At 31.5% G+C, this 288,358-nt stretch overlaps 4 protein-coding genes across 11 annotated transcripts; 3 read left to right on the forward strand and 1 right to left on the reverse strand.

Annotated features, from left to right (window-relative positions):
- Positions 1–7,087: 7,087 nt before the first annotated feature.
- Positions 7,088–111,109, reverse strand: LOC129966746 (uncharacterized). The gene is made up of 27 exons (XM_056081300.1): positions 110,904–111,109; positions 60,058–60,391; positions 57,414–57,542; positions 56,443–56,564; positions 53,287–53,580; positions 51,143–51,391; positions 48,329–48,724; positions 47,647–47,744; positions 45,738–46,133; positions 43,820–44,093; positions 41,424–41,685; positions 40,377–40,615; positions 38,908–39,108; positions 34,251–34,876; positions 32,190–32,402; positions 30,329–30,599; positions 27,982–28,326; positions 26,265–26,613; positions 22,333–22,648; positions 19,858–20,192; positions 18,222–18,730; positions 16,535–16,798; positions 14,754–15,038; positions 13,639–13,835; positions 12,815–13,104; positions 10,975–11,209; positions 7,088–9,096 (listed from the first exon to the last, which is right to left on the reverse strand). Exons 2-27 carry the CDS (start codon positions 60,383–60,385, stop codon positions 9,090–9,092), a joined length of 7,230 nt encoding a protein of 2,409 aa, XP_055937275.1. The 5' UTR covers positions 60,386–60,391; positions 110,904–111,109; the 3' UTR covers positions 7,088–9,089.
- On the forward strand, positions 88,626–144,015 carry LOC129966748 (sulfotransferase 1B1-like). 4 transcript variants are annotated; one of them, XM_056081302.1, is made up of 2 exons: positions 88,626–88,728; positions 135,183–137,501. In XM_056081302.1, the coding sequence occupies exon 2, from the start codon at positions 135,196–135,198 to the stop codon at positions 136,084–136,086; it is 891 nt and encodes a 296-aa protein (XP_055937277.1). In that variant the 5' UTR covers positions 88,626–88,728; positions 135,183–135,195; the 3' UTR covers positions 136,087–137,501. The 4 variants fall into 4 exon arrangements, with proteins under 4 accessions (XP_055937277.1, XP_055937279.1, XP_055937276.1 ...); XM_056081304.1 differs by lacking the exon at positions 135,183–137,501 and adding an exon at positions 141,722–144,015 and having other exon boundaries at positions 88,659–88,728; XM_056081301.1 differs by lacking the exon at positions 88,626–88,728 and adding an exon at positions 124,766–124,879.
- Positions 144,016–156,847: 12,832 nt separating this feature from the next.
- On the forward strand, positions 156,848–165,539 carry LOC129966862 (major facilitator superfamily domain-containing protein 6-like). Of its 2 annotated transcripts, none has more exons than XM_056081459.1 (4): positions 156,848–157,220; positions 158,422–158,547; positions 159,851–161,143; positions 165,220–165,539. In XM_056081459.1, exons 2-4 carry the CDS (start codon positions 158,451–158,453, stop codon positions 165,537–165,539), a joined length of 1,710 nt encoding a protein of 569 aa, XP_055937434.1. In that variant the 5' UTR covers positions 156,848–157,220; positions 158,422–158,450. The 2 variants fall into 2 exon arrangements, with proteins under 2 accessions (XP_055937434.1, XP_055937435.1); XM_056081460.1 differs by having other exon boundaries at positions 161,781–165,359.
- LOC129966863 (maltose permease-like) lies at positions 160,263–181,691 on the forward strand. Of its 4 annotated transcripts, none has more exons than XM_056081464.1 (4): positions 160,263–160,389; positions 169,439–169,604; positions 172,575–173,873; positions 181,166–181,691. In XM_056081464.1, the coding sequence occupies exons 2-4, from the start codon at positions 169,475–169,477 to the stop codon at positions 181,309–181,311; spliced, it is 1,575 nt and encodes a 524-aa protein (XP_055937439.1). In that variant the 5' UTR covers positions 160,263–160,389; positions 169,439–169,474; the 3' UTR covers positions 181,312–181,691. The 4 variants fall into 4 exon arrangements, with proteins under 4 accessions (XP_055937439.1, XP_055937438.1, XP_055937436.1 ...); XM_056081463.1 differs by lacking the exon at positions 160,263–160,389 and adding an exon at positions 166,644–166,783; XM_056081461.1 differs by lacking the exon at positions 160,263–160,389 and adding an exon at positions 166,669–166,808.
- Positions 181,692–288,358: the final 106,667 nt, after the last annotated feature.

The following is a 288,358-nucleotide window of genomic DNA, read 5'->3' on the forward strand; positions in this document are numbered from 1 at the left end:
CAAAAAATAGATTTGTAACATTGTATGAAATCAACTAGTAAATACTTATTTCGATTTTTTTATGACTTTTGTAGAAAAAAATAATAAAATACGCCATCTCTGCCATGTGACACGTTTTGGTTCTCACTTGATATTTAATTAGATCACACTTACTATTTAATTAGATGATCCCCTCTTTACAGAGATGAGAGCAAGAGAGGGTCATCTAATTAAATAGATAATACGAATCGCAGGTCTGTGAGATCTTGGTAGTAAATGTGGTTAAATGGCACGATTAGAGATTCATCAGCAGAAAAAAATGAGCTCACAGCTATACTCTAAAAATACTCTAGAGCTGACTCTTTTTAGCTATACTCTAAAATTTTTTTTATCTAGCTCTCTTCCTTTTGTAGTTGTTGTGTTAATGTATATTCGTATAGCCGGACAAACAGATTTCCGTTGGACAAATTTTACTCAAAATTTGAAAGGAATCTACAAATCTGATGTAAATACACTATGCCTAATTTCATCTATCTAGCTGCAAGCGTTTTTGAGTTATCTTTGTCACATACAGATAGGCGAACATTTTCCAAAAATGTGTTTTTCGAACTCAGAGGTTTAAAACGTGCTATTTAATTAAATGACACCTACTATCTTTCCCTACATCCTACTATCAAAATCTGGTATTCAAATTTTTTGACGATTACTGTTCTTCTATTTCGTATACGTGAAAGTTAAAATATTCAGAATCAAAGATATAATGAGACTTGTTAGTTAATTTATAGACTCTGTAGCAAAGAAGAGTAAGATCAAGAAGAAAAAAAATTAATTTTTGGAATAATTAATTTTGAATGATGTTGAGCAGCGTATGTGCAACAATTAAAGGAAGTTAACTTCGAATGAAATTTGATTTCAAGACGAAAGCAAAGAAATACTTTTCGTTAATATTTCCCTCCGCTGATGTAGATCGAAGGCTTGTTTTTTTGGGTCGTTGCTTCGTGATTGGTTACTGCTCCTCGTGAGGGTAGTGTTTGAATGTATTATACAGTTTTGAGTTATCGAAGTCAATTCATTGGCAGGTCCAATACGACCAGTCCACGCTTTGGGGACTTGTAGTGAATAGCTTTTAAGCCAGTTAACAGCTACGCTAGCCGAGCAATTGCTTTTGTATCATGGTCATGTTACTGGACTGCGAACCACAAGGTCCCAGGTTCTATCCTCGCGCATCTCAAATTCCCTACATTGGTGACCCGAACGTGATTTATACACGCACTCTTTTAGCGCGCTCTCTTATCGATTGAGCGCATTCTCCTCCGTCTATTAATCTAGTATGTCGTTAAGTTCTTCTACCCGCCGGCCTATTCTGAGCCTGAAATTCGTTTCCGTATAGGCTAGGTGAATTTCTGCTTTATAAAAGTTGGAGTATGAGGTTGATACATGTTAGAAGAGCTTTCCAACACAGTGTCACAAAATTAAGCAGCGATCGAAGTGAGTAGCTGAAAATCTTTCAGTTCTAAGCAGTTGTAGCAGCCGAAAACCTTTCGATAAAAAGTTGTTCCTTCATGGAGTAGCTGTATAGAAATATTCCTTTAGTCGGATTAAGAGAAATAATGCAATTAACTGCATTCTTATAAAGAATCTATTTTAAATTCGATTTATTCAAAAAATTCGGATTAATGGACACCTAGCTTAATTATGAAAACAGTAAGAAATTATATGAACCAGAAAGCCTTTTAATACATATTTTTAGTAGTAAAATAATTTTTATTTAATTTCCTCTTTTTACCTCCTTATATGTATGTAACCATTATTTTTTTTATTTGAAGCAGCAGGTTTAAAGACATTGAAGTTACTTTTTTACATTTTTAAATTAATTTTAATATCCATCTCGGAGAAAGCATAATTATTTACAAGCAGAGACACTGACAAGGCACATCCGCCACAACGCGGCACAAAACCAGAAGTAAGAAAAGTGAGAAACAAATGATCACTAGTCTTATATAGCATGGGATTTCCGGCCACGCGCCATTTCAATACACGCCTTGACCTTTGACACCTTGGCAAGGGCACTGATGGGATCATTTTCACTTGATACGTAGACTGATTGCGCAGTAATTTTTAAACAGCTTCATACGTGGAATGAGATCAGAAAATAAGAGAATATTTTACTATGGGCTAAATTAAGATAAAGTTTTGGAAATTAGTTAGGTTAAATTAAGAGTTTAAAATATCACCACACACACACACATATATAGTATAGAGAAAATATTGCAGTCATCAAAAAAATTCGAACTCGAGATTTTGGACGAATCTACAAGCTTAATGTCTCCCTGAATTCGAAAAACAAGTTTCTAGAAAATGTCTGCCTGCATGTCGATGACAAAGATAACTCAAAAACAATTTCAGCTAGATGGATGAAATTTGGCATACGGTCTAGATTATATGTAGATTTATGACAAATATGTAGATTTCTTCAAATTTTGAGAAAAGTCTGAAGTCTGTCTGTCCAGCTCTTTAAACGTAAATTAACACCAAGAACTACAAAACGAAGAGAGCAAAATGGATCAAATTCAGGACATATATTTAAAATTTATAAGGTTGAAAATAAATTTTGAGCCAAATCCAATGAGGAGTTAACCGTTTGTCAGTCTGTGCTTTCATATATATTTAAACCCGACAACTCAAAATTGCAATGAGTTAAATGTATTAAATTTGGTATATGATTTTGTGACTACAAGTGTAGTTTTGCGTCGAAGTGTTTTTCAGTTGGTTGGGAAAAATGGTTCTATAATGCAGATTCGTTTATCCGACGCTATTAACCACATGTCTAAGATTAGTATCCGAAATCTCTCAAAAGATGATACGATAGATATTCAGTAAATATACTAAATTCTGCCAAATGTTAATATTTCGTAACTATTGTACATCAGTTCCATGCAAGGTCTTCTCTGGGATAAAATTTTTTATAAGAGAGTATGCGAGAAAGTTTTATGGAGACCACTCCGGCTGCTTATTGTTCAGCTCTGTGGTTTCACAAACACATTTCCGGTTGAACCGCTGACATAGAATCAAAAATTAAGTAAATTCATTATTAATTGTTATTTTGTGTTCTGAATAGTGTAAATGTAATCAAGAATATATAAGTGTATGAGATTTCAAGCTTTTAGCACTTAAGGAAATGTGAAAAATAATTACAAAATTTTGTTTTGAAAACAAGAAATAATTCAATCGAAATAAATATAAAAATATCAATCTTTAAACAAAAAGTGTCACATATTTATTTTTAATATTAAACAATTTTAATAAATAATATAGAACTGATAATTAAACAGCAGTAATTTTAATAAGTTAATTAATAATAATAAGCATTTAATATTTTTAAAATGATAATTGAGGTAAATAAGCATATAATTTTAATGCAAAAACAATAAACAGTGCATTGATTATTACCCATTTTGCTAATTTATAGCATGCCGTTATGTAAAAATAAAACATTACTGTTATGCTTGAAATAGATTTTGAAACATTTATTAAAATTTAAAAAAAAAGAACACGAAAGCGGAATTTTTAAAAAACTAAGTTTTTAAATGACATTAAAGTGATTCAAAAAAAGAATTTTGTGTGATAATACGCTTACAATATAATAATTGTGAAAAAAACTGAAATTAAAAAAATTAATTAACTAAAAACGTAATCAAATTATTTTTTTAAAAAACTGTCTTAGTGAGCATCAATTTTTAAAAAAATCGATGTATACCAAATGTTGTACCTCTAGATTGAACTCTGCGTTGTAGAAAGTTTTGAGCGATTATTGCAGTACGCGTCAGGCAATTTATAGATAGTATCAGCAAATAAACATTACTTTATTAAAATGTTCTAAGGAAAAAATTCCATAAGCGAAAAAAGGCAAATAGTCCTTTTCATAAACTGAATTCTATCGTCGTTTAAAAACAATTCTACTATCCGATTTCGAAAATTTTTATTTCATATGAAAGCTCTTCACCCCTATGTACGTAATCAATGGTTACATCCCCACACTTCATCCTAAACTTTCAAAAGATAACACAAATAAAATTTCTCCAGAACCCCTCATTTTAAGAATTGGACTAGTTTACAAACATTCATGGGCTAATGAAATAAAGCTCTTTGTTTACCATTCAAAATTGAACTTTCTGTTTTTATGTTAAGTTGTAGTTCTTTCAAATTGATTGATATGACTAATTTAATAATATTAATAGGTTTGTACATCGGCATGTAGCAGCCGAAGGGAGCTATATAAGTGTAAATTGAAAGTAAAAATACAAGCAGTACCCTCACGAGTACGGTCTGTACCCTCAGAAACATCTGCACTTTCAGAAGATCGCGTTTTCTTCCCTTCAGAAGCATGCAGCAGACCGAAAGTTACGGTCTGCTGCATGTTTGTGAAGGGAAGTAACGTTTTGTTACTGCTAATACTGAGTAACAGAAATCGTCATGGTCTAGAATCAGAAAACTTTAAGAAGTTTTCTTTTACTACCAAGACAACCCCCGGGGGGGGCACCTCGAAATGAGGATGCAATGCTTCCGGCATGGTGGTTGGATCTCGCCACCCTGGAGGGTACACAAATAGGTGGGGGATCTGACTCCTCCCATCGATGACGGGACGTACTTCCTTCGGGGAGGGATGTACCGTGGCCAGTGATGGCCCTTAGGACTCACCCACAGTTCCCGCCAGTGTTGCTGCTGCGGCTGTCCGATCATTCAATTTTATGGTTTAAACCCATGTGCCTTCGTAGCGGGTCAGAGAGTCAGATCGCTAACTTTCCTACCAAGACAATGCCATCATTCTTTCTGAATTTCATTCGAAGATTCTAAAATTTTATAAACATTGAAATACTTGTTGATAGATGTTACTTGCAAAAATAGATAATCCGTGATCATATTTTTTTGAAGAGTTTGAATTCTGCTATTCTGTAATAACTCTACAAATACCGTTCCCGTGTGAAATTTCAGTTTTATGGACTGAAGGTTCAATGGAAGACAAGTAGTGCGCAAAATACGATTAATCCCTCACTTTTAATTACTCGTATATGAAATATAGAGAAAGCATTGTAACCTTCAAATATTCGAATTCGAGATTTTGACGAATCTCCAAGTTTTAAAGCTCCCAGAATTTGGAAAATACTTTTTAGGGAAATATGTTTTCGACACGGATAACTTAAAACAGTTTGAAATAGATGGATGGAATTTGATATACGGTCTTAACACCAAATTTTTAGATTTCTATCAAATTTTGAGCCAACTCCAGCAAGGGGTTAAATTTATGTCGGTATGTACGTTCAGAAGCATGTAAATACGATAGCTCAAAAATGCAATGACGTAAATGGATCAAATTTGGTATGTAATTTTGCTACAATTGTAGTTCTGAGTCAAGTTTTGACTTTAATCGATTAGAAAAAAAGGATTTAAAGTATTCATTCACCTTTTATGAAAAAATTTTCGAAAGACCACTCCCATTGGTTTTTTACTTAATGCATCAAAGATAAAAATTCGATTCACTTGCAAAAGCATGAAATATGACGGATAAATCTTGATGAGAAAAGGTATATTACTATGGTTTAGATATAGTGAATAAAATTTACAACTGTAAGAAAACAAAATAAATTAGGTCAGATATTTTTTGTCATCAATATTTTCTCAGATTTGGTCCAAAATTTGTCATTAATTGTATGTTTATTCACGCGTATTAATAGCCAGAAAAAAATCCTTGAATGAAATTCCATCCAAATAATATTTTCCAGATTGTTGCATTTTTGAGTTACCGTATTCATATGTACACAAAATTCTCATAGATAGATTTCAAACAAAATTTGAAGGAAATCTACAATTTTTGTGAAAGATTATATATCAAATTCAATCATTTAGCTTGTTGCATTTTGAACTTATAGTGTTAGCAGGTAAATATGAGCGATTTCAAAAATGGCTTATGATTCCGCAAGACTTCTTTGTTTTTTTTTTGTTTTTTTTGTTTCCTTGCATGCGAGAGAGAGTAAAGGATAACCCACTGATTTTTTTTTATTCTTGTTGTGTGACTATTTTAAGCCAAGCCGAGTTTTTTCGCAGTAGCTTCTGAGGGTAAGGACCCCTGAGCACCCGAGGGCAGAAGTCTAAACTTATATAAAGATTGCACAAACACACACGTCACAACCCTTTTTACAGGGCGGACTTCATTCACTCATCCACAGATCGTAATATAGACCTGCATCAGAGAGCGATCACCTCTGAGCCAGTACCCCCAGTGATGTTACTCTCGACATGGAGGATTTTGTGACCACGACAGATTTAAACGTGCGCCTGCCACCACACACGCGAAGAGTCTTTAACCGGTGGGGTTCAAACTCATAACCTAAAGGATGCGAGTCCAACGCTCTACCAATCATACTATCCCGGCCCCAATTTTTTTTTTTATTAAAGAATTGATTATAATTCCATATTGGGATAAATCAGCTTAATTCCATTTATGCCTACTCTTTCTTTAAAAGCAATAAAAATTGCGATTTATAAATAATTGTTGATTTTTTTCATTTTTCTTATTTAAAATTTATGACTTCACAATCCCCATCTGAGTTTTTCATACTTCTTTTGTAAAGACTATAGCTTAAATTTTTTTTTTTTTTTAATCTTAAATAGTGAGTAAAAATTGAAAGAATAGTTTTTAGTAACAAGAATTTTTTTTGTGTGGGTCAGATACAAAATTATTCTCTAGGACAGATTTTAATTTTTTGTAAATTGATTTCATTGTAATAATACCTATATCATTCTCCATTTCCCAAGGGAATTTATTGCGTAAAGCATTATCACTGATTGTCACTTTCGCAGACGGACTTATTTGAATAAATATGCATGAAAACACCATTTGTTCCTTGTTGAAAAATACATTTAATGCATACGTGACATAAAAATCTCGTTGGTTATGTTACTTATTATTCTATGATCTGCAGGTATTCATTTTCAACAGTAGTTAGAACTTATCAAGGAAATAAAGGAAGATTCAAGAAAAGCTAATGAGGCATTTCAAATATAGTAGTTAATATTTATTTCATAAATACATTACATATGATACATGAGTTATCAAAATTCTTTTTTACTGTACAAAATAGCTGTAGAATGATATAGATACATACAAATGTGTGCTAAAAAATGCTATATTAGACCAGCATAGAATAATTCACAAACAATAAAGCGTAATTAGTGATGTGCTTTCACCATTCTACAAAAATACATCACCTTTAACAAGTGCTATTGTTAAGTTTTATTGAAATTCTTGAAAATTTTCTGATATTCAGATAATATTTTGTTATATCTTTAAATATTCAAAATCAAATTTCTATAATTTAGAAAAAAAAATTACTTTTAACCATGCAATTGTTTATATAAATATTATATAATAAGTTGAACGGATTTCGGACGACTTAGAGAGAAATTGAGACTTAGAGAGAGACTTGTCTTAGAAATTAATAGTTATTACTAATGGAAAGAAAATAACATGCAATTATGAAATTAAGAATCCTATGTTAAATAAGTATAAATATATTTTAGAATCAAGTTATGGTAAACAAACCCCAGTGCTCTGCAGTAAATAAGAATTATCATAGTTTGTTATACACACTTGAGCTATCTTAAGTAGAAGTTACAATACTGAAATATAACATTGTTCCGGATTATGTAATTGCGCCCAGTTATATAAACATAATACATAAGAATTCAGCTTATCCGATTTTCCAATATCTATTAATGTACTTTGCAAATACAGTATAACAATTAAAGCCGAAATATAACCAACATTATTTTGTCTTATTTTTTTAAAGACATCATATTTTACTTATTTACTTTGTAATGCAAACCTTCATCAGATTTTTCATCGCAGACTCATTAGCATCAGAGCAGATATGGTGTAATTCTCGACATCATTTCATTCAACAAGACAATTTGTCATCAATAGACACACACATACAGTTATATTTTTCAAAATTTATTAGTTTGCCAGAAAGTAAAAATAAAGTACAAAATTCATTTTATCTATTTATTTTCTGCTTTTGTGAATTTAACTGCTCTAGCAAGCGAACATACTCTGTCAGGAACTCAAATAGGACTTTTTTTTTTTTTTACCTTTCATGAATTGATCACTTGGTCTCTCCGGCGACAGTTTGTAGAATGAATAATGTATGCAACTTACCAAATAATATAAATCTATAATGCAAATAATCTTGTTAAAGCAGTGCGTCGTCTTTTATTAATATTATATATATATATATATATATTGATTTAGCTATAAATGCATCTGAATTTTATAGATGGTGCAAGAAATAGTTTTGTTAATTTTACTCATTGCATTTTGAAGATTTATTATACTGATTGCAGCATCATTAAAGCTATATCGGATAACCGGACATTACTTATAAATAAATTAGTCTGGATAAGTCGCGCTCTTTTGCAATCAATCAATCGATGCTCACTTCGATGCATATTGAATTTTAAATATTAGAAAAACTAAAAAAATTATCAATTGTATCTATATTTACTATTTCAAGTTAACTGTTACTTGAAATTCTTTGAAAATAAAGTTTCCTTACCATTAAGTAGATAAGTACAAACTCAACAATAATGCATAGCAATGATTATTTCATTACAAAATTGTCGTCTTGTGTTTTTTATATGCTCACAGGTTTAAAAAAAGGGTGAAAATCAAAATGAGTTAATGCGAAAATGCTGCTTAGCTGCCTGAATCCAGCTCAGGTAAAAGTAAAAGCAGTTACTCTTAAGTAAAATTCGCTCGGAGGAAAAGGAATTGTTTAGAAAGCATTACGCACAAAAAACAGAAATTACATAAATTCACAAAATAACATTTTTATATGACGAGGACCCTATTTTGGGGATTCATAATTAATTTGTAACATATTGCACAAAGTCATGTACAGATGTGTCCTTGGTAGTGTTAACTGCAACCGTGTATCCATAATACTGTTTTCCTTGGTACCACCATTCAAAGAAATTCTAACAATTTCTTTTGGCATGAAATGATCCTATGACGTCTTCCAGATATATATACTTATTATCTTGATTGATTCTCTTCAGTTACTAAAAGAAAAAAAAATGTAATCATTAACGAATTTATGGTTCATTTTTTTAAAAACAAAAGCCATTTTTTTCAAATAACTAATAAATTAGTTAGAAATGAAAGCAACCAATCGCCACGCAATGTTTTATTCCAGTCGAATTGGTCTGAAAAGTATCATATAAAAGCAATTTTATTGGTTTAAGTTGTCGAATTGGCTGTCCAAAACCGGTCTCCAAGTTTGCATACCAAATAAGGGGTTTACATAACTCTATACACTCTATAACTCTATTTGGGGTCTTAAATAAAGAAACTATTTATCAAAAAATTAAATTCTAAGTTTAATTTTAAAGTTAGTTAAAATGTAAACTAAAATGAGGTAGAATTTAAATTATAAAGATTTATAAAATGAGCTGTTGAACATTGATATAGATCCAGGAATAAATACGGAAAAATGATTTGTTTTTCGAATTTCAATAAATTTTTGAAATTGCATTTAAATCCGTTATGTAGAAGGGAATAATGAAACCTGCATTATGTTTTGAAAGTTTTACCGTTATAGTATTTGTGGTGAAAGCGTATAAGCCAGATAACAACTACGAAACACGGGTAATTACTTTTGTCTTGTGGTCTTGTTACTCGGCTGGGAACCACAAGGTCCCAGGTTCTATCCCCGATCATAACAATCCGCCACATATTAAAGAGATTTGCGGAAAAGTTATTTTTATGGATCAGGATATGCGGATTAGAAAAATAATTCTGCTCTAAAACTGTTATTTTCAATTTCATATGGTATCATAATGATTTATTTTACGCAAATGATAAATAATGAAAAAGAAAAATCTATTTTTTGTAAAGGCTGATTCTCGAAAAAGATTAAATAAAAATGTTCGCGAACGTAATGGTCATCAGGAAATTCATTCAGTATGTATTATCTTTTGATTCAATTTTCGCCAATTTTTCTCATGTTTTGTCAATGAACTAGTTTGAATTGTAGCAGTCTATTTTAGTTTTATAAAATGTAAATATTATTAAATTATAACAAACTAAATTTCTGCTTGCAACTTAATTAAATCTAACTGTATCAGTGTTTTTTTTTATTATTTGTTCATTAGTCCAAGGCATCTAGATTTGAACCCAAAACAAATGCTTACTGCCAAATAAACACTGTAATAATTAAATGAATATAATGAAGCAGAAAGGGACCTGATAAAATGTTCGAATTATCATAATATTTTATATTTCATTGAATTTGTATACTTTTGATGTTTATTTATTGGTAATTAATTTAATATTTCTATTATCTCTTTGCTTCCTCTCAACCACGCTACTAGTTGTCTTGTTTATTTAATCGGAAATTCTCCACAAGTGAATGGATAGGATATCAACTAGTCGGCAAAGGAGCATGTTCTTCAATAAATTCCATTCCAAATTAATAATTTACGATTAAACAATTAACAAATGATTAGAGAAATAAGTAATTTTATTTTTAAAAAAATAATGGTAGATCTCAAGTATTTTCTTGGTAATCCCTACTGTACTCCGCCATTTCGAAGCTATTTAGGTTCTTTAAGGTAGAACTTTTTTGAAAGTTCCACCTACTTTTTCATGTTATTTTAAATAGACAACCAACGAGTATATTTTAATCTCGACTTTTTTATATTCTTATAAATCAGACACGTATTTCAGATACGTACTTAAATCTTTTTCATTATGATTAACATAATCTAAAATTTGATATAAATCTACAATGTGATAATTAAGAGCGCATCGAATTTCTGCATTTTTGAGTTCCACTTTCATATACGCAAGGACAGACAACCCACAAAGGGTAGACTATTTATTTAAGTGCAAAACTAAGTGAATATTATTTGTAGATGGGCGCGAAAAGAAAATCTTACGTTGATTGGTTTTGCGTCGTCTCGTCCAGGACCAAACTGCTTCCGCCCAACCTAAGCGAGGGCGGTTGGAACTGACTGCCGCCGTCGTACATGTCCAAGGGGTAGAGGTCAGTGGCCTGCACCTGCACGGAACCTGATCCACTGTCGCTGGTGTTGCCGTCTTCGGACGTGATGAGAGCCATTCGAGATGGAGCTGCCCGGTCCAGCATCTTAGCGCCCATCGGCAGTCGGGGACCTGATAGACAGGACATAAGAAATTTTATCTTTTATTTTATTAAAATATCAAAAATTTTGGGTTTTATCCGTTACTCCGTATTTAACACTTTCCTAATGAGCAGTGTCGATGCTGTCTGTACCAGTAGATTTTTTTTTTCCTTGGGCAATCTTGTACTGTCTGAATTTTTCACCTCGTAAGGACGAAATTATATTTACTGTGATTGTTAATAGTTTTATTCTCTTTTCATATTGTATAGTCCTACGCATGATGGTTATATTTATTTGTTAAATAATAAGATAATGGAAATTAATAATTCTCGAAGAAGAATGAACATTGTTAAATTTATATATATTTGCAATAAACGAGTGAATGATGTGTCCAATCATGGCCAAGTAGCTGATTTCGAAACCGCTATATCACATTTCATCTTCCAATAAAAATTATTCTTAATGACTTTAAGAATTATGTTTTACAGTGAGTTAAAATAAAAGCATCTTTGTGAAACAGGAATGAAGATAAAATTTTAATATAGTCCCCTGATCTCTTTAGATTTAGTAAAATATTCATGAGACACTAATGTATTAAACAAAAGAAAATATTAATTTTACAGCTAAAATTGACCAGTTGTGAAGCTTTGAATACCCCTAGACGATTTCTTTTAGACGGATTTAAAACACAATATTAACTGCCAGTGCGGAAGATTCATCAGTTAAATACCAGCATGTCTTCAAAGCGGCGTTGATTCATTTAAAATAATGGAATTCAAAGTCGTATAAACGCAGTGATGGTCGAAAAAGATAATTCTCATTGATGTGAATAGAGGGAAGATATTTTAGTTTTCCATCGTATTATTTTTTTGAAAAAACATAGTAAGATTTAATTTTTCTGATATTTCTTCTTAATTTAAAGGTAAAATTAAAATGTAAATTTACATATAAGGAGAAAAATATCGAAATATCTTTCAAAATTCTCGAAAATGCAAAAGAAACATATATATTTGACAAAGCTCTTCTTTAGTACCATTTTTATTAGTAATTAATTAGTTATTATATTTCGATGGTATTTAAATATGCATATTATTAACTACTATTAATGTTGCTATTATCTTAATAATATGACCGTTTTTCCTAACGGAATTTGCAAAGAAAAGAAGGATGCATTTTCTACAACAAACATTAATAAATGGAAATCAAAGTAAGTTATTTTAACACTTTTTCCTCTTTTCTGAGGATATGCTGCATCTGTTATTGCCGTTCAACCATTAAAGATATAAAATTTTAACCATACTTGTATTTTTCCGTCAAAAAGTCAATTGAAAATAAATTCTTTTTTTTAATTATAATCTATATCACCTTATAACCTTAAACGATCTCTTAATTTCCTGATAATAATAATAATATTCCTATATAAATTCGATATATTTTGAATTTTAAGTAATCAAAAAATAGTTTTGAAGGATCCATTGGTCCAGATAATTTTTGGCCTCTTTGCAAATACATCCTTTCTCTTCGATATACTGATCAGTACTTATACAAATTCGTGTTCTGCTCATTCGACTGTCTCCCGATTTAAGAATATTTAATATTAAGAATATTTTATACTAGTTACTAATGACATGCTCACCTGTGTTGAAAACGCTAGGAGGTACCACTGGCCTTGTCAAGGTACCGTACATGTTCGGCACAGCAGGCAGGGAAACAGTCTGCTGGATTTTCGCCTTCTTCTCCTCGTCCTTGGTCAACTTGTTGTAGATGTACACCTTCCTGAGGTACATGCACAGCATGACCACAGAGGCGCACACCAGGTTGGCTGTGGAGATGGTCAGGTCTCTGTAGCTGTGGAGAACCTGGGTTGAAACGACGGTCCAAGCGATCCAGACGAGAGTGATCAGGAAGCAACAAGTAAAAATCCACCTGTTTAGGAAGAAAATGAGTTCGTGGCAAATGAATATAGTATTCGAATGATTAATATCGATCCTGTTCTTGGTTGGAAAAATTGCTGATCGCATTCTTAAAGGATAAAGCATCTATTCAATTTTTGATATGAATATGAAAGAAAATAAGAAATATGGTTGGTGAATTACCTATAATGACCAATATATAATGACCAGTAATTAAATATAACGACCAAGCTTGAATATCCTAATCTACGGAATGGAGAGGTTTTTGTTTATTCTACAAAATATAACTATGGCCAATTATCTAAAACATGTAGACATACATTGTTAAATAGTAAGACTGCATGGATCTGAATATTTTTTGTATAATTTTATTAAATATCAATTAAGGTCCTGAAATACTCAAGAATAGGGCCTTTTTTGAAAAACAACCAATGGAGTAACTAGGTCTTCCTTGTTATATCATAAATCTTAGACTTTTATAATACAACTTCCGATTTCTGCACCCATCTGATCAATTAATTGCTATAAAAAAGAATTTTTTTCTCACCTGGACTCCCTGTTGTTGTCTTTGCTACCCCAGGTGAGCACGGAGAAGAGAATGGTGATGGCCAACATAAGCATGACGTACACCAAGGAAATGATGAGCTCGTCCTCGAATGTGGTGGCTGGATGGCACCTCCACTCACCCGCGTGAATGCCCGTCGTCGGAGGGTTCAGGATGAGCCATGCCGAAGACAAGATCACCTGAAAAAGAAAGTTTGATTCCGTTGAATATTTAACGAGATATCTACTAAAACAGTAAATGGAGTTGAAGTATATTGGTCTGGAAATCTTCAAGTTTGCTAGAAATTAATGGAACATGGTTATGAGATACCTTAGAGTTTAATTGAATATTCCCTTTTTATATCACTCCGTTCTTGTATAGTATGTTTTGATTTTGAAATCAACTCTTGGATTCAGCAGTACATGATTTTTTTTCTACAGCAAAATCATAGAAATGGATATTTTTCCCATTAGTGGGTCCTCATATAAAATTCTGCGAAATTTTAACAATAAATGCTAATACTAATATGAAAGTTCCAACATTCAAGTATACGGGAAAAGGATCATGTAATTCAAAATTGTTATGGAAATTAATTGAATGTCATGTGCAATCAAATAGCCTACGAAATAACATTAATTATAGTAATAAAAATTCTGTTAACAAAAAAAGAAATAAAATTTGAAATTTCCAGAATATGACTGATTCTTAGTATTAGCATTTTCAACTCTAAAGTACTTGTTAATGTAACTTCAAGTAATTTTTAAAAATATTACCTTAAATATTGGAAACACTATAATGAAAAGCAATTTTGATATTGAAGAATTTAGCAGAAACAAATTATTACAATTTATAAACAGCGTTTTCTTGATAAGTTTTGACTCGATCGATTTTTGTAGAGTTGCCTCTGAGTTTCAAAGGAATACTAAAAAATTTAAAGTCGCTTGTTTATTTTGGACATAAGCATATCTGATAAAAAACATTCGGTCATTTATTAAAAAAATCAAGAATTTTCTCTCTAATGATAAAGGATAACCTGATAATATCAAAGACATTATAGCTGTACTAGGTAACTAGATGATAGTTATAACCGGGTAGTATAACAGAGTTTAATCACTTACCTGTATGATGACAAGACCGACTGCAACCACTAGCAAAGCTGCGGGACTCGTCATGTGGTAGGAATCCCCAAAGAACTGGTTCCCTCTGTAGCCCATCATCCTCCAGATGTTCATCACCTTGACCAGCATGCCAGAGAAGATGATAGCATAGGCCAATCCCAGACCAAACCTACGTACCCCACAAGTGCCCTCTGTCGGAGACAGGATGAAAGCAAAATTCACGGCGTACAGCAGCAGAAGACCAAACAGGATCATGTAACCCAAGACTGTTGTGCCGACTGTTACCTGTTACGGAAATGAATTGAATGTCATATCTAATCAAATAGTCTAAAAGGTAATAGAAGTTTTAATAAAGAACATCGTAAAATTTGAAATTTTCAGAATATGTTTCTTAGCATTTTGAATCATTGCGATATTTTTCTTCCTTGTTTTCAAGGGAAACGTAAAACATTTACATTATGTCAAGAAAGTAACCTGATTGATCACGAGTTTTATACTCGGAGCCCAGATGAGTTTTATACTCGTCATAGTTAATCAATAAAAATTTTCTTTGCCACTTAAAATAAATTCTATCTGAAGCAATACGTATATACCATTAACTTTTAACATTCTGTTCTAACAATAAATTACACTTAGTGATAATTTAAGTGATGAAAAGTCTTTATTATATTATATCTAATCTATTATATTATATCTATCCGAATGATATCTAATGAAGTACGTGATGGTACTTGACTGATGACATTTATTCTATTTTAATCCCTTACAAATGCCGTTTTGTGTGATGGTGCATAATCATCGTCTATAGTTCTCCTCTTATAGACACTAATCTAAACAATAATCTTTAAAAAAATGCTGATTAGCAGAGCCAAAACCTCTTAGAAAACATTTTCAATTCAATTAATGTCTTGTATTTTGAATGTCTTATGATTCACAAATGTATTTCATTTAGAGAGTATACTTAAAATTAAGAAAATTTCAATTTACAGTAGAATATTGCTTCCATCTGGAAAACAAGAAAATATTGCTGTTTTGTTTATCAGGTAGTATTTTTTAAGTAAATGTGAGAGAAGAAAGAAATTTGATTTTAGTAAATGATTTAATTGTGTTAAAAAATATGTCTAAGAATATAAACACGATATCTAATTAACAAAACATTTTGAAGAATACTAGAAAATTTAAACAAATCTTATATTTCAGGTTTAAAATCTTAAAATTTCCTTTTCCTTTTAATAAAACATGCAATGCTGTTTTAATGCATGTCATGAATGCTAAAAATATGAAACTAATAATTCATTTAAGTACTAAGATTGTACAGTTTCTATTCCTTATTGAACCCCTATTTATAATCATAGAATTTCTAGAACTTATAATAAGCATTATCTTTTTGATGTGAACAAAGTGATAGATTGCACTACTTTTTTTTTTGAAGTGTGCCATTTCCAATTATTTTAACAAAAATATTTTTTTTTTTTTCATTTTGCTTTATTTTTTATTTTGTTATATTTTTCTCATATTCGTGAAATGACAATTTTACATGCTTAATCAAACGTGTTGTGAATTTGTTATTTAATGCCGGAAATATATTATTTAGAAATTAAACTTTGATAGAAAGTCTATCAACGAATGTTCTCAACGCTAAATCTAAACATATTGGTAAAATTAAATTTATTAACATAGTTTAAAAACTAGCCAGTTTGCTACGAAAAAGCAATAGCATTTTCTTATTTGTTTATAGAATTTATCATTCACATTTATATTATTGAAAAAAAGGTGTATACCTGGAAGGAAATGAGGAAGTAGGCAGCGCAAATGATGACTAGCAGAACGCCCAGCAGTGAAAGGGCCGATACAATGACTCCCCACATGGTACGGAAATTGGCATACAGAGTAGGCTTAGTGAGGTTCAGTTCTTCCGGATCTATGGCGAGCTGGTCCAGACATTTCTGGCACTGCTGGTGGCAGTTCGAATCTAACTTAGCCCCAGTCACGAATTCAATGTCTTCTATTCTCATCGAAAGCTCCTTGTCCTTCCACAATCCAATCTGGAAAATAATGTGTTAAAAGATTTGTAATTAGGAAGTTTCGATCTTTTTTCCGATTTCGAAAAATGCTTCATTTGGAACTAAAATTGATCTCCCGAAAACGGTCTGACACATTCTTTAATAAATTTGCTATCCCCCCTTCTCCGCAAAACATTTTTGAATTTTCAGAGTTCATAATTTCAATAACAGTAGTGTTAGGACAAAACTCGGGAAATGTTTTTGCGGTACATCAATATCTTTCACACTGTAGCTGCTAAAACCTGAAAAATAACTCTTTTTTTTCTGAATATAGATATTAATTACATAAATTGTGAAAAACTGAGACTTTAATGACATAAATTCTGACCAAATAAAGATAGATGCATGTTTAAATCACATATACTTTTGTGAAGTGATTAAATTCGTTTAAAATTAAAATGTCTGTTCAATTAAATTTATAAATGGACTCCATTAGATCTAATGACTACCTTTCAAAGAAATGTAGATCTTGTCTATTATCATGACATTTGTAAGTTTGCACAATGTTCGACTACTTCAAAAGGCTCATAAACAATGATTTTTCTTCTCTGTCGTTTATTTGTAATGATAAGCATTTCTTCTTTTTAATTAGCATTTTGGGGAGATATTTTTTTATTGCCTATTAATTCTCTTACCTAGGAAGGATATTAATTTTGGTTTAATAATAGATTTAATTATTCTTATATCAAAGTATTTATTATTTTGCTGTTGAATTGATAAAAAAACCCTGAAAAAAGTAGATCGTAAATCAGTAAAAGAAATATAGCTTGATTTTCCATAATTATATCCAGCTGAAGCCAATATTAAAATAAAATTCTTTTTATTTTAATATTAAAGGGTTTTAAAATGCAATTTATTATCATGGGGATAATACGCAGTTTTAATCAGCATCAACACTTTACATCCACTTCCATATTTATGTGGAATTTTGTTAATACTGCCCAAGTTTTTCATAAAATTTTTTTTCCCATGTAATATTTCTAATGTGTTTACTTTTTTCTTCTGCTTTAACTCTTTTCCTTCAGAAATTTTGCTCACTATTAATTTTAATTAGCTTAATATTTAGTGAGATTTAATTTTTTCATAATCACAAAACTTCAAAAGATTGATAAAAGTAAAATCTAATTCTATTTACTTCTACTTGATATAGGCTTAAAATGCTGTTATATTAATAACTTTATAATCGTTTAAAAATTATACTTTTATATGTACTATTTCATAAAATTGTGAATTAACCTCTTCGTCGTCCGTAACGAGTCTAGCGCATTCAAGTAGATCTTCTGCAAAGCGGCCGTAACGCGCTTCAAGCGTTCTTCTATATTTTAAAATGCTTTGTAAATGTTTACTTGTTTGGGTTTTTATAGTAGTTTGTTCTAATGCGGCGAAAGGGTTAAACAAATTTTACCTGTTGGTAAACATGATGAATTTTAGCTTTCCTCAGTTGGAATATTTGGTATCCAACTGACATCTTCAAGGGTCCGCAGTCGCCATCCACACAGCTGATCGGAGGACCCTTCATAAACTTCCTCATCTCCCTCCATAAGATCTGTCGAGCATCCCCGCCACAATCCTCCAAGTTGGTGGCAGCATCTCCGTGGACGCAGTACCGCCTCAAATAATCGTGCAGGGATTCCGCCACACCCGTGACCGCGATCACCGTGTGGTAGACAAAAGTGTCTTGATTCAGTGGGTGCGAGATCAAGCTCTCCATGCCACTGCAGGGCTCCGGGAACAGTTTCTTCAGGGGTGAAATACTTTGTGGCAGATGGCAACGGAAATGGTGTTGCCAGAACTCTTCGAACCAGATATCCGGAATTGGATCGTGCTTGTTGAGGTTGAAGTTTGAATAGTATTCGCGGAATCCAGGGACGTCATATGTTTCCGGTCGGATCAAGAAGAAATCAATATCAAAACCTGAAAAAAAATATAAAAAGCAAATGAGTGAAATAAAAACAGACACCATTATAATGGCATTTCTATAACTTTAGCACTTTGCCAATCCAGCTACTCCAGTAGTTAGGGATTTTCAAAATTGCAAATGGCGGGCGTTAAATAATAAGCAGAAGCTTCCATGCGAGTGTTAATGACCTGAAGCGATGCAAATAGTGAACTGTCGCTTACATTATAAGTTATACAGATTTTGCCATTAAGATATTATTTTCGTAAATGAACCTTCATTAATCCAGATGTCCGTCCATTAATGTGACTTTTGTCAGTCCTTCAATCCTCTGATATGATATCCACCGGATAAGTGAAAGAAAGCATAAAAAATGCAGCAAAAATGATACTATCTACCTGACAGATACAATTTCTATCAATCGGGAATCTGTTTTCCCATCTCTTTTGAAATAAATGCTCTTTCTGTGCTTTCCAGCCATTTAATCGAGATGAAAGTACAGTAATCAGAACTTCTTAAAAGGCACTTTTTTTATCCTTAAGTATATTTTCTTTCTGACCTGAAAAAACTATTTTTGGAATTATGTTTCTCTTTGAACACGATTAGTCAAAGGCTGGAATGAACGGACGGATGTAATTTGAGAAAAGTAATTCGTTTACGATTGTAGAATCCCTATTAAACTTCAGAGAAATCCGCTTGGAAGCAATCTGCCTGTTTGTCCATCTCCACGCATGTGAACACGATGATATATAAAAAGCAAAAATCTAGTTAAATGGAATTTATACAAATTCTAGATCTACCAACTAATGGTTTTGGATATTCGCATGCCAGAAATCAATGATTCAAAACTGTATTAATTTAAATAATTTACTTATAATGTGGTCCTCTTACTCAAACTGTGGTTTTATATTGAATTTTGAACTCAGTCAGTGGGAAAGAAGAGGTCCACAATGCCTATTCGGTTTTTTTCTTATTCAAATTGAAGTTCTTCGCATATAATAAGTATTTTTAAAATTTAAAAATATTAGGAGACAAAGATTTTTATCCAAAAATATTGAAATTATGAAATTTTCCCACACAAACAGATAGAATTAACTACAAAATTAGTTATTAAACTTCTTATAATGCTCATGAGAAAATTTACCTTGCAGTAATCGAGCAATATTCCTTCCGTCTTTGTCTGATTCGATACCAATCCAGATGTAATCCTCTATCATGCCTGCTTCTTTAGCGGCCTCCAACACGACCTCCATCAAGGTTGGTTCCTCAAGAAGCAGGACGATCACTCGAGCCTCATGCACGGGTCGGAACTCCTCTGAGAAGAGGGCAGAGAGCTCCTGGACGGACATCGAGGGTCGAATGACCAGGGATTTAGAGATGCACACTTTCTGCTCCTTCGAGGCTTCGATGAAGTTCCAGAAGATGCTTCGGTCCGATTCGGAACCGGAGTGGAGGAGGTTTACGAATTTCCAATCTAACCTGCAAGAAAATCATGAGATTAGTTTTCGATGTTGCTCCACAGAATCTAAGAAAGACAAAGTCATATTTCTGAGCAAAAAGTTGAACTTTGTAAAGATGAATTGCATAAGGCCAGGTTGGCTTTTTAAAATAGTTATTTCTCCTAACCATTCGAAATACCCATATAACGAAATAACATGATGAGTGGTTTGCGATATTTAAGATATATGCTTGTTAATACTGCCACGACTCAAGTACGATACTCGGATTACCTATCTAATTATATGACCTCTTTCTTTCTTGCTATTCTTGCAGTAGAGAAGAGGACCATCTAATTAAATAGATGTGACCCACGGTTGATGCTCAGTAAATGTGTTAAGTTTCTATTTTTTTTTACTAAAGAAAATAGAAAATTGTTATGTCAGGATTCAGTTTTCATATTTATATCCTTTAACTATCTCCTATATTATAAATTAAAAAAAACTAGGTGTAACTATGTTTGAATTGATCAAAGATCTCCTCAAGGGACATTCCCAAGCTCTTAAATAAGCTGATTTTTGAAATCTTTTCTGCATCGAGCATGTACGCATGATGCATATATTTATATTTTCTTGCAGCAAGAAAGATTTTTAAAGTGGTTACGGCAAATCACATTTGAATAATCAGCTGTTGTTAGAAAAAGCAGGGCTCAAAAGCGTGAGAAGACGACACCCGATCTTTAGTTTTTTAGAAACAGTGTTACTTCTAGAAAAAGTATCTAAATGATGGAAATTTTATACCCAAAATGCTTTTCATACCGTCTATTTTTCGTTGTACCAGAATCGTTGAAGTCAATCCTTTCATTGTTTTATTTTCTATATTATCTAATTAGGCGATAATTTCCATTTCGGAAACGTGACGTCCTACTTTTTTTTTGTCGTGTGACTATTTAAGCCAAATTTTGTGCAATAGCTTCTGACAATAAAGACCCCCTGAGCACTCGAGGGCAGAAGTCTGACTTCTAGCTCAAATGAAGATAGCACACACACACTCGCTTGCACAACCCCTTTTTACAGGAGAGCTCATTCACGCACCTCACAGAGAGAACACAAGGATGAGAACAACCATGCTTGAACCAGGACTCGAACCTGAAACGCCTAGGTCACGGGGAAGATGCGCTACCCCTATGCCAGGATGCCGGCGACGCCCTACTGATTCATTTAAATATTCAATAATTAATATTGATATTATTACTAATTTAATACTGATTAATTTAAATATATTTCATCCAGAAAATATTTGGTATTAGTGGATTAAATCCTGTCGATACTGCTACGTTCAGTGGTGGCGGGGTGGTCGGCTGTATGCAAGAAGAAGGTATTAGTGGATTATGTGTTTTCATCGCATTTTTGTGCTTCCGAACAATTAAATGCTAAAGTATAAATTTCAGAAGAGATATTCGATGCACGTATCAGACACGATTGATTAATCTCTTAGATTAATTGAATATTCGGTTTAGGTTTATGAGGAGAGTTGAATGTATAGAGAGTTTTTTAAAGACAGTATTTTCTTCAAAACTGTATAAGTAAATTAAATGAATACATAAATGGCTCAAATATTTGATTCTTACTTAGCTGAAGATTGAGCAGAAGATATTTGTTAGACTAGGTTCATATTGTGTTTTGGAACACAAAAGTATCCACATATTAATTCGGTTTATTAAGCACAAAAATTTTAATCCACAAAGAAATAAAAAAAAAAAAATTTAAGATAATAGCATACTGAATTGACATTTAATATTCGAAAGTCGATGAAAATGAAATTTATGTTCACCATTTATTAAATAAATGTCTAGTAAAATCTGAGTAAGTGACTTCAAATAATCTTAATATTACCATTTTTAATTATCAATGTTTATAATGAAAAAAAAATAGCAACGACTACTTAAAAATAGCTTCCTTTGAATCCTTCCAGTGAAAATCAGTTTATAATGCGATACTACATTTTATCAAAATTGTAGATTGTTATAAGTCTAACTGCATGAAGAAATTATTCATTATATATATAAAAAAGCAGCCATTATGTAATTTTAAAACAGTTGGTAATATAATTAAATCAAACTAAACTAAACAAAACAAAAAAATTGACAGCAATGGGAAGAAAAATGAATGAAGAGGCAAACCTTTTCAAGACATCGACGATGACCTTGATTTCAGGACGCTCTTGAGGTTGCTCGATGGATCGAGAGGATCTCTTCAAACGGTCGGGTGTCGTGGTGGTAGCCAGACCAGAGGGAGTGGCTATTTGAGGGATGAGCGCGGATTCAAACAGAGGAGAGAGATCGTCTGCAACCGAAGGATCGAATGTCAAAGCCGCCACCATGGCCCGAGATTTCAAATTCGCCTCACTGTAAGGTAAGGAACCATCACTTGCAATGAAGCTGAAGATCTGTTCTTCGGCTTTCTGTCTTCGACCGCAGTGGTCAAACACCAAAGCACCTGCAATGAAATTGGTAAATACATTAGTCGAAAGATGATAAAGCTATGACGGATGAATTTTGTGAAGTATTTTTTTATGCTTTGAACGATAAATTCATTATTGTTATTTTTTTATTTTCTCGTATATGAAGTATTGTAATCATAAAAAACATTCGAACTGAAGATTCGAAAAACACATTTTTGACATCATGTTTGTCTGTCCGTTCAAAATTCCTCAAAAATTGACCGTGTGTCGGTTTGTACTTTCAGAAGCATGTAAACGCAATGACTTAAAGTCATATACCAAATTTGATATTTTTAAGACTATATTTATAGTCCTGTGTAAGATTTTAGATTCAATCGGTTCGTTAAGCGCATCTAATTCACATATTAGATTTTCGGACGCTATTTATCGCATGCCAAGGATTAATCTTCAGAAAACTCGCCAAAGATCACACGACAGAGTCAGTAAAAATGCTGTATTCACGCCAAAGGTTAATATTTCCTAACTATTGCACGCCAATGCCCATGTGAGGCGCTATCTGGGATAATGCCTTTACTAGAGAATATGCGAAGAAATTTTAGGGAAACTACCGCTGGTTGCAAAATTGAAATACTATTGAAAATATGTTTCATTCCATGAACATATGCTTATTTCAATGGCATCATGTAGAACTAACTATGTATGGGTAGATCATTTGGAATTTATATACTAAATTTTCAGCTTTTAAATTTAATGATGGATGATCAATATTCAAAAATGCTACTTGCTCTAAAATTATTTTATAGCAATATTGCATTTGTACATAAAAGCTATTTTATTTTGTATAATCGATAAACTAAAACGTCTTATCTGAATTATTTTTCAAACATTTTTTTTAAAAAAAAGAATAGAAACTTATTGCATTTTACTCCCCATTAAGTCGAAAAGTATCGTGTTATTTTGCACTTTTCATTAATTTCAGATATCTCATTATTAAAATATATACTTAGAGACTTTATTTAATTTTGAGAAATTCTTCCAAACCGCAATTCAATTTTCTTATGCTTAAATTCAGGCCAATTTTGAATGACGTAGAAAGATTTCTTAGAAAACTAGAAAAACTAGTTAAAAATAATAAAGAAAGTGGCGTCACAACACATTTCGAAATAAAGCTGTAACGACTGGGTTGTAAAAATTCTTATGACTTTCCTTGACGCTGCAATTCCCATTCTAATTCTAGTCATCCATTTTACAGTAATATCATGACATATGGAAGCTCAAAGTTGTGCAATTCCAGATTTTTTTCCTTCAGTTTCAAATATTTCTCTTTTTTGAATACTATTCAAATGCAAAATTTTGAAATCAAAACATATAGCAGAAAGAAATGGAAATCTTGTCCGTTAATTTTCGAAAGTGAGAAGAAAAGTGACAGAAGCTGATAAAATCGCTCATTTTAATTAGAGAAATTTGTCCTTCCAGCCAGGGAATTAATTACCCTTGGAAGTAGATTGTTATGAGTTGATAGGATATAAAATTCTATATCACTGGTAAATTTACAAAAAGTCGAAACTTGTTTGCATCAATAATGAATGCATTTTATGCAGTATTCATTTAAAAAGTGTATTTTAATTAGAATTTCTATTCTGAATATTTTAACATGAATAAGGTGAAAGTTTTGTTTTGAATGTACACGCATAATTAATTTACAATAACTTTTATTCTAATAATAATTTTTTACCTAAATTATTTATTAATTTTTGAATTCATGAAACAAATGCTGTTTATAGCCGTCTATAAAAGCCATCATAGTCTTTATACTTCCCGAGAACTTATCAAAATAGACAAGTTATAATTGCGACCTAGGCTCCATGGGAAACATTGTGATGGAAATGATATATAATAATCGTTTCTAAACGTGTAACTGGTCCTTTTTTTTTTGTAGTCGTATTAAGCAATTTAAAAAGAAATTTTTTATTATATATATTATTTTATATTATTAAAATATAAGAAACTAGCCGCCTTTGGCGACCAGCCGGTTCGCCAATCTTAGTGTTCGTTAAAATTTTAATAATTAAATATTTTATGCAATTCCAACTTCTTCAGCAAAATATTTTATTCTTCAGCAAAATATTTTAAAACTTCAAATTTTGATAGTCATATAATTCACTCATAATATTATAAAGGCCTTCAGTCATAACGTGATATGTATCTCTCTAATTTTCTGTTACCCCTCGTAGAATTTATGCTTTAAATTAAAGTGTAAAGGATTAATCTGCAATTAATATAATAATATTTTTTTACTGAAACAAAGCATTTTTTTAATAATATGATTACTGATAATAGAGTCACTGAGCGTTTAAACTTTATGGGCACTAAAGAATATCTTTCTTAATTTATGTAATATCTCAAGAATTTGTCAACAAAATTTTCTCAGATTCATCATGAATGGATCGATTCATTAACAATGTTTCATTTTAAATGCATCAAACACTCAGAAAATAAAATGAATCGTTTAAAATAATCTGTCGAAAACAGGTTTAAAAAAACTACTTAAAAAACGATGTTCTTAAAACTATAAGCATATATAAAAAATATATATAACTAACATAAATACAATTTAATTACAAAAGCATGCAACTAACCTAAAAATAATTTAAATCATTGTAAACAGGTTAAAAAAAACTACTTAAAAAACGATGTACTTAAAACTATAAGCATATACAAAAAATATATAACTAACATAAATACAATTTACTTACAAAAGCATACAACTAACCTAAAAGTAATTTAAATCGTCCGTTGATAATGGTTGCCATGCCAACGATCAGTACACAGTGCGCATGCTTGAATTTTCTTCGCCTTTTACGTAACGCAAATGCGTGAATTTTTCTACGCCAGTTGGGGTAACGCTATGAAGATTAGACATTTTTAATTTCCTTTATTCTGTGCTATTTTAATTCAAAAGTACTTCCGAATGAATCTGAAACATGGATTAATTAACAATGTTTAATTTTAAATGCATAAAACATTAAGAAAATAAACAGAATCGTTTGAAATAATCCGCCGAAAAATCTTAACCCTAGCCTCATTACTGTTGGGAGAAAAAAAGAACTAAAGCCTAAATCATTTGGCGTTGGGGAAAATTGAAGATTTTTTTGGCGGAAAAGTTGGCGGTGGGGAAAATGGAAGATTTTTTTGGCGGGAAAGTTAGTTTTTAATTAATAATTGACTACCCCTAACATTTAGGGGGATGAAAAATAGATGTTGGCCGATTCTCATAGATACCGGATAAGCACAAAAAATTTCATCAAAATCGGTCAAGCCGTTTCGGAGGAGTATGGCAACGAAAACTGTGACACGAGAATTTTATATATTAGATAAGTTCGTTTGACATTTCCTTTTTCTTTGATTTCAATACTATTCATTCTGAAATCTTTCTCACTTTTGCGCATGCGCCAGGACACGTTTATTTCACCAAAAAAGAGCTGAGAGGAAATATGAAAGGAGGGGAAGTTTAATTATAAGATGAATTCAAATTGCGAAATAAGGAGGCGTAATAACTGCTCATCTTTCTGCACATCACTCCATAACGAAGTGCAAAGGGCGGAAAATGTTAGTTCGAGGATCCTGAAATGAAGAGTAAAAACGACTCACCAAGTTTGATCTGTGGCAGGACTGTGTCGTTCCTATTCACTTTCTCCAGGGCATAGCTAAGTGCCAGAAGATTCTGGAAGGAGCTCTCTTCAACCACTCTGCTGCAAGTGAAGAAGTTGTCCCCGGGCTGGTGCACAGGCATCATCACCCCAATCACAAATTCCTGATTGGCAGGGATTTTCATGAAGGGGAGGGACAGTGCTGACGATTCGCTTCTCTTGGAACAGGTATCCGTATCATTGCAAACAGACACGACGTCCACCAGAGATACCAGTTTGCCCTGGTCACTGTAGCCCCTGGTCAGAGATGAATTGATAGAAAGTCCGTGGGCTTCGTCAATCAATCCAACCTAAAAGTAAAACAGACAATGTATGAGAAACGTTGATTTCATGATGTAGCGTAATAAGATTGATATTCAAATGATGTATGTGAACAGAGTTATATGTTCCAACCTCGCTTTACGTGCTCCTCCCCTAACGAGCAAAACAAAATGTAGAAAAGTGAATCGCTTAACCAGCGATGTTTCGCAGAACGAGTGGCGAGGAAACACCGTGACGCCACATGCTGGACATTGTCGAACGCGATTCCGAAGAGTTTGAGCAAATACCTATGGAGACTTAATCTACAAGATTGTATATTTGGACAAGAGTTTTGGACTAGAAGCAGAGAGCAATGACGCCAAAGAGTTGAGGAAAGAACTACCGTAGAACTTATGGAACTGCCTTCCGTGTCACAGCAAAAAGCTTCGGAGGAGATTTAATCAAGAGATGAAGAAAAAAGACTCAACAAATCAACAACCCTCTAGTGAAATAAGAGAGATTCTGAAAGCATGGGAAATTACCGCATCGTGTTTTGAGTATCACTCTGATAAGATAATAGCTATGATTGCCTCAAATTCATTTAACGATAATGCTGTCTCATTTTCGCCAAAGACTAGATAATTTTCTTTAAAAAGAAAGCATCCATTATAAATAATAAATAAAATTGTTGTAAAGTTGTTTGAGTATTTTCTTTTTTCGGAATATAACGCATTGTCTTCTTTCAGATACATTCCTATGAAAATATTGTTTGTTTTTACGGGTGTTTCGCATTACGAAAAAGAATTACAAATTATGCTGGTTAAACGATGTTCCATTGTATGTTATTTATTTAAGCAAACGTAAGATTTTTTTTGTTCTTTTTTGCACAATAATTGAATTATATTTGAAATTCAATAATTGAATTTGAAATATAATTAGAATGAATTATATTTGAAACATTTATTTAGTTAGAATGAATAGTTTAAGGACTTATATTCGAGATGTTGAGAACTATGCGAAATGTTTTTACAACTGAACTGTCTATTCTATGGTTTTACATGCCCCTTTACTATAAATGTCTGTACTGGATAGAAACGTTTACCAAAGGATTCATCACAAAAAATATTTTAAAAAAATGAACAATTTTATGAATAAACTCTCAAAATGAAATCAAATAAAAATGATCAAAAACAACACTGTATTTGAAGTACTAGCATAAAGTATTTAGCTCGGAATTAAAAAAAAATATTTTATTTTATTTTTCAGAAATAAGGTATTTTAACCAGAATTCCTCATCATTTAGTGAGAAAATCATAAATAATATTTAAATTTAGATGAATGTCAGCGCATCTCTTCTGGCCACATGAGGAGCAAATAAAAATATCATAAATAAATAATGATTCAGATATTTTACTTACATTAACGAATGCCCTGACATCCCCAACTTCTCGAAAGTGGTACAGATCCAGAGTACCGCTCACATAGTTCTGATCTCCAAACATGATGGGCGTCCCATCGAGTCCCGCGAAGCGAATCTTCTTGGCCTGCTCAAAGAGTTTTTCTCGGATCAACAGCTTATTCATGGCTGCTGGACACCATCCTCTTTCCTCCCCGCAAAGCTGTTTCTGCAAGGTGTCCAACCCAAAGGCCAGAGTGAAGAGTCCATTCACAGTATTGGGTACCGTTCTATCCTGTATGAATCCCACCTGTTGAAAATTCTGGTGGTGGTTACTTACGCAGCTACTTCCTCGGCAGTTGAAGACCTGAGAAAATTAAGCAGTCACAGACTTCTTATTTTTTATAAGAGTTAAAATAATCAAAAGAAGCAAGATTTGCATAGCTAATTATTATTGCATAAAAATGGAAGAATTTTGATTTTATTGACAAATATCACGGTGACAGTTTTGATATAAATTTACTCTTTTCCTTTAATTGGATATATAAAAACTCAAAGGCAAAGAAAGAAGATTTATTGTAGCTAAAATAAGAATTTAATGAAACTAGAATTATTGCAAATAAATTCCCATTAAACTAAAAATTCATACATCCAAATAAATGCAAGTATATTAAAAATATTGAATTCCAGAATTTGATACATGTATATTTTTAATAGCATCAGATTAATTTTCAAAATAAAAGCGTTCACTGAAGTTTGTCATGTAACTAAGCAGATTATTCTTGAGATAAACAATTCATAATAATTAAAATTCAATGAGGAACTAAAATTCACAATACGAATCCATTCACATCGCAAATTATTAAAGAAAGTAAGCAATTTCCGAAAGTAATTTTTATAGCATTTAACTTTTGTTCAAACTTATCAGTTATCTTAAACTTCGATAGTTAATGTTAATGAAAGTCTACATCTACACTAATAATAAACTAATAACCAATATGAATGCGTGTGTGTGTCTCGGTATTCTACATTATATACTATTTGAGCTACATTTACGAAATTTGGCACATATATATCTCGAAAGCTGGGAATATCTCTGGAAAAAAATTTTTTGAAATTTTAATTAAAAATTAAGCTAAATTTTACCAATTTTCAGCGATAACTTCCGAAAATATGTCATAAAAATAAATAAGGGTGATTTTTTTTAAAGTCTCCAAGATTTAAAAAACAATATTTAAAAAAATTGAAAAGAAATGCATAAAATTAAAATATAAAAGTTAAATTACAAATGTTTTTTTTAAAAAAAATTGTAAAAAACGCATTTTTTTTTAGCCAAAAATAGGTATAAATAAAAAAAAATCTTCTTTAGAGGTTTATCAAATGAGTTGCTTAAAATTTTGCAGGTAGCCTATGAAATGTGTTATCTAGACCTTACACTAAAAAATAAGCTGTGTTTCTAATCACTCTTTAAATATTGAGGTTCGACTGATAAATAGCATTACATTTTCAATTTATTTCGCATTGTGATGTATTAGAATAACTACAGAATATTTTTAAAAGCAGAGATTATTTATTCTCTAATTCAGAATATATTGAGATATTATTATACTAAATTTGAACAAAAAATGCATTAGAAAATTTATTTTATAAGGTTTTTCGTAAGATAAGTCTACCAAAGATAAGAATTTGTGAAAATAGCTTTTGAAGATGTAAAATTGCATTACAACGTACATAAATACAAATACAAAAATCAACGTAACTTCCCCAAAAAATGAACTTTCAAACAAAATTTCAAAGGTTTTATAAGGAAAACTATTCGAATAAAAAAAATTATTCTCGCAAAATATCAACTTTTTATTGTAGTCACCTACTTTCAAATTTTAAAAATTGCCTTTTTAATAATAGCAAATTAATAATTGTATAGATTTTTTCAGAACTTTGACAAATTTTTAAAAAACATTTTTACAGATGAAAATTTAAATCACTTTCATTATTTTATTTAAATAGTTAATCATGGGATTTTCTTCCATTGTTGAACGCTAAAGAAGGATTTGTTCGTTCTCTGTGTAGTTTACCAGACATAAAATGTGAAATTACAATACTGAAATATTTAGAAGATGAATTAACAGAATATTTACATTTTTAATAGAGCTCTGAAGTTATGGGATCTTCCCCACTAGAAGGGTTCATATTTATAATAAACAGAATTTAAATAAGATAATTAGAATTATACGACTTTAAAATCTGGCAGAATCATGGACGGGATGTCGAAACAAATAAAATCAATACTCCTGGCGAATCAGTTGGTCACCTGAGATGGCTTGTATTTGATAAAAGAAGTTTATGGAACTTGCAGAAAATAGACTTACATCTTCCCAGTACTCTCTGAACCATGGATTCCTTCTGTTGTTCTTCACATCGAGTTTCGTGAAATAATCCTTGAAAGCGGGAATTTCTCCCGACTGAGCCCTCAAGACCAGGGCGCTGTAGGACTGATCCGGGAACATCTGGAATGGCTCGACTGCGTCATAAGCAAGCCAAACGAAGTCTCCAAGACGGGATCGGCCTAAATGCTGAAGACGCTTCACAGCACTCAACAAGTGGTTGATGTAGTGAGGTGGCAAAAGAAGAATGACGGTTCTATTTATTAAAAAAAAATAGCTTGGTTTTAGGGTAAGTTGAATAGAAAACAAAAATGGTGCAATTTATTGAATGACATAATCATGTGGTAATTACAAAGAATATACTTTCACCCTGTTGTAGCTGAATGTATTGAATGTGAAATGAATTGATTCGGCAAGGCAAGTGGTAAATTCGTGCTCAATAGCGAAGCATAATACTCATGTCAAGTGACAATCATCAAGTAGAAGCATGAATCACTCGTTATTTTGACAATACATCCATTAGTGTACACTTCAGTGATGCCTACTTACTTATACAGCCATGGCAACAAAGAAAAAGTTTCTCCCAACCTGCTGAAGCACCTGGGTAATCTGAATGATTATAATTGCGACGTAAAGAATAGACCTGAAAGTGTAGGCATAAGGGCCATTACCAACCAAGGCTCAAAATCTCCATCTTTCTAATTTAATGTCCAATTTATCCTTTCATCAGAATGGAGGTGCATATCTCCAAATCATAAATCTACCTTCAATGGGAAGTGGGATCCACATACTCGTAGCTATTCTGCAAGTACGGATAACTGAAATACAAGTTTCATCATACATTCTGTTTATCTGTACATTCTGTGCCGGTATTTTTCATTTTTTTTCTCTGTTAAAAATGCATAATGAAATCCTAGATCGGAAAGCGAAATTGCTGCATACATCATACCATTAAAAATTGATTTCATTTAGCAGCAAATATTTTTAGATCAAAATAGAATATAAATTATGACTAATGCAATTTGAATGCAGACTCGACATGTTTGTAAAACGAGATTTTTAGCAGAGAAAGGTCTGATAAAAATAATTATTCCATGTATTAATACCCTATTGCTAAATTTTACAAGAAAGTTTTGTTCCATTCAGGATTCTGAATATATATATAATACTTATCATTTATTGGATCAAGCTAACAATTATCCATAAAAATGAATTCATTGCATTAATGATTAAAAGTTGTTTTGTTAAGGTAAAGGAAAAGAAAATTTATTCTTAAAATATAACAACATTTCATAACATTTAAAACACATTTCATAACAAGATTAACAAAACCGTGGCATGTCATTTAACAAAAATATAACGCTATGTTCCAGAATTGTAAGAAACGAAACATTAAACGCTCCAGTAGTATTTACTTTACAACATCAATGGAAGAAATTAAAAATTTAAATTATTTCCATTATTTTCCGAAAGAAAAATTTATAATCATTTTGCTATGGAGTTTACCGCGATTGGCATGTTAATACCATGCGAATATGTTTTCGTGTAAAATTTTTCAATAGTTTGACCATTCTAGAAATAATTTCCATTATGAGATCGATGGGAAAAAATTTTGAAGATCATGATTTTAATTAGAAATTTCTTTTCTTGAATTACAAAGGCAGAAAATTAAAAATTAATTGATTAAAAAATTTAAATGAGTTATTTTGCCAATTTCATGGAATTTTTTTTCGTTTGCTTTTAAATAATGAAAGATATAAAAAAGGAAAGCATCTTCGGTCCAAATTATTTGCTCGATCCATAATTTCTACATAAATAGTAAAATATTTATGAAATTCTCCAGTACCTTGCTCCGGCATTTTGCTTTATCTTCAGCCTATGGACTACTATGTCCATCGTCGCCGCAATATTTTCCTCGACTCCAACCTTCTCTTCTACCGCTATTTCGATGTCGTGAAGCTCAACTTGCCGTTTCAGTTCTTCGTACCCCTGCGAGCCCAGCAGAGAGTTCTCAGATGTGTCCATGTACACCACCGAAACGTACTTCCAATGGAAATATCTGGGAGGGAGGGAAAGCTCACATTTATTCAGAAAGTTTTAAATATAAAAATTTTTAATACTAAAAATTTATTAGTTTGATGTTTATAATCTCATTATTCATTAAATATTCAAGATACTTTTTGTATTGGGAGTGTTCTTCAGCAGATGTCTCGGTATATTTCCACAATATATCGAGTTTTAAGTTGTTAAGCACGAAGAAAACAATCGAATAAGAATTTTGTATCCCTTTTCTTTGACCCTTTGTATATAGTAGTTGATATTTATCTACGAATAATGTTGTAAGACTATATACTAAATTTCAATTGCGTAATTTGTTGCATTCCGTAATTTTTGTATTCACATACAAACGATAGACAGTTTATCTTTGATGGATTTGGGTAAAACAGACACAGATCAGCAATTCTGATTGTAAAATAATGCATCTAATTTCTTCCCTCTAATTAAATACATTTAAAAACAGCAGCGTTAACTTAAAAATTGACAAAAAATATATTTTTGCTCCTAAAATTTTATATATAAATCTTCAAGACCATGTATCAAATTTGTATTTAAGAATAAATGTAATGAATTATATATTCTGTCTAGTACATTACATTTTTGAGTTTGTCATTTTTACAAAAGGCAGAATTTCAGTAATGATTTTTTACAGACTCTTAGAGATTTGAAATAGGAGATCTATCTAAATCTCGTAGAAAGCGTTTTGGATGTTACAATATTCTTTATTTCATATATGAGAAAATAAAAGCAACCCAGTAAGTAAAAAGAAAGAAAGAAAGCAAGAGAAATGATTTCCTTTGGAAGGAAATTTCTTTTAGATAAGTTTACAAATGCTTTACCTGTAGAATGAAAATAGTAAGAATTTAATGTAAATTTCAAAACAAATTGTTTCAAAAATAGCTATATTTAAAGTATCTAATTTCCGTCAATGCGCATCAATATTAGTTTATCAAGTTTATTTGTAATTATAATTAATTTCAATATCTCCACTTTGCTTTTATTTAAATTCAAAATAGGTACGATATACTTGTCATAAATAAAATGCACTTAATGCAATAAAAACACTATAATTGATTCATTTGCTTTACAAATATGAAGTAAAGCAGAGAAAAATTCTTGTTTTTTAATTTATTACATCATTTATCCCTTTTATTATACAATATCAAAAATACAAATGTACCGAAGGTTAGAAATAATATTGTCACGTAGGTCCTTTAGTATGAAACTCAATGACACACAGAAGAAGTAGAGCTAAACCAATTTATTAACTCAACTCTGAACTCAGAACACAGTGAATGACAGATCTTCTGCTTTTATACTAGCAGGGAAAGTTCCAGAATACTTTTCTGGAGACAGTAAGAAAAGTCCAGAACACTTATCTGTTAAACTAAAGAAAGGTTCAGAATCTTCCGGAACATGAAATAAAGGAAAACATAAAATCAAGGAATGAAATATTTACACAAACTGTGAATCGCATTGTCTCTAGCGGGATTCGAACTTACGATCTCTTGATTATGAGACCAATGCTATGACCAATCGGCCATGGAGAGTCGACTGCCTCTTTTCAATGCAACAATATGTATGATAGTTAATTCCCGCTTGCTTCCATAGTATTTAAATCCAGCCCTCATTAATATCCATAATTTTGTATTATACAAAATTACACTTACATGTTCAGAAAAAGATTTATTAAACTGGGTTTAAGACATTCTTTGAAGCAATATCAGATCTGAAACAAATTTATACGACTGAATAAAAATGCTTATTTGTCCTGACTTGGGTGGAGAGAAAATTATTATTATATTCAATTCAGAGCAAGGAAGAAATGAATATTCAAATATCCTCTTACCTTAAAACGTTTATGAACGAAGCAATAATGACGTCACTAGGCATGTTCATTCTCAGTAAATGTGAGTACTTCTTTGTGTCTCCAAACTCTGGGGCCATCACAGATGACGCGACAGTGGTCATGCCCAAAGGCATTGTCAAATCTACTACTGGATGGAGAACGTCTCTTGTTCCGTCGACCAAGAATCCTGCCACATTCTCTGGGGAGGGTAGAGTGTCCTTGTCACTGAATGTCCCCGTCAGGAAATTGGAAACATCCATGGCTGCTTTCTCTTTGCTGTTGCAGGTATCAAACACGATCAAACCCAGGTCTATTCCTCTCAGTATGGTAGGATCGGAATTGATGGTGTCTACTGCCCAGAGGAGGGATTCAAAGTTCTGGAAACCCCAGTTAGGCCTTAATGGCCCGCAGGTCAGTGGATTGGCAGTGGGTTCATGAATGCCCAAGGCAACGGCAATGTATAAACCTTGTGATGATGGGATTGTAAAGTGGTTCGTGGATGTGTATTGGCACTTATAACAATCTTGAATACAGATTGATGAAACAGATTCCAGCGGTATTTCACCTGCAGGAGTGTAAGTCACCATGTCGGCTAATCTGTTGTATTGCCCAGCATAAGAACCAACCTGAAACAATTGATGAAGCTAGTGAATACAAGACAGAGATTTCTCCTATGCAAATTAAACTTAATTTTATCAAAAAGAGATTCTATAGTATCTCTTTGTATTTCTGAGATCTTTAACGCTTTTGCTGCAATTATGAACTTTCATCATACCACGGTTCAATTGGCAGTTTATTTGGTCATAATCAAGCAATTCAATATTGTATACATAGTTTCATAGAAGAATTAAGGGAAAAAAACTACAGGATTCCAATGATAAGAGTTTTATTTGAATTAAAAGAGGCCTCCATTCATACGAACTAGGGATTGCAATATCGGACCAAAATTTCAATACCGGTATTCGGTATTTTTTAGATCTTAATACCGGGATACCGGTTTTAATACCGGTATTAGAAATTTTAGAAAAAGTAAGAAAACACAGGTGTTTCTTTGTTTTATTTGCCATTAGAGAGTGTAAATATCACAAAAAATAATTTGTAACTTATAAATTACAACAGTATATCAAGAATCACAAAAAAAGTAAAGGAACATCTTATTTATTTGAACCACAAAAAAGTGTAAATATCACTATTCAGTCTGTGGTACTATGACAAATTTTTGAAAAGTGATCTTAAAAAACATAATGCATCCATTGTACTTTCATTAAGCCTGAAGACTAATTTTGTGCAAAAATTACCAGCTGTCGAAAACGCTCTTTCGGCGACTACGTTAGTTGCCGGTACTGTTAGCAATGCGCGATATACTTTTTCCAAGTATTTACATCAAAATCCCTTATCTTCAAATAAATCGATTTCTCGCCGGATGGTTTTCGATATAGCTGATTTCTGTATTGCATTTTGGTTCGTTGAAATTTTTTTATTTATCGCGAATACTAATTTTTGTTCAAGAGACAATTACTTTTCACTATCGACATTAGTGCCATGACAATCCTCGATAACTGAACCGAATTCTTCTGAATGTGGATAGGTTTGTGGGTAAAAAATTTTAAGAAAATTTACTATAAAATTGATCAGATTTGAATTGGTTATTTTCTTTTCTTCTTTTCCATTTTCATTTTTAAAATCATTATAATTATGTAAATACCATAAGACATTTTCTATTTCGGTATGCCTTTCTTCTGTGCGATTTTTCAATGTGATATATAATTCTTCAGATAGTGATGTGTGCTGTTCCTTCAGTGACTGCAACATGAAATTTATTGTTGCATTAGCTGTTAATAAATTAGAATCTCTCCGACATATTGCCTCAATAGTCAGTTTTATTGGAAGTAGAGCTTACACAGTTCTGGATACTAAGTCGGAATTCATTATCTGAAAAATTGATTTACAGGTTTAAGTCTATAATTGCTTTTTGGATTGGATTTCTCAGTTTCAAAAAAAATCGTTCCATCATTAGGAGTAAACTGTTCCAACGTGTTTTAGAATCTAATATTAACATATATTCTGTTTTGTTTTCAGTTAGTATATATTTTAGTAATATGTCATTTTTATAGGGGAACGTTTAAATATCTTAAAAAATTTTCGAACTTTATAAATTATTGAAAGCAATTCTTGATGGGTAAATATTTCATCCTCATTAGCAATATCTTCTTCAACAATTACATTGCCATTATCTTCATTGTCTATACCACTCACACTCTTACTCTCTACAAAGTTGGAATCCTAAGTTTCTATATCCATAGTATTTTGATTCTTCAGTTCTTTATATTTTTGGTATAATATATCTATTACTCCTCACTGAATTCCATGACCATAGTACAATTGCTGATTTTAACCAATCCACTTTCTAACTTTTTTCTTAACTGTTGCTCCATCAGTCGTTATGGATACAATATCTTCTTTCAGGGATAATCCATTTTTCGCTAATTTAGATTTAAGCAATTAATTAAGCCATTAATTAGCTAATTAATTTCGCCCGTTAGGAAGACATAAAAACAAAAACGTATACTATTTTGATATGTCGGCGATCCCTGAACATATAGTGGAGACAATTTTAAAAATTTCTAGTAAATACCGAAAAACCGGTATTTAAACTTGTGAATACCGGTATTACAAAATTGTACAAATGGCTCAAAATACCGGTATTCGGTATCCCGGTATACCGGTGTTGCAATCCCTAATACGAACTAAATGCTAATTATGAATTAAAAACCAATTTTAGTACACACAACTTCACAGTAAAAAATTAGTAATGTATAATATGTCACAAAATGATAGTATATTGAATACTATATATACAAATACATTATAATGAATTATTGTATTTTGTAAAAACAAATAACACTATTCACACATCAGCAAATAACATCATGAACTTCTAAGTGAAGTTTTTCTTCAAGTTATTCAGGAAATCAGTCATGGTCACAGGTATAATTTCAATCTGGTAATATTTCGGAATTGGGGAAATAATCTTATATTAATTGAATGAATCTGATAATGACAAATAGGAAAAATTATTTGCTAGCAAAATTCGAAATTTAATTAATTTGAAAAGCATAATATTTTTTTAATTTTTATTTTCCATTGTTTTATAAAGATTAATGATCTTCGCATTATTAAATATTATTTCTATTTTTGAATCTACAAGTTATAAGACAGCTTTCTGGTTATGCAACAAAATGGCAAGTTTTTTTATATATCACACACGTTTTAAGTATTTTTTTTATTTCAATAAATATCTGATATCTATTGAGAATCGCTATCCTTGCTGAGAGAAGTTTTAAGGAAACATTTATAATAGGAATAAAATTAAATTATTGCTTTAGCATACAGAAAAATTCTTTAGCAGACATGATGAATGAATGCATAACAATGAATAGGAAGCAATGAACTTTTTTTACAATTGTTATTTTGTTTAATCACACGCTATTTGCTATTTATAAAAAGATCTGGAGTATTAATATTTTTTCAGCTGCAGTTTTTTTCATTTTCCTATTGAAACAGCTGTTCCAGAATGTGATTCAGAAATAATTCTGCCTGTATTGCCATGAAATCATCGAATTATTAACACAGAAAAGTTACCGAAAAAAAAACAGAAAGTAAGTTGCTAAATCAGTGCAAATCTGCAGCAACAATTGCTTTGACACCACATGCAACTGATTAAAATGTTATGTAACACGTGAAAGTGTAAGAACTCTGGTTTTCAAAGATACCAACACAATACAAGTAAAGAAAGAAAAAAATACAATTAAATGTATGCAATATTATCACTCATTATTCTAGATTCATACTGTCATGCAGCCCAAAAAAACCAATTGAAGGTAGCTGAGAGCTGTAGATTATATAAATTTAACTTTAATGGTTTGGATATTTCCATCATTTTCACATACTTTTTGTAACTTTACAGTGATTCTAACTATTAAAAGAGTATTAAATGTTGACATTTATTGCTAATTTTGTTTTTCTAACATTTCATGTCCATAAATTTTTTTATGGACATTATATTAGGCACTAGTTGATGATTATTCCCATAAAATTTCTTTTTATTGGAACTTTTGATAAACGACTGTTTAAGCTCAGAAGTATGAAATGGAATAATTCCCAACTTATATAAAACAAATAAAAATTAAATTATGAAACTAAATTACATTTAAGCATACTTTCAGGCAGATAGTTACAACCTTATGCAAAACATTTAAACATCGCTGCAAGATGCGATTGATTGGTTGATTGGGTTTTATTAGAGCAGAAGCCGTGTTGGCTATGCTGCTCCAAATTTATGGTGGATAAACAAGAAAATGGCGATAAAACAAATGGCTATGCCATATTATAGGAATTAAAATTGTTCAAACACCATAGATTACTCAACGTAAAATTTAAAAAATAAATGATAAAATATATTTTGTCAAAACCGTTTGGAAGAAACTTATAAAATTCACAAATTTTAAAACGTTAAATGCAAAATTGATCTAAAGTATCAACTGGTGGGCTGAGAAAAATATACAAAGACAAACCATGCAGATAAAGTATTAAAACATTTTATATGTAAACAAGCAAAATGTCTTGTGTATCAGGAATAAATTTAATAGATGTGTACCTTGAGGTAATTGACAGTTTTTCCGTTAACTTTCCTGTAGTTGTAGACTTCAATGGTGGTGTCACCAACTCCATTTTCTTTGAAATGGAATGTCTGTCCGGGATGGTCGAGTCTTGGAGACATGCCGGATGAAATATGATGGCTTAAAAGATGTTGAAGCTGGGGATGTTGGGCCATTGCAGGACATAGGCCATTGTCAAGCTAACGAGAAGAAAATATTTATATTAATTTCTATTTAAATGGCAGTTTAATCCATCTTTGACCAAAAAACATTAAAAATGAAATTTTAAATGTATATGTTTTATGAAATTTTCGGCTTTTATCATTAAGACAAAAAAAATTTTTTACGAGGTGAATTTATGCTAATAGATTTCAAAGAATTCAATCCGTAAGCATTAAGTTCGCCTCGCCAGCTTTTTTTTTTTGATAACTTTTTCCATAATTTCGCACCCTTGTGGAATGATTCCTTGATTCTCAGTATAGACCGAGTGCAATAACATATTACAAAATATATTACATCATACTATTTTCTTGTTCAAAAAGATGGAATCAATTTTCTTCTACTTCTTAAAGTGCTACCTTTTCAAATTTTCACATAAATGAGTATTCACAAAAATAACGCACTCTTTCCAGAATTTATTTATATATTAACCCTTTAAAGGGCCATTTTTTTCTAGTCATATTATGTTAAAATATTTTTAGGCTTGAAATTAGAATAAGAAAAGGGAGCTTCATTTAGCTTATTAGATAAATTTAATTTGATTAATTAATTAATTTGGTTAATTAATAATTAAGTAACAAATCAAGACACACCATTTTGTCTGAGATAAAGAACTGAAGCATCTAAGTTTCTGACTTACTAAAACAATTTGTCAGAACTTATGCCAACTTACATAATTTCATACAAAGATTGATAAATTTGGCGGCCCTAGAAAGGGTTAATTAGTATATTTTGATTTCAGTCAAAAGACGCTGTTATAGATTTGCAGGCTACCTGTTTGTAGATTTCCGAAAAATTCGATTTATCGAATTCCACATTTTTTATAAAATATTTTAAGTTAAAAGACTACAAATAGGGTTTTTTTTTAAAATCTATTTTTTACTCTACTAATACAAATATGATTAAAATTTTTTTATTAAATTTATATTCTTTCATTAAATTTATCTTTTTTTCTGATATGTTCGTCGTTGTATTGAAACTGAAGATATTTTGAAACAGATATAGCGAAATTTCGGGCTGAAGTGAAGTTGATGAAATCATATACAAGTTCGACTGCATTAGACATTCATTCATATTTAAATCAGCTTCATTTCAGTCAGCTTCTTAATAGTCTGGATATTTAAAAGCATTTTTGGAAACAAAATACAAGCTATTATTAAAGATTGTAATAAAATTAAAATCATTACTAAAAATTCCAATTTAAAAAATGTTAAGATGTTCAAATAAGTTTGGATTAATTAAAAACTACCTGACAGAGTTCACTTCTGAGTGTTGCTATACCGGCTGCGACGGCTACAATCGCTTGTATGGTGTTTGTGGTTGATTGCAAAGCTCTATACTCCACAACGGGATCGTTCGAGCTTTTATTGACGTTCATCATCTGTTCATCCATTTCTTTTTGGTGCCACAGCTCGTCGAACCACGGGTTGCGGGGGCTGGAGCCCGGATAGAGATGTTGGAAATGAGCAGAAAACTCGGACACCTCACCTGAGAAGAAAATGATCAGTTCTGAATATAAATCTCACTTTCTGAAATTATAAGAAGTCGCTTCACAGTAGTCAAAATAAAGATGTTGATTCACGAGATAAAAGTTAAAAGTGATTCGGCATTTTAATAAAGAATTCGCCACTTTAAGGAATAATTTACAAATCTGTTAACAAAGATACGTGAACTAAATTATTTTCTTGAAACTTTCAAAGCTATCTATTTTAGCAATGCTCCAGATGGAATGAAAATCAAAAACCAAAAGCCAAATCTACAATTTTAAACCTCAAAAGAAATTCCTCTCTATATTTGAAGAAATCTTTGTGCTATGAAATGAATTAAAGAATTGGAACTCTAGCACTAAAATTGATATTCCAAATCCAAGGACTATTCTTAACTTGTACATACTGTTCTTGTTCCGATAGGAATATTCATGGAAATACATTAAAAATATTTAAAGAGACTGGAAGAAATGCTGGTTAGTTTCAAATTTTTAAAAATATCAAGAACATAAAATTATTATAATTTGTACTTTATATTCTTAACTATTTTCTTTAAATTGAACTAAAATAATATATATAATTTAATTAATTAGTATCGTTTAAGTATTTCCTAAGAAGCTGATAGAACTTTCAATGCTTCATCTTCCCGCAACGAACTATTTTTTAAATAATTGGGATCTATTAAGAAGTTGTAATTAACTACCACACACGAATGTTTAGGGTAATTTTGTGAAGCAGAAGTTATGCTGAAAACAACAACTTGTTGTCGCAATGATTATTTCAGGCAAACAATATCCATTGCAACCAACCTGTCTCCTGCTTGAAAACGACGGAGCCAAGAGCCTCTTTCTCCAGCCCTCGGAAAATGTCCAACTTCTCACCCCATTCGCCCAATCCAACGAGGACCAGGTCACCTGGTTCCACTGCAGAAGCTTCCAGAAATTTTCCCAGACTTGTGAGTATTTTCATAGTGGTATCTTCGCTGGTCAACAAGACGACCACGCTGGAACCTTGAGATTTAGCTTCTATCACATGCTGCATCATTCTGTCCACTTGAGAAGTGGTACTGTCCTGTTGAGAGAATTAAATTTGTTTTGAATTTTATAAAAATATTTTTAAAAGAAAAAAAATTCATTTCTTATATATTAAATTGCATCTAATATCTGAATTAACTCTTTACAGATAAATGGAAGTATCTTAGAAATGGAAGTGTTGATGCATTGTTATAAAAACATAATTTAACTTTGGATTAATTTATATCATAGGCCAATAAGCATGGTAGTTCCCGAATTGATTACAAAATTAAAGAAGAAAATTTTGAAAAAATAAATTAAATCTTTGTCACAATAATAATATATACAGCATTATGCTATAGCACCTATTCATCTGGCTATAGAAGGAGTTGTAGATGCATAATATATACAACGTGTCAAAAAAATGTAGAAAAGGGCATAAAGGGAATAAATGGGTTAACATTTATTAAAAAATGAACATAACGCTCATTAGGAATTGTTTCTGCAACATACAATATAAAATCACAATGAACATAGCACTTACTTATTTGATTATAGAAGGAGTTACAGAAACCTGATACATAGCCTTGTGTGCAAAAAACAAATGGAGAAAAATGCATTTTACCCATTTATAAAGAAAGTTATATAACGCTCTTTAAGAGTTGTTCTTGCATCCCACAATAGAAAATCACAATCATTTGTTTCTATCAATAATTTAAAATGATTCGAACTAATTCTGTTCTTAAGCATTTGATGATATTCCAATATCTATAAAGTACACTACCCAGCACCCGGTTAGCGGCTATCCGATTTCCGTACTATCCGGCCTAGTTTTCTTTTATCGCAATCAAATGAGAATAGCAAGGCATCTATTAAATCATATATTAAGAACTTTTTCCAAACCTAAAATAAATAAGATTTGACTCTTATCTTAGGGTTACCTTGCCATATCTCTGATGTTGTTTATCAATGTAAAATAAAATCAATTTGAGCTAATTTCCTTAAGAACTAGGTCTACGATTTACGTTAATGTTTTATTTATGTTTCCTGCATTTAAGTTGAGCATTACAAAATTTATATTAAAATGCGAACAGTTTATATCCTTTCATTTATTGTTTCTCTAATAAATTCTTGAAACGTACAGTGCAGTATATAAACATATATAAACTATCAGCTCAGAGTCTTCTATTTTTGGAAACTGCTTTTATGATTTGCCGGGCCGCGGCTGCATTCACATTGAGATAAATAGGAGGTTTAGTATTCAACAGGAAGTGAGGAAATACGCAATTTGACAGTGAGTTTTTGTATAAAAACTTTATTTTCTGGTATTGGGGGTCACAGAAATGAATTCATAGAACTCAAGCCTATCCGTCCTTTTTATTATCCAGCCAGTTCTTCCGCCACATTAGACCGGATACTCGGGAGGGTACTGTATGTTTACATTCTTTTGGCGCACCTCAACAAATAGTTCGATTCCTTATATTTATATTTTGTGTACTGTTTATTCTCGGATGTGTAAATCTTCAACGTTTTTGGGCATGCCTCAAGAGACGTTTATTTTGTCAAAAATGGAATGAGAAGAAAGATGGAAATATGAGATGTTTACATTTAGCAGCAGGGAAGTAAGAGGTATAATAACGGTCATCTTTCTGCACATCACCCCTTAACGAAGTGCAGACGTTGAAAAGTGTCAGTCTCGAGATCCGGAAGCGAGTAGTACATTAAATTTCTGATTAAAGCGTACTATTGAAAATAAAATTTCTGATTAAAATGAAATAAAAATGAAAGTTCTGTTACTGAAACGAACAGTACTTTTATTCTCATTGACTCTGATAGTGTTGAGAAGCAAAATGTGGATTATCTTTCTTCTAGTAATTTTTGCTTGTCTTTTTTTTTTTTTCTTTTTAGCATACAACCTCCTTCCAATAAATGCGAATGGTTATAGCCAGTTTTAAGATACACGGAAACAGCATAAAAGCCATTTATTTGGGTTATTAAAACCAAAATATATTTTTTGAATATCCATTTCTCTTTGAAACCAATTTTTGAAGCAAAAGTCTTCCAGCATTCAAGGATGCATCATCATTATGTATAAATATTTTTGCGTAAAAAATTTTCGAATTGGAATGGTATGATTGGATTTCGTATCATAAATTAAAATTTTCCCATGCTAGTCAAAAAGTATGACATACCATATTTTGAAGCTCAAACTGATGCCCAACGCACACTCCTCTCTGCTTTGCGGCACTGAGAAAGGCTTGGAGGCCAAGCGTAGATGCGGGCGTATCTTCGTGGATGACAGTGACATACCTCCAACCAATGTTGTCGAACACATCCATAGCAGCTAAAATGCGAGATTCGATAGGAGCGGCAACTTGAAACAGGTGATTGTCCAATCCTAATCTTGTCTCAGAACCCAGGTAAGGTGTCAGATCCAGAGAGGAGACGATACTGATATTGATAGCCCTATTGAGAAATTTCGATTCATTAGTGGAAAATCAGGTTTGGTAATTTTTAAACAAATATTTGTAACTATCTGTCTACTAAATGTAAAACTGGGAAAAAAAGAATCAATAGATATTTTAAGAGAAAAAAGCATGTGGATTTCAGAAAGATGTGTTATAAAAATCTCCGTTAGTTTCGTTTAGTAAAGAAGACGAAAAAAAGATTTTGTATACATTTAAATATTTATTGTTTAGTTTAATTCAACTAACATCCCGTTTGAAAGAAACTCTAGAGCTATTTTGTGACGTAATTTTGAACTCCGGCTACATGATGAAGTTGACCCCTAAGAGGGCACCCCTCGTCTCAAAACTTCTCCACCACGCTAAATGGAAGGATGGTTGACTCATGATGTTAGATTTAACCTATACCAGACTCACACACTAGTTAATTGTTTCGAACTTGGAGTCTTGGAGCTTCAAAAAATGAAGGTATTAATTTGAGATAAAACTACAATATGTCATTTTTTTAAAAAATTTTGTATAAAACAGCATTTTAGAAGAATCTCACAGTGATATATAAGAGTTATTTGTATTATCATTTTGTGTTTATGTAACTGATTTACTTTTTTAATGAAAAACTTTATAAAAACAGAAACTTATTATATATTGTCATGAAGGATTTGCTGGATAATGTTCTATCTTAACAATTATGGAAGAAATTTCCCATAACGATTTATCAATTTGCCTTCCAAGCTATCAATTAACATTTTCTGCATTTATTACTCCAATTTTCATAAAGGCTAAGCAATAGTTCTTTTACAAAAAATTTTTTAAAGTCGTTCTCGTGCAATTTTTTTTTTACTTATGCCTATCTATTTTACATATATAGATCCATTTTAGAGCTACTTTCGTTGAGAAGAAACTATGGGTATTAATCAAATAATCGCTATACCTAAGGTGGATTTTTTACCTTTTGAAAAACGCATTCTTCTAGGTCTCATTTCGTGCGATCTTTCCAAAGTTAATACTAATCGTTGGATTTAAGTTTGAAAAGAGGAAATACTTGCTAACTTGAGACAACGTATGCTAAGCAATTGCATACAAGATATGCATGCGCATCATTGGCAGCTTAAAAATATCCGATAAGTCCATAGGATCTCCAGAGTCTTTGATGATGTGTTCCCAAGTATACTTCATCGGAAGGGATGCCTCGGATTAGGGAATGAGAAGTTTCCTGTATGGTGGTTCGTTTTCACCATACTGATGGATTCAGAAATGGTGTGGTAAGCTATCCTATACTTTGATGATGGGCGAGCCACCTACAGGTGGGCTTGGCTGTGGCGATTTTTAGGACTAAACCTTGATTCCCACCAGTACTGTCGTAGTGTCCAACAGATGAGATTTTTCTCTGCGCCTTCGAATGGGTCGAAATAACTGTTTTGGCTATGTAACAAGTGATATAATGAAAGTGAAATTTATCATATTTTAAAATTACACTATTATTTACTGACTATTATAAGATTGTTCTTTGTTGATTTCCGGTCTTTACTTCTTTTTCAAGAATATCTACGTAGGCCGCCAAGTCATTTTGATGGATGACTTGGCGGGATTTTTGATTGCGCAATTCGAAGGATTAAACTAAACTCATCACTAAGAATACATTTACCTCAGCACCGCACTTGCTGCCAATGTTTCCTCTGCCGAAGCCGATGACACAATGGCCAATCCAGAAGCCAAGTCCAGATGGGAATTTGTAACGTATGTCGCCAACTTCTGAGTCGCCAGCACGGATGAGGAGCAGGTGTCAATCGCAACCAATCCAAGCGTCGCTCCACCCAAGGATGCTCTGTCCTCATTGATTTTGTCCACTGTCCACAGCGCTGCTTCCAAGTTCTGGACAGCCTCCGGATTGATGACGGGTCCGCATTCTAGGGGTGACAGTCCCGCTTCGTGAATGGGCAACAGCAAGGGGATGACTATGTCTGCCTGTCTCATGTCTAAAGCTAGGGACTCGGAGCTGTCCAAGTCTTGAAGCCTGTCGTCAAGTCGGGATTGTCGGGGTCTGAAAGAAAGGATTCAGAAGATAATATAGTTGAGTATATATGCTTTATAAAAAATTTTATATAGTGTTACTGGGCTTTTAAATGCTATTCTATCATAGAGTTTTTATGAAAGTCTAGATCTCAAATGAAATCATGTTCAGAAACTGCTAAAATTTGAATTCGAAAAGAGTTTGTTTTTGTCAGTTTTTTTTTCCATATTAGACAAAAATTATGGAATCATCTTGCTTTAGTACACAATATTTAAAAAAATTACATTGTTTTTATTTAATTTCTTCTTCCTCAAAAATAAAATGAATTTCTGTTACCGGATTGTCACGTGAGCGACTTATTTATTTATTTATTGAAAATTGGTTTATAATTACGATGCTATGGGGTGCTTTATTTTGTAAAAAACGCTTATACAAAAAACTCAACAAAAACTGAGAAAACTTGTTCTACATTTTATTTTCACAACTGTTTACTAGAAATTTTCAAGAAATGAGAAATAATTCAAAACAGATTATTATAAAACTTTTAACCTGATTTGTGTTATGTATGGTTAAAAATTTGATAGGTGCCCACAATATAAATATTGAATCTACGCTCAAATTTTATGCATCTAGCTCTCTTCGTTTTTGAAGTTAGCGTGGTTAAGTTATATTGGTACAACCAGATAGACAGATTTCCTCTGAATATTGTTTTCTCAAAATTTTATAGAAACCTACAAATTTAGTGTAAAGATTGTATACAAAATTTCATTCATTTAATTTAAGGCGTTTTTCTGTTATCCTTGTTTCATTCATTCAGACAAACATAATGTCAAAATGTGTTTCTCGAGCTCAGGAAAGTTTACAACATGGAGATTCGGAATTCGACTATAAAGTTGAACAAGTAAAGTTAAACAAGTATCGCTTTGATGAAATATCTATATCTCATCTTGAATCTCTAATAAGTTTGCTCTATTCTGTGTGTGAAGGCATTTTTTTTCCTACGATATTTACCCATTACTATTACTATTAGCAAATACATCCAAAAAATCACCACCACCACAACAAAAGTTATTAAAAATATTTATACCTTATAAATTTCATTGAATTACTGTTAGGACTACCAATGTATTAAGTTTTATGGTTGGCAGTACGTAAGATTAATCTGGACACTGTAGATACAAATAAAAACAGTCCTTTCGAGAAGTATAGATTTTATCCTTTGAATGTAATATATAGCCATCTTTATTGTAATTTTAACTTGCCTTGGAAATAATTTAAAATGGGGTATTAAATGGTGTATTTCATTTTAATTTGTAGATATTTATTAAATATTTATACAATTTTTTTGATAGTATAAATTGAAAATAAATTTCATATTATTCAATTTGTATAAAATTTTCATTGAGATAAAAAAAATAAGTGCAACTATGAAAGAAAATTTCGAAACATCGAACTGATAATGAATGTTCATTAAGAAAAAAAATAGACGATAGGCTTTTATGAATGCTACAATTCAATTCTGAAATATATAATTCACACTGACCGCACACATCCTCGACAGCCTGCTGATGAGCATGTGGAAGGGATGGTCATGAAGTCGTCATTAATCAGTCTGGATCCCAACGATTCGTATACAAAGATCTAAAGATTTAAAGAAGAAAAAGTTTAGTTTTCTTCATTTCTGAAATGATGTTCTTTTATTTGTTTGCATTGATTATCAATAAATAATAGACGCAAAAGTAGAAGAAAGCGCAGCAATTGTAATAGGATGTATATAAACAATCCCTATTACGCAACTCCTGCTCGCTTATCTCCCTGTAATGAGGACACTGTTTTACTATACAATTATTGATATTAGTTAATGATAGATATTAGAGAAAAACAGTTATGGTACTTTTTATTGATTCTGATGCCTTAAATCGAATAATATAGAATAAAATGTGTGGACCTTGAAAATGGCCTGTCTTTTGATTTAGCAAGCATTTAGAAAAAAAAAAATAGACAATTAGAAAATTCAAAAATATTCCTATAATTCCTTCGTAAATGGAGTTTGTAAATTTTGTAAATTTGTATAATTTATTAAAAATGAGGATGGCCCAAGATGAGCATTGATCACATCAGCATCAACGCTCTGACCCTCCACTCGAAAGCATGCTGAGCATATTTAAGCAAATTCATCTTTTCTTCATCTTTGGAAAGTTTTAACAGTTTCGTATAATTAATACCTGTTTAAAGTAAACTCCTCTGTTCTCCTCAAACAAATAGTGCGTTAATGAGAGTTTGCTGCCTTCCAGCTTCCTGTCGTCTGCGTGTCTGGGGTACCTTCTGGAAGAAGTGTCCACCTCCTCATCGCTGGACTTCCCCACCAAGAACTCGACGGGCTCCAGAAACTGAGCCACGAATTCCTTTCGCACCATGGCTCTGAGCTCCGGGCAAACCCCGGGTCGGCTATCACACTTGGATTCCCATGCCTTGTGGAAAGCAGTGGCCAGAGTAAAGACGGAAGTGAGAGCAGGAACAGCACGAGATGTCCGGAGCAGGGTGTCCATCGGAGATTCGTTGAGTACTCGGTCGTTGCATTGGGGTAGTTTCATGTATTTTGGATCGACAACTCCTGGTATCTGTTGAGGAAATTCAGAAGGTGAAACTTTAGTTTGTTTCGTTATAATTTTATTGTTATTACTATAAGAATTTCAAAAGTAAAATCTTTATTCTTGATTGCGAATAATTCTTAAAATTATAGTAATTGTTGAAATGCTGTTTTATCTATAAATAAAACTGGACATTATGGACTGGACACTGGACTGGAATAAAACTGGATTTTTTTTAAATAATGTTAGTATCTTTTGTACTGTATATAAAGTATTTTGATAAAGATGGTATCTCACAAAAGCAATCAAACATTTTAATAAAAAAAGTTACAAATCAATAAAAAGTTATTGAATGCTTCGGACGGCCTATCCCTTGTTGGATTTGGCTCAAAATTTGGCATATGTCTAAATTGTAAATTTTAAATCTGTGCCACGAATTTTATCCATTTATCAAACTTTATTTTGTAATTATCGAGTCAGCTTTTACTCAAACCACTGGATAGACAGACTTCCTCTTACTGCATTTTTCTCAAAATTTAATAGAAATACAGAAATTTGGTGCATTTGACAAAGTTTTTATTAGTCTAATTAGAAGCGTTTTTTATTTATGGTTGTCAGAAACATACAGACATATACATACATACAGACAGACAGACACACATACATACAGACTGACAGACACACACACACACACACACACACACACACACACACACACACACACACACACACACACACACACACACACATACATACATACACACAAACACACAGACAGACAGACAGACGTAGTGCTAAAATTATGTTTTTCGAATTCCAGGAGGTCTAAAACGATTACCCTACTTACACTATACTTGGTATACGAGAAAATAAAAATGTCCGATCCTATCAAGTTAGAGTAAGACAACAACTTGTTTTGCTTCCGATTCGATTTCCTTTCAAGATGTTTCATGACCGAGTAAGATAAATTTAGTAATTTATCAACATTTCCAATTGATTTATAATTTTATAGTGAAATAAATTCAGATTTGGAACATCATTCGATTCAAATTACTTTACTCTTACATGTCATTTTTAGATAAATCGTATAATTCTTGCAAAATATGTAAGTAAAGATCAAAGCCAAACAATATTTAAGATGCATCCTCTATGAAAAAATAAAAAAAATGACGAATGATTGTATCGTTGGTGAGTTTATTTGATAATTTATTAGTTCAATTATTTATTTGATAATTAATTATTTCATAATTCATTAATTTATGACTTTCGGAGGGTTTTTTTCCCTCTCTTCCCGTTTATATTTTCCTTTTGAAGGGGAAAAAAGATTCAAATTTAAATGAAAAAGAGGTATGGTAGGGTTTATTTAGAAATGAAATGCAGTTAAATAAAATAAAAAAAATTATTGAATATAATTTTTGAATTCGGTTTTAAACAATTCAAGGAATTTTAGTACAGATTATTAAAGTCGCCGATTACTTCCACACCTTCCTTTCGAATCAGAATATATATTCTTCAGCCGGTACTAAGAACAGTTTCTATTTCAGAAATATATTATGGTATGCAGAAAACATTACATGATATAACTAGCCGCCTTTAGCAATCAGCTGATACGCCTGGATTTATGCTCGCCTAACTTTTCAATTAAACATTTTATATAACTTGGTCTCTAAATAACTTTTTCAGCAAAATATTTAAACCTTTAAAAAAATTTCATGGGGCACGTTCCCACCCTCCAAAGTATACATATGTCAATTTGGTAGCTGTAGGTCAAATGGTCCCACTTGTAGAGTACCAACACACATACACACACACACACCTTTATTATTAGTATAGATTTAGCCTTGGAAAATAAAATATTTTCGACAACGTTATCGATAGTTCAGTATATGGTTCATTCATGATACTTCAGAAGAATTGTGTATTTTCAGCGTTCCTAAAGGTATGTAATGCTTTATATGTGTATCCAACTATTGTCATAATCTTTATAAGGTATACAGGATATCCGCTCTGATGCACAGCTAACTTCTAAATAGATAGGCATACACTTCCAATTAAGCAAATGTTTTAAATGATATTTAAATCATATTTTCTGTTATTCGAGTCAATAAATGTATTTCTGAAAAAAAAAAAAAACGAAGTTTTAATTTTATGTAGTTTCCCGATATCAATTATTTATATTTATTAAAATAATCTTGATATATTAACATTTTAAGCAAACGAGGTTGCACTCTTTTGCGACTCAACCAGGTCGAATTACTAAGATTTGAAATTTCAAAGGTAGGAAAATGAGTGAATTTTATTCTGGCACATGAAATTTTTTGTTCAATTTCAATAAATATAACAAAATATTTAAATTTCATAGAAAATAAAAAAAAATCATATCATGTTTTTATTTTTTGAAATTTTATCATCTCATAATCTAAAATACAACTGAAATTAAAGTCTTACTTTGCATCCTTTCACTGCCATGAAGTACTCTAGAAACCACCTGTCCTCTGGGTTCGAAAAAGAGGCCGTCTGAAGAAGATGGGACCAGTATTCTTCAAACTGCAAGACTCTGTCAGGGTATGGCGCCACGGAGTAAATTCGAGTGTCTCGAATCAAGTGGCTTCCTAAAGATGACATTTGGGATGGTGGCGGTATCCAGGAAAACAGCCACTGGATTTTTTTCGACACTTCGGGAAACTCGGCCATCACCTAATCGCATAGAAAGCACAAATATCATTATTTGACAGTGTTTAGGAACTTTCAATATTTATTTCAACCTGATGTTTTATTCTAAAATGCAATAAATATAATTTATTTACAATAATTTAATGCTTCTTTTTCACTTATTTTTTACTTCTGCTGAAAGATGGGTTTGCCTTGTGATTTTAATAGAATTATTCTGTCTCCTCTTCTACATATATACATAAACAAATAAATCACTATGAGATAAGCATTTGGACTCTATGAGATAAGCATTTGGACTCTATGAGATAAGCATTTGGACTCTATGAGATAAGCATTTGGACTCTATGAGATAAGCATTTGGACTCTATGAGATAAGCATTTGGACTCTATGAGATAAGCATTTGGACTCTATGAGATAAGCATTTGGGCTCTATGAGATAAGCATTTGGTGTTTGGATTGTAGCACTCGAAGTAAATAACAAAACCATCTGCTCCTCCCCTTATCTTTCTTTCTCAAGAACTGAAATTCGCAGAATATGTGTACAGTTTTGATCTAAGATTCTAATAGTGTCTTTTAAATGACATTATTATTTGAAAAGAATAGTGTTATTTAGAAGAGAGGAATTTTTCAATTGAAATATGCGCATGCTAATTCGATTAAGCATTCGGAGGATGTACTCCACAGCATTTCTTCCAAAGCTAAAGGGATTTCACATGCAAATGAATGGAAATCGCATCACAAAAAGATTTTTAAAAATTTAGATCAAAATGTAACTATAATCCTCTTACATTAAGATTGAAACATCTTCCACATAATTTTCATGATTTATAGGAGCATAACATTTAACCATGGATATGATAACCTTGAAATTGTCTCTTACCCTGTCATTCAAGACACTCACCCCTTGCTCCCAGAACAAAAATTGTGATCCTGGAGCATGACGTGAACGCCATAAATGCCCAGAATTTTATATCCAAAATCCAGCGCATGAGCTTTATCTGCTTTGCAGTACAGTGAAGGAAACCAATTAGATATTTTGGACACATTTTTTGTCGGCTGATTTCAACCAAAATTTGGAACTTCAAAACTTTCTCTGATATTATCTAATTAACTCATGAACTCCTCTTCCCAGCTTAAAAATTGTAGACCTTGAGCAAGGTGAGAAACCCCATAAATTCCCAAGATTTTATGTCTAAAAAGCTGCAGATGATCTTTTTATGCTTATTAGTATAGGGATGAAAAGCAAAGAAGTATTTTGGACATCTTTTTATTTACGGATTATGTCCAAATTGTGATACAAATTTAAAATTTGGTCACTAAACGACTGTTCAAATTTCATTTATCCAAGTTTTTGCATTTTTGATTTCTCCCATGTGCATGCATGCGAATAAACAGACTGGAAGACGGTGGATTTTGTTCAAAATTTGGAACGAATTTTCCCTTTAATTACTAAAACTGTGTACCAATTTCCAACCATCTAGATCTTATGTGTTTGGCTATGAATGTTCTAATACATCGAGTAATAAATAACAAAAAGTACATATGTTATTAGTTACCTGGGAAGCAATAGGCAATTAATATAAATAAAGACAGGAATTAAAAAAATATTCATATATAAAATTTTTAACTCGAATGGCAATACATGTTTAAAGAATAATTTCGTAATTTTTTTTTCCTTATAAGTTGAATATTGTGAAGAAAATCGAGTATTCGTTTGTAGAAAACGGAACTTTCTGCCAACGGATTTGGTCCGAAAAATAAAATAAAGAAAAACTTAATTTCAGAATTGATACTTTTGATAATGGTATAAGAATATTATTTGAATTTTTCATGTGGAGTATTTTGATGGCTACATTACTATTTTTTCATAAACTTCGATAGAAAATAAAAATAAAAAATATTCGAAAACCAAACAGACCTGAAGAAATCTTGCCACTGTTCCATCGTTCTTTGTAATCACAATGATGGCAGACCCCTCAGCCAAACCGGCAGTCGCCGTTCTGAAGACTTTGCGATAATGGCGCAAATCTCGATGGTTCATCCTCAAACCTTTATCCATTTTTGGTAAAGAAAGTAGAGAGTTTATACAAGTGGCGCCGCCAGCGGCAGCCGCTTGAGTCATTTGCTTTGTGACGCTAATGCTGTACTCTTCCTCTTCATGAATAACTGTTACACTTGTCCAATGAAGATCTTTTGTAGCTGTGTGAAGGACCTAAAAATGAAAGCTGAGGTTATTTATATGTAATTTTCGACATCAGACATTCTGATTTCTAATAGCAGAAAATATGTTTGTTTTTTTTAGTTTTACATCAATTTTCCGTTTAAATGTAAAACACGGGATTGATTCTTTAAAATTTTGGTCAACTCAGAGTCATAACTTTTAAACTGGCACCTTCTCCCAAAATTTCCACATTACACCAGAGGGGTGATGTTTTGATCTTCTTCTTTATATTTAATGTGCTTCAGGGTTATCCACAAAAGAAATGCATATTGGCCAAACTTCTGAAAGAATGACTGGAGACTAAGACGGTTCTATTTTAATGGGTAACGTTGGCCTGATAGTAAAGAAATAGCATGGAGATCTATGAAAAACGCATTATTATTTAATTTTACTCAGACTAAAATCTACATTTTATGAAATGAATACACCAAATTAACATTGTATCTTTTAGCCTAATTCAAACCCTAGGATATGCAAGTCACCCGAGAAACTGAATATATAAGAAAAGTCAGACTTCGCCCCATACAAGTTTCCAAGTTGTAAATTCAGATAACGAAATAAAGTTGAATTTAAGCAAAATTCAGCAGTATAAAATTACAAGGGGGAAATGTAGATTTCTAAATAGAGATAATTTTAAATGAAATTTCTAAAAATATTATATTATATATATATATATATAAAATAAAAAGTTCTTGCACTGAAGTATCGAAAAGAAAACTGATATTTAGCTTTAAACAGATTCTCCCGACAGAATACTGACACTGAAAGATCATTAATTTGAACATTAATTTTTTCGTACATTTTTTTCCCAAAATAATCAAACATTAAAGTTTTCCCACATTGTAAAATAGAATTATATTATATTATATTATTATATATATATTTAAATCTTATTTTACAGAAAATGTTTAGAGAATTACAAAACAGCTTCATTATGGATACTGAAAGTCGTAGCATTTTAAAAACATTAAAATGTATAAATTAATAATTCAGAATAAGGTTATTTAAGAGCTCAGATCAATGACAGCAGGGCGTGTGACATCATAGTCACTTGATCAACGTTGTAACTGGGAAAAATTAACATGTAATATGTAATTGCTGTTACGTGATATAGCGTCATTTGTTCTTTTGCAATACGTGAAATTGATTCCAAAATTAATTTGGTACAACATATTTGGCGTGTATCATATGATCAAAAATTGATTTCTATGAAAAAATATTCTTTCATAAATAGGTCTTGGATTTATTAAGATAAGTGCTGAAATCATTTATGACATTTTAAATATCTAAGCTAACAGATAAAAAAATATAAAAATTGTGATTTTGTTAATGATTTTTTCAACGAATTTTTATTTTTTATGTAAGGAACGGATTTATATATATGTATATATTGCATATTAAAAATGGAATGGTACTCGATTTCGCATCAAATGAACGTTTTTTCTTGATAAAAGTTGCCAGATTTTTGCAGACTTGAAAGGAATTGTTTAATTCTTAAACATAACTGAAAAAATGATAATAATCAAAAATGGAAACCTATCAAAATTGTTGAAAATAAAAGTATTCTATTAAAAAGAATTCTATTCGAAATTTATCTATTTAAAGATTATGATCTATAGAAATTACGATTCATCAATTATGAAGTTAAATTTTCTTTGAAATGAACGTCAGCTTTTATCTCAACAAAAATAACTGTGCTGCCATCTGTGAGAAGTAAAGGAAGTCATTTTCTTCAAGGCATCAAATCAGTGTTTTTCGGGTTCAATTCCGAGAAGATTGAATGACGTAACTGGAAAAAAAAAATGCTGAATAGAAAAAAAAATCATGCAAAAATTATTTAAAGCGAAAGGATTTTATTTCAAAAATTCAAACCGAAATTTAAATACATATAGAAAAAGCAGTTCAATTACAGTCTGAGTTTTCATTCAAATACATATTAACTTTTATTTGGATAAAGGCTGACATCTATTGAAGACGAAACAAGTTATTTTCCCTAACTCTTTTCTTCAATTCCACCCAAAAAGGCTTGTGTTGTGATTTACAAGAGATATAATTCATTAATTTCCATTCGAAATGAAAGATTTAAAAAAATGAATACTCTGTAAATGAAAATCTTTTTTCTTGGAATTTAAAAATAAATTCTTGACCAAATATATGCAATTTTAAATACAATGGTATCTAAGTTCCTAGAAGTACCTGGTTTTCATCTAATTGGCACAACAGAATTAATTTGCATTGGTAAAGGCCTGTAATCTTGATATGACAATATATCAAGAAACAATGCAGTGTTAATTTCAAGGTTTTTTTTTTATCATCACTTCATCGGGAGATTCTGACTCATACAATCCTAGATTACAACAGAAAAGGATAGGCAAAATCTTATATAACCTATGATAACAACTCCTGATATTAACATAGTGATGTTTATATCAGGCATATTAACATAGTAGCATGCTACGCAATTAAGATTGCAAATCGATTTCAAACAGACACAAATCTGGCAATGTAGAAGATCATTTCCAGAATTGTTTTGGTTAAACTTCAGAACATAATACTATCTCATCGATAAGCTCTCTTCATTTTCGCCAACCTTGAAAATAATCGCCAACATTTATATCTTATCAGTGTTAATCACAAAATATGGGAAATGATTGCTTAAAAAGCTTAAAGTAGGGAATTAATAAAGTATTATCAAATCCAAACTCTTTTACACACTTGCTTATTTAACGAAATGTTAAACCATTTTTGTTACTTGGAAGATTTACTTTCTTGTAATTAAAGTTTAATTCAAAATTCAACTCATAGAAATCTGCTCTAAAATCACATATTTTAAGAAATGAAATTAATTTTCACCTGTGCCATTCTTTCTGGCGGTATTAAAGTTGTGAGGGATAATTCTATGCTCGGAATGAGATAATCCCGCATGGATTCGGACACACCAGGTTGGTGACTGGATTCGCTCATATCCACAACACCTGAAAAAAGATACCTTATCAAATTTACCTACAACCAGAAATCTACTTGATAAATATCAGATTATCCTTACGTAGAAATTTTTGAACCTATTGGCCACCTCAATTTAACATTTATTGTAAAATTTCTGATCAAATAGCGATCATCAAAATATTTCAAGTTAATTGCTTCGATAATGTTCAGCTTATGGTCAAAGAAATAACACAGAGCTATCTAGACAGTCTATAATATTTCTGTTTCGATTCAGCTTATTTGAAAAATGAAGCTTAAAACCGAAAAGATTTCTTGTTGTGTTTGTTATAATATTATGCATTGAAATGCAGTCGGTAAAATCAGGTGATGTAATTAAGTAAATTTGAAACAGAATAAACAAAAGATTCTGTTTCATGTCGTTAAAGTTGAAGTGCAAAAGCTGAATTAAATTAATATCATGAATATAAACTATCATACTATAAATTGAACAAAATATCATGAATATAAGCTGAACTACTAAAAAATTAATCTTTTACACTCAGATAGTGACTCTCACTCATTTTATTTATTTATTTAATTTTGATTGTTAAAAATACCTGCAGAGTAGTAATTAAATGCAAATTCATTAAAAAGGGAAATTCAACTTAAAGCAATTATATATATATATTTGGTGCAATAAACAAGTCGTTGTATTAAGTGAATTATGCATCGAATTACTTTTCCAAGTACAAAGGGTTAATTGAGCTTATATCTTGAATATATATATTGCAAAAGAAATTATAGAAATTCAAAATTATCACAAAATATTAATAAATTAAATCATAATGATTTAAATATTACAGAAGGCCTAATACTATCACTAAAACTGCTTTACATACCAATAGTAAGAGTCGAATTTTTAGATATATAATCACAGGATCTGGGTCCTGATCTTAAAACAGGGAACAGAGCCGTTAAATGCTCCACTGCCAAAGCACTGTGACCACAGCTGTCATATACTTTAAGACCTGCACAAAAAAAGATGAGATTAGACTTTTTTTTTTATATGTATCATATCTAGATATCATAAAGAATTTTAAAAGCTAATTCTGCATTTCGAAAATAAAATAAAATTAACTGGAAAATGCCTAATTCTGCAAAGTTTTTAAATATTGATTCTTTCATACATTATTTTTTAAAAAATGAAGTTTTTAGAAATTTGATAAAAAGTATTGAAAATTTTAGGTTGTTTTTACTCAATTACAATGCAATATACATTAAATAGTTTCGGTGTCATAAAAGAAAGCGAAGGCTGCAAATATCAGAAGTATCAAAACATGCACCCATATGCCATAAAATAAAATTTCCACGAAATACTTAAAAGGATAAATGCAGAGCAATGAATAAATGCTCGAAATAATTTTTGATGTTGAAAAAAAATATGATCGTGTTATAAATTAATTTTTACCTTTGCACGAATATAATTTTTTAACTATTCATTAATCTTTTGATATGGCTATGAGAAATTCGAAATTTATGCTAAAAATCTTTTCTCGTTTATTAATTTTTACTCTTTGAATTAGAGAATATCATGATATTTGTCAACATATATTTTAAAGATGATATTGTTTAGAAATTGAGATTTCGTATTTAACTATTTCACAAAGGGCGTTGAGTTGGGTTTGAAAAACGGTGCTGTCATTCACTTTGGAATACCAATGGTAGGATCAGATGTCATTGATAAAGACACAGTATCTCATGCTCTGTTTTCATACCACCTGTGAAAGTATTAATGATATTCCTTTGGGGCATGTTTAATACTTCATTTTTCAAAGAAATTTGGTTGGGATGTAGATGCTCTGAAAGGTGAGTATACCAACGATTTCCTCCTCCAGGCCTTCCGGTTGGATCCGTGCTATGTTGGTGACAAGAGGGATTCTCAAGTGATATATTGCAGTTAATCTGATTTCAAACTGCAACTGCATGTACAGTAGTGGAATGCCGAGTATGATTTGCAGCTCTGAGTTGGAGTTCTACGATATCTATTAGTAATGTAGAGTAGAAATTATCTCTGAATGGAAAAGAGTTTCCTCTTCATTCTGTATGTTTGGTTTAAATTCCACGTTGAGGAATCATGGAACAACATTTTGTCAACTACCGTTTTATAAAGAATTCTACTGTATTTCTGAGAAACTTCTCGTGCTGCCACAGCTTCTTTTAAGCTTTGATTCATTTTAATAGCTTTTTCTCCTTGTTTGTCTATATATTTCAGTCAGTTAAATTGGTCCTCAACATGGATTTTCCAGATATTTAAAAAAAACAGTGACTTTCTGATTGTAAATCATGAATTTGAGTCTGAATCCTTTGGAGAATCAGGTCCACGTGGCCAGGTGTTAAATTATCGGCTTCGAGCAGAAGAGTTCCAATTTCGAAATCAGATTCCTTCGAAGAACCACAATGTCATTTATCTGATGCATGCTAAATTCGTTGCGACCAAATATCTTCCCAATGGTGTGGAGTTTTGGAAGGACTATCCATGTTGGATATCTTTCTCCTCATTCAACATTGTGCAAAATTATAAGGTCCGTCCCAAATTAGCTCCAATCTTGCTTCAAAATGGAATGCTAATGTAACTAAATCATACCAAAAATCCACAGAAGAGTCACCATGTGTACGGATTGATGCACATTAAGTACGTCAAAGGTCAAATGCCTTTCAGATGTTGTAGCGTGCATGTTTTTAAACGGCGATACCAACTCAGATGTCGATATAGTTATTTTATCATGGTTCGCAATTGCAAAGTCTATTGTAGCGGACTGATATGAGTGAGGATAGAACCTGGGACCTTGTGTTTTGCAGCCCAGTAACATGACCACAATGCAAAATCAATTGCTCGGGTAGCGTAGCTGTTAACTGATTTATAAGCTTTCACTACATACTCTTTCTCCAGTAAGTCGGAGGTCGGAGGTAATGTATTAGCTGTTAATTCTAATGCGCCTGTACCCATTTGAGTAGCGCCAAGCGTTATGGCGAGCGAGTGTAGGTGAGTGGTTGCTGATGCTGTTGCTGCGTCAAGTGAGACTGACGACTTTGGTTGTGGGTAGATGGTGCCACAACAGCTGTACGAAGGTTGAAGGTTCATCGTCCGAGGTCACCAATGTAGCGGATGTTATGAGTGAGGAGAGAACCTCAGACCTTGTGGTTCGCAGCCCAGTAACATGACCACGATACAAAAGCAATTGCTCGGGTAGCTTAGCTGTAAATTGGCTTATAAGCTTTCACCACAATACCAACTCAGATGTTTATTTGACCACGGTTAATTGCAAAGTCTATCTCCTAAAATGATTCCACCAAAAGGAGGCATTTTCCTTAAAAGGAAAATGAACTATACACTTTTTATTTTATTATTATTATTTTAACAGGTTTATAATTCAATGATACTAAAAAAAATTGAATGCTAATTTATTTTGCCGAGCAACGAACTGGTCTTCTCCCAATTAATTTTATCTTTAAAAATAATGATTGACCAAAAGAGTTATTTACCCATTTTGACTCCAGGTATGAGCGATCCTCCACCGCCATCCGAAATCAATCCACTCTTTCTATTGAGCACATCCACTGCCCATCTCATGGCTTCAAATACTTGCACCCCATCGTGGGTGGGACCGCCGCAGCCATACAATCCTTCGCCGGGGTCATGGACTGGAAGAATAGCTCCTATGACTACCTCAGCATTTCGTTCTATGGTCACATGTTGAGATGGCAATTGGCATTTCTCTGCCGAAAAGTGCTGGGATGAAGTTTGAAGAAAGAATGTGACGAGAAAACATACAGCAGAGAGAACATGTCGAGGCTTTGTCTTGGTCAGCATGAATGCCTGTCATGAAAGGAAAAAAAAAATAATAATTTAGTAAAAGCAATTTTAAAAATTCTTTTTTTTAATGAAGTAAAAAGTAGTTTTTTTTTTAAATTTAAATTTTCTACTTTTCACACCTTAATTTATAATTTATTATAAACATTATGGAATTTTCAAATCGTTTATTTACTTAAATTCTCTATCAAGTGGCTTCATCGATAAGAAATTAAAATTTAATTAAATCAAACGTTTAATTGATAATTAAGTTTTAACAATATTAAAAAAATGTATTGTTGTCGTGAACTCCCAAGTTTACAAAACCTATAAATAACATTTTAGCAATCAGAGTAACGGAAAATAAGTAGACGGATTCTTTTTACTTCAATTATTATTTTGTGTTTGTCGTATCTGATAAAATATTTTGTTTCCTAAAGCAATTTAATACAGCTCCTTTTTATTTATTTATTCTCCTTTATACTTTTATTCGGTTAGTAGATTTTCACGGAGATTTCATTTTATAAACCTTTCTGAGGAAAAAAAAATCCGTTTCGATAGCAAATTTAACTTTTTGAATGTTCTGATCCAAAAATTTGGATGTGATTGCAAGTACAACTTGTACCCGAAATCAGAACAGTATCTGATAATGAAACGGGAAAAAAACCTCCTTTTAATAATGAATATTCAATATTTCAGATTTTCACGCTTTCTTTATAGTTAACATTTTATAAAAAAAATTGAAAAGTATAATAAATTATTATATACCTTTAAGAATGAATGTTTAGTTCTAAAACAAATCGAAAAATAACTTCATAAAAAACATATTTTCTATGAAGCATATATGTTTACTTACAAAATTAATTTCATTAAATAATGTTTGTCGTCAGATACGAAAAAAAATTTATATCCAAGGAACTAAAGCACATGCGCTTAAATTTGTTCATTGCGCCTTTTACAATTCAATATTTTTACAGCAATATTTCAACAGTTGAAAAAAAAACTAAATAAAAACATGGAAAATTTTGGTCCCTGGTATTAAATCTCTAATTTTAATAATATTAAAAAATCATCGGAAAAGTGTTTAGCCGATGCGAGCTAAAAAGCGAGCTTTTATGCTAAAATATAATTTTTATTTTATGACAAAAATAAGATGTCGGTCAATAAACATAAGCCTGTAGCTTTAAGTGGCCAAGCACTTTAAAATAAAATAAAACACTGTTGCCCTTAAGTATAACGCAAACAAATCAAATGAACATTTGTGACAAGTTAAGGTTACAGCATAGTTAAATAGTAACATGAAATAAAATATCAAAAGAGCTCGCCATAATCTCTCTTTCCACTTATATTAAAGATGAATATGTGCATGTGTGTGCGTTCTGCGGGGCAGACAGTTTGAAATAAAGTACTAAATCTGGCATATATGTAATTTGGAAGGATTTAGGGTTCATACTTAGGAGTGATTTCTTTTTTTCGATTTTCATCAGATTTGTAATTAATTAAAAATTAAACTAAATTTTGAACGTTTCTCCGTTATAGTTTCCAAAAATGTAACAGCAAAAAAAATTATATTTTTATAAATGACATTTTAAATTTTAAAATTTTAAAAATTATCTTTTCAAAGAGATACATATTATTTTTACCATAATTTTTTTTCTATTTTTTTAATCAATTTAATAAATTTAAAATAGAAAATTGACTCTATTTAATCTAATTTTAAATCGAATTAAATTTTTCCGTCGTTATTTTTTAGAAATTTACCTATTTTACAATAATATATTTCAGTATTAACGTGGAAGATCTTTCCTGAGATATAACTGGATGTTCAAAGATGCAGACAGAAAATTGTGGAAACCAAAGTAAAATGAACAAAACGGTGTAAAGCTTCCACAATAGTATTATTTACACATCTATTATAGATAATTTAATATTTATCCAAGATAAATGTTAAATTTTGAAATTTAGAAATAATTTGTAGAAGAAATCGTGAAGTCCAAATGACACAAAATATTTAAATGACATTTTTAGAACCGTTAGTAAAGGCAAAACTGGTGGTCAAAGTCAGTTAGAAATAAAATAAAAAAATAACATCAAGAAATATATAAATGTATAAAATGCAATGTGTTTACCCTTCGACAACGCATTTATTTTAAACGACTTTTGTATTTGAAGCGCATTTAATTTTTTGAACATGTGCTTTTACGTAAGAATTCATTTATATCTTATTATTGAGAATATGTACTGCTACATGATACTGAAATAATTTAAACTAATCAGAATTACAAAAAAAAAAAAAAAAATGGAACATTCTGATACGTCAAATGTACCCAAAGGATTAAATGCGACAATTATATGAAGCAATCTCAATTTTAGTCTACATTTACAATAAAAAGGCAAAAAGGCAAAAAGGCTTACCAAGATAAATAATTACGACATTGTGCTTTCATGGTAAAAAAAAAAAAAAAAAAAAAAAAAAAAAAAATCAAACTAAAATAATCTACTGTTTAATTTCCAAATAATTAATAAAACATTATAGCTATAAGCAAAATAAATAAATAAAAATTCTAAATAATCCATATTAAAAGATATTTCACAGAAGCCAGATATTGAGTTCTATGGACACTTAACATATATTGCAACATTACAAAACTATTTAGGATTAGTTAGATTTTAGTTTGGTTCGATCTTTAAAAGCCGTCACTCAGTGTTACGTTTGAAAAGACGCTCATTGTTCTTCGAAATATTAACTTTCAATTTACAAGTAAAGGGAGAAATATTTTCTCACTGGTGCTTTAGGGCTTTCCTTGATAGTGAAGTGTTTATGTAGGATAGCTTTTCGTTAAAATTCTTTGAAAGGAAACTTTTCCGGAGTTGTCAAGTTAATATGCTGCAACATTCTCTTCAGACTTCCTTAATGGACTAAGAATTTTTCGTAATCATTGAACCCAAAACCATTTTCCAAAATTATCTGTCAAGGTTTTGGGTTCTTCTTTTCCGTTCTTTGTATGATGGGTATAAAGAGAAAATATTGTAATTATTAAAAAAAAATCCATCTAGAGATTTCGTCGAATTTCCTCGTTTCAGCTTCCTGTGAAATGTTTCGTTATGTTTTCATCTCTATTAAGTCTTTCGCATGCAGCTGCGCATAATGTAGTTGTGAACTCCTTGTTATTTCATGAAATGTTTTTTATATTACTTCCTAAAATATTACAGATCCAGATTATAATTTTAAATAATTCAATTTTTACACTTCTTCCATTTTAAGCAGAACATGAATCGGGTAAGATAAACAAATCACTTGTCCTTGACCTAGATGTCATCCACGTGTTAATGAGATATTTTAAAACAGACGCTGCATTCCTGTATCTTCCTTTCTAGAAATTTATAAGTTATATTGCGATTCAAACGTAGTTAAAACTTTTCACCCCCATGGTGTATGAAGGCCTTCTCGATGTTTTAGAACAAAAGTGGTATTCAACAAGTGTTCTAAACTCTCTCACCTCCCTGCAGTTCTTCGGAAAACCCAAACTACCTATGCCGTTCGAAACAGCATGGGGCAAAATTTACACCGAGATGTTTTATTATTCGCTATCCTGATGAAGGTTACAGATACAGCTAAGCGAAATATGTTCTAGAATGCTGAAGAACAGTCTGATTAGTATCGCAACTTAAATGAAAACCGTTTTTAAAGACACTTTCAAAAGTGTACCAATTTTTAAAATTTTATTTCGTTCTGCTTTTTTAATTTTATAATATATAATTTATTATATATTTAAAACAATCGCGAAATCTAAGAACCAATCCTCCAATCCTAATCACTGGTTCGATTTCTCCAATTTTTTGCTTCTCGTGAAAGCTAACAATCCTCTAGACACATCATCAACACTTGTCTGTTCTTCCATCCACTTCTCTCTAGTTTTAAGATTTATTAAGATACATATTTATGACAGAATCCCCAGTTGTAGAAACTGGACTGATTTCATCACCACTTTGGGAGCATAACTAACTAATAGTAATGCTCTACGACGTTTGCTTTGGCAAATATAATTCAGAATAAAAGTTTATTTGATTGCGATAAGATATCCTTCATCGAAGTTGGATGATATGACAAAATTAACGCTTTAAGTTTAGGGGACGAATAGCTTACTGAAGGAAGCTAGTTATTATACATATTTGAACATTTTCAAATTTACAATCAAATGGTGCTACTGGTGTGAATCAAAATTTAATTTAATTAAACTTTAGTTGGTAATTGGGCTCTGAAAACTATAAATGAGCATTATCATTAAAAATATTCCGCACAAAAAGTCGAAAGAACTAAAGTTGAGTTGCACATCAAGAAGTGAGAGAAAAATATATTAAAAATTGCTATCTTCATAAACACGAAACAAATCTGGATAATCTGTGTAAAAAAAATTGGTTTGTTTCAAACAGAAAAAATAGTTTTCGTGTAAGCTTTTCATTTTTGAAAAGGTTGGAAATGTTATTTGACCTTTTTTTTGAGTAAGGAATTTCAATTGTTAATGAAAATAATTCCGTTAAGACTCGATAGTATTTATATTCCAAAATGGTGAATGAAGAGATCGTTCGAAACCATCAATACTTCCAACCAAAAGCATATTTACGCAAGAAAATGTCAATAATGAGTTTTAATATTCAGTATAATGTTCGGGACTATACTACGACATCAAGCCTAAAAGATATTTATATTCATAAAAAAATTTAAAACTATATTATTCCTGCATTTCTCTCTAAAATTCGCATAATCTGAAGATATTTTAACAAAAATACTCATGTAAACAATTGATAATTACGTGAATTTATTAGCACAAAGCAACTTCTAATATAAAAGAATTTGTCCGCAATATATAGATAAAGTATTTAGGAATATTCTGGAATAATTGTACAGAATTTTAAAAGAGAGGACTAGAATATTCTAGAACATAAATAAATACAATTTTTAATCAAAATGTCAATTCCTAAATAAATTACTATTTTATTAGGAATTCAAGTTATAGACAAACAGTTTAAGAATTCCTTAACCTACCAAGTGCACAAAGGCGACCGCAAGATAAGCTTTCATTGTGTGCAATGTTTTTTGGAACCAGTGAATAAATTTATTATTCGCACATGTTTCACATTTTTTTTTTCTAAAATGGTACCAAATATAAATATATTTAACATAGTTGAATAACAGTTTGCTTTGTTTAGTATGCGCAAATCTATTTGCTTAGAAATCATGACAAGACTTTATTTCATATGTTCGAAACATTCGAACTAGAATAAATATTTCACAACCTATTTTAATTCATTCACTTGACTTCATTGTAACATGACAAGCGTGGTTTACCTGCTATTTAACACATAACTTTACGATGTTTTGCATTGTATCGTGATGTCACCACTTTTTTAGTAAGATAGGAATTTCAAATTGAAATTGCTCGCTGTCTTTTTAATGTATATAATAAATACACATTAACAAAACATTTTTTTTAATATTTAAATATCAAAATCTACAGTTAACATTGCAATTTGTAATATGAAAAGAAATTCAGTTACATAATCTGAATACAAAATTTCCAATTATAGTATAAAGTTTAATAATTATTCCTGGATTTATGTTTCACAGTAAGGCGTTTTTTAATAAATCTTGTTTAAAAATATATAACTGAATAAACAAAAACTGTCTGTGATTATAACAAAAAAAAAGTTTTAAAAAGTATGTTTAGTTTTGCTGACGAAATTTTGTGTTACGATACATTACTAACATTCAATTATCGGCTTCATTATATAGATTTCTTTCCAGTAGATTTCTTTTCCCTTTGAATGTTTAAAAATTTTTTCTTATATTATGAAATAAATATGTTTCATCGTTAAAGCCCAACCCATATATACTTACGTTTTCAGCTTAAGCTTGTTTCAGATGAAGAAATGCAATCATACATCGCATTAATGGTTTCTTTCTTTAAAAATCAAATGATCATTCTTAATCCTCGGAGAGTTAAATATAAAGTAAAACATGCTTAAATAACTTAAAATGGGCCATGAATCTTAGTAAAAGCAAGTAAAACTTTCTTTTCTTTATTTTTAACCTAGACATTAATACGTTTCATGTTTCGTATTGGTAACTATCAGATGCGAAATTCGGAACTAGATTCTGCGTTCTAATTCAGAGGGGAAGAAAAGAAATCGGGAATGTAGTAAACTTAATACTTAGTGAAATTGCTATTAAATCGACTTCACGCTCACTGATTTTATCCCTTTCTGAAAGCTGTCTAAGGAAAACAAAAAAAAACCATTATCGGACGCCTGCCTTAAGCACTCACAATATTTGAAGCATGTACTTAATTCCATAAATCGCGAATCTAATAAAGTAAGTCTATTGATACATATGTTGATGCGAAATTTATTCAAATTAGAAATGTGAAAATAGGAATATTCCAACAAAGCCGCAAAAAATATTATTTTTTGAAACAAAATATGGCATATTTAAATCCTTATAATCTTTTTAAAATATCAAGTTATTTAAATATTTCTACTGATTAAAATAATTAATGCATTTATTGAGCTAAATTTATGTGCGAATCGAAATAGTAATGATAAATGTTTTGGGAACGTTTTATCTTCACCTTCGTATGGGAAGAAACAAAATTTTTAAATAAAAAATAATCTTTCTCGATTCGTAATCTTATTAAAACTTCCCCTTTCTATTTAAATCAAAATCGCACCAGGAATACATCAAGAGAAATTATAAGAATAGGATTATGGAGATATATTTCCTACCCGATGCATAAACATAGAATGACATGATATATTTACACTAAGGATATGAAAGCGGATTTCCAATCAATGTATTCATTTTGGATTTTCAAATACATTTTTTATAAATATTATTGATATTTCTTGATATTTGATTAAATTATAGAAATAAGATTATCGATGTAAGCAGTCTCAACCCTTCAAATAGAAACGCTGAATTGTTGAAATTCTTATCATAATTCTTATAAAATGAGAACAGTCAAACATCAAGTATTAAACGAGGCATATCTAAATTACAACTCTTTGTCCTGAATTGAAAAAGTGTTCTGGATTTCAATTAAATTCCCCGAATGAATTTTTTACTTATTTATTAAATAATTCACATTAAAAAAGATCAATTAGATTTTTTTTTCTTCTAAAGTTAGAGAAAGAAACGGTCTTTTACCCCACGTTTTTTATTGTTTACAGAATATTGATTATTTAACATAATTACTATATAGAAATCAATCAGGAATTTAAAAAAAATTGATAATGAATTTTGTTATTTATGTTTATTTCATTCTGTCTTTTATAAAAAAAATTATATATATAATCATTACTATATTTTTTATTCCCTGCATTTATTGTCTGCTTTATTTATCGTATTGTATCTGGATTTTATGCAGTGAACTCTTAAATCAGCTAGATTTCTTATTTACACATCAGCAGAAATAAGACATAAGAAACAATTACACATTAAAAACAATTTGGCCGCGTAAATAAAATCACCACTTTAATAAACTTTTTGACACAGTTTGTTTCATAAACGAGATGGCTTGTACAGAACCTTTTGACGTTTAACCCTCGTGACCACTTTTCAAGTGGAAAAAATGTACGCGACCTTATTTTAATTATATTTCTTTTTCGACGGAAGCCGAAATGTCAGACAAATTGAAAATTGGAATTCTATTACTGATAAATATTACATTCGATTTAAAATAAATACGCAACAATTATTTTTGTAGTATTGGAATAAAATATTATATGACAATATTATTTCAACACAAAAATTTTTCATCTTTGCAAAGATGTATTGAAGTATCTAAAAGAAGTTACCGTGAAAATCTTGCTTTGCTCCAGGTGTTTGAAAGCCCTGATCTAATTGAAAAACATTATGCAATGAATGCAGGTCAGCTTCTAATAATTAGTAATGCAGTAACTTACTCCATTCACGGTAAAGCAATTATATTGCCAAAAACGAATAAATAAATCATATATTTTTGCATTTTATTTAGAACACGAAAGCGGTATTGAATATTTGACTTCTCATGGTTTGTTGTAAAATAAAATAAATTTGATTGTTAATATTTTCAACAATATTTAAAAAATAAAACCTACCATTAAGAAATTAATGTAAAACATTTGTCCATTGTGTTTTGATTATTGTTGAATTTAAGAGTATTTAAAATATCAGAAATTAATAAAGAAAAAAAAGATTTTTCCCTTGTAAGATAAGTTTTATAAGAAAACAAAATTTTGGCTTATTTCCGTATGGTTTAAACTTTTGACATTATTATTATTCGAGGTATTCAAAATTATACATCAAAATTACTGATTGTAACGATAAATATCTCCTTTTTTTTATCATTTTCAAGAAAAATATTTGAATCTTCTATTCCCTTAATGTTGCCCTTATCTCAAATGTATTGATCAAAATCAAGAAGAAAAAAAGATCTTTGGAATTAACTGAAGCATGTTTCAGTCAATCATGCCTTAACATGAATTTGTGTGCTAAATATTTTGGTTGCAAATCTCATTTCTGTACTTCATACATCGCTCCATATATTTTAAAGTTATATCTTAACCTGAATTCTACAACCTTTCCAAATCTAAACTGACCTCTATGAGCTATAATTCTTTTGAAAACAAAATATTAAGAATAGCTTTTATTAATACTGATCAATATCAATATTATTTAGACTGAAATAGAAATAGGTGCCTATTCAACCAAAAGGATATTTCTAAAAGTGAAAAATTCGCATTACTTCTTTTTATTACCGATTCTGTAAATTAAAATGCATAATAAAATCGATTAGAAATAAGTGAAGCGAAAACAAGAGATGAAACAACTTTTTCTTGATTTATAAAAAGAATTAAAAACATGTAATTGCAAAAATTTTGGCTATTTTAATATTTTTTGTAAAACAAAATATCAAATATTCGGCTAGCAAATATACTCAAATTTCCACCAGCGAGCAACTCTACCTTAAAAGGACCTACATAAGGACATGTTTATTAAAAAGTTTGACTAGTTAGAAAAAATCATTGTATCTCCACAATTAATATTGTAGTCATTTTTACTATTTGCAAGTGTCATTTGTAATTTTTTTTTATTCGGAATAAAAGTGGGGAGATAACAGTTGGAGATGAGAGATAACAGCAACAATTAAAATAAACTACTAGGATATTTCAAGAAGGAAATGCCTATAAAAATTGCTTTTCAAATTATAAAAAAAAAATTAAGAAAAATATTTTTCAGATACTTGTGACAACAAATATTGAAATAGAGTTCATATTAAAACTCGAATAGCTCATTGTATTTCTGATGAAGATCCGGAACATAGATAACTTTGAGGAATTATAGATCTATGAATTGTAGTCCATTCATATACGGACTGTCTAAATATCAGGACATCTTTTAACAACCAGAAAATTCTCAAAAAAATTGACTTAATCCTGTTTTTTGTTTTTTTGCCAGTAATCTTTCATCCAAAATGTCATACTAGTTCCCGATTAAATAACAATTTCTTAATTACGTGTGATGAGGATTCATTGATAAAAGATATGAAACTTATTTCACAAGAAGACACTTTTAGATTTGATAAAGAATTCTGTGAAGGCATAAGTTTTTAATTTTCTCCTGAAATAGAGGACAGAACTTCATGAAGATCTTACTTTATATCACTCATTTAGAGCCAAAATAAATATTTGACATTTTTAAATGCTTTGGAAGACATTTTTGATATTTTACACGAGCATTGTTTTACTGATGTCGTAAATTATTTTTCGAAATAGTGGAAAATGGCTCCTATTTTTAGAAAGGGCAACAGCCAACACAAAGTTTTATCAGCATTCACGAAATGAAAACGAAACCACAACATAATTATACGAAAAAAAAGCAAATATTTCCTTGAGAGATTTTAATTTCACGACTTACTCCGAAGTTATCTTTTCCTATTTATAAATATCCTTATTATAAATACGACCTGTATTTCTTCATAAACACAATGAATGAAAAGGTGCATCCTCCAATTATCTCATATCTCATCAGCAAAATATTTATCGCTATTTTTCCTTCTTTCGCTGAATTAATCATACAAGACTTAAGTTACTGTGTTTCACCCCCTCCCCCCCCCCTTTCCTTCAACGCAAGTACGAGATCGACATAAGAAGTAGCCAAAACTGGGACATGGACCTGAAGTTCAAACTGGGATGTGTGTCAAACGGTTAGGCCGGTGTCAAGAGCAAGTTTTAACTGTTATAGAATAAATACCGCGGGAGTTTTTGAGTTGAAGGGTGGAAAGTATGATTTAAAAGTGTTCTAGAAGTTTAAAAATAAGCTCTCAGTCGGTAGGCATTGAGAAACAATGTACATTAAAGCGCAAGAATAATTGACATCGACCTTTTACTTCTAGCATTCAAGGCTTTAAAGTTTATTTAAAGTTGAAAACAATAAATATTTGTTATTTTCTTGTATAGAAAGCATGTACAATAAAAGTATTGTTGCCATTATAAAAATTTAATCATATTATTCTTGATGAATTCGGCACTCTGTACACACTGAACCAGTATTAAAAGAGTTTATGAGTATGATCATAGGTATTTATGAGCACGATAGTTAAAGAAGAAAAAACAATACTCATGGAATTCATGGGTTGATCCTTACACCAAAGTTGTAAGAAATATGCTAATAGAAATAATTTCTTTTACTATCGTCAGATTCAGTTTTTTCCACTTCGACCCTTTTTAATACCAAAAACGAGCCATTTCGTACACTTTCATAGGCACATACAAAAGATTCAGTAAAACTTTATATTTCTCTCCCTTCTAAAAATTTTTCTCCAAAAGGAAATAACATTGTCTTTTGCAATTTCAAATGTATGAAATCAAGAGATGGTTATTTTGGTGGGGCATTTTTTTAAAAAATTTATATTGCCTTTTTCATTACTTGAAATTAACTAAAAGAGATAATGTTCTATACATTTTCGAAAGACATACAGACTGAACTTGACTGATTTCTTTGGAAATAAATACTCATCTATAGAAAATTTCAAAGTTATAGGAAAATGTGCAATAGTCAGTGTTAAACCCTTAATTGCTTTGCATTTTTTAATAATATGAAATTTTTCTTTTTGGTATATCCTTTAGCACCGATTCAATTAAGGATTTGTGGTGAAAGCTTATAAGTCAGTTAACAGCTACGCTACACGAGCAATTGCTTTTGTATTGTGGTCATGTTACTCAGCTGAAAACCACAAGGTCCGAGGTTCTATTCTCGCTCAGATCAATCCGCCACAGATTTTATATTATATTTGATGAGTTTGTGGATTATGTGAAATATTTGTTTCGAATACAGTATCTTTGAATGATTTAATTTTAATTTGTAAGTTTGAGGCGAGAGTTCAATGCCCATATGTTGTTGGGTACAATAATAAAGATGATAATGGTCGTAAAGGATACAATAAAAAAATCCAGATAGGCAGTCATATGATTTAATTATTGCAGAAATAAAACAAAAAATTCTAATTATTCAACTCTTAATAATATACAATCTTCAAATGGATGAATATTTTCCCCCCTTAAAATATAAATGGTTCTATATCAAACGAGGGTTTTTTGTTTTTTTTTTTGTAGTTGTATATTAAGAATGCTTTTACTGTATATCAAAATCATAGATGTTTTCTTTTTCTATCTGATAGAATCACACGAAAACCAAATTGCTTTAAAATACATCCAAAGAAGAATCACGAATAAATAACTTCCGCTTCGAACATTCAATTACACTTTTTATGTGCCACAAATAGTTAAGTCGGTGAACTTTAGAGAAGAAGGAAGGTTAAAATTCCATGTCTTGAAATGTTCCAACAACTCTCTAAACGATCGAAATTGTCAAACAGAAACGCTTTAAAAATCCATAACTTTTTTAACGTCCACAACGAACTATAACAAACATACAATCATTGCAGAAGGGATGTTTACAAGAATAAAACACATCAACATTGTATCTATTGTACTTAACTTATAGTCAAGTACATTTCGCCCACCATTTGTGAACAGGTTTTCCTACCCTGAAGGAACGGCCAGGAAATAACATTTCATTCAAATCAAGTTCAGGCCTTATTCATCATAAAGTCTTACGGTCAACTGACGTGACGTAAAGCAACTCAACTCTTCTTGAGAAACAAACATTAATGTACATTTTTTTTTTCCCTCATCGTCTTCTTACGGTCAAGGTGGATTCGAAACTGTGTCAGAATGTTTTTCTCTTTCTTTGCTGCTCCGTAATTCATGTTCAACTACTTTTAAGGACATGAAGTTGCAAAATCATTGATCACAGAAGGCGACATAACATCATTAAAACTGAATTAGAGATACTTTTTTTATTTAGATTATTTGGATATGGCGAATAGTATTATAGACATTAGTTCCTTAATTATGTAAGGTCACCTTTGCAAACTACTAGATAGATAGATGTTTGATAGACATTTCTGCAAGTCGATATAAAAACAGCAAGTTTGCTATTTTATTTTAATGAACAGCAAATATTATTTCATTTCTTTCTACTTTAAACTCATTTTTTAACTATAATCATTTTTAACGATTGTATTACGAATGAAATTTTCAGATTGAAACCTATTTTTATCATGTTTCATCTTTGTTGTGTTTCTTCCCAACCATTCAGAACGTAAAGGTAAAAAAAAAAAAAAAAATGAATAACAACGAACATGATTTATAATGTGTATAAAGCAGGATTTGCATGAAACTTAAAAAAAAAAAGTAAAGCATCTGAAATAGTAAATTTTTATGTGAAGTTGTTATATGTATTAATTCCCATTCCTTGAATTACAGTGAATTCTCGTTGAACGTCCTTTTGTACAAAGCGTATATGAAAAGAAAAAAATTGTAACCAATTCTCATATAATGTGTTAAACAGATCTGTGTAATATGTTAAAAAAAATTAACATTTTCATAGGTTTCTAAAATTTTTATTTACTGTTGTTTAGAGAACCCCCGGGGGGCACCTCGAAATGAGGATGAGATGCTTCCGGCATGGTGGTTGGATCTCGCCACTATGGAGGGTACACAAATAGGTGGGCGATCTGACTCCTCCCATCGGTGACGGGACGTACTTCCTTCCGTAAGGGTTGTACCGTGGCCGGTGGTGGTCCTTAGAACTCAACCACAATTCCCGCCAGTGTTGCTGTTGCGGCAGTCCGGTCATTCAGCCTTATGGTTTAAATCCGTGTGCCTTCGTGGCGGGTCGGAGAGTCAGTTGGTTGACTTACTGTTGTTTAGAAATTTGCTAGAACGATAAACCTAATAGCCTGAAAACCATCTGGAATGGTTTCTCCGAAACTTTTTACCATATTTTTCAAAAAATTATTATTCTCTGATAAAGTTGTTATCCCTAAACCGCATTGAAAATGTTCAGTAAGTGACCATATTTTTATCCTCACAATTTCATACATGGGTGTTTTGTGTGTCGTAGTTAAGAAAAGAAAAGGAAATGCGCAATTTTGGACAGTTGTTTTCAATCAACTGAAGTCAAAATTTGTTTAAAAAAATACAATATCAGTTAACAAGGATTTATCTGCTTTATTGTGTTTTTGTGTAACCGCGTTTCTTCATGTATATGAATATATAGACTGACAAACGGTCAACACATTGGAGAAACTGATTCAAAATATGACGATTCTATTCATTTTATGCTGGAACTATACACACAATTGTATTTATTAACTTTCTTAATGTTTGTAGTGACCGTATTAACTTGGAAAGTACAGACAAAATATCTGTGAAAGGATTTCATTCAACATTTAACAAAAATCTACAAATACCAAACACATTCAACATACCTAAAACACATATACATACACATTAATTTACAAGAAATCACATTCTTGATCGCCCTCAGTGTACAAGATATCATATACTAAACACATACACATCAATATAAAAGAAACAATCTACAAGTTTAATCACCTGCTCATTTAACCCCTTCTAGACAACCCCCCCCCCCCCCCACACACACACAATCTACAAGAAACCAAACCAAATATTCAAAAAATATCTCTTTCGAACTTGGGAAGGTTTGAAAAGCTAACATTCGTTGAAATCTGAAAGTTGAATTATTTGATAATTATGTTTCTCTTTGTATTGTATTGTATTGATTTATAAGAAAGTAAAAAGTAATACTTTCTCATATACACCAATATTTTTTCATACACTACCCTCAAAATTAAAAAAAAATTAGAGATATGTCTGAGTTTGCATAAATTCGTTCGATACTGCGTGTATGGTATAACGAAATTTTCTATTGCGAGGAACGTATTCCCGTGTTATAAGCGTTATTATCGAGGAATAATTATGAAATTATCGGATCGAAACGGTGATCAAAATATTAGATCAATTGACTTCATAAATATAACTGCAATCTGTGCTTTTTTAATAATATTAAAGCAACATGAAAATGGAAACTTAAAAAAAAAATACTAATGTGTTTCCGATTTTGAAAACGAATTCTTTCATAATAAATGAAAGCAGTTGCTAAAAACAAATTTTATAAAAAGAAAATGTTCAAGCATTAACATTAATACTGTACATTAAACAGGTTAGTTAAAATAATTAATAAATTTAATCAAAAGCTTTAAATACACAATTTCTTTATATAATGATATTTTAATATCTAATTTAATCTAAATTAATTTCCTAATTTTTTTGCCTAATTCAGCCCATGTCGCGGTCATTCTAAAGTGTTCTCTGGTTTCCTGATCCCATTTCGCGTATGAAGCTATGTAAAAATTACTGCGCAATCAATTCTACGTATCAAGTGAAAATGATCCCTCCGTTGCCCTTGTCAAAGGTCAACATGTGGCCGGAAATCCCATGTTATATAAGACTAGTGATCAGTTGTTTCGTTCCTTTTCTTACTTCTGCTTTTGTTTCGCGCTGTGGCGGACATGCCTTGTCCGCGTCTCTGCTTGTAAATAATTATGTTTTCCCGGAATGGGTATTAAGGAGAATTAAAAAATCCAAAGCTTCTTCTATGTCTTCGAACCTGCATTCTGCTTCAACCAAAATAAGCTTACATATTATATATAATATTTTTAATTTACAAGTCATAAATATTACAGAATTTTAAAATTAATTACTAGCAGACGGCGCCATCCATATAAAATAAACATTTAATTTAATTAAACAATAAACTGATATGAATTACTTCACTATTACGAATAACTGATAATATGAATTATTTCACTATTTTGAAGATATTAAAACAGTGTCGAAATATACAAATGTACACAATTTCAAAACTCTAGCGGACGTTTTATCTAACATCGAATGTAGAATATGTCTCCCGTTTCTGTGATGCGATAGGAGAGACGGATGAGGAATCTAAAGGTCCATTCCGACATCTGAACACGATGTAAAACTAAGAGATCCATTTCCAAACAGCTTTCGTATTGCTTCAAAGTGAGATAATAATTTATCTCAGCTAAAACTTCCCTCACCTCAACGTGATTCTAGAAAATGATAAAGACCTCTGCTTTTTTGCTCATAAACCTTTTAGCCTATGATAAACTGTAAAATGATTTTTTTTTATATTCATCTCCGTGCAAACATGACTGTGATTGCTATAAGATATAATCAACCTCTCATTCTTCAAATTAATCAAAGCGCGGCAACTTAACAAAATGGAATTCTAATGAGGTTCAACAGGACTAAAATCAACCATCGGATATCCAACGTTATTGAAATTCTAGTCACGAATTCTTTATCTTCTTTTTTGCTAGGAAATTTTAAAAAGGCCAATTCATTAACTTTTTTTCTCTTTAATTCAACATTAAGTTACTTGAGTTGCGGTCAGTTTTTATGCTTGTATCTTTTAGATGATTTTGTATAGTTTAGTTCAAACTCTTAACACGTTAAGTACAAGGTTGATGTTACCTTCCATTCGGGTTGGTCCGCGGTTTTCACCGATGTTTTCGATGTTTAGCTTCATCTTACGCACAAAATGTTTAATGAAACAATTTAAATAAGAGATATTTTGATAAGGAAAATTTAGGCGCGTTTATTAATTTATTAACAGAATATAATTTTTTTTTTATTTTATATCGTAATTTATGCAATCAGCTATTGGCAACTGTCGCTTTTCGCTGAACATTTGACGCTATTCATCAGTGACTGATGTGGCCCGAACTGAAAGTTCAGTGTCAGTCACCAATGACTGATGTGGTGCTTAACGTATTAATTATTTATTAACCTTTATACAATGACGAGTTGAGGTGGACGAGTCTATTGGTCAAGGCCCTCTATGGCCAACATTTTACAGTATATTATTTAGATTATTACGCAGTTGTGTCACTCGTGCGTCGATTCTGGTTTGTTTAGAATGTTGTTAAATTATTTTTCACTAACATTACATATTAAAAATGTTATATAATATTTCAAGTTTCAAAATAAAATGTTCTGTTTTTAAGCTTGCACATAACTGCTCAGTTGCCAAATGCAATAGTATTTTTTACGCATCAAATTACATTTTATTTGCGTGTCAAGAGGTTAATACTGTCTTATCTAGCATCTGCTTTAAATATTAAAAAAATTACAAATCAAAAATAATTCTTCGCAGTTTTCATAATCGTAAGTTGAAAAATTATAGTAAAGTGTTTGTTACACTATTTAAGAACAATAAAGCCAAGAGAACACGCAGTATACCTTGAAACACATTAGAATTCTATGGTTCCAAGTCTATTATTAGCTATAGCAGTAAATATTATTAATTTTTGAGCATGTTTTTTGACTTTTAATAAATTAATTTAAATCAGTTTAAAGCAGTTTAATCGGTCTGTTTTATTACAACAATCGAAAGGAACCAATCGGATGACTTCTTGTGACTCTTGGGCAAAGAGGTGTATACCACAAGTACTGAGATGTGTATTTTCTGATTCCCTTATATCAGAATTACATAAGTAACACAGAAGAAAATCTAGTAAACATTTTGGACGTCTTTCTTCAACCAATTGGAGCTAAAATTTGGCATATGACTATAAGTTTTGTGATGAGATTATATTCCAGGTTGTATATATATAATATTCTGCGTTTTTGAGTTATCACATTTAAATGAATGTGAACGTACCGACATATGGTTAAGCCCTCGACAGTTTTGGTTCAAAATTTAATACTGCTAAGCAATTTATATTTTAAAACTTGTATCAAATTCTATTCATTTAGACCTTTTCGTTTTGTAATTACAGTATTTTCTTGTATTCGGACAGGTGGACAGACGAAATTCCTCTGAATGGAATTCATTCAAAATTTAATAAAAAACTAATTTGGTGTAAAGACCACATAGATTCTCGTTTGATTTATGGCTTTCAAAGATAAGCAAAGCAACAAGCAGCTAAACATAAATCCAAAATATGTTTTACATACTCAGGAAGGTTTGAAACTTGGCGATTTGTCAACATCTTGGATTCGAATTTTTGACAATGCTTTCTCATTGTATTGTAGTGAATAGCATATAAGCCAGTTAACAGCTACGCTACCCGAGCAATTGCTTTTGTATCGTGGTCATGTTACTGGACTGCGAACCACAAGGTCCCATGTTCTATCCTCGCTCATCGCAATCTGCCACAGTATGCTTCATATTTCAGAAGTAATGAATAATATTAATAAAAAAGGTGTGTTGTCTTGATAGATTAGAAGACAGGCTCCTTAAGCGTTAAAATGGCTAATAATGCTGGGCTACAGGGTAATTGAAGTCATCTCGAAATGCAATGAGCAGCAAAGGAATATTAAAGGCGAGTTGCTATTAATGAGATAACATCTAACCAGGTTTAAAACTATTATGATTTTTTTAAACTTTAAAATGAGGCATTCATCTAACTAAATTACCTGATTCAGACTTCCACGGGAACTAGACCACAAAAATCGAGTTTCACTTCAACTCCAAAACAATCCATTTCCTGCAAATATTTTATTTTGACTTCCCTAAAGCCAATAAACGGTCCTTCCATGTCTAACTGCAAAACTCATTGATCCTTAAGCCATTAAAATGGCTGCAGAAGTTTGTTAGCTTCAAGAGTAAAGCAGACTGAGAGAATATTGAAGTTTTACGAACCGTGACCAGAAGCAGTGCTACAAAGTTTGGGTGACTTTTTTTTATGATCCTATTTCGAACGGCCTCTGATTTTGAATCCTCGGGCATTGAGGAGGTACTCGAGTGGAAATTTCTGCAGGCTGAATGCTTTGGGATCCATGAGACTAAGTACAGTTAGGGGTTCTTGACCCACGCATGAGAAGAAAAGTACTTCCCTGTCACCTTCTTGATGGGTTTTATAGAAATATGATTAGGGGATATAAAACTTATTTGGGAATGAGTTGGAAAAAAAATGATATAATTTTCCGAGACGAATGATCTTTAGAGAGACCTAAAGACATTCTACTCATTCATTTATAAATAAAATTATAGACAATTCGGCGTGATGTGAAGTGAAATATAATCAAAATATTTTAAAGCTGCAAATATTTATTTTGTCTAATTGGAAGGTATCAGGTGAATATTAAAGGAGAATTGCATGAAATATTGAAATAAAATTTAATTATAATGATTCTAAATTATTTAAAACTTTAAATTTAAAGGATACAGACCCTTTTTATCCCGTCGGATAACTGGGTTATAGACTAGAATAATTTAAAACTTTGCAATGTTGACTTAAATTTAATTTTGTGTAAAAAATATAATTTTAGACGTATTGAAGATAAAAGTATTAGGTTTGTAACTAAACAATTCCTTTTGTACGTTACATAAACATGTGTATTATCTCTGAAAATATCCATACTGATATAATCAATAAAAAAAAAAAACTATTCGAGAATAAATGTTAAAGCATGCAACTACACCCACTCTAATAATATTATAGAAATGCAACAGATTTAAGCCTTTGTCACATTTTGGGCAATTTTATTAAGGATTATTTTATGTGGTGTTAGAATTTGCAAAATGCAATTTGATTAGTTCAAATACAATTGTAGTGTTTATATTGTAATATAACTTGTAAAATATTTTGATGTAAGTATTATTTATATATAATAATAATAATAATCGTAATTATATTAGTATGTATAAAATATAATAATATAATTACGAGTAAGTATTAAGAATAAAATAGTGGTTATTTTATTAAATGCAAAAAAATAATATAGCAAACGTTAACTTATTTATGAAATGAGGGTCAAAATATATTAATGTTTCAACACCAGAAATAATGAGTAATAGCAATTTGTAACCATTCAAATTAATTATATATAAGATCAGAGGTAAGAAAGCTGGATTTCGCATCCTCTTTTCAAAAGACACCAATTTGCAACGTTATAAGAAGTAAACAAATGACTTTTTTTTATTCTCCACTATTCTATTAGTTAGGAATTTTTATAGACCATTGCGCATTTAAATGGTAAGCAAAAAAAGAATCACTGTCATATTATATATATATATATGTATTTCATTAAATTATTGCTAATTTCTTGGCTTTCCTTAAATCTGTGGTGAAAGCTTATAATCCAATTAACTGCTACGCTGCACCAGCAATTGCTTTTGTGTTGTGGTCATGTTACTGGGCTGCGAACCACAAGATTCCAGGTTCTATCCTCGCTCATCACAATCCGCTGTATATCTTACTGTTCTTATCGCATTCTTCTCAACATCTCAAATTTTTTAAACCATTGTTTTGATTTTCAGGTATGGGGGGAGGGGAAATGACACTTTATCACACATATTACTTTTATTATTTTTCAGTCTTAATTTCATTTTGATCTTTATTGCAGTATTTTGTAATCCATTTACTTAAATTACCTTTAGCAGAGAATCAAAAATAACCGTGATAAAGCGATAAACTGATAATCGAATTCGGAAAATATTAAATTATTGTATTTTAATCAAGTGTAGAATTTCCTAACGTTATGGAATGGCAGAGGACTAGCACGACTGAAAGAGTGAAAAGAATACATAATTCTATCTTATTAACATGAAACAAAGTCAAGTTAAAGAATGTAAAAGACCTTTATGACGTTCGTTAAACTGTATTCTTTCTTTAAAAGCAGAATGTACAGTTTAATGTACAGTAACACGCATACCGTGTCACTTTTCATCGACAGCTTCAACTCCAGGTCTCGCATCGCTGCTATGTTCCCGTTAATTGGATCCCATTAAGACACGTTCCGGCCGAACGACCCGAAATCGCGTCTCCAACAAAAATGAAGTCGAGAATGAGAAGCATAAAAAGCAGAAAAACGCGTTCGCCTAATAAAATAAAAAGATATGTCTGAAGGACCCGAAAAATGAAAAAAAGCCCGCATCAGCGCTGTGTTGCGGATCGGGCGCTCTCGTTTCGCGCTCTGCCCCAACACAAAGCGAATCCGACCCACTTAGCTGCACCGGTCCGGTGGAAAAAGAGATCCGTTTAATTACGGACTCGCTCCCGGATACTTGGGATGATTCGGTACATACCGATTGAGGCAACTGAGCACGCCCTTTTGTGCGAGTACAAATGATTCACAGAGATTTTGCGAAGAAAAAGTGAATCGCTCTGGATTTTGGGCGTGGATCATTTGATCATCGCTTTCTGGAGATAAGATCTTGTTTTTCTGATCTAATTTTTTTTTCTTTTCGATCGGATTAAATCAGTTGATTGACTCGCAATAGTGATTTATTGATGCTTTAGCGAATATTTATAAGTGCATGATCGTCTGAACAGTTTATTCTACACGAACGTACAGGAAAATAAAATAATAAATACATAATAATGCAATGGAAGATATCTGACTGAACAAGATATGCAGTTCAGTGATATTATAATGCTACATTCTTGACGTAAAAAAAGACTACAATCTTTATGCAAGTGTGAATGACTCGTCAACCTAGGCGAACTGCTCGAGATTTTGGCTGTAAGTCAAAGAGTTAAGGAAAATATCTGCAAATAAATTCTGCACTTATTTTTATGTTTGTTTTTTCTTATACATTTCCAACGATCGAAAGACTGATAGGAAAAAGCTGATATCGATGATTTATTGGCTATTTAATCTTTTCTTGTTGACGGTTACTGCCACCAGCAATAGCGGCAAGAATAGCAGAAACGCTTTGAAAATGAATAGTTTAATATTAATTGGTTCATAGTATTTTATTTTTTTTCAGTCCTTGTCCATGAGCACAATAACTCCGCGATGCTTTGAGCTAGATAGATGAAATCTGTTTACATTCAATTTACAGATTTCTAGTAAATTTTGAGCAAAATCTATTTAGATAAATTTTGTAAGCGCACCTGTTCGAATGCATGTGAACACGATAAATATAAAACAAGAAGAGCTAAGTGTGCAAAATTTGGTAGATCGTTTTAGTATCTACAGTATAGATCAATATGAAATTTTGAATTAAGTTTATCAACAATTCGGTTATCTTCAATCTGCATGCTCAAATTCATGTAAATTCAATAGTTTAAATACAAAATAACATAAAATATGAAATTTGGTATATGATCTTATAGTTCTGAGTCAAACTTTGGATTCACTCGTTTCAAGCGTCCAAAATGAATACTTGGTTTTCTTGCCTTCGCTATGAAGCACAACACACTCATGCGTCTTGAAAATAAAAATCTGAGCACTCATGACAACCATGGCCTTGCCAGACAAACGCATTTTCTTTTGCTAATTGAAGGAGAGATAAAACAGTTATAAAGGAATATTCAAGTAACTTCGGGGACATCGTTTCGGCTAGTTCTGGAATAACAGTAACATAAAACTCTACTTTAACCGAAAAATAATTAAATCTAAGGGTTTCTCATGCATTAATAAATAACCAGATCCATGTTTCCTAATATTGTAATCCCTTAATAATCAGGCAGATATCGGACCAGAGAATTAACAAGTTCAGAAATGAATGGAATTTCGTTTAACAAAATACATTTTTATAGCATAACCAAGGTCTATAGCACAAATCATTACAAAATTATACAGAAAATTACATTTTTATCATAAGTATTTCAAAAATATAACTCAAAATATGAGTAGCAACCTATTGTTTAAAGTATTCCCAAAATATTCTTAAAAATTAATGAGATTTGCGTTGTTTCCCTTTCAACAACCCCCACTTCCTTCCTTTTAGATAGACATTGCGCTAATTATACCGAATATGCATCTTTGACGCCTTTCTTTTGACTGGTTGTGTCCAATATTTGACACGGATCTATAATTGCGATCATAAGATTCCATATCATGTTTCATTTATCTAAATCATTGCGTGTGCTTTAGACGCGTGCTTGTTCCAGTTATTGCATTTGCAAACAAACTGAAAGATAGACAATCTAACGATGGAATTCACTCAAGAGTGGACCCAATTCTCACAATTACAAAACTATCAATCCAAAAATAATCAATATGAAAATTCAACTATAAAATATTTCCTGAATCTATATAATAAAATATACATTGTATTTAGAGAGCGCTAATGCTGCTACAATTAAAACACAAATGAACTTAACCAAATTAGAATAATTATTAGAAATAAATATTAAGTGTACAGCCAAAGAATCAAAAAGAAATATATAATGAATCTGGACTGAAGACTTTCTTAGGGGCCACCCTCAGGCAAGGATTCAAACCAGGGATTTTTTTCTGTGAGGAGTCTGACTTTCGTTCAACAAACTGACGCCTCGTGACCCGAAAAGCCCAGGAAATTGAGGTTTTGGAGATAAAATTAGTATCACAAAATTAAAAATAATTTTACAATAACAAGTAAAATCCTTTCGAAAATTTTTAATCCGAGTAAGAACACAGCAAAACCAAACAACAAAAAACATGAAAATAGAGCCAAATTCATTTAAATAAGAAAGCTAAACACTTACTAATTGAAAGTAAAATTCCAAAAAACAGTGTGAGGCAAAAAAAACTTGTTAGTGCAAAATTGCACTTCGTTAAATTATTGCATCGTCATTATAATTGAAGCGTTGACGATGCATTATGGCGAAACGTGGTAGGCGTATATAGCTTTAAACGCGGAAAAATTAAATTTAGTTTAATTTAACGAAGTGAAATTGCACTAAAAACTTGTTAGTGTAATATTGCACTTAGTTAAATTAATGCATCGTCATTATAATTGAAGCGTTGACTATGCATTATGGCGAAACGTGATATAGTTAGGCGTATATAGCTTTACAGGCGGAAAAATTAAATTTAGTTTAATTTAACGAAGTGAAATTGCACTAACCAGTTTTTTTTGCCTCGCACTGTCTTTTGGAATTGTGCTTTCAATTAGTAAGTGTTTTGCTTTCTTATTTAAATGAATTTGGTTCTATTTTCATGGGGGGTTTTTTGTTGTTTGGTTTTGCTGTGTTCTTACTTGAATTGAAAAATTTGGAAATGATTTTACTTGTTATTGTATAATTATTTTTAATTTTGTGATACTAATTTTATCTTCAAAGCCTCAATTTCGTGGGATTTTCGGGTCTCGGGGGGTCAGTTTGTTGGAACAAAGTCAGGCCCCTCACAGAAAAAATCCCTGGTTTAAATCCTTGCCTGAGGGTGACCCTTGAGACAGTCTTCAGGCCGAATTCATTATATCTTTCTTTTTGATTCTTTGGCTGTAAACTTAATATTTATTTCTAATAATTATTCTAATTTGGTTCTCACAATTACATATCTCTGATATATAAATTAGATCTACTGTTCTGATGATAAAACCATGTGCTAAATTTCACCCAACTAGTTTTTTATGTTTTCAATTATCATAAGACGAATGAGTGAATTAACACGTGCACAGATTTCTTCGATATATTAATAGAAGTCTATAATTTTGATGTAAAGATTACATATCTAATTTCATCTGTCGAGCTCTAGTAATCGAGTTCACAGAACACAAATAATTCCAGGTGTAGTTTTTTCGGAGTGAATGGGGTCTGAAAACATGACAATTCACTAAGAATTTCTAAGCCAATGTTTTCCAAGATAACGATACATTTTCCTTGGTATATCTCGTGTTCGAGAAAGTAAAAATGTAATTTATATGATTTAGCGGATGAATTTTTTTAAAAAGTGTTTATAAGAAGGCAGCTATTTTTTTAATCTGAAGATTTAATAATGTTAATCAATTTATCCCTTTATGTTGGAATCTCATTTAGCTTTAATCGTTCCTTTATGGTAATTAAAATATTATTACTGCCGGGAAAATACTTTGATAGAATAAATATATTTTAAATCTGAAATATCGATAGATACTATTCTTATTATTCCAAATAGCAAAAAAAATGAATTTTTTTGCTATAATCTAAATAAATTTTAATCAAAAATATGATTAATATCAAAACCATAATTAGCATTTATTAAATTTGCATGTCATTTAAAATATGTCAGTCATTATAAAGATAAACCAAAATGCTTGAAACTAAATATTTTCAACACTCAGCAAATGTCATGTTAATAAATAGTATTACTGTCAAACATATATATATGCATAAATGCACATTATCAGACTTATATTTGACGCGTTTTCCCCAAACGAGTGAAACTATAACCCAACATAAAACTATAATAACATAATTATAATTACAAAGTCGTATACTAAAAATTATATATTTCAGTCATTATATATTTATTTTATTGTTTCTACATGCATGCAAAAGTACAGACCGACAGACAGTTAGACTGTTTGAAGAATTTAATTCAAAATCTGATACTGATCCATATTTTAAATTCTAAACTTTTATACCAAATTCAATCAATATAGCTTTTAATGTTTTGCATTTATCGTATTTAGTTATATCCAGATAGATTTCCTCTGAATTTATTTCTTTCTAATTTTGGAAGAAATCTTCAAATTTAGTGAAAAGAATACATACCAAATTTCATCTAACTAGCACAAAACGATTTTGAGTTATCATGTTCACAAACAGATAGAGATGATTGAATCCGAAAAACACATTTTTTAAGAAGTATAAAACGCAAAGATTAGATTTTTTTTATTACAGTATTTTTCCTATGTTTTGTACATGAGAAAATAAACATATGAATACGGAAACAGTAAATTTTTAAAATAATCTTTGTCATTTTTATTCTTATGGGCAATTTCTTGAAAATGGATCTTATTTATGAAAAATCTGAGCATTTAAGGCGAATATGTGCCTTTTGCAAACCCAGTTAGAATAATAACTAATTAATTTCCTCTTTTAATAACTAATTAATTTCATTTCACGTTTCAACATTTTTTTTTTAATTTAATAAACGTGCTATTGATTTATTTCTATATAATTTTTTATTGCATGAACTTTGTAAACAGGCTTTTCTTTTACATTTTTCCATATTTAATCATAGTTGGTTGGTTGGTTAGTTTAGGAGCTTTTATTGGCGCAACAATCATATTTGCCTTATATCATGGGGAAAAAAATGATCGAAATAATATAATTCTTGAAAAATTAATTTTAAACAAATTATTTCCTTAATCACAAATAAATATTTGATTACCTTGCTATATTAAAAAAAAACCAATAATTTGCAAACATATATAACATTCTAAATTGTAATCTTGTATCACTTGTCAAGTACAATACGGCATAATCTATATTGAATGAATTATTAATATTCTAATATATTATAAATAACTAATTACTTGTTCTTCCATTTATTTCTCAATGATTTTAGTAATTCAAAATAAATCCTTTTTTCCCTATCATTTAATAGTTCATAGAATCTTTTATAAATTTATTTATTTGGTAATTGTTTAATATATTTTTAATCGACCTGAATCCAAGACTCCAATGACTGTAACACCTCAAAATAAAACAAACTGACTCTTTAATTTATTCCTAAAAAAAATTCATAAAATCTCTAACTTATCTTATTAAAGGCATTTTTTATTTCTTTTTTTTATTTTTCCCATTCTAATATTATCATATGTGTACACAAAATAAATATGTTTCTGAAAATGCAAATTTTAATGCAAAAAGAAATTAATCTTGCTTTGTAATGAATTCTAACGAATATTGTTGAGTTTTAAAATTGTTATTTCTTATCTGTTGATCCTTTAGTGCGTATTGCAAAGGATTATATGCTTACAAACATATCACCTTTTAAAAATTTTGAAATTGATTTTTCCCCTTTTTTTTTTCAACTGCTTTATAAAATTGAACACATTACATTTATGTTCAATTAAAAGTATGCTCATTCACTTCCATTTAAACGCAAAACTTTTAACAACATTATTCAATATCGATTAAAATTGAAATAAATGCATTTCTTCTATTCTTGAAAATTCTTGCATTCAAGATTTTTTTTTTCTGTATCGTTGGATTGTTATAAAGGTTTATTTCACAGAATTCTGAAAACGTGCTCAAGAATCTGTTCGACGTTGCTAAGAAATGTGATGATTCGAACCAAGTGAAAGTAAATTAATTCAGGCGTTTTTTTTTTTTTTTTTTTTTTTTTTGCACAGCTGCGGTTTCAATGTTTTATTTATTCTATAATTGAATTTTTTTTTATTTCTGCAATCGCAGAAGCAGGAACAGTAATGCAAATATTTCAGAACATAAAAATGGAATCGAATTGATTTAAGACCTACTTACCTATTGGTTTAAGACCTTATAAGACCTACGCTCTTATAACTGATAGCAGTCATCAAAGAAAATTGTATTTTTATGATTTGATACAAAATCTTTTTCTACCTGCGAAACTGTTATAAATTGAAAATCGTCATTATTGGTCTTGTGTTCGTGTGGTTCTGAGGTACAGTATTTAAAATGTTTCTCTTATTTTTGTTGCAAAATGATTTGTCCTACCTATTTAATATATTCTGAATTTTATTTTAAATAAACAATATTTATGGATTTCTTTTCGAAAAAAATCAATTTAATGTGATTTATTGTCATCTCTAAATTTAAAAAAAAAACATTTCAAATAAAATTTGGATATGTCATTTCAATTTATATATTAATATTAGTACATTTATTAAATATTTGGCTATAATTTAGTTAATTTAATTTTTATCTATATTTAGCTATAAAATGAAAGATTTGGAAAAGTTTCGATTTTTCAATAACAAATTATTTCATCGGCCACTTCTAACACAATCTATTTTAATTCAATGTAGATTATAATCGAAAACCGTTATATTATTTCTGTGAATAGTATATTAATCCATCGCTGCGTAATCTTTGTTTTAAAATCATGGCCAGAATATATATATATATTTTAAAATTTTTACTTATCATATTACGCTAAGGTGTATAACTACGTTCGAGTTAATTTTAAACATGCTCTAAAATAGTTATATTTAAAAAAATTTGAGTTAAATTACAAAAGTTTTTATTTTTTTTTCTAAAAAGAGATATAAAATATATTAACTAGTCCCTGAACTAAAAAATAAGCCATATTTCTATTCACTTTTAAAATATTGAAGTTCTACGGCTAAATAACATGAAATTGTCAATTTGTTCCATATTATATAGTTCTCTAGTTCAGGAATAGCAGAACATAATGAAAAATTATTATACCAAATTTGAAAAAAAAGCATTAGAGTTTAATTTATAAAGGTTTTTTTTCTGAAATAATTCTACCAAAGATAAGAATTTGTGAAAATAGCTTTTAAAGATGTAAAATAGCATTAAAACGTATATAAATACAAATACAAAAATCACCGTAACTTCTCAAAAAATTAGAAACAAGTTTTAAATGGTTTTATAAAAAAAAATCTGTATAGGCATTAACAATATTTAAATTAAAAAAATTCATATTTTCTCAAAAAAAATCGAATGTCAACGTAGTCGCTTATTTTTAATTGTTAATTAACAGATGCGAGTTATGTACTTGGAAATATAAATGCATATTAAGTAATGCAGTAATGCAGTATTATATGTATGGAAGATTTAATAATTACATTAATGACAATTATTTATTAATAAAAGAAAGATAAATGGTTACGACGTCATTCTTAATTTCGCATACGAAATATGATGGCTGATGTCATCATGTGCGACAACTGTTTGAACACGATGTGGAAGTTAGGAATTTTAATAATTTGACTCATACGAATATGTCCAGCTGGGTGATTTCAACAAACATATGGTGATGGTGACATATGGTGATTTCAACAAACATATGGTGATGGTGACATATGGTGATTTCAACAAAGTTCAGAACTGCATTACTTGAAAATTTATGAGCTTCTGTTTATCTTTTAAGAAAGTCACCATTTAATCAGACATTTCTTTGTGGCAGATTCCATTCTGGAGTAGATATATACAATACGGTAAAAATAATCTTAACTTTTTGGACTCGGATCTCTCTTCTTAGGCACATTCAAATAGGTACGTCATTTTGATGTTTTATTTATTCATTTTTCAATTTTGATTGTTAAAAACACCTGCAGAAGGTAAGAAAATGTAGATTAATTTTTCGGGGAGATGTAGATTAATTTTTAATCGGATGTATGTAGAAAATATAGATTAATTTTTAATTCAGCTTAAAACAATTATATGTATTCTTTTCTCGGAGCAATAAACAAGTCCTTGTAAGTGGTAAATAATTAGGCATCGAATTAATTTTCCTAATGCAAAAGGTTAATCAATGCCGAAAAAAGTTTACAAGTTTTCGAGTAAAAAAAAAAAAAACAGTTCCATACTTTTTTCAAAATATATTGATATTCTTGTGTTTATATTTTCAATACATGGCGTAAATAATTGTTATAAAATGACTATCAATTCAATGAACAATAACTTAAGCAGGATATGTTGTAATAAAAGTTTCTGAAAATGAATGGTTATTACTTTTAACTATCTAGTAAAATTAGGTGTCGATGATAAGTATTACAATCTTATGATGTCCCTATTAAATCAAAAATTATATATTCATAAAAGTGTCAATTCCCCGAATTATAGCTGTTTCTGGATGCATTCAAAATAAAAGTTTTTAATTCGATTAGATGTAACAGTTTTTTTTTCCAGTTCACTCTTTTGTTTTTCCTTTAAATGAAAAACATTACCATTTTGAAAAAGATGGTGGCAGAAAGCTTCCCCAGTGAAGCGAGAAAGTGAGGTTTTTAATTCAAATAAAACATAGGCGGAAGTATCCCTTTCCCCCACTTAACAAGTGGCCGGGAAATGGGGGGCCCCAATTTCTCCCGGAACTCTCATCGGAAACCACCCCAATTAGCGAGGACCCGGTAATCAATTTTTCTCTGTTCAATTTCCCTTTTGCTGAATCCAGGAAGTCCAACAGAAGAACCGTTTGGACACAAACATCGAGCTTTCTGAATAATAAACGAAAAAAGTACTCTATCTTTGGATGTGTGGACCAAACTCTTTTCAGAAGTTAAACACAGATGTTTTTCCTGTAATTTGTAACGATCCAATAAGAACTGGAAACGATCTCATATCTACTAACAATTTATCTGCACTGATCTGAACATCAAAAATATATCATATGTTGAAAAATCGGACTATATATATATTTGGATCATACGAAACTTACAACTCTAAGTTTAAATTAAGTTGAATTTTAGTTTTAGTTTTCAACAATTAAAAAACGTTCAGTTCGATGCAGGGATTTCTTCATGCACAAGATCTTTAAAATCTTCATGGAAAACACACACACACAGGACTTTTAAGTTAGATGAAATCGTTCTGGTAATGAGAAGTAAAATATTATGCTGCATGTTAAAATATTACTTGAAACATCGATCTTCCTACCGTAATGATAAGACGTAAATATTCCTTAAACTAAAACTTTAAATATTTTTAGGGGAAGGCATTTTACAAATAAACAGAAAAGTAAAGGTGTTTTGACCCTCTCCAAGAGGGTCAAAGATTAAACATTAATTTGCTTTACTTTTTAACTGCTTAGGGCATATAACAGGGAAGAGTATAAAGGAGAGGGGGGCACAGGGGCTCAAAGACATTTAGCAATACTTTGTAGTCAGGAAGAAATGCTGCCACAAGTTTGAGTGCATTTAAATAGTTGATCGGGTAATATGCGATTGATAAAAAAAATGTATGATCGAAACCATATAGATAAAATAATGAAACTTGTTTGTTTTTATAGTCTATCTTTTTGTAGGCTTACATATCCAATTTTCTCAAAGAAATTAACAAAATTAAAACTTCACTGATGAAATTCGTAGTGGGTGACTCTCGTGTAAAGTCACAGTTATGGACACTAGGAGTTCATTCAATACTGTCGAGTCGAAATGGCGTATCTCTAAAAGAATTACACCTTAAATTATCAAAGGAGTTGCAATATACATTATACTATATAATATACATTCGTGGAAGCTTTAAATAAAGATTTCCACAAACATTTCCTTTTATTTCTTATAAAATTAATAAACTAACAATTTAAAAACATCGACTCTAATTTTGCATTTAAAATAAAATAATGCAGCGTATAATGGCACAATTTAATCTTAAACGCCTTATTCGTACCTGATATTGTGCTTTTGATTGAACTATGGATTGAAAATATCGGTACCCAAGTCTATACTTTTGAGTATGTTCCCCCCCCCCTCCTCCTAAAAACTTAGCCAGCATTTCACACTATTTTAATATTTTCAGACCATTATTTTCTGTTAACAGAATAATTTTTATTAATTTTCAATTAAATAGAGGTGGCACTACTTAGAAATAAATTCGTGGAAAAATATCCTAAGATTTATTCCAAATAATTAGAAATCAGAGAATCAAAGAGAAGAAATAAAATAAAATTATTTATCATCTTCACAAATAAAAATATGATTTTAAAATTTTTTATTAAATTCATTTAAAATTTCTATGTTTTGTTAAGCAAAAATAAGAAAACTAGTCTTCATTTCAAAAGATTTTTTAGCTGATTTTAACAAAATTATTAGATCAGTAATTTTCGTTCCGTGACTAGGAAATTAAAACATTTCATCATGAAATATCGTGAATTCAAGTGGAATTATCACATATTAAAATGTCATCTAAATTCTATCTCTATCATCTAATTAATCAAAATAAAAAACATTGAACCAAACTGAATGAACTCTCTAAGACTTCGTTTACTAGATTAAAAAAAGGTTAATCATTTAACGGTTGAAAAGATTTCCTGCCCTCAAAATAAATCTGCTTTAAAAGACCTTGAAAAAATTTTCTCCCCGATCGCCATCTCGCAAGTGATGCGATACTTATTATTATTTCTTCCCATAGCTGAAAATAGCAGAAGATGAAATTTTAATTGACTTTTTGATGAGCCGAGCTCGTTTTGTTCAGTGAGTAAAAGAACTCAACCGTACCCAAAAGATCGCACATCGGCCATGCAGGAAGTTCTATCTCAACACAGATTTGCCATCATTATTTTTATTATGTTCTTTTTTTTTTCTGTTTTAGAACATCTTAAAAGCTTTTTCTTTGATATTTGTCGTCCATTGTCTATAGTTGGCTACCGACATCTTTTAAGTAGCCTACTTAAAAAGAACTTTTGTGAATCGGACAAGAATCGTGAACGCTCCAGGTAAGCACGTGGTTACGAGAGGGATGTTTTGTTTTTTAACAAAAGGGTTACAAAAGGAGCATAACATTTGCTTGTGCCTAGTTAAGAACAGAGGTCAGCATCACGCTTTTGAGTAGTTTATTGATTTACCTGCGGAAGCATGCATGCATGCGGGATGTTATCTTAAGTTCGTGAATGTAGGATTAATGAAGGAGTTGGGCTCTTCAAATGCAAAATTTTAAAAAAATGCATTCAATGAATCGTGTCAAAGAGTATTGCCATAGAATAAGTGAATGTATTTAAGTTTGAATTAAATAAAAGGAAAACATTCTTTCTTTTTAACTATCACTTCCTTACAATAATATAAAATTTTCTCCAAAATTTGAACAGAAAGTCTTGAAATACCAAAGATAACTTTAATATGATATGTTTTAGATTTATTTAAAAATCGGAAATTGTGATTTCTTAATTGAGATCTGCAAAAAAATTACAATGAAATTTTAAAAATCAAAATAAAAGCTGAATTATTATTTTAACGTAAAAAAAAAATATGCCTACCAAAAATGGGCAAATAAATACAAGTAACAAAAATCTTACTTTAATATTAATAAGTAAAAAATCCTCTCCCGCCCAAAAAAAATATTGAAAGGTGGCTATAATTAAAATTTTATACAAGAAATCATGACTGAAATTTCATCTCTTGATCACTGACATTCAGATGATTCTTTATTCACTCTTTTGCTACGCTGCCTTTGGTGACCAACTGGTTCGGCATAAATATTAAATTGTATTTAATTGCAAATAACGTGATGTTCTTTATTTCCTCAAAAAAATTAATCATCAAATTGCGAAAGACATTGAAGTCGTGTTGTTTTAACAGTTTTATGTAGGTTATGTTTACTGTGTACTTGAACATTCCTAATGGAGTGAATATTAAAAATAATTATGATATCACAGGCTATAAAAATTTAAAATGTATCCATACTCTATTTCAAAAGTACATTGTCTTTAGCTATTATGCAATTTCACTTTGATTCCTTATGTAAATTGCGCAAATAATAAACAAAATCCCTTTTCCTAAGATTTCAACAATTAAAGAGAATCGGGCGATTAATTATCTGATAAAACAACGAAATCGATTTGAATTTCATGACAACAATGAAATTCATTATCAAAAATTATTCAAAAAAATTTAAGAAATGCAAAACATTAAGAAATAATTTATATAAAAACTAAATTGTAATCATTGGGAAAACGTTTTAAATTTTAAAAAGATGTAAAAATTAGTTTTGTGCACTAATGGTTAAACGTCAAAATATCATTTGATTTTGAAGTAAAATTTTTTTTAAATGTCTCTCAGGTTCACATTTTTGACCTCCAAAATATGTCTGTGCCAAATTTGGTAATTCCGGGTCTAACGATTTTACTGCGGAACGATCACACATATCATAACAAACGTTCTCTTTTATCAATAGTAGAAATTTAACTGGAAATATATTCATATATTTAACTGAATCCCAAATTTTAAAGCCATGGGAACTTCTACCAAAAAGACTATTTTTGTGTCCTTTAGTATATAACTCTCCCGATTTTAGTCCTTAAATTTTAATAAATAAATTTAATCAGAAAATTGAATTTTATTTTAACCTTTTCCTTAAAGAGTTACAAATTCCGAATATCTGGACTCAAAGTATATTTACATATTTATTAAACCGTACGGAATCGAGATCTAGTGATAATAGTTTGATGTTTGAATATAGAAAATATATATAAATTACTCATTATTTATCCAGCATGCGCTACTTTTTTAGTGACTTTTTTGAATAATGCTTCGTTTTGAAAGCTGTTATATAATATCAAGATAACATTTGTGTTATTGATACAAATTTACTGATCTTAGGTGAAGTTTTATTTTCTTGTAAACAGAATACGGCTGTTCTTATTTTGCTTTGTATAATTAATTTTCCGATGTTTATATATATATTTTTTCTTACCGTGTCTTTTTCAATGACATTATTTCATCACTTATGAATTATAATCAGGATTGGATCGATATATTCTTGAAATATTTGTTCATCTCTATTTGTTTTCACAATTCTGCGTTAAATTTTATTTTTATTTTTTACTTTCTCGAATAAGACGATACTTGAAGTTTTGGAAAGATGCCGCCATATTGTTTCATTTATAAGTCCATGGATTTTTATCAAATGGATATGGATTTCAGGTCATTTTTATATTCTGTTGTAATATCTATATCTTAATTCTAACAAACTGCATGCGGGAAATGTAATTTTCTTCTTTTTACAGTTTGTCACTGGAACGCGGATCACACATAATATTCGTAAAAACGCCCATTGCAAGCGTCAGTCCGAAATGTAATAAAATAACAATAATTCGATGGTTCTATGAGTGTAAAAATTCTAAAATACAAAAAAGCAAAAGGTCCAAATATATTATAATAAGCCTTATTTTGTAACTTTAAAACACTTTTTAATATTGCCTGTAATCAGAAATTTATAACAATCTTCATCTTTGAAGGCGTAAAACTACAACACCAGTCTGATCGGAAGATACGCGAGGTCAATGTCAGTTTGAAGATCCGTCTAAATTGATTAAGGTAAGATATAGGAACGCTTCTTCGGACGTTTACAGCAACCCCTTCTTTTTTGTGTCCAACTATACTATCTATAAATGGCTTCATTTTAGCTTCCAAGTCTGAAAATATCATCTCTCGATTCATGTTTGCCATCCTGACATGACAATTAAAGAGTTGAGAAAAAGGCTAATAATAGACCCTTTCCAGACATAAACCGGTTAAAAAAATTGCCACCAGCATACACAAGGTGAAAGAAAATTGTTTTCATTTCGAATTCAATTTTAGAAGGCCAACATCATCTGTTCGATCCACCCCATACATTCTCTCACACACAACACTCCGCATCCATCGGCATCTTCCAAAGTTTGCGTTGTTGATCGAGACGCAACAAGTGGGTCACAGGAGGTCAGTACGGCAAAAGAAACTTCTCCCGGAAGTTCAGATCCGATATACCAGAAGTGTCCCCTAAGGCTGTGCCGCATCAGCACCGGATTCCCTCGTGGATCGGTGTATCATTGTCTGACGATAGTAAATGCTGGACCGGCCGGCGAGTTGGGTTCTTTCTACATATTTTGTTCACGCGGGTTTATTTTAAGTATGCAAATAGGGTTGAAGTATCATTTCGAATACAAGGGTGGAATGAGTAACAGTGTAAATGTGGGTGAGTTAGGGTTGTGAGCAGAATAATCATCAGTGAGTTTTTGTTTACTGCATTGGGAGATACGGATGAGTAACACATGGTTTTAGTTTATTTTAGTTCACGAAACGGATTTATGTGTAGTTCTTTCCTTCTTAATAATATAAGAAATGAGTTATCATCAAATTTAGAGATTTTTAACAGCTCTCGAAAATCATGAATGACAATTTATAGTTATTCTAATAAAATCAAATTCATGATCACGTGATTCACATCAAATGCACTGTCGCCATTAAATATTTAAATCCATGACTCATCTGGTTGAAAGAAAAATGAAGTGGCATCATAACACAATGTGATGTAAATACGAGTATTATCTATTTCAGATGCGAATGTGTCGCGAAATTATCATTTTTTCTTATTAATTTGGTCATATATTAGTTTTCTCTGCTACTCAACCAAATGTCTCTCATTTTCGGAATGATTCATTCTTTTTTTGATGGAAAAAAAATTTGAGACTACAGAGATGTTTAATAAATATTGTATGTTTTCTTAACAAGTTAATTGTTTTGACTACTTCGAAAATTGCATATCGAAATTGTGTGGCAAAAAATTGAGCGATGACGAGTCTACTCGTCAAACACAAAGTATGTGCAATATGAATTATGTTGTAATGAAATGACTTATTTTTTATTTCAATAATAACATTTATTTAGTTATTTAAACTAACAAGCATTTTTTGCATATGAATGAAAAGAAACATAAAATTGGATGACTAATACAGCATAGCGATGCATTTAAGAAAAACAATTCAGATTATATACGGTTTTTTTTATAATAATTATTTTTTATTTGTTTCTTTGACTTCGACTTGGCCTCGAAATATTTTAAACATCTTGAAATTTACGAATATGTTCGATTTTTTTTTCTAAAATTATAATTCAAACTGCAAATTGTCACTACTTATGACTCCTGACGAAAAAACTCGTCATAACGCAAAATGTTGTGCTTTTTCCGTGACGAGTATACTCGTCAAAAACAATTAACTAATTAATTATTTGGTCTTATATTATTACCCTGAAATAATACAAGACTAAATTATTAATAACTCTTATTTATTTGGTCACATATTAGTTTTCTCTACTACCCAACCAAATGTCTCTCATTTTCGGAATGACCCATTCTTTCTTAATGGAAATCATTTCTGAGACTACAGAGATATTTGATAAATATTTTATGTTCTCTTAAATATTTTGTTGACAATTTAAAACTTCAAAATCGGTAATGTATTGAATAAGTATATGTTTAAATATCTACGCTACTACGATCCCTTTCTGAAAAAATTAAAACTAAAGAACATTTTATTTCATTAAAAAAATTATATTTAATCCTGAAACAATAACTAGGAGAATACAAAGAAATTAAAAATTTCGTAATGTATCTAAGACGATAAGCTTAAATCTAACAATGAAAAATTAAAAACAGTTTTATTGATTTTCCATCATTCTATTGATGGGCCGTGGTGGCCTGGTGGTAAGGTCTCGGCTTCGGAACCGGAGGGTTTCAGGTTCGTGACCCGATTCCACCGAAGAACCGTCGTGTAAGGGAGTCTGTTGCACGTTAAATCCGTCATGACCAAACGTCCTCCCGCTGGTGTAGTGTGGTGTGGAGAGGGGGGTGACAGCTCAGGTGTCGTCCTCGTCATCTGACCGCGGTTCAAAATTACGAGGTCCGTCCCAAAATAGCCCTTGTGTTGCTTCAAACGGGACGTTAATATAACCAAACCAAACCATCATTATATTGATGAAACTGATACAATTTTATAAATTATATTATAAAAATTTAAACAACTGTTGTGTATTAACAATGCTGCACAATGGAATACCTAGTTATCTTAAATTCTTATAGATTAACCTTTTGCACTCAGAAAAATTATTCTATACATAATTATTTACCTATTAAAAGGACTTATTCATTTCTCCGAAAAACAAATTATGCATCATAGCTTTAAAGTTGAATTTCCCCGAAAAATTAATCTGCGCCTTCTTACCATTCTGTTGGCGTTTTTACTAAACAAAATTAAGGGAAAAAAACATCAAAACAATGCACCGTCTTGAATGGTACCTGAGAGGAAACACCCGAGCGGAAACGGTTAAAATATGGTTTTTAAATTAAAAAGTAGCCTTTATACGTTTTTCTAATAGATGTATGCATGCATATATTGGCCTTGTAATGAATGTAAATGTGATAAATCAAAACAATAACAACCTAGATAAATGAAATTTGGTTGCACAGTAACGATCTACATAAATAAAATTTGGTATATAATATTGTAACTGAAATTGTGATTCAGAATCATAATTTGCCGATGGTTTAATTTAGTTTAGTTCAGTTGTATTCAGACCCCGTTGAAAAGAACACTAGGGCTATTTTGGAATGGACCTCGTAATTTTGAACTTCGGTCAGATGATGAAGACGACACCTGAGCTGGCACTCCCTTTCTCCATACTTCCACACCCCATTCGAGGGAGGACGTTTGACCCCAACGGATTTAACGTACACTAGACACGACGGTTCTTCGGTTGATTCGAGTCTCGAATTTGAAGCCCCCGGATTCCGAAGCCAAGACCTTACCGTCGGGCCACCGCGGACTCAACTTTTCGATGGAAAGGCGCCCAAAATGCATACATGATCTCTTTTGCTATATAACTACCAAAAACAAAACGTTGATGCGCGGGATTCAAAATAAACATTTGAGAAAAAATCGTGCTTTCACGATTTTTATTTGACTGAAAGTCCAAAATTTTATGCAACGTTAGAAGGGGGTAAATATTTGTGACAGAATATGAGAGAAAGTTTCGGAAAACCATTCCTACCGGTTTGCGAATAATTTACTGTTTACTAACATGGTTAATTAAACTTAGTTCACTAACTTGATGCTTGCTTATCTTAACGAACTAATTGTTTTCAAGCAGTCTGTCGGAAATAACGGAATTGCTTTCTCACAGATCAGTGTCCGATTAAACCACCGAAGATTCCGGATGTGAATCGAACAAACGGCACGTGCTGGAAGACACCCATAACTTGGCATTGGAGATGCATGCCGCCCTACTTTCTGGTGACACTTCCGAAATCTTTTGGAAGAATCTGTGGGGCACGCATGGTTGGTTCACTTGATGGCTCCCAGCAGCAGTTGCGCCGGGTTAGAATAGCGGATTCCACAGGTGGCTCCAAGCACTTTCTCCGGCATTGAAACGCAGGCATTGTTCATTGGATTTATTAGCCGAATGAGGGGGAGAGAGACTGTAAAAAGAGGATTTAGAAAAAGAAGCTGGCGGTTTTTTTTATATGTGTGGAGAAAGCGGGTGGAATTTCCGCCAAGGTTGTTGTGTAGATTGCATCGGATCGATGGTGTAGATGCGTACGTTTTACATCGGGGTCATTGCCTGATCTTCATGAATCGTTTCGAATCATTCATAAAACTAACAGTGTTTTTTTTTCAGTAATTAAGCTTAAATAAAAGCTAATTGGAAAGCAATTGCAAATAACTGGTCACATATTTTAATTTTATTACGATAGAGCTTAAAAAAATAGATCTGCTGTCTTTAAAATAACACCAATAAACACTAATAGACCAAAATAAGCTCGCGCATACACGCTAGCAAAGAAAATCTGATGAATTTCAAAATATTTCTGGCAAGGATGGCATACAAGAGACTTCTCTAACTTAGAATTTATGAAATTACAAATTCTAAACGAATCTAATTTTGAGCATTCCAAAATTTCTTCGAAATCTATAAATTTCCTCAAATATTCTATCATATTTTGAGAATACTCTTCTTAAATTTTCAATAAATTAACTACTTGACAAAAATTCCTCAAATTACAAATATTCTGTGGCCTCCTATTGCATACTATAGCAATTTAAAAGCAGTTTAACCTTAATTATAAAACGCAGAAAATTTGGGGGAAGAACTAGGGACAGCGGAAATTTCAGTATTAAATATAAAATCTGTATATTTTTCCTTAATTCAAAAAGAAATTTCATTTATTTGATATATATATATATATATATATATCATGAGTAAAACAGATTTAAGTAATACAATAAAAGTAATGAAATTATCTCTCACAATAATCCTTTTTTAAATAAAATAACAAATGGTGAGGAAATATCTTTTCTTTATTAATGAAATCTTGATTTTAGTGCTAAAAGATAGAGAAAATTAAACTTTTGATCATTTTTCAAGCAATACTAAATTTTATTTGAAATTATTTCGCTACAGTCATCTAATCAGAATTATTATGTAACTCGGCTGTTTTTTAGGCACAGATTTTGGCAACCGTTTTGTAATTCTACCATTCTTCAATTAGATTTGATAAGCAATTTGAATTTCTCTTGAGGTTTATAACGTAGCTCCCTGCTTTATTTGTGTTTCGGGTGAAAGTGCTTATACTACATAAAAGTTATACATCTGTTATTGGAAAGATTATTACGAATACAAAGAAAGATTTTCTTCTTTCTTCCCGAGATAAGAAAGAAGAAAATCTTTCATACGCATTTATAAAATAATATTTCAAGATTTTTTCAATTTCTGGGAATAGCTTTTCTAGGATATTTGTGTATATAGTGTATATAGATACAATTTGTGTATATAGATTTGTAGGCCGTATTAAAAATATCTTAAATGACGCAGTAAAATTTCTTTTAAGAGCAATTAGAATAACAATGTTTCACTCTACCGCGCACAGCAACTAATAACAAAATTAAAAAATTACATAAAATAGCAGTTCATTAAAAATACAAACTACTTGAACATTCTTAAATACCTCAATACCCAAGAAGTTCTCAGTATATTGAGCTGAAGTAACAGTAAACGTCCCAAAGAGGGTGTGTCACATAGCCAAAAGTTTGAATGAATATTTACGTCAAGGTTTTATGAAACTTAAGTATTTCGAAAGGAAGTCAGATGCAACTATAATTCTGAAAACCACCCAGGCAAACAGCAACTCATAGACTGAGCTCCCTATAAAAAAATGAATCTTTTTATTTTTTTTTTTTTGCCCGTGGTATATTCAATATCGTAAAAGTTATAAAGGTGCCTTTCACTAGATCATTGATCTACCGATAAAAGATAAATAAAATACAGCTAAAGGCTAATTTTTTTTGCCACCTCGATATGAACTGCAGATTCCTTTATAAAAGATAAAATTCGCCCAATTTTATTAATTTATGTTACTCCAAATATTTAAAGTAGTACGAATTATTAAGAGAATTTTAGATTAGATTTTTGGAAGAAATTTTAGACACTTAAATTTATTGAGAAAAATTTCAACTCTTTCCTCTCAAAAAAGTAATTCGATGTATAATTATTCAACTAATACTTGTTTGTAGCTCAAAATATAAATATGAATAATTGTTTTAAGTCGAATTTCCCCGAAACATTAATCTATATCTTCTGACCACTTTGTAGTTATCTTAAACAATCAAAATAAAAAATAAATAAGACGTCAAAATGATGCACCATCTTGAGTGGTGCCTCATCTGAGAGCGAAGGGTTTAAAAATATTTTAATATAACGTGCTAATTTATTTTATAAAATAAAAACACGATGAATAAAATTATAGATTGAAAATATTGAATTCAAGATACGGCACCACTTTCTTTACGAAGGTTTTAAATTTACAATAAGGGGAATAAATGATGTGAAAAATCTAATATTATTAAGAAGATCAAAAATTAATTTTTTTCTCTACTTGCATTTAAAAGAAATGTACAATCTCAAAGTATTTAAGCATATACGAGCTTCTTTACGAAGCTTTATATATACCATACGAGTTTCGTTTTCAAAAGTATTTACACTTAACCTCTTCACATACAATAACGAGTCTGACTCGAGCATTGAATTACTTAATTTCTAATTTTAAGTCTGAATTAAGCAATTTAAGTAAAGATATTAAGTGATTTAAAAAGCAGAAACCACTTAAAAATGTTTGAATATCTAAATGCCCTTATATTATTCCAAATTGGATTTACCATTTAATTTAGAAAGTAAGTAAATTTGTTAGCCAAAGGGTTAAATAATTCTCGTAAAAGTTTGGAAAAAATTTATAATGGAAGATGCAATTCATAAATTGTTGTATCTGACTAATAATATGCTTTAATAACAATGCATCCTATTTTAAGCGTTATCTTTTGCTTTAAAATGCAACGAAACTGGTGTACTAAAAAAATTAATTTAAAGAATGATATTTTACCATAGTTAATTCGTATGCATATTTATAGGGTTATCTTTGAAATGATGAACCCCCAAAAATCAAATACTTCAGTGAGATTATTTCGTAAAAGAATCAGGTCACTGCGTTCAGTAAAATTTCAATGACTAATTTCATTCCTGAAATTCCAAATTCGACTTAAAATGAATCAATTTCAGAATATTCATTCTGGTTTCTAAAACAGAACACTGAAATTAGATAAGAAAAATTTCAAAATATTTTATGAAGAACATTTTTTGAATTTGTAATTTTAAATATTTTAAAAAGCATTCATTATTGAACAAGTGATGGATTAAAGTTTCACACTGTATTCATTTAACATATACATTTTTAATTAAAATTCTTTTGTATAAAAGAATTTTTATATCGTAATGAATAATCTGAAAATATAAGCAAAATTTTTAAAAATTGCTACTGTCGATATTGTATTGTCAAAGCTAAATTAGATTTTTCATTTAAAAAAAAAGACTTTTTTTTTGTATTTGCATGTCCCAGTTGCATATAAATAAATATATCTGGACTATGAAGCGGAAACGATTAAATTTAAAAAGGAGGTTTAAAATAGGCTTCGAAATGACTTTTCAAGGCCCACTGGATTCAAGATATCGTGATAGCACCTCATTGCAAATAATTTTCATTTCCCATTGTATTAGTTTTTGCATAGAAGAGTAGGTCAACAGCATGCAGAAATAATTTTCAATGCGAAAAATATTTTAAAAATCGGTCCATATTTTTGTCAAGTGAACTTATATGCAAATACAACCTAACAATGTGAAACGTCTTATGAATTTACAACTGAATAAATGAAAAAAAAAAGTTTTAGAATGCTACTCGAGTAATATATAATGATACCTTTTGCCAAATTTTGAATTGAAATGTTCAGATTTTTTTTTTTTTTATGCTAATATACTAACTTACGTTATCTTTTAACTGCGATCCGCGAATCTCAAGGATTCTTTTAATCTCCCTTAGAAAGATTGTTTAAATTTCATTACATAAATATAAATTTCCTCTTTTATAGGCTCTGAGAAAAAGTACTTTCGCGAGCAAAATAAAAATTTATTCATATAAAGTGGCTCGAATTTAATTTGAGTTATTTTTGCAATAATACATGAGATTGGATACTCAAAGCATAACATCGACAAGGGGTTTTGTTACCAAATTAAGTAAAAGATGTATAACATATATTGTTCTTCTTAGGATCCGAGACTAGCACTTTTCGATGATTGTACTTTCGCTAAGGGGTAAAGCGCAAAATGATGAGCGATTGTTGAACTTTTTAATCTTGTAATAATTCCAATTCACCCTATTGCTAAATGTAATTATCGCCTTTCATCTCTCTTTTCACTCCTTTTTGTTTCGAAATAAAGGCGACTTTATGTCACATGTACAATAGCGCGGAGGGTTTTCGAATCTGAAAATGAAGAGTGATGAAATATAATTTTCAAAACCACAACTCAGCTGCATGAATAACAATGTCAATAATAATTAGCCTTTGAACTCTTTTTTTTAAGCACATCAAAGTTTTGTATTAATACTACGTTTTATATGCTTTTAGAGTAAAACCCATGCTTCATACTATTTTAAGGTTTTATTTATTTATTATATTACAAATCGTATGAATCAGGAAAATGGGGATGGTAATTTTCGACTGCATTGTAATGCTATTGCAAATTTTTGTTCCATTAAATCTGTTATATTGTACTTTTGATTGAGTATGTACTTTTTTTGATTCAATGATAAGATCTGACCGCACCTACTTAATTTTATGTTTCCAAACCTCATACAGTGACATAATGAAACCACCGATATCCGGGACACGATATGATTTCTTTTTTTTTTTTTTTTTTTCACCAAATATCAGTAATTCAGACAGTGAAAATGGCAGTGGAGGACTTTGCTGGAGCATTACTTTTTCGCTCCCTCAAGATATTTCATTTAAAAAAATGATAAATATTTTTATGTTTTGCCCCCATGACACCTCGAAATTGGAGCTCGGGAGGGTCTATTCATTGCTTGCACTTTTGTCGCTACCCCATTGCTCCCATCTTTTATAGTAAAAATGGCTTATTTCTCTATGCCAAGCCTACTTTTAAAGTTTGTAAGTAGTCTTTATAGCCAACCGGTTTACACAAGAATCCTAAATTAGAGCCGCCTAATTAATCTGGCCACTAGTTATATTTTGGTTTATATGAAACCCCTTATTCAGAACAGTGATCCATGGATGTCAATGAATATAATTTCCAATATTCATTGATACAAAGAAAAAAATGCAATCGAAATCATCCCACCTAAGAGAAGAGGGTTGATGTTTCGCGGATTTGGTCGCAAAGGGTGCAGCAACGGGAAAGGCAAGCGTCGAGGTAGTGGTTGGACGGCGGCGTGGGATCGTTTAATTTTCGGGTGGAGGAGGAGTCGTGACCGATATTGCAGATGAAGAAATCTCTAAGGTCACGGCACACCAGAAGGTCAAAGACACAGCACTCGAACTCGTCTTATGCAAATCGAAGAAGGATTCAAAGAGGACGAGTCATTAACGATGGAATGCTATCGGATGTACAAAAAAACAGTGACGAAATTCTAAGAAAAATATCGTACAAAAAGAGTTTTTTAAGTTTTCTTTACGTTAACGAGAAATTTCCTTTTAGATTTTATCCATAAGGATTAATTATTCCATTAACTGCCATGATCCCTATTTGGGGATTTTTGAATTTTGCAAGCACCTCTCGGTGTCAGAGATATATTTGGCACACTTGACAGTTTAGTTTCATACTAATATAAGTCAATATTGTGTGTAGCAGAAAGTGCGTATTCTATGCTTCATTTCTTACAATTAGTGAATAATTTACATTATCAAAAATTTAAAATTTGTGTGTATGCTAAACGGAACAGAATTGTCATATTTGGAGCATAATATTTGGTTGTTTGTTTGTTTTTTATATTATAATGAAATACCGTATGGAAATATGTAATTTATAGGTTATACTAACGGTCTGTTATTTACTCATTCTTTTACGGGTATTTTTTTATTGAAAGGATTTTATTTCACATTTTATAACGATATTCCGTTCTTTCAAATCAAAATATAATACGAATATAATAATGCTGTTACTCAACCTTTTACACTAGTATATAATTTAGCAAAAACAGATAAAAATTTCAAAAAAAGAATGGCAGTTAATGTATTAAGAACTGAATATTAAGATGTTTACTGCCATGATAATTACCCTTTCTTTACTATCTTTTAATTATAATTGAGAAGAGGTTATCTAATTGAACACTAGGCAAGAAGTTTTCATAGATTACTTCATAGATTCAGTCTGAATCATAGATTACTCATTTGGCTGCTGCACTGTACAGGAATATTCAGAATATTCATATTCTTCAAAAACATGGACAAATTTGAGAGAAAAGAAAACAGCCAAAGGCTTTCATGTACAAATATTCTTAAGGATTAAATTAAGTTTACCCCAAAATTCTTCCATCTTACAATTTACACACTATAATTAACCTTTCCTCTCGTAAAAATTTTAAAATACTTAATTGTTTATTGAATGTATGGGCTCAAATCAAAATTTAAAAATATAATTGTAAAGATGGATAATCTTCTGAAAAGTTATCCTTTCTTTGAATTCCTACAATCAGTAATTATGTTTCTTAACTGTTCAAATCAAGAAACGTCGAAATGAAGCTTCGTCTAGAATGGTGCAAAAGATTTATCTTTAAACATAGCAAGCTGGGTAATATTAAAAGTCGCATTTCAATTATTTCATGCAACTTTGCGCACTTCTACAATAGATAGCTTTTAAATAATATATAACACTTTTTTTTAGTGTTGCCTACAAAAGGCAATTGCCTATACAAGGCAATTATTTGCACTGCAAAAATATTTGTACCTATTCGCTAACGTTCCATTTAAATATCTGTCAAAAATCGACTTACATTTTAGGGTTTAATGTTAAGAAGTTTGTATGATTTGCATACTTTTGCGGAATCACTCGAGTGTTAACCTTCACCCATAAATAGTTTTCACCAATCATTAATTTCACTCATATACAATATATTTATAAATAATATGAGTTTGATATTATACACGTCCCGCGTGGAACTTTAATTCCACTAAGATTCTTTTGAAACTGACCGTAATTTTTAAGCCTAGTTTAAATGACGAGGTTGACACTTGAGCTTTCATCGCCCTCCCCAGACTTCCACTCTTCACTAATGGGACGGCGTTTGCCTCATAACGTCAGATATAACCTACACCAGGCGCAAATACACACACAGTTTAACAAAAAGCGTATTTCGAACTTAGAAGACTGTATCAATAAGACACCACAGCCCTTCACAGAATGAAAATAATCGATTTGTTGTGAAATGAAAACATTGTAGAAGAGACATCAGATGTGGAATTAATTATATAAACCACTTGTGAAAATTTCACAGCACTGCTTTTTTAATGAATGATTTTCATGATGTTTCTCTTCTATACGATTAATAAGCCAAGTATCTAAATTGATAATTTTTCGAAAATATTCGTTGCATATTCCACGGAGTTCGTTTATTACTTTAAAAACCTGCTTTATATGTGAGCTAAGTGAATGGTAAATCTAAACTTATGTATCAAAAAAGTTATTATGTTACAATGATGTAAAGGTATGGAGAATAGAGTGACGGCTCAAGTGTCTTCTTCGTCATCTGGCCACTACTTACAATGACGAGGTTCGTCCCGAATACGCGTTACTTAGCTTCAGAATAGGATTTTAATCTAACCAAACTCAAATAATCAAATGAAAAGCATCCAGATGGCATTTATCCTGTAATGTATTTATCTCATCTGATGAGTATCAAATGATACTCTTTAATTTCGCTGGCCACTCTGAAAAGTGCACATAGTTAAATCTGAATACTTATTTACTTATATTATATATATTATGATATTTTTAATAGTTATTTTATTTTTAAAAGCCAATATCCAAACTAATTGTGATCTTAATCGGATAAATAATTTCAATCTGTTTTAAAATTTGATGCCTTTCGGTTGTCAGGAATAAGATTTTTAGAATTGAATACATTTTTCTTAAATAATTCGAAATTCTAAAAGAAAATGTGTATTTTTCTGTTAGCTTGTAATTTTGTCACCGATACAAATTCGTAAAAAGCAGAGTTCATCTTAAAAATGTTAGCAAAATTATTTTTTGTGAAGGGAATTTTATAACACTTTGTCATATAACAAAACATCAAGGAAAATAAAATTTCTTTCAATCGTCTTACAAATTTTATGTTGCATCTGCAAAAGTATGTATGAAATGATATGATGAAATAAAATAAATAATTTTGTTTTCAGTAGATCAGCAATTTCTTCCTAATTTCCTAAGTCAATATTACACAGTTTTCTAAGACATTCAAAAATGGAATGTGCTGCAAAATATTCATCATAAATTACTTCCCACTCGATTATGATGCATTAATCGATACGACCCAATTATCGATTAAAGACTTAACTGTGTAAAGTAAACGCAGCACGGAAACGTAAATTATGCGATAGTTGGAAACTTCGTGCCTGGATTATTAAAATGCGATTATACACTTCAAACGGATAACAAGTGACGAATTTAATAATGTATTAACAAGACCAAGTTATTTGATATCAGAGCATTTTACTTCTAAATATGACTTAAATTTTCTTATCCAAAATATATAAAAATTATTGAAATAGTCGAAAAAAAAACCACTTCTAGCTGTGGATACAATAATAAGATCCAATAAAAGTGGACTCTTTAGAAATTTTCTTGTTCTTCTAAAAATGGTAGCCCCTTTCCCTTCACATAAAATTATGAACTATGAGAGCAAGGTCTTGAAAACCAAAGTGCTTAGGATTTTATTTTCAGAGTCTTGCGCATGAGTGTTTTGAATTCTTAAGTATATTGAAAGAAACTGAGTAGGCATTTCAGATGCCTTTTTTTTTTTTTTTTAAACTGACTCGAACTAAAATTTCATACAGAGCTAAAATTTTTGTAGTAAGATCATATTCCAAATTTTTCATTTTTCTAAATTGTGAGTACGATCACTCAAAAGTGCAACAATTATGTAAATTTACAGACTGAACGCACATTCAACCCATTAATCAATTTGATTTAAAATTTATTACGGATCTAAACTTGTGCAAATCAACAAATTTGATATGAAAACGATATACCAAATCTCAGCTGTCTAGCTCAAAATTATCGTATTCATAGACAGAGAGATGGGAAGATGTATATAATTAATTCCAAAAGTTTGTTTTTCAGGGGGGGGGGTCTAAAATATGTGGGTATATATAAATTCAGCAAATCTCTGAAATTTTGTCAATTGCAATATATTTCAGACATTAGGGAATAAAATAGCAATAAGCAAGAAAAAATAGTCACTGTGACGATTTTTTTTGACATCTATATTATAGATTGCCATTAAATTGTGCTGGAATCCGCATATGGAATGTATAAGAAAACGCAATTATAACTTAAAAATAATACGAGCGAGTTGAAAAAAACAAGGCACATAATTTTATCATTCAAGTTGTTAGCATTTATCAAAACCGTGAAGGAATTCATCAATTGCTCTTATTAGCCTGTACATCGTGCGCAAGCAAAACAAAAAAAAATTTATTCCTCGTTTTTAGCATTCTTAAATTAAATTCTTCATTTTTGCTGTGCCATCTTTGATTTAAAACTGATGGTTCAAAACAAATAAAGAGATGAAATCCAAAATAAAGGTTTATCTTTCTTCACCATACTACGAAGCATATAACATGCAAATATATTTGAAGGCCGAAGGGAGAACTTTTTTGTTGATGTTTTCATGTGATAGAATTTCTTTGATTTTTGGTCTACTTCTATTCTTTTATAATGAAAGAAATTTGAAAGGAATTGCTGTAATTTAATTGCAGAATTTCGGCTAGGATATAAAGCTAGTTTTGAATGTCTAGACCAATGTTTTGTTTAGAAGCAATATAGGGATTATCTAGAGACAGGCCTAGCTATTTTGAACCATGGTCAAATGACGAGGACTGGACCCAGAGCCCTTTCTCCAACCTTCCATATCTCACTAAATATGAACCTTTTAAACCTCTACGCCATATTTAGCATGCGTAATATCAACAAATTCGGTAAACTATATGATGGAATCGGATTTTGAACCTAAAACCAATAGTTTTCAAAGCGAAAATTTACTATGAAATTACGGATGTGGGTATCAGTGAATAACTTTTGGTCAATACCATATAATATAATTCGCACCTATCTGACTTTTTTTTAAAAAAAAGCATCTCATCGCATTGAATGAAATTTTTCCATCTATTAACAAGCGAAGGAAAAAATTTCACATTGCTATATTGATTTGTACTTTTCCGGTGGTTTGTTGTGAAGATGCATGGATATTCTCGTTTCACCCTCCTGATTAAATCACGGCTTGTAATAACAAGATCTGTTCCACAATAACCTTCATCGAATATAAAAATTAAATGGGTTATCATTTAACTTCTGATGTACAGGTTTAAAAATATATCTAAATTTAATTTGCATACCCATATTTAAATATTTAACTACTTCAAATGATTAGAAATCCTTCCTTAAAAATCCTTCATTTTATTTTTCATATTTATCAAATTTTTAGAGTTTCTATGGGAAACTCTTAAATGCTACGAACCGAATTAGCAATGAAATGAAATTTAGTTCATCGAAATAATTAATAAATACATTTGCTTTCTATAATCTGAAATACATTTGAAATATTCGAGGAATAGATAATTTACTGAAGAAATTTCTGAATCTGAAGCCTTCTGTGCGTTTTTCTCTCAATTCTTTCAGGAAAATAGCAATACTAATTATTAGTTGTATCATTTACTGGACTAGAAATTTTGCATTGATGTTTGGGCATAATAATAAGAAGAAGAACTAAGCTTAGTGAAGTTAGTGAATGTTTATATTAAAATAAAGCAATATAATTTTTCCGAATCTGTTATTACTGAAAAAAGGCATCATCACAAAAATTTATAAATTTAGAAGAGCTAAAATTCTGTTATGATTTATTTTAGATTATTAAAAATCAAAATTCAAATGTTTTGAAAAGGAAACCTTTAATGAGTAAAAGAACGATAAATGCCTAAAACAATAAGAAATATATAAATTTTAAGATAACGATACATTTTTGTTTGTTAAGACGTTTAAAATAAACTCATATAACATTCACACTTCAGAAAAAACTTTGATCATTTAATTATAAGCTTCTATAAGAATTTTACCGATTTATAATGCGTTGTTGGAATTTTCGGACTCAAATGTTCTTAACCTCCAAGCATTACTATTGATAAAGAATACAATTATCAACAATATGGATACAATCCATCTTTTATACCCAGACCTTCATTATTGCTATACATGATATAGCATTTAATCAAACATTTTTATTTTAAATTCTACTTATGTTCAAAGTTATCATATTCTTTAATATATTTGATCTATTAAATTTTTTTTATAATATTTGATAGAAATTTTTAATTGTGTTGTGTATGAAATATCGTGAAAGGATGGAACATTAAATACCAAATTGCTATAATAAAAAAATCTACTATCCCAGAATCTCTAAAGTCGAACAGTTTGTTGAACTTGGATGAAAAAAAATATACTTGTTTACTTGTTATCAATAAAACTCAACTAAATAATTTGAAAAATATTTTGGTTCAAAGCAATAGAATTAGTAATATTTAAAAAATTAAATAACGACCTGATACAAAAATTTCATTTGAGCAAAATGTTTTGTTTTAATTAAATTCTGAGAAAATATTAACCCCTTCGTATTCATTGACGATCCGACTCACGCATCGAATTATTGAATTTAAAATCTGCATTTAACTGAAAGTATTAAGAAATGCAAAAATCCTTCAAGATGCTTCAATATCTCAAATGCTCTTATATTATTATAGAAACTAAAATAATAACAAATGTCCGAAATAGGATCTGTCGTCTAATTAGTAAGCAAAGAAAATTCGTAGATTAAGGGGTTAATGTTTACTTTTATCACTAAAGTTTATTAAATAATTTGAAAAATGTTCTTATTTAATGCAATAAAATTCATCATCTTCATTATTTTTTTTAATCTGAGGTACAAAACAAATGAAAATATAAAGACTTCATTTATTTAAGATAATAATTTCTAGAAATATTTTTTGTTCCATTTTAGATCTAATAAAACAGAATTTTGTCAACAGACCGTCTACTTACACGAAATGAGCATCTTACATCTACGAACAAAAGTATAGAAATCTCATTATAAATATTTTGAGTAGAAGCGTATTGTAAACATTCCGACATTACTGTATTTTAATTTTACCTAGATTAAAAACTGACTTTTAAAAGAAATGGGAATTTCCCTATAGGAAACTTATTACTGCATTTAAATTAGATCGGAGCTGATTTTCAGTAATTCAACAGTTTTTAAAGTTAACTAATCATAATAAATCAGACTTCTTGAAAAAAAAAAGATTAATAACTCACCTTTAAGTTAATTCCTTGTCAGAAAAACAAAATAAATACTCTGTAGTTAACAATTTTAGCACATATTCCAAATAAAGAACACAATTTGCTTCTTTTTCAGAATAATTCCAGTTCAAAATCTTTCCGTTGTTTTACAAAACGAATGAAGTACGGTCCCAGCGAAAAGCAAAAAAGCGCGCGAGTTGAGTGAGCTCGCAGCTCGTCGAATGAATGATCCACGCTGAATGTTGATCGCAAGGGAGAAAAAAGATGCGCTGCGTTGACTTCGGCTCAAAAGTAGTCACACAGGTTGAAAATCGCGGCGGATTTAAAAGATGAACTGGCGGAATGGTAGTAACACATTTCTTTTTTCTTCACTCCAACAAAAGAATAAAATAAAAAAAAAATTTCAAAAGGATTTGACTTCCTCTATTTATTTAGCTACATCGAAGTTATTTAAAGTATCTTTAGGTGTTTTTTTTTTCCCTCACTTGAATCGAAATCAATTAATAGAATTAGAAAAAACATTATTAATCTTCTAATTTTATATTTAAATGTTCAAAAATATGAGAAGTAAAAATTGTATAATATGAAGAAATTTGCTCTTTTAAAAGAATTTTTTTTTAAAAAAATTACTTTTCTGTGTATACACATTTTTTTTTTTTAATTTTTTATCCCTTCAAGGAATGGAACAAAGCTTCCTTTAACTCATATAGTTTCTTTTGGTCATAAAGAATATATATATATACTAGCCGCCTTTGGCGACCAGCCGGTTCGCCAATCTTAATGTTCGTTTAAATTTTAATAATTAAATAGGTTTAACCGGAGTTTAACCCCCTTCTTCGCCAAGTTGCGATAACGCACCAAAGCTGGCAATCTTTATTATGCACTATAATTGAACATCTGCTTCTTTGCTTTTGAACATTTCGCAAGGCCGTTGTTTGCGATTTTTAAAAATTTCGCCAAGCAGGGGATAAAACTTCGGTCGTACCATTAAACATTTTACGCAATTCCAACTTTAATAGATTCTTCAGCAAAATATTTTAAAACTTCAAATTTTGATAGTCATATAATTCACTCATAATATTATAAAGGCCTTCAGTTATTGCGTGATATATATCTCTCTAATTTTCTGTTACCCCTCGTAGAAATTATGCTTTAAATTACAGTGTAAATGATTAATCTGCAATTAATATAATATTTTTTACTGAAACAAAGCATTTTTTTTAATAATATGATTACTGATAATAGAGTCACTGCGCGTTTAAACTTTATGGTCACTAAAGAATATCTTTCTTAATTTATGTAATATCTCAAGAATTTGTCAACAAAAATTTCTCAGATTCATCATGAACAGATCGATTCATTAACAATGTTTAATTTTAAATGCATCAAACACTAAGAAAATAAAATGAATCGTTTAAAATAATCGGTCGAAAACAGGTTTAAAAAAATCTACTTAAAAAACGATGTACTTAAAACTATAAGCATATACAAAAAATATATAGCTAACATAAATACATTTTACTTACAAAAGCATGCAACTAACCTAAAAATAATTTAAATCGTCCGTTGGTTGTCATGCCAACAATCAGAACAATGCGCATGCGTGGATTTTCTTCGCCAGTTACGTCAACGCAAATGCGTAAATTTTTCTACGCCAGTTGGGGTAACGCTATGCAGATTAGACATTTTTAATTTCCTTTATTCTGTGTTATTTTAATTCAAAAGTACTTCAGAATGAATGTGAAACATGGATTAATTAACAATGTTTAATTTTAAATGCATAAAACATTAAGAAAATAAACAGAATCGTTTGAAATAATCCGTCGAAAAATGTTAACCCTAGCCTAATTACTGTTGGGAGAAAAAAAAAACAGATGCCTTACTTATTTGGCGATGGGGAAAATGGAAGATTTTTTTGGCGGAAAAGTTGGCGTTGGGAAAAATGAAAGATTTTTTTGGCGGGAAAGTTAGTTTTTAATTAATAATGGACTACCCCTAACATTTAGGGGGATGAAAAATAGATGTTGGCCGATTCTCACAGATACCGGATAAGCACAAAAAATTTCATCAAAATCGGTCAAGCCGTTACGGAGGAGTATGGCAACGAAAACTGTGACACGAGAATTTTATATATTAGATATATATCGTTTGTCAAGTCTTAAATTACATTTACAGTAGCCAACGATGTTCTAAAAAGTATAGTCAAAATAAATAGAATAATCTTTTACCGCTTTTTTCTCAGTTCACATTTTCAATTTTTTTTTCATTAAAAAAACGTTGAGAAATTAAACAAATTTTAGCAGCAATTGTTAAATATTTGAGACACATTAAAACAAAATTAACCAGATAAGCAAAATAGTTACAAATTTTATAAATTTTTCATAGAAATTTTGCCTTTTGAATTCTTTTATGAGACTGAATATTAAATCTTCATGTGACTCAATTTAGCATTTTGAACAGGATGCAAACCCGTAATTTGATATTTTTTAAATTCCAAATTTGATCTAATTGAGTAGAATTTATGAAATCCTTTTCTCTAGTTTTAATTTTCAGCATAATACATTTCTTCAAAACGAAAACAGAAAGCAAAAGTAACAATGATATTAATATTTCCTTAAATAAGTTTAAAATTTATCATAGTTTTGACGAATCTCCACGTTTTAGAGATTTCTGAGTTCGAAAAATACCTTTGGCGTAATGCCTGTCAGTATGTGACGAAGATAACTAAAAAAACGCTTTGTTCTTGATGGATGAAATTTGGTGTATGGTCTTTGCACAGAATTTGTAATTTCTGTTAAATTTTGTTCAGAGGAAATCTGCCTATCCTGTTGTTCCAATATAAGCTGACACGATAGCTACGAATCGTAGAAAGTTAGATGGATAAAATGTGGTACACAAATTTAACATGCATAGTGTAGGTGCCCCAAATTTTGAGCAAAACTCAATAATGTGTTGAACTTTTGTCGATCTGTGCTTTCAGAAGCTTATAAACGCGATAATTCAAAATTTAGTTTAGTTATATTAACGTCCCGTTTTAAAACGGTACTAGGGCTATTTTGTGACGGACCTCGACATTTTGAACCTCGGTCAGATGACGAGAACGACACCTGAGCTGGCACCCCCTCTCAACACCACACCACACCAACGGGAAGACGTTTGGCCCTGACGTACTTATATTGAAACAGACCCTCTTACACGGCGGTTCTTCGGTTGAATGGGGTCTCGAACCTGCAACCCTACAGCTCATAAGCCGTGACCTTACCACCAGGCCACCACGACCCGTGATAATTCAAAAGCGCTATGACTTAAATTTATCGCTATGACTTCGTGATTTTGAGATTACAATTGCAATTCTGCATCAAATTTCTGTTCCATTCTTTTGGGGAAAAAACGTGTTTAAAACCAAATTTCGATTTTACTGTACTCTTGACCGCAAGGCAAGGATCAATTGCCAATAAACTTGTCGAAGATAGATTCAGTAAAAATGCTAGATTTATGCCATAGTTTAATATTTTGTAGCTACTGTACGCCAAAGCCATGCAAGGCGTAGTTTGCCTTATACAAGGTTTACAACTTTTTGTGAAACGTGGGGGATAATACCCTCGTTAGAAAATGTGCTGCAAAGTTAGACTATTCCCGCTAGTTTTTGAAATCAGCATTAAAAAACAGTAGAATATAATCTGTATTAACGTTAACAAAGTTAGAATATAATCTGTATTAAAAAAAAGGAAGGAATTCTTCTACTCTATGCAAAAGACATTCTACCTTACATTCTTCTACATATACAAAAGACATAAATACCTTATATATTCTTCCTTATCACGTATGAGGTTCATATATTATTCTTATGAATCGATGTAAAGAACAAATTTAAAGACGAGTTTTTACTTAATGTATAAAAAAAGCATTTTAACCTTGGAATTATCAGGTAGAGGTATGTTTTACGACCTTCTATGAATCTCTTGGAGTTCCTAATTAGCACAACGAGTTTTAAAGTATCTAAAAACTTATTTTTGCCACATTTGAAGTTAACGTGATACCAAAATCCGGAGTATTTTTAATTCGACTTTTTTTAGTATCTCTCATAAAATAATGTATAGATAGTCTCTTATAACGTATAGTTGAAAAAAATTATACTTTATGGTTAAGAAACCAAAATATCTCGACTGACAAAAAATACATCGAAAATATCCTGAATTTTAAAATGACAAGTTTACTTTGTTAATTTTTCATTTCATCTTTTTTTATATTGTATAAATAACTGTCTTTGGCGACCATCTGGTTCGCCGGAATGAATGCTCCCTAAAATTTTCATTGAAATATTTTATTTAACTTGATCTCTTTATAATTTCTTCAACAAAATATTTTTGTAGTTTCAAATAATGATTATCACGTAATTAATACTATTAGAGAAGCCATAATGAATGCTATGTTATAAGCCTCATTGTACTATGTATCTCTAATTGTTGTAAAATTTAGAGTTTAAATTAAAGTGGAAATGATAAAATTTAATAAAAAAAAACATTTTTTCTGAAACCAGGCATGTTTTTTTAATAACAGAAGTACAGAAAACGTAAGCGTGTGGCATTGAATCTTGTACGCATTGCAAAATAATTTTCATAATTTATGCAGTGCGCAAAAATTTATTCAATGAAAATGTATCTGATTAATAATAAAATTTAGATTTTAGTTTTACTTTCAAAGTATTTAAATTATGTCAATAATAATATGTTATTTTGTTTCGATCGATAAATGTACTTCAAAAAAATTATAAAGTCTAAATTTTACTACAGCAATATAGCCCTATGGAATCATATTCTATGAAATATTCTTAATACTCCAACTTTTAAATAAATAAATAAGTTTCTATCCTCTACGAACAAATATGAACTAATTATGAAATTCTAAATATTACAATTTTAGAACAATCAACATTTTCATAATGGGCACTAATTGATGTATTTTTTTTTTGAGACATTCGATGAAATGTAGACATTTTTTGAGATTTTTCGATCTAAAATAGCGTGTTTCTTATAATATTCACAGTTTTGTAACTCACACGGTTATAATCGCAATAATAGTACTTTTAATTAGACTTATTTTCAATCGCTCAAAATTTGATAGAAATCTGAAAGTTTGATGGAAAGATTATACGCCAAATTTCATCTTTCAAAAAACGATTTTAAACTATCGTATTCACAGAAAGAAAAATATAATTTCAAAATTATTTTTTCTCGGTGAAATCTGACAAATGGAGATTCATCTTTCCGGAATATAATATTTTTTCTTTGTATAGATCATATAGGAAATAAAGTTAAAATCTATCTATTCATAGCTATTATTACGATTGCTATACACTCCCCCCCCCCGTACTGAGTATCAAATTAAAAACAATCCTTTAAATCAATAATTAAAGATGTTTAACACATTTTCTTCAAATATAGATGCTAAATTGGAAGAAATAAAAAATATACTAAATATAGAAGTAATAATTCTAAATGTACCATTTCAACAATTTGTCTCACTGCATAGCTATGCTTTTTACAAATACGCAGGCAGATGAGCGGCTTTTCCATTTACATATTCCATCCAGATCCTGACACCAATTTATAATTTTGGTATGAGTTCATCCTAACTATATAACCAAAAGCACAAAGTGATAAAAGAATGAAACTTCTCAAAGCAATATTATGAAAAACAACATATAATTAGAAGACATATTGCCTAGACAGATACATTTTTATTGTTAATATAATGTCACGGGATTAGACTTCATTCAGATTATTCAAGCTCATAATAAAAATAACAGTTGTAAAAATATTAAAACAACGCGATTTGAATATCTATCTCTATTAGTTAGAAACTATTATATTTTTTGAAAATTATTATAGTTTTTGCAGAAAATCACGAATATGAATTTATGCTTAAAAGATTTAATAGAAATTAAACATTATTTTAAGCGAAACTTCTGTCACAAAATACCCAAAGAAAAATAATAAACGTTTAAAAAAAATTAAAAATTATTTTTAAAAAAGTTAAAAAATTTTGATTTCGCTGACATTTAACTTAGAAACGAAATATCACGACACATATTAGAAATCGGAGAATCTACTAAAGTATTTTGAAAGTTAATAAAAATGAAGTAATTCTAAATTATATCTAAATTCTTCATACGTCAAAGATTAAAAATTACAAATCTCCGAAAGTAGACGAAGAATTATTGAAACTAAAACTTACTCTAAAAACGTATTTTCTTATTTTTCTGGGAGAGATTTTATGGATGAAGTAGGGTTGTTGGAGTTTCAAAAAAATGGAGTTAGTTCTTTTTTGAAAAAAGATGTAGCTAATATTGTAAAACTTAGTAATTTTGGATCAAGAAAGAAAACCCCGAAATCGCATCAGATAGCATTTATTTTAAAATTACCATATTTCCTGTCTAGCCAAGAGAACAAATCCCAACATGTATCTCAAGCAGAATTTCATACTTTAATCCCTTGAACTGCAAAATCGAGTCATAAGTCACGCTCTATTTCGAGAATTTATTGTTATTCCATTCTTTATAAAAATGGAAAGCACATCCGAAACATTTAAGTGTTATCAAGTGATAAATGTCTCTTTAAATAATTATTGCATTAATTTAAATATCAAATATTCTGTAATTCGATGGAAGTACAAGGCATTAATGTAATATTTTCAATTTTTAGCAGTAGAGAAAACTAAATATAATATCATAAAAATTATTGAAGTATCTGAATTCTAGTTTAGATATATTAACATCGCATTTAGAAGCGACGCCGATTATTTTGAGGGTATCTCGTAATTTTGAACCACGATCAAATAACGAGGACGACTACCCCTTCCAAACTTTCACACCACCTCTGCAGAAAACATTCGTAGCAGATGAATTGAACATGTACCAGATTCACTTAAACGGAAGTTTATTGAGGAATTGGTGTCGAACTTGGAAACTTTTGGTCCCGAAACTGAGACCTTGCCACTAGACAACCGTGATCTGAAGCTGTTTTAGAGAAACATTACAATGACGAAGTAAATCCTCGTGATTGTACTTTCTCTCGACTTTCCCATTTACTATTACAAGATTACACAGTGCTCTTAGCCTTTTCTTATAATGAAGAATGGAATCTGCATTTGAACTTGATAAAGGTAATGGAAGCAAAATTTGATATAAATATAATATTTTAGAACCAATACCTTAAACATTTATATTTCTTTTCATTTATCTAACTAGACTAAAACTGACCGAACTAAACTCCTGTAACAAAATCACATATCAAATTTGATATCATTTTTCAGTTATCACGTTTACATTACAAAGGTATAGACAGACAGACGTTCAACCCCTTGCTGGATATGGCCCACAGTTTGATAGGAATATATATATTAAATCTATGCGCCGAATTTTATCGATCTGGCTCTCTTTGTTTTGTTGTTATCGTTTTAACTCATATTCGAACAGTTGGACAGACAGACTTTCTCAAAATCGATTTTGCTCAGAATTTGATAGAAATCTACAAATTTGGTGTAAAGACCCTATACCACATTTCATCCATCTAGCTGAAAATGTTTTTCAATTATTGCGTATCAAGAATTATATTTTCGCACTCGAAGAGGTTTGAAACCTGCAGAATCGTGAAAATCTTGAGTTCGAATTTTTCAACGATTACAATATTTTCTACGTACTCCTTATAACAGAAAATAAAGACTATATTTTGTTATAAAAGTAGTTTATTTAATTGCTATGAAACTACTATATTTCAAATCATGAGCAAACAGTATAGAGCATCTAAGTGGGCTGCCTCTGGTCCTAGCTCATAGTCTTCGCTCCTCATTGTTCTGTCCTGCACTGATTCTGAATTATTATTCTGACATATTAACCCACAGACCGTTTTTTAATTACTATACTCGCATATGAACTGCCATAAAATCAGTTGTTCCTGAATTATTGTGCTAATACATTAACCGACAGATGATCAGACAAACATATTCCAAAAAATGATTTTTTTTTTTTTTTTTTTTTTTTTTTTGGAATCAGAAAGTATATTTGAGAAAACTTTTGATACTTCATCAAAACCGTTCATTTTGGCGATGGCAATATCTGTGTTAAAAAAAAAACTAAAAAACATCTCTAGAAAACATAATTTTGAGTATCTTTAGAATCGTTTGTAGTTCGGGATGCCAACTGAGGAACGTATGGATTACTTAAGACGTAAGTTAAATCATGTTTGATTAAACATTATTTAGGGTATACTCGAATATTGAGGGGAGATTTCTGAATTTTTGATTGCACTATTAGTTAGAAAACTTTTTATAGTAGCTGATAAAAGTTTCCTTTTTGCATAAACTTAGATTTTGTGTTGTTTGCTGCCCAATAAAACTATGAACTTGACCTATTTCTTATAATAATACTTATCACTATACAAAAGCCGACATCATGTTATCCAATATACTACCATTAAAACATTTTGTAAATCAAATCGGATTAATCGAAATAACATTGGCACCAATTTACTCGAATAATCCTCGATTTACTCCATGTTACATTTTCTAAAATGCCGACATAACAAAATTAATTTGCAACTTCTCATCTCAAAAGGTGGGGATGAAACCCGCGACATACTGAAGATTCCGCCAACCGTGAAAACATTCCTTCCTTTTGGAGAAAAAATCTGTGTCAACCCATTTAACAAGCGATGAGCAGAGTTGGGAATTAGAAAAACCTCGAATAAAAAGAGACAGTGGCGTTTTTAGAGGCCAAGAGACGGTTGAGTTGGAAGAAGAAGAAGGGATCGGTGGCATTTAAAGACTGGCAAAAATGCCATTCACTCCGCATAACTGGGTTACTTGGATCAAGTGCGCTGGATCAACCGCGCAGTGTGACGATTGAGGAGATAAAAGAGGGGAGATTAAATTGCTTGATGATAGGCATCTAGTGTGAAAGGATTATTAGCGTTGTTTTGGATTCTAATTATAGATGGTGGTGGTGGTGTAAGAGGAGAATTGTGTTAAGAAAGGAATACTGGAAATGTAAGCAGGCATGGTGAACTATGTCGTAAAAAAAAACGAGCAATTTAGGTTTGTTAAGCAATAAAAAAAAAGTGTTAAGATGTTTAGATCCAGTGGGATTAAGGTTTTTAAAAAGCATACAAATCTCCAAATGAGCACGAAAGCACCATACATGTGTATCTGTAATATATGTTCAACGACTTGTCAATTTTTTTAAAGAAAATAAAGATTGATAATAACATCGTTTTGTTAATTTAAAATTTAATTCCGACTGTTTTGCTTATGAATGATTGAATGCTATTCCGTCCGACTGCACCAAGTTGGTGCCATCCAAGAGCAAATGCCGATGATGGAACATTAGTGCCACGAGAATTTTTATTTATTTTATTTTATTTTAATTATTTACTATTAATTATTATTTATAATATAAAAATTATTATTATTTTAAATAATTACTTATTTATTTTATAAAAATGAAAATTATAATCTCTCGAAAACCTCGAAAAACCGCCAACGGCAAAAATCCTACCGTCGCCAAATAAAAGAATTCCTATACGAACGGCAAGATGTTAATATTATTTAGAAACATGTTTGCATGGCATTTGAGATTCGCTGTAAAAAATGAGTATTGACAATGTGGCTGGTCTAACGAGTTAGTTTTTCTTAGTAGGGAGAATTCTATTCTTCCCTTTTTTCGTATGCATCTATGATGCGGTCCTCTTTTGTTTACAGCTTCTCTAACTAGTGTGAATTCTATTCCTCATTTTTCTCTTATACACCCATCCATTATCTTTTGTGTAAAGTCGAAATTACATTTGGATTTATTCTTATTGCCGAATGATTTTAAAATTAAATCCAAATCAATAGCCTTGGTGTAAAAGAGACATATTAAAAGGCGTAGATCTAAATTGTAGTGTTTTTCAGTTTATTTACACGCGAACACGCAGACCAAAGTTCAGTCAACCCTTTTGAGGATTCGATCCAACATTTAGCACAATTCTTTCAACTTAGTACAGAAAAGTTAAAATCCAAATTTCAGTTATTTGATTCATTGATTTACCTTGTTCACATAGATGGAGAGACAGACATGCTTAACGAGTTTGAACAAAAATAATTTGATCAAACACATTAGAATGATGCAATTGAGATACATTTAGCATGATAAATTACAATAGATATACAATTTGAGTTTAAAATTCAAAAATAAATTTTGTTTGTCTATCTACTTCTTTTCAATCACAGAATTCATCTACTGTCAAACGTAATTTCAAAAATATTTTTTCCTTTCAAGCTCAGAGGGGTTTTAAGGTTTCATCAAAATCCAGGCAAAATGACTTGGAGATTTTTTCGAATTTCATAAGCTTTCTTTCTGCTTGCTTCGCATACAATAACAGAAAAATGAATAATTTTATATTGTTTAAATGTTTAAAAGAATGAAATTTATAATATATAATAGATAAGCATATGGGGCTAGATGGAAAAATGTTTCGAATAATTATATTCGAATTGTTTCAGCTTATAAATGTACTGTTAGAAAAGTTTTGAAATCTAAATTTTTATGCAGCCTTAAAACTTATATTTAATGAAATATTCTAAGCATTATAACACTTCAAAGAAATAAAATTTACTTCTCCATCTAAAACTGACTAAAACTTTGAATATCATTGCATGAAATAAATATCATTTAGACAATATCATCTATTTCCTCAGGATCATGCAATTAAAGCACTCCATTTCCTCGAGGCGGCCATTAATTTGGTATAAAATAATAAAATCCAAAATTTTATACAACTCTATCAATTTTCGAAAACTTTAATAAGAATTTCATTTTTTATTGTTAAATTTAATGTTAGTCTGTTTTTCATATTCTGCCAAGAAATAGCCATGACGCTTAAGACTGTATGATTCTTTATCGATTTTAAAGAACATTTTCCTGTCGCAAATTTGCTATTTTAAAGTAACCTGTACATTTAAGTTTAATTATCACATGGCCGACCATATAGTTTGCTTCCAATCTTCAGAAAATTGTAATTTTCTTTCCGATTTACTTCGAAAAATTATGTCAGCTTAAAAAAAGCAACCAGAAGTAGACAGATTAATCTAATTTTTAAAAAATTCACTGACTTCTAAAAAAAAAAAAAAAATCACTCTTTCCCCCCCCCCTTTTTCTTCGTTCCGATATTTTGTAACAAAAATAAAATAATTGCATGATGAATATTTTTAAACCGTAATTTTTTTGCCTAGTTTTTATAATGACTAGATAAATCTTAACTGCAAGCTGGTCCCAATTTCATTACCAACATATGATCCATTTATATTCCATTCTTTCTATTCCCTTTATTTCACTTTTTATTACTGCTTTTCATACAAGAAGTATGCAAAGAGAAAATATTATAATCCTCAAAAATTTCAACCCGAATTTTTTAAGGCTCTTTATCTTTTAAGCCTATTTGAATCTAAAAAAGAATTAATTTTATTTTCAAGGATTTAGTGCTGTCGAAGAGAAAAAAACAACAATAATTAAAACATTTCACTTCGAGGAAAGAAAGGAGCTTTTGAAAATGCAATAACTATCACCAAGGAACATCTCATGGTGCCATCTATTGTCAATTATAGTTTTTAATTCGATAATCTAATTGATTCGGATTATCAGTATATATAGTATATATTGACTTCTCCAATATTTTATTGACTTCTCCAACTCTACAGGCATATATATTGACTTCTCCAACTCTACAGGCATCAAGTTGTTCTCTGTTTAAGTTTAATATGACTGTGCATTAATGAAGAAAATTATTTGTTTTATTAAAAATCATAGTAAAAATTGAAAACAGCTGTTGTAGAAGCTCGTGACATTAAAAATAATGCAATAAAGAAACTCAGCCACACTATGAATGCCAAAAGAAAAAAAAATTCTTAATCTAAGAAAAAAGATATAAATATAAATTGTTTAGATAAGTCCATGACTCCGCCAAACTGTCTGATTTTTAAGCCGCGTTATTTTAAATGTTTTAGTGAAGTTATGTTTGTTATATGAATCTTTCTAAAAGTGACAACCTCATAACATCATAGCGCTATTTAAAAAGTATAAATCCAATTCATCTATCTTCTAAGTTTCATGATATGGTAACTTTACTTTTTTATTCCTCTCCTAAACTGCATACAAATTAAGCAAAATTCTTTTTTCTCAACTTTCAACAATATTGGAAAATTACCCGATTCAGTATTAGAAGAAACAATGAAAACTGCTGCAATTTTAGGAGAAAAATATAGTCTATTATCAGAAATTAAGCAACAAAAAATATATATTTTTAAAATTGAAAAAATTAGGAAATGTTCGCACGACAATTACATTTTGCATTAATCCCTAAAATAATTTTCTTTTAAAAAATTTGAAACAGTGTAAACTTTTTTTATGTGTCATAATATTTTCTGATATTATCACGAGAAAGCTCCAAAATTCAGTTTAATATTTAATCCATTAAAAATTTAATTAGAATTTCAAAAAAAAAAATTGCTCTAAGAGGTTTTATTATGAATAGAGTTAAGGGAGAAAGGTAGAGAGGTATTGTACATTAACATAAGCATGCTTCTAACTTATTTTTTTTTATAATTTTGTTTCTGATTAACAGTAATGAATTATTAGAAACTTAAATTATGAAAAATAGAAGAAAACATTTTATGCCTACACTATGAAGTACAGTACACTCCCGATTATCCGCGGAATTGGGTGGCGCGGCCGCCGCGGATAACAAAAATCGCGGATAATCCGGAAAAAGCTAAAAAACCATTCCAACTTTGAAAAATCGTTTTATGTACAATAAAACATAAAATAAACAGCAGGAAATGTTTAACTAACGCTTAATATTTTAGTATATCACTCAAAACTAACCTAAAATGCATTTTGTTAATGAAAACAGAAATGTGCTTTGTACTTACGAGAGGCGTCAAGGATGCACAGAAAATATGTACTGTTTTAATAATGTAATGTATTATGTAATTACAAAATTATAACTGTAAAACTACACCTTATTGAAGAAATCAGTCATTTGTGTTTGCTTCTTGCTTTAGAAGCATTTTCTCTTTGAATGGAAGCAAAAAAAAAAAAAAAAAAAAAAAAAAACTTATTGCGGCAGGCGCGGATAACCCGCCCGCGGATAATCAGGAGTCTACTGTACATTGAAGGCATAATTTTTTAAAAACACATTTGAGTATATCATGCTGGAAATAAATTTTTATGTATATATTAATTCGATATTTGTTCACATTATTAATTAATCCATAAAAAGTAAAATTTAATCCAGCTAATAAATGTAAATTTTAATACTTATATATGCATGTATATATTATAAATTCAATAAATAGGATTGATTAAGCCTTCAAATGCTTTCGGCAAAGTAAATATTAGACTGTTTCCCCCCTTTAAATTTTCAAAACCTAATAACTTTTTATTTGTTTTAATTTAATCTTTTTTATTTGTTTTAATTTAATCTTCAGTAAATTGTAATTTTCTTTCCGATTTACTTCGCAAAATTATGTAGACTTAAGAAAAGCAACCAGAAGTAGACAGATTAATCTAATTTTTAAAAAATTCAATGATTTTTTCCCCCTCTTCCTTCGTTCCGATATTTTGTAACAAAAATAAAATAATTGCGTGATGAATATTTTTAAACAGTAATTTAAAGCTAAAGAAGAAGTATCTTTGGCCCCAAGTTTTAATTCCAAGGCTCTATCACCGCTTTGCTTATTAACACTTGTCTTATCAAAAGTGGAGAAACTTTTGAGATAACTCCTCTTATCAGAGAATTTTTCAATGATGCAAACCTTCGGAACCCTTTTCTGCTCTTTTTAAAAAAAAATCAGATAAACTTCACCTCCTTATATATACTTATAGTTTCTATCAAGCGCAAAGAGTGAAACTAAGGACCCAAAGGGAGACTAGCATCTGAAAAGGACTGATTACTTGGGTAAGTTCTTTCAGCGTGTATATATATTCATATAATTAAAATATATTCTGATTTAAAATGGATATAAACTTTCTCATTCAAAATATTCTAAAATTGATACATTCTTCATTGAAAATTAAATTTAAATTAAGGTGTACGTACACACTAGAAGATTTTTTTTTTAATTTTAACTTTATAAATCCAGTTTTTTTACAGTAGGTCATTAATATATGTTTAGACTCGTTTCAGTGAGAAAAAACCATATTACACTTATTATTAATTAATTAAATGATATTTAATGAGCTAATTAGCATATTTTTTGAAACATGATATCTTAAATTCTAATTTGTAAGACACACACAATTCTAGTTGGAAATGATGCCTAATATTAATCCTAATATTGTCTGCCTCAATCAGGTTATAAAAATATATAGTTTTTTTAACAATTTTTTCATCAACAATGCATAGAAAAAGCCAGATTTTTTCTGTCATTTTAACTTTTAAATAGCTATTAAAAATTTATTTATATAAATATAACTCTGATTGAGGCACAAAACATCCACTATTTCATACAGATTATTTTGATCTGTAAATAATTGTATTTGGTTCATTTCTTGTTGATTTATGATTGTTTGAATGAAGCTACATAATGGGAAAATATCATTCTTCATAAAATGAGTTTAAAAAACCGTAACTAGAGTTTTTAATGAAAGCACCTCAATAAAAACAATTATAACTCGAGAAATATTTCGAATATTGACAACATCTTGGTATCGTTTGAAAGCTAAAGGATCAGAGAACATTATTAAGCAATAAAAAAAATGTTCGATATTTTGAACGATTTTCGAAGTTTCAAGTGCGTACATACACCTTAAACAAGATTCATGCATTTGGAGTTTATACGTACATTTAAATGTTATTTGTTGGATGCTTTTTCCTAATCTAAAAAGAGGAGGGTCTTGACTTCCTTTTAATAAGTAAAGAAATAAGTAAAGACTTAATTTTTCATTCCATTTCAGTTTTAATATTAATCCATGTGGAAAACAATGATTCATCTGTAGGAATGGCTGGCTTATAAATACATCATTGTTCGGAGTCACAAATCCAACGCAAGTCTCGCTAAAGCGTCAGAAACATTTACGGCACAAAAAAGTCGAAAACGCTTTCACATTCTTTTTAAATAGTCAAATCGCAATGACACGTTTTGAAATAATGATATTATCCGAATTCCACTATAATTTTAATTTAATAAAAAAGTGCTTTTGTGCTTTGCACTTTTTTTTATCTTCTCGTATATGCAGTATACAGAGAAAGTCACAAAATTTGAACTTGAAGAAATTTGGACGAATAATCCTGAATTCGAAAAACCAATTTTTGGCATTGTAACTGCTTGTCTGAGAATATGTTCACTCAAAAACGCTTTAAATGAGACGGATTACATAGTTTTCACAACAAAGTTACAGATTTCAAATCCGCACAGAGGGAGTCTGTCTGTCCGACTGTTCGAATATAAAATAACACGATAACTACGAAACGGAGCGAGCTAGATAAATAAAATTCGATACACATATTTAACATCTATAGTGTAAAACATTTACCAAATTTTGAGTCAAATTCAACAAGTGGTTAAACGGGCTGTCGGTATGTATTTTCAGAAACATGTCAATTCGGTAACTTAAAAACGCAATGACTTAAATATATCAAATTTAGTTTGGTAATTTATGCAATAGATATAACAATAAATTTTGTTTCAATCGATCGGTAAAAACATCTGAAACACAAATTTAATTTTTGATATAATCATACGATGGATTAAGTAAAAATGCTTCATTCATGTCAAAAATTGATATTTCGTAATTTTTGTACGCCAGTGCCATGCAAAGCGTTTTCTGGTATAACACTTTAATTAGAGAGTATGAGAGAAAGTTTTGAAAAGACTATTCCAGCTGGTTTTAATCTTAATCTTTCTTTAAGAGCAGACTAAAATATCTTACGTTTTCTTTTATATACTCTTCTTATTTCTTTTATACATATAATTGGTTTTTAAGGATTCATGCTTATTATCATTTGATGTTAAGTTACATCATATTTAATGCGACTTAGTTTTGATGCCTTTCTTAGCAAAATATTTTTAGGCATCAAATTTCGCTAGACGGATACTATTTTAGAAGCTTCACATCATTCTGTTCATTGTGTTACGCATTTCCTAATTTTCTATCTACAGCTTCAGTGGCCCCCAAAGATATCCCTTGACTTAAGAATTTTAATGAAATACTATTCTATCCGTTATTAAAATTAATATTTCAATTTAAGGATTTTTTAATAATATCTATAAAACTTTTTCCTTTACAAAATTTCATTAAATATTTTAAGAGTTTTCATCAAGAATTTTGAAAAATTCTTATCAAAAAGAAATAAAAGAGCTATCTTCATACACTTTTTAAAAAATCTATACATATTTATAAGTCATGTGATATTTAGATCAGTAAGTACTTAGTAGAATATTCTGTAATATCCATAATAGCTTTTAAATTATTGTTTAAAGAGCCCATTAGCGTTTTTAAAATTTATTTTTCATCAATGTTTCGCCACTCTTTTATCATCACAATTTTTAGTCCGATATTCGTATTAATGTTGGGTCTTCCAATTCTTTCACGCAGTTCTCTCTAAATATGTACTGTTGAATTTAAATCCGATGAATTAAAGTACTATTCCAAGATTTTGTGGGCAATTACAGACTGCAGATAGAAATATTGAGAGTAGTATAATTAAAATCGTTATCCTAATTTTAAAAAACACCGAAAAAACGAAAACATTGCTTGCTTTTTAGGGAGAGAAAATGGTTATTTAAATCAAAATTTACTGCAAATAATCTTTAATATTCAATGAATATATTGAGAATAAATTCCTTCACCAAAAATGCAATTTCTTTGCCAATAACTGAAATTAATAAAAGTTGTATACTTTTTGCTCCTTCGTCTGTCAAAGGTTTGTCGGCCAATAGGAAGCAGCAGGTAAATTTGTAAATTACTTGTTTTTAGTTTCCATTGGACATTATTATTAATTTATATTAGTTTATCCATGCAACTTTTCAATGGGTTCTCTATAAATCGCCTTTAACTAAATTTTAGAACAAAGTATATATATGTCCTATTATGAACTTTTATTTAAAACGGCATCCTGTATAGCCAGACAAGTAATGTGCACTTAACATAGTAAAGTGACTATGCTAAATTTATTAAAATAAGTTACAGCTGTTTTAACGGTGAAATAAAGAAATTACAAAAATAACTAAAAAAATAAAGGTAATCGGTCAAAAAGTCCAATAGAAAAATGTACACTACACCATAATAAAAACACAGGAAAAAGTTTCATGGAATGATCTGTAAAAAATTGGCGAAGATATTTGAGATTAAAATTATGAACTTTCCTTGAAACGAAAAAGGAATCCTCTAAAATTGAAAAATATCTTCAGATTATCCCCCTCCCGAAATGCGTTTTCATATTTTTATTATTTTTGTTTATTTTCTTCGTTGCTTAAATTTTTCTTCGCTGTTGCCAAACTCGCAAAAACTTTTTTCAATTATAGACAACCCTTTTCCAAAACACGGAAAGTTCATAATTTTAATCGAAAATATCTTCATCTATTTTAAGACTATGTCATTTTTTTCCTGCGTTTTTATTATGGTATTACATACTTTTTTCTTATAGACCTTTTCAACCAATCTCCTTTATTGACTTTACTATACATATATATATATATATATATATATATATATATTAATAGAGAGAGAGTATTATTAAATGCATAAATTTATTTCTTAATTCTCAAAAATGGACTTTTTAAAAGTGCAGATGTATTTCTAATAAAGATGTCAGAAATCAGAATTAATTTAAATGGAACTGCTAAAATACTATCTGTCCGCCATGAGAACTCTTGTGGACAGATTGTATTAAAAGATATTAAAGTTTACTTCAATATCACTAGACATTCATTGTCCTAGCCTTGAGGAAGAAACGCAACAACAAATATTAGAAAATAAACTTTTTCTCACGACATATCATTTCAGATAGTAGAATGGAAAATTACCTTTCCTTTTCAATGAATTTTACTTGTCATTAGCAATCTAGAAATAAAAGAAAACTTTGCAACTGTAAGCACTATTTTACATGCTTGCGATTTTGCAACCTCACCTTCTTTAAATTGAAAGGACATTTTAAAAAATATCAATATTTAAAAAAATAAGAAAAAAATTAATAAATAAAAAATACATTTAATGTTAATTGTATTTCATTATTTATAATTTAAAAGAAAGTTAAGTGAATACAGAGGCGTGTACAATTGCAGCAAAAGCGAAAAGATGAATGATCCACAGATTTTTTTCTCCAGCCTGAAATTGGAGGAAGATTTAAAATAAACTTCAGGTTTCCGGTGGATTCCTCCAATTCAAAATGGATCTTTCTTTTAATCTGCCATTTTCTTCTGCTTTTTAAAAAACTAACTTCTATTTCCCCTTCTATACAGTTTTCCCCCTTCTATACAGCTTCAGTTGTTGTCTTTTTCACACCCTTATGAAAAAACAAAAGGCAGAAAGAAATTTTAGGTGCAAAATATTTTATTTCAAGGTCATCGATGCATTTTTTAAGATGAGAATTTCCTTTTAATATTATGCCTCTGAAAGGGTTAAAATAATAAATGGAACATGGGGAAGTAAGCAAGCAAAGAATAAAACCAAATAATTTTTTAAATGTCTCCAAAATGCATAAATTTAAAAAAAAGTGGCAGGCAATAATTTTAATTCATCTGGATATTTTTCGCCGTAAGAATAATTATGCAATGATCTTTATTCCGGCTTTTTTTTTTTTTTTTTTTTTTGCATTTTCATTTTTTGTTAAAAAATTTAAATAAAATAAAGTCGATTCCTTTTGAAAAATATGAAAAAGATCACTTGGAGATTATATAAAAAATATTGGATCTTATATTTGTATAGGTTATAACTCGTTTTCTTCTCATTTTAAAAGGTACAAAAAATTTTTGGGTGCTGCTTCAAATTAATTTAGGAAAGGGAAGTAGTATTTAAAAACATAAGTACTTTAGAAGTTTACATTGCTTTTAAGTAGTATTTAAAAGTTAAATACTGCTTGATTCTGAAATTAAATCTTAATTGTAAGCCCAATAAAATTTCAAAAAAAAATTATTAAAAGCATAATTCATATTTAAATTTATGCAGAACGAAAAAATAAGTCAAATCTTCATATTTGGATGACCTTTTCTAGGATTTTAGAATTTCATTTTTCTGTACATATTGCTCAAACACATCTTAAAATTAAGAATCAAAATGATGTATACTTACCTTCGACTTCAAAAAAAAAGAAATTAAACATATAATTTTGCTTGTTAATGCCAATAAGGCTATTGATCATGATGGGTCTTTTTCTTAAGTTCTTTTTCTTTTATGAAAGTCTTTTTTCTTAAAACCTGAATGATTCCCTGGCAGATTAAATGAATGCCTTAATAAGAACATTTTACCAGATATTTATAAGAACATTTTACCAGATATTTGGAAAACGGCTCGAGTGCGCTTAACCCTCCGTCTTTTTATCCCGTTTGGTCCACGTGCTGGATGTCAGCCTATTTTTTTCCTGCATCCAGCTATTTTTGTGCGCTAATGCATTTATCTTTTATTATCACAAATTTTAATTATATTGATTTTGATTGTATTTAATTTTGATTGTATTAAATAGCATACGATAACAGTTATCTTTGCTTTAAAAGCATTTGAACTTAATAGCAAACGTTGCATCTAAATAATGATTTTAAATTAATAGGCAACCAGAAGATGATTACCAAAGGTAGGCAAGAACTTATAGACAAATATATGTACATATCCTACATGGGAGAAAATTTTCCCACACAGTAGAGAATCATACTTGAGAAGAAAACAAAGTTCCAGTCAAAGCAGTTCGGTTTGGATAAATGAAAGGCACTTTTCTGGCATTAAACTAATTTCATTGAAAGATCAGAAGAGGAAAAATAAATTACCTTAGCTATTTCATTTAATATGCCAATTGCATTCAGTAGTATCAAGATTATATTTCATTTATTCAAGGCAAGATATTTCATTTATTTCAAGATATTTCACATGTTTCATTTTCTTCAAGGCAAGATATTATTAATTCCCTTGGAAAAAAATGAAATCTCATTGTCACCTGCTTAGACACAAGTATTAACACGTTTTGTGGCAACACAAGTTTATTATATTTTATGGATTAATTTATCGATAACTATTACATACATATAATTAAATTCCAATTTAAATTTAAACTCATTTCTCGGAGTCCCCATTGGAACTCCCACCAGAACATACTTTTACCGGTATCAGCCACACCTTCTCGCGCAACTGTTTCTCTTTCTTCACTTCCTCTCCTTTTACCATGGGTCTGAAATAGCTTCGTGACACTCATAATATCTAATCTATATCATTAAAGACTTTTTTTTACCGAATAAAGAAATAGTTGATATTGTAAATTATATTGATTTTAACTACTGCAAAAGTCTAAGTGCGACATCATCATGTTTGCTGATGATTTCCTTTTATTGGCTTTGGAAAAAGTTTCGTATATATTTACGGAAAAACTTAGGAACTCAATTTTTAAAAAAAATAGAAGATTGCTCTATGAAATATTATTTTAAAATTAAATCCAAATAAATTAATTTATTATGTTTCGTTTCATAAAAAAAAAATTTATATTCTTCCTATATGAAGATCAGAGGTAAAAACATTAAATATTCTACAATGTTAAAATATTTTGGGATTACGCTTTATGATAGAACGATGTGGATTTACCGCCTGGTAACTTCAAGGCAAAATTATTCAATATTTGAGAACAATATGGGATGTTAAATCTGATATATACTAAGAGAAATCTGCAAAAATGTGCCAAAACAGATAATGATATATCGTGCTGAAATTTGGTTTAATCGGAACCAAATAAAGACTGAATCAAACACAAAGAAGAGCTCTTTAAAAAGCTACAATCATATATAGAATAGTCGAAGTATCACGGACATGGACACTTGTCCACCAACTGATATCTCATAAAAGAAAAAAGAAGAAAATTTAATCTTTTTTTTATTTTTTATTTTCAGAGTTCCAATTAAAAAAGACGATAGAAAAACAGGCTATAATAATTAATTTTCTTCTAGGAATACTGACTTAACATCTTAGAAAAACAATCACCATTTCTTGGATAATTATTTACGACAAAACTAAAATGAACTCTATTGAAGGTTCAAAATTACTTATTCAAGCTGCTTGAGCTGCTACATGTCTTAAAGAAAACTATGAAATATTTTGGAAGGTGATTTTAAGACTCAAAAATGAAAAGACATTGAGTAAAGCAGAGAGCGCCTTATTTGGCACTGGCGTACAATAGTTATGGAATATTAATCTTTGGCATGAATTTAGCATTTTTATTGAATCTTTCGAGTGATCCTTGGCGATTAAAACCTAGCATGCTGTTAATGGTGTCTGAAAATCCAATCTTTGTTTTAGGACGCGTTTTTACCAACCAATTGAAACGAAAATTTGACACAGAATTACAGTTATAATCATAAAATCACACGCCAAACTTTATATATTTAAATCATTGCGTTATGACATGTTTCTGAAAGTACAGACCGACAGACTGTCAACTCCTTGTTAGATTAGGCTAAAAAAATGTGACAGGTGTGGGCAACATATACGTTAAATATCCCGAATTTTATCCTTCGTGTTATATTCGAACTGCCTTACGGACAGAATTCCTCAGAATAGAGTTTGCTCAAAATTTGGAGAAAAATCTACAAAGTACTGTGGTGAAAGCTTATAAGCTAGCTAACAGCTACGGGACACGAGTCATTACTTTTGTCTTGTGGTCTTGTTACTCGGCTGCGAACTCCAAGGTCCCAGGTTCTATTCCAGCCAATGCTCACCGCCACATATTAAACAAGGAGGAGTAAAACTAAATAGACAGTTTTAGCATGTAAAGAGTAGATGTGTGTCAAAGTTTGCGTTAAAATGTCGACCGTTTGTTGTTCTGTTTTGTATTTACTGATATGTAGAAGTGTAACTCAATACAACGAAATTTGGTACGTGATTTTGTAATTAAAATTGCAGCTGTGTGTCAAATTTTGGGTTGAATCGGATCAGAAGAGGAATATTCCATACTCAATTTTCTTAAATACATATATTGCGAAGCACAAGATCTTCATTAAGGGACTCCGTAAATAAAAATCTGAGTACTTGTGATGTTCACGGTTATCACAATTTTTATGAAAGGGAAGGGTAATAATACTCTGTTTAGAGAGTAAGAAAGCAATTTTCAAGATCACTTTCAGTGAACTTATCATCACGTTCATAAACATACCATAGAGAAAGCTGCATGCAGTCAAACCCATGACAGATTATTTTCAGAATTTAGCAGTGATTTGCGATTCTAGTGATAAAACCACATTGAATTTCATTTATGAAGTTTTCTGAGTTTTTATGGGATCAGTTCTAAACATGGTGGTTTCGGGTTCAAGATGTTATGTAACTTGAAAATTCATCAATATCTCAAAGCCGCTTTTTTTTTATCTGAATGCTTTATCGCACGTATAAAATATTTACATTGCATGTACGCGGAAGTAAAAATTATTTCCATATTAAACGTTTCTGAAAGAATGAATGTATCCATCCTGAAAGATAAGCAACATTTTCTTCTACTTATTATCGTTCTTGATACTATCTATCAAGAGTTTCACTCAAATGTTCTTCAAAATAAAAATTAAAAATAAATAAAGCTGTTTTGTTTACTTATCCACGAAGATCCGATAAGTAGCATTCGAGATCACTGTCCACAAATAATCTTATCATGTATTTGTTTATACTTGAAACTGTCTACTGGATTCTTAGTTTCCAGTCAACTCTTTTCAATGATTCTCCATCCCCTCAAATGATAAATGCAGTGGAATTTGGCTTAATTCAAATATGTTATGATAAAACTAAATATTTGACTTCGACCTTGAAATTCGAACTAAGTTGAAAAAAATAAAGGAAAGGAATGGACATTTGAACTAAGGAAAAGGGTATTTTTTAAGAGGGAAAATAGAACTAAATAGTTATTTTAAAGATTTAACAGTTTTAAATGTGTTTCTATACTATAATAAAAATGAATGCGTGTGAGAGTGTGTTCGTGCTCCACACCTAGCAACTATGGAACAAATATACTTTGAAAGGTGGGTAATATGCACATTGGAATAATCTTTATGAAATTTTAATTTGAATTTTAACTAATTAAATGTTAAACTGAATTTTGGCATTTTTTTTTTTTTTTCGATAACCTCCTCAAATATTGCATAAATAATGTCAAGTCATTTTAAAATCTAACAAATCATCTTTTTAATGATATCGATTTAATAGTCATACAAAATTTTCCTGAATGTTCAAAATGACGAGAAACAAATGCCGAATGACGAGAATTTGGAATGACGAGAAACAAAATTTTCCTGAATGCAATTATTTAAAAATATTTTTTGCTTGATTTTCTAACAAAACTCAAACCGTTTCAAATATTTTATCAAATATTTATGCACGTAATTTTCTACTATTGTTGAACGATAAAGAAAAAAAATTCTTTTTAATATCTGTGTAGTTTACGAAACGAATAAAAAAATAAAGTTATCGTATCACAAAAATTCGAAAATAATTTAATCGGATATTTATGTTTTTAATAATGCTATGATGTCTTGAGATTGTTCTCCATTAGAAAGATCCATGTACAAAATAGATATAATTTAAGTAAAACAATTAAAATAACATGGTATTAATGTCAAAGAATTTTGTGGAATCATGGAGCTAATCATGTATTTATTAGACGGCATTTATTTAATTGTTGTGTATTAATAACAATAATTTTATTATACTTTGCTTGTGGAGATGGTATTGATTCTCACTCACTTCCACCTCTGCAAAAATTTTCTAATTTTATATATCTGCATTTTGTCGATGTACAATACACTATTTTTAATATTTTATATGATATTTAGGTTACATTACATACGAGTGACTTATTTAAGTAATAGTGAATTTTAAAAAAAATGATTATGATATCCCATAATATTTATAATAATTAATTAATCATAAATTTCAGGCTAAATAGTAGAAAATGATTAGAATAAAAAACAATTATTTAATGCACTATGAAAATGTCTAAAATTGATTTTAATAAATTAATTAATATTTTAGCATTTGGTGAAATTAATAACTTCTCAGACTTGCAATTGTTTTTACTTTTCCAACAGAAAGCAGACGAAGATGTCAGAAACTCAAGAAGATGCAAGAATCCAGTACGTGAGAGGATTTCCCTTCTGCAAGGCTCCTTTCTACACGAAAGAGAACCTGGAAGGCACTCTTGACTATGTGCCTCACGATGGTGACATCGTCATTGTCTCCTACCCTAAGACGGGAACCACGTGGCTGGAGTACATAGTCCTACAAATTCTGAGCAAAGCGGAGATGTTCCCCGACTTCAACGACGCTCTCCTGAAATACGTTCCTTTCATGGAACTTGTGGGACCCAAGGTCATCGACAAGATGGAAAGTTACAGGGTGTATAGAACTCACCTGCCGTTCAGCAGAATGAATAAGAATCCAAAAGCTAAGTACTTGTATATCTACAGAAACCCCGAAGACCAGTTCATTAGTTACTTCAAATTCCTACAGAAAATTCGACCCGTCCACTTCGATTACAATGACTTCCTGGATGGATATTTGATCGGGAGGATCGAATACGCTCGTTATTTCGAACACATTCTGTCGTTCCTCGAGCACAAAAACGACGAGAATCTATTGTTAATTTCTTATGAGAAGCTATACACTGATAGAAGAAACATGATTTTGAAGATAGCAAAATTTCTTGGAGAGGAGTACTTCCAAAATTTATCGAATAATGAGAAGTTATTAGATAGAGTGATAGAACATACCAATTTCGATTACATGCAGAAAAACCTTCCATTCGAACATCCGTTTTATAAGAAAGAAGTGGCTGCATCTAAAAAATCAAACGACTCCTTTTTCAGGAAGGGGGTCATAGGCGACGGGAAAAATTCGTTGCCAGCTGAAGACGTAAAAAGGATTCGAGAATTAGCCCAGAAATTAATGAATGGGACTGAAGTTCTAAAGGAATGGTCCGCTTTATGGAACTGAGCTGTATGATAAGCCATTTAAATCGCAGACTCCAGACAATTATTCATTGCTTACTTATTTCTTGTTTCTCAAAATCTGCAACTTATTCTTTGTCTGAAAAACATATACAACATTAACAAAAAAAAGATGTTCAATGTGCAATGCTGACTGACAATCGTCTTAAAAAGGAGAAGCATTCCAAGAAACATTGTTCAATCATTGAAGATACACATTTATAGAATATCTAATCGTACTTATACAATTGGAAACCCGTAATAATTTTAAGAATTATTGAATTCCTTTTAAAAACTTTTTCCAGATTTTAACACTGAACGTTCAAAATAACTCCAATTCCAGACTGCTTCACAAAAGACCACTTACAGAGCAACAATTACTTATGAGGAACTGCAACATTTGAATTCTTTACCGCACTATTTGGTTAAATTTCTATAATTTAATCTTGTCTCCAATCGGACTTAATATTAATACATCGTTTGATCGAATGTTGCACCGCTTCCTGTTGCCATTAAATAACGATTATTATAAAATTCATGGAAGAAAAAGCTCTTCGATTAATATTTAAGAATTAAACCAAACTTTTATAATATATTATGATTATTTTATAATATATAATATATATAATATAACCTAAGTATTAAAATGAATCATTATACTTCTACATATATAATTATAATATTATTGCTTTTTTTGGTACAAAAGGTTTAAAGTGCTGTTTAGAGATTTTTTTCTAACTGTATAACTAAATTCAGATGCCTTTTATAAGATTGAAACTCTCGCATTTCCTGCAAAATGCTATATTTCAGAGGACTACGAGAATATGTAATCCTCCGAAAGGAGTGTTTGCATGTGTACAGTTTAATTGTATGAAGGTAAAATTATCTTAGAGGAATGTGCTGACATGATTACTATAAAATTATACCTTTTTAAACAGTGAACCTTAAATGGTAAAATAATTTGATCGCGAAAACTGTTACAGTGCTTTCTTCTTGAAGATTCTTCAACGTTTATGAGTAATAAATAAGAATATCAAGTCTTAAGAATATATTGAATCTTCTACAAAGAGTGCTTCTTCTATTAATTATAAAAATATCTGGAATCATATATTATGAGTATATATTCTATCAAGTCATAAGAATAACTTGATAAGAATATTACTTTGATATAAAAAATTTCAATAAAATTTTCTAAAATATTTTAACACATTTTTCTTTTAATTGTTTTTTTGTTTGTTTGTTCTTATACTTGATAGACCTGGCGTTGCTGGTTGTGCATAATGTTATAGATGTTATGTCACGTATATCTCGGTATATATAATCCTTTCATGTATAATATATATTCTTGTATAAAATATTATAATGCACAAAACCCATTTATCGTATGCAACATTTTTAATTAAAATCAGAATATCAACTGTACCAGACAGTGTTCTTTATTTCATAATAAATGTGAAAAAATCCAGTTAGCTGTTGAGAAAGAGAATTCAACCCAATTCAGAGGAGGTATTGATCGAAAATACTCAGAGGAGGTATGCATCGAAATACTCATACATAGCCATAATGGCATTTATAAGATTTACATTTCAATTTCGAAGATTTTTTTTTTTTTTTTTTGGCTGAAATGACGTCACAAAAATCTTTTTCGAGCAAAAAGGGATATGGTGCGAACAGAAATAAATAAATTAATTTATTTAGTCCTGATACAAATTTGAAGATTTTTTCGGCCTCTTTCCTTCTATACATCTAAGTCCCCACTAATATTGATTGAAATAAATTTTATTATTCCTCCGGAATGCGGTAACTGCACACACATCAGGACACCAAAATATATTTAGGACTTATTTTTTCGATTGAATAAAACTAAAATTTAACACAGAACTAAAACTGTAGTTAGAAAATTACATATGTAGTTTTCTAACTTTTTATGTCACTGCGTTTTTGAATTATCGCGTAATATGCCAATAAAAATGCGGGCCGATAAATAGTAAAAAATCCTTAGACTCATTTTATCTCAAATTTGATAAGTATCTACAATTTAGATGTTATCTCTACGTACCGAATTTTATACCTCTAGTTTCTTCGTTTTGTAATTATCATTTTAACTTAGATCTCGAAATATCGTATTAAATGGAAAGATATGATTCCTTTAAATGTATTTCTTACCAAATATGATTAAAAAAATCCAGAAATTTGTACTAAAGACCTTATATTATCTGCATAGTTCATTTTATCTGCGCAGTTCAAAAAGTTTTTAACCAATACATAATTCTAAAAATATTATTTTCGGACACAAGGTCAGAAACTCGGGGATTCATAAACTTCTGAAGTTCGAAATATTTTGACGATTTCGAAACTTTCACTTTGTGATACGAAGAAATAGAAAAGAAACCCCTTTGTAAATACAATAATACATAAACGCTACAAGGTCTTTAGAGCAAAAATATATATTTCCAGCAACTTTTAGGCACTTTTGTAAAGGAAACATGCCCGTGAACCTGTATATGAACCTTTATACGAGTACGATGACTCAAAAGACTCAAATGGATGGATTTCGGTTTGTGTTTTTATTACTTCAATTCTAGATTTGTATCAAATTTTGGTCCAAATCTGTTGAAGGGTTGATTGTTTACCAATCTTACGATCAATCTTATTATCTCATACATGCGTAATGCGATAACGCGCGATCGCAAAAAGTTAAATGAGTGGATTTTAATACATGATCTCTATTCTAGAAATTAAAGATATAAAATTCTATATTAGAAGTATAAAATTCTATATTAAAAGTATAAAATTCTATATTAAAAGTATAAAATTCTATATTAAAAGAATAAAATTCTTACTATAATGAAGTTGTATTCAACTATAATAAAGGTATAAAATTCTATATTAAAAGTATAAAATTCTTACTCTAATGAAGTTGTATTCAACTATAATAAAGGTATAAAATTATATACTAAAAGTTACAATTCTTACTATAATAAAGATATATTCAAATATAATAAAGGTATAAAATTCTTACTCTATCCATGGATTGGGGACATTGAATGTGTGCATATGCGCACGGTAACTCTAAAACAAATCAGGGTATGAATGGAGCTTGATGTATCGTCTTGATATCAAAACCGTAAATTTTGGGCCAAGACGGTGGGAAACGATCCAAAATGCACAGCCTTAAATCATAGCCTTTCATTCTATAAAGTTAAACACAAAATGTGTCAGATTGTGTTAGTAAATGAAAGAGCCAACGGGAGGAAACTCCAGCTTGTTTTGGGCAGTTAATGTATTTCAATTTTTGAAAAATATTTTTTGCAGCACTACAGGATTATGAGTTGATGAACTGACACTGGGAGAGACTTAATAGTCCATTCGAAGAAGGCATTAGAGATGTAAAATGCAGCCGCATTTTTATCTTATTTGTTCAGTTCCTTGAAGGAAAATTTTATTGTCCTTCATAAGTCTCATTACGTTTTTATTTCTGTTATAACTGCACTTTTGACTTTCTGCGTCGAGACAGTAATTGTGCAGGCGATACAATCTTCTTCAAAAGTAACAGGAAAATCATGCTTATTACTTTGAATCAAACCATTGCCTGCTCCTTTTGTAGTCGCAGCCAACACTCACACAGGTTCATCGAAAATGAGAGAGAAGATAAAGGACAAAATACTTGAGTCCAGGACTCCAAAGCGTAAAGGAAAAGAAAACATTACATTTATAATTTTCAAAGTTAAGTGGGCCGACAAATAAATGCACTGTTCTCAGGCCTGGCGGGCCCTAAACTCACGTTGATTATCCGTAAAAAGATATATATATATATTTAACTTACATAGTATTTCTTTTATAATTTTAAGAAATATTGAATAATATTCTAATCTATTTGAAGTTAATTTGTAAATTTGAACAGAATTTAAGTATGTATAGTTATGTATTTTTTTGGATTTTTAAGATATAAAGGATTCGAGTAAATTTCTATGTTCATTTCTATCTTTCTCCTGACGAACAGGCTAGTGTTCTCAATTATCTCTGACAACTTTGGTTCAGGAGTAATTAAGAACAAGATTTTATATATAAAAATCTGTAATTTTTATGAAATTGGCGTAATTTATGATGGAAAATGATATTAAAATCTAGGAAAGTGGTAGCACCTCGTCTCGCCAATAATGTTCATTAATTTGGGTTAAATTAATAACTGAAATTTTTAAAGACTCTTCCATGTTATTGACATATGTATATAACCTTTCACTAATAAATTATTAATAATAATTTGATACTGTTTGACGTCATGCATAATGACGTGGAGGAAGAAAAAAAAATGTGAAATTGGGAAAGGAATTTGAAGAGGATGATTCTCTTCAATAAGAATATGGAGATGAAAGAATAATTTATCTCGAATCATCCGCTGTTGATTTTTCAACCATTATGTTCGATTGATCGATTATACTGAAGTTACCAGAATGGAGACTAAATCAGAAAGATTGGCGACAGTAGCAGTAATTAAATGAATATGACAGGCTTGAAAAGATCAATTTGACTAAATAAAGATTTATTTTGATGCTTAAATTATTCCAAAAAGATTAAATGAATTTGATAGCTTATAAGCGATTTTCAATGGAAAAAGAATATATTTTTATTGTAAAACAATAAAAAGCAGATTTTAAGAAGAATTGGGAAAGATCGGTGAAAGAAAATTCTGAAGTAAAAAACAGTAGTTTAGCAAACAGTACTTTGAACAAACATTTAAAATATATTCTCTTCTAATCAGTTCATCATTGAGATCAGAAGCGAAAACAGATATTCCCAAATACCTCATTGTCTCCGTGATAATTATAAACATATCGGGGTAATTATGAACATCGTTATAAATGAAATTGAAAAAAACATTTTCTTGCGAATTGAATTCTCCAGAACTACTATATACTTTCACATAAATTATAGACCTATCATAGATTATTATAAATATAAGTAAAAAAGCTCAGAAAATTCGTTCCTTTTTAACTTAACTAACACTACATCTTTTTAGTAGATTTGCAAAAATATTGTTCTTTTTTTTTTTTTTTTTGAATAACTTAAAAATAATTTCATATTTCTTTTTAATGCAATAGCACTTTTATTACTTTCAAACATCAATAATTTTAAAATGACTTTGTTTACAACTATAACATTCAAAAATACAAAACGGTTAAAAATATTTCTCAAATATTTTTTATCCTTTTTGATAATTTGTCTAATAATAAATGCACCACTGAATGAAACACTACAAGTCATTGGGAAGCAGCGTATGAAGCGTGAGATTCATGAGCCTCCAATTTAAAACTCAGATCTTTACCATAGTCGATACGAATGCGTGCAACAAATGAACATTTGAAAAGGCATTGCTGGAACTTCACTGTCATTCTAATGTAAGAGTGACTTATTTAAGTAATAGTGAATTTAAAAAATGACTATGATATCCCATAATATTTATAATAATTAATTAATCATAAATTTCAAGCTAAATAGTAGAAAATGATTAGAATAAAAAACAATTATTTAATGCACTATGAAAATGTTTAAAATTGATTTTAATAAATTAATTATATATTTTAGCATTTGGTGAAATTAATAACTTCTCAGACTTGTAATTGTTTTTACTTTTCCAACAGAAAGCAGACGAAGATGTCAGAAACTCAAGAAGATGCAAGAATCCAGTACGTGAGAGGATTTCCCTTCTCCAAGGCTCCTTTCTACACGAAAGAGAACCTGGAAGGCACTCTTGACTATGTGCCTCACGATGGTGACATCGTCATTGTCTCCTACCCTAAGACGGGAACCAGGTGGCTGGAGTACATAGTCCTACAAATTCTGAGCAAAGCGGAGATGTTCCCCGACTTCAACGACGCGCTCCTGAAATACGTTCCTTTCATGGAACTTGTGGGACCCAAGGTCATCGACCAGATGGAAAGTTACAGGGTGTATAGAACTCACCTGCCGTTCAACAGAATGAATAAGAATCCAAAAGCTAAGTACTTGTATATCTACAGAAACCCCGAAGACCAGTTCATTAGTTACTACAAATTCGTACAGAAAATTCGACCCGTTCACGTCGATTACAATGACTTCCTGGATGGATATTTGATCGGGAGGATCGAATACGCTCGTTATTTCGAACACATTCTATCGTTCCTCGAGCACAAAAACGACGAAAATCTATTGTTAATTTCTTATGAGAAGCTATACACTGATAGAAGAAACATGATTTTGAAGATAGCAAAATTTCTTGCAGAGGAGTACTTCCAAAATTTATCGAATGATGAGAAGTTATTAGATAGAGTGATAGAACATACCAATTTCGATTACATGCAGAAAAACCTTCCATTCGAACATCCGTTTTATAAGAAAGAAGTGGCTGCATCTAAAAAATCAAACGACTCCTTTTTCAGGAAGGGGGTCATAGGCGACGGGAAAAATTCGTTGCCAGCTGAAGACGTAAAAAGGATTCGAGAATTAGCCCAGAAATTAATGAATGGGACTGAAGTTCTAAAGGAATGGTCCGCTTTATGGAACTGAGCTGTATGATAAGCCATTTAAATCGCAGACTCCAGACAATTATTCATTGCTTACTTATTTCTTGTTTCTCAAAATCTGCAACTTATTCTTTGTCTGAAAAACATATACAACATTAACAAAAAAAGATGTTCAATGTGCAACACTGACTGATGATCGTCTTAAAAATTAGAAGTATTCCAAGAAACATTGTTCAATCATTGAAGATACACATTTATAGAATAACTCGACGTACTTATACAATTGGAAACCCGTAATAATTTTAAGAATTATTGAATTCCTTTCAAAAACATTTTCCAGATTTTAAAACTGGCCGTTCAAAATAACTCCAATTCCAGACTGCTTCACAAAAGACCACTTACAGAGCAACAATTACTTATGAGGAACTGCAACATTTGAATTCTTTACCGCACTATTTGGTTAAATTTCTATAATTTAATCTTGTCTCCAATCGGACTTAATATTAATACATCGTTTGATCCAATGTTGCACCGTTTCCTGTTGCATTAAATAACGATTATTTTAAAAGTCTTGGAAGAAAAAGCTCTTAGAATTAATATTTAAGAATTAAACAAAACTTTTGTAATTTATTATAATTATTAATATAATATAATATATTCAAATATATTATATCATAGTATAATATATTTTATAACATATAATATATATAATATAACCTAAGTATTAAAATAAATCATTATATTTCGACAGATATAATCATAATATTATTACTTTTTTTGGTACAAAAGGTTTAAAGTGCTGTTGAGATTTTTATTTCTAACTCTATGACTAAATTCAGATAGCTTTTATAAGATTAAAACTCTCGCATTTCCTCCAAAATGCCATATTTTAGAAGACTACGAGAATATGTAAAAATCCGAAAGGAGTGTTTGCATGTGTACAGTTTAATTGTATGAAAATAAAATTATCTTAGAGGAATGTGCTGACATGATTACTATAAAATTATACCTTTTTAAACAGTGAACCTTAAGTGGTAAAATAATTTGATAGCGAAAACTCTTACAGTGCTATCTTCTTGAAGATTATTCAAAAAAAATAAGAATATCAAGTCTTAAGAATATATTGAATCTTCTACAATGAGTGCTTCTTCTATTAATTATAAAAATATCTGGAATCATATATTATGATTATATATTCTATCAAGTCTTAAAAATATTACTTCGATATAAAAAAAATTTCAATAAAATTTTCTGAAATATTTTAACAAATTTTTCTTTAATTGTTTTTTTGTTCTTATACTTGATAGACCTGGCGTTGCTGGGTGTGCATAACGTTATAGATGTTATGTCGCGTATATCTCGGTATATATAATCCTTTCATGTATAATATATACTCTTCTATAAAATTTTATAATGCACAAAATCCATTTATTGTATGCAACATTTTTAATTAAAATTAGAATATACACTGTACCACACAGTGTTCTTTATTTCATAATAAGTGTGAAAAAATACAGTTAGCTGTTGAGAAAGAGAATTCAACCCAATTCAGAGGAGGTATTGATCGAAAATACTCATACATAGCCATAATGGCATTTATAAGATTCACATTTCAATTTCGAAGGATTTTTTTTTTTTTTTTTTTTTTGACTGAAATGATATAACACTAAAATCTTTTTCAAGCAAAAACGGATCTGGTGCTAGCAGAAATAAATTAATTAATTAAGAAGTCCTGATACAAATTTGAAGATTTTTTCGGCCTCTTTCCTTCTATACATCTAAGTCCCCACTAATATTGATTGAAATAAATTTTATTATTCCTCCGGAATGCGGTAACTGCACACACATCAGGACACCAAAATATATTTAGGACTTATTTTTTCGCCTGAATAAAACTAAAATTTAACACAGAACTAAAACTGCAGTTAGAAAATTACATATGTAGTTTTCTAACTTTTTATGTCACTGCATTTTTGAATTATCGCGTAATATGCCAATGAAAATGCGGACCGATAAATGGTAAAAATCCCTAGACGGATTTTGTCTCAAATTTGATATCTACAATTTAGATGTTATCTCTACGTACCGAATTTTATCCATCTAAATCTCTTCGTTTTGTAATTATTATTTTAACTTAGATCTCGAAATATCGTATTAAATAAAAAGATATGATTCCTTTAAATATATTTCTTACCAAATATGATTAAAAAAATCCAGAAATTTGTACTAAAGACCTTATATTATCTGCATAGTTCATTTTATCTGCGCAGTTCAAAAAGTCTTTAACCAATACATAATTCTAAAAATATTATTTTCGGACACAAGGTCAGAAACTCGGGGATTCATAAACTTCTGAAGTTCGAAATATTTCGGCGATTTCGAAACTTTCACTTTGTCATACGAAGAAAGAGAAAAGAAACCCCTTTCTAAATACAATAATACATAAACGCTACAAGGTCTTTAGAGCAAAATTATATATTTCCAGCAAATTTGGGGCATTTTGTAAAGGAAACATGCCCGTGAACCTGTATATGAACCTTTATATGAGTACGATGACTCAAAAGACCCAAATGGATGGATTTCGGTTTGTGTTTTTATTACTTGAATTCTAGATTTGTATCAAATTTTGGTCCAAATCTGTTAAAGGATTGATTGTTTACCAATCTTACGATCAATCTTATTATCTCATACATGCGTAATGCGATAACGCGCGATCGCAAAAAGTTAAATGAGTGGATTTTAATACATGATCCCTATTCTAGAAATTAAAGATATAAAATTCTACATTAGAAGTACAAAATTCTATATTAAAAGTAAATTCTAAATTAAAAGTATAAAATTCTATATTAAAAGTATAAAATTCTTACTCTAATGAAGTTGTATTCAACTATAATAAAGGTATAAAATTATATACTAAAAGTTACAATTCTTACTATAATAAAGATATATTCAAATATAATAAAGGTATAAAATTCTTACTCTATCCATGGATTGGGGACATTGAATGTGTGCATATGCGCACGGTAACTCTAAAACAAATCAGGGTATGAATGGAGCTTGATGTATCGTCTTGATATCAAAACCGTAAATTTTGGGCCAAGACGGTGGGAAACGATCCAAAATGCACAGCCTTAAATCATAGCCTTTCATTCTATAAAGTTAAACACAAAATGTGTCAGATTGTGTTAGTAAATGAAAGAGCCAACGGGAGGAAACTCCAGCTTGTTTTGGGCAGTTAATGTATTTCAATTTTTGAAAAATATTTTTTGCAGCACTACAGGATTATGAGTTGATGAACTGACACTGGGAGAGACTTAATAGTCCATTCGAAGAAGGCATTAGAGATGTAAAATGCAGCCGCATTTTTATCTTATTTGTTCAGTTCCTTGAAGGAAAATTTTATTGTCCTTCATAAGTCTCATTACGTTTTTATTTCTGTTATAACTGCACTTTTGACTTTCTGCGTCGAGACAGTAATTGTGCAGGCGATACAATCTTCTTCAAAAGTAACAGGAAAATCATGCTTATTACTTTGAATCAAACCATTGCCTGCTCCTTTTGTAGTCGCAGCCAACACTCACACAGGTTCATCGAAAATGAGAGAGAAGATAAAGGACAAAATACTTGAGTCCAGGACTCCAAAGCGTAAAGGAAAAGAAAACATTACATTTATAATTTTCAAAGTTAAGTGGGCCGACAAATAAATGCACTGTTCTCAGGCCTGGCGGGCCCTAAACTCACGTTGATTATCCGTAAAAAGATATATATATATATTTAACTTACATAGTATTTCTTTTATAATTTTAAGAAATATTGAATAATATTCTAATCTATTTGAAGTTAATTTGTAAATTTGAACAGAATTTAAGTATGTATAGTTATGTATTTTTTTGGATTTTTAAGATATAAAGGATTCGAACACAGCAATATAGTATACGTTTTTGTTTTTATGTCTCCCTAACGGGTGAAATTAATTAACAAATTAAAGGCTTAATTAATTGCTTAAATCTAAATTAGCGAAACATGGATTATAACTGAAAGAAAATATTGTATCCATAACGACTGATGGAGCAACAATTATGAAAAAAGTTGGAAAGTTGATTGGTGCAAATCAGCAGTTGTGCTATACACAGCAATATAGTATACGTTTTTGTTTTTATGTCTCCCTAACGGGTGAAATTAATTAACAAATTAATGGCTTAATTAATTGCTAGCGAAACATGGATTATAACTGAAAGGAAATATTGTATCCATAACGACTGATGGAGCAACAATTATTAAAAAAGTTGGAAAGTTGATTGGTGCAAATCAGCAGTTGTGCTATGCACATGGAATTCAATTAGGAGTAATAGATGTATTATACCAAAAAAATAAAGAACACAAAAATCCAAATACTGTGGATATAGAAACTTCGGATTCCAACTTTGAAAAGAGTAAGAGTGGGAGTGATATTGACAATGAAGATAATGACAATGTAATTGTTGAAGAAGATATTGCTAATGAGGATGAAATATTAACCTATCAAGAATTGCTTCCTATAATTTATAAAATTCGAAAAATTGTTAAGATATTTAAACGTTCCCCTACAAAAAATGCCATATTACAAAAATATATACTAACTGAAAATAAAGCAGAATATATGTTAATATTAGATTCTAAAACACGTTGGAACAGTTTACTCCTAATGATGGAACGATTTTTTTTGAAACTGAGAAATCCAATCCAAAAAGCAATTATAGACTTAAACCTGTAAATTAATTTTTCAGATAGTGAATTCGACTTAATATCCAGAACTATATCAGCTCTACTTCCAATAAAACTGACTATTGAGGCATTATGTCGGGAGAGATTTTAATTTATTAACAGCTAATGCAACAATAAATTTCATGTTGCAGTCACTGAAAGAACAGCACACATTAGTATCTGAAGAATTATATATTACATTGAAAAATCGCACAGAAGAAAGGCATACCGAAATAGAAAATGTCTTATGGTATTTACATAATTCCAATGATTTTAAAAATGAAAATGAAAAGAAAATAACCAATTCAAATCTGATTAAGTTAAAATAAAGTTTCTTAAAATTTTTTTCCCACAAACTTATCTACATTCAGAATTCGGTTCAATTATCGAAGATTATGATGTCACTACTGTCGATAGTGAAAAGGAATTGTCTTTTGAACAAAAATTAGAATTAGCGATAAATAAAAAAATTTCAACGATCCAAAATACAATACAGAAATCAGCTATATCCAAAACCATCCGACGAGAAATCGATTTATTTGAAGATGAGGGATTTTAGAGGAAAATACTTGGAAAAAGTATATTGCGCATTGCTAACAGTACCACCAACTAGCGTAGATGCCGAAAGCGCGTTTTCGACAGCTGGTAATTTTTACACAAAATTACTTTTCAGGCTTAATGACAGTACAATTGATGCATTATGTTTTTTTAGATCAAATTTCAAAAATTTGTAATAGTACCACAAACTGAATAGTGATATTTACACTTTTCTTGGGATTTAAATAAATAAAATGTTTTTTTACTTCTTTGTGATTATATACTGTTATAATTTATAAATTATTTTTTGTGATATTTACACTCTCTAACAAAACTGGCAAATATAAAAAAAAACACCTGTGTTTTCTTTCTTTTTCCAAAATTTCTAATACCGGTATCCCGGTATTAAGATTTAAAAAATACCGAATACCGGTATTGAAATTTTGGTCCGGTATTGCAATCCCTAATTCAAGCAACAATAAAAAAAGTTTTTGAAAATTTAAAAAAAAAAAAAAAAAAATCGTCAGCATTCAAGGGGGAGAAATAAAAAACATTTTAAGTCTTTGCGCACTCGTACCAAGAAGAATTATCTCTTAGATGATACTCAACTATTTTAACGTATCCAAGCTCGTGGCGCCATCTTGTAGTGAATTTCCAAAAAAATATTTCAAAATTCGGCAACATTTACAGAAAATAAATAATAGAGAATTGGAAATATATAAAGTCTACTTTTCACTACACTAATACAAACGTGTTTCTAAAACTGGTTTACTCGCCATACTTAAGCATTAAATTCCATTGTTTTAAAGCATACAATAGAGTATATGAAATTAATTATTAAAGTTATAAAAATATAAATAATCTGACTATCTGTATTTCACTTTCCTCCTAAGAAATTGTGTTATATTAATTTTTTTTAAATCATAGATTAGTAATTGACAAAAGAAGTGCATTAAATGATGGTTGAAAAATTACAGTGAAAATGACATAAAACTAAAATAAATTATTCATACAAATGAAACATACATATAAAATAACTATTGTTTATGTTTAACATTTAATTACATGTGGAGGTGACACATGCATAAACCAGCAGAATTGCCATTCCCTAACTTTTTTAAAGCATAAATAATATGTTTAGTAATAAAATATGCTTTAAAATAACATAATTTTTATTATATATATAAAAACATTAATAATATAATGCATATATATAACATGAAAATAGATTTAAAAATGTAACAAATATGAGACAAATTAATATTTTCTTAATTCTTTTCCTTTTATTCTGTTTTGATATCTTTTAAAAAGTGAGATAGAGGATAATAAAGTTCATTATTATTATTATTGTTTGTTTTTGTTTTTTTACATATTTTCACCAACATTTAATTGTGTTGCTAAAGGCAAGACAATATTTTAATATTTTCAAAATCTATACAAAAGTTAAGCAATTAATTGGCTGAAATTTGTATCTTATACATATGGAGACACCTGATAGCGAATCTGAAAAAAACTGATATCGAGATTTCCTAATATTCATAATAAATAATTGTTAACTGAAAATTAAATAATAGAAAACAATCAATATAAAAATTCCAGTTTTATAACATTAAAAATATTATGTTTTTAAAACTGTTTTTATCCAGCTTATTATTACTCAAATTCAGATGTAACAGTAGTTGAATGTAAATGCATTTGATTTTTTTCCATTCAATTTTTGCATATGAAAGTTATATTCAAACTTTGCCAAAAAAATTACATTCAAATATTGGTGGCATGCGTTAATCTACAAAGACTCATGTATTGAAGAATGTCACATACTAAAGAATCAAGAATTGTCATATGTTCAGTAATAGAAATTTCAATGCAAGATTAATGACATAAGAATAAATACACTAAAAATACCATTACTGTAGATCAGAATATGATAATCAGAATATTCTGGATTTAAAATTCTTTTACTTATATGATTTAATAAATTAATTAGTATTCAGAAAAAACAATATTAACTGAAATTGAAATATTATACAATCATTAGATAGAAATGTTTCAAATAAATATGATTAATCCATTTTGCTAAGTGTTTCAACTATTTTTTCATTTACAAAAGATATTTAAATGGCCAGAATAAAATTTGAAACACATCTTTTTTTTTTTTTTTTTTTTTTTTTCGTTTTCAGGGTAGTCATTTAAGATATATGTATTTATATGTTATAAAATCTTCAATTTCCAACATATTTTACGATGATGTACACTCAAAACATGTAATAATGTCTTGAACAGAGAAAGAATACAAGATGAATTTAAAATTGAAAGTTAATGCTAAAATTAAAAGGAAGTTAAAATCAAAAATTGCAAAGTTGTAAATAGAAATGCTGTAAAATAAACAATCTCTGTCAGGCCATTATCATAATTTAAAATAACTCTGTTGTTTAATGCTACATAATGCATGTTAGATTTAGACATTATATATCATATATTTAAATTTATAAGATATTATATATACACATTAATGTTAATAAACATAAAAGAAATCTCTAAAATTTAAAGAACTTACAAATAAATTATATACTGACATAAAATTAGTTTGCTTTATTTTTTCAATGGTACAGCCAAACTCATACCAAATATATCAACTATAGCTACTCTCCAGAATGAAACAAACCAAATATACAGTAATCAAACAAAAAATAATTTTAAATTGCAATTTTAATTAAGGTTTCATTCTGCCTAGACTTTCAAACTCAGTAATTCCTATGACACTATTTGAAAAGTTTCATACTTACTCTTAAACATTTATTCTTGATATATTTGCATTAAAATTTGTCAGGCTGGTTTTAATGAAATTTAGTAACTTTTTTACACCAAGCAAAAACAAATCAGTAAAAGATATTGTATTATCTTTTTTAGAACCAGTATCAATATTTGTAATGTATGATAGTTTGGCAGCATCTTTGTGAAAATAAAGTACAGAATGTTTCAAAATAATGTAAATGTTGTAAAATAAGCATAAAAAAACATGCATAATCTGTATCATAAATCTTGAAAGAATTTTAACAAGAGTCTATCAAAATTTGAATGAAGTAACACAGACATTTGTTTGCAATGCAGTTTTAAATATTCATTATTTCTTTCTGCTTTAGTCTGATTAAACACAGGTAATTACGGTTAGAAAATTCATTGACATATATATATATATATATATATATATATATATATATATATATATATATATATATATATATATATATATATATATATATATATATATATATATATATATATATATATATATATATATATATATATATATATATATATATATATATATATATATATATATATATATATATATATATATATATATATATATATATATAACTGTGATAATAACAGCTGGAAAGTTACAAAATATGTTTTTAAATTTTGATTTCAAAATTTGTGTCTGATGAAATAACAAAATAAAATAATATGTCATTATACATATTTAACATATTTATAGAGAGTTAATTAACAATGCATTAAATTTTATTTTTGTTTCTCAAAGTAAATAAAGCATTGTTGTCTTTCATGAACTGACTTTCTTGGATTAAAGAAAATAGTTTTATTTAAATTGGCACATTTTAGCAATTTAAAACATTTTAATTTGTACCAAATGCCATAATTCTCAAGCAACACAAACATTTATATTTAATATTGCCCATAATTGTGCTATTGATGACCTAATATCAAAAGGACAATGTATAATATTATATCATGTAAAAATTAGATCTGAATCCACCCATTTAATTAATTTCATGGATACAATGTAATAAAAGATTACTTTAAATAAGATATGATTTTGATGCGATGTGGATTTTAAATATCTGTAACAAAATAATTTGAAAAAATCCTACTCCAGATTGTCATTTTATTATTTCTTCTGAATATGATATCTGTTACACAATTTTCTTTCTTTTTTCATAACAACAGTAACATGATAAAGGAATGATAATATTAATATAGGAGATTTTCAGACAAAGTTATCACAACGATTAGCACACAAGAAAAAGCAATTATGATATCTTTTACTGTTTAGGAAAGAAAGCTTAAACAATGCAATAAATCGTTTAATTAAAAAAAAAAAACATTTAACAGCCCTGATATTTTAATTTTTTTTTTTTTTTTTTTTTTTTTTGTCATTTTCATATTTCTGCACTTAAAAAAAATAATATCATATGAAACAATGCTCCCTTCTAAAGTTATTTCAGGATAATTAACAACGTAATTCAAAGAGTTTTGCAGTAGAACATATTCATAACTTTCCAGTTCTACGCAAATAAAATTCTAAATAAGAAAACAGCAATTAAGTTTAATATGAAAACAAATATAACAAATATGATATCGTCTAAAATTATTTGTCTATGATTATTATTTATTTGTAAATCGATATTTCCGCTCATAACGAGTGATTAATCCATTTCAAACACTCCATTACAGAAGTAAAATCTCCAGAGGCGCCGCGCTTTCTATGGTTCTGTCTAGCAACACAGCATGACGCAATTCTGCACCGACTGAAAAAAAAAAATTACGAGAGGATAAAGAGCGCAAATGATTTTTCATTGAGTCTTTCCGCCTTGATGATTTTCCATTTCTTTTTCAAATAATATTTTACTGGATTAATTCATTTGCAAAAATGATCAGCGTGACAAAACTATAGAATACATGCATAAATTTGAAAAATAAGCAATCTACACTATTGCATATACGTTTTATAGATAGAATTTTATTTTAATGCAGCCAATAGGACTGATTAATGATTACAGAAACAAGAATGGTACTTATTTTGTTTTAAAAATTATTATAAATAATAGATGTCATTTTTAAATAATAAGGAATCTTTTAGTTTAGTGATCAGAAATGTATATATATAAAATAGTACATAGGAAGTAGCGGATTTTGACAACATTAGGTCACAGGCGCTAAATTATTTTGTGGCCCCATCTAGGAAAATTCTATTTATAACAAAAAAGTAATATGAATTAAATTTATTTTAGCTTTTAATTTTAACTTTGCGTTTACTTTTTAGCAATTTCTACATTATATGTATATGTCAAACATGGAAAAAGTGCCCCTTTTTTTAAAAAAAATAAATAAACTGTTGCCATAAAAGGATAAAATGACAGCTCTATTCAGTGACTATTAGGAGAAAATATTACTATTTAAATTCTTTCCAAATTTTGAATTGGTATAAACAGTGTCACCATCCTTTGACCGACTTATTGAGCGGTATTTTCTATTAACAATGCAGATAATAATAATAATAATAATATATATATAAAATTTTCTCTTCTAAGTTTTTTTAAAATAATACTTGAAGAAATTTTAAAATAGTTCTGAAAAATATTATCTAGTTGAAGGAAAATTGCTTATTAAAATATTTTCCCCCCATCCTTCTATTTGATGTTTCGGAAATAGTAGTTGCACCTTATTAATTTTTAGTAAAAATGCATATTAAAAATAATTAAATTACTAGTACTAGTTTAAATAATGCTTATTTTAAATATATTATTAAATTTATTTTTTGCAAAAAAATAATGATTAAAAATTATTTAGCAGACTAAATTATTTATTTAAATATTTTTCAGTAAAAGAGTTCTTAAACAAAAAAAAAATGTTAAAATAAGTGGAAATAATAGAAATTTCCTGATACCGACTAAGAACGACTAAATTATGAAAATAAAAAAAAATAAAAACCTACGCAATTTTACAAAAACCCACTGGTGGGAGCAATATAGAAATGTAGAAATTATTACTTTAAAATTTGATTAATCTGTTGCATATTTATGTAAAACCATACAGATGTCAATGCAAGAATATTAAAAATAAAAAATGTTTAAAGTGATTGGGTTTGAGAAATGTAATTCGAATTGTTTTCCAAATTTTAGAAAGAAATATATTCTGTATGGTCTCCTTTATTTGAATGGAATTATTTTAATTTTTATAAAACTGGCAAATAAGATTTTAGGAAAAGAAAAGGAGAAAATCCTGCTTTTCTTTTGAATGCAATGGCTTGATTTCTTAATTTTGCGCTTTCTTAGATTGGCAACCTGAACACAAGCTTTGCCTGCTTCACGAAGCTGAAATTTTCTCAGCTCCGGTTCGGCAATCTGGCAAGTGATGCTATTTATACATTATCACATACGATACGAAGTGTAGAGAAGAAATAGCGATCGTCAAAAAAATCGAGTTCGAGATTTTGACGAATCTTCATGTTTTATACTTTCTTGAGCTAGAAAAACAAATTTTTGGTATAATATCTGTCTGTGACAAAGATAACTCAAAAACACTTTGATCTAGACGGATGAAATTTGGTATCCTATCTTGAGACCAAATTTGTAGATTTCTATCAAATTTTGATCAAATTCCATCAACTAGAATTCTTTCTAATCAAGTGAACATGAGTAACAATAAGTCTGTCCTAAGTCAAAACGATAACTAAAAAACGAAGAAAGCTAGATAGATGAAATCGTGCACAAATTTACCATCTATAATGTAGACATTTTGAGCTAAACTCAACAAAGGATTGACCATCTATCAATCTACACATTCAGAAGAAGGAACACGATAGTTCAAAAAAAAAAAAAAAAAAAAAAAAAAAGAAGAAGAAGAACTTAAATATGTGAAATTTGATAATTGATTTTGTGACTACAAGTATAATTTAAGTCCAATCGGTAGATAAAAACGCGTCTAAAACACATCTTCGTATACTTTTTACTCCCTGTCGGGGATTAATCACCAAAATACTCGCCAAGGATCTTACAGTAGATTCATAAGAATTCTAAATCCACGTCAAAGATTGATATTGCTTAATTATTTTACGCTAAAAACCATGTAAGACATGAGATAACGCCTTTATTAAAGAGTATGCTAGAAAATTTGGGGGAGACCCCCCCCCACTTTTGAGAAACCCCTTCCCTCTTAACTCGGCTGAGTTCTTCGCCGTTTATTTTGCCCTGCTGTTTACTGTTTACCAATTTTTTGTTCTGAATTCTATTTCATATTACTCTAAGAGAAACTCGTCTGTTTTAATACATATTTGAAGAAGTCTTTCATTGAGTGATGATATACTGATACATGCCACTTCAATAAACCATTTTGACCTATTGATAGGCAAAATAAATAAATAAAGTTGTTGTTTCTAATGGTACTTGTCATAGACAAGCCACTGACTTTAGAAGTCAGTGATTTTAAGCCAAGGGTGCACCTTTTGTTTTTTCAGTAACTCCATCTAGGGCAGAGTACGACTTATCTACACACGCGTCACAATCCTTTTTACGGGGTGGACTTTATTCACGCATCCACAGATAGTCATTTAGACCTGAATCAGAGAATGATCACCCCTGATCCAGTTCCCCCAATGGTACTACTCTCGACTTTATGACCACTACAGATTTATATGTGTGCGAGCCACCACACACACACAGAGAGAGTCTCCGACCGGCGGGGTTTGAACTCGCAACTCAAGGGACGCGAATCCAACGCCCTACCAACCAGGCTATCCCGGCCCAAATAAATAAATAAAAAATATCATTGAAAAAATTCTATTTCAATTGCATTTTTTAAAGAAATATTTTATGAAGCACTGCTCACCTCTGAGCTAACGGCTCCTCATTATCTACGATGAAGTATTATAAATGGAAGAGAACATCAACATTTCCTGAAACGAGAACCGGCAACAATGTACGGTGCAATTAATGGATAGATTGCCCAATAATGCAAACTTTGCTTCAGAACACAATGTTATGAATAACATTTTGAAGGGTATTGAAACGTCTGGCAGAATTAGAATGCAGCTTTCTGTCGGGACGAAGTTTTAAAATCTGAAATATTCCCCTGTGAAAACTTCTGTTTTCAGTAGAAAACGGTCTCATTAAACTATCAAGAATCTCTAAATATTTCTCTGGACTCCAAAGACAACCCTTATTCTATGACTGTCATCAATCCGGTTAAATATTGAAAGTCTTGAGGACACGGACATTATATGATATAATACCTTATTTGACATCTAACAGAGTAACTTTACTAATCTATGTCATGGTCTTTGCAGAGTTCTTGATTTGTGATAGAGTTAAATCATATGCAACTTAGGCATTGAGTAGAAATTTATATCTTTAAAGAATCCAAAATGCTATTCTCAGCATTTCACTCCCACTAATTGAAAGTAAATTGTCTAGTTTTTTTTCAGCCGTCAAACAAATGAAATTCTCCAAGCTTTTTAACTCTCACTATAAACGATAATATCGGAGAAAAACGGTAGTAAATAAATTAGACAAATCCATGAATCACAGTTATATTTTCAAAGAAAATTTAAAGCAAAAAAAAAAATTAATTTAAAACAGTGGAAGAATTGTTCTTAACTTAACAAGAACGTTCAATTTATTCCGAATACTGTTTTATCATGCATGCGCCAGGAAGCCTTGATTTCACAGAAACAGAAATTGACAGAAAGATTAGTTATAAACAGAATCGTGCGTCTTAGCAACCTCGGAAAATCTGCAAGATTGGGTAAGCCATAGGAAAAATAAATACAAAGTTTCGAATAGAAAGGAAATTGCAGATATGAAATGATAAGCTGAAGAAAAGGAATTGAAGCAAAATGCATTCAACAGGATGACGGTCAAGTCTTAGCGAAGAAATCAAAATTTGCGCTTATCTTACTCTTTATCACCCCTCTGCGAGACAAAAACAGCGATATTCTCGGTTTTTTGAAACGGATATATTAAATTGATGCTGCGGATTTTAAGTGCGTCAGATAAGCGTAAATTGACTCCGGAGATATTTCAAGGTAAAAATAAATAAATAAAAACCATGGTTTTGGAGAATTCGATTAGTAAAATCTATCGAAGCATTTTTATCTGATACGACATAGGAGCAAAATCCACAAAGCAGAATCCTAATCAAAGTACTTGCGTCAATGGCAAATTCATTGAACAAAAACAATTACGTGATCATTTACACACAGATAACTCGCATTTTATTTTTATAAAAATAAATCACTGTGGCATTTTCTTATTAATTACAAAAAACAAATTTACTTTCTTACTTTCTGTGCAATATTTTCTTTCAAGTATCGAACTTATTTCTTTTAATAGGATAAGAAATTATTGTAAAGGCTGTAAAATCAATCTTCCCGCTTCATTTCTGTTGTAATGGTAAGTTTAACACACGGAAGTAATCATGGAAAACGGAATTGCATCCTGTTCTTTCTAATACTGATAAATCGTGCCTGCATTTTTCACTTTGAAAGAGCTGAAATTTTGATTAGTTTTTCATTAGATTCCATCAACATTTTTGAAACTGAGTGAAGGGGAATCAAGTAAGTAAATTTCTCTATCTCGAAAGTTCTTTTAATAATAAATTTTGCATTCTTAAAATAAATCTATATACTACTAATAAAAACGGTTATGTGTGTGTGTTTTGACATTTTACAGATCAGACCATTTGATTGGCAGCTACCAAATTTAGTACATGTATATCTTGGTAGATAGGTATATGCATATCGGAGCGATTTTTTAAAAAATTGAATTGGAATATTAATTAATTAAAAATTCAACAGAAACTTAGCATTTTTCCGAGTTAACTTCGTAGAATATTACTGTACAAAAGTGAATTTTATATCTTTTCAAAATATAATTTTCTTTTTAATGATGCCAATTTAATAATTATAGGAATTTTTGCTGAATTTTGGCAGTTTTTGAAAAAAAAAATTTTTTTGTCTAATTTCTAACAATTGATTACATTACTGCCTTGAATTTTAAACCGTCATCATTGTTTTATCAACTATCTAATAGCGTAATTTTTTTTTCCATTGTTGAAAGCCGAAGAAGAAAATTTTTACATCTGTGTAGCTTTCGTGACGGATGAAAAAAGTAGTAGGATTAGATTGAATGAATATACAATGAAATTTAGATATAGATGAATTGGACATTTAACTGCAATATGATGTTGTAGGATTGTCTCCATCACAAAGGTATATTTACAGAATAAATAGAACTAAGATAATTAAAATAATTCGTTTTTAATATAAAATTTTTTGGCTGAATCATGGACATAAAGTTGTAAATGAACAATTTAAATATATTTAAATTTAACCAATATTCTTGGCAAATCAGCTAGTCATCTGAAAGAATTAATTTTACAATAAAGTATTTTTTTATTAGGAAAGTTTTTAAATGCATTTTATTAGAAATAATGAATTAGATAATATTTTTGTCTCAAAAAAATGAAAACGTTTCAGAATGGCTGTGTTCTCTAGGAATAGAGGGTTAGCCGCTGTAGGGAGATAAGAGTGCCCGTTATTTCTGTTGCTTCTATAAATACTGTTTATTCAACTTATTACATATCAGCGACTATGGTTCTCAAAATACATTTAAAATCTTTGTAGATATTTTAATCTCTGTTATTTAATTTTTTAAATTTTTTTTACCAAATTAACTATTTTATTATCTATAAATATCATGCAAATGGTTTTATTTTATCTTTCTAAAACTTTATCTAGAAAATTTAATTTTTTATAGACTTTTAGAGACTGTCCTGTGAAATTAAAATGGAAAATTTCGATACAGAAAAAATAACGGTTTCAGACGAATTAACTTTTAAGAAGTTGCTTCCGATGAAACTTCACTATTTTCTCCTCATGAGCGGTAAGTAATATTTACTATTCCATTTCTTTGAATCGCTTTCTTTATTTTCATCTTTTAAATGGGGGTGTCAAAAAAAATGCATTCTCTTTCTTCATTGAATTATGAAGATGTGATTTAGAACATAATTATTACTGTAGAGTTTGTAAAATGCAAAATGCAATACAAGACTGTTTATTCTGAGATTGTTAATATTTGTAAAGCAAATACAAATCAGCTAATATGATTCCACTCGAGTATCACTGTGAGCCTTTTTGATTTACTAGGCGGCTTTTGAAGTGAGTTTTCTACAACCAGGATCTATCCTAGACTAACAAATAAGCACCTGCCTAGAGGCTTCAAAACTTCTGATGGCGTCAAACTGCAAGTTTTTATTTTTGAGCTCATTTTCAATCTAGCCGAACATATCTTTTGAAATTAATTTTCTACAACCAGTATGAGTCCTAGATTATCAAATAAGCTCCTGCCTAGAGGTTTCGTAATTTCTGAGGTGACAAGCAGCGAGATTTTATTTTTATAGCAATGTTTTAGAGCAGTTAAATTCATTTAATTTACCAGGTCATGTATTCGCAATCAACCAAACTAAAATATTGTTTAAATTTCAAAATATTGTTCACACTAAATAACGCATTTAATATTCGAGACTTTTTTTAAACGTTCGACGCTTTTCATGGGAAGCGTATAGGTCAACGTTTCGCCATACAATGTCCCGAAAAGTCAATGTCTCCCTCTCTAGAATTTTGCGAAATGCCGGCTTTAAAATTCACAAAAATACACTATAGCATATTGTCATAGCGGAAGTATATTGTCACAGAGCTCACAAGCTACATATTGTCATAGAATTCACAGAACTTGTTTTTTTATTGTTGCAAATCTTACAACATAGTTATCAATAACACAGATAATATTTTTTTTAAATAAAAGGGCGAATATTCACATATGATGTGTATTTTACGTACCTCGATACTTAGACAAGTGATAAGTTTTTTCGTCTTAACTTCTATTATAGATTGCCCTAATGACTCATTAAATACACAGACGGTCGAATTATTAGGAAGAAAAAACCGATAAACATTAAGAAATAAACTGATAAATAATATTTTAAAATAACGTAAGGTGTGCTGCAATTATGAAGCCTTAATTAACGAGCCGTCTTTGGTCTCTCTCTCTACAAACTTCAATCATCTGTTATTTCCAGTCTTAAGGTTCATGGTCAAAAATGTTCATTTTGACCATGAACCAAAAATGTTCATACTGATACCTTTACTTTTTCAAGAACAATTTCATATCAAAATTGTTTTTTCAGGAAGTGCTGCAATTTACCCATACATCTTTATTTATGGAAAACAGTTAAATATTACTGCTGATGTTGTTGGATATATCACATCCGCCATTTGGTGCATTACAGTTCTATCTAGACCAATAATAGGAGGTGTGACAGATCACTTCAACAAAAAGTTCAAGCTGGTTCTTATTTCCTTACTTCTTATGAGCATATTCACTGACTTAGGTCTGAGCTTTATACCAAAGTCGCAGCTGGATAGCTCTTCAAACTTCACCACCAACTCTTCAATGATTTGTTATAATAACAACTCTTACCGTGTTGAGTTAGAGATGAACAGTGCGAACTGTTGTCTTCTTTCTTGTTCATTGAATGAAGTAAATAGTTCTGACTGTGGAAATGAGAGTATTCCATCATTAGAACATTTTGAAAGTATACCATTGGAATGCAACAAGGATCTTAACACCACATGTCTCGATGGAGCTCTTAAAAATGATTGTAGCAATGTTACCGGTAGTAATATCACTAACAATGGTTCTGTTGGTCAAAATGGAATCTTACAAGTAAGTTTATTTGGAATTTTCGTCACTTTTTTTCTGGTATCTCAAACATCACTTGAATCCTTGAGTGATGCCGCTTGTGCTAAAAATCTCGGTGATGAAATGGAAGAATTTGGAAAGCAAAGAATGTGGGGAACGATCGGTTGGGCAATCTTTGCATTAGCAGCTGGAGCTTTGAATCATGCTTTCTCAAGATCAGGCAGTGGAACAAATTATGTACCTGGATTTTATTTGTCGATTGCAATTTATACCTTAGATATTTTTATGATATGGAAACTGCAACTGAAAACTCCAAAATCAGTAAAAAATATCTTCAAAAATGTTGCTTGGTTGCTGTTAAAACCTAGAATCATAATTTTTTTACTAGAAGTGATAGCTATAGGAATGATTAGAGGTGTGTACATAACGTACTCACTCTGGTTCTTGGAATCCATAGGTGCAAGTGCATTGCTGTTGGGTTCCATAACATCACTTCAATGCTTTTTGGGAGAGATTCCATTTTTCTATATTTCTGGGTGGATCATCCGAAAAATAGGACATCTGAACGTATTCACAATGTCTTTTATAGCTCATGGTTTAAGATTTCTGGCATATGCCTTTTTGGTAAATCCTTGGTGGGGTTTGCTCATAGAAGTTCTACAGGGGCCATCATTTGGAAGTTTCTATGCTGGTTTGACGTCTTACGGAAAACTTTTAGCGCCACCTGGAGCTGAGGCCACTATGCAAGGTATAGCACTGGCAGGACTGGATGGAATTGGTGAGCATGTTTTCTTGTTATTCTGTTTTACTTATGTACAAAATTTACATGATGCGTCACCTATCTGTTTGACACAATATTAAGAATACTAATTTTGTTATGTAAAGTACTGCTTTACATTTTGGTTCATCTCAAATAACTTCACTATAATTTTGAACATTAAAAGCCTTAATTTAATAAGCCTTCAATTCATTCAGATTTATGAAGAAGGGTTTAAAACATAAAGGGCATAATGTGACATGCACTATTTCTAATCCTCCCGCACTCAGAATGACGAAATGTGTTTTTTAAATTGGGGAAGGTCTAATGTACCTGAAGATTCGTACGGTCATCTTTCACGAACTCGACGGTTATAATACTTACATTTTGTATTCTTCACATAGAAGAAATTAAAAATGCATCGAATTAAAAAAAATATAGAACTATTCACAGGTGACAGAAAAGAAATTGTGATTAAAAACATTCAAAATTCATAGGAAAAATGCGAAGATCTTCACTCTACAAGTAAATAAATAATAATAATATATAGGTACGAGAATGACATGGAAAGATATATCCCACATAAACAGAGATTTCTCGACAGACAAGAAATTTGTATTTCTTTAACATTTCTAATTCTCATTTATCATTTCTGCAGGTACTTCTGTGGGCAGCTTAATCTCAGGTTACTGGGTCCAAAAAGCAGGGCTGCGTGAAACCATGTTCCAAGCAGGTTTTTGGTCTATAATCTTTGGAATGGCCAGTTGCATCCTCAATGGTTTCATCATGTGTAATCTCGTTAAATGAGCGCATTAAATACAGACGAAAAATGAAATGCTAAATTAATATTTTTTGAAAGTATCCACTACTGTATATAAAGGATCATAAATCAAACGTTCATTTGATTTTAAAAAATTCTGATTAATAAATGTATTTTCTTCAAATTTATAAATAGCTTCTTATGGAAAATATGTCCAACTCAAAAGCAGTGACTATCTATAATGCAACAAGGCTGCCATATGGCAGGAGCATACTATTTTCAGAGTTCTCAGTCTGAAAGTGTTGCAATTACAATCCATATAAATGTTATAGATTCTGATATCTGCTCAAATGTTTTATCATCTAGGATTGAAAAATGGATTCCACCCTAATCACTACTCTGGCACTATGTTTTTTACATGAGTAACATTTTATTTTGAGGTAATCATTCTCTGGCACTGTACTACCTGAGTAACATTCTATTTTGAGGTAATCATTACTCTGCCGCTACACTGCCATAGTAAAATTCTGTTGGAGAATTCCTATTTCTTTCCTATTGGAGAGTATATTACTAAAAATATACTCTCCAATGTAGCATGTTTGGAATTTTGTGTTAGTTCCATTTCAAAAATTTCATTAAAAAAAAGGCTGTTACACTTTAAAAGCCCGCTGTGTAGAGTAACCGAGTGTGTAGTAGCTACTGAGGGCAAGGGCCCCTGAGCACCCGAGGACAGAAGTCTGACTTCTAGCTCATATGAAGATGACACACACATTCGCTTGTACAGTCCCTTTTTACAGGGGCGCCTTTTCACACACCTCACAGACAGAACACAGGGTAGAGAGCAACCATGCCCGAACCAGAACTCGAACCCGGGACGCGCTATCACTAGGCCAGGTCGCTGGCAATAAAAAAAAGGCTAAAACTATTGTTCACAATTTCATTTTTTATAATTAATTCTTGAGCTTCTCAAGGTAATTTAATTTTTCGCGAGTTATTTTCCCCTTTTTTATTATCAATAAATTATATATATTTGTTTAAATTTTTCCTTTCAAATTAATGACATTTTAGTTAAATACGAAAAACAGTTTTTCAATTTTTCATCCTCTCTCCTCTTTCTCGATTTGATATCCAAAGAAATGCTGTCAAATAGTGTAGTTGCCAAACCCAACAACTGAAAGCAATAAAAGTGGCATTCAATTTTTTTTCACCGTATTTTGATACTTTAGGTGGCAATTTTGAAAATAATTAAATATCCGAAGAAAGCAACTGATTTCTTCTGTGTACAGATCAAAGAAAAAAAAATTGAAATTACCTGGAACCTATTTCTATTTTTAAGTAAACAAGAATTTTAATTCATGCATACTTTCTACTATAATATGTACGTTATATGACAATTTACAAAAATACAATCATGTGAAATCGTTAACTAAATGCTGGCTATCCGAACTGTAAAAATTATATATGTACAGGGATAAAGTTTCTGTAAGTATTCTTTTGATATTGGCAAAGAATCAACGGGAAACCTTCTGTTGTGCATGTTTCTGAAGTCATTGTAAGTAACTATATGTATTTAGTTAATGCATAAAAGTGAAAATCAAAGTTATGTTTTTGCGATAACAAAATCCAAAGGCTCTCTGAATATATTCCCGCAAACCGCAATTTTTTTCGAGCATTACTCTTTTTATTATGATTTTTTGAAATTTGCACGAATTTATGCCGCACTCGGTACATATAACAAAATGACTGATATTTAAATTGTAATGAAATGTGACAACACTTTCATCAGGGAGAAATGCGAGCAAGTGTTGGGCAGAACACTCTCGAAGGGTTTTTAACCGAAGTGCTCGTACGTAAAGAGAAGTCTTTTCTTGGGATGATCTCAAAATTCGACTGTGCAAATACTTTACATATTTACTACTTTGCACATCATGCAAATGACTTAAACTATAAAATAAATCATTTATAATAATAAAATAATTTATTTTTGTAAATTTATGACATTTTTAAAAGCAGTTAATGAAAAACGTTTGCACGGTGCAAAAGTTTAATGGGTGGACAATTCATAATATAAAATGTAAAATTGATTTTATTCTTGTCTGAATTTCTAATGCTATCACAACTACAAGTTCATGTAACATATCAGATAATCATCGTTGGTTATTCGAAGCAATCAGTAAATATCATTGTCCAATCTTAATACTACTAAATTAGAGCAGCACAATTTTCTAAAACGCTCCAATAACAACAGCCTTTATGACAAGTTCTATTTAATAAAAATTCTAAGAATTCGTTTATGTATCTACTATTCTGAAGGGATTTTAATAGAAAATGACTTCTATTTGCACACAAGAGATACATTGCAGAGAGTGAAATTGAGAGACTAGAAAAGTCTTTTTTAGAAACAAGTACAGGGTTAGGTAGAAATAAGTTACCCACTTCAGAGGGCTCTAAAATGCGTTCTATTGGTCCAAATAAGATAAAATTTGAACTACAAATTATTCAGATGATGCGCTTGACATTTATTAATTTAAAAAAATTGTACAAAAATACACCAAGAGATGGCGCAGTAACACAAATGGCATTTATTTGCATATATTTAAAATGTGAAACATAATTTGCGTTACAGCGCATGTCTATTACCATTTTTCTTTGGATAAAAAGAAGGCGAATTCTGCAGGAACATTAGTTTCTTCTCTGTTCGTCATGCCTACGTTGCAAGAAAAAGCGCTACTAGTGAAATTATTCTACCAGAATTAACAAAACTCCGTTGCAGCTCTAAAGGAATTTCGTCGTATGAAGCAGATACGAAGAACCCCAATGTCTCCAGGTGCCCTACGCAAAATGATGCAAAAATTGGAAACAACTGGGCGACTTGGCATTCTTCCAGGTTGAGGACGAAAAAAACCCCGCCTTCCAGAATCGAAAATGTTGCGACCGCGCTCGTTGAAGCCAGCAATCAGTCGCCGCATAATAGTGTGAGTTTGCCAGTTATTTCCCGTGTTCTGGATATGCCGTATTAAACTGTACGAAAAATCGAAATGTAAATTTTGCATTTTTATCCATACAAAATGAAGTCTGTGCACCTATTGCAGGGTCTGTAAAGCTTTTGCACTTCAGTTCCTTGCTCGAATGGTGGTTGACACAACTTAGCTATGGAATATTACGTGGAGTGATGAGGCCCACTTTTGCCTCAGTGGGCAAGTTAACACCCACAACTGTCGAATTTGGGCAGGGGGAAAACCTCAGGTTACCCAGGAACAACCCTTGCATCCTGAAAAAGTGACAGCATGGTGTGGTTTAACAGCTACCTTTATCAATGGACCGTATTTCTTTGCAGATATACCTTCAAATGGAATCCAAACCTGTTCCGTCACAGGACAACGGTGCCATGATATTCTGAGGGATTTTGTAATCCTAACTCTTCTACAGCGTGGATGCTTTCAAGACATCATTTCCATGCAGGATGGTACACCACCTCATATTGATCCTCGTGTAGAGCGATTGTTAATACAGCATTTCACAGAAGCACGAGTTATCAGCCGTCATTTCCCAATAGCGTGGCCTCCTCTCTCTCCGGATACCTTGCGATGTTTGCTTGTGGGGTTGTTTGAAAGGACAATATCTACCGTCAAAGGCCATCATCTCTACCAGATCTGAAGGACAACATTCGGCGCCATATTCTTAATATTCCGGCAGACTCACTCCGGTCATCTATAGAAAATATGGTTCTCTGATTAGAGCATATTGTTGAAAATGAAGAAGGACATATTCAGCAATTTTAATTTTACTTTATTTTACAATTATAAACCATATTAAATGGTTTTATGTGTATTAGAACGCCACTTAATTGTGAATTTTTGTACTATTTCTTTTTTTATTTATTGAATAAATGTAAAGCGCATCGTCTCAAGTTCAAATTTTATGTCATTCGGATCAACGGAACGCGTTTTAGAGCACTTTGAAGTGAGTAACTTATTTCTTCTTAACCCTGTAGTTGAAGCACGTTAGCGAAACTTTCATTTTTTTTAAATATTATTTCTGTTGGTTTCTATAAAGATATTAACTAATAAAAAAACGAAAGGAAGTTTCAAAAATATTAAATAAAATAATGCCCCGTCTGATAATATAAGATTAATTTACTTAATTTTATAGAATAATTTTTTAAACGAACTCAATAAAAATAAATAAATAAGATAGATGGATTCCTACAGAAAAAATTGAAAGAATGCAAATTTAACGAGAAGTCTCAATATCAAATTTCTTGCTTATAGCTTATTACATTTTTAATACACCATGCTCACGAATCTACAGATAATATATTAAAATTGTGTTTTTAGAGTCAGTGGTGTGGAAGTTCATTGACCCCTAGAAGGGGACATTTTGGCGATTAAAATACTTTATATACTTCATATAGAGAAGATAACAGAAGACATTTTCCTTGTCAAGTTCTTGTTCTTTAACATTTAAACAACTTTAGAGACTAGATTATAAGCAGAAACATATCTAATTCAAGGTTATTGAGCGGTTTCATATTTAGATAAAATGATAAACTTTCAATGAAAGCAAAAGAATTTACTATCAACTATCCTTCGTTTAATGACGACTCTGTTTTTATTGTTCGTAACAAGCATTGTATTCTAAAAGAAAGGAAAAAATAGCTCTTATTTATAAATATCTAGATAGATTTGAGGAGCACCCTTCGCCGCATAATTTTATCAGTTCCAGCAACCCACTGCAGATAAAATGAAAAGCTAAACAATACAAGCAGAATATCGCTTTTCAGCTTATAATTAAAAGAAAGCAGAATAAGGGCCTTGTTTCACTACTGAAATAGATTTAAATGTTATTTTCCAAAACCTTACATTGAACATTAAGCTTCGTTGAAAAACAGCTAGAGAAATGTAAGTTCCTGTTGACATTATTTGAGTAAGTACATTTTTTTGTTTGTTATTTTACTACTTTAAAAAAGTCCGAATCTTTTTTAAATTTCATTAAGAGAAAAATTGTTCTCAAATTTTTATTTCTTTTTATTACTAACTTTTCATCAATCAAATAGAAGCTTTTTCTCGTATTAAGATACTTCTTGCATAATTTGGGTGTCCTTAGATTCATTAAATCCTCTCCATTACCATAAAATAACATATGTATATTTTCTAAAAATGTGCATTTGATACTTTGAGTGAGCTGTCAAATCTGTTCAGTCTAATGCCCCAATAGCACACATATATTATATAATATTAAACAATATTTGCAATTTTGGATAAAATTGTTAAATATTGAATAATATAATATCATACAATATTGACCACATTTTTGTTACTTGGTGCTACTTGGGTAATGGAAACTTGCCTTCATACAACAGTTTTCTAAACAAGCATCTACTCTATTAATATTTTTGCTTTATTAAATGACACTTATAATAAATTGGTATTAACTACCTTCGGCGACTTTAACTTTGTTCTTTCATCGTATTAATAATTCTAATTCAGTCACTTGTATAATTTATGATGAGTCACATCTTAACACAAAACAAAAGAAAATAGTATTTTAAATTTTGCTTGAACAATAACAGTGGATCATTTTGACATGGAAACCTGGAGCACGCATTGGATATTAATTTATCTAAAGTAAGCATAATTTTTATAAAATACAATTTTAAAAATCTAAATACAATCATCAAATTATATTCTATGCAATCAAAAGTATTTGATAAATCTAGTTTTGTATTTTTCACAAATTCTACTAAATAAATTTCGTTTAATTTATTATCAGAATGAAATTGATTTAGAAATTTAAATTGCAAAAATGAGTCCTTTTTGAATCAAACATTATACAATCACATTTTTTGAACAACTGATCTTTAGAGTGAAAAATCATACGAAATTTCAAGTACATTCTTCAAATTCGGATTTCAACAGAGAAACAAAAAAGTATCTTTCTTTTTATTTTTTCATGTAATTGGTAGAATATGTAGTTCTTTCTGACCTTTTGAGGATTTACTATTCTGGTTTTCGCTCAATAGCAAACAGTTTAGCTTTTCTACATGCAATTCAACTTGCAAAAAAAAAAAAAAAAAAAATGCATAAGCTACATACATTTAGGATAAAAATAAATAAGATAAACATGACATATTGCGAACTTGGAAAAATAACTTGGAGCGAAATCAGGCACAAAATTTAGAATAACAAGCAAGATAAACATAACATTTTATAATTACATCAAAAAATTAAAGTTACGAGAAAAATATATTCAGAATATGAACAGAATTTAGAATAATATGACCTCTAAATTGATAAAAATGCAAATTAAAAATAAAAATAATGAATATTTCAATAATTGTAATAATAAATAACACAAGAAAAAGCAGTGAGAATAATTTAATAAAAAAAAATGAATGAAATCAAAAAGGGTAAAAAAATTATCAAATAAAGCATATTCAAAATCTAACATTTTGTTTGAAATTTAATAATTTTCAAACAAAATGTTTACTAATAATAAAAACAAGTGTGTGTATGTTTGTTGGCATTCTTCAGGACTGGTCAGTTGACCTCGAGTTTCTAGATTTGGGATGAAACTTTAGTGACTATGATTATAACCTCCAGCCATTAAAATTTTTTAATTAATTAAAAATTAATTAGAAAAATTTTGAGGAGGGTTTCCGGAAGGTATTATTCCCGAAAACATCATTGAAAAGCTCATTTTTACATCATTCAAGTTCTCTTTTAAAAAAATTGCATTTTCAATAATAACAATTTAACTATCGAGTAAACTTTCTTCCAAATTTTAGCAATTTTTTTTATAATTTTTTTTGCCTAATTATCAGCAAAAGCTTTTATTAGTGCAATGAAATTCAAACCATCTTCATTTTTTCTTTAAAAATTTCTCGTGCAATTTTCTCCCATTGTAAAAAAAAAAAAACTCAGGAATATTGTTTATTATCCGAGAAAAATGCATATTAAAAAAGAAATGAACTGGCTGTTACATTTTTTATTAATACTATGATATAATGTGAGTTGACTTATTCAGGAGAGTAAAAATAGGCGAAGGTAGTTAAAATAACAGAGTTTTAATATCTGTCACAATCTGAAGCTTAAATTCTTGAAGAGGTCAAGAATATCAAGTTGAGCAAGAGATTTAGTTGAAGTATGAGTAAGAGATTTAATTGAAAGTAAAACGAACCAGTACTTCCAACGAAACATCTGGATACGAAATATTTTTATTAAATATCGCATCGGCCAATGTAGCGGATTGGCATGAGCGAGGATAGAACCTGGGACCTTGTGGTTTGCAGTCCACTAACATGACCACGATACAAAAGCAATTGCTCGGCCAGCGTAGATGTTAACTGGCTTATAAGCTTTCACCACAGAATCATCAGTTCATATCTGTACTCAGATAAGCTGTAAACAGGTTAATATCTTGGGAAAGGCAAATCATTTTCATTTAGTCACACAACAGTTGAGTTAGGCTTTTAGAAAGTGAAAAGAAATTCTGTTAGTATAAGTTTAGCGCCGTCCTCGAAGGAAATATTAATATTGCTGATTATTTCTTTACAGAATCGCTTCGCCATCACACGCCACTGAATACATACAATGGAGGACAACTTTCCCGAAACAATGGATATCAAAGAAGCATCATATTCACAAAAATGGAAGTTTTGGAAAGATGAAAACTTCAAGAGATTGCTTCCAATAAAAGCGCATTATTTACTAATATTTGGCGGTAAGTATCTTCCTCTACAAAGTATGTTTGTACTTTGTCATTTCGTTTCTATTTCGTTTCGCTGTTTTTTAAATTTGGATCAATTCCTTTTCTTAATTTAAAATGACAGATTTTTGATTCTTATTTATTGATAACTAAAGCTGACACTGAAAGAGCGTTATGAATTATATAGAATTAAATAATCAAGAATACAGTCCCTTATTCTCTTCAAATAATTGTGCACTTGAAGAAAATGTAATTTAAACATGAGTAACCAATATTTTAAAGCGTAAACATTATTGATAAAAGTAAAATATAACTGAGCTTCACTACGAACGTCTAGAAGCACATATTATTGTTTGTCACAGGAATTCAAAACTAACATCTTTGGACACTTTTAACCGCAAAGGCAGGGAGCAGTGAATAAGTGAACACATATCTGGAAATATTTATGAGTTTTTAGTTTAGTTTAGTTATATAACACACAAGGGCTATTTTGGGACGGACCTCGTAGTTTTGAACCGCGGTCAAATGACGAGGACGACACCTGAAGAGGACGCACCCCCTCTCTCCACACCACACCAGTGGGAGAACGTTTGGTCATGACGAATTTAACGTGCAACAGACCCCCTTACACGACGATTCTTCGATGGAATCGGGTCACGAACCTGAAACCCTCCGTTTCCAAAGCTGAGACCTTACCACCAGGCCACCGCCACCCTCGAAATCTTTATGAGATCCTGACAATTGTCTCATTACATGCGCTTTCTTTTAATTCTTTTCCCCCATCCGCCATTTCGAATCAAGCAATTTCATTTTAATTTGAAAAATTATTTATTCTTCATATGGCTCGTTCATTTTTGCAAATTATTCGAGTTTGCTACTTGATATTGCTGGCGCTGATTATATATATTAGTTCACTATGTCTAATCTAATAATAAAATTGAATATGTGCATACTGCTGCTCAACAGGGCAGACCATTTAATCTATAGCTACTTAATTTAGCACATATATATTTTAGAGGTCGGGATTTTTTGAATTTTAATTAATTAAAAAATAAGCGCAATTTTGGGATCTTCCCGCGCTAACTTCCGAAAATATGATGGCAAAAAAAGTAAATTTTACACAATTTCAAAATTTAAAAAATATATATTTTTGTCATGATGCCAATTTAATTATCATGCGATTTTTTTTTCTTTTTTGAAATTTGGCAATTTTTAAATAATATATATATTTTTTTTTGTCTCATTTTAACAATAGATTACATAATCGTCCTGAAGTTCTAACTGCTTTCTTTGTTTCATCAACTATCTGATCGCGAGATTTTTTTCCATTGTTCAAATTTAAAGAAAAAGGTTTCTGTTTAATATCTTTGTAGTGTAAAAGACGTATTAAAAATGAAGTTAAAATATCGCGAACTTTTAAAGATAGATAAAGAACTGGGTATTTACTTTTTTCAAAAGTACCACGATGCTATGAAACTGTCTCTGTTAAAAAGGTTTATGTAGACGGTAAACAGAACAGAACTAAGACAATTAAAATAGCAAGTATAAATTATCGTTGCGTTTCTTGATTGCACAATTATTCATTTGATAGTGAAGATTGTGGTCTGGGTGAAATGACTTGAAGACACATGTTGTCTTTTCTGGGGTTTATTGGTAACATCAACAACAAAAGGCACATGAAAACGCCTTAGTGTAAAAAGCCTAGAGAACTACACATAAAACTCTCTCGGAGAGAGCCAAGATCCGAGAGCCGAGATAACAATAAAATTCTCTCGGGAGAGCCGAGAGCCGATATAACACTTCCCCTAGTACAGGAGTCCAGTTCGCTTCTGCTAGAAAAAAAAATATATTAAACAACAACAGGGAGACCACGTGACACGATTGGCAGCTAGTTCCGCCCAAGGAGATCACGTGGTTAACTGAATTCTTAACAGCAAGGCTTTAATTGACAAATTGATGGAACAAAGACAAAGACACTCACAAATGATAGAATTGATTGATGACAAATTGATGGAATCACGCACATGGAGTTATAAAATAGGATTTGTCTAAATAAAATAGATCTATACGCTAATCGGTTGAAGCGACTAGTTGATAAATAAACATCTCATCTTCCGTTTCTTTCATTTCATCTCTATTTTGGTAAAATCAATGCCATTTTGCGTTGAGGATTTTCGCATTTGAAAATAAGCAGTACTTCACTTTCGGTGATGTGACCTTTCGCCTCTTTGTAGATACTGTGAAAGAGAGTCTTTTCTTTGAGCTTTTAAACGTCTAGAATTATGTTTGGAAAAAAGTATTTATCAATGAATTTAAAATTTTAAATATGTCATATAAATTTACCAATTCGAAAAAATAACTATCGTCTTTAAACATGAAAACGCAAGAAAATATCCAATTAAATTTGCATAACTATTTTTTTTATTTAAGTTTATTCATGCCATATTAGGGAAGCATCATTAAAAATCAGTTGTAAATGGTAATATGTGGAAGAATACCAGCATAAATTTCAGAGTTTGAATGAAATCTGTCCATTTGAGTTTATCACCAATACGGTAACTGAAACAAGCACGTGAAGTAATTCTTCTAACAACCTTAAGTATAATATTGTCTATCTTGTCAGCTATCTTGATTCTTTACTTTGATGACAATGATGGCATTCTTGACGATTTGACAAGGTACATTAAAAGTAGAGTTCTTAGTTGATCGCACATCTATAGAATCCATATATGGACTATATTTTATTTTGATTGAAACGAACTTTTCTTGGCTATCCCAAGATGCCATGTTATTTTTTCGTTGTTGATTTTTCCCCCTTTCTATTTATTATACTGCAAAATACTTCTCGATTTTTGAGAAGCTACTTTTAATCGAAAAATACATATAAGATTAAAGAAATTTTGAGCTTTTTAATCAATTATTTATATTTATTCAGTATTTTGTGTTTTGATTTTTTTGAAGCAATGATGTTCGCCTTTTTTTCAGGAAGCTCAGCAATTTATCCATACATCTACATATACGCTAAACAACTGGGAATGACTGCAGATGTTGTAGGGTACATCACATCTGCAATGTGGTGTATAACAGTATTGTCAAGACCACTGTTGGGAGGACTGGCAGACTACTTTCAGAAGTTCAAGTTGGTGCTGATCTGCATGCTCGTCACCAGCATCGTTACAGATTTGGGTCTCAGCTTCATACCGATGCCTAAGCAAGGGAACAACTCGAATTCCACAATAAACTCTACAGTCATTTGTCATCAAAATAATTCATACTCCATTCAATATAGAACTGATGCTTGCGGGACGACTCTCTCAGACTGCACACAAAACTGCCTCCTTTCTTGTTCGTTGTGTGAAGCTAACAGTATAAACTGCATAGATGATACATCAGAAGAAGCACTTATAGGATGCTTAGAAAAATTCAGCATTAGTTGTGCAGATGATACAACGAAAAATAAATGCAAGACTGGTGTAACCGAAAATTCTACTGATAGTGATTATTCAGTAGTAAAGAATCCTCCTTTACAAATAGCTTTATTTTCCACCTTCGCCACAATTTTTTTCATATGCCAAACAACTGTCGAATCCCTGAGTGATGCTGCTTGCGGTAAGGCTCTCGAAGATAAAATGGAACTGTATGGGAGACAAAGAATGTGGGGAACAATCGGCTGGGGATTGTTCTCCCTGTTGGCTGGATCTTTGAATCATGCATTCTCGGAGTCAGACAGTGTCATAAATTATATGCCTGGATTCTACACGTCTGTAGTGTTTTATACTCTGGACGTATTTATGATTTCTAAACTGCAGCTGAAACACTCAAGATCGACGACTAATGTTTTCAAAGATGTTGGATGGCTTCTATTGAGACCAAGAATCTTATTTTTTATCTTGCAGGTGGCAGGCATTGGAATGATAAGAGGCATTTTCACCACATACTTACTTTGGTATTTGGAGAATTTAGGCGCAAGTGCATTGCTTTTGGGATCCATAACGTCAGTACAGAGTTTCTTGGGGGAAGTTCCCTTTCTCTTCATCTCCGGGTGGATTATTCGGAAGATCGGGCATTTGAACGTGTTCACAATGTCTTTTATTGCACATGGATTGCGATTCCTTGCATACGCCTTCATCGAGAATCCTTTGTGGGGACTACTCATAGAGTTTCTGCAAGGCCCATCGTATGGGAGCTTCTATGCAGCTCTCACGACTTACGTGAAACTGGTAGCGCCCAAAGGAGCTGAAGCAACTGTACAGGGAATATCTTTAGCAGCACTCGAAGGATTAGGTAATTAATTTCTTTTTTGATTTATACTTGTATCAGTAGTTAAAAAAAATGGACAAGCTACAATAAACCAAAACACATTTTATCATTTTGGCATTCGTTGCTAGTTGTAAAAAAAAGAAAACTAAAAATGCCTATGTGAAGAATACCACCTATGTGAAGAATGTCACATAAAAAATTTGATTAAAAATCCATAAACTAGAAAAATAAGAACAGTTTTCTTTATTTTCCTAACAAAATAATTTTAACAAAATAATTTCCTTCCTTCAAGCTGCGAGTTCAACTTCATACATAGTGTTTCAGGCAATCTGATCTTGAAATTAACCAATAACTATATTATTAATAGCACTTACAAACATATAGAAGTTTTGCTTCATTTTGGCTGACTGTTTCAGCATCCAAAAGTTAATAAGTACTGAAATCTTAAAGTGCGTCTCCTCCAAAAATCGAAGTTCAAGTTTCATTCCAGCCATACGCTTATTTTAGCGAGTTTATTTATTGCAAAGTTTATCATTTTATACTTATAAATAATATATGAATTAAATAATAAAATTTTAAATACACGTCATGGAAGAAACCTAAATTTGATTTTTTTAAATATATTGGAGTGTTCTCTATCGAGATTTTATCAATACCCTATATGATTCAAGTCAGGAGAATTAGACAGTAATGAAATTTGCTCAATGTGTTTGTCAAAACATTATGATCAGTCATGAAATTTGCACAATTTACAGGCCAATTTACTGTACAATTTACTGTGAAACAACTTTACTTAGAACCTGACAAGTTCACTTAAAAAAAGATATATGTTCTTAATTCTAAAGAATTTATCACCTATAGCAGCAGGTAGAAAAATTGAGTGCCTCTTATGATTCTCAAGAGCGACAGGAATAATTCTAGTTCGTATTTCAGGATTTTTTCAATCTCTGAAATACAAAATTTTAGAATTTGTGAAACATAAACTGAATTTAGTTTTAAAGTAAATATATTAGTCAAAGATATTCTATAGATTTAAGCCTTTAGAATTTAAAAATGTTCTGATGAAAAGAAAACTCCTTATTGATTGAGCATATGTTCGTTTTAGCTGTAGTTCCGTTCGTTTTGGGCTGTAGCTTTCAAGTTAAACTTGAAAGGGTTTGCCCAAACTACTTCAAAAAAAAAAAAAAAAAAAAAAAAAATGGAAATTTTTTTTTACATATTAATAGCGGCTCAGAAAAAATGTGTTCGTATCCACTCTGCAAAACAATTACGCAAATAAAATACATAAATTTATTATAGGTTAAAATAATGAGAGTATTTTGGCATATCAACTATAGAGGAGATCTTGATTTTAAATGCAAAAATCAGAACTTGGAAGGCGTTCTAAAAGCAAACTGAATTTTAAACAATTAAACACTAGTGAGAATAGTTTCCCAAAACTTTCTGGCGGGTTTATCTAATCAAAGTATCATACCGCCTGTATAAAATTATGGATTTTGATTCAAACTACAAATTCTTTTTACAGTTTTGGTGAGTAATAGTTGCGTAATACAGATTTTTGGCTTTAATCTAGCATTTCTTATGAATCTATCGAACTAAATGTATTTTGGATGCCTTTTTCTCAATTGATTGGAACCAAAATTTAACATAGAACTACAGTTACAGTTATAAGATTATATACTAAATTCCATTTATTTAAGCCATTGCGTTTCTCAATTATGTCGTTTACATGCATGTGAAAGAATTAACTGACAGACGGTCAGCTCTTTATAGATTTGCTTCAAAATTGCATAAGAATCTATATTTTGGGTGCTAAATATGTGAATTAATTTTTATCTATCCAGCTCTTTATATTCTGTAATTATCGAGTTCAATTGTATCCGTACAGGTAGCCAAACAGATTTCCCTTGAATGGATATTGTTCAATAATTAACAGAAATCTACAAGCGCATACATCATCAAATTTGATTCATCTAGCTCAAAACGTTTTGGAATGACCGTGCACGCAAGGAAAACAGATGGATTATACCAAAAATGTATTTTTTCGAACTCAGGGAAAACTGAAACGTAAAAATTCATCAATATCTCAAGTTCGAATTTTTAGACGATTCCAATACTTTCTCTACAATTTGTGTGCAAGAAAATAAAAATGTCGAAAAAAATTGAGAAATTAGGCAAATTCAGGAAATAATGTAGAGAAATTTGAATACCTTTAGATATATTTATAAGATTAAAATTTTTGACAGGCACATGAAATTCTTTGTAAATATAATATATAACAAGTATATATACTGCAGAAGAAATTGTTTAATAAACGGTATACAAGGCATTGTAACTATATCAATGATAAAAACATATAAATATATGTGCTCTGGCCCATTAGACAAAGAGCTATCAAATTTAGTACATTATACTTTTGAGAGAGAGAATATATACCTCAATTTTTTTAAAAATGTTTTCTGTTATAATTGCCAAAAATATCGAAACAGGAAATTGAATTTTGCATGATTCTAAAATTCAATAAATTGCCCTTTTAATGACATGAACATGCAAAAAACCGTTCATTTTTTTCTGTTTTAAATTGATTCTTAATGACAGTTTTAGTCTAATTAACATCAACATATTTTATTGATTATTACTCTTTTAATGACATGAATATGAAAAAAGAAAGAAAAAAAAAACGCGCATTTTTGTCTATCTTAAATTGATTCTTAATGACAGTTTTAGTCTAATTAACATCAACATATTTTATTGATTGTTACTCTTTTAATGACATGAATATGAATAACCATACATTTTTTTCTGTTTTAAATAGGTTCTTAATGACAGTTTTAGTCTATTTAACATCAACATATTTTATTGATTATTACCCTTTTAATGAAGTGAATATGAATAACCATGCATTTTTTTCTGTTTTAAATTGATTCTTAATGACAGTTTTAGTCTAATTAACATCAACATATTTTATTGATTATTACTCTTTTAATGACATAAATATGAAAAAGAAAAAAAACGCGCATTTTTTTCTATTTTAAATTGATTCTTAATGACAATTTTAGTCTAATTAACATCAACATATTTTATTGATTGTTACTCTTTTAATGACATGAATATGAATAACCATACATTTTTTTCTGTTTTAAATTGATTCTTAATGACAGTTTTAGTCTATTTAACATCAGCATATTTTATTGATTATTACCCTTTTAATGAAGTGAATATGAATAACCATGCATTTTTTTCTGTTTTAAATTGATTCTTAATGACAGTTTTAGTCTAATTAACATCAACATATTTTATTGATTATTACTCTTTTAATGACATAAATATGAATAACCATGCATTTTTTTCTGTTTAAATTAATTCTTAATGACAGTTTTAGTCTATTTAACATCAACATATTTTATTGATTGTTACCCTTTTAATGACATGAATATGAATAACCATACATTTTTTTATGTTTTAAATTAATTCTTAATGACAGTTTTAGTCTATTTAACATCAACATACAGTGGATAAAAAAAGTATTGGCAATTGCCTATAAATGATCATATTTGCTAACAAAGTATGTTTACAAATTTTATTTTAACATAGCGATTACAGAAGTAGAAAAGACAAACAAATATAACGAAATTTTCATTTAAATATTTTTTTAGTCCAAATCTACGAGAAAATCCAAAATTTACATGATAAAAAAAGTATTGGCAAAATTATGAAATTGACAAAATTATGATCGAAAACAAAATCAGTATATGTTTTGTACTTTGTATGCATACCTTCTACATCTATAACAGCTTGTAATCTATTTCTCGTAGAGGAAACTAAGGTCTTTGTTGTACTGTTGGGAATTTTGTGCCACTCTTACAAGAGTAAACGTTTGAGATCGTCTTTACTTGAAATTTTATGTTTCCTGATTTCTAGATCCAGCAGGTGCCATAAATTTTCAATTGGATTGAAAATTTTCAAACCCCACCTCAGGCAATTGAGGTGGGGTTTTTAAACTGGCGAGGAGCATTGTAGAGTAGCCATTCACCTGTGAGATTCGCTGTATGCTCGGGGTCATTGTCTTCTTGAAAAACGAATGATGTTCCCAGGCCAAGATTTTGGGCACTGATTTTTAAGTTATGGCGCAAAATGTCAATGCATGTACGTGCTGTCATAATACCATCAATAAAATACAGGTTGCCAACTCCATTAGCTGCCATACAGCCCCACACTAAGACGCTGCCTCCACCATGTTTTACAGTAGCAGTTAAATGTTGCTCTTCCAATTCAGTATTTGGCCTCCTCCACACATATCGTCGTCCATCACTGCCGAAAATGTTAAACTTTGATTCGTCGGAAAAAATAACTGTGTTCCAAAACTCTTCGGATAAATCAACGTGGGATTTTGCGAAGTCTAACTTCTTTCTCCTATTTATTTGCGAGATGAATGGTTTCTTTCTAGCTGCCCTTCCATAATAACGTCCCTCATGTAAAACATTCCGTACAGTCTGTACGCTGAAAGTCTTTTGCGAAGTGAAAGCAACATCTCTAGCTATCTGGGGTGCACTTATTTTAGGGTTTTTCTTAACCTTGTTAATAATGGCAAGTTTTTCTCTTGTAGAAAATATTGGAGGTCGTCCACTTCTAGTCTTATTTTCCGTTGATCCTGTTTATGTGAACTTTTTTACAACACTTCTGACAGTAAATAAACTTATATTCAACTGCACTCCTATAGCACGATAAGTTAAACCTTCATTTCTGAGCCTAATAATCATGTTTTTAACACTATCGTCCAACTCCTTCGATTTCAAAGTCATTTTACTGCAGTAATCGCAAAATAATGCATAGACACTTTTGGAGTAGTTTTGCAGACTTTATACCGGTAGAATTTCTTATCAGTCGAAACACGTGACTTCAATGTAATAAAATTTGCATAGCAGTTAAAACTTTGACAATATTTTTTTGACATGCAACTTTTCGATTTTGAAAGAAAAAATCGTAGAAAATGCAAATTAAAATAAAAGTTTTACTATTTTTATATATCTAAGATGTCTTGTATTTAATTACGACAGCTAAAATTGCATAACATTTTATTTATTTGTCAATATGAATAAATTAAGGCAATTGCCAATACTTTTTTTACCCACTGTATTTTATTGATTGTTACCCTTTTAATGACATGAATATGAATAACTGTACATTTTTTTCTGTTTTAAATAAATTCTTATGACAGTTTTAGACTATTTAACATAAACAAATTTTATTGTCGGCTTGAAACTTAAATTGTTTCTATTGTTGCTACATATATTTCACTCTTGATTTTTCTTCCTTTGTTAATGATGAGTATAGGAAGACACGGTTGTTTTTCTAGAGCTAAGTTGGTTTCTATCTAAACTATGGTTTTAACTAAACCAATCAGAATCATTACATTTTTACCATATTCAAATTTAGAATTAATGTTTGCAAATAAGGAACTACGAAACATTTATAAGCTGCATTCATTTTTAAACTCTTCGGCTTTACGCTTAATATAATTTGTTACATAAAAGTGCTTTGTAATCTGAAAATTGCTTTTTTCTTTTGGTATATAAAGTATCGGGAAAGTATAGGAATTTTTAAAGAATTAGAACTCCAGATTTTGATGAATATCCACGAAAAACATATTTTTGGAAAATTTCTGTCTATCTGTCCGTGACAAAAATAACTCAGAAACGATGTTTTGAGTTAGGCGGATGAAATGCGGCATACGATCATTTTTAAATCAAATCTGTGGATTTCTATCAAATTTTGAACAAACCCATTCAGATGAAGTCTATCTGTCTAACTCTTCGAATATAAGTTAATACGATAAGTACAAAACAAAGAGAGATGAAATGATGAAATTCGGTGCACTTATTTAACTCCTACAGTATAGACATCTGTCAAATTTTGAATCAAATCGAATAAGGGGTTAATGGTCTGTCAGTCTGTAGTTTCAGAAGCATGTAAATGTAATAGCTCAAAAACGAATAACTTAAATATATAAAATTTGGTATGTCATTTTGTGACGACAAATTTAGTTCTGTGTCAAATTTTTATTTCAATTGGTTTTTAAAAACGTGTTTAAAATACAAATTCGATTTTCGTATACTTATAACCGCCAAAAAACTCGCCAAGCATCACCCGACAGTTTCAATGAAGATGCTAAATTCACACCAATATTAATATTTTATAACTATTCTACGCCAATGCCATAAAATGTTGTACGGTATAATACCTTAATTAGAGATCATGCGAGAAAGTTTTGTGGAGATTACTATTGCTGCTTTATTATAAATACATGGAATTGTTATTGAATCAGAGAAATTTTCATCGAATGATTCTAGGAAATATAACTCAGATTCTGTAAAACACACAAAAGTTCAAAGCTGAATTATTCTTCTTTCTATTCTTATATTTTTAATTATAATGAAAAAAATATTGCTTCTGTTGAAGTTTAATAATTTCCGTTTCAAATTAAAGTTGGGAAAATTTAAAATGAGATAACAGAAACTTAGGAGATAAACGCAGTACAATGACCATTGCAAGGCTAAAATAGTACGAGTCAAATGCTATCACTTTTAAAACACTTTGATATGGAAGCCATTAAGAGCATTGCTTCATTGAAAATTTTAGCAACCGTTCATGCCGATGATCAAGATGGTTGAAAAGACCACTAGTATACAATATATATGTATCATAGCTCAAACAGTTTAAAAGCTGGTCTAACAGCCTAATAGTATCAGCACAAGCTATTGTACGATAATTCAACGATATTGACGGTACAATATCGTAACAATATTGCCGGTAATTTTGTGCTGGTAAGAATGTATGCTTGAATTTTATTACTGGATGATAGTGATAAAATTCATTAAAAAAAGTTTTTTTTTTTTAATAATAATAAAAAGCCTGCCTGATTTGTTATTTATTTACAGCAAGAAATTAATTAAACATAAAAAAATCCAAGATATTTTTGCTCAGTTTTTTTGTTTGCTTATGATTAACACTTGACGATCTTTCCTCCTCCAAATATGTCTCGAATCAGATCCACAGTTTAATCAATATATCCGGAATCCACGAGATAATATCACAAGATATCTCAGAGAAGGCGTCTCAAAATAAGCTTTTGGCTGATTTGTATCTTTTCTGAAAATAGAAAACTAAATGGATGAAACAATCCTACAAATATTGCATTACAATTTTATTCCTATCAGAAATTGTGCCGTGTTTTTTTCGAAAATAGTTTCTAAAATTTCTTAAAATGGATCATAAGTATTGAGTTTTAAAAGTTATTTATTTATTTCATCTTCCAGGCACGGCAGCAGGAAGCTTGTTGGGTGGCTACTGGATGCACCAGGACGGCCGCCAAGCCTTCTTCCAGGCTGGAATCCTGTCCATTGTGTTCGGGATGGCCACCTGTATCATGAATGGCCTCATCATGTGTAAACTAGTAAAGTGAGAGGGTTAAGAGGAAACAGAGGCTCTTTGAAGCAGGGTTCACACGAGGCCAACTATTGCGCGCAATAGAAGGTCACGCCTACTTCAGGAAAATCACGTGGCCGCAATGGGACAATGGCAGATAGCCATTGTCTCACTTTTTGCCATTGTCTCGTTGGGGTCATGTAATGTACCTGAGGCAGATATTAAAACTAGACTGGTGAAGAGGTTAAACCTTTAGAAAGGTGCAAAATAGGGGCCACAAAAATATAAACATATTATTGCCTAAATTTAAACAAAGGGAAAAGGAACTAAGTTAATCATTATATTTATATATATAGCTGGATGGCTGATGATATTGGTTGTATTTAATAGCAATTAAATCCCTTATATATTATTTCACATCTATGATTTTGTCAAATTATTAAATATTAAAAAAGTGTCATTCTAATTGTATTATATATGTTCCATTTATTGTGTAGATAAACTCTCAAATGAAAATCAATTCCATGACAACATATGCTATGAAAAACATAGGTGCCCAGTTCATTTTTCAACTATTAATTATTAATTAATTAATAATTAACTATTTTTTTAAACTATTCTATTCATGTTACCCGTTCATGGGGGAAAAATTAGATACAAATCAGCGCATTGCCATCGCGTTGACAAAAACTAAAAATGGAAGATTAAATTAACGCTTACAACAAAACTGAACTTAGGAAAGTGTAATTTATAGCACGTGTCTGTCTGAAATGAAATAAATGTGGTCTTCTATAAAAAAATAAAAGTGCGAAAATGTTTTCAGTGACGTTTTAAAATAGTATCATTAAATCAATTTTATTTAAAGCATACATAGTTTAACTCTTCAACCGGCTGGGACGTAGAAAGTCGCTCCAACGTGTCTCTTAAAAACCGCCTGGAACGTAGAAACTTGTTTTCCGAAAACTGCTTTAAACCCGGCTCCGACGTAGAAAGTCGTTAATGCTTTCCCCCTTAAATGTACGAGTTGGGTAAGCTGCTTTTTAAGGTCATTTTGTGGATTTCGCTGACAGTTAGAATTTGGGTAGTCCCTCCAATTAGGGGAAAGAACTCCCGAGACGGGGAAATAACTCTTCTTCGTAAGAATTCGCAATTGCAAGATCGATTGGTGATATGAGCTGTACACTTCATTATTGATTTGAATGTTTCATTATTTCACCACCAATTTAATAACCAAGTGAAAATTATTATACTTATTAAAGGTAGGAAATCCCTCATATTTACAGGTCATAATCATGTATAACAGTTAATGATTGTGATTAGTTCTCAAAAACCGATTTGAATTTTCTGCACTTGGTTAATCAAATATTAAAAAAGTACGTTTGAACTTTTAATAATACTTTTATTAAAATGCAGTAAAATATTAAAAAAATCCTTATATAAAATTTTAAAATTTTTCATCCCAATTATTAAGCGAGAAAATATTTATTTATAAATGTAATTTTAACTATTGCTTAAGCTTTGTATATAGATTTTGGCCGAGCATTTAATACGTAATGAAAGTAAAATTTGAAAATATTTTTTGATTTAAGGTGTACGTACACACTTGAAACTTCGAAAATCGTTCAAAATATCGAATATTTTTTTTATTGCTTCAAAATGTTCTCTGATCCTTTAGCTTTCAAACGATACCAAAATGTTGCCAATATTCGGAATATTTCTCGAGTTATAATTATTTTTCTTGAGATACTTTCACTAAAAACTCTAGTTTCGTTTTTTTTTTTTTTTTTTTGAACTCATTTTATGAAAAATGATATTTTTCCACTATGTTGCTCCATTCATACAATCATAACTCAGCAAGAAATGAACCAAATACGAATATTTATATATCAAAATAATCGTTATGAAACAGTGGATGTTTTGCGCCTTAATCAAACTTATATTTATAGAAATAAATTTTTAATAGCTGTTTAAAAGTTAAAATTTCAGAAAAAATCTCGCCTTTTCTATTTATCGTTGATGAAAAAATTGTTAAAAAAAACTATATATTTTTATAACTTGATTGAGGCAGACAACATGAAGACTAATAGTAGGCATCATTTCCAACTGGAATTGTGTGTCTGTACAAATTAGAATTTAAAATATCATGTTTCAAAAATTATGCTAATTAGCTCATTAAATATTATTTAATTAATTAATAATTAGTGTAAAATTGTTTTTTATCACTGAAATGAGTTTAAACATATATATCTGACCTACTGTGAATAAACTGGATTTTTAAAGATAAAATTGAAAAAGAAATTTTCTAGTGTGTACGTATACTTTAATTATTTATTTATTTTTTACTGTTTAGAGTGAACTTTAGTAAAAGGGTTTTAATTATTTTTATAATCGTTTTTATTTAAAGTATCTTGAGAAATGTAGTTACTATTATTCTTTCTTACTGCTTTATATTATTTTTTATTTCACTATTTTAATACAAGCGTTGTTTACTGCTTTTTACAAATCATATTTATCTTTTTGGGGGGTCGCGGGGTCTCAGGTAGAAAAAAAAATGTTTCTTTTATAAATATATAAAAAAAAAATATTTTTTAGAAATTATATTTTTAAAATATATAATTATATTATAAATATATATTTAAAATCTCTTTTAAAAAATCAAATCACATTCAAATGGAAGGAAGTTTTGTGTCTTGTGACGAGCTGCGAAAAGCGTTAATGAAAAAAATTACATAGTATTAATAAGGACTATTAAAAAAAAAGTTTAGCACATGAAAGAAAGAAAATATATTTAATAAATGGAAAACTATTATAGAAACATTTATTTATATTCAACAAAATTCGATGATGAGTGTATTTAATTGATATTGCTTTGAAAAATGGAATGAATAAATGTATCTGTGCAATTATAACTATTGCTTTGCATTAAAACAGTATTAGCTATTTAATGAAATTAAACAAATGCATTAAAGGCTGATACGATTTCTAACTGTTTGAACGTATCACAAGGCTGTGGATTCATAACTTTTTTTTTATCTATGGATCTCAGTTCCGTTCAATTGTTAGTATTCAGTAAGAAAGTGCATGTGTTTCTCTATGTGAAATTAGTTTTCGGCTTATCCGCATTGTTAATAGAAGTTTTACGATCAAATCAAGCAGTAAAATGTCGGTAGGTTTAGTGCTAAAAGATGCCCAAGTTACATTACAAAGAGAAGCGTTACATCTGGCGACAACAGCCTTCAAGAATAATTTGTGTCTCAAAATGGGTTATATAAAATATGAGCCAGGCAGATGGTACAATAAACAAGATTACAACGTAATTACATCTAAGGAGGACGGACCCTTAAAAGTAGTTATAAAGGTCTTGCCAATCAATACTAACGTTGAAGATATCAAACTGGAATTGGAGCAGCTAAATTTCTGCGTAGATAAAGTTATACAACTTAAAAAACAAAGATCTAAACAACCCCTACCAATTTTTATGATCCAATAAATAAAAAATCATAAAACAGAAAAAATATATCACTTAAATAAATTACAATGCTTAAAAATTAAAATAGAAAGCTTTCAGAAGCACTCAGGTTATACTCAGTGCTGGAATTTCACCACAGCTCATCGACATGCGGTGGATAAACCAGATGCTTAAAATGTGGAGAAAACCATTGAACATCAGAATGCAGAATCAAGAAAAAACTGCCGACTCCCACCTGCATCAATTGCCAGAAAACAGGCTACTTCGCTTCGTGGAGAAGTTGGGTTGAGAGATGTTCCCCAAACCAAAACCAGTTACTTCCACCATCCCCCACCCCAGAAATGCCAACTCAAATTACAACATCGCCTACAGATAGATGTTCGCAGATGTTACTTCAAATAAACCGACTCCAACCATGAGTCACGCTCCAACCTAGAAACCAGCGGAACAAACCTATAACTTTGACGACTTCCAACAGATGGCGCCGCACCTCACCAAAACAAAAACCGGCCAAGAAAATCTAGACTTGAACGAACTGATTGAGTTACTCCAAGCACTGATCGCAAACCCAGCTTTGTACACAATGTTACAATCAATAAGTAAAATCAATAGTCCTGAGCAAATAGTCGAAACTGTTCTTGAAGCAGCTATACCTACAATAATAATTAGTTCTACACCTAGTTTAAGGATTGTGTTCTGGAATGTCAACGGCATTAAAACTCGGATAATCGAGCTTCGTGACTTTATGAACAAGCAGAACCCCGATATTATATTACTGCAAGAAATACACCTGAGACCACCCCAAGAAGAAAATAGCCAACTATAACTCGTACTTAAACTATAGACCCAATCAAGACGTACATAAATCAAGCGGTGGCACGCCCATAGTAATTAAAAATTCACTTCCACACCACGAAAGCTCCTCACCCCCAATCACCCATATAGAATTAACCAATGTCAGCTTAAACATTCTTAATTCGGATCCAAAAATAATTTTCTCAATTTACATTCCCCTTCATCTGACACAAATAAGCTCACTTCGGACTTGGAACACTTTAATACATTTAGGTAACCTATGCATTCTGGGAGGGGATTTTAATGCTCAACATTAGCTGAGGCTCCAACAAAAACACTAACAGAGGGAATATTTTAAAGTCATTTGCGAACTCCGCCGGACTAGAAATCATCGTCCCATCCACCCCCACTCGCTACGGAAACTACACTCCATCTTTCATAGATCTAGCAATAACAAAAAATTTTCTACACCCATACGACATATCCTCGGTCCCGGAACTAAGCTCAGACCACTACCCAGTTCTATTAAATTTTTACTTTATCTTTAAAGCCCCCAAACACAACAATAAATTAAAAACCAACTGGACTAAATTTAAAACAAACATGCTCTACAACACTGATCTAAATAATAATGTTAATTCAACAGACAACCTAGACACTCTAGTCACACATTTTATAAACTCAATCACAACAACTTTTCGTACAAACTCCAAAGAAATAGACCCCACCACCCGATATGTAAACAATGAACTAAAAATATTGTTAAATAGAAGAAATAGCGCGCGTCATAAATGGCAAAGAACTAGAGACGCATCTGATAAAAAAGACCTAAACAGATTAAATAGAGTGATAGAAAAAACACACACCAGAAAATGAGTATCGCAAGAGGACTGAAAAAACAAACTATTAGCACTTCAACCAAAAGATAATTCACTTTGGAACACACAGCAAAACACATACAAAAATCTCCGCCCTTAAAGACCAGGCCAGTACTGCCATTTCAAACACTGATAAAGCCGAAACTTTAGCTGATAGCTTGGAGCAACAATTCAACTTGAATAACATGCACGACACTGACACAGAAAACAAAGTAAACAACACTCTAGAAAGCTTTTTTTAAACTCCGAAATAGAGCCAGGAACCCCTATGGAATTCTTCCAGTACTTAAATAAATTAAATGTAAAAAAAAGGTTCCAGGGATAGACGGTGTATCAAATAAAATTATCAAAAATCTCCCACTCACCACCAAATTCGAACTCTACTTAAAAATCACACTCGTTTTCAAATTGAAATACTTCCCCTGATCTTGGAAAGCTGTTGTCGTGATTTCTATTTTAAAGCTTGGAAAAGATCCTACTGATCCCACCAGCGACAGATATCAATATCACGCCTTTCAAATTTCAGCAAAATAACAGAACCCTTTATACTACAAAAACTTAATAAGCACCTGTTCAACAATAACATTTTAAATCCCATGCAATTCGGCTTTAAACCCACCAACCCCTTGCAGTCGTTAAATATGTCACCGCAGGTTTCGAAAATAGAGAAAACACGGGAGCGGTTTTCCTCGATATTCAAAAAGCTTTCGATAGAGTGTGGCTGGAAGGACTCATTTATAAATTAATCTCTTACAACAATCAGTCTCCTCTCGTAAAATTGATTTTCTCCTTCCTTTTAAACAGAAATTTCATAGTACGCGTTAACGCCACACTCTCCAAACTTCGCCCTATAAAAGCAGGTGTACCGCAAGGAACTAAACTATCCCCCACCTTATACTCAATATTTATTAATGATATACCTCAAAAACACAATACCAAACTATGCATTTTCGCAGTTGACACAGCTATACTGACCAAACACAGAAACATAAAATTCATCACTCACTCATTAAACAAACACATCCAAGAACTAGGAAGCTGGTTCGCCAAGTGGAAAATCGCAATAAATGCCTCAAAAGCAATAACAGTGCTTATCACAAAGAAAAGAAAAACTACCCAAAACCTTATTAAAATTAATAAAGTTGAAATCCCATGGGTCACAGGAAACTAAATACCTCGGTGTAATATTAGACAAAACCTTAACTTGGAATCCCCATCTCAACTATGTTAAACAAAAATTCCGAGATAACGTCCGTAAATTATATCCCCTAATTGTTCAGAATTCAGAAATGACTAGGGAAAATAAGTTGCTTATTTAAACAGCCATGCTAAGCCCTGTCCTAACGTATGCTAGTCCAGTTTGGGTATACGCAGCAAAATTCAACATAAATATCATAACACAGGTACCAAAATATAATTCTTAGACAAATAAAAAAGAAAGATGGTTCATGAGAAACGACGATATAAAACGAGCGCTCAGTAAAACATTTCATTAAAAGGTACTGAAGAAAAATTCTTTCATGACATAATCCAAACTGATAACGAAGCAATAAAAGAGATAGAAATTTATCAACCAAACAGAAACAGCAAAAGACCCGGATTGATTCTTCTCTAATGTAACCAAATTTTACTGAATACTAATACTCACAAATCAATCGACCCCATTAATTTAAAATAAATATTAAATTAAAAGTCATTCATAAAATTCCCCTCATCTATCGCAATCAAAGTTAATCATGATCCATTATACCGTAATCCTTCCTTGGTCAAAAACTTAAAGACAATATCCCAACCCCTGCACACCTCCCATATCAAGACAAGATGCATCTCCGGAGAGGGGAAGAAAAAAAAAAACATCACATCTTAGAAGCTTTGCTCCTCCCACAATCTATCCACATGTTTATCCGGGGTTGTGCTCCTCCTCTGGAACATCTTTCACTGAAAGGGAGGATATTTTCAGGCATTCAGCAAGACACGAATGAATTCTTGAAGAATGCTCTGAGTATTTCTTTTAACCTTTACCATTCTTGAAATTCATGAGTCTTGGAGTCAAAAGATTAATTCATCACTCCTGAAAGAGCTGTTCTTTTTATAAAATTAACTTGGATATTATGGCAATAATCTATGAAAAAAGTTTTTAAGCTTTGCTCTTTACTCAGTTTTAGATTTTAGGTCAAACAAAGTGTGTGCTCTACTATTTTTGATTTTCATATATATTAAATTAAATTTTGTATAGAACATTTAAAGACGCCTTCTTAATATATTTAATAATATAATTAATAACTAAAAAGTAAAATTAAAAAAATCGATTTCTCTGTTTAATAATACAATGCAAGTGGGTTTTCTTACTAAATTTGTTTATATTCTGGTTGAAATTCGGCTATTGATCAGACACTACTGAAGATTGTTTCCAATAGAAAAATTGCTTCCTTTAGAAAATTTATTTCTAATGCACCTCCTAAGGCCGATCCTAATAGCAATTTTCAAAAATGAGCTAAAAATTTTTCCCCAATGCTCGATTCTGCACTTGAACGTCATCGAAAGTAGAACAAAAGCATCCCACTGAAATATATTCAACATTAAAAAATAAGTTGGATCATATCTTGATATCAACAATGGAAAAAAAATTAGTATGAAATAATGGAAGCAATAATGAAGACAGTTTAATTTCACTTCCATAATGAAATATATTGATACAAAATGTAATTAAATTCGATAAATTAATATATAAATTTCAAATTAATTAATTTGAAATTTATATATTAATATTATATTTATATATTAATTTGAAATTTATATATTACATTTTCCCGTGGTAATCCTTCGAATTACCATGCATTGTTTATAAAATAGTTCCAGTTTTGACTATGCGCATTTGAACGAAAATGTACGCAACAGTATCACTTAATATTCTTAAAGATACTAGGAAACTAAACAAGCTGCAATTTTCACAGCACGGAAATAGTAAAATGCGAGCCTTGTCTTATAAAACAATTATAAAAAATGATCTAAAACAGACATGTAACTTTCTTTTGCATCTTGCTTTGAGGAATTCAACAGCTGAGCGACGCAACACATTTATTTTTAAGGGGGGAAAGAATCATAAGAAATTATCATTAATTTGCCAGGAAAATAAATCAGACCTAATATTTCAAATAAATCAGATAATCAAACTTACTAGATGCCCAGGGCCGTGAGAGACCGCAGATGTTGATGGTCCTAGATAATGAAAAGAATTATTACTTATAACAGAACAATATAGATTAAGCTACAGCTTACGTGATTATTCCAGTGATTAGGTATAATAACAATAGTCCCCCGCTTTATTACATTTACCGTTATAGATGTGTAAAATAGATAAAAAAAAAAAAAAACGCATAGCATTCTCTTGTTAAATATATCAATGCAGTATATCAAAATTTGCAACTGCTGTAGGTAATTGGGAAGGACATGATTTGAACAACAAATACTAAATGAATTGCGATGATCATTTTTTTTATTAATTGTCATATTTATCCTGTGCTTGTGCAAACCTTTTATTTTCATTTATTTACCTTTATAGCCATGAAAAAAATATCTATTTGTAAAATATTGATATTTAATGAATTAACCAGCAGGCCCCTCTTTCTACTTAGATATCCAAATATAGAGTCAGCAGCCAACAGTGTAATAACAAGCTTAGAGATTCCATTCTCTATCGTTTCTAGAACAGTAACAGAAATGCCTTCCTATATTACTATTGAGTCACCGTTCTATTTCTCAAAGTATTTTTTCTTTTCAAACCCCACAATAACCCAACGACTTCCGACACATTTTTTGAAAATCAAATAAATGTCATATAAAGAATAATAAAACTAATGTCGTTGACTGCTGAACATACAGAGCAACAATATTGAATGCCACAAAATAAAAGAGGGAGTATAGGTTCTAGCTTTTATAAATGCCCAAATGAAGCAATCCTTTTATTGTTAAATTGATAAGTGGAAAAACACATGAATAAGGGATTTAAGGACACAAAAACTGGTTTTAATTTAATTATAATAGAAAGCAATATTGCAAATTTTGGTTAACATTAATTTTGAGAACATAAAAAAAAAGAAAATAAATTTTTAGAAAATTAAATTATCTTAAAAAAAATATATAACTTTTAGAAAATTATTTAAATAAATTATACAATAATTATTTCGGGAATTTTTGGCTGAAATCCCAAACTTATTTTTATTATTTCATTAAAGAAAATGATTTGTTAATTTTGACAGTTGAAAATAGTTGTTAGAGAGTGATATATAAATTAAACGATATCGAAGTTGACCACAATAGGGCACGCACAAATTCCACGCTGTAACCCAATCAGGAAAAGGCTTCATGATAGGCAAATAGACATTTATTTATCACATTATTTGCAGACAGTTTTTTTTTCCCCCATATAAAACCTAACTGAAAAGGAACGAAAACAGAAAAATCTATGACGTTAAAATAATATGAATATTCAGATATTAAAACAACTTTATTTTACTAGTGAAATTAATAAAAGGGTTGCTTGACTAAAATTTATGCACGGTGCATAAATTTTATTTTAGAGATACACGTGGTTTTAATGTTTCCGAGAAGGATACGCGAGATGAAAAATCTGACAAAGCAAGATTGGGATCTTACCTGCATGTCCCGGCATGGGAGGCTGAAACAAAAGAAAAAAATTATCAGATTCTCAAGAGTAAAATATATGAATTATAAAATCAAACTCTTTTATATGAATTGTAAAGTGAACTAAAAAAATATTGGACATTATATAACAGATTATTCATCTGTTTTATAATGAAACAAAATATTTTATTGATCATTTTGAAATTGCTTCAAATAAAACCTTAATTGCATTCAAGAATTTTAAAATCAATGTGTAGGATTCTAACTATTTTTAGAAACATTCTGTATAAATTATTTCACTTAATTGATATACAGTGAAATCGTTTTTTTAACCAAAAAAGTTTAAATAAACACAAATAGTTCTATTTATATGCTCACTATTTCTGATAAAAGTCCCAAATTCATAAAATGAAACTGCCGAATTTGAGATTATTGTAATATTGTATGTAATCATAAACAGGAGCGAAAAATTCAGGCATTTGACTATTTAGTATTAATTTTTTTTTTTTTGATGCACTTGTCAAACATAAATTTCCTGCACATGCAAAAACGAAAAATTTCAAATAAGTAAAATTGCGAAATATAGATTAACGTTTTAGTTTATAAATGCCCCATTTTTTTTAACTTAATATTTAAATAACGGGTAAAGACAAATCAAATAAAGGTTAAATACAATAAATAAACATCTCCTTGAATATCGAAATAAACTTTTTGGAAAATAAACTTCTGTTAGAATTTCCTTGGTTAAACAAAAATGCTATCACAAAATAAACAGGATTTTGAATGAAATTCATTTTTTTTTTTATGTTATTACTTTATCTTAGAGATTTGATACTTGCAAAGCAGGCAAGATTAAAAATGATTTTAAATATTTGCAGTTATTTTCTGTTTGAGCTCCAGTTATATACTTAACATCGTTTTATAAATTTGTTTACTCATTTAAGATCTGCTCTTCTATCTTTTTGAAAAGAATTTCGAAGTTTTAAAAACAAATACAAAAATAAAATCAATACTTATTCTCAGACTTCAGTATCATTTTGATTATACTTTTGGTTAACTACATTTAGATATAACACGATTTATAAGTTTTACCGACTTTATTACCCCATTTATGCATTTGATTGATAAATGCTACATTTTTATGTTTATTTAATTTAATATAAAAGGTTCCAATTAATAATCGAAATATTATAGCTGATCACTTCTTAAAAACGTCCTATAAAATGATTATCCTCATAAATATACTTATAACTATTCCTATGATTATAATTGTTCTTGCTTTCAAAATTCTACTCATATTAGATGCAGCAAAATAAGTAATGAATCAACAGTTTAACTACACAGTGATAAAAATTAAAGATATATATAAAAAAACCCATTAAGTGATGTTCTGAAATTTGAATTCCATGCTTAAATCCTGTATTCGTGTCTTCATGTAATGAAATCCTTCGCAATTAAAAAGCATCGTTTCTACGCATCGTCGCTCACACAAAGAAGAATACCGATTCACCTTTTCAGGTGAATGATATGCTCTACTTTTTTTTTATATTCATAAAATAAAGTAGTTAACAGTTTCGTGTCTATTTTTAAGTAGTAAGTTTTTTTTTTTTAGAAATTTTTAATAAAAAAATATGGTTTCATTGGATATACAGAGTTGATACAGTCGCAAAAAATAATCGGACTCCTAACTTTTATTTATAATCACTTTTTTACAAAATTGGTGTCAGTGGAAATTGCACGGAGGGGGGGGGTAAATTGAAAAACCGATTAACCCTTAAATGCTTGAATTTTTATTTTTAATAAATGACATTTTAAATCAGTCGGGAAATGGTGTAATGGAAAAAATAGAAGGAAAGAAAAACGCATCATTCGTCTTTAATTTAAGCAAACAAAACAAAACAAAAAAAAAAAACAACGTATAAATGCATTTCTATATCATCACGAACAACCACTCCTTGAGTTCTACAAATCTGCTGAATATTATTTTTAACTCGTAACTTATTTCTACCCGAAAACATTTTTTCCTTTATGTTTTCATTCATTTTTATATAAATAATCGTAATTCGTAACACCTACCGAAACGAAGTTGTACTCGGGTAGCACGGCAACACTGGAAATTGTCACAAATAAAGAAATTAAAAATTAAACAATTCTTCGATTCAACGATATTTTCCTTTCGGAAACGATAAAATGAAATTGTGCAAAGGTTTCTACATAAAGAGATACGAGGTTTTAAACATATGATGCATTTAAGGGTTAACTGAATACCTCAAAATTTTTTCCACTATGGAAATTGGAAATTTTTAATTTTATCGATTATATGCTTTTCTATAAGGGTATTTAAATTCGCAATATTTCTTGAGATATAGTTTTTGTACGCTTAAAACTCCGCTTAAGAAGGACCAATCTGCTAGAATCAAATATAAAGTAAATCTCGGATTACAAAAAAAAAAAAAAAAAAATCAATTTCCATTTTATTTTACTGAGATTTCAAAATAATTGAGCAAACTTAGATGAGTCAAATCTTAAAAATAATATACCGAGTTTTTAATTGGAAATTTAAGCATTTCATTATTTTTCCAAAATATTTTCGAATCCTCTTCAATGTTAGACATTTCAATAACATTCAGAAAACTTTCGTGACCAATGGAATTCATTCACAAAAATTCTTAAGTGAAATTTTATTTCATTGGTAAAAAACCAATTCGTATAATGGCAATGAATTTATCATCCTTTATTTAAAATATACTTTGCTTTCCGGTAGGAACGATTGTGAATCATGACATAGACGGCTAGTGGAAAAGCCTGCGTGTTTGCACAAGCAGAGCCAGATAAAACCATTCATAGCGCGATGAGGACACTAATATTTGAAAAATAGAAACTCGTAACTATCATTCAGTGCCATTTATAAACAAGGTAGTTTTCCTCACCCTTATTCGAAATCGTTATGTTAACTAAAATTATACAAATTTTTACGATTAATGCAGTTCTAGATAAAAATTCACAAATATTCATTACTTGCCCAATTCTTGATTGATCATTAATATTTAGAAAAATGAAATATGAATGATTCGATAAAATTCGCAATCCAGAAACATTAGTAATTTTATTACAAATAAAAATTTCTAAATAGTTTACACCTTTTACACCAGCTATGAAATATATTTTCTTTTTGTAAAAGGGAATTGCACTTCACAAAATCGTCTGATCAGGAAATTATTTAATTATTTTGTAATAGTTAAAATTTATGTATCATACCGTGCAGATCTATAGAAAAAGCAGCCTTACAATAAGCGTCAAGACGTTCCGTAGCCAACAATGGGAATTTAGCAGTTTTCAAAAACTCTTACAGATATGTATGCAACTCTTAGGATTCCGATGTTTTAGTAATCCAGCTTTGCTGTCACATAAAGTGAATTGTAATACAAGAAAATTTATGAAAATTGTGTTTAAAAATTCGTAAAAAATATTAATTTTTCTAATTTGTAAAAATTTTCCCTCGTTTGTGTAGTAAAATTGCGTGAAAAAAATGTTTAAAATCAGCCCCCACAAACAGAGTTTCCGAGCTATCTCCAATATTTTTTGCGACTCATTTAGCATTAAACGTGCCATCTTCCAAAACTTCGCAACTCCCGAAATTTTGAGCAGAAACTTGCGAGTATTTGGAGTGACAAACTTCATGACATTTGACTGATTGAGCTAAAATAATTAGTAGGAGAAATGGGGAAATATATATGTATTAATTCACTGTGTTAATTAGCCTAGTTAGTTAATGTGCATCTAAACAAAGTTGATCCCTTGAGCCATTTCCATCAATAGTAGTTTTCTGAAAATGCGATAATAAATAGCAAAGTCACACAGGTGCCCCACATCTTTAATTGACGACTGTAAACTGGAATAACCACATTAAATTATTGCATATATTTAGCCGTGAGAGCTAAAAATTAAATTTAGACAATTTAAGGAAATCAATGCAGAATTACTTTTTAAGATTCATAATATTTATATTTTTATGCAGTTCATGCAAGTAAAGTCTTCTAAAATGCAAAATATTCCCCATAAAATTCCCGAAATTTGCTGCAAAATATTTATGCATTAAATCCAAATACAAGGTACGCAATTTAAAATGGCAACTAACTTGAATCCATATTCTCACATTTGCATTCTTGTCAAATACTGTAAATTCTAAATTATTCATGATTAATTGGTTCACAAAATTTTTTGATATGCTGTGTTATTCTACTCGATAATTAAATTAATGTATCATTTTGAGTTTTCATTTACTGCCTATGCGGCAATATTTGCAAGATCCGACTTCTTCCTAGATCTTCCTTAATTAAATCGAGAACAAAAAAACAAAAGTTTTAAACCGTCAAAGTTCAATGAGCTGTCTCGTACCGAAAAATTTCGTGCAGCACTTGCATCAGGAAATGGCAAAGCTTATTCATGTAGAGCAGTCAGTGCCACTTTTATGTCTGTTTACAGTATCGACAATAAAAAGCACGAGAGCAAGAAACTTACCTGAGCTGATCTTGGGCGACCTACGGTTCCCGTACGTCTTCTATCATATGGCTGAAAATAAAATTTTAAGTATTTGATTAGTTTTAAACATTCGAATTAAGAAAATCGCAATACATGAAGAAAATTATAAATCAATTAAGTGTTTAAGAAGGCTTGGTAATCAGTTCAGAAAATTGCTACTCTACGGTTTTGAATTTGACGGGATGTCTACCACAATTAAGATTTAAAGACAAAGGAAAATAAAGAATCAACTGAATAAATCGAAAAATTAAAAAAAGTCCAATTTGAATTTGTCATTGAAGGGAATTTATGGCAAACCCATGTTCAAAAATGTATATTAGTGAAAAATTTATTAAACTAAAAAAGTTGAAGAAAAAGATTCAAGTGATTTCATACTTAACTTAAAGGCCACGAAACATTCAAGGAAAGAACTCGAATATTATTTTGGCACACAAGACCTTTTTGAAAGATATAAATTAGAGTTTAAAACGAACAAGTAGTTTCTTTCAAAAATGGAAATTAAGGTACGTGGTTCAAGAAATGAAACCAAATCTAAGCAATCGCATGTATAGTGAATATTTAAAATCTATCATCATGTAATCATCAGAATTTCTTGAAAGTGAAAATATGTCAACACTAACCCGTCAGGTAACACTACGTTGGTGTCCCGTAGTAAACTATAGGATCTCATGATAACCAAAATTATCTGAACCATTACTACCGGTGCCACGATTACACCTGCTGATGGAATAGTGTTAAAATTTTATTTGTGGTGCACCTCTATAAACATTCATAAAATAGCCACCTTCTATGACCAGTTTGTTCTCCCAGATTCCTGACTTTTTAAAGCCTTTAGATGATTTATGTCATGCAATTAAAAATCATTTAATCTCGTTATTTTTTGACGTTGAAAAGCACGCATTCAGTTTACTGCATCGTGTATATATGAATGCATAAATCTGATAATAAATATATAGCCTGTTTATAAATTAATATAAAAAACCTGGTGACCTGATCAGGCTATCATTAACTGCATATATTTTATGAGTTTTTTTTTAAAAAATGGGAAGAGAATGAGGAGAATAAAAAGGGATTCGAACATACCGCATGTCTGGGCCATTGCGATTCGTCTTCAGATGAAGAACTCTCGCCCCCTGCAAAGATAAAAATTCTATAAGGAATGTCAGAAAATAGTAACAAAATAATCATGCTTTTGCTTAATTACTAAATCAAACATTCTTTAATCCTTAGTTTTCTATTGTTTATCTCAAATCAGACGAGAATGGTTTCTCACGACACCAAGTTCCTTTTCTTATTGTGGTATGACACCACTCCTTATTCGATAAATAGCATAACGTTTTCCTCGTGGATTCCCATACGAACCCATTCTACATGGATGTGCGCAAGGTCCGAAACGAGACAGTGGTAATGCAACAGATCCCAAAAGAGAAGAAACACGATACGATCTCGGCTACAGAGAGTGTTCTGTTCATCTGACTTGGAATAATTTCAAATGGACTAAAATCAGGGTTTGAAATCTTGTGAATGGAGAGGATGAGCCGAGTTCCTGAATTGCTCATCCAGCTCATAGGAATAATTTCAAATGGACTAAAATCAGGGTTTGAAATCTTGTGAATGGCGAGGATGAGCCGAGTTCCTGAATTGCTCATCCAGCTCATAAGAGGAGCGTGGATGGATTTTTTATTCCTTAAAACTTTTTATTATTATTGACGCGCAAACGATAATTTAAATTAGAGTTATCACTTCTTCATAATAAACAACTTTTTATTATTATTGACGCGCAAACGATAATTTAAATTAGAGTTATCACTTCTTCATAATAAACAACTTTTTATTATTATTGACGCGCAAACGATAATTTAAATTAGAGTTATCACTTCTTCATAATTAACAACTTTTTATTATTATTGACGCGCAAACGATAATTTAAATTAGAGTTATCACTTCTTCATAATAAACAATTTTATATGGCATTTTTTAGTCATATTTTTAACCTTAGAAGAGAAGACCACCTATAGTTTTTTAGCAATTTTGATTTTTATCGCTTATCCTCGTAGAAATCTCAGTAATTACAAGATTGTGAAAAAAAGAAAAAGCATGTAATTTTTTCATGATGTTAGGGCCCGTATTGATATGAAACTTTGCATCCTATACGTCCCTCTCTCCACACATACTTTGAAATTTTAACTTAAGATTACTCTCTTCAAAAAATTGACAATTTGCACTCGTAGCTTACAAGTACAGATTCTTTCGAGTTATTCACTTTGTGTTCTTATATGAAGAGATCAAGAAGCTAATTAGTTCCTTTCCAACATACGTAAATATGCAGTTAAAGCAATAGATAAATAATGGAGTGTGTTTTGGAGATAATGATGAGTATCATGTTTTCAAAATGGTAGATCAACTCAGTAGATCAAAAATATTAAGAATTTCGCGATTTTGCAAATCCATATAACAGCATTAACACCGATTAATTCCAATGAATATTGTTTCTCGATATCAAGTTGCTCTTGCGTCTCTTATATATCTGGATACTAACATGATCATTATTTAATTTGAAAAAGGCACAGAATTTTTGGAGCAACTATAACAAAAAGGGCGCAAATGTCACACTCTTCCACAAAGGTTTTTAAATAATGTACACAGAATGCCTCATGTGACCCAAGTTTTTCAAACTGTTTATTTGAAAATTAGATTTCTAGAATTAATAAAACACGAATTCATTTATGTATTAGGATAGAGGAAGGGAATTATTTATATTAAGGATAAAAAATTATTGCAGAATTCCAAAATGCTTTGATATATTAAAACATTTTTACGTGTGCATTATTTATACACCTAAAATAATTTTATATAGAAAAAAGAAATTTTTTAAAAATAAAAGCGTAATTTTATGAATTTATCCAAAAATAATGAAGTTTTTTCTATATTAAATGACATATTTCAAACTTCGAAAGATATTCCAAGGACAGTAAAATGCCAAGTGGTATATTGATCTATCTATCTATTTGAAATGGAAATCTTTCTTACTTAAAACGTTATAAATTCATTATTTCAAATGTATTAAAAAATATATTTAAATATTTGCATTAAGCTTAAATACAGTTGAACTAAAAATTTTCAAACCTGACATGGTTCACACATGTCAAAAATTAAGTGTCTAGGATTAAGCAAAGTATTAAAATGCGATTACAACATCAAATGATTTCAATAATATAAATTATTCTTACTTGTTCGCCTGGTTTTGGAGGGCTTTGCTTTAGGCATCTGAAAGGAAAAGGAAGAGTGAAAATTCAATTATTTAATTTGCTCTTCTAAATGTTGAAATCTAAGCTAAAACATTATTTAAGAATATTCTGACTTTGCGGAAGCCTTAACATAATGCATATCAGTGCATGGGACAGAGCAAGCAAGCAAGCAGTCAGTGCATGGGACAGAGCAAGCAAGCAAGCAGTCAGTGCAGGGGACAGAGCAAGCAAGCAAGCAGTCAGTGCATGGGACAGAGCAAACTGTGCAAGCAAGGGACCCTGAGAAAAGTTGGGTAAGGTCTGTTTTAAAATCATCAAGCAGCTCGAATAGCCAAATGAGTACCAAAAAAAACACCTGTTCTATCGTTACTAAAGAGCAGCATCTATATGCAGTAGGAGAATTCAATTGGCAAGAATAAAATTTCGTAATATTATAATCTTATTCGAATTATTAGCTGTTAATTTTGATGTTTCATTTTATAGGAGTCGTTTCATTATCTCGTCAGTTGGCGAATTTTAAAGATATTTCAGAATATCAGGAGACCATTAAAATAGAATGAATCGTAATTTTAAAAAATGTGAATCTGATAAAATCGAAATTTAAATCTTAACTTTCTACGTGTCTCAAAATAATTTTCAATGTATCATGTTACTTTCTGTATTCTTCTCATCAATTTCCCTTTTAAATCTGATTTTTACATCTTAAAAACGATTAAAATATAAACTATTTACAAAAGTCCATCTTCAAAAATGCTAGCATCTTTTACATAGACCATATTTGTCAAATTTCCTTAAAATCCAGCGGTTCAGCCCTGTGACTATCACTGAATTCAAATAAATTTAAATGCATTAGCCAGAGTTTTTATTTTAAATGAAAAGCAGTAAATATAACAAACTTTTAATGTTTTTTGTTTTGTGCAATCACGAATCTTAAAAATTAAATTTGAAAAATAAGAACTTAACCTGACCTTTAATATTCCAAAATATCAATATGAAACTTTGCGAGCTGAATACCTTATTGCAACCAGTATATCGTCACTAACCAAAACTCAGGAGTGCAACTTTGAAAAAATTCTTTATATACATGATACATTTTTTTAAAAATTTATGCGCCTTTTCTTTTTTGTGTTGTATTTTTTAACGAATATTTCTATAAAAAAATATCCCAATGGGTCAATAGATGCAACATAATGCTTTATAGAAGGTAAAACATTTTTTAGCAGAAATTCATGGCATTACAAATGAAAGGGGGAGGAGTCATTTCTTTACTGGCATGAACAGGGCGTTGAAAATCTTACTCGCCACAATTGCAGTGATCGATGAATGGACAAGCTACTGGGCAAGAGCCAACCCAATAATATCTGAAGACGCGTCCGATGGAACTGGTAAGACACAGAAAATTATTTTGTCCCTTTATCGAGATTTTCTTGCTATGTACACACACTGCTTGACAAATCAATTTCCTTTGAAAATGTTTGGTAGTTGTATTGCCAATCTGCGAACGTTTGTTATGGGGAGGAATTGACGATGTTTCTGGAGTCGGGGACAGGATCGGTTTTCTCAGCTTCCCGAGATGCCAGACGGTACTGCCGGCCGAGAACTGAGCCACGAGGAGGGTCTTTCCAACAGATAGAAGCCACTGGATCTGACTGGCCTCCGTTCATACTGTTGCGGTGAGCTGGGAAAGAGCAATAAATGACCCCCGATACCCAAATAACACATCCTGTTGCACATTACTTTACAATACTGAGCGATATTATTCAATGTTATACAAATATGGCGGATATGGCTTAATATTACACAATATGCGTGCTACTAGGGCAATTAGTGATACCCGATTATAAGGGAATTAATATTTCTAGGGTGAAACTTAATAGTTTTTGGATGGTGTATGCTATATAACGAATAATAGTTTTAAAAAAATGAGGTAGAATTCCAGTTATCTGGCATGAGAGACTAGGTCTTGTCCGACTGATAGAATATCCGGTTACGTATAGAATGGAAGAAATTTAATCTCTTTGAAAAAAGTGACTTTTATAACATTTTAATATAAATACTACGAATAAAAGATTGATTACTTTATATTTACTTAATACAAAATTTAAAATCACTTTTCTTTCGCCTTCTTATTCGTTTTCTCAAAAAGATTGCAATTGTTTTTTTCTCAAAACAATTTGAATTGCAATTTAAGATGCCTGGAATTCTACTGTAATATATATTTAGGCAAAAACTAAACAGGACCATTCTTTTCTATTTTTAATGTTAATGATTTCTGTAAAAACGAATCGATAGTTTAAAGAGCATTTGGAGGATTTATGAAGACTTGATTCACCTGAGCGACTCGAAAGTACTTAATAGATACTTTAATAAACGTCTTTTAAGGTGTAAACATTTCAACTTTCGAGGTGTCAAAATGGGCAGCACAAATTTCAAGGACATCCTCAAAATATCAAATCACTAGTAACTCATTTAGTTGCATTAGAAATCTAGAGTTTCGCACTCTGGAATTCTTATTCAAAAGCGCAGTCACTTATTAGGCGTTACATTTCTTGGTTTGATGTTTATCACTGTTACACGCAAATGTGCTCTTAGCGTACAGTATTCGCATAACGAGCACGAGATGAAGTTATCAAAATCTTTACAAAAAATCCTATCCCTCATTCTTAAAAATATTGTAAGGGAATTTTGCCTTTTGGAGCAATTATTTTAATGTCTTCAGTCTGATTATATATACATAACGTTGAATTTGATTTATTTTGCATTTGTTAAATTTATTTACTAGATTAGCGAAAATTCGTTTTTTTCAAAATCTTGCGCCTTTATTAGCTTTAGCATTAAAAATTAAAAATCCATTTTTCATTTGTATTCCGTTGCCTTGTATTGCAAGGAGTGGTATTGCTCAATTTGATTATTTTTTATTGTAACATTCTTATTCTTAAATCTTCAACAGCCATAAGTATCCGAATTTGATACTTTGTAATCAAGTTTATTTTAAATGAAAGTTAGATGAGAAAACGCTAAAAATATTTGTAGCTAAGTTTCTTTACATGGAACTGGCAATGGGAATTTTGTGAATTATTAGATGGAGAAGGGTTGGGTTGTGGGAGAGAGGGGATGGGCTCTGTATTGGGATGGGGGGGAAGGGGTTGGGATGTGGTACAGGGTGGGCTTTGGATTAGGATGAGGGAGGGGAGGGTCTACGTGGAAGGAATGGATTCGTGTGTTTATTGATGGGGTCGATGGTCTAGAACGTGAAGGAAGGTCTATCTAGAGGGACAATGTAATTTGGTCGTAGGAGCGTTTTGGAATAGGTGCTTTGAGGTCAGGGAAAATGAGGGAATTCGGGCTTGCATAAGAAGGGACAGTTCATGTAAAAACTTAACTCGTTTTTTAGCATGCCATCTAACTTTCATGCAGCACATACTGCAGTTACTTAGAATCTGTAGATTCAAAAGATCAAATTTTTTAAAATAATTTTTAGAGAAAAAAAAAGACAGCATTTTTAAGATTAAGCACTAATAGCATTAACAAAAAATATTAGCAAAATTACTGAGAGGAATTGGACTTGAGTCCCAGTTAATGAAAGGCGCAAAATGTATTTATATTATCTTCGGCTTACGATTTTTTTAATATTGTGGTTTTACTATACATATGTGTATATAATCTTAATTTATGCTCTGATTAATTTACTCCTTTTTATCATAAACTAGTAAACTTAGTTCTTTATTCTAAAATTCTCTGGTTTTCTTATCCAAATCCCTCTACTTTTTTTAATTCTTTCTAACTCGTGCTTTAAAAGTTTGACTATTACTATTCACGCTCTGAGAGAAGGGATAAAAATTTCTAACGCCTAAGGCCTTCTTTTCAAAGATGATTAAAATTTATTTTTCTAAATCGGCAAGTCGAAGAAATCTTTAAAAGAATCTTAGTAAAAAAGAATTAATTGAAAAACGTGCTCTTGTGTCGCGAAGTAGACAGATGTGTCATCGTATCGTTTCTCGTTTGTACAAATTATGCTTCCTGCGGAAAAATAAGTTAAATTCCAAATTCGTCTTCTTTCTCGACCATACATCTGCAAAACTATTCCATATATAGAACTATGAAACCATCTTTGAAGACTTTTTTTGTTTCTAAATTATTGCAAATTTCTAATCATAGAGAATATTGTTTTATTAGGCAGTCATTTAAGAAATATTAAATTACTCATAAATGTAAAATATTTGAGCATTATTTGAAAGTTTAATAATTGAAAAATTAATGAATATCCTTTTCCTATTTCTTCATTTCGATTGAATGCTGAATAAATAAATAATGCAGTAACAATTCAAAAATTCACAGCGGTTCAGTGAATTTTTTCACCGCATTGTATCTTTTAAAATGTACATTTTGTATTATATCTTTATAAAATGACAAATACAATTTTATTAGTTAAAAGAAAGTCTGGTCCTGTTGACATTTTATTTTTCCATGAAACTACAGGGTGGTTATGATTAAAGTGACCCTATTCGAACCCCTCTAGAAACTGTTTTGCTTATCGTATTTTGATGAAACTTGATATAACGTTATATGGATCATGGGGAAAAAAAATTCTATAATGAAAATAGTTCATATTTTGATCACCAGATGGTACTATATAAAAATTGGATATATAATGGATATGCTTGCCGATTTTGGCAAGAATGGAAGTTGATGACGCATGGGTTCAGATGACGCGCACTTTTCTTTAGATGGAGCTGTGAATAATCAAAATTGTTGCATATAGGGTTTCTTCGCCTTTTAATGTCCTGCACGAACTACCACTTCATTCTGATCACGAGGCTGCATGGAGTGGATTCAACTAGAAATTGTGGTAAATGGAGCACACGCGGAGTAGTACATTCTGTGATTGAATAAATTATAATGATTCTGACAGATTTTTTGTTCTTTAGGCGTCGCGATTTCTCCTGGTGTTCAAAATTTGAACTATTTTTCTTATTGCATAAATCCTTTCCCCATGGTCCGTATAATGTATATATCAAGTTTAATCAAAATCGATAGGTAGAACGGATTTTGGAGGGGTTTGAAGAGGGTCACTTTAATTACAACCACCCTGTATTAAGTACAGTTTCTTTTTTCTATAAGAATGAGGCATAGAATTTAAGTTAACTTTTATTATTATGATTGGTATATTAATTTTTTTCCTTAGAGTATAAGATTAAATTATAGTATCTTTTATATAACGTTGTTTGATTAGAATTTCATCACTTGCAATTTTAATTAGATTTCAGTCAGATTTGTATGAACTGAAACTAAAAATTAGAACAATTAATCAATCGTTATATGAATCGGCGCACAAAAGCCGGATTTTTACGTACTGAGTAGACTTAGAAAATGCAGCTATTTATATTACTGTTATTATTTCATAGATGTATATAGAATGTAATTATATATTTAATAGTAGATAAACAATTAATATACTAGATTAGATCCGCAGTATGAGATTTTAAAGCAAAAGGTATGGATGAACCCCTTTTACATAAATTATGTAAATTAATCGGTAACTTAACATAGCTATTTAATAGTATTTATAAATACAGTAAACTTCGGATTATTGATGGAAGTGGTTGGGATGCCGCCAACTGCGCATCAGCGAACTAAGGATTAACCGTAAAATGATGTTCTTTTATCATTTTTGTGAATATTCCTTGAATAATTTTAATTCAAAATAAAGGACATATCCACTATGGGTAGGTCACTAAATATGATTTAATATTTTTCTTACGTCCAAGTTTATTAGTTAAATTTAATTCTTGCAAAATAAAGTTAAAAATGTAGACATTTTGTGATTTGAAAATCGTGAATAATTGGGTTTACTGTATAATAGTTATAAAATAATATTAATACATCATCCAAAAAATATTAAATAAGCTGTCTTTATATAATTTCTTTTGACTGGAAACTGTTTCTGTATTGCTTTTTTTCGTGATTTATTGCATTCGAACAGCTCTCAAAAACAGTATGGACAGAGTTCGGCTAGTTTCAATGACGTCTGTCCGCTGGTTTGACCTTTCCCGAGGCCAGGTTCTCGGCCTGCAGTTCCGTTCGGTGTCTAAGGAGGCCAAGAGAATCGATTCTGTGGCCGACCCTTCAGACATTATCATTTCCTTCCCATAACAAGTGTTCGCAGATTGGCAGTACAACGGTCATCATTTTCGAAGTAAACTGTTTTATCAAGCAGGGCGTTTGCACATCACGGAAATCTCGAAAAAAAGTGGCAAAATAGTGTTCTGGGCCTGCTCAGTTTCATTGGTCGCTGTCCTATAAAGCGTAAACTTCCTTTCCGACCAGGGTTGCCAGAACTATGAATTTTGTCTAACATTCTTAAAAAGAATAAGAAAAAGGTCAAATTCTGATAAATCGAACGAATTTTTTTTTACTAAATTATTGAAAAAGGCTTTAACATGACATTTGATTGACGTATGGCCAGTTTTTAATAAAATGGCACTGAAGTGAAAAATTTCCTACATCTTTCCAAAACCTTTCACAAAGTTCGGTTCTTACCAATACCTCATGAAACAGCGAATATAATATATGCAATGGCAAATGAACAAAAATGTCGTAAAAATTTTCTCAATTTGGTAATTAATGAAGATTGGTTTCGTATTTGTAATAAATAATTAGCAGTAGATATATTTAATGAAATAAAGTGTATTAATAACAAAGTAAATTAAACTCATACTCCTATGAAAATTTCCAAAACGTAATTATCAAAATGCACTTTAGTTTCGATATTCAGGTAATATTTAAATTTAATACACTGCATCATTTTAGGTACGTCACTACAAATACAATTATGTATATATTAGAAAAGGAGCTGATATTTTCTGACAATGAAAGTCTCTACAGATGGCTGCAGCGTTTAATAGTTAATTGTAGTTTTTTCTTAAGTTTTAATAACAAATTTATTACAGAATATATTGTAAAAATGACTCGAGAAATCATGATCTAAAATGATACAAAAAGGGTAAACTTTGGACAATAAAGTTTTTTAAAGATCAAGCAACTTTTTCAAAAGTAAAAATGCTTTTAAATTGGTCTTTAAAAATATTAGCCTGGCAACCCTGTTCTCGCGGTTCTTGCCTTGGAGCACTCATGCGTCTCCAATGATCACCATTGTAACTGCTCTCTCCCAATCAACTATCGTTTTATTAATGCAATTACAATCCTATAAAACGAGAGAGTGCAGAAACTAAGAAATCTTCACGACGTCGCTCAGTATTCTGAATGCATGCGATATCGTGAAGTTATCTTTGAAATTCTGTTATCAGGTATGACTCGTGTTCTTGCGATTGGAACCAACCAGCATTTTTTTTTTTGAGACATGTATAAGCGCTTCCAGATTTAAATACAGGTATGATGAGAGGCAATAAACGTGTATGGTTTCCTTCTCGCAACATTTCTACGTAATCAGTGACACCTTGGATATCACTTCACTCGTTTCCGTAGGCAGGCACTTATGATTTATCGTCGTTCAGTTTATTAGATGATCGTGGTTTCTTGGCGAAATGAAGTGTAAATCATTGCAGATGCGTATAAATTGAGATTTTAAGGGGAAAGAAAACAAAGATGCTGGTGAATGACAAGAGTGCACGAAAGGCGAAATGACAATTCATTATTAAAGGACAATTTCAGAATTCATCAAGCAGATTTAAAATTTGATCAGGTTGCGATTGTATTTGCCAACTGCAGGCAATCAACCTTTTTAAAATAAAGTGACATTCGGTCACTCCATTTAAAAAAAAAAAGACATGATGAAAAAACATAAAAACGCTATGCACGATTTTAAATGCACACATCTGAATATGTATGCGGTGAAAATTTCTTTTGACTGAATTTAGATACTTTTCTTGGAAGCCAATGTTTGCATACTTCTGTTCACTCTGAGATATGGTGGAAACTTAATACAAATGTGAAGAAGAAAAAGTACGTACAGCAATTAAGATTTGGCTATTTGACCGCATGAGCTTGAGAATTCATTTGATGTACAGAGAGAAACAGACAATTCTTAGATCCCGTTAGTAGCAGTCGTTGATACTCGCGAAAACCCGCACAGAATGAGAATGACTTCAAGAAATGTGTTATACACAGAAGAGTATGCTGATTTTAGATACTAAAATGCTCAGCACTTCTACTCGATGAGAAGTATAAGAAATATGTAGGGATGGTATTCTCAGCCGATGCATTTGCCATTTTGAAGAATGGTTTACGGAGAACGTGAACGTGCAATTCCACCCTCCGGACACAGGAAATGAGGAGGGTAGTTTCAGGTAGTGAAATACTTAGCAAGTAGTTGTGCTTAAGGGATTTTTTTACTTATTAATTGAGCATGGAAAAGATTTGCCAAGAAGCTTGGGGAAGAAAATGAAAGTCGTTGCATTTGGCTTAAAATTGGAAATCATTACCCTGAACCATCATTTTTCATTTCTCGGATGAACGCAATCTTTGAGGGTTGACTGGGAAGTATCAGTGCTGGTTGGTAGCCTACTGATTGGGAAGGTGGCTTCCATCGTATGTGTGAGTGATTCGAAGAGTGGTGGATCATGATTCGCTCAGGGCGAGGCTTCATTCTGCTGAACTTTCTCTCGGCAATATACGGGACTGAGGCCTACAAAAAAATTTCCACATGTTTTGCTCGATTTATCTTCTTATGAATACGGAGGCAGCTGTTAAAGTTGACAGTACAGGTCTCTTTGCAATTTCTGTACTTCGATAGAGTATTGATAATCTTTGTACAAATGCCGTACTCATGGGAAATCAATACACTTGACACACATTGGATCACTCGAGCAGAATTGTGAGCTTTGCGAGAATTGTACCGTTACCTCAGACTATGTTAGTGATGTAGTGGTTCCATAGTGACTGAGATAGTTGATACTTGATACACTATAAATAGCCATTTTCCTTCGTTTTCGATATCCGCACCAAAGAAAGTGGTAGAGGCTGTTGCTCACTCTCTAGCTAATGGGAGGAACTTAGGTAGCAAGTTGGTTAGTTTTACAACTCGTCAATTACTTTTTTTCGCCTTTTATACTTGTCCTTTTCCAGTTTGTATTAATCGGAATCGTATTCACTCGTAGAATTTTCTTCCGAGAATTTGGATTCATTAGAAGAGGTTAAATTTCAGTGGGGTATTCAAGTCCTTGTTCCATCTGTTCAAGGCTTGATCGTTTACCAATGTGATCTGAATTTCAGAGAGAAGGAACATGCATGCCCTCTACGCCTGTTCAAGTCTGGAAGCGGCTTAAGATTTGATCCTGAAAATTAAACATAAATTCATTGTTTGACGTGAAATTTAACCAATTCTAGTTCGGTTCCATACAGTACGTCAATAAAATTTGTATGCTTTACAAAAATTATTGCGACTGGAAAAAAACAACAATTGGAGTCGATTCTTTATGGCGCAACTTCGTTGATGAAGTTCATTCAAAATTCGGATATTTTTACATAATGTCTCGGGACTGCCATCCGTTTAGTTCGAAATTTATCGGAGATGCAAAACAGTGGGGTCTGAATTTTCGACAATTTTAATTGAAATTTCAGATTATTGGAACACAAACAATGAAGTCAGTTTTGGACCCTTCACCATCAAATAAAACTGTCGAAGTATTATTTGCTTATGACGATTATTGGATAGGATATGTTGAAATCATGCTTGTTATTATCGCTACGTCCCATTTATGTGCTGAACGCTCGATTTGTTTGGAAACAAAAAGGTGAAAACATTGTAAAATATAGTGCCAAGGATATGAAATAATTCTGAAAGTGCCATGCTTTTCGTAGATGTGCTTTTTTAAATCTAACATTTCGTATAGTAAAGCATAGTTACGCAGTTCCTTAACTAAATGAAAGATGCGAAGTTGCGAAACGATATTTCAGCTTGCATTTCTTTTTCGCAAGATTCATGCTTATTCAAATAAAATTGAATCTTATCAAAACTTGTAAAACTCTAAAATCTCATTCCTACTTTTTCAAGAAAGTCTTCCTAAATATAAGCAAATGTAACTTATTTTTTTTAAATAACAATTTCAGCTTCTTGTGGGAATTTTGATGCATTTAATTAATGAATACTCTTTATATTTAGATCCAATTTCTTTAATCCAAATTGTATCACGAGAAATGGTACACGTTCTTGAATTTTATATGTTGAAACTTCCAATTTTAAAAATTTTGCTGAATTGAAGCAAAACTGCTAAGTGATCTTGTGAAAAAAATGAATCTTCCGAAAATAAAACGTGAGTACAACTCTTTGAAATATTTTAACTTAAAAGTTCAATCAATTTTGTAGATTAAGACAAATAAATGTATTAAAATTGCATTTTGAATGATTCCCACTCGTGTAATTAATCAATTTGAGCATATTAAAAGGTCAGGAAACAAAATTTAATGCTTGGCGAAAAACTTTTCATTCAAAGCACAAAGGTATTCAGCTCTCATAGAACTTCCGTATTTAAACACCGAACAGTTATGTTTATATTATGAACTGTATTCCATATATGTATATAGTAATTTTAACAGCAATTTCCAAATGCTTCTGAATGCATGCTATATCAAGGGAAAACGGGCATAAACATTCCTGTTTAACGAGAAGATCATTGGTCACTTTTGAAAAAGTAAGTTCAATTATGTTTTGTAACAGTTCATCGGTCTCGCCTTCAGTCTAGAAAATATTCAGCGTCAAATTATTTTTTTCTTTGTTAGTTTAAAATTTCATTTGCTTGCGTTAAGTCACAGTGCATAATACCGTGCATAAGACTATTATCAAAGTTCCTGAAAATTTTTCATGCGCAATTAGCTTTAGAATTTTTTAATGTTTAGCTAATGAAAATGTTTTTCCTCTAAATTATGGTTTTTAAAATCAAAATAACGAATCAAAATTTCTACTGAAATATTTCGGAGTGAGTACTGAACAAATTTTAGCATAAGTACTTTTATTATTACAACCTTTACATAAAATAAAAAAAGCAGGAAAAATTTGCCAATACAATTTAAAGTTAAAGCGAATAAATAAAATGCAGAGTGAAATCAATTTGTTTTGAAAAAGAAAATATTTTTATTTGTTTTTTGTTTTTTTAAATCGTAACCTATTCGAAATGTCACAAGATTATTTGTCATACGATGAGAAGCAATATGATCTTCCTTATTACAAAATTCCTTTTTTCCAGTAAAATTTGGAGGATTCATTAGTTTACATAATCCTTGCATATAGCGGATATTTTTCTCGAATATATTTTCGTTGCTTAGATTTGCCATTAATTGCTATTAATAAAATTTAAAAAAAATTTAGTTCATATTTAAATATTGCTTTTGACGCGGAGATTTTCTTAGAAATATACTTTGTTTCGATTGTTTATTTCAGTGAACAGTCTGTTATAAACAATGAATAAATCTAACAAACCGGAAATGAAATTTGTCATCTTTTACGCATTTATGTGAGAATTTTAATCTTCATCCACTAGTGGCCAAATTAAAATTTCAAATTCATTTTAAATAACTGAAAAACAGGAATTTTTTTTCTATAGTTGATTCAGTTCAGACTATTTCTATCAATGACGAATAAATATTTCATGATAGATTTGAGTTTCTATGAAAAATAGACCCATTTCGTTTGATGGAAAACATAACTGAACAGTGAAATGTTCCAAATATGTTATGGTCAATGTTGTTAATAAAATTAATAGGAATAATATATATGAAATACTTGATAAAAATAAAAAAAATCTTGATATCCTGAAATTTTACAATTTCTGCTATTTTTTTTTTTTTTTTAAAATTCAGATCTTTAGTTACAATTTATGAATTAAAAAATAAAATAAATTTATTGAAAAAATATTTTTAAATCTCATAGAAAAAAATTAAATCTCTTAGAAAAGTTAAAATAAAATTAATTTTCCACAACTGCGAGTAAACAGAAAACTTTAAAAATATGGTTAAGTAGTTTTCTTTGCGAAATATGATTATAGAATTTGAGCTCACAATTTCTTGGCTGCAAAGAAAGTTTTATAAATATTCCATCTGTAACTATTTGTTGCAAAAGAAAAACAAATACTTTTCTCAAAGATTCTTCTTTTAAAATAACGTTAGAATTCCATAGTATATAATTTCATTTGATGCCTGCCTATATATATATATTTAAAGCCATTGATAAAAATTTCATTGTTTCTCAAAACCATTTTCTTCTAGTATTCAGTTTTAAAAAAATTGAAATTAATCAGAAATGGTAATATGAATGTTCTTTATTAGAGTAAATCGTTTGCCAATTGAAGTTCTCCAATAAAATGTTTATAAAGTGAATTTAATCAAAAGGTTATCATAATATACTGTAATCTTTGAAGTTAATATATGCAACCTTCTTGCTTGTACTTGCTGCTGCTCCACGTTGAGATTTGACTGTGCTGCCTTGAATTCTGCCCCAAATGTGTCTTCTGCAGTAATTTTTGGCTCATTCGTCTGCTGCCAGGCTGCATTGACTACAGGCTCAGGTCTTGTCCGACTATCTTGTGGTACCTTGACTACTACCAGACTATCCCGTGGTGGCTTGACTTCTACTAGACAATTGTGAAGCGACTTGAATGTCGTGCCAAACAATTGTAAAGCGACTTGAATGTCTTGAATGTCGAAAAGAGTCTGAACTGTTTCTCTCAGACTGCCGCCAAAGAAAAGTGTCTGAACTGCCTGTCGCAGACTGCTGCCAAAGAAAAGTGTCTGAACTGCCTCTCGCAGACTGTCGCCAAAGAAGTGTCTGAACTGCCTCTCGCAGACTGCCGCCTCGAATTGTGTCTGAACTGCCTCTCGCAGACTGCCGCCTCGAATTGTGTCTGAACTGCCTCTCGCAGACTGCCGTTAAAGAATTGTGTCTGAACTGCCTCTCGCAGACTGCCGTTAAAGAATAGTGTCTGAACTGCCTCTCGCTGACTGCCGCCTCGAATTGTGTCTGAACTGCCTCTCGCTGACTGCCGCCTCGAATTGTGTCTGAACTACCTGTCCCACACTGCCGCCAAAGAAAAGTGTCTGAACTGTCTCTCGCAGACTTCCACCAAAGAAAAGAGTCTGAACTGCCTCTCGCAGACTTCCGCCAAAGAAAAGAGTCTGAACTGCCTCTCGCAGACTTCCGCCAAAGAAAAGTGTCTGAACTGCCTCTCGCAGACTTCCGCCAAAGAAAAGTGTCTGAACTGCCTCTCGCAGACTTCCGCCAAAGAAAAGTGTCTGAACTGCCTCTCGCAGACTTCCGCCAAAGAAAAGTGTCTGAACTGCCTCTCGCAGACTGCCGGCAAATAAGTGTCTGAACTGGCTCTCGCAGACTGCTGTATCGAATTGTGTCTGAACTGCCTCTCGCAGACTGCTGTATCGAATTGTGTCTGAACTGCTTGTCCCCCACTCCCGCCAAAGAAAAGTGTCTGAACTTCCACTCGCAGACTGCCGCCTCGAATTGTGTCTGAACTTCCTGTCCCACACTGCCACCAAAGAAAAGTGTCTGAACTGCCTCTCGCAGACTGCCGGAAAAGAAAATTATCTGAACTGCCTCTCGCAGACTGCCGCCAAAGAAAAGTATCTAAACTGCCCCTCGCAGACTGAAGCCAAAGAAAAGTGTCTGAACTGCCTCTCGCAGACTGCCGCCAAAGAAAAGTGTTTGAACTGCCTCTCGCAGACTGCCGTCAAAGAAAAGTCTCTGAACTGCCTCTCGGAGACTTCCGCCTCGAATTGTGTCTGAACTGCCTCTCGCAGACTGCCGCCTCGAATTGTGTCTGAACTGCCTCTCGCTGACTGGTGTTAAAGAATTGTGTCTGAACTGCCTCTCGCTGACTGCCGCCTCGAATTGTGTCTGAACTGCCTCTCGCAGACTGCCGACAAAGAATTGTGTCTGAACTGCCTCTCGCAGACTGCCGCCTCGAATTGTGTCTGAACTGAATTTCGCAGACATCCGCCAAAGAAAAGTGTTTGAACTGCCTCTCGCTGACTGCCGCCTCGAATTGTGTCTGAACTGCCTGTCCCACACTGCCGCCAAAGAAAAGTGTCTGTACTGCCTCTCGCAGACTGCCGCGAAATAAAAGTGTCTGAACTGCCTCTCGCAGACTGCCGCCAAATAAAAGTGTCTGAACTGCCTCTCGCAGACTGCCGCCAAATAAAAGTGTCTGAACAGCCTCTCGCAGACTGCCGCCAAATAAAAGTGTCTGAAAGGCCTCTCGCAGACTGCCGCCAAATAAAAGTGTCTGAACAGCCTCTCGCAGACTGCCGCTAAATGAAAGTGTCTGAACTGCCTCTCGCAGACTGCCGCCAAATAAGTGTCTGAACTGCCTCTCGCAGACTGCCGCCAAATAAGTGTCTGAACTGCCTCTCGCATACTGCCGCCTCGAATTGTGTCTGAACTGCCTCCCGCAGACTGCCGACCCGGAAAAGTGTCTGAACTGCCTCTCGCAGACTGCCGGCAAAGAAGTGTCTGAACTGCCTCTCGCAGACTGCCGCCAAAGAATTGTGTCTGAACTGCCTCTCGCAGACTGCCGCCAAATAAATGTGTCTGAACTGCCTCTCGCAGACTGCCGCCAAAGAAAAGTGTCTGAACTGCCTCTCGCAGACTTCCGCCCCAGAAAAGTGTCTGAACTGCCTCTCGCAGACTGCCGGCAAAGAAGTGTCTGAACTGGCTCTCGCAGACTGCCGTTAAAGAATTGTCTCTGAACTGCCTCTCGCAGACTGCTGTATCGAATTGTGTCTGAACTGCTTCTCGCAGACTGCTGTATCGAATTGTGTCTGAACTGCCTCTCGCAGACTGCTGTATCGAATTGTGTCTGAACTGCCTCTCGCAGACTGCCGCCTCGAATTGTGTCTGAACTGCCTCTCGCAGACTGCCGTTAAAGAATTGTGTCTGAACTGCCTCTCGCAGACTGCCGTTAAAGAATTGTGTCTGAACTGCCTCTCGCAGACTGCCGTTAAAGAATTGTGTCTGAACTGCCTCTCGCAGACTGCCGCCAAATAAAAGTGTCTGAACTGCCTCTCGCAGACTGCCGCCAAATAAAAGTGTCTGAACTGCCTCTCGCAGACTGCTGCCAAATAAAAGTGTCTGAACTGCCTCTCGCAGACTGCCGCCAAATAAAAGTGTCTGAACTGCCTCTCGTAGACTGCCGCCTCGAATTGTGTCTGAACTGCCTCTTGTAGACTGCCGTTAAAGAATTGTGTCTGAACTGCCTCTTGTAGACTGCCGTTAAAGAATTGTGTCTGAACTGCCTCTCGCAGACTGCCGTTAAAGAATTGTGTCTGAACTGCCTGTCTGCCAAAAAAAGTGTGGAGTGTCTCTTGCCAAAAAAAGTGTGGAGTGTCTCTTGATATATATAAAAATTTCATTGATGTATATAAAAATTTCATTGATGTATATAAAAATTTCATTTAAATGTATTGTAAAATAACATGGTTTGCTTTTCTTGTTTAATGTGTATAATAAAGTTATCATATAATCTGAGCGTCACTTTTTAAGATAGTTTTAAATACATTGAGACATAATACTGATAAATGTTAAATAGGAGATTCTGGATATTTTGAAAATAACTTAGTTCGATTTCTTTTATAAATCGGTATGTTTCTTATTTTGATTTTTTCAATTAATAATTTTATAATCGATGTGGGTTACTTTTCACAATGCTTTTTTACTCTTTCACTTCACTCTAGCAAGAAAATTTGTACATTGCTCGACTTCGATGGTTCTTTATCTCAGGAGCAATGTGAAAACATAAATGATTGCACAAAGAGAGAATATAACTACAATGTGGAGTTAAATGAAAAAAAAAAATGGCGAAAGTTGAGTGCTTGCTAAATTTATCAGCAATTTAGCTTTCAGTCATGTTCGTGCGCCGTGACTTAAAGTTTACAGAGGAAAATTTCCAGAGTAATATCCTGGGATTATTATTTTTTGTGTTGTATAATTCAGATACCCATTTTTAGGACCAGTATTTTCGCAGTTATATTATTTTTTAAAAATTCTTCTTCAGAGTTTTTAGAAATCGTTAACTATTGATAACCTGTAGGTTTTTCTGAATGTCCATGATTCATATAAACCACGGCATGTTACTAATTTATCTTGTAGTTTTGTTCTGAAGTTTTCCTAATTAATCATTCATTTTTACAGCAGTTTTATAAGATATGAGATGAAAGGCCAAAAATAGTTCTATAAGCAACCAATTTCTTTCTTGATAGATGAGGATTTGAGTTTGTGCTGGGATGAAGTTTAGATTTCGCACTTGTGAATATATATTTAATTATTTGAATGAATTTAGTCATTATTATTTAATGAATTTAATCAGTGTTAAGTCAATAAATGCGATTTCATTGTGTTGTTGGTATACTGGTTTTGATGAGTTTTAGAGAACGAAGGTGATTTTTTCAAGCAAGAATAAAAATTTGTTTTAGTATTTCCGTATTGGCCATTTTTTGTTGAAGAAAAATTGGGCATCTATAGTTTATTAGAGCTCTTATCAGCGCAGAGCAGTTTCGGGACATTATTTCTGAAGACACTGAACCTCGTAAGATCTAGTTAAAAGTTCCTGGACAAGTATTGATGTTTGCTGGATTTTAAAGTGAGTTTTCTATTGGAGAAACAGAATATTAGTTTTGCAATACAATCTAACATTTTCATTTGAAAAATTTTATAGCTGTGACCATTTCAAACTCGGTCGAATGCTTTTGAATTATCAAGGAAGACTCAGTGGCGATTTTTGACAAAATAAAGACACAGGAGCTAAATTATTTTGATGCCTGTGGAAATATGTGTTATATAGGAGTCAATATTAAACAAATTTCAGATCATACTATTTTCAGAAAAAAATTCGTTGGAAAAACTTACTTTTCTATCTACTTGAAAAAGTTTTATCCTAAATGTCTTCTACAATTTTTAATAGTTCAGTGTTAAATTTAGGAAAGAAAATTACTTTTTCTGATAGCCATTTCTCGAGGAACATTAAAAAGCGGTATCGGAAAATGAGGTGTTTTTTTCCTCACTGCTGAATAACTTCCATTGGAGAGCATTTGAGAATTGCAAAGCAACCTTCTCAGTATTATTATTTTTTGTCCTATAAATATGATCTGAAACTTTTACCAGGACTTTCTCCTGCTTAGCATGTATTTTAGTGTAGTTACAAACTTTCTCTCAATAAAAAAAAATTCGGCTATAAAACTGTTTATTTAGTCCAAAGTTTTTTCGACTTTCGTCCTCACTGGTGGACATACTTGATTTATTTCAACCAGAATGGAACATAAATCCAAATGTCCACAGACAATTACTTTTCGGAGAGGGCGTCCAAAAACTTGGAGAAAACCTCGAAAGCAGAATTTTTTGACAATCGCGGTATTTTTCTTGTATTAAAAGAAATTGAAAATATCACTGTAGAGCTTCTAAAAACTTTTATATAACTTGTTGAGCCATGGGTTGTATAAAAAAGTTGTATTAAGAGAGGATTTTTTTTTGCAGCTTATGTATGCTAATATCAATCAAGACTTTGTCTTTATCAGTTGTGTAATCGTAAAATATGAAGTGCCTGAAAGTGCTGACCTGGATGACTATTGTTGGGGGAGGGAAGGTCTAAATATAGTAAAATATTTTTGGCATTTAAAATGTATATTTTATTTAAATATCAAAATCGTGAAATAATAAAATATCGACCAAAGAAGCAATGAATACAGAGACAACACAAATTCGAAAGCGAGATATTTTTCAACTGATTTTATGCTTGTTTCATAATATGAAACAAATGACATTCCTATTTGCCCATTAGTTCTTATTTGCGAGATATGACAATGCCGTCATTCACATTAAAGTAGGTTTAGGATAGGCGTTAGATTAAAATGTTTTGCATAATTATATCTAAAGAATTCAAAACAAGTTATTTTATTCCACATTCAAATATTCTTTTTACATTCTTGTATGAATTGTACGTAGCCTCTTTGCGGATCCAAAACTGCGATCATGTGAGTATCCAATCCATTCTCTTTGGTCAAAATCATTCACCTTTATTCTTTATTAGCATCACCGAATTTTTTCAGGAGAGCGATCTAAATGGCTGTGAAAGTAATCAACATTAAAATTCACATTATATCCAAGTTTTCTGAATCTGTTAAGCATGCTTTTAATCGTATCAACAAAGCATTGTGAGTAACAAAGCTGAAAACTGTCTTGATAACTAGAACAAATGAGATTCGATTTTTCACCCTGCCTCATTCATCGAACTTACTTGAGTGTCATGATTTCAATTATCATCGTTTAAGATGTTTTAATGCCTCAGCAGTGGACATGCAGATGCTTGTAGTGGGAACGCCCCCACAAAAATCTTTAGAAAAATTAATTGCCTTTTAAAAATTTAAAATCTTATTATCTTTCATTTTGTTGCCATTTTCCTGCATCTTGTTGATAATGTTAAGAGACATTGCCATGTCATTTTATCAGTTTCTACTTTTACATAAAGACAAGCTTTTTGTATTTTACCGTATGTCTGGCTCAGTATGGTCAGGTTGTTGCACCACTAAACCCCACAACCCAATCCATTTATCGAACCTACGAAAAGGGCACTCTGATTACAAAAGCTTCAATTAATTTTTTCTAAAACTTATGCATTCAGTTCAAGATTTTTTTATCCCCTATTTGTATAAAGCCTGAATATTGTTATTAAAAGAATATTGAAATATAGTAGTGCTTTTGTAATCAGAGTTAATAATGCTTCGCAAAAGTGTGGTATGCAGTAAGATAAGTGAATTTTCATAACTTCTTGTTGCGCTTTGACCCTGATTTCCATTCAGTTAGAGGCATTTCTTTCCCTGCTTGTCGTGATAGATCGCACTATTTTATTTTAATTCGGAACTAGTGTATTCATTGCTCATATGGCTAATTCAAGTGACAAAGCTTTTAGGGTTGCGTTAAGAATATTTTATATATTACTAAATATGGATGCCGAGAAGCAGTAAGCTGTGACCTATTCCGTTGACACATCCTCCAAAACGGGTCGTTTACACTGCCAATGTTTCTATTAACACTGTTTAAAAGATTTGTCTAGAAGATAGACATGAACTGAATCAAAAATTTGCTTCACCTAAAAAAAATTAATGATTTGAAATTCTTTTCGCTAATGTTTGCTAATGACTTACTGCTTTTATTAATTTGAAAAAAGCAATTATATTTACGAAGGTAAGAACTAGATAAAGGTCCAGCTCATTTAAGGAGGTTTATTTTCTTTTTAAAGAACTGGTGAAGTAAACGTTTTGGCTCCGCTACGTTCTTGAATATTTTGAATAGTTGAGTGTATAGAGGTAACATTGGACGATTCAATTTGGTTCTAATAACAAAGTTCAAATGACTGATGCCTGGAAAATCGGTGATCACGCAGATTTTTTCAAGTTGGCCCAATCCAAAAGCAATGGCAAACAGAAATGAAGTGCACATAACCCATGATAATTAGCTTAAAAGTTGAGTAACTTAGTGAATACCCTAATTTAATTACAATATTCTACAGTGTAGTTAGTAGGCAGAGTTTTATTATACGTTGCGAAGATACCTGTATAACTTAAGTTTGGCTTCGCTTCACTTCGAATAGCTTAATAATTAATTTATGAACAACTATTATTAAATTTTTGATTTGATAAAGGTCATTTTTATAATGAAATTTTAATTTAGAAATTAAAATTTTTTAAGATTAGTACTGATTAAGATTTAACAAATTTTTACAATTCTTTTTTTATGCTCCTTAATTTCTTTTACAGGAATCGAGACAACAGCGATAAAAAAAAAAATTTAAACGTTCTATTAAGCTTTGTAATGATTATTGAAGTAAGGATCAAGATATTTACTGGTATTGATGAAAAGTATTTAAAATGAAGCTTCCTCTTCTGCTTTCATTTCTAGCGGAAATATAGAATTTTTTCCCTTTTTGTATATATGGCTATTAAATCATACGGAGATATCCGTAGGCAGACAAGCATGATGGAATTCATTCAAAATCTGATGAAAATTCACAATTTTGCGTTCGCATTATTCTATCTGATTCGTTTTCATATTTGCATGAACAAACTGATATAATTTCAAATTTTCTTTGAAAAAGGAATTACAGGAGATCTAAAATGTGAAGATTCATCAAAATTTCGAAATCGTAAACTTTAAAACTACAAAATTTTGATTTTTTTATACTATGTATTCTAAGAAATCAATTTATGGTAGATGAAATGCATTAGTTTTCAGAGAGAATGAATTCAATGACGCTGCTTTAAAGATAGCATTTCTTCATTTTTCTTTCTTACACCTGGAAATAGAAATGTTATTTTTGATATTCTTTATTTCTTGAAGTTTTTCCCGTTTATACAATCTAAAACACAAAGATCATATTGAAATCATTAAAAAAAAAAAAAAAAAAATTGAAATTTGGCGAAACTCTACATTTCAGACCTAACCGAGTCCTAAAAACGCATTTTTAGAGTGATGCACGTACAAGAACAGGGTAACTCAAAAACATTTTGAGCTCGAAAGTTGAAATTTGGTAAATATAATTCGAAATTTATAGACTTCTATCAAATTTAAAACGAAATCTATTCCACGCTTATCTGCCTAAACTGTTCGAATATAAATTAACTAGAAGAGAACTAGATGAATGAAATTTGGTATATAGAATTAGCATAAAAGTTTATATTCGCGTTAAATTTGGAGACAAATCCGTGAACGCGTTGACTATCAATACTTTTGCAATCATGCAAACGCGGTAACTCAAAAATGCAATTACTTACTTAAATATATATAATTTTGTAACTATAATAATAGTTCTCTGTCAAATGTTGGTTTCAATCGGTTGGAAAAAAGAAATCCAAAATTCACATTCACTTTTCCCATACTTACGTCTTAACCTTATCCCAATGACTAATCGCCAATATCGCAAGCTAATAAGCTCTCTCGTAACTTTTGTTCACGAATGGCATTACGGTTTATAATACGCTAATACATTTCTTGGAGAAAACGAGTAAATCATGGCGAAATAATTTCCAGGGGTTTCCTATCTTTCTTCTGCCCCATTCTTAAGAGTATTGAGAAGAAAAAGATTGCAATATAAAAATCTTGTAGACGCATGTAAAAAGTGAAAGCGAAAACAGCTTTGATAACATCATGAAACCTAATTATCAAAATTAACATCAATGATTTTTTTTTTCAAAAAATGGTTCCTGGTTCCTCACTTTGTACAAAAATATTTTTCTCCCTCCATAAAGCAGAACTACATCTTTTCAAGTGGGAGTTTTTCAGTTTTGGTGTATTAAAATCGCAACTTCAAAAAAATTCCATTCAAACATTTAGATTTGAAATTTGTAGATCTCAGAAAGGAAGTAACTTCCGTTTATAGGCCAGAGAAATGTCAAAATGTAGATATTTTTTGTCAGCACTTAAGCCTTTGGACACTAAAAACTAAATAACTTGATTAAAACATTCATTTTCATATTTTTTAGAACACTTTGGCAAAAACGTGATCAGATAGCTGGGATACTATGTGGTAAAAGGGAGTATTCTAAGAATATAATGCCGTTTACTTTACTACATGCAAAATTGAAATTTCATCAAGGGTAAAAACACTATGTATTGCAAACTGATAAATGTTAACAGTAGGTGTAAAAATTAAACTCGTATCAATTTCAATAATGGTTTTCATGCAATAATCATGTTTGCGAAAAAAAATTTCTTTTCTTAATGCCACATGTCAGCTATTTAAACGCGCAAGTGAAATTCTTCTATTCCATTGATAATTTCAGAAATACAGAACAACATAAAAATATTTACGCGGGTGTATTTCTGTTAAACCATAAAATCTAAAATTTAAGAATTGAGAGCAAACTCCTTTTCAGCATTAAAACTGGGAAGCAAAACGACTAATATCAGCTTATTAACTTTCGTAAAACAGTTTGCATATAAACATTGTCTAAAAATTACTCCTGTGCAAAAGCCTTCAGAAAAAAGTATTAAACTTGATTGGTCATGCACAAATATACATTCTAGAACAGTTTAGACTTTCGCAGTAGAATTTAAAAATCGTTTTTCTCAAGAATACAAAGACGGATGTCCTAGTTTTTAGGGAAAAACTGCAATGCAAATTTCTGAGTGCGTTGAAAATTCTATTTAATGTAAAGAGAATTCTTCAGTGGTGTGTTTGAAAATAGACTTTTAGAATTTTCTTTACAGTCGAAAGTATTATTAAACATATGAAGGACATTTTGTTATCTCTATTAATTGATGAATTTTTCTAAAACACAATATTTCAGAGAAGAATTCAGAAATATTCTCTCTAACGCTCATTAATGTACGGAATTAAATCTTTTTATCTATTATTGCACTTGGCCAATTTTAACATTTAATAAATATCAGTTCAAAGGTATCAAATTCAAGATAACTTCAACCTTCGATTGTAAAACGATAAAGAACTTTATAAATATTAATTTTCGTTTTTCGTAACGCAATGTCTGAGAGTGTCAGGACAAACATAAGACTAAAACGTTGTTCTATGTGTACTATTTCTCTAAGTTATCCGACTGATGATGTTGTTTTTTCCAAAGAAATAATCGAAATTTTTCACGATTTAATTTTGTAGCCTGTTATGTAAGCTTTCTAAAACTGTTTTAACATTTACTCTGCATGAATTAAAAATAAAGTTATAGCTTATTATTACCGCAAGCAAATCTAAACTAGAAGCTGCATTCAGAAAGCTGCTTTTATTACTAGTAGGCAAACATCACATTCATTTTTCCCAATTCCAGCTCTAACTACTTCAGTCATAGATTTAAAAAAAATAAGTAATTAAAAAAAAGTGTCTGCATGGTAGAATACAGAATTGCAACAAAATTCTCAATAATGTTGTGTGAAGCGATGTCCCATAGAAATAAATATATGAATTGAAAACACTCCAGTCATGAATGAACACTGCCTTAATTCTTTCTAATTCTGGTTTCTCTACTTCTTTTTAATTAGATTACCTACAGGTCTCTACTTATATTATATTGAAACCTTGATAGTACGGAGATTGCGATTCAACGAGACTGCCTGAATCAACCTCAAACCATTCAAGGAAGAAAAAAAAAAAAGAACCCGTAAAAAAATAACTATAAAAGTTAGGAATTTGAGATTAAGGAAGGCACTACCTATAAACCTGGAAAAATTCTGATTCGTCTAAAACCATTCTGCTATTGTTCCTTAATTGATGTGTTTTGATATTGTTCTGTTCGACGATTTTCTCTAAAACAATGTCGATGTTAAATTAAGAAACATTTCTTAGCGTAAATAAAAAGTGTTTTTGATGAAAAATCACTAGTTAGTAAATCTGTACAACTATATCTCAAAATCATCGCTATTTCCAAGAAATATTTTAGAATAGAAAACAAATACAATCGCTCCAGGCCAAACTCGGACACCACAGAAAAGATACTAACACTATCAAAATTTTTACATAGCTAAATGAATTTTCAAAACTGTATTTATTACAATTATAAAAAATAATAATTATTATAAATTAATCCATTTAAAAAAAATTATGTCAAAAAACAAAGCGAAAAAAAATATGCACAATCCACATTCGGACAGATAAGATTTTGAAAACTAGTTAAATTTTAAATTAATTAATATTTTGTATGAGAGCCCTTGTTTACTATAACCATTTTAACACCTTTGAATAAACTTTTCACAAAAATTAGATTTAATATTTTTTTCAATCCTGCAATCATACTCTTTCCAATTCATCCTTACTGGAAACGAAGATCTTTCAATCTTTTTTCTTAAGGTATTCACATGAATTTTCAATGGGATTTATATCTTGGCTTTGGGGGGAGGGAGTGTCCATGACATGAGGATAATTATATAAGAACCTGGAACACACCCAATGAGCTTTATGTTTTGGATCATTATCCTGATAAAATTGCCAGTTGTTCCAAAGAGAGTTTCTGCATACATTGTGGCAAATTTTTCTTTAAAATGTCGAGGTCTCTGATCAATAAAGTGCAGGGTTCTGGGCTGAAGCGACCCTCAGACCCTTACTGATCCGCCGCCATGCACCATAGTTTCTTTCAAATTTTGTTTGGGCAATTCTTTGTTCGATTTTCTTCAAATAGAAGGGAAAATACCGAAAAATGTTTAATTTGCTCTCATCAGTGAATACGTCATTTTTCAAATAAGAAAAATCCTTGTGTCCTCGCTCCTTGCGTAATTTTCTTGTTTTTGCGAATTTGAATCTTAGATCCGATTCCGCTCATTTATCAAAGATTTTTGTCTAGCTTTTCTTCCATTGAGCCTTAAGGAGCACATTTCTTATTGTGGATAGGTTGACTTTTTCTTCCCAATTCTTTTTCAACCGTAATAGTTAGTCTTGGTGTACTAAGAAACGAATTTGCTTTCACTTTTTTTAATAAACAGTTCAAATCTGCTTCAGTGAAAGTCTTATTTTGGGCTGGCTGAGATTTATTTTCCACCTGATTATTGGTTTCGAAGCGTTGCATAGTGTCATGAAAAATTAAAGGACTTTTGTCGACAAGCTCCGATATTTTTGGTTCTGACTCTCCTTCTTCCACATGTGTAATAACCAATTTTCTTAACTCAAGGCTCGTTTGGCCCCTTTGCCTTGACATTTAAATTAAATTAATATTTACTTTCACAGTAAATGGAAATTACACTCAATCCTAGAACAATTACAACGCCAACCATAGTTGTAACCCAAAGTTGCAATTATTTGCTGCTTAATTATGAGAGCTCCGAGTTTGGCTTACGAGTTCTTTTCCGCAAATATTACTTGTATGTCTAAATTGTTAATTATTTATAAATTGGCGCTATTCGGTTTTGCTTTTAGCTGTACAATAAATTCACTGTTAAAAAAAATCCTTTCCACGTTTTTCAATTCCTTTTAATTGAACACTTTTTTTTTACATAAGGTGTCTGAGTGTGGCTTGTAGCGACTGTAAATGGCACGAGTATTAAAGTGAAAGGATTTATGCATGTTTAGAATATATTTTTACTTTAACCTTACGCAAAAAGATTATAAGCTTTAGTTGCTTTTCTTCAAATTTCACAATTTAAAAAAAAATATTTTGCAAACTTAGTTTTAATGTATTTTTATGATTTTGCACCCTATTCAATTAAAAAAATAGCATTAATAGAATGTCTGAGCATAAATTTATTTTTCACTTAGCTTCATAGTCTGTTTACGAATTCCTACAGAAATTGCTGTTTCAATATACCAAACTCGGTTACAACTTGCTAGCGATGTACTGCATTTCTGGTTCTTTGAATATTTATGTTGCAATTATAAAAAATGTTTATTGTATTAACATCCCAAAAAACGATGAAAATTATTATATGAATTTCTTGCATGAAAAGTGCATTTACTGGTGAATGAACTATCGACAAATTATAACTAAAATGACTCCTGGCATTTCGGTGCCAAATTTAAAAATGCATGTCAGAAGACAGGAATAAAAAAAACATGCAAGTGGAAGCAAAATGTTAGAAAATGGCCTTTAAAATTCGTCATGGGGTAACCATTTGCACTCTGATAAGTCATCAAATGCAATTTACTCTTACATTGCAAAAGCAACGCTCCCTCCTCTCTACTCATTAACACTCTATTTGCATAAACGCGGATTTTTTTTCTTCCGAAAAATGAGTCAGATTTTATGACGTACATGGAGGCTTGCTTTTTGAGCCAAGCTCTAAGAAATAGTTAAATCGGTTCGGAAGGTGTTTAAAAAAATGTATTGGAGAGTAAAAGGTTTCATTTCCGGGCTCCCGAATTGAAATAACGCTGCAAGCACCATTCTAAATGAAGTCGGTGATGATGAGAAAAGGTGCACCATCCGACTTTGAATACGGGAATCCGGCTGAAGAGAAAATGAATCATTGAGCTTCCAGACGAACCTCCTTTAACAACAGCTTCATAGTCATTCATTCCAATCGTTTGGTTATCTGAAGATGTCCAGGTGATGTATTGGAGAATGGTCAGTGGGATGAAAGTAAAATACTAAACATAGTCATGTGAAGGTATTCGTAAAATAAAAATTATGTTTGTATATATCCATTCATTTGTAAACAAGGGCGAATGCTCTCCTCAAAGCTGTTTCGCATGCTCTCTCATAAAGATGTTATTTCTCCAGCCCCTGCAAAATGTATGGACCTGGCTGAATGTAAAGTTTTTTTTTTATATGCCAACCTATCGTGAAATCTTTGGAGAAATATTGAACAATGAATCCACGTTTTGCAGTCCACAGCATCCGATAATAAAATTTGGGTTTTAAACGCATTTTTTCCAATCAATAGTAACCAAAATTAGTTTAAAAAAAACTACATACCCAATTTGATATATTTAAATTGAGTGTTTTTGAATGATCGCGTTGACAGGGTTCTGAAAGTATTGGCAGATAGATTGTCAGCCCTTTGTGGAATTTGGCTCAAAAGTGGATAGGTGCTTTCATGTAGATGCTAAATCCATCTCGCATTTATCTATTCGAACAGCCGAATGGAGCACACTCAACATTTGACAGGAACCTAAAAAGGGAGTGTTTGAACCATCTATTAAATTTCGTCCGTCCGTCTCAAAACATCCCTGCGTTACTTTTGTCCGGGACAGACATTTTTAAAAATGTGTGTTTTGAACTCAGGGAGGGCTCCATTGCGGAGATGCGTCTAAACCATCAGATTTGGTTGAATTTTTTTAACGATTACAATACCTTATAGTTGAAAAAGTAAAACGACTGGACAGAAGAGCATTACGCTATCAGTTTTAATAGGATATCAGGATAATCAGATTCTTCCGTATCTTTCTAGAGAAATCAAGGGAAGAGAAAAAAAAAGACAAGCATACACACCTACCTACCAGCCACCCATCTGTCGCATGCCAGCTCATAAAACAAGGCATCTGAATGCGAGAGATAGGGGCTTGCAAGAGCCTGTTTCGGCTACTTCAAAGCCTCTTTTTCTTTTGCAGGAGGACGCGATTGTCTTAAATTAAATGAATCTTACTTGAAGTAAGAAGAAGCACAGAAAAAGGAATGCAGGTAATAAGCGAGTAGTCGTAACACTATGCAGACCAATGACATTTTGAATGAGTTCATATTCGAAATCAGTCAAACGTATTAATGTCCTCCGTAAATACATCAGCAAATAAATAATCGACTCATATGAATGAATCAGGATGATGAAAGTACATTAAGATGTTCAGCTCATAAAGATAGACTCAGTCAGCTGATTCAGTGAGTCAGTCAATGATGAACCTGAACTGAAGTATTTTTACAAGTCATCATTATTCACAAATTCCTTTACCTAAGCAGGTAGCATATCCACAGGAAGTAGATTCTGTGAAGCATCTAAATTGCAAATGAATTTGAAAGGAATATTCGATTTTTTCGTCTTTGATAAGCAGAAGGAAAACTTGCTCCAGTCAGGTTACAAGGGTGTTTTTTTTCCAGTTGTATCTCCATCCATCTTCTTGCAAGAAAGAATCACGACGGCGAGATAATGGCCCGTGCTCCAAGAGAACCCTCTCTTACGCAAAAAGATACATAGAAAAAATAACATATATTAATAGAATGCTAAAAAGAGTTTTCAATTGAAAAAGACAAATAAGAAACTGCTTGTAAAGCAAGGATTTTCTATAAAATTTTAGGATTCCATTTCATATAATTACATAAAAAATGAGCCACTTGCGGTGGAAAGACACATCGAGATGCTTTTGTTACAGAATCGCCAAAGACATGCTAAACACGTCAGTTGAAGTAAAAATAATGATCGCGACCCGTCGATTGACACTGTTTGCCCGAGCACAATTTACAGGATCGCAGTCTTAGATCGAAAATGAATTCACTTAGAAGATATATATCTCTTTACGATTTCTAATAGGTATTGGATACTTTATGTGGCCTCGCTGCGAGTTGAAGTGAACTGTTTTGGCACGGGTGCCTGTGACTTTCTTAACAACGCACGGTGAGGTATCGAATATCGGTATTTTTGAAAAGCATCAAATTATAAAGCTGCTGCTCATTTCAAATCCTAAAATATTAACTGACAACAAGCAAAATTAAAAACAAAAATATTGGATTTAACTCTTTAACTGAAAATAAAATATTGTTTTTGTACCACAATTTCTACTAATATAAAGCTCTACTGATCACCGATACCCAGAGTTAAGTAAGAAGTCTAACATAACCACACTTCGTATTGTGGGAAAATGTACTATAAAACAATTTTTAAAGATTTCAATTAATGTTTAATCAATTAAAATTTTAAAGTGAAATTTGGAGTTTTGATGAATAACTTCTGAAAACATTACAGTACAAAAATGGCATACTTAAACCACATACAAATTTTAAATTATGTGACACTAGTTTAATCAAAATTCAAATTCTTTTTTAATTTTAATAAATTTTAAATATTTTCTACAACACTAATTTTTCGTGTTTTAATTATTTTTTTTTGTTTTCATTTTACTATGAATATTTTATCCTGGGTTTTTCCTACATTGTTGAGACGCAAGGGACAGTGGCAGCTGTTGTACTTGTTGTTGTTCTTGGAGTTCTTTTGTATATCGCACAGTACCATCCTTTGTCATTGACTTTATTTTTTTTTCCTAATTAATTTTGAATAATTTGATTAATGGTTAATAAAAAGAAAATTTTTGATTGAGGTAAGCAACATTTCAACAAAGATAATAATTTTCAATTAAAAATAAAACTTTCAAAATCAAAGTTTTGATTCCGAATTCTCGCACATCAAGTTTTGTACTCAGCTGCGGTTGGTGAATAAAAAACTATAACAGTGTAAAGTTTAAAATAAATACAAGTAAGAAACCTGCAGATTTTGTAATTATTTACTGAAAAATTTAGAAGTACAATACTCTAGCAATTCTTATTTATTGGTAATTATCTTTCTTTTTTATTTTAATTTCATGTTTGAGAAAAATTCTCTGGGAAATCGATGCTTTTTGGAAGTTCTCCCAACGATGAGATGCGCACAGTTTTCCCCAGAAAATTGAAAGGTCTCAAATGACGGTTGTTGGACATGATTCAAGTTGATAAACTACGTCTAACAACATGAAAAATTTAATTAATACTATACTCGTATATTGAAAAAAGGCTGGAACGCTGTAGTTCTGGAATGCGTATAAAAACCCACGCCTTTCAAAAAACGTCAATTTGCTTATTTTTTAAATATAGAATAGCTTTCTGTTCAAAGCACGGTTTTAAGAAATCTTTGAAAATTTTAGACGACGCTCGATCCATTCAAAGATCGCCTCAAGGGTGACCAATCGACGGGTGATATGTTTTCGATGTGGACATTATTTAGATTAAAGTAATGCAATTCAAAGCCTCATAAATCGGCTAGTCTTAGTGGCAAAGTATTGAAACATTTTGTCAAGCTACAAAGAAATATATATAAAAAAATATTTTACAAAATATGATTAAGAAAATCCGGGGTCTGCATAAAAACCTGTTAATTTCTTAACTTTACATTTATTGACACAAAATGAACCTAAATATAATTAATTTTGCATTTGGTAGTATTTTTCTAACAATCACAAGCGATTTTGGAAAATAAAATATTGCATCAGGATTAGAATAGACATCCTATATAGATGAAGAGAAGCGTAGCAGAACTGATATGTAATCTCCTAGAAATAGGATGCTTGCTCTGATTAATTGGCTGTATGTCTTTCCTCTTTTAAAACATTTTAATTTTTTTTAGTTAGGAATTGAACTTTACACGTGAAGTACGAAAAGGTAGAGTATCTTTTTCTAGCTTATGATTGTTAAGTTTTCCCTTATAGCTATTTTTTCCCAACCTCTCTCACACTCCTTCCCTACACGTTCTCTCAGTCTTTCCCCTTCTTCCTTCGCCCACATTTCATTCTCCCGCGCTCACTCACTCCTTCCTTCCCCAATCTTCTCTCATTCTCATTTCCTCCTACCTTCCCCAAACTTTCCTCATTTTCATTCCCTCCCCTTCTCACTCTCTCCCTCCTCTCATTCTTCCTCTTCCCCCTCCTCTCATTCCCTCCACCCTCAGCTTTCTCTCATTCTCACTCTCTCCTTCCTTCCTTCTCCAACTGTCTCTCACTCTCCTTCACTCCACCACTCTCCCTCCTTCCTAACTTCCCCAACCTTCTCTCACTCACCTTTCTTCGTCCTCTATTTTCTCTCACTCCCTCTTCCATCTTCTCACTTTTCCTCCTCTCTCCCCACTTCAATACTCATTTTAACCTCTCACCATCTTGCATACATCAAGTGTAAAGTTGAAAAAAAAAAATACAATGATGATTTTAACAGGAAAAGAGGGCAGAGAAAAACAGAAAATTTTTGAGAAAGCAAAGAAATAGGTTCGAATTTTATCAAACAATGAGAGTATTGCTACAATTCATACTTAAAACTAAATATAAAAATGTGTAAAAATTAGAGGAAAAATTAAATACTAATCGAATATGTATCTTTGAATTATAAAGATTCTTTTACATACTAGCCGCTTTGACCGACTTTCCAGGTTAATGAGTGCCAAAAATTTGAATTGCTTCCTCAATAAAATATTTTTTAAAGCTACAAATTTTGATAAATAAGTAACATATTTCAAAAGACTTGCATCGGTCGGTTCATTGTGCTTTCCATTTCCCTCAAGATCTGTCTACATGTTTATAAATCCAATTCTATTATAGGAAAAAGCAGCAGTATTTTAAAATTGGAGCTCTTTTAAATTTTCCACCATTGGTTAATTCTGAACTGAAACCTTCATTTTTTCAAAAAATTTATTAAAAGCATGTCTTATTTTGAAATCTACTCAAGAGGGGAAAATAAGTTGAATCTTCATATCTTGATAAAACAATGGAGGGGAAAGCCAGGAGGAAATATTAGTAGCAAAAACGAGAACATTTTGAGAACATGAAATCTAGATTTGTAAAACACGCTTAAAATATTTAAAAAGTTAATTATTGCAGGGTGAATGGTAAAATCACTTTGATCCTTTTAAATTCAAAATGGCGTCTAGTATAGTCAAGTATTTCTGTATACAAGTCCATCGGCATTGTTGTGGAAAAAGATGAAGTGATGAATTATTGAATACATTTTTGAATTCACTCGCTCTGCTAGAGATACTACCGAAAGTACCGCAATCAAAAATCAGCCTGCCAATCTTCATGTTACGAAACATCAGCCAGCCAAATCTTTCCAATAACAAACTTCTTGCCGTAAAAAAAGGTAATAAGTAATGTCGCAGAAGCAGCAATCCCTTTCAAAAGGCGCTATTATTCCTAGATTCCAACGGATATGCCCGTTCCATTTAAGATATTGCAACTCCAATTCGTCTGGAAATTACAATTACCAACAAAGTTCAAGACCTGCGGAACTGCGCGGTTTCGATGTGGATGGCTTCTCACATGGACAATTATATATTGTGCACTTTAAAGTCGACAAACCAGAGAATTTCTATTTTTGCACTGTCAATGGAACAAAAACAAGAAAAAAAATGCATTGAATCCAAAAACATTATGAAATGAAGCGTATTAGAAATATGAGCTACCTTTTTTAATCCATTTAAGCAGACTGAGCCACAGCAACGCGTGGTTGAGTACAGCTAGTATCGTAATAAAAACACAGATAAAAATTCCATGGAGTCATCTGTAAAATTGGCAGAGATATTCGCGATTAAAATGATGAACTTTCAGTGACTTGAAAAATAATTGTTCTAAAATTGAAAAAAATATATTATTTATATACTTTTTCGCGTTAAACAATGGCGAAGTGATATTCAAGCTACGAAGAAAGTAAACAAAAATAATCTCAAAAACGCATTCGGGGCGGGCAAATTTGCTACATTCTTCAATCTTTAAACGAACCTTTTTGAAGTCACTGAATGTTCAGAATTTTAATCTCAAATATCTCTACACATTTTACGGATAAAAACATAAAATTTTTTCCCCGTGCTTTTTATTTTGTTATGCCGTGCATTTTCCTAACTGGTGGGTGAACGATCTGTTATTTTTCCTCCTTTGGTTGCTGAAGGTGCTGCAGCCTGTCTCAGTAAGCTCAGCATACTATTTTACTACAGAAACACGTTACTTCACTGGCTATACGAGCCGTCGTTTTGAATTTAAATGGCTTAATCTTTAACCACCCTAAATTTCAAATTCGATAATGGACTTCTGAATCGAACTGTAAACTTGCAATTAGTTTGTAATATATGACTGTATATATGTTACCACTGCATAATGTTCTTTTGAGCAAAAGTTTAAATAAACGTCAGACGTCAAAATTGTTCAAATAATTCGTTTAATATTTTGTTTTTCCGCCGTACTGAGTGATTGACATATTTTTATAAAAATTTTAGCAGAATAAATGTCTGACACATTTCATTTTCCCTAACATAAAAAATAATTTAGGATGGGTAAATCTCTTATTTTTACTATAACTATACTATTACTATATTATTTTATATTATTTTTAGCAACGGCGTGTTTTGCTTCAAAATTGATACCAGCTTTCCGTTCAAAATAAATACATAAAAAATATATATTATAATTTTTTAAAATTATTTTTTCCTTTATCAGGCTGTCCAGTAAAATTTTAAATACGGTGTCAATCTGGTCTAAATGCACAATGCTAAGAATACGTATGAATTCTGCGCATGTGCGTGAAATTCACTCGTAAAATTTCGAAAAAATATAGAAATATTTTGATATTGAATTCTATTTTTGACGTATCTGATTTGAAAATATTCATTTTAACTCTAGGAATAATGGAGAAAACTGGCTAAAATAAATTAAAAAAATAAATAAAATCATATAAAAAAATTTGTCGAATTCGAGCCTCGAACTGAAAACCTGCAAAACTAAGCGCCACACTCTGCCGATCCAGCCACCAAGCCTCCTAACCCGAGCGCTTCTAAAGGCTCTAAAAGTCTCATTACGAATGTCCAATAAAATTTTAAATACAGTGTCAATCTGGTCTAAAAGCACAATGCTAAGAATACGAATGAATTCTGCGCAAGTGCGTGAACTTGACTTGTAAAACTTCTGACAAATATAGAAATATTTTCAAATTAAATTCTATTTTTGACGTATATGGAATCGAATTATTCAATTTATCTCTAGGAATGATTGAGAAAACTGGCTAAAATAAATTTGAAAGAATAGAAAATCATATAAAAATATTGGTCGACTTCAAGCCTCGAACTGAAGACCTGCAAAAATGAGCGCCACATTCTGCTGATCCAGCGCCCAAGCCTCTTAACTCTAGAGCTTCTGTAAGTTTAAGAATAGGAATGTTTTAAGAATAGGAAGTTTAGTTTTAAGAATACACAGTATTAAGAATAGGAATGAATTCTGAGCAAATGTGTGAAATTGACGCGTAATATTTCTAATAAATATAGAAATATTTTCTTATTAAATTCTATTTTTGACGTATCTGAATGAGAATTATTCTTTATAACTCTAGGAATGATTGAAAAAACTGACTAAAAAAATCATATAAATATATTTGTCGACTTTGAGCCTCGAACTGAAGACCTGCAAAACTAAGAGCCAGCAACCAAGACTCGCAAGCCGAGAGCTTCTAAATTCTCAAAGAGTCTCATTACGAATGTCCAATAAAATATTAAACACGGTGTCAATCTGGTCTAAAAGAGCAATGCTCAGAATACGAATGAATTCTGCGCATGTGCGTGAACTTGACTCGTAAAATTTCAAATAAATATAGAAATATTTTGATATTAAATTCTATTTTTGACGTATATAATAAGGAATTATTCTAGGAATGATGGAGAAAACTGGCTAAAATAATTTGAAATATATATATATATATATATAAATATTTGTCGGCTTTCAGCCTCGAGCTGATGACCTGCAAAACTAAGCGCCACACTCTGCTGATCCAGCCACCAAGCCTCGTAACCCGACGCTTCTAAAGGCTCTAAGAGTCTTATTACGACTGTCCAGTAAAATTTTAAATACGGTGTCAATCTGGTCTAAAAGCACAATGCTAAGAATACGAATGAATTCTGCGCATGTGCCTGAACTTGACTTGTAAAATTTCTAATAAATATAGAAATATTTTGATATTAAATTCTATTTTTGACGTATATAATTTGGAATTATTCTAGGAATGATGGAGAAAACTGGCTAAAATAAATTTTTTAAAAAAAATAAGAAAAATATATAAAAATATTTGTTGGCTTCGAGCCTCGAATTGAAGCCCTGCAAAACTAAGCGCCACGCTATGACGATCCAGCCCCCAAGCCTCGTAACCCGGGACTTTTAAAGGCTCTAAGAGTCTTATTACGAGTGTCTAGTAAAATTTTAAATACGGCGTCACTCAGTCTAAAAGCACAATGCTGAGAATACGAAAGAATTCTGCGCATGTGCGTGAATTTGACTCGTAAAATTTCTAATAAATATAGAAATACTTTGATATTAAATTCTATTTTTAACGTATATGATTTCGAATTATTCAATTTAGCTCTGGGAATGATGGAGAACACTGGCTAAAATAAATTAAAAAAAATATATATATATATATAAATATTTGTCGGGTCCAGCCTCGAACTGAAGACATGCAAAACTAAGCGCCACACTCTGCCGATCCAGCCACCAAGCCTCGTAACCCGGGAGCTTCTAAAAGCTCTAAGAGTCTCATTACGACTGTAGAGTAAAATTTTAAATACGGTGTAAATCTGGTCTAAAAGCACAATGCTAAGAATACGAATGAATTCTGCGCAAGTGCGTGAACTTGACTCGTAAAACTTCTGACAAATATAGAAATATTTTCAAATTAAATTCTATTTTTGACGTACATGAAATCGAATTATTCAATTTATCTCTAGGAATGATTGAGAAAACTGTCTAAAATAAATTTGAAAGAATAGAAAATCATATAAAAATATTGGTCGACTTCGAGCCTCGGACTGAAGACCTGCAAAAATGAGCGCCAGACACTGCCGACCCAGCAACCAAGACTCGCAAGCCGAGAGCTTCTAAATTCTCAAAGAGTCTCATTACGAATGTCCAATAAAATTTCAAACACGGTGTCAATCTGGTCTAAAAGCACAATGCTAAGAATACGAATGAATTCTGCGCAAGTGCGTGAACTTGACTCGTAAAACTTCTGACAAATATAGAAATATTTTCAAATTAAATTCTATTTTTGACGTACATGAAATCGAATTATTCAATTTATCTCTAGGAATGATTGAGAAAACTGTCTAAAATAAATTTGAAAGAATAGAAAATCATATAAAAATATTGGTCGACTTCGAGCCTCGGACTGAAGACCTGCAAAAATGAGCGCCAGACTCTGCCGACCCAGCAACCAAGACTCGCAAGCCGAGAGCTTCTAAATTCTCAAAGAGTCTCATTACGAATGTCCAATAAAATATTAAACACGGTGTCAATCTGGTCTAAAAGAGCAATGCTCAGAATACGAATGAATTCTGCGCATGTGCGTGAACTTGACTCGTAAAATTTCAAATAAATATAGAAATATTTTGATATTAAATTCTATTTTTGACGTATATAATAAGGAATTATTCTAGGAATGATGGAGAAAACTGGCTAAAATAATTTGAAATATATATATATATATATATAAATATTTGTCGGCTTTCAGCCTCGAGCTGATGACCTGCAAAACTAAGCGCCACACTCTGCTGATCCAGCCACCAAGCCTCGTAACCCGACGCTTCTAAAGGCTCTAAGAGTCTTATTACGACTGTCCAGTAAAATTTTAAATACGGTGTCAATCTGGTCTAAAAGCACAATGCTAAGAATACGAATGAATTCTGCGCATGTGCCTGAACTTGACTTGTAAAATTTCTAATAAATATAGAAATATTTTGATATTAAATTCTATTTTTGACGTATATAATTTGGAATTATTCTAGGAATGATGGAGAAAACTGGCTAAAATAAATTTTTTAAAAAAAATAAGAAAAATATATAAAAATATTTGTTGGCTTCGAGCCTCGAATTGAAGCCCTGCAAAACTAAGCGCCACGCTATGACGATCCAGCCCCCAAGCCTCGTAACCCGGGACTTTTAAAGGCTCTAAGAGTCTTATTACGAGTGTCTAGTAAAATTTTAAATACGGCGTCACTCAGTCTAAAAGCACAATGCTGAGAATACGAAAGAATTCTGCGCATGTGCGTGAATTTGACTCGTAAAATTTCTAATAAATATAGAAATACTTTGATATTAAATTCTATTTTTAACGTATATGATTTCGAATTATTCAATTTAGCTCTGGGAATGATGGAGAACACTGGCTAAAATAAATTAAAAAAAATATATATATATATATAAATATTTGTCGGGTCCAGCCTCGAACTGAAGACATGCAAAACTAAGCGCCACACTCTGCCGATCCAGCCACCAAGCCTCGTAACCCGGGAGCTTCTAAAAGCTCTAAGAGTCTCATTACGACTGTAGAGTAAAATTTTAAATACGGTGTAAATCTGGTCTAAAAGCACAATGCTAAGAATACGAATGAATTCTGCGCAAGTGCGTGAACTTGACTCGTAAAACTTCTGACAAATATAGAAATATTTTCAAATTAAATTCTATTTTTGACGTACATGAAATCGAATTATTCAATTTATCTCTAGGAATGATTGAGAAAACTGTCTAAAATAAATTTGAAAGAATAGAAAATCATATAAAAATATTGGTCGACTTCGAGCCTCGGACTGAAGACCTGCAAAAATGAGCGCCAGACACTGCCGACCCAGCAACCAAGACTCGCAAGCCGAGAGCTTCTAAATTCTCAAAGAGTCTCATTACGAATGTCCAATAAAATTTCAAACACGGTGTCAATCTGGTCTAAAAGCACAATGCTAAGAATACGAATGAATTCTGCGCAAGTGCGTGAACTTGACTCGTAAAACTTCTGACAAATATAGAAATATTTTCAAATTAAATTCTATTTTTGACGTACATGAAATCGAATTATTCAATTTATCTCTAGGAATGATTGAGAAAACTGTCTAAAATAAATTTGAAAGAATAGAAAATCATATAAAAATATTGGTCGACTTCGAGCCTCGGACTGAAGACCTGCAAAAATGAGCGCCAGACTCTGCCGACCCAGCAACCAAGACTCGCAAGCCGAGAGCTTCTAAATTCTCAAAGAGTCTCATTACGAATGTCCAATAAAATTTCAAACACGGTGTCAATCTGGTCTAAAACAGCAATGCTAAGAATACGAATGAATTCTGCGCATGTGCGTGAACTTAATTCGCAAAATTTCTAATAAATTAAGAAATATTTTGATATTATATTCAATATATGACGTATATGATTTCGAATTATTCAATTTATCTGTAGGAATAATGGAGAAAACTGGCTAAAATAAATTAAAGAAAAAAAGAAAAATATATAAAAATATTTGTCGGCTTCGAGCTTCGAACTGAAGACATGCAAAACTAAGCTCCACGCTCTGCCGATCCAGCCACCAAGCCTCGTAATCGGGAGCTTTTAAAGGCTCTAAGAGTCTTATTACGACTGTCCAATAAAATTTTAAACACGGTGTCAATCTGGTCTAAAAGAGCAATGCTAAGAATACGAATGAATTCTGCGCATGTGCGTGAACTTGACTCGTATAAATTTCCAATAAATTAAGAAATATTTTGATATTAAATTCTATTTTTGACGTATTTAATAAGGAATTATTCTAGGAATGATGGAGAAAACTGGCTAAAATAATTTGAAATATATATATATATATATATATATATATATATATATAAATATTTGTCGGCTTTCAGCCTCGAGCTGATGACCTGCAAAACTAAGCGCCACACTCTGCTGATCCAGCCACCAAGCCTCGTAACCCGACGCTTCTAAAGGCTCTAAGAGTCTTATTACGACTGTCCAGTAAAATTTTAAATACGGTGTCAATCTGGTCTAAAAGCACAATGCTAAGAATAAGAATGAATTCTGCGCATGTGCGTGAATTTGACTCGTGAAAGTTCTAATAAATATAGAAATATTTTGATATTATATTCTATTTTTGACGTATATGATGTCGAATTATTTAATTTATTTCTAGTAATGATGGAAAAAACTGGCTAAAATAAATTTAAAAAAAAAGAAAAAGAAAAATATATGTCGGCTTCGAGACTCGAACTGAAAACCTGCAAAACTAACCGACACGCTCTTCCCATACAGCCACCAAGCCTCGTAAACCGGGGGCTTCTAAAGGCTCTAAAAGTCTTATTTCGACTGTCCAGTAAAAAAGGTTAAATACGGTCTCAATATGGTCTAAAAGCACCATGCTAAGAATACGAATGAATTCTACGCATCTGCTTGAACTTGACTCGTAAAATTTCGAATAAAAGAAATATTTTGATATTAAATTCTATTTTTGACGTATATGATTTGGAATCAGTCAATTGATCTCTAGGAATGATGGAGAAAATTGGCTTAAAAATTTTTTTTAAAAAAAAGAAAGAAAAATATATAAATATATTTCTCGGCTTCGAGACTCGAACTGAAGACCTGCAAAACCAATCGCCACACTTTGTAGACCCAGCCACAAAGCCTCGTTACTCGGGAGTTTCTAAAGGCTCTTAGAGTCTCATGACGACTGTCCAATAAAATTTTATATACGGTGTCAATCTGGTCTAAAAGAACAATGCTAAGAATACGAATGGATTCGGCGCATGTGTGTGAACTTGACTCGTAAAATTTCGAATAAATATAGAAATATTTTGATATTAAATTTTATTTTTGACATATCTGATTTGGAAATATTCCTTTAACCTCTAGGAATAATGGAGAAAACTGGATAATATAAATTTAAAAAAAAAGATATATATATAAAAATATTTCTCGGCTTCGCGACTCGAGCTGAAGACCTGCGAAACTAAGTGCCACACTCTTCCGATCCAGACACCACGCCTCGTAACACGCGAGCTTCTGAAGGGTCTAACACTCTCATTACGACTATAAAGTAAAATTTTAAATAAAGTGTCAATCTGGTCTAAAAGCACAATGCTAAGAATACGAATGAATTCTGCGCATGTGCATGAACTTGACTCGTAAAATTTTGAATAAATATAGAAAAATTTTGATATTAAATTCTATTTCTGACGTATATGATTTGGAATCATTCAATTTATCTCTAGGAATGATCGAGAAAATTGGCTAAAATAAATTTTAAAAAAAAAAGAAAGAAAAATATATTAAAATATTTCTTGGCTTCGAGACTCGAACTGAAGACCTGCAAAGCTAAGCGTCACATTCTGCCAATCCAGCCACCAAGCCAACTAACCAGGGAGCTTCTAAAGGCTCTAAGAGTCTCAATAGGACTGTCCAATAAAATTTTAAATACGGTCTCAATCTGGTCTAAAAGCACAATGCTAAGAATACGAATGAATTCTGCGCATGTGCGTGAACTTGACTCGTAAAATTTCGAATAAAAGCAATATTTTGATGTTAAATTCTATTTTTGACGTTTATGATTTGGAATCATTCAATTTATCTCTAGGAATGATGGAGAAAATTGGCTAAAATAAATTTAAAAAAAAAAAAAGAAAATCATATAAAAATATTTGTCGACTTCGAGCCTCGAACTGAAGACCTGCAAAGCTAAGCGCCCCACTCTGCCGATCCAGCCAACAAGCCTCGTAACCCGTGAGCTTCTGAAGGGTCTAAGAGTCTCATTACGACTGAAAAGAAATTTTAAATACGGTGTCAATCTGGTCTAAAAGCACAATGCTAAGAATACGAAAGAATTCTGCGCATGTGCGTGAACTTGACTCGTAAAATTTGAATAAATATAGAAAAATTTTGATAATAAATTCTATTTTTGACGTGTTTATTTTGAATTATTCAGTTTATCTCTAGGAATAATGGAGAAAACTGGCTAAAATAAATTTAAAAAAAAAAGAAAATCATATAAAAATATTTGTCGACTTCGAGCCTCTAACTGAAAACCTGCAAAACTAAGTGAAACACTCTGCCGATCCAACCACCAAGCCTCGTTACCCGGGATCTTCTGAAGGGTCTAAGAGTCTCATTACGACAGTCCAGTAAAATTTTAATAATGGTGTCAATCTGGTCTAAAAGCACAATGCTAAGAATACGAATGAATTCTGCGCATGTGCGTGAACTTGACTCGTAAAATTTCGAATAAAAGCAATATTTTGATGTTAAATTCTATTTTTGACGTTTATGATTTGGAATCATTCAATTTATCTCTAGGAATGATGGAGAAAATTGGCTAAAATAAATTTAAAAAAAAAAAAGAAAATCATATAAAAATATTTGTCGACTTCGAGCCTCGAACTGAAGACCTGCAAAGCTAAGCGCCCCACTCTGCCGATCCAGCCAACAAGCCTCGTAACCCGTGAGCTTCTGAAGGGTCTAAGAGTCTCATTACGACTGAAAATAAATTTTAAATACGGTGTCAATCTGGTCTAAAAGCACAATGCTAAGAATACGAAAGAATTCTGCGCATGTGCGTGAACTTGACTCGTAAAATGTGAATAAATATAGAAAAATTTTGATAATAAATTCTATTTTTGACGTGTTTATTTTGAATTATTCAGTTTATCTCTAGGAATAATGGAGAAAACTGGCTAAAATAAATTTAAAAAAAAAAGAAAATCATATAACAATATTTGTTGACTTCGAGCCTCTAACTGAAAACCTGCAAAACTAAGTGAAACACTCTGCCGATCCAACCACCAAGCCTCGTAACCCGGGATCTTCTGAAGGGTCTAAGAGTCTCATTACGACAGTCCAGTAAAATTTTAATAATGGTGTCAATCTGGTCTAAAAGCACAATGCTAAGAATACGAATGAATTCGGCGCATGTGCGTGAACTTGACTGGTAAAACTTCGAATAAAGATAGAAAAATTTTGATATTAAATTCTATTTCTGACGTATATGATTTGGAATCATTGAATTTATCTCTAGGAATGATGGAGAAATTTCGCTAAAATAAATTTAAAAAAAAAAGAAAGAAAATCATATAAAAATATTTGTCGACTTCGAGCCTCGAACTGAAGACCTGCAAAGCTAAGCGCCCCACTCTGCCGATCCAGACACAAAGCCTCGTAACCCGGGAGCTTCTAAAGGTTCTAAGACTCTCATTACGACTGTCCAGTAAAATTTTAAATACGGTCGAATAAAGATAGAAATATTTGGATGTTTAATTCTATTTTTGACGTTTATGATTTGGAATCATTCAATTTATCTCTAGGAATGATGGAGAAATTTGGCTAAAATAAATTTTAAAAAAAAAAGAAAAACATATAAAAATATTTGTCGACTTCGAGCCTCGAACTGAAGACCTGCAAAGCTAAGCGCCCCACTCTGCCGATCCAGCCACAAAACCTCGAAACACGGGAGCTTCTAAAGGGTCTAAGACTCTCATTACGACTGTCCAGTAAAATTTGAAATACGTTGTCAATCTGGTCTAAAAGCACTATGCTAATAATACGATGTAATTCTGCGCATGTGCGTGAACTTGACTCGTAAAATTTCCAATAAATATAGAAATATTTTGATATTAAATTATATTTCTGACGTGTATGATTTGGAATCATTCAATTTATCTCTAGAAATGATGGAGAAAATTGTCAAAAATAAATAAAAAAAAAAGAATATTTATAAAAACATATTTCGACTTCAAGACTCGAACTGACCACAGCAAAACTAAGCGCCACACTCTGCTGATCCAGCCAGGAAGCCCCCTGACCCGAGAGCTTCTAAAGGGTCTAAGACTCTCATTACGACTGTAAAGTAAAATTTTAAATACAGTGTCAATCTGGTCTAAAAGCACAATGCTAAGAATACGAATGAATTCGGCGCATGTGTGTGAACTTGACTCGTAAAATTTCGAATAAATATAGAAATATTTTGATATTAAATTTTATTTTTGACGTATCTGATTTGGAAATATTCCTTTTAACTCTAGGAATAATGGAGAAAACTTGATAATATAAATTTAAAAAAAAGATATATATATAAAAATATTTCTCGGCTTCGAGACTCGAACTGAAGACCTACGAAACTAAGCGCCAAACTCTGACGATGCAGCCACCAAGCCTCGTAACCCGGGAGCTTCTAAAGGGTCTAAGAGTCTCATTACGACTGAAAAGAAATTTTAAATACGGTGTCAATCTGGTCTAAAAGCACAATGCTAAGAATACGAAAGAATTCTGCGCATGTGCGTGAACTTGACTCGTAAAATTTGAATAAATATAGAAAAATTTTGATAATAAATTCTATTTTTGACGTTTATGATTTGGAATCATTCAATTTATCTCTAGGAATGATGGAGAAAACTGGCTAAAATAAATTAAAAAAAAAAAGAAAATCATATAAAAATATTTGTCGACTTCGAGCCTCTAACTGAAAACCTGCAAAACTAAGTGAAACACTCTGCCGATCCAACCACCAAGCCTCGTAACCCGGGATCTTCTGAAGGGTCTAAGAGTCTCATTACGACAGTCCAGTAAAATTTTAATAATGGTGTCAATCTGGTCTAAAAGCACAATGCTAAGAATACGAATGAATTCGGCGCATGTGCGTGAACTTGACTGGTAAAATTTCGAATAAAGATAGAAAAATTTTGATATTAAATTCTATTTCTGACGTATATGATTTGGAATCATTGAATTTATCTCTAGGAATGATGGAGAAATTTCGCTAAAATAAATTTAAAAAAAAAAGAAAGAAAATCATATAAAAATATTTGTCGACTTCGAGCCTCGAACTGAAGACCTGCAACGCTAAGCGCCCCACTCTGCCGATCCAGACACAAAGCCTCGTAACCCGGGAGCTTCTAAAGTGTCTAAGACTCTCATTACGACTGTCCAGTAAAATTTGAAATAAGGTGTCAATCTGGTCTAAAAGCACAATCCTAAGAATACGAATGAATTCTGCGCATGTGCGTGAACTTGACTCGTAAAATTTCGAATAAATATAGTAATATTTTGATAATAAATTTTTTTTCACGTATCTGATTTGGAAATATTCCTTTTAACTTTAGGAATGATGGAGAAAATTATCTAAAATAAATTTAAAAAAAAAGAAAGAAAAATATATAAAAATATTTCTTGGCTTCGAGACTCGAACTTAAGACCTGCAAAGCTAATCGTCACATTCTGCCAATCCAACCACCAAGCCTACTAAACAGGGAGCTTCTAAAGGCTCAAAGAGTCTCATTAGGACTGTCCAATAAAATTTTAAATACGGTCGAATAAAGATAGAAATATTTGGATGTTTAATTCTATTTTTGACGTTTATGATTTGGAATCATTCAATTTATCTCTAGGAATGATGGAGAAATTTGGCTAAAATAAATTTAAAAAAAAAAAAAAGAAAAACATATAAAAATATTTGTCGACTTCGAGCCTCGAACTGAAGACCTGCAAAGCTAAGCGCCCCACTCTGCCGATCCAGCCACAAAACCTCGAAACACGGGAGCTTCTAAAGGGTCTAAGACTCTTATTACGACTGTCCAGTAAAATTTGAAATACGTTGTCAATCTGGTCTAAAAGCACTATGCTAATAATACGAATTAATTCTGCGCATGTGCGTGAACTTGACTCGTAAAATTTCCAATAAATATAGAAATATTTTGATATTAAATTCTATTTCTGACGTGTATGATTTGGAATCATTCAATTTATCTCTAGAAATGATGGAGAAAATTGTCAAAAATAAATTAAAAAAAAAAGAATATTTATAAAAACATATTTCGACTTCAAGACTCGAACTGACCACAGCAAAACTAAGCGCCACACTCTGCTGATCCAGCCAGGAAGCCCCCTGACCCGAGAGCTTCTAAAGGGTCTAAGACTCTCATTACGACTGTAAAGTAAAATTTTAAATACAGTGTCAATCCGGTCTAAAAGCACAATGCTAAGAATACGAATGAATTCGGCGCATGTGTGTGAACTTGACTCGTAAAATTTCGAATAAATATAGAAATATTTTGATATTAAATTTTATTTTTGACGTATCTGATTTGGAAATATTCCTTTTAACTCTAGGAATAATGGAGAAAACTTGATAATATAAATTTAAAAAAAAGATATATATATAAAAATATTTCTCGGCTTCGAGACTCGAACTGAAGACCTACGAAACTAAGCGCCAAACTCTGACGATGCAGCCACCAAGCCTCGTAACCCGGGAGCTTCTAAAGGGTCTAAGACTCTCATTACGACTGTCCAGTAAAATTTTAATAATGGTGTCAATCTGTTCTGAAAGCACAATGCTAAGAATACGAATGAATTTTCGCATGTGCGTGAAATTAACTCGTAAAATTTCGAATAAAGGTAGAAATAATTTGATATTAAATTCTATTTTTGACGTATATGATTTGGAATCATTCAATTTATCTCTAGGAATGATGAAGAAAATTGGCGAAAATAAATTTAAAAAAAAAGAAAGAAAAATATATAAAAATATTTCTCGGCTTCGAGACTCGAACTGAAGACCTGCTAAACTAAGCGGCACACTCTGACGATCCAGCCACCAAGCCTCTTAAGCGGGAGCTTCTGAAGGGTCTAAGACTCTCATGAAAACAGTCTAGTAAAATTTTAAATACGGTGTCAATCTGGTCTAAAAGCACAATGCTAAGAATAAGAATGAATTCTGCGCATGTGCGTGAACTTGACTCGTGAAATTTCGGATAAAGATAGAAATATTTTGATATTAAATTCTATCTTTGACGTATATGATTTCGAATTATTCAATTTATCTCTAGGAATGATGGAGAAAATTTCCTAAAATAAATTTTAAAAAAAAGAAAGAAAAATATATAAAAATATTTCTTGGCTTCGAGACTCGAACTGAAGACCTGCAAAACTAAGCCGAGCCAGCCAACAAGACTCGTTACCCGGAAGCTTATAAAGGCTCGAAGAGTCTCATTACGACTGTCTAATAAAATTTTAAATACGTTGTTAAACTGGTTTAAAAGCAAAATGCTAAGAATACGAATTAATTCTGCGAATGTGCGTGAACTTGACTCGTAAAATTTCGAATAAATATAGAAATATTTTGATATTAAATTCTATTTCTGACGTATATGATTTGGAATCATTCATCTCTAAAAATGATGGAGAAAATTGGCTAAAATAAATTTAAAAAAAAAAGAAAATTTATAAAAACATATTTCCAATTCGAGACTCGAACTGACCACCTGCAAAACTAAGCGCCACACTCTGCCGATCCAGCCAGGAAGCCCACTGATCCGAGAACTTCTAAAAGGTCTAAGACTCTCATTACGACTGTAAAGTAAAATTTTAAATACAGTGTCAATCTGGTCTAAAAGCACAATGCTAAGAATACGAAATAATTCTGCGCATGTGCGTGAATTTGACTCGTAAAATTTCGAATAAATATTAAATTTTGATATTAAATTCTATTTTTGACGTATATGGAATCGAATTATTCAATTTATCTCTAGGAATGATTGAGAAAACTGGCTAAAATAAATTTGAAAGAATAGAAAATCATATAAAAATATTGGTCGACTTCAAGCCTCGAACTGAAGACCTGCAAAGCTAAGCGCCCCACTCTGCCGATCCAGCCACAAAACCTCGAAACACGGGAGCTTCTAAACGGTCTAAGACTCTCATTACGACTGTCCAGTAAAATTTGAAATACGTTGTCAATCTGGTCTAAAAGCACTATGCTAATAATACGATGTAATTCTGCGCATGTGCGTGAACTTGACTCGTAAAATTTCCAATAAATATAGAAATATTTTGATATTAAATTATATTTCTGACGTGTATGATTTGGAATCATTCAATTTATCTCTAGAAATGATGGAGAAAATTGTCAAAAATAAATAAAAAAAAAAGAATATTTATAAAAACATATTTCGACTTCAAGACTCGAACTGACCACAGCAAAACTAAGCGCCACACTCTGCTGATCCAGCCAGGAAGCCCCCTGACCCGAGAGCTTCTAAAGGGTCTAAGACTCTCATTACGACTGTAAAGTAAAATTTTAAATACAGTGTCAATCTGGTCTAAAAGCACAATGCTAAGAATACGAATGAATTCGGCGCATGTGTGTGAACTTGACTCGTAAAATTTCGAATAAATATAGAAATATTTTGATATTAAATTTTATTTTTGACGTATCTGATTTGGAAATATTCCTTTTAACTCTAGGAATAATGGAGAAAACTTGATAATATAAATTTAAAAAAAAGATATATATATAAAAATATTTCTCGGCTTCGAGACTCGAACTGAAGACCTACGAAACTAAGCGCCAAACTCTGACGATGCAGCCACCAAGCCTCGTAACCCGGGAGCTTCTAAAGGGTCTAAGAGTCTCATTACGACTGAAAAGAAATTTTAAATACGGTGTCAATCTGGTCTAAAAGCACAATGCTAAGAATACGAAAGAATTCTGCGCATGTGCGTGAACTTGACTCGTAAAATTTGAATAAATATAGAAAAATTTTGATAATAAATTCTATTTCTGACGTATATGATTTGGAATCATTGAATTTATCTCTAGGAATGATGGAGAAATTTCGCTAAAATAAATTTAAAAAAAAAAGAAAGAAAATCATATAAAAATATTTGTCGACTTCGAGCCTCGAACTGAAGACCTGCAACGCTAAGCGCCCCACTCTGTCGATCCAGACACAAAGCCTCGTAACCCGGGAGCTTCTAAAGTGTCTAAGACTCTCATTACGACTGTCCAGTAAAATTTGAAATAAGGTGTCAATCTGGTCTAAAAGCACAATCCTAAGAATACGAATGAATTCTGCGCATGTGCGTGAACTTGACTCGTAAAATTTCGAATAAATATAGTAATATTTTGATAATAAATTTTTTTTCACGTATCTGATTTGGAAATATTCCTTTTAACTTTAGGAATGATGGAGAAAATTATCTAAAATAAATTTAAAAAAAAAGAAAGAAAAATATATAAAAATATTTCTTGGCTTCGAGACTCGAACTTAAGACCTGCAAAGCTAATCGTCACATTCTGCCAATCCAACCACCAAGCCTACTAAACAGGGAGCTTCTAAAGGCTCAAAGAGTCTCATTAGGACTGTCCAATAAAATTTTAAATACGGTCGAATAAAGATAGAAATATTTGGATGTTTAATTCTATTTTTGACGTTTATGATTTGGAATCATTCAATTTATCTCTAGGAATGATGGAGAAATTTGGCTAAAATAAATTTAAAAAAAAAAAAAAGAAAAACATATAAAAATATTTGTCGACTTCGAGCCTCGAACTGAAGACCTGCAAAGCTAAGCGCCCCACTCTGCCGATCCAGCCACAAAACCTCGAAACACGGGAGCTTCTAAAGGGTCTAAGACTCTTATTACGACTGTCCAGTAAAATTTGAAATACGTTGTCAATCTGGTCTAAAAGCACTATGCTAATAATACGAATTAATTCTGCGCATGTGCGTGAACTTGACTCGTAAAATTTCCAATAAATATAGAAATATTTTGATATTAAATTCTATTTCTGACGTGTATGATTTGGAATCATTCAATTTATCTCTAGAAATGATGGAGAAAATTGTCAAAAATAAATTAAAAAAAAAAGAATATTTATAAAAACATATTTCGACTTCAAGACTCGAACTGACCACAGCAAAACTAAGCGCCACACTCTGCTGATCCAGCCAGGAAGCCCCCTGACCCGAGAGCTTCTAAAGGGTCTAAGACTCTCATTACGACTGTAAAGTAAAATTTTAAATACAGTGTCAATCCGGTCTAAAAGCACAATGCTAAGAATACGAATGAATTCGGCGCATGTGTGTGAACTTGACTCGTAAAATTTCGAATAAATATAGAAATATTTTGATATTAAATTTTATTTTTGACGTATCTGATTTGGAAATATTCCTTTTAACTCTAGGAATAATGGAGAAAACTTGATAATATAAATTTAAAAAAAAGATATATATATAAAAATATTTCTCGGCTTCGAGACTCGAACTGAAGACCTACGAAACTAAGCGCCAAACTCTGACGATGCAGCCACCAAGCCTCGTAACCCGGGAGCTTCTAAAGGGTCTAAGACTCTCATTACGACTGTCCAGTAAAATTTTAATAATGGTGTCAATCTGTTCTGAAAGCACAATGCTAAGAATACGAATGAATTTTCGCATGTGCGTGAAATTAACTCGTAAAATTTCGAATAAAGGTAGAAATAATTTGATATTAAATTCTATTTTTGACGTATATGATTTGGAATCATTCAATTTATCTCTAGGAATGATGAAGAAAATTGGCGAAAATAAATTTAAAAAAAAAGAAAGAAAAATATATAAAAATATTTCTCGGCTTCGAGACTCGAACTGAAGACCTGCTAAACTAAGCGGCACACTCTGACGATCCAGCCACCAAGCTTCTTAAGCGGGAGCTTCTGAAGGGTCTAAGACTCTCATGAAAACAGTCTAGTAAAATTTTAAATACGGTGTCAATCTGGTCTAAAAGCACAATGCTAAGAATAAGAATGAATTCTGCGCATGTGCGTGAACTTGACTCGTGAAATTTCGGATAAAGATAGAAATATTTTGATATTAAATTCTATCTTTGACGTATATGATTTCGAATTATTCAATTTATCTCTAGGAATGATGGAGAAAATTTCCTAAAATAAATTTTAAAAAAAAGAAAGAAAAATATATAAAAATATTTCTTGGCTTCGAGACTCGAACTGAAGACCTGCAAAACTAAGCCGAGCCAGCCAACAAGACTCGTTACCCGGAAGCTTATAAAGGCTCGAAGAGTCTCATTACGACTGTCTAATAAAATTTTAAATACGTTGTTAAACTGGTTTAAAAGCAAAATGCTAAGAATACGAATTAATTCTGCGCATGTGCGTGAACTTGACTCGTAAAATTTCGAATAAATATAGAAATATTTTGATATTAAATTCTATTTCTGACGTATATGATTTGGAATCATTCATCTCTAAAAATGATGGAGAAAATTGGCTAAAATAAATTTAAAAAAAAAAGAAAATTTATAAAAACATATTTCCAATTCGAGACTCGAACTGACCACCTGCAAAACTAAGCGCCACACTCTGCCGATCCAGCCAGGAAGCCCACTGATCCGAGAACTTCTAAAAGGTCTAAGACTCTCATTACGACTGTAAAGTAAAATTTTAAATACAGTGTCAATCTGGTCTAAAAGCACAATGCTAAGAATACGAAATAATTCTGCGCATGTGCGTGAATTTGACTCGTAAAATTTCGAATAAATATTAAATTTTGATATTAAATTCTATTTTTGACGTATATGATTTCGAATTAATCAATTTATCTCTAGGAATGATGGAGAAAATTGGCTAAAATAAATTTTAAAAAAAAAAAAAGAAAAATATATAAAAGTATTTCTCGGCTTCGAGACTCGAACTGAAGACCTGCAAAACCAAGTGCCACACTCTTCCGATGAAGCCAACAAGCCTCGCAACCGGTGATCTTCTAAAGGGTATAAGACTCTCATTACGACTGTCCAGTAAAATTTTAAATACGGTGTCAATCTGGTCTCAAAGCACAATGCTAAGAATACGAATTAATTCTGCGCATGTGCGTGAACTTGACTCGTAAAATTTTGAATAAATATAGAAAAATTTTGATAATAAATTCTATTTTTGACGTGTTTATTTTGAATTATTCAGTTTATCTCTAGGAATAATGGAGAAATTTCGCTAAAATAAATTAAAAAAAAAAAAGAGAATCATATAAAAATATTTGTCGACTTCGAGCCTCGAACTGAAGACCTGCAAAGCTAAGCGCCCCACTCTGTCGATCCAGCCACCAAGCCTCGTAACCCGTGAGCTTCTGAAGGGTCTAAGAGTCTCATTACGACAGTCCAGTAAAATTTTAATAATGGTGTCAATCTGGTCTAAAAGCACAATGCTAAGAATACGAATGAATTCGGCGCATGTGTGTGAACTTGACTCGTAAAATTTCGAATAAATATAGAAATATTTTGATATTAAATTTTATTTTTGACGTATCTGATTTGGAAATATTCCTTTTAACTCTAGGAATAATGGAGAAAACTGGATAATATAAATTTAAAAAAAAAGATATATATATATAAAAATATTTCTCGGCTTCGAGACTCGAACTGAAGACCTGCGAAACTAAGCGACACATTCTGCCGATCCAGCCACCAAGCCTCGTAGCCCGGGAACTTCTAAACTGTCTAAGACTCTCTTTACGACTGTCCAGGAAAATTTTAAATACGGTGTCAATCTGGTCTAAAAGAACAATGTTAAGAATACGAATGAATTCTGCGCATGTGCATGAACATGTCTCGTAAAATTTCGAATAAATATAGAAGTTATTTGATATTAAATTTCATTTTTGACGTTTCTGATTTGGAAATATTCCTTTTAACTCTATGAATAATGGAGAAAACTGGATAATATAAATTAAAAAAAAAAGAAATATATATAAAAATATTTGTCGACTTCGAACCTCGAACTGAAGAACTGCAAAACTAAGCGAAACACTCTGCCGATCCAGCCAGCAAGCCTCGTAACCCGGGAGCTTCTAAAGGGTCTAACACTCTCATTACGACTGTCCAGTAAAATTTTAATAATGGTTCAATCTGCTCTGAAAGCACAATGCTAAGTATACGAATGAATTCTGCTCATGTGCGTGAACATGACTCGTGAAATTTCAGATAAAGATAGAAATATTTTGATATTAAATTCTATTTTTGACGTATATGATTTCGAATTATTCAATTTATCTCCAGGAATGATGGAGAAAACTGGCTAAAATAAATTTAAAAAAAAGAAAGAAAAATATATAAAAATATTTCTCAGCTTTGAGACTCGAACTGAAGACCTGCAAAACTAAGTGCCACCCTATTCCGATAAAGCCAACAAGCCTCGTAACCCGGCAGTTTCTAAAGGGTATAAGACTCTTATTACGACTGTCCAGTAAAATTTTAAATACGGTGTCAATCTGGTCTAAAAGCACAATTCTAAGAATAAGAATGAATTCTGCGCATGTGCATGAACTTGACTCGCAAAATGTTGAATAAGGATAGAAATATTTTGATATTAGAATTTATTTTTAAAGTATATGATTTGGAATCATTCAATTTATCTCCAGGAATAATGGAGAAAACTGGATAAAATAAATTTAAAAAAAAAGGAAAAAAAGAAAATCATATAAAAATATTTGTGGACTACAAGCCTCAAACTGAAGACCTGCAAAACTAAGTTCCACACTCTGCTGATCCAGCCACCAAGCCTCGTAACCTGAGCTTTTCTGAAAGGTCTAAGATTCTCATTACGACTGTCCAGTAAAATTTTAAATACGGTGTCAATCTGGTCTAAAAGCACAATGCTAAGAATACGAATGAATTCTGCGCATGTGCGTGAAATTGTCTCCTAAAATTTCAAATAAAGATAGAAATATTTGATATTAAATTCTATTTTTGACGTATATGATTTGGAATCATTCAAATTATCTCTAGAAATGATGGAGAAAATTGGCTAAAATAAATTAAAAAAAAAAGAAAATTTATAAAAACATATTTCGACTTCGAGACTCGTACTGACCACCTGCAAATTAAGCGCCACACTCTGCCGATCCAGCCATTAAGCCTAATAACTCGGGAGCTTCTAAAGGGTCTAAGATTCTCATTACGACTGTCCAGTAAAATTTTAAATATGGTGTCAGTCTGGTCTAAAAGCTCAATGCTAAGAATAAGAATGAATTCTGCGCATGTGCGTGAATTTGACTCGTAAAATTTCGAATAAATATTAAATTTTGATATTAAATTCTATTTTTGACGTATATGATTTCGAATCATTCAATTTATTTCCAGGAATAATGGAGAAAACTTTCTTAAATAAATTAAAAAAAAAGAAAAAAGAAAATCATATAAAAACATTTGTGGACTACGAGCCTCGAACTGAAGACCTGCAAAACTAAGCGACACACTCTGCCGATCCAGCCACCAAGCCTCGTAACCCGGGAGCTTCTAAAGGGTCTAAGACTCTCATTATGACTGTCCAGTAAAATTTTAAATACGCTGCCAATCTGGTCTAAAAGCACAATTCTAAGATTACGAATGAATTCTGCGCATGTGCGTGAACTTGACTCGTAAAATTTCGAATAAATATAGTAATATTTTGATAATAAATTTTATTTTTGACGTACCTGATTTGGAAATATTCCTTTTAATTCTAGGAATAATGGAGAAAACTGGATAATATAAATTAAAAAAAAAAAGAAATATATATAAAAATATTTCTTGGCTTCGAGACTCAAACTGAAGACCAGCAAAACTAAGTGCCACACTCTGCCGATCCAGCCACCAATCCTCGTAACCCGTGCTTCTGAAGGGTCTAAGAGTCTCATTACGACTGAAAAGAAATTTTAAATACTGTGTCAATGTGGTCTAAAATGACAATGCTAAGAATAAGAATGAATTCTGCGCATGTGCGTGAACTTGACTCGTGAAATTTCGGATAAAGATAGAAATATTTTGATATTAAATTCAATTTTTGACGTATATGATTTATAATTCAATTTATCTCCAGGAATAATGGAGAAAACTGGCTAAAATAAATTTTAAATTAAAGAAAGAAAATCATATAAAAATATTTGTCGACTTCGAACCTTGAACTGAAGACCTGCAAAACTAAGCGAAACACTCTGCCGATCCAGCCACCAAGCCTCGTAACCCGGGAGCTTCTAAAGGGTCTAAGATTCTCATTACGACTGTCCAGTAAAATTTTAAATACGGTGTCAATCTGGTCTAAAAGCACAATTCTAAGAATACGAATAAATTCTACACATGTGCGTGAACTTGACTCGCTAAATTTTGAATAAAGAAAGAAATATTTTGATATTAGATTCTATTTTTAACGTATATGATTTGGAATCATTCAATTTATATCCAGGAATAATGGAGAAAACTGGCTAAAATAAATTTTAAAAAAAGAAAAAGAAAATCATATAAAAATATTTGCGGCCTACGAGCCTCGAACTGAAAACCCGCTTAGCTAAGCGCCAAACTCTGACGATCCAGCCACCAAGCCACGTAAACCGAGCGCTGCAGAAGGGTGTAAGACTCTCATTACGACTGTCCAGTAAAATTTTAAATACGGTGTCAATCTGGTCTAAAAGCACAATGCTAAGAATACGAATGAATTCTGCGCATGTGCGTGAACTTGCCTCCTAAAATTTCAAATAAAGATAGAAATATTTGATATTAAATTCTATTTTTGACGTATATGATTTGGAATCATTCAAATTATCTCTAGAAATGATGGAGAAAATTGGCTAAAATAAATTTAAAAAAAAAGAAGAAAATTTATAAAAACATATTTCGACTTCGAGACTCGTACTGACCACCTGCAAAACTAAGCGTCACACTCTGCCGATCCAGCCATTAAGCCTAATAACTCGGGAGCTTCTAAAGGGTCTAAGACTCTCATTACGACTGTCCAGTAAAATTTTAAATACGGTGTCAGTCTGGTCTAAAAGCTCAATGCTAAGAATAAGAATGAATTCTGCGCATGTGCGTGAATTTGACTCGTAAAATTTCGAATAAATATTAAATTTTGATATTAAATTCTATTTTTGACGTATATGATTTCGAATCATTCAATTTATTTCCAGGAATAATGGAGAAAACTGGCTAAAATAAATTTAAAAAAAAGAAAAAAGAAAATCATATAAAAACATTTGTGGACTACGAGCCTCGAACTGAAGACCTGCAAAACTAAGCGACACACTCTGACGATCCAGCCACCAAGCCTCGTAACCCGGGGGCTGCTGAAGGGTCTAAGACTCTCATTACGACTGTCCAATAAAATTTTAAATACGGTGTCAATCTCGTCTAAAAGCACAATGCTAAGAATACGAATGAATTCTGCGCATGTAAGTGAACTCGGCAACTAAAATTTCGAATAAATATAGACATTTTTTTAAATTAAATTCTATTTTTGACGCATATGACTTGGAATAATTCACTTTAACTGTAGGAATGATGGCGAAAATTGGTTATAATAAATTTAAAAAAATGAAAAATATATAAAAACATTTGTCGGCTTCGAGCCTCGAACTGAAGACCTGCAAAACTAAGTGCCACACTCTGCCGATCCAGCCACCAAGACTCGTAACCCGAGCTCTTCTGAAAGGTCTAAGATTCTCATTACGGCTGTCCAGCAAAATTTTATATACGGTGTCAATCTGGTCTAAAAGCACAATGCTAAGAATACGAATGAATTCTGCGCATGTGCGTGAACTCGGCAACTAAAATTTCGAATAAATATAGACCTTTTTTTAAATTAAATTCTATTTTTGACATATATGACTTGGAATAATTCACTTTAACTGTAGGAAGGATGGCGAGAATTGGTTATAATAAATTTAAAAAAAGAAAGATATATAAAAACGTTTGTCGGCTTCGAGCCTCGAACTGAAGACCTGCAAAACTAAGTGCTACACTCTGCCGATCCAGCCACCAAGCCTCGTAACCCGAGCTCTTCTGAAAGGTCTAAGATTTTCATTACGGCTGTCCAGCAAAATTTTATATACGGTGTCAATCTGGTGTAAAAGCACAATGCTAAGAATACGAATGAATTCTTCGCATATGCGTGAACTCGGCAACTAAAATTTCGAATAAATATAGACATTTTTTTAAATTAAATTCTATTTTTGACGTATATGACTTGGAATAATTCACTTTAACTGTAGGAATGATGGCGAAAATTGGTTATAATAAATTTAAAAAAAGGAAAGATATATAAAAACGTTTGTCGGCTTCGAGCCTCGAACTGACGAGTGCAAAACTAAGTGCCACACTCTGCCGATCCAGCCACCAAGCCTCGTAACCCGAGCTTTTCTGAAAGGTCTAAGATTCTCATTACGGCTGTCCAGCAAAATTTTATATACGGTGTCAATCTGGTCTAAAAGCACAATGCTAAGAATACGAATGAATTCTGCGCATGTGCGTGAACTCGGCAACTAAAATTTCGAATAAATATAGACATTTTTTTTAAATTAAATTCTATTTTTGACGTATATGACTTGGAATATTTCACTTTAACTGTAGGAATGATGGCGAAAATTGGTTATAATAAATTTAAAAAAAAAGAAAAATATATAAAAACATTTGTCGGCTTCAAGCCTAGAACAGAAGACCTACAAAACTAAGTGCCACACTCTGCCGATCCTGCCACCAAGCATCGTAACCCAAGCTCTTCTGAAAGGTCTAAGATTCTCATTACGGCTGTCCAGCAAAATTTTATATACGGTGTCAATCTGGTCTAAAAGCACAATGCTATAAATACGAATGAATTCTGCGCATGTGCGTGAACTCGGCAACTAAATTTTCGAATAAATATAGACATTTTTTTAAATAAATTCTATTTTTGACGTATATGACTTGGAATAATTCACTTTAACTGTAGGAATGATGGTGAAAATTAGTTATAATAAATTTAAAAAAAGGAAAGATATATAAAAACGTTTGTCGGCTTCGAGCCTCGAACTGACGAGTGCAAAACTAAGTGCCACACTCTGCCGATCCAGCCACCAAGCCTCGTAACCCGAGCTTTTCTGAAAGGTCTAAGATTCTCATTACGGCTGTCCAGCAAAATTTTATATACGGTGTCAATCTGGTCTAAAAGCACAATGCTAAGAATACGAATGAATTCTGCGCATGTGCGTGAACTCGGCAACTAAAATTTCGAATAAATATAGACATTTTTTTTAAATTAAATTCTATTTTTGACGTATATGACTTGGAATATTTCACTTTAACTGTAGGAATGATGGCGAAAATTGGTTATAATAAATTTAAAAAAAAAAGAAAAATATATAAAAACATTTGTCGGCTTCGAGCCTCGAACTGAAGACCTGCAAAACTAAGTGCCACACTCTGCCGATCCAGCCACCAAGCCTTGTAACCCGAGCTCTTCTGAAAGGTCTAAGATTCTCATTACGGCTGTCCAGCAAAATTTTATATACGGTGTCAATCTGGTCTAAAAACACAATGCTAAGGATACGAATGAATTCTGCGCATGTGCATGAACTCGGCAACTAAAATTTCGAATAAATATAGAAATTTTTTGAAATTAAATTCTATTTTTGACGTATATGACTTGGAATAATTCACTTTAACTGTAGGAATGATGGCGAAAATTGGTTATAATAAATTTAAAAAAAAAGAAAAATATATAAAAACATTTGTCCGCTTCGAGCCTCGAACTGAAGACCTGCAAAACTAAATGCCACACTCTGGCGATCCAGCCACCAAGCCTCGTAACCCGAGCTCTTCTGGAAGGTCTAAGATTCTCATTACGGCTGTCCAGCAAAATTTTATATACGGTGTCAATCTGGTCTAAAAGCACAATGCTAAGAATACGAATGAATTCTGCGCATGTGCGTGAACTCGGCAACTAAAATTTCGAATAAATACAGACATTTTTTGAAATAAAATTCTATTTTTGACGTATATGACTTGGAATAATTCACTTTAACTGTAGGAATGATGGCGAAAATTGGTTATAATAAATTTAAAAAAAAAAAGAAAAATATATAAAAACATTCGTCGGCTTCGAGCCTCGAACTGAAGACCTACAAAACTAAGTGCCACACTCTGCCGATCCAGCCACCAAGCCTCGTAACCCGTGCTTTTCTGAAAGGTCTAAGATTCTCATTACAGCTGTCCAGCAAAATTTTATATACGGTGTCAATCTGGTCTAAAAGCCCAATGCTAAGAACACGAATGAATTCTGCGCATTTGCGTGAACTCGGCAACTAAAATTTCGAATAAATATAGAAATTTTTTAAACTAAATTCTATTTTTGACGTATATGAATTGGAATAATTCACTTTAACTGTTGGAATGATGGCGAAAATTGGTTATAATAAATTTAAAAAAAAGAAAAATATATAAAAACATTTGTCGGCTTCGAGCCTCGAACTGAAGACCTGCAAAACTAAGTGCCACACTCTGCCGATGCAGCCACCAAGCCTCGTAACCTGAGCTCTTCTGAAAGGTCTAAGATTCTCATTACGGCTGTCCAGCAAAATTTTATATACGGTGTCAATCTGGTCTAAATGCACAATGCTAAGAATACGAATGAATTCTGCGCATATGCGTGAACTCGGCAACTAAAATTTCGAATAAATATAGAAATTTTTTGAAATTAAATTCTATTTTTGACGTATATGACTTGGAATAATTCACTTTAACTATAGGAATGATGGAGAAAATTGGTTATATTAAATTTAAAAAAAAGGAAAATATATAAAATTATTTGTCGGCTTCGAGACTCGAACTGAAGACCTGCAAAACTATGTGCCATACTCTGCCGATCCAGCCACCAAGCCTCGTAACCCGTGCTATTCTGAAAGGTCTAAGATTCTCATTACAGCTGTCCAGCAAAATTTTATATACGGTGTCAATCTGGTCTAAAAGCCCAATGCTAAGAATACGAATGAATTCTGCGCATGTGCGTGAACTCGGCAACTAAAATTTCGAATAAATATAGAAATTTTTTGAAATTAAATTCTATTTTTGACGTATATGACTTGGAATAATTCACTTTAACTATAGGAATGATGGAGAAAATTGGTTATATTAAATTTAAAAAAAAAGGAAAATATATAAAATTATTTGTCGGCTTCGAGACTCGAACTGAAGACCTGCAAAACTAAGTGCCACACGCTGCCGATCCAGCAACCAAGCCTCGTAACCCGTGCTTTTCTGAAAGGTCTAAGATTCTCATTACAGCTGTCCAGCAAAATTTTATATACGGTGTCAATCTGGTCTAAAAGCACAATGCTAAGAATACGAATGAATTCTGCGCATTTGCGTGAACTCGGCAACTAAAATTTCGAATAAATATAGAACTTTTTTTAAATTAAATTCTATTTTTGACGTATATGACTTGGAATAATTCACTTTAACTTTAGGAATGAGGGAGAAAATTGGTTATAATAAATTTAAAAAAAAAAGAAAAATATATAAAAACATTCGTCGGCTTCGAGTCTCGAACTGAAGACCTGCAAAACTAAGTGCCACACGCTGCCGATCCAGCAACCAAGCCTCGTAACCCGAGTTCTTCTTTAAGCTCTAAGATTCTCATTACGGCTGTCCAGCAAAATTTTATATACGGTGTCAATCTGGTCTAAAAGCACAATGCTAAGAATACGAATGAATTCTGCGCATATGCGTGAACTCGGCAACTAAAATTTCGAATAAATATAGACATTTTTTAAATAAAATTCTATTTTTGACGTATATGACTTGGAATAATTCAGGTTAACTGTAGGAATGATGTCGAAAATTGGTTATAATAAATTTAAAAAAAAGAAAAATATATAAAAACATTTGTCGGCTTCGAGCCTCGAACTGAAGACCTGCAAAACTAAGTGCCTCACTATGCCGATCCAGCCACCAAGCCTCGTAATCCGAGCTCTTCTGAAAGCTCTAAGATTCTCATTACGGCTGTCCAGCAAAATTTTATATACAGTGTCAATCTGGTCTAAAGGCACAATGCTAAGAATACGAATGAATTCTGCGCATGTACGTGAACTCGGCAACTAAAATTTCGAATAAATATAGACATTTTTTGAAATAAAATTCTATTTTTGACGTATATGACTTGGAATAATTCACTTTAACTGTAGGAATGATGGCGAAAATTGGTTATAATAAATTAAAAAAAAAAGAAAAATTTATAAAAACATTCGTCGGCTTCGAGCCTCGAACTGAAGACCTACAAAACTAAGTGCCACACTCTGCCGATCCAGCCACCAAGCCTCGTAACCCGTGCTTTTCTGAAAGGTCTAAGATTCTCATTACAGCTGTCCAGCAAAATTTTATATACGGTGTCAATCTGGTCTAAAAGCCCAATGCTAAGAATACGAATGAATTCTGCGCATGTGCGTGAACTCGGCAACTAAAATTTAGAATAAATATAGAAATTTTTTTAAATTAAATTCTATTTTTGACGTATATGAATTGGAATAATTCACTTTAACTGTAGGAATGATGGCGAAAATTGGTTATAATAAATTTAAAAAAAAGAAAAATATATAAAAACATTTGTCGGCTTCGAGCCTCGAACTGAAGACCTGCAAAACTAAGTGCCACACTCTGCTGATGCAGCCACCAAGCCTCGTAACCCGAGCTCTTCTGAAAGGTCTAAGATTCTCATTACGGCTGTCCAGCAAAATTTTATAAACGGTGTCAATCTGGTCTAAAAGCACAATGCTAAGAATACGAATGAATTCTGCGCATGTACGTCAACTCGGCAACTAAAATTTCGAATAAATATAGACATTTTTTTAAATAAAATTCTATCTTTGACGTATATGACTTGGAATAATTTACTTTAACTGTAGGAATGATGTAGAAAATTGGTTATATTAAATTTAAAAAAAAAAAGAAAAATGTATAAAAACATTTGTCGGCTTCGAGACTCGAACTGAAGACCTGCAAAACTAAGTGCCACACTCTGCCGATCCAGTAACCAAACCTCGTAACCCGAGCTCTTCCGAAAGGTCTAAGATTCTCATTACGGCTGTCCAGCAAAATTTTATATACGGTGTCAGTCTGGTCTAAAAGCACAATGCTAAGAATACGAATGAATTCTGCGCATGTGCGTGAACTCGTCAACTAAAATTTCGAATAAATATAGACAATTTTTAAATTAAATTCTATTTTTGACGTATATGTCTTGGAATAATTCACTTTAACTGAAGGAATGATGGCGAAAATTAGTTATAAAAAATTTAAAAAAACAGAAAAATATATTAAAACATTTGTCGGCGTAAAGCCTCGAACTGAAAACCTGCAAAACTAAGTGCCACACTCTGCCGATGCAGCCACCAAGCCTCGTAACCCGAGCTCTTCTGAAAGGTCTAAGATTCTCATTACGGCTGTCCAGCAAAATTTTATATACGGTGTCAATCTGGTCTAAAAGCACAATGCTAAGAATACGAATGAATTCTGCGCATATGCGTGAACTCGGCAACTAAAATTTCGAATAAATATAGACATTTTTTAAATAAAATTCTATTTTTGACGTATATGACTTGGAATAATTCAGGTTAACTGTAGGAATGATGGCGAAACTTGGTTATAATAAATTTAAAAAAAAGAAAAATATATAAAAACATTTGTCGGCTTCGAGCCTCGAACTGAAGACCTGCAAAACTAAGTGCCACACTATGCCGATCCAGCCACCAAGCGTCGTAATCCGAGCTCTTCTGAAAGCTCTAAGATTCTCATTACGGCTGTCCAGCAAAATTTTATATACAGTGTCAATCTGGTCTAAAAGCACAATGCTAAGAATACGAATGAATTCTGCGCATGTACGTGAACTCGGCAACTAAAATTTCGAATAAATATAGACATTTTTTGAAATAAAATTCTATTTTTGACGTATATGACTTGGAATAATTCACTTTAACTGTAGGAATGATGGCGAAAATTGGTTATAATAAATTTAAAAAAAAAAGAAAAATTTATAAAAACATTCGTCGGCTTCGAGCCTCGAACTGAAGACCTACAAAACTAAGTGCCACACTCTGCCGATCCAGCCACCAAGCCTCGTAACCCGTGCTTTTCTGAAAGGTCTAAGATTCTCATTACAGCTGTCCAGCAAAATTTTATATACGGTGTCAATCTGGTCTAAAAGCCCAATGCTAAGAATACGAATGAATTCTGCGCATGTGCGTGAACTCGGCAACTAAAATTTAGAATAAATATAGAAATTTTTTTAAATTAAATTCTATTTTTGATGTATATGAATTGGAATAATTCACTTTAACTGTAGGAATGATGGCGAAAATTGGTTATAATAAATTTAAAAAAAAAGAAAAATATATAAAAACATTTGTCGGCTTCGAGCCTCGAACTGAAGACCTGCAAAACTAAGTGCCACACTCTGCCGATCCAGCCACCAAGCCTCGTAACCCGTGCTTTTCTGAAAGGTCTAAGATTCTCATTACAGCTGTCCAGCAAAATTTTATATACGGTGTCAATCTGGTCTAAAAGCCCAATGCTAAGAATACGAATGAATTCTGCGCATGTGCGTGAACTCGGCAACTAAAATTTCGAATAAATATAGAAATTTTTTTAAATTAAATTCTATTTTTGACGTATATGAATTGGAATAATTCACTTTAACTGTAGGAATGATGGCGAAAATTGGTTATAAAAAATTTAAAAAAACAGAAAAATATATTAAAACATTTGTCGGCGTAAAGCCTCGAACTGAAAACCTGCAAAACTAAGTGCCACACTCTGCCGATCCAGCCACCAAGCCTCGTAACCCGAGCTCTTCTGAAAGGTCTAAGATTCTCATTACGGCTGTCCAGCAAAATTTTATATACGGTGTCAATCTGGTCTAAAAGCACAATGCTAAGAATACGAATGAATTCTGCGCATATGCGTGAACTCGGCAACTAAAATTTCGAATAAATGTAGACATTTTTTAAATAAAATTCTATTTTTGACGTATATGACTTGGAATAATTCAGGTTAACTGTAGGAATGATGGCGAAACTTGGTTATAATAAATTTAAAAAAAAGAAAAATATATAAAAACATTTGTCGGCTTCGAGCCTCGAACTGAAGACCTGCAAAACTAAGTGCCACACTATGCCGATCCAGCCACCAAGCGTCGTAATCCGAGCTCTTCTGAAAGCTCTAAGATTCTCATTACGGCTGTCCAGCAAAATTTTATATACAGTGTCAATCTGGTCTAAAAGCACAATGCTAAGAATACGAATGAATTCTGCGCATGTACGTGAACTCGGCAACTAAAATTTCGAATAAATATAGACATTTTTTTAAATAAAATTCTATTTTTGACGTATATGACTTGGAATAATTTACTTTAACTGTAGGAATGATGTAGAAAATTGGTTATATTAAATTTAAAAAAAAAAGAAAAATGTATAAAAACATTTGTCGGCTTCGAGACTCGAACTGAAGACCTGCAAAACTAAGTGCCACACTCTGCCGATCCAGTAACCAAGCCTCGTAACCCGAGCTCTTCCGAAAGGTCTAAGATTCTCATTACGGCTGTCCAGCAAAATTTTATATACGGTGTCAGTCTGGTCTAAAAGCACAATGCTAAGAATACGAATGAATTCTGCGCATGTGCGTGAACTCGTCAACTAAAATTTCGAATAAATATAGACAATTTTTAAATTAAATTCTATTTTTGACGTATATGTCTTGGAATAATTCACTTTAACTGAAGGAATGATGGCGAAATTGGTTATAATAAATTTTAAAAAAAAGAAAAATATATAAAAACATTTGTCGGCTTAAAGCCTCGAACTGAAGACCTACAAAACTAAGTGCCACACTCTGCCGATCCAGCCACCAAGCCTCGTAACCCGTGCTTTTCTGAAAGGTCTAAGATTCTCATTACAGCTGTCCAGCAAAATTTTATATACGGTGTCAATCTGGTCTAAAAGCCCAATGCTAAGAATACGAATCAATTCTGCGCATGTGCGTGAACTCGGCAACTAAAATTTCGAATAAATATAGAAATTTTTTTTAATTAAATTCTATTTTTGACGTATATGAATTGGAATAATTCACTTTAACTGTAGGAATGATGGCGAAAATTGGTTATAAAAAATTTAAAAAAACAGAAAAATATATTAAAACATTTGTCGGCGTAAAGCCTCGAACTGAAAACCTGCAAAACTAAGTGCCACACTCTGCCGATCCAGCCACCAAGCCTCGTAACCCGAGCTCTTCTGAAAGGTCTAAGATTTTCATTGCGGCTGTCCAGCAAAATTTTATATACGGTGTCAATCTGGTCTAAAAGCACAATGCTAAGAATACGAATGAATTCTGCGCATATGCGTGAACTCGGCAACTAAAATTTCGAATAAATATAGACATTTTTTAAATAAAATTCTATTTTTGACGTATATGACTTGGAATAATTCAGGTTAACTGTAGGAATGATGGCGAAACTTGGTTATAATAAATTAAAAAAAAAGAAAAATATATAAAAACATTTGTCGGCTTCGAGCCTCGAACTGAAGACCTGCAAAACTAAGTGCCACACTATGCCGATCCAGCCACCAAGCGTCGTAATCCGAGCTCTTCTGAAAGCTCTAAGATTCTCATTACGGCTGTCCAGCAAAATTTTATATACAGTGTCAATCTGGTCTAAAAGCACAATGCTAAGAATACGAATGAATTCTGCGCATGTACGTGAACTCGGCAACTAAAATTTCGAATAAATATAGACATTTTTTGAAATAAAATTCTATTTTTGACGTATATGACTTGGAATAATTCTCTTTAACTGTAGGAATGATGGCGAAAATTGGTTATAATAAATTTAAAAAAAAAAGAAAAATTTATAAAAACATTCGTAGGCTTCGAGCCTCGAACTGAAGACCTACAAAACTAAGTGCCACACTCTGCCGATCCAGCCACCAAGCCTCGTAACCCGTGCTTTTCTGAAAGGTCTAAGATTCTCATTACAGCTGTCCAGCAAAATTTTATATACGGTGTCAATCTGGTCTAAAAGCCCAATGCTAAGAATACGAATCAATTCTGCGCATGTGCGTGAACTCGGCAACTAAAATTTCGAATAAATATAGAAATTTTTTTAAATTAAATTCTATTTTTGACGTATATGAATTGGAATAATTCACTTTAACTGTAGGAATGATGGCGAAAATTGGTTATAATAAATTTAAAAAAAAGAAAAATATATAAAAACATTTGTCGGCTTCGAGCCTCGAACTGAAGACCTGCAAAACTAAGTGCCACACTCTGCTGATGCAGCCACCAAGCCTCGTAACCCGAGCTCTTCTGAAAGGTCTAAGATTTTCATTGCGGCTGTCCAGCAAAATTTTATATACGGTGTCAATCTGGTCTAAAAGCACAATGCTAAGAATACGAATGAATTCTGCGCATATGCGTGAACTCGGCAACTAAAATTTCGAATAAATATAGACATTTTTTAAATAAAATTCTATTTTTGACGTATATGACTTGGAATAATTCAGGTTAACTGTAGGAATGATGGCGAAACTTGGTTATAATAAATTAAAAAAAAAGAAAAATATATAAAAACATTTGTCGGCTTCGAGCCTCGAACTGAAGACCTGCAAAACTAAGTGCCACACTATGCCGATCCAGCCACCAAGCGTCGTAATCCGAGCTCTTCTGAAAGCTCTAAGATTCTCATTACGGCTGTCCAGCAAAATTTTATATACAGTGTCAATCTGGTCTAAAAGCACAATGCTAAGAATACGAATGAATTCTGCGCATGTACGTGAACTCGGCAACTAAAATTTCGAATAAATATAGACATTTTTTGAAATAAAATTCTATTTTTGACGTATATGACTTGGAATAATTCTCTTTAACTGTAGGAATGATGGCGAAAATTGGTTATAATAAATTTAAAAAAAAAAGAAAAATTTATAAAAACATTCGTAGGCTTCGAGCCTCGAACTGAAGACCTACAAAACTAAGTGCCACACTCTGCCGATCCAGCCACCAAGCCTCGTAACCCGTGCTTTTCTGAAAGGTCTAAGATTCTCATTACAGCTGTCCAGCAAAATTTTATATACGGTGTCAATCTGGTCTAAAAGCCCAATGCTAAGAATACGAATCAATTCTGCGCATGTGCGTGAACTCGGCAACTAAAATTTCGAATAAATATAGAAATTTTTTTAAATTAAATTCTATTTTTGACGTATATGAATTGGAATAATTCACTTTAACTGTAGGAATGATGGCGAAAATTGGTTATAATAAATTTAAAAAAAAGAAAAATATATAAAAACATTTGTCGGCTTCGAGCCTCGAACTGAAGACCTGCAAAACTAAGTGCCACACTCTGCTGATGCAGCCACCAAGCCTCGTAACCCGAGCTCTTCTGAAAGGTCTAAGATTCTCATTACGGCTGTCCAGCAAAATTTTATAAACGGTGTCAATCTGGTCTAAAAGCACAATGCTAAGAATACGAATGAATTCTGCGCATGTACGTCAACTCGGCAACTAAAATTTCGAATAAATATAGACATTTTTTAAATAAAATTCTATTTTTGACGTATATGACTTGGAATAATTCAGGTTAACTGTAGGAATGATGGCGAAACTTGGTTATAATAAATTAAAAAAAAAGAAAAATATATAAAAACATTTGTCGGCTTCGAGCCTCGAACTGAAGACCTGCAAAACTAAGTGCCACACTATGCCGATCCAGCCACCAAGCGTCGTAATCCGAGCTCTTCTGAAAGCTCTAAGATTCTCATTACGGCTGTCCAGCAAAATTTTATATACAGTGTCAATCTGGTCTAAAAGCACAATGCTAAGAATACGAATGAATTCTGCGCATGTACGTGAACTCGGCAACTAAAATTTCGAATAAATATAGACATTTTTTGAAATAAAATTCTATTTTTGACGTATATGACTTGGAATAATTCTCTTTAACTGTAGGAATGATGGCGAAAATTGGTTATAATAAATTTAAAAAAAAAAGAAAAATTTATAAAAACATTCGTAGGCTTCGAGCCTCGAACTGAAGACCTACAAAACTAAGTGCCACACTCTGCCGATCCAGCCACCAAGCCTCGTAACCCGTGCTTTTCTGAAAGGTCTAAGATTCTCATTACAGCTGTCCAGCAAAATTTTATATACGGTGTCAATCTGGTCTAAAAGCCCAATGCTAAGAATACGAATCAATTCTGCGCATGTGCGTGAACTCGGCAACTAAAATTTCGAATAAATATAGAAATTTTTTTAAATTAAATTCTATTTTTGACGTATATGAATTGGAATAATTCACTTTAACTGTAGGAATGATGGCGAAAATTGGTTATAATAAATTTAAAAAAAAGAAAAATATATAAAAACATTTGTCGGCTTCGAGCCTCGAACTGAAGACCTGCAAAACTAAGTGCCACACTCTGCTGATGCAGCCACCAAGCCTCGTAACCCGAGCTCTTCTGAAAGGTCTAAGATTCTCATTACGGCTGTCCAGCAAAATTTTATAAACGGTGTCAATCTGGTCTAAAAGCACAATGCTAAGAATACGAATGAATTCTGCGCATGTACGTCAACTCGGCAACTAAAATTTCGAATAAATATAGACATTTTTTTAAATAAAATTCTATTTTTGACGTATATGACTTGGAATAATTTACTTTAACTGTAGGAATGATGTAGAAAATTGGTTATATTAAATTTAAAAAAAAAGAAAAATGTATAAAAACATTTGTCGGCTTCGAGACTCGAACTGAAGACCTGCAAAACTAAGTGCCACACTCTGCCGATCCAGTAACCAAGCCTCGTAACCCGAGCTCTTCCGAAAGGTCTAAGATTCTCATTACGGCTGTCCAGCAAAATTTTATATACGGTGTCAGTCTGGTCTAAAAGCACAATGCTAAGAATACGAATGAATTCTGCGCATGTGCGTGAACTCGTCAACTAAAATTTCGAATAAATATAGACAATTTTTAAATTAAATTCTATTTTTGACGTATATGTCTTGGAATAATTCACTTTAACTGAAGGAATGATGGCGAAATTGGTTATAATAAATTTAAAAAAAAAAGAAAAATATATAAAAACATTCGTCGGCTTCGAGTCTCGAACTGAAGACCTGCAAAACTAAGTGCCACACGCTGCCGATCCAGCAACCAAGCCTCGTAACCCGTGCTTTTCTGAAAGGTCTAAGATTCTCATTACAGCTGTCCAGCAAAATTTTATATACGGTGTCAATCTGGTCTAAAAGCCCAATGCTAAGAATACGAATGAATTCTGCGCATGTGCGTGAACTCGGCAACTAAAATTTCGAATAAATATAGAAATTTTTTTTAATTAAATTCTATTTTTGACGTATATGAATTGGAATAATTCACTTTAACTGTAGGAATGATGGCGAAAATTGGTTATAAAAAATTTAAAATAAACAGAAAAATATATTAAAACATTTGTCGGCGTAAAGCCTCGAACTGAAAACCTGCAAAACTAAGTGCCACACTATGCCGATCCAGCCAACAAGCGTCGTAATCCGAGCTCTTCTGAAAGCTCTAAGATTCTCATTACGGCTGACCAGCAAAATTTTATAAACGGTGTCAATCTGGTCTAAAAGCACAATGCTAAGAATACGAATGAATTCTGCGCATGTACGTCAACTCGGCAACTAAAATTTCGAATAAATATAGACATTTTTTTAAATAAAATTCTATTTTTGACGTATATGACTTGGAATAATTTACTTTAACTGTAGGAATGATGTAGAAAATTGGTTATATTAAATTTAAAAAAAAAAGAAAAATGTATAAAAACATTTGTCGGCTTCGAGACTCGAACTGAAGACCTGCAAAACTAAGTGCCACACTCTGCCGATCCAGTAACCAAGCCTCGTAACCCGAGCTCTTCCGAAAGGTCTAAGATTCTCATTACGGCTGTCCAGCAAAATTTTATATACGGTGTCAGTCTGGTCTAAAAGCACAATGCTAAGAATACGAATGAATTCTGCGCATGTGCGTGAACTCGTCAACTAAAATTTCGAATAAATATAGAGTATTTTTAAATTAAATTCTATTTTTGACGTATAAGTCTTGGAATAATTCACTTTAACTGAAGGAATGATGGCGAAATTGGTTATAATAAATTTAAAAAAAAAGAAAAATATATAAAAACATTTGTCGGCTTAAAGCCTCGAACTGAAGACCTACAAAACTAAGTGCCACACTCTGCCGATCCAGCCACCAAGCCTCGTAACCCGTGCTTTTCTGAAAGGTCTAAGATTCTCATTACAGCTGTCCAGCAAAATTTTATATACGGTGTCAATCTGGTCTAAAAGCCCAATGCTAAGAATACGAATGAATTCTGCGCATGTGCGTGAACTCGGCAACTAAAATTTCGAATAAATATAGAAATTTTTTTAAATTAAATTCTATTTTTGACGTATATGAATTGGAATAATTCACTTTAACTGTAGGAATGATGTCGAAAATTGGTTATAAAAAATTTAAAAAAACAGAAAAATATATTAAAACATTTGTCGGCGTAAAGCCTCGAACTGAAAACCTGCAAAACTAAGTGCCACACTCTGCCGATCCAGCCACCAAGCCTCGTAACCCGAGCTCTTCTGAAAGGTCTAAGATTCTCATTCCGGCTGTCCAGCAAAATTTTATATACGGTGTCAATCTGGTCTAAAAGCACAATGCTAAGAATACGAATGAATTCTGCGCATATGCGTGAACTCGGCAACTAAAATTTCGAATAAATATAGACATTTTTTAAATAAAATTCTATTTTTGACGTATATGACTTGGAATAATTCAGGTTAACTGTAGGAATGATGGCGAAACTTGGTTATAATAAATTTAAAAAAAAGAAAAATATATAAAAACATTTGTCGGCTTCGAGCCTCGAACTGAAGACCTGCAAAACTAAGTGCCACACTATGCCGATCCAGCAACCAAGCCTCGTAACCCGAGCTCTTCTGAAAGGTCTAAGATTCTCATTACGGCTGTCCAGCAAAATTTTATATACGGTGTCAATCTGGTCTAAAAGCACAATGCTAAGAATACGAATGAATTCTGCGCATATGCGTGAACTCGGCAACTAAAATTTCGAATAAATATAGACATTTTTTAAATAAAATTCTATTTTTGACGTATATGACTTGGAATAATTCACTTTAACTGTAGGAATGATGGCGAAAATTGGTTATAATAAATTTAAAAAAAAAAGAAAAATTTATAAAAACATTCGTCGGCTTCGAGTCTCGAACTGAAGACCTACAAAACTAAGTGCCACACTCTGCCGATCCAGCCACCAAGCCTCGTAACCCGTGCTTTTCTGAAAGGTCTAAGATTCTCATTACAGCTGTCCAGCAAAATTTTATATACGGTGTCAATCTGGTCTAAAAGCCCAATGCTAAGAATACGAATGAATTCTGCGCATGTGCGTGAACTCGGCAACTAAAATTTCGAATAAATATAAAAATTTTTTTTAATTAAATTCTATTTTTGACGTATATGAATTGCAATAATTCACTTTAACTGTAGGAATGATGGCGAAAATTGGTTATAATAAATTTAAAAAAAAAGAAAAATATATAAAAACATTTGTCGGCTTCGAGCCTCGAACTGAAGACCTGCAAAACTAAGTGCAACACTCTGCTGATGCAGCCACCAAGCCTCGTAACCCGAGCTCTTCTGAAAGGTCTAAGATTCTCATTACGGCTGTCCAGCAAAATTTTATATACGGTGTCAGTCTGGTCTAAAAGGACAATGCTAAGAATACGAATGAATTCTGCGCATGTGCGTGAACTCGTCAACTAAAATTTCGAATAAATATAGACAATTTTTAAATTAAATTCTATTTTTGACGTATATGTCTTGGAATAATTCACTTTAACTGAAGGAATGATGGCGAAATTGGTTATAATAAATTTAAAAAAAAAGAAAAATATATAAAAACATTTGTCGGCTTAAAGCCTCGAACTGAAGACCTACAAAACTAAGTGCCACACTCTGCCGATCCAGCCACCAAGCCTCGTAACCCGTGCTTTTCTGAAAGGTCTAAGATTCTCATTACAGCTGTCCAGCAAAATTTTATATACGGTGTCAATCTGGTCTAAAAGCCCAATGCTAAGAATACGAATGAATTCTGCGCATGTGCGTGAACTCGGCAACTAAATTTTCGAATAAATATAGAAATTTTTTTAAATTAAATTCTATTTTTGACGTATATGAATTGGAATAATTCACTTTAACTGTAGGAATGATGGCGAAAATTGGTTATAAAAAATTTAAAAAAACAGAAAAATATATTAAAACATTTGTCGGCGTAAAGCCTCGAACTGAAAACCTGCAAAACTAAGTGCCACACTCTGCCGATCCAGCCACCAAGCCTCGTAACCCGAGCTGTTCTGAAAGGTCTAAGATTCTCATTACGGCTGTCCAGCAAAATTTTATATACGGTGTCAATCTGGTCTAAAAGCACAATGCTAAGAATACGAATGAATTCTGCGCATATGCGTGAACTCGGCAACTAAAATTTCGAATAAATATAGACATTTTTTAAATAAAATTCTATTTTTGACGTATATGACTTGGAATAATTCAGGTTAACTGTAGGAATGATGGCGAAACTTGGTTATAATAAATTTAAAAAAAAGAAAAATATATAAAAACATTTGTCGGCTTCGAGCCTCGAACTGAAGACCTGCAAAACTAAGTGCCACACTATGCCGATCCAGCCACCAAGCGTCGTAATCCGAGCTCTTCTGAAAGCTCTAAGATTCTCATTACGGCTGTCCAGCAAAATTTTATATACAGTGTCAATCTGGTCTAAAAGCACAATGCTAAGAATACGAATGAATTCTGCGCATGTACGTGAACTCGGCAACTAAAGTTTCGAATAAATATAGACATTTTTTGAAATAAAATTCTATTTTTGACGTATATGACTTGGAATAATTCACTTTAACTGTAGGAATGATGGCGAAAATTGGTTACAATAAATTTAAAAAAAAAAGAAAAATTTATAAAAACATTTGTCGGCTTCGAGCCTCGAACTGAAGACCTACAAAACTAAGTGCCACACTCTGCCGATCCAGCCACCAAGCCTCGTAACCCGTGCTTTTCTGAAAGGTCTAAGATTCTCATTACAGCTGTCCAGCAAAATTTTATATACGGTGTCAATCTGGTCTAAACGCCCAATGCTAAGAATACGAATGAATTCTGCGCATGTGCGTGAACTCGGCAACTAAAATTTCGAATAAATATAGAAATTTTTTTAAATTAAATTCTATTTTTGACGTATATGAATTGGAATAATTCACTTTAACTGTAGGAATGATGGCGAAAATTGGTTATAATAAATTAAAAAAAAAGAAAAATATATAAAAACATTTGTCGGCTTCGAGCCTCGAACTGAAGACCTGCAAAACTAAGTGCCACACTCTGCTGATGCAGCCACCAAGCCTCGTAACCCGAGCTCTTCTGAAAGGTCTAAGATTCTCATTACGGCTGTCCAGCAAAATTTTATAAACGGTGTCAATCTGGTCTAAAAGCACAATGCTAAGAATACGAATGAATTCTGCGCATGTACGTCAACTCGGCAACTAAAATTTCGAATAAATATAGACATTTTTTGAAATAAAATTCTATTTTTGACGTATATGACTTGGAATAATTTACTTTAACTGTAGGAATGATGTAGAAAATTGGTTATATTAAATTTAAAAAAAAAGAAAAATGTATAAAAACATTTGTCGGCTTCGAGACTCGAACTGAAGACCTGCAAAACTAAGTGCCACACTCTGCCGATCCAGTAACCAAGCCTCGTAACCCGAGCTCTTCCGAAAGGTCTAAGATTCTCATTACGGCTGTCCAGCAAAATTTTATATACGGTGTCAATCTGGTCTAAAAGCACAATGCTAAGAATACGAATGAATTCTGCGCATATGCGTGAACTCGGCAACTAAAATTTCGAATAAATATAGACATTTTTTAAATAAAATTCTATTTTTGACGTATATGACTTGGAATAATTCAGGTTAACTGTAGGAATGATGGCGAAAATTGGTTATAATAAATTTAAAAAAAAAGAAAAATTTATAAAAACATTCGTCGGCTTCGAGCCTCGAACTGAAGACCTACAAAACTAAGTGCCACACTCTGCCGATCCAGCCACCAAGCCTCGTAACCCGTGCTTTTCTGAAAGGTCTAAGATTCTCATTACAGCTGTCCAGCAAAATTTTATAAACGGTGTCAATCTGGTCTAAAAGCACAATGCTAAGAATACGAATGAATTCTGCGCATGTACGTCAACTCGGCAACTAAAATTTCGAATAAATATAGACATTTTTTGAAATAAAATTCTATTTTTGACGTATATGACTTGGAATAATTCACTTTAACTGTAGGAATGATGGCGAAAATTGGTTATAATAAATTAAAAAAAAAAAGAAAAATTTATAAAAACATTCGTCAGCTTCGAGCCTCGAACTGAAGACCTACAAAACTAAGTGCCACACTCTGCCGATCCAGCCACCAAGCCTCGTAACCCGTGCTTTTCTGAAAGGTCTAAGATTCTCATTACAGCTGTCCAGCAAAATTTTATATACGGTGTCAATCTGGTCTAAAAGCCCAATGCTAAGAATACGAATGAATTCTGCGCATGTGCGTGAACTCGGCAACTAAAATTTCGAATAAATATAGAAATTTTTTAAATTAAATTCTATTTTTGACGTATATGAATTGGAATAATTCACTTTAACTGTAGGAATGATGGCGAAAATTGGTTATAATAAATTTAAAAAAAAGAAAAATATATAAAAACATTTGTCGGCTTCGAGACTCGAACTGAAGACCTGCAAAACTAAGTGCCACACTCTGCCGATCCAGTAACCAAGCCTCGTAACCCGAGCTCTTCCGAAAGGTCTAAGATTCTCATTACGGCTGTCCAGCAAAATTTTATATACAGTGTCAATCTGGTCTAAAAGCACAATGCTAAGAATACGAATGAATTCTGCGCATGTACGTGAACTCGGCAACTAAAATTTCGAATAAATATAGACATTTTTTGAAATAAAATTCTATTTTTGACGTATATGACTTGGAATAATTCACTTTAACTGTAGGAATGATGGCGAAAATTGGTTATAATAAATTTAAAAAAAAAAAGAAAAATTTATAAAAACATTCGTCGGCTTCGAGCCTCGAACTGAAGACCTACAAAACTAAGTGCCACACTCTGCTGATGCAGCCACCAAGCCTCGTAACCCGAGCTCTTCTGAAAGGTCTAAGATTCTCATTACGGCTGTCCAGCAAAATTTTATAAACGGTGTCAATCTGGTCTAAAAGCACAATGCTAAGAATACGAATGAATTCTGCGCATGTACGTCAACTCGGCAACTAAAATTTCGAATAAATATAGACATTTTTTTAAATAAAATTCTATTTTTGACGTATATGACTTGGAATAATTTACTTTAACTGTAGGAATGATGTAGAAAATTGGTTATATTAAATTTAAAAAAAAAGAAAAATGTATAAAAACATTTGTCGGCTTCGAGACTCGAACTGAAGACCTGCAAAACTAAGTGCCACACTCTGCCGATCCAGTAACCAAGCCTCGTAACCCGAGCTCTTCCGAAAGGTCTAAGATTCTCATTACGGCTGTCCAGCAAAATTTTATATATGGTGTCAGTCTGGTCTAAAAGCACAATGCTAAGAATACGAATGAATTCTGCGCATGTGCGTGAACTCGTCAACTAAAATTTCGAATAAATATAGACAATTTTTAAATTAAATTCTATTTTTGACGTATATGACTTGGAATAATTCACTTTAACTGAAGGAATGATGGCGAAATTGGTTATAATAAATTTTAAAAAAAAGAAAAATATATAAAAACATTTGTCGGCTTAAAGCCTCGAACTGAAGACATGCAAAACTAAGTGCCACACTCTGCTGATTCAGCCACCAAGCCTCGTAACCCGAGCTCTTCTGAAAGGTCTAAGATTCTCATTACGGCTGTCCAGCAAAATTTTATATACGGTGTCAATCTGGTCTAAATGCACAATGCTAAGAATACGAATGAATTCTGCGCATGTGCGTGAACTCGGCAACTAAAATTTCGAATAAATATAGACATTTTTTAAAATTAAATTCTATTTTTGACGTATATGACTTGGAATAATTCACTTTAACTGTAGGAATGATGGCGAAAATTGGTTATAATAAAATTGAAAAAAAAAAGAGAAATATATAAAAACATTCGTCGGCTTCGAGCCTCGAACTTAAGACCTACAAAACTAAGTGCCATACTCTGCCGATCCAGCCACCAAGCCTCGTAACCCGTGCTTTTCTGAAAGGTCTAAGATTCTCATTACAGCTGTCCAGCAAAATTTTATATACGGTGTCAATCTGGTCTAAAAGCAGAATGCTAAGAATACGAATGAATTCTGCGCATGTGCGTGAACTCGGCAACTAAAATTTCGAATAAATATAGAAATTTTTTTAAATTAAATTCTATTTTTGACGTATATGAATTGGAATAATTCACTTTAACTGTAGGAATGATGGCGAAAATTGGTTATAAGAAATTTAAAAAAAAGAAAAATATATAAAAACATTTGTCGGCTTCGAGCCTCGAACTGAAGACCTGCAAAACTAAGTGCCACACTCTGCCGATGCAGCCACCAAGCCTCGTAACCCGAGCTCTTCTGAAAGGTCTAAGATTCTCATTACGGCTGTCGAGCAAAATTTTATATACGGTGTCAATCTGGTCTAAAAACACAATGCTAAGAATACGAATGAATTCTGCGCATGTGCGTGAACTCGGCAACTAAAATTTCGAATAAATATAGACATTTTTTAAATAAAATTCTATTTTTAACGTATATGACTTGGAATAATTCACTTTAACTGTAGGAATGATGGCGAAAATTGGTTATAATAAATTTTAAAAAAAAAGAAAAATATATAAAAACATTCGTCGGCTTCGAGCCTCGAACTGAAGACCTACAAAACTAAGTGCCACACTCTGCCGATCCAGCCACCAAGCCTCGTAACCCGTGCTTTTCTGAAAGGTCTAAGATTCTCATTACAGCTGTCCAGCAAAATTTTATATACGGTGTCAATCTGGTCTAAAAGCACAATGCTAAGAATACGAATGAATTCTGCTCATTTGCGTGAACTCGGCAACTAAAATTTCGAATAAATATAGAACTTTTTTTTAATTAAATTCTATTTTTGACGTATATGACTTGGAATAATTCACTTTAACTTTAGGAATGAGGGAGAAAATTGGTTATAATAAATTTAAAAAAAAAAAGAAAAATATATAAAAACATTCGTCGGCTTCGAGTCTCGAACTGAAGACCTGCAAAACTAAGTGCCACACGCTGCCGATCCAGCAACCAAGCCTCGTAACCCGAGTTCTTCTGAAAGCTCTAAGATTCTCATTACGGCTGTCCAGCAAAATTTTATATACGGTGTCAATCTGGTTTAAAAGCACAATGCTAAGAATACGAATGAATTCTGCGCATGTACGTCAACTCGGCAACTAAAATTTCGAATAAATATAGACATTTTTTTAAATAAAATTCTATTTTTGACGTATATGACTTGGAATAATTCACTTTAACTGTAGGAATGATGGCGAAAATTGGTTATAATAAATTTAAAAAAAAAAGAAAAATATATAAAAACCTTCGTCGGCTTCGAGCCTCGAACTGAAGACCTGCAAAACTAAGTGCCACACTCTGCCGATGCAGCCACCGAGCCTCGTAACCCGAGCTCTTCTGAAAGGTTTTAAGATTCTCATTACGGCTGTCCAGCAAAATTTTATATACGGTGTCAATCTGGTCTAAAAGCACAATGCTAAGAATACGAATGAATTCTGCGCATGTGCGTGAACTCGTCAACTAAAATTTCGAATAAATATAGACATTTTTTTAAATTAAATTCTATTTTTGACGTATATGACTTGGAATAATTCACTTTAACTGAAGGAATGATGGCGAAATTGGTTATAAAAAATTTAAAAAAAAAGAAAAATATATAAAAACATTTGTCGGCTTAAAGCCTCGAACTGAAAACCTGCAAAACTAAGTGCCTTACTCTGCCGATCCAGCCACCAAGCCTCGTAACCCGAGCTCTTCTGAAAGGTCTAAGATTCTCATTACGGCTGTCCAGCAAAATTTTATATACGGTGTCAATCTGGTCTAAAAGCACAATGCTAAGAATACGAATGAATTCTGCGCATATGCGTGAACTCGGCAACTAAAATTTCGAATAAATATAGACATTTTTTAAATAAAATTCTATTTTTGACGTATATGACTTGGAATAATTCAGGTTAACTGTAGGATTGATGGCGAAAATTGGTTATAATAAATTTAAAAAAAAGAAAAATATATAAAAACATTTGTCGTCTTCGAGCCTCGAACTGAAGACCTGCAAAACTAAGTGCCACACTATGCCGATCCAGCCACCAAGCCTCGTAATCCGAGCTCTTCTGAAAGCTCTAAGATTCTCATTACGGCTGTCCAGCAAAATTTTATATACAGTGTCAATCTGGTCTAAAAGCACAATGCTAAGAATACGAATGAATTCTGCGCATGTACGTCAACTCGGCAACTAAAATTTCGAATAAATATAGACATTTTTTGAAATAAAATTCTATTTTTGACGTATATGACTTGGAATAATTCACTTTAACTGTAGGAATGATGGCGAAAATTGGTTATAATAAATTTTAAAAAAAAAGAAAAATATATAAAAACATTCGTCGGCTTCGAGCCTCGAACTGAAGACCTGCAAAACTAAGTGCCACACTCTGCCGATGCAGCCACCAAGCCTCGTAACCCGAGCTCTTCTGAAAGGTCTAAGATTCTCATTACGGCTGTCCAGCAAAATTTTATATACGGTGTCAATCTGGTCTAAATGCACAATGCTAAGAATACGAATGAATTCTGCGCATATGCGTGAACTCGGCAACTAAAATTTCGAATAAATATAGAAATTTTTTGAAATTAAATTCTATTTTTGACGTATATGACTTGGAATAATTCTCTTTAACTATAGGAATGATGGAGAAAATTGGTTATATTAAATTTAAAAAAAAAGGAAAATATATAAAATTATTTGTCAGCTTAGAGACTCGAACTGAAGACCTGCAAAAGTAAGTGCCATACTCTGCCGATCCAGCCACCAAGCCTCGTAACCCGTGCTTTTCTGAAAGGTCTAAGATTCTCATTACAGCTGTCCAGCAAAATTTTATATACGGTGTCAATCTGGTCTAAAAGCACAATGCTAAGAATACGAATGAATTCTGCGCATTTGCGTGAACTCGGCAACTAAAATTTCGAATAAATATAGAACTTTTTTTAAATTAAATTCTATTTTTGACGTATATGAATTGGAATAATTCACTTTAACTTTAGGAATGAGGGAGAAAATTGGTTATAATAAATTAAAAAAAAAAGAAAAATATATAAAAACATTCGTCGGCTTCGAGTCTCGAACTGAAGACCTGCAAAACTAAGTGCCACACGCTGCCGATGCAGCCACCGAGCCTCGTAACCCGAGCTCTTCTGAAAGGTTTTAAGATTCTCATTACGGCTGTCCAGCAAAATTTTATATACGGTGTCAATCTGGTCTAAAAGCACAATGCTAAGAATACGAATGAATTCTGCGCATGTGCGTGAACTCGTCAACTAAAATTTCGAATAAATATAGACATTTTTTTAAATTAAATTCTATTTTTGACGTATATGACTTGGAACAATTCACTTTAACTGAAGGAATGATGGCGAAATTGGTTATAAAAAATTTAAAAAAAAAGAAAAATATATAAAAACATTTGTCGGCTTAAAGCCTCGAACTGAAAACCTGCAAAACTAAGTGCCTTACTCTGCCGATCCAGCCACGAAGCCTCGTAACCCGAGCTCTTCTGAAAGGTCTAAGATTCTCATTACGGCTGTCCAGCAAAATTTTATATACGGTGTCAATCTGGTCTAAAAGCACAATGCTAAGAATACGAATGAATTCTGCGCATATGCGTGAACTCGGCAACTAAAATTTCGAATAAATATAGACATTTTTTAAATAAAATTCTATTTTTGACGTATATGACTTGGAATAATTCAGGTTAACTGTAGGATTGATGGCGAAAATTGGTTATAATAAATTTAAAAAAAAAAGAAAAATATATAAAAACATTCGTCGGCTTCGAGCCTCGAACTGAAGACCTACAAAACTAAGTGCCACACTCTGCCGATCCAGCCACCAAGCCTCGTAATCCGAGCTCTTCTGAAAGCTCTAAGATTCTCATTACGGCTGTCCAGCAAAATTTTATATACAGTGTCAATCTGGTCTAAAAGCACAATGCTAAGAATACGAATGAATTCTGCGCATGTACGTGAACTCGGCAACTAAAATTTCGAATAAATATAGACATTTTTTGAAATAAAATTCTATTTTTGACGTATATGACTTGGAATAATTCACTTTAACTGTAGGAATGATGGAGAAAATTGGTTATAATAAATTTAAAAAAAAAGAAAAATATATAAAAACATTCGTCGGCTTCGAGCCTCGAACTGAAGACCTGCAAAACTAAGTGCCACACTCTGCCGATGCAGCCACCAAGCCTCGTAACCCGAGCTCTTCTGAAAGGTCTAAGATTCTCATTACGGCTGTCCAGCAAAATTTTATATACGGTGTCAATCTGGTCTAAATGCACAATGCTAAGAATACGAATGAATTCTGCGCATATGCGTGAACTCGGTAACTAAAATTTCGAATAAATATAGAAATTTTTTGAAATTAAATTCTATTTTTGACGTATATGACTTGGAATAATTCTCTTTAACTATAGGAATGATGGAGAAAATTGGTTATATTAAATTTAAAAAAAAAAGGAAAATATATAAAATTGCTTGTCGGCTTAGAGACTCGAACTGAAGACCTGCAAAACTAAGTGCCATACTCTGCCGATCCAGCCACCAAGCCTCGTAACCCGTGCTTTTCTGAAAGGTCTAAGATTCTCATTACAGCTGTCCAGCAAAATTTTATATACGGTGTCAATCTGGTCTAAAAGCACAATGCTAAGAATACGAATGAATTCTGCGCATTTGCGTGAACTCGGCAACTAAAATTTCGAATAAATATAGAACTTTTTTTAAATTAAATTCTATTTTTGACGTATATGACTTGGAATAATTCACTTTAACTTTAGGAATGAGGGAGAAAATTGGTTATAATAAATTTAAAAAAAAAAGAAAAATATATAAAAACATTCGTCGGCTTCGAGTCTCGAACTGAAGACATGCAAAACTAAGTGCCACACTCTGCCGATCCAGCCACCAAGCCTCGTAACCCGAGTTTTTCTGAAAGGTCTAAGATTCTCATTACGGCTGTCCATCAAAATTTTATATACGGTGTCAATCTGGTCTAAAGCACAATGCTAAGAATACGAATGAATTCTGCGCATATGCGTGAACTCGGCAACAAAAAGTTCGAATAAATATAGACATTTTTTAAATAAAATTCTATTTTTGACGTATATGACTTGGAATAATTCACTTTAACTGTAGGAATGATGGCGAAAATTGGTTATAATAAATTTAAAAAAAAAAGAAAAATATATAAAAACATTCGTCGGCTTCGAGCCTCGAACTGAAGACCTACAAAACTAAGTGCCACACTCTGCCGATCCAGCCACCAAGCCTCGTAATCCGAGCTCTTCTGAAAGCTCTAAGATTCTCATTACGGCTGTCCAGCAAAATTTTATATACAGTGTCAATCTGGTCTAAAAGCACAATGCTAAGAATACGAATGAATTCTGCGCATGTACGTGAACTCGGCAACTAAAATTTCGAATAAATATAGACATTTTTTGAAATAAAATTCTATTTTTGACGTATATGACTTGGAATAATTCACTTTAACTGTAGGAATGATGGCGAAAATTGGTTATAATAAATTTAAAAAAAAAATAAAAATATATAAAAACATTCGTCGGCTTCGAGCCTCGAACTGAAGACCTGCAAAACTAAGTGCCACACTCTGCCGATGCAGCCACCAAGCCTCGTAACCCGAGCTCTTCTGAAAGGTCTAAGATTCTCATTACGGCTGTCCAGCAAAATTTTATATACGGTGTCAATCTGGTCTAAATGCACAATGCTAAGAATACGAATGAATTCTGCGCATATGCGTGAACTCGGCAACTAAAATTTCGAATAAATATAGAAATTTTTTGAAATTAAATTCTATTTTTGACGTATATGACTTGGAATAATTCTCTTTAACTATAGGAATGATGGAGAAAATTGGTTATATTAAATTTAAAAAAAAAAGGAAAATATATAAAATTGCTTGTCGGCTTAGAGACTCGAACTGAAGACCTGCAAAACTAAGTGCCATACTCTGCCGATCCAGCCACCAAGCCTCGTAACCCGTGCTTTTCTGAAAGGTCTAAGATTCTCATTACAGCTGTCCAGCAAAATTTTATATACGGTGTCAATCTGGTCTAAAAGCACAATGCTAAGAATACGAATGAATTCTGCGCATTTGCGTGAACTCGGCAACTAAAATTTCGAATAAATATAGAACTTTTTTTAAATTAAATTCTATTTTTGACGTATATGACTTGGAATAATTCACTTTAACTTTAGGAATGAGGGAGAAAATTGGTTATAATAAATTTTAAAAAAAAAGAAAAATATATAAAAACATTCGTCGGCTTCGAGTCTCGAACTGAAGACCTGCAAAACTAAGTGCCACACTCTGCCGATCCACCCACCAAGCCTCGTAACCCGAGTTTTTCTGAAAGGTCTAAGATTCTCATTACGGCTGTCCATCAAAATTTTATATACGGTGTCAATCTGGTCTAAAAGCACAATGCTAAGAATACGAATGAATTCTGCGCATATGCGTGAACTCGGCAACTAAAAGTTCGAATAAATATAGACATTTTTTAAATAAAATTCTATTTTTGACGTATATGACTTGGAATAATTCACTTTAACTGTAGGAATGATGGCGAAAATTGGTTATAATAAATTTAAAAAAAAAAGAAAAATATATAAAAACATTCGTCGGCTTCGAGCCTCGAACTGAAGACCTACAAAACTAAGTGCCACACTCTGCCGATCCAGCCACCAAGCCTCGTAATCCGAGCTCTTCTGAAAGCTCTAAGATTCTCATTACGGCTGTCCAGCAAAATTTTATATACAGTGTCAATCTGGTCTAAAAGCACAATGCTAAGAATACGAATGAATTCTGCGCATGTACGTGAACTCGGCAACTAAAATTTCGAATAAATATAGACATTTTTTGAAATAAAATTCTATTTTTGACGTATATGACTTGGAATAATTCACTTTAACTGTAGGAATGATGGCGAAAATTGGTTATAATAAATTTAAAAAAAAAAGAAAAATATATAAAAACATTCGTCGGCTTCGAGCCTCGAACTGAAGACCTGCAAAACTAAGTGCCACACTCTGCCGATGCAGCCACCAAGCCTCGTAACCCGAGCTCTTCTGAAAGGTCTAAGATTCTCATTACGGCTGTCCAGCAAAATTTTATATACGGTGTCAATCTGGTCTAAATGCACAATGCTAAGAATACGAATGAATTCTGCGCATATGCGTGAACTCGGCAACTAAAATTTCGAATAAATATAGAAATTTTTTGAAATAAAATTCTATTTTTGACGTATATGACTTGGAATAATTCTCTTTAACTATAGGAATGATGGAGAAAATTGTTTATATTAAATTTAAAAAAAAAAGGAAAATATATAAAATTGCTTGTCGGCTTAGAGACTCGAACTGAAGACCTGCATAACTAAGTGCCATACTCTGCCGATCCAGCCACCAAGCCTCGTAACCCGTGCTTCTCTGAAAGGTCTAAGATTCTCATTACAGCTGTCCAGCAAAATTTTATATACGGTGTCAATCTGGTCTAAAAGCACAATGCTAAGAATACGAATAAATTCTGCGCATTTGCGTGAACTCGGCAACTAAAATTTCGAATAAATATAGAACTTTTTTTAAATTAAATTCTATTTTTGACGTATATGACTTGGAATAATTCACTTTAACTTTAGGAATGAGGGAGAAAATTGGTTATAATAAATTTTAGAAAAAAAGAAAAATATATAAAAACATTCGTCGGCTTCGAGTCTCGAACTGAAGACCTGCAAAACTAAGTGCCACACGCTGCCGATGCAGCCACCGAGCCTCGTAACCCGAGCTCTTCTGAAAGGTTTTAAGATTCTCATTACGGCTGTCCAGCAAAATTTTATATACGGTGTCAATCTGGCCTAAAAGCACAATGCTAAGAATACGAATGAATTCTGCGCATGTGCGTGAACTCGTCAACTAAAATTTCGAATAAATATAGACATTTTTTTAAATTAAATTCTATTTTTGACGTATATGACTTGGAATAATTCACTTTAACTGAAGGAATGATGTCGAAATTGGTTATAAAAAATTAAAAAAAAAAGAAAAATATATAAAAACATTTGTCGGCTTAAAGCCTCGAACTGAAAACCTGCAAAACTAAGTGCCTTACTCTGCCGATCCAGCCACCAAGCCTCGTAACCCGAGCTCTTCTGAAAGGTCTAAGATTCTCATTACGGCTGTCCAGCAAAATTTTATATACGGTGTTAATCTGGTCTAAAAGCACAATGCTAAGAATACGAATGAATTCTGCGCATGTACGTGAACTCGGCAACTAAAATTTCGAATAAATATAGACATCTTTTGAAATAAAATTCTATTTTTGACGTATATGACTTGGAATAATTCACTTTAACTGCAGGAATGATGGCGAAAATTGGTTATAATAAATTTAAAAAAAAAAGAAAAATATATAAAAACATTCGTCGGCTTCGAGTCTCGAACTGAAGACCTACAAAACTAAGTGCCACACTCTGCCGATCCAGCCACCAAGCCTCGTAACCCGTGCTTTTCTGAAAGGTCTAAGATTCTCATTACAGCTGTCCAGCAAAATTTTATATACGGTGTCAATCTGGTCTAAAAGCACAATGCTAAGAATACGAATGAATTCTGCGCATGTACGTCAACTCGGCAACTAAAATTTCGAATAAATATAGAAATTTTTTGAAATAAAATTCTATTTTTGACGTATATGACTTGGAATAATTCACTTTAACTGTAGGAATGATGGCGAAAATTGGTTATAATAAATTTTAAAAAAAAAGAAAAATATATAAAAACATTCGTCGGCTTCGAGTCTCGAACTGAAGACCTACAAAACTAAGTGCCACACTCTGCCGATCCAGCCACCAAGCCTCGTAACCCGTGCTTTTCTGAAAGGTCTAAGATTCTCATTACAGCTGTCCAGCAAAATTTTATATACGGTGTCAATCTGGTCTAAAAGCACAATGCTAAGAATAAGAATGAATTCTGCGCATGTACGTCAACTCGGCAACTAAAATTTCGAATAAATATAGACATTTTTTTAAATAAAATTCTATTTTTGACGTATATGACTTGGAATAACTCACTTTAACTGTAGGAATGATGGCGAAAATTGGTTATAATAAATTTTTTAAAAAAAGAAAAATATATAAAAACATTCGTCGGCTTCGAGCCTCGAACTAAAGACCTGCAAAACTAAGTGCCACACTCTGCCGATCCAGCCACGAAGCCTCGTAACCCGAGTTTTTCTGAAAGGTCTAAGATTCTCATTACGGCTGTCCATCAAAATTTTATATACGGTGTCAATCTGGTCTAAAAGCACAATGCTAAGAATACGAATGAATTCTGCGCATATGCGTGAACTCGGCAACTAAAATTTCGAATAAATATAGACATTTTTTAAATAAAATTCTATTTTTGACGTATATGACTTGGAATAATTCAGGTTAACTGTAGGAATGATGGCGAAAATTGGTTATAATAAATTTAAAAAAAAGAAAAATATATAAAAACATTCGTCGGCTTCGAGCCTCGAACTGAAGACCTACAAAACTAAGTGCCACACTCTGCCGATCCAGCCAACAAGCCTCGTAACCCGTGCTTTTCTGAAAGGTGTAAGATTCTCATTACAGCTGTCCAGCAAAATTTTATATACGGTGTCAATCTGGTCTAAAAGCACAATGCTAAGAATACGAATGAATTCTGCGCATTTGCGTGAACTCGGCAACTAAAATTTCGAAAATATATAGACATTTTTTTAAATAAAATTCTATTTTTGACGTATATGACTTGGAATAATTCACTTTAACTGTAGGAATGATGGCGAAAATTGGTTATAATAAATTTTAAAAAAAAAGAAAAATATATAAAAACATTCGTCGGCTTCGAGCTTCGAACTGAAGACCTGCAAAACTAAGTGCCACACTCTGCCGATCCAGCCACCAAGCCTCGTAACCCGAGTTTTTCTGAAAGGTCTAAGATTCTCATTACGGCTGTCCATCAAAATTTTATATACGGTGTCAATCTGGTCTAAAAGCACAATGCTAAGAATACGAATGAATTCTGCGCATATGCGTGAACTCGGCAACTAAAATTTCGAATAAATATAGACATTTTTTAAATAAAATTCTATTTTTGACGTATATGACTTGGAATAATTCAGGTTAACTGTAGGAATGATGGCGAAAATTGGTTATAATAAATTTAAAAAAAAGAAAAATATATAAAAACATTCGTCGGCTTCGAGCCTCGAACTGAAGACCTACAAAACTAAGTGCCACACTCTGCCGATCCAGCCAACAAGCCTCGTAACCCGTGCTTTTCTGAAAGGTGTAAGATTCTCATTACAGCTGGTCAGCAAAATTTTATATACGGTGTCAATCTGGTCTAAAAGCCCAATGCTAAGAATACGAATGAATTCTGCGCATGTGCGTGAACTCGGCAACTAAAATTTCGAATAAATATAGAAATTTTTTTAAATTAAATTCTATTTTTGGCGTATATGAATTGGAATAATTCACTTTAACTGTAGGAATGATGGCGAAAATTGGTTATAATAAATTTAAAAGAAAGAAAAATATATAAAACCATTTGTCGGCTTCGAGCCTCGAACTGAAGACCTGCAAAACTAAGTGCCACACTCTGCCGATGCAGCCACCAAGCCTCGTAACCCGAGCTCTTCTGAAAGGTCTAAGATTCTCATTACGGCTGTCCAGCAAAATTTTATATACGGTGTCAATCTGGTCTAAATGCACAATGCTAAGAATACGAATGAATTCTGCGCATATGCGTGAACTCGGCAACTAAAATTTCGAATAAATATAGAAATTTTTTGAAATTAAATTCTATTTTTGACGTATATGACTTGGAATAATTCACTTTAACTATAGGAATGATGGAGAAAATTGGTTATATTAAATTTAAAAAAAAAGGAAAATATATAAAATTATTTGTCGGCTTCGAGACTCGAACTGAAGACCTGCAAAACGAAGTGCCATACTCTGCCGATCCAGCCACCAAGCCTCGTAACCCGTGCTTTTCTGAAAGGTCTAAGATTCTCATTACAGCTGTCCAGCAAAATTTTATATACGGTGTCAATCTGGTCTAAAAGCACAATGCTAAGAATTCGAATGAATTCTGCGCATTTGCGTGAACTCGGCAACTAAAATTTCGAATAAATATAGAACTTTTTTTAAATTAAATTCTATTTTTGACGTATATGACTTGGAATAATTCACTTTAACTTTAGGAATGAGGGAGAAAATTGGTTATAATAAATTTAAAAAAAAAAGAAAAATATATAAAAACATTCGTCGGCTTCGAGTCTCGAACTGAAGACCTGCAAAACTAAGTGCCACAAGCTGCCGATCCAGCAACCAAGCCTCGTAGCCCGAGTTCTTCTGAAAGCTCTAAGATTCTCATTACGGCTGTCCAGCAAAATTTTATATACGGTGTCAATCTGGTCTAAAAGTACAATGCTAAGAATACGAATGAATTCTGCGCATGTACGTCAACTCGGCAACTAAAATTTCGAATAAATATAGACATTTTTTTAAATAAAATTCTATTTTTGACGTATATGACTTGGAATAATTTACTTTAACTGTAGGAATGATGTAGAAAATTGGTTATATTAAATTTAAAAAAAAAAAGAAAAATGTATAAAAACATTTGTCGGCTTCGAGACTCGAACTGAAGACCTGCAAAACTAAGTGCCACACTCTGCCGATTCAGCCACCAAGCCTCGTAACCCGAGCTCTTCTGAAAGGTCTAAGATTCTCATTACGGCTGTCCAGCAAAATTTTATATACGGTGTCAATCTGGTCTAAAAGCACAATGCTAAGAATACGAATGAATTCTGCGCATATGCGTGAACTCGGCAACTAAAATTTCGAATAAATATAGACATTTTTTAAATAAAATTCTATTTTTGACGTATATGACTTGGAATAATTCAGGTTAACTGTAGGAATGATGGCGAAAATTGGTTATAATAAATTAAAAAAAAAAGAAAAATATATAAAAACATTCGTCGGCTTCGAGCCTCGAACTGAAGACCTACAAAACTAAGTGCCACACTGAGCCGATCCAGCCAACAAGCCTCGTAACCCGTGCTTTTCTGAAAGGTCTAAGATTCTCATTACAGCTGTCCAGCAAAATTTTATATACGGTGTCAATCTGGTCTAAAAGCACAATGCTAAGAATACGAATGAATTCTGCGCATTTGCGTGAACTCGGCAACGAAAATTTCGAAAATATATAGACATTTTTTTAAATAAAATTCTATTTTTGACGTATATGACTTGGAATAATTCACTTTAACTGTAGGAATGATGGCGAAAATTGGTTATAATAAATTTTTTAAAAAAAGAAAAATATATAAAAACATTTGTCGGCTTCGAGCCTCGAACTGAAGACCTGCAAAACTAAGTGCCACACTATGCCGATCCAGCCACCAAGCCTCGTAATCCGAGATCTTCTGAAAGCTCTAAGATTCTCATTACGGCTGTCCAGCAAAATTTTATATACGGTGTCAATCTGGTCTAAAAGCACAATGCTAAGAATACGAATGAATTCTGCGCATGTACGTGAACTCGGCAACTAAAATTTCGAATAAATATAGACATTTTTTGAAATAAAATTCTATTTTTGACGTATATGACTTGGAATAATTCACTTTAACTGTAGGAATGATGGCGAAAATTGGTTATAATAAATTTAAAAAAAAAGAAAAATATATAAAAACATTCGTCGGCTTCGAGCCTCGAACTGAAGACCTACAAAACTAAGTGCCACACTCTGCCGATCCAGCCACCAAGCCTCGTAACCCGTGCTTTTCTGAAAGGTCTAAGATTCTCATTACAGCTGTCCAGCAAAATTTTATATACGGTGTCAATCTGGTCTAAAAGCCCAATGCTAAGAATACGAATGAATTCTGCGCATGTGCGTGAACTCGGCAACTAAAATTTCGAATAAATATAGAAATTTTTTTAAATTAAATTATATTTTTGGCGTATATGAATTGGAATAATTCACTTTAACTGTAGGAAGGATGGCGAAAATTGGTTATAATAAATTTAAAAGAAAGAAAAATATATAAAAACATTTGTCGGCTTCGAGCCTCGAACTGAAGACCTGCAAAACTAAGTGCCACACTCTGCCGATGCAGCCACGCAGCCTCGTAACCCGAGCTCTTCTGAAAGGTCTAAGATTCTCATTACGGCTGTCCAGCAAAATTTTATATACGGTGTCAATCTGGTCTAAATGCACAATGCTAAGAATACGAATGAATTCTGCGCATATGCGTGAACTCGGCAACTAAAATTTCGAATAAATATAGAAATTTTTTGAAATTAAATTCTATTTTTGACGTATATGACTTGGAATAATTCACTTTAACTATAGGAATGATGGAGAAAATTGGTTATATTAAATTTAAAAAAAAGGAAAATATATAAAATTATTTGTCGGCTTCGAGACTCGAACTGAAGACCTGCAAAACTAAGTGCCATACTCTGCCGATCCAGCCACCAAGCCTCGTAACCCGTGCTTTTCTGAAAGGTCTAAGATTCTCATTACAGCTGTCCAGCAAAATTTTATATACGGTGTCAATCTGGTCTAAAAGCACAATGCTAAGAATACGAATGAATTCTGCGCATTTGCGTGAACTCGGCAACTAAAATTTCGAATAAATATAGAACTTTTTTAAAATTAAATTCTATTTTTCACGTATATGACTTGGAATAATTCACTTTAACTTTAGGAATGAGGGAGAAAATTGGTTATAATAAATTTAAAAAAAAAAGAAAAATATATAAAAACATTCGTCGGCTTCGAGTCTCGAACTGAAGACCTGTAAAACTAAGTGTTACAAGCTGCCGATCCAGCAACCAAGCCTCGTAACCCGAGTTCTTCTGAAAGCTCTAAGATTCTCATTACGGCTGTCCAGCAAAATTTTATATACGGTGTCAATCTGGTCTAAAAGCACAATGCTAAGAATACGAATGAATTCTGCGCATGTACGTGAACTCGGCAACTAAAATTTCGAATAAATATAGACATTTTTTTAAATTAAATTCTATTTTTGACGTATATGACTTGGAATAATTCACTTTAACTGAAGGAATGATGGCGAAATTGGTTATAAAAAATTTAAAAAAAAAGAAAAATATATAAAAACATTTGTCGGCTTAAAGCCTCGAACTGAAAACCTGCAAAACTAAGTGCCTTACTCTGCCGATCCAGCCACCAAGCCTCGTAACCCGAGCTCTTCTGAAAGGTCTAAGATTCTCATTACGGCTGTCCAGCAAAATTTTATATACGGTGTCAATCTGGTCTAAAAGCACAATGCTAAGAATACGAATGAATTCTGCGCATATGCGTGAACTCGGCAACTAAAATTTCGAATAAATATAGAACTTTTTTTAAATTAAATTCTATTTTTGACGTATATGACTTGGAATAATTCACTTTAACTTTAGGAATGAGGGAGAAAATTGGTTATAATAAATTTAAAAAAAAAAGAAAAATATATAAAAACATTCGTCGGCTTCGAGTCTCGAACTGAAGACCTGCAAAACTAAGTGCCACACGCTGCCGATCCAGCAACCAAGCCTCGTAACCCGAGTTCTTCTGAAAGCTCTAAGATTCTCATTACGGCTGTCCAGCAAAATTTTATATACGGTGTCAATCTGGTCTAAAAGCACAATGCTAAGAATACGAATGAATTCTGCGCATATGCGTGAACTCGGCAACTAAAACTTCGAATAAATATAGACATTTTTTAAATAAAATTCTATTTTTGACGTATATGACTTGGAATAATTCAGGTTAACTGTAGGAATGATGGCGAAAATTGGTTATAATAAATTTAAAAAAAAAGAAAAATATATAAAAACATTCGTCGGCTTCGAGCCTCGAACTGAAGACCTACAAAACTAAGTGCCACACTCTGCCGATCCAGCCAACAAGCCTCGTAACCCGTGCTTTTCTGAAAGGTCTAAGATTCTCATTACAGCTGTCCAGCAAAATTTAATATACGGTGTCAATCTGGTCTAAAAGCAAAATGCTAAGAATACGAATGAATTCTGCGCATTTGCGTGAACTCGGCAACTAAAATTTCGAAAATATATAGACATTTTTTTAAATAAAATTCTATTTTTGACGTATATGACTTGGAATAATTCACTTTAACTGTAAGAATGATGGCGAAAATTGGTTATAATAAATTTTTTTAAACAAGAAAAATATATAAAAACATTCGTCGGCTTCGAGCCTCGAACTGAAGACCTGCAAAACTAAGTGCCACACTCTGCCGATCCAGCCACCAAGCCTCGTAACCCGAGCTCTTCTGAAAGGTCTAAGATTCTCATTACGGCTGTCCAGCAAAATTTTATATACGGTGTCAATCTGGTCTAAAAGCACAATGCTAAGAATACGAATGAATTCTGCGCATATGCGTGAACTCGGCAACTAAAATTTCGAAAATATATAGACATTTTTTTAAATAAAATTCTATTTTTGACG

This window comes from Argiope bruennichi, chromosome 4 (assembly GCF_947563725.1).
Source record: "Argiope bruennichi chromosome 4, qqArgBrue1.1, whole genome shotgun sequence".
In the NCBI taxonomy this organism is placed as follows: Eukaryota; Metazoa; Arthropoda; class Arachnida; order Araneae; family Araneidae; genus Argiope; species Argiope bruennichi.

Coding starts and splice junctions, on each gene's coding strand:
- LOC129966746 (XM_056081300.1), bottom strand. CDS start 60,385: ATGCTGACCAAGACAAAGCCTCGACATGTTCTCTCTGCTGTATGTTTT. Junction 51,392..53,286: donor CAGTGGCAAGATTTCTTCAG/GTCTGTTTGGTT, acceptor CTATGCGATTAG/GTGATGGCCGAGTTTCCCGA. Junction 34,877..38,907: donor AAACTGTCAATTACCTCAAG/GTACACATCTAT, acceptor CAATTGTTTCAG/GTTGGTTCTTATGCTGGGCA.
- LOC129966748 (XM_056081302.1), top strand. CDS start 135,196: ATGTCAGAAACTCAAGAAGATGCAAGAATCCAGTACGTGAGAGGATTT.
- LOC129966862 (XM_056081459.1), top strand. CDS start 158,451: ATGGAAAATTTCGATACAGAAAAAATAACGGTTTCAGACGAATTAACT. Junction 158,548..159,850: donor CTATTTTCTCCTCATGAGCG/GTAAGTAATATT, acceptor TTGTTTTTTCAG/GAAGTGCTGCAATTTACCCA. Junction 161,144..165,219: donor GGCAGGACTGGATGGAATTG/GTGAGCATGTTT, acceptor ATTTCTTTGCAG/ATATACCTTCAAATGGAATC.
- LOC129966863 (XM_056081464.1), top strand. CDS start 169,475: ATGGAGGACAACTTTCCCGAAACAATGGATATCAAAGAAGCATCATAT. Junction 169,605..172,574: donor TTATTTACTAATATTTGGCG/GTAAGTATCTTC, acceptor CCTTTTTTTCAG/GAAGCTCAGCAATTTATCCA. Junction 173,874..181,165: donor AGCAGCACTCGAAGGATTAG/GTAATTAATTTC, acceptor TTCATCTTCCAG/GCACGGCAGCAGGAAGCTTG.